The sequence below is a fragment of the Glycine max genome, chromosome 11 (assembly GCF_000004515.6).
Source record: "Glycine max cultivar Williams 82 chromosome 11, Glycine_max_v4.0, whole genome shotgun sequence".
NCBI lineage: Eukaryota > Viridiplantae > Streptophyta > Magnoliopsida > Fabales > Fabaceae > Glycine > Glycine max.
Window position 1 is genome coordinate 8,579,743 of NC_038247.2, and position 283,746 is coordinate 8,863,488.

Below are 283,746 nucleotides of genomic sequence, written 5' to 3' on the forward strand. Positions count from 1 at the left end.
GCTTCGGAGGACAAAGTTTGAAAATATATAAAAGACTAAAACAACTAAAGATTTGAGAGGGATAAAATGATTAATATTTGAGGAAAGAATAATCATAATGTAATATGTGACTATTCATTTTCCATCTCAAATCCTAATAGGAAAGAGAAAAAATTTATCTTATTAATTTTTAGTCAAAAAAATTTACTAATTAACTTACAGTAATTTAGAGAAAAAATGATTGATGCAAGAACTATAAAAAAATCTTATAAAAAGCCACAAGTTATTTTCTTAAAAAATATCTCATATATAAAGATGGAGTAGTAGTTGTGCGCTATGATTTATTCATTGACATTTATAACTATATTTAATTATTAATATTTTATTTATCTCATTTTTGTATAAAAATATTTTTTCTATTAAAAGTATGATATAATTTTTTCATTTTAATAATAACAAAGTTATGATAATTGATTTTATTATTATAAACTCTTATTCTATTTACTTCTAACAATTTTTCCCTTCAAATTTAAAATAAATTGTGAGTAAGATTTTTGTTCGACTTATATTAGAAAGTAAAAAATCATTAAACTATGTTGTTTACTTTATTTGGAGACTTTTAGATTCAGTTTATAAACTAACCTCATTTTCATGAGTTAAATGATCACTTGAATTATTTATTTTAAAATAGTCTTTTGTTTTTTTTAAAAACTACTTTTAATCCTTTATCTTATTTAAAAGTTTTAAATAATTCTTCATCTTTTAAAAAATTCATTTTGATATGTTATTTTATTTTAAAAAATTAAAATAATCCTTCAATTATTTAAATATATCCAATTTTATATTTTGAATAATACTTGAATAAAAAATCATTTTAAATATATTTAAATACTTTAAATAAAATGAGTTACCAATATGAATCTTTTAAAGATGAATAATTTTGAAACTTTCAAATAAAATAAGTAATTAAAATAAATTATTTAAAAGATAAATAGTCAAATTAAAAAAAATCAAAATTATCATTTATCCTTCTAATAAAAGGTTTGATCACCTCTAAAAATATATTCGCACATGAAATTTTAATTTTATAAAAATAAGACTTTGATTGCTTTTCCAAAAAGTTTGACCTAAGTTTATAAACTTGAATAGAAATATATAAGCAAACAAATTCTTCTTCATCTAATTAAAAGCAAATACTATTATTATTAATCTATGTATATTTTCTAAAATAATTTTAATAATTTTAGTTACAAATAATATTTTTTTAAGAATTTTTGTTTGAAATATTTTCATTAATCCTAATATTTTAGGAGACTTTATAATAATTTTAAAGAATAGGAAACTATTTTTTTTTAAATAAAAAATTATTTTAAAGGTTGGAAATTGAAAATAAGAAAGATAAAAAAATGAGAGGAGTAGACAGGGGAGGGGTGGTGTATTGGTTGGCCCGAGAAAAGGGAAAGAAAGATGAAAATCTGAGGGGTAATGATTACGTAAACATGCCAACATTTAATGCATGGATATGATTAGTCACTGTGTTCGCCGAATGTTTCCCTCTCTTTTGGAAGTGCCCGCTAATGCAATTATCTCCTTCTCCTTCAGTTCTTTGAGTTATTTAATTTATTAATTTATTTCATATTATTACTCTCTTCTTTTTATTTATCTTTTAAGATTATTACCCAGAAAAAAAATGATAAATTTTGTTTATTTTAATAAAATAATTGTAACTTTTTTTATTCTTACTCTTTTTTTCTTTTCATTTCACATTAATAAATTAATTAAAAATTATTAAATAAGTAAAAATATAATAAATAAAATAATAATTAATGTGATCACAGACTTTTAGAAGTGACAGATAAATAAAATAAAAACCTCTGAAAATCTCATAATTAAAAAGAAAAGGAGGTGGTAGTATTTAAAATTTGAAAAAAGTTTGGTTTCAAAATAGTTTGTAATTCACTGGTCAATATTTATTCCATATTCCTTACAAAATTACGTGGAAGATATAGTAATGCGTGTATATGTAACTTTTTTTTCTATAAAAAAATAAAATTATTTCCAATATTTATTATTTTATACTTTCTGCTTATCAAAAATATTTTTTTATACCTATTATTGAGAAGGAAGCAAGAGAGAAGAGTTAAATTTCAGGGGTGATGGTGTTCTCCAGAATGTAAATTAATTGCCTCCAGATAGAGTAAAGGAAATCTGAATATCTATTTTTAATTTTATTTATGGATCGTCAAGCTTATATGCGTCACAGTAAGTCCTGCTCTTATTATACTCACATGTTCTATCTTTTTAATCTACTTTTATAGTGTACAGTCTAAAAGTATGATTAATATTTTTATTTTTACTAAAAATGTTTTATTTTTAATATATATCTTTACTTATTAATTATCATTTCCCTTTTTTATTACTCTATTATTATGATTATATTAATATCCTATTTATTAGTCAATTCTCATATAACGTCAAGTTAATTAAAAACAAATAAAAACCAGTAATAGTAAGTGACGTTATATCAAATTTTTAAAGGGGTTGATCAAGGAAAGACTCAAATATTCAAAGGGGGTAAACGAATAGAGGTATAAAGAATAATAAAAGTAGAAAAATATTAACAGCACACAATCTAGTCTCTCATACGTTTTCTATTATTATCTGAAATTTATTACTACCTTCATTAAAAAACTCTGGGTGTTTTACTTTTTAATTTTTATTTTATAACTTTTGTTGGTTTAGAATTTCAATATGTAATTATGCAAAAAATTTCAATTATACCCTCGTATGTAGTTGAGTAATTAAAACTTTTTTAGTGTTGTATTGATAACTTTGAGTTTTACAAGGTACTTATAATAGAGTATTAATGTTAATGCAGTACAGAATATTTTTTCTTAGGAGAATAAATGGAATTGTTGAAAATATCATAGAAAATTGTAAGACAATAAATGAGAATAATTTAGTCTTTTTTTGGGAAAAGAATAATTTATCTTAATTATAAGAAAAAATGACATACTAAATAACAAAGAAAGTTAGTTAATCATGTTTAATTTTATTAATTTTAATTAAAAAATTGTTTTTTTTTAATTTATTTTTCATTAAAACTTAGTATTAAGAATAAGAAAAAGTCATTAAAACTAAAACCTCAATTAAATAAAAAATAATTTAGAGACAATAACTTTAAATAAGATAAAATTAGTGATTTTTTTTTTTTTGCATCTGATGTTTGGAAAGAGGGGAGTATTTGTCAATTTGTGTGTAAAAACTTTAAACATCCGAAGTTATTTTTTTGGATTGGAGGAACTGAAAATTAAAAAAATATTTTATTAGTCATCTTCATTGTTTTTTTTTTAAATATACATGAGAATCGTAGTATAAAAAAATTTATAACAATTTACGAATTTTTACTTAAGTATTTAAGCTAGAACTCCTTGAACACCTCAGGTTAGTTGTTTAATGAATTTCATTTACAAATTTTTAATATTTAATGAATGTAAAGGAAATTTTTTTTCAAGATAAAAAATTAAAATTGCCTTAACATCAAATAGAAGAGTTTTTGGAGCCATAGAAGGTTGCAGAGCGAAAATAAGGGGAGAACCCCGTGTTGGAAGGCAGCGAACATGTTTGAATGAGCGATTAATTCCATTTTTTTACAGTGAAAAATGAATGATGATGTTATTTGTTGTGCGGTGAATGGATCGATGATTCTCTGGACGGGGATAAAATTGTCTTTTAAATTTTGTTTTACGTCTTTAATTATATTATATAATTTTCATCTCAATCATCCAAATATTTCTGGTAGAATCTTAAATTATCTACAACTTGATAAAGAAAAGAAAAGAAAAAGATAAGAAATTAATTTAATTAATTATATAGTGTGATAAAAAGAGATAAACAAAGAAAAAAGTTTCTTTTTTGGCTTTTTACAAATATTCAAGAAAATTCTGACACTAAACTTGTATGATTAACTAAAGTAAATATAGAAACTTCTTAATAAATATTTATGTACAGTAATTAAAGATTGAATAAAAATATTTTTAAAATACAATAAATGTTAATAATATTGAATAATACATGTTTATATTAAACAAGTTGTTTAGTACAAGTATTCTTTTAAAAATTAAATAAAAAAAAGAAGCTTTTTTGAGGTAATAAATATGCCTATGGACATTTTAGTGTACGCAAAGGTAAATCTTGCTTCATTAATGAAGATGAAGATCTGGCGATAAATGATGTCGAACATGGATTAGAAAGGCGTCAAGAGTGATGGAGCCACATGATTTTATTGAGATTTGAGATTAAACAGTGAAGTTGTTTCGTTTCTACTTTCTACGCGACGCCCCTTTAGGATGCACGGTAGTTTGTCTTATTGGCACACATTACATAGTAACTCGCAGTACTCCACTTTCCATATCAAACGAAACACCACTGTCAGATAATTAACTACTACATGGTATTTTAAATATAAAAATATATTATCTGTATTGTTCACATAATGTATCTCTTTCATTTTTATAAGTTACCACACACTTAAATTAATTACTATTTATTTAAAAATGATTTGTTTTTGAACAAATTTTATCATTCTTTAAATAATTTTTTTTTTAAAATGTAAATTAAACATGCAACAAATCCAAAATATTACTCCTTTATTACTATGTTTGGTTATGAGAAGAGAATCAGAGTAATTTGAAAATAAAAAAAAAAGAAACAAGGGAAAAATAATGTTGAAAGTTGAATTATTTTGATAAATAGTAAGTAAGAAAAAAATCGATTAAATTATTTTTTTTCTTTAATTTATTCTTTAAATTCAATTTGGACATACTATTTAAATACGATAAATAATATTAAGAAATTCACACTTTATAACCGTTTAAACGGTTATAAATACTATCAATTTAATTTATATGAAAAAATCAAATTAAATTAATTTTAAAAATTAGAAGATTAAATTAAAAAAATAAAAAACCAAATCGAATTTAAATAATAAATTAAAGGAATAAAAAAGAATTTAACCCAAAAAAAATACTCTACCATTTTATTGTAAGTTCGACTTCTTTTAAAACATACCCAACAAGGTTATTTAGGTCCAACTACTTTTATGATATCATATAAGTTTGCTCAAACTAATCCAAAAAAGACTACGAAATAGCACCAAAAAATCAACTTAGTTATGAAATTACTACACATTTATCCCATTTTGGGGTGGATTGAAATGGAAGGAGAGAGATAGAGAAAAATAAAATAAAAAGAAAGGTTATAGATATAAATATATAATATATGATATGATAGGAAAGATAGAGAAACAAAGTGAATTATAAGAGTAAGATGTACAAATATTATTATTCTTTAAGACTGACTATTTCAAGCATTTCACGACGTTACCATATGCAGAAAGCCAAAAGGGTTTACTGTTGTGTGCAATCCGGTTAGACCTTGGCAAATGAAACGAAAAATAGTCAGGTATTCATGTTTATTTCGCTTTCCAAAACAGAACAACACTATGCCAACTAAAGGCATGATTGTATTGACCATGCACCTTTCAGGCTTCAACGCACAAATGACAAAAGGGATCTACATGGAAAATGGAAATGTACCTTGGAAGGAGTCTACTAAACACTAAACAGTAATAGATACATTACATGACATGTTCTCATGAATTAGAACAATGCAATCCAGAAAGTAACGCCATGTTGAAACATTCTTCGGTCCTCCTCCACGCTCCCAAGAAATTTCAATGTTTTTTTCTCTCATAACATTTCAAATGACGAATTACTCTTCAAACGCATCATGATCAAACAGGTGGTGTAATAATATTTTCACAAAATATTTTGTTGATCGCCCTTCATTGCCAATAATGCAGCTCCGTATGCAGCTTCTGTTTGATTTGCACGACTCACAGGCAAACCAATCACCCTCTCTCGTATCTTTATCCACTTCTCATTTTTAGCTCCTCCACCGGCTGTGAAAACTTCGTCTACCTGGGTTGCTCCTAGCTCCTTTAACAACCCATATGCCTTTGCCTAAATAACCATTAAAGGGAGATATAAGATTGGTCTAATGGTAAAAGGAGAAGGGAAGGGAGGAGAGGTCACGGGTTTTGAATCCCCCCGCTAACAAAAACTAACATTACTGATAACTAACATTTGCCGATAAAAAAAATAACATTGAAGAGTTTTTCGCATTAGGCTCTAGTGGATGCGTGAAGATCCACTTGTTTTTGCAAAACTATGGAACAAAGACAGTGTCTAAATTGAGTCAAGAAGATTTTTACCTCTATACGTGCAATGGATTCTAAAATTCCATGCAAGAACTCAACATCATTTTCTGGACGTGGAAGTAGCCTGCCCAAAATTTCAAACTCGGTTATGAAAATTTTGAAGTCTTGGTCAGTGGTGACATTGTGGTGGCACAACTAGCAAACCAAATTTGGCTTTGTCACAAAACACAAAAATTTGCTTTTGAATAACTTAATTGAACGAAATAGTTATTTTCCTTAGCAATTTTTTTTGTGTGGAAAAAAGATTATAAACAATCCAAAATTGAAATGGAAATTGAATTCCAAAAATGGAGTGTTCCAATGGAAAAGCAGATGGGATTTAGTACCTTGGAGCCAAATTTGGATCTGCTACTGGGAATCTTTCACCTGCTTTTGGTAGAGGATAGTAATCCAGAAGAGAGGGTTGTGAGGGATTGATCTGTTCACTCAATTTGTCTAATTGATCATCGGTGAAAAGCTGTCTAAGAATGGCTCCACCAGTGTTTGAAGCACCACCAACAAGCCATTTATCATCAAGGCGATGGCTGTACACCCCAAACCGAGAATCTTCAATTCTTGTGTTGCTGAGTAGTTTAATAGCTAGTGTTGAACCCAATGAAGTGACCTAATCAATCAAGGACGGTATGAGAAATACTCAAGTCATAGAAAAGCTAGAGTAACTTAATTGCATAGATAAGGAATATGATCTTAGAATGTTGAAAGAAATGGTTTAACATAAAGACTTCTGTGCAAATTCATAATAGAGTAAATATTGGCACAACTGATTTTACATTCTTGAAGCTAATAAGCTATACATTCTTTTTGGGTGCTAAACTGAATATAAAATCTGGAAAGATATGAAGCTTCCAATTTAGCAATCCATAAATTTAAGTCAGCATTTTATAAAACTGAAATTGTCTATCGTGAGATATGATAGATCATGAATGAATAAATAAATAAATAAAGATAAATTTAGTAAAACAAAATTACAGCTTTCCCGGGTTGTGTAGCACGAGCTGCAAGAAATGCAGCTATACTGTCAGTGGTTCCACTGCATACAACACAATCCTTTTGAAAACCTGAAAGGATATGCATGAAACATGATTTTCAACTTCATGGCAGTAAAGCTTACGCATGATGTTAAAGACACTCTGATGTCATTATATCACAAGTTCACAACAAATCAACAATAAATAAGACACACAAAAATAATGTGTTACTTGGGCATGAAATTTATTGGCAGACAAGTTGGAAAAGCATTTGTCTCAACTCTCAAGAAGGCACTAGTCTGAAGAGAAGAGAACATCCAGTTAAGGTTGTACATATCAATTTTGAAGGAGTAAAACCATATTAAGAGGCTCCTACTAACAAGTACTATCTTTAGTGCTTTAATTACTTAAAAAGGAAAGCATGATATGTTTCTGTATCAAATTGGAAGGAGTAAAACCATATTAACAGGGTCCTACTAACAAGTATCATAAGTGCACTGGTTAAGGTGTATTTAATACACTGTTAAATGCTCTAATTACTTAAAAAGGAAAGTGTGATTCTGTGTTTTCTGCATCATATGTGCTTTATTTTTCAATAAATACTTTCTATTCCCTCTCCCGTCCCCAAACACTGTCATAACTAAAGTTAGCATTTGCCATAACAATAAGCTTTGGCACTAAAAACTGAGGGCTAAAGCCTAGCCATCTAAGTCTAACTTGATTTTTTAGAAGGCTCTCTTAAAAATGTTACATATTGCTTTGCCACAGAAGGGTTTCTAGGTACAGATTCTCATTACAATTGCAAACAATGTATTAAGAAAGCAGAACATACCATATTTATTTCCAATTTCCTCCTTCAAACAAGCAATTGGAGTTCCAGGAGCAACAACTGAAGGTAAAAGATGATAATATGGTTGAGAGACTAGCCATGAAGGATATGAGTCCACCTCAGGATCATAGCCAACCTGCAACAAAACATAAAACAAAAGTAAAAATTGCAACACAGACACATAAACCTCCTAGCTGTGAAAAACACAATAGTGATATTGATAAAGCTTATTAAATGATGCCTTCAAAGCATTGTTATAATCTGTAACTCCAAGCTTTCCATGAAGAAGCCACAAAAGCCAATCCGCTTGGTGCAACAACAGAGCATGTTTTTGGTTTGAACCAACATGATTCCACCACGAGACGAGTTTACACAGAGTGGATGATCCGGTGCAAACCGTATGATTTGGAGGAGCAATAGATTTCACCGTTGCCAAAGCATCAGGGCAACTCTCATTGTAAAGTAAAGGTCTCCACAACGGTTCTCCCGAGTCACTGCAACACCAGATTCATATTCCTACTTCAGAATTCAAATACACGATAATCTTAATCTTTAATTAACAGAAAGATTAAAATTTAAAACAAAAAGTCGATCCACCTATCGACAATGATAGTAGTTGCAGAAGTCCCATCAACAGAAATGGAGACAACGTGTTTGCGAAGGTGAAGTGGGACATCATGAAGCAGAGAAAACAGTGTCTCCTTCCATGAGCGCACCCAATCATGTGACTCTCCACTCTTTCTAAGACAAGACAAACAGAAACCTCAGCCTACTAAACTAATAGCAGTAGTAGCATTAAATTACTAATTGCACACATCTTTTATTTCACTGACAATTCCATATAATTTGTAATTGAAAATTAAAAAAAGGAAAATAAAATGATACTACTTACCAAGTAGAGAGGGTACTCTCTCTTAGCCTCAGCTTGAATTATCCCATCTTTGTCAATGATGGCAAACCTGGCACCGGATGTGCCAAAGTCCAACCCAAGATAGAGTCTTTCACCTGCTCTCACACTCATTGATACTGCCCTTGGTTTTCTTACCTTATTAGTATTACATAATAACCCATTCCCTGATAATCATAATAGGTTTAAAGTATGATAAGACTCTTACGCTACGCAATAAGAATGGAAAGGTCATATTCATATACCGTGTTTTTGGATTGATGTCCAAGATACTAAAACGGTGCTTGCTGAGTAGTGAGTTATTGAAATAGCGCCTACCATTTCCCACTCTTAGTTCTTAGCTTTTCTTTTGCCCGTTCCCCGAGGATAAGGGACCTGAGGAGTGAGGAACAAACAATGGTATTGGTGGCAAAGCCACTCAACAGAAGGAATTTTATTTTTTTTTAATAAAAAAGAGAGAGTAAATTATGCAGGCTACTGGGTGCTTGTAAACCATTTACTTTCTATACTTCCCTTCCTGCTTCCTACACTTTCCAATTTTTTTAATATCCCTAAACTACCCTTTTCATATGATAACTTTCCTCTTCTCCGTGACTCTCCTAAAGGACCTCGCCTCACACCTCCTTTCCTACTCTCTACAACTTTCAACAACTAGCATCATTCCCTTCCTATCCTCTCCGCACGTTTGAAGTCCTTGAAGTAGAACTCATCTCCACAAACAAAGATGTTGAAGGTGTTTCGATTCACCTCTACAAATTCCGGAGAAGGTGGGTTGATGAAGACGCTGAAGAGAAAAAAAATCAAAACCACTGTCCTGGAATGAGTATTATAGAACACCTATTTGGGGGAAAAAAGTGTTGAGACTCGTTAAGGGTAATTTTGTCCACATAATTTCAGTGGAAAGTGCAGGAAGCAGGCAGGGCAGTGCAGAAAGTAAATGCTTTGTTAAAATATCTGCATACTTAAGGCCCATTTTCTCTAGGGGTCATGAAAGTGGCCGCATAGTTGAAGGGCCATCATGGGTTTTAAATGAATCCTATGTGCTCTTGGCCCATTAATAGCAAAAATGACTTTGTAAAAATAATATGACCAGAAATATTACTTTTAGAAAATATATAAAAATAGTTTATTAAACTGTAATATCTGAAATAAACACATTCTTTAATTCGCAATGGACTTTTCATGTGAAGTAGCACAGTGCACATTAAAAAAGGAATCAAGGAGCTTATATTTTAGACTCCCCATGGGCTTCGAATTGCACATGAAAGTTCTAGGGTAGGGTAGAGCCGTAGGGGATAACAAAAAGAAAGGAAAATGAGGGAATGTCCTTTGTTGTGTGTGATGAAACCAATATTGACACCAAACGTGAAAGAGGAAAACTAGAATTGGCGAAAAATAGGTACCCAAGCTCGTCAAGATGTCCCCACTTGCACGTGAGTAATCAGTAATTACTATGGTTTTTTAGCGAAGTTAGGTCATAGGTGTGACCTACAACTTCAATAACTTATAACTTGGCCAAATTGTTTGTCCAAAAATAGTTTCACAAACTTTGAATTTATGGTTCTCTTGTTTATATGGAGACTCCAGTGAGAATATTTGACTATTGTAAAAAGATAAAAACAATAAATCGAAATCATACCATTACATTTGCATGCTAAATATTATAAATTAGTTAGTAATTCACATGGCTACTTAAAATAGTTATATGTATTTTTTTTTTACTTGTAAAAAAATGTTTGTGTCTCTCTCTCTATATATAATGTGCTGATTTTCAGTTTAAATAGTCTACTTGTCTAAAAATAGATAATATTTTTAAATTCGGTTTATTTATTCATATATATATTACTTATTTTTAACCCATTAATGTTATAATTGTTTTCTGGTAACGTGAAGGTGACCTCTTAAAAAAAATCGTGAAGGTCACAGTCACAAGCACCCCCAAAAAGAGGACCACAAGAACTAAAAAGCTAACAACATCCACACTCAAGGTGGAGTGGAGTCTGCCAAAGTGAAAATCAATTTCTTCGCGTTGTACGCTTTGCCTGTACTCTTTCATAGGCAGAATATATACGAACGATGAAAAGGAAGTTAATATTTTTTTAATAATAACAATTATGGAAATATTGTTTTATAATTTATTACTTTACTTAAAATATTTACATAAAAATGCAATATTGCTTTTTACGTTTTTGTTTACCTTATCTGGGGGAACATTTTTGTTACCTATACATGCATGGTTGTTGGTTAGTTGAAACAAATCCAGCTTTTTACTTTTTCCTTTGAGATTTGCTCTTCTCGATTTTTTAGTTTACGAATCGCCGTCTGGATGATGATTGATGGTTATTTAAATTGGAAGCAAAAACAAATTGTAAGCAAAAATCAATTACTTTTTTCTAATGCTTAATCAACATCTCTTAGCATATATTTTTTAAAATAATTTTATAAACATCATTAAAATTGTTTTAGTACGAACCGTCTTTGTTGGTACTTGGTAATCAAAAATCAAAATTGCATGATGCCTCGCATCTAACGTTCCTCATAATAAGGTCTCAATTAAAAGTAAGGTATAGCCTCGGAGAATCAACACTTTTCCCCCGAGTAAATGCCCATATTAAATTACTAGTTCTCAAGAGATTCGAATTATACCTTATTATACTTCTTTATTTGTTATAATATCAAAATTAATCTTATTAATACTCCTTCCAATTCAGTATCTACTTACTCTTTTCAGTTTAAAATAAGTGAGAGTCAAGGTTTTTCTAATAATAAATAACTCTATGACTGGAATAATTTTACTATTTTGTTCTTATTGATTTATGAAAAGTCAATGCATGCAATATACTCAGAAACTACTAATATTATGTTAACTGCTTTTTGAGATAAATTTGAATAAAAAGATTTAATGTTACATTTAAAATCTCTAGTGTCACTTATTGTAAAATTATTTTTACGTGTTAAAAATCACTTATTTCGAAATGGACGAAGTATTAGTAAGTCACTTCCCATATGTAATTTAATATGCATTATCATTTGCTCTTTTAAACTTTCTCGTCGTTTTATTTAGTACTCCAATCCGAAGTCACTTCCAGAATAATTTAATGAACTACAGGTACATATGAACTCATAGTTTGGCTGTCCATAAACAAAAATAATAATAACTGCGAAGGCGGAGATCAAGGGGAGAGGTGAAGATATACACATTCCTACACTTGAGGTCAGTGGTGGACCTACAATCATTCGAGATATCTATTTGTACTTCCTTATTTTTTAAAATTTATTAAATTTATAAATAAAATTTTATATTTTTATATTTTATTTTATTTATATTTATATAATTAAATTCATTAATTTTATTTTTTATAATTTAAACCTATTAACTTGGGATTTTGAATGAAGTATCCAAATCCAGTGGTACCTCTTGGCTGTGAATGTACTTAAAGAAATTAAAGGTGAACCTCTGCAATGCAAATCACATGCATGGCCAAGTTTTAAATTCACGAGTGGGTTAGCTAAGGTAGTTGAATTTGATTTTACACATCCACATTAGTTTGTTCATCGGTATCTGAGATGCATGGCGCCAAATTAAAATTGTTCAACCACAAGCTATGCGCATTAACGCGTGCAACCTCGACCGCGAGCGAGAGTGGTGCCCTGAAACCAACATGAAAAAAAAAATAAAAAAATAAGAAGATCGATCCCCCTATTTTTTCAGGAAGTTTCCGTCTTGAAAATGTTAAATGAAGAGAACAAAAGAATAATACAATAAAAAATAAGAGAGATATAAAATTAAATGGTAAACAAAATAGAATTGCTTGAAAAATAAGGTATTACGTGGTGACATGGTTAGTTGGTCCCAAACCCAAACGTAAATTACTTTAAAAGACGAGTTTTAAGTTGATGAGTTGGACAAAAAAATTAAAAATAAGTTCTTATAATAATAAATAGCTTATTTAGTAAGAAGAAAAAAAAAAACTAAGTAGTTTAATAAAAGCTATCTTGAGTAGGGGATGTTTCATGGGAAAGGTTGGACTGGATTTCATCAAACCTGTTCTTTGATCCAATAAAATAATTTGGATTTTGTTGGATTGAATCTATATATATATATATAACTTAATTATTCATTTAGTCTTTATAATTTTTAAATTTATCATTTTTAGTCCTTATAGTTAATAAGTAGATTTTTTATTACTTAAGGTTTACATTTTAATTCTCAAATGGTCTTTATCGTTAAATTTTTTTAACTCTATTAGTTAAAGAAGTTTAATGATAAAGATCTTTTAAGAATTAAATTAAAAGGTAAATTTCAAGAACTAAAAAATTTACTTATTGACTATAAAGATTAAAAAATATGAGTTTGAAAACTATTGGAAAAAAATTAGTAATTAAACTTATATATTTTTATCAAATATGAATGGAATTAACCAAATCAACACTGAATTGGTTTGGGTTACATCAATGGATATAAAAAAATTAAAAACTATTTTAAAAAAAATCTTACCATTTTCAAATAACATTTATATAGTTTTCTAAATAGTTATATTGTATATTCAATCTATTTTTTAATTTAAAATTGTTGTGCTATAAACACAAAAAATACAAAGTCTTTTACCAAAGAGATATTAATTCCAACACCAAAACGATGTTAGCATGTGGCTAGCTTAAAACAATTGTCATTTTGTGTAATTATTGACTTGTGATGTATAATCCTTTGCGTAGTTATGTAATTGTGTTTAATGTGTATCTTTTATTTATCAGTTTTTTAAAAATAAAATATAATACACACAACAAATTAAGATTAAAAGTGCGTTACACTAATGGATCGGGTTAGATTGTATTCATGGGTTCAACTTTGAAACCCAAAACCCAATCCATCAAAAATGGATTTGATTATGTTAGATTCATGAGTACTTATGCTCATGAACATCCTCGATATTAAGGAGTTTTTTTAGTAACTTTTGCAATTTTTTTTTTTTTGCTAAGCCATTATTCGAATCATATTGATATACAATATTATTTATTTAAAATGAAAAAACATGTTGCTAGATGAAAAGTGTAGTTACCAAAGGTGATAACATGAACAAATTGGCTTCCTTAGATGTGTAATCACTATCCTAAAGAAATTATCTCACACAAAACTCTTATGATATAACAATAACTTTTCAATTTAATCAAAGCAACAAAACTAACAAATAACAATTGTAACCCAAACATATATATAAAACTCGAAGAAAGAGAGAGCTCTAGTGTGTAATGACGTGAAAGTCATGTCATATGATATGTAAATTATCACATCATCAATTAGTATGATATGATATTTACATGTATTTTTTATATTGCGTTTTTATTCTTTTATTTTTTCCCCATAAAATTCATCTTAATCTCTCAAAATTATTTTATCAGCCTTAGTCCATCGTTTTTTTAGGAAATTTTGTTTTTACTCTCTTGACAAATTTCCTTACTAGTTGATCTTTGAACTATAATCGTCATTATTTTCTTACTATTAAGCGATATTAAGCAATCACGTGGGCTATTATTTTGACTTAACAACATAGTTGACAAAATGAGTTGTATTTGTCAAGCTTGGCGTGGGTTAAGTTTGATTGAAAAAATGTTAGCCCAAATTAAATTAGATCTACCTAAATCCATTTGATGAGCCTATCTGGTGAGATTAAACTTAAGAAATATAGGTTGAAATTCAATCAAGCCTATTTTCACCATTTTTTTAATAGTTTATATTTTTCATTCTCCTATATTTGTATAAATTTAGAGTAAAAAAGCATTTCACAAAAAAAAGACTACAAAAATAAAATTGACCAATATAGGATGATCTAATTGGCCCTAAGCCTAGTAGTTGGACTTCAAATGAATATGGTCTCTATAAAATATGGATTGGTCCACCCCAATCCATTTTCACACTTGGCTCCATGGATCAAGCTAGGCCGAGTCGACTCACCCATTTTACCTGCTTTACTTAACATTCACACGATAAAATATAATTGTTTTATATTTTCTAGTAATTTTATGATGCTATAAATTTTTAGGAAAAAAAAAGTTTTTTAGAGTTTGAAGAATAAATGAGATATACTAAGCAAAATTAACAACTTATTTTTTGTTGTTTGTATTACATTTTAACATCTTCACAATTTTTTATTTATTTTAATACTTAAGAAAAATATTTTTTTCTTTTTTTATTATATTGATATTTAAATCTGACTGTTTCAAGTTTATTTGGATAAATCTATTTAAAAGAACAAACTTATCTTAGTCTCCCTCCTTATTTCTTTCGATGTACTAGTCTTTTTTTGTTTGTTTGAAACAATTCTTGTTTTAAAACTGTTGTTGTTTTCTCAAATATAACATTGCATTGTTTAGTACTCACTAGAAGTAGTGCAAACACAAAATCAATATATTAAATAAGGATGTCTTAGTCCAATATAACATAAAAAAAATCAAGATATTATATAAGGATGTTTTAGACAAGGACTAAAAATGTAATTATTTTAATATTTTTTATCGGTAAAAATATTATTTATAATAATTATACACTTGCTTAAATAATTGAGTTAAATTCTCTTAACATATTTTTGTTTAATTTAATATTTCTTAATCAATATGTAATAACCTCAAACATCAAAAGAATCAAAGAGATAGTATGAATTAATTTTATTCACAAGATTTAAACTTAAAAGAAATTGTATTCATTGTTACTCATAACAAGAGATAATATTTTTTTAATACTTAAACATACTGTTAAATTTGATTCATACATAGAGAGAATGAGACTCATAAATTTTACTTTATCAACTAGGCATTACCAATCTTTTCATTTTCCTCTCATTTGAACATGCTTTTCAGATACTATTTATGCAATTAGTCAATCATCTACCCCTCGAACATATAAAACTATCATTTTTTTTCTACATTTATCTATATACCTGGTCTCTTAATTCTTATATTATTTTTAATTTTAACGTATCTTCTTTTATTTATATTTCTAAGTTGAATTGTAATAATTTAAAAAGTATTAATTATTAAAAATAACACTATATTACAATTTAAACTATTTATTACAAATACAAAATATAAATTATACATTCAAAGATGTTTTTTATTATAAATTTTAATTATAATACGAGTTTAACAAATGCATTATCAATTTACTTTATCATTAAATAAGAAATTATTTTTCAAATTTAATTTGAAGATAATTACTAAAAAATAATTAATTTATTATATATAAAAATTTATAATTTGATGGCAATATACAAAACTTTAATATCTTTTATTAGCTTTTTACATCTATTATATATATATATATATATTTATCATTTTAATTATGCAAAAAAATAATCTAAAATACTACTAGTAATCAATTTGATGTCATTTATTCAAATTCTAAAATACTAAATACTAGTAGTAATAAACTATTAATCAATATGATGTCAAGGAATTTGGGCATTCCATGTGAGTCCACTACTTTGGTTCTTACTATTTCTCCGGTGCTCCCGCTCAATTTCAGGCTTATTTTAAAGCCATTCGTCGCTGATATTATTGCGCGGGCACTTCCACTGTTCCACCAGTTTAAAAACCCATCTCCACCTCCTCATCCGCCACGTCGGCACTTGGAAAAATCTAACCTAATCTAAGTCAATTTTTAAATTTCTCCCATAAAAAACTCAAAATTACAACGAAGAAAATAAAATTTAAACTCAGAAGACCATACCCTACATTCTCTCACCATCTTCACCATCTTCTTCACCCACTGCAACTTGTCTTAGAGAAGACGAAACACTCTCTCTCTGTGTGATAATAATCATATCTTAAAGCGTCAAACAAAAAAACAAAAAAAGAGAACCAAATGTTCTTCACTTTTTCGTTCTATCGCCATGTGAGTTCTGACACATTCTATTCTTCTTCTCGTGTTCCCTCTTTACTTCATACCTCGCTGGTTTCCCCTGACTCACCAACTCGGTGAGTCAACTCGATGGCCTCATCCTCACGTGCAAGGAGCAGCTCGCCATTCTCGCACCGCAAACCCTCCACTCCTCTCTCCTCAGCTTCCTCTTCCACTTCTTCCTTCACGAACGGACGCGTAATGCCTCGCTCCTGTTCCTCTTCCACGTCATCGTTTTACAACTCCGGTGGTGGTGGTCGATCCATGACTCCGAGTCGCGGTCACAGCGAGTCAGTCTGCTACGATTACGGTAATCCTTCGCCGGTGGAGTTCGGGATGGACGAGGAGGTGATCACGGAGCCTGTGGATTCGTCCCGAGCTCGGGATAGCATTTCTGTCACGATTCGGTTCAGACCGTTGAGGTAATGCCTAGATCTGTGGTTATGGAATCAGATCCATTAGCTGTGGATTTTAGAGCAACCGAATCGTTCGCTTTGTTTCTATTTTTATCGCGTTTAGTTACCTGAGATCAAATGAGTGGTTACGGTGTTGTTTGGTTGCAGTGAAAGAGAGTACCAGAGAGGAGACGAGATCGCGTGGTATGCGGACGGTGATAAGATTGTGAGGAATGAGTATAATCCAGCTACTGCTTATGCATTTGGTATTTTCATTTCGAACTTTGATTTCTTCACGTGATTTTTTTAGGGAACTAGTGGAGAGCAATTAGGTTTTTGCTTTTAGTGTATCGATTATTGGAAATGGATGTTAGAAATTTTGATTTGATTTGTGACAGATAGAGTGTTTGGACCGCATACGAATTCCGACGAGGTGTATGAAGTAGCTGCTAAACCTGTGGTGAAGGCTGCTATGGAAGGTGTAAATGGTATGAAATCTGGATTCAAGGCTTTATAGTTTATCACAACGGGAATGTGATGTTTTTAGCAGCGTCTGATTTAGTAGCAACTACGGAGTCATTCTATTTCTTTGATCTTAGAAACCTACATTCTAAGATTTGATGGAAGCTGCTTTAGTTTGAAGTTTAAACTGATGCATCTAGTTGAATAACTAGATTTCAATAGTTAATATGTAGTGGTTATTGGTTTAGTATTATAGTGGTTGGTGGAGTTAGCTGGGTTTGGAAGATAACTTATGATAAACATTGCAGGAACTGTGTTTGCATACGGTGTGACGAGTAGTGGTAAGACACATACTATGCACGTAAGTGTCACTTTTAAAATTAATGTTTTGATTTTAAGCTTTGTTATTTGGAGTTTATACGATGGAAGTCAAGCTGTGATGTTTTACCTTTTCATCATATTTCAACATAAACCTGCCATTTAAATTGGTAAAATATGCAGATTTTTATTACGGGATAGTCTTATTACTCCCTCCGTTTCAAAAGTATCTGGCCGTTTAGAAATTGTTTTGCTTCAATTTTTTCTTTAGTGTTAGGATGCTAATAAAATATTTAATGAGTTTATTTTATACACTATCAATACGAAAGTTATTACACAATTAGAAATAATGGGAGCTATGACTTTTAAATTAGTTAAGAATTAACCAAATTACCATACTTGTCAATTTGTGATTTGATGACATTGTAAAATCAAGTTATGTGTTTTCACCTTTATCCGTATCTCTTAATATCTTCAATAAGTGCATGTTGGTTCAGCCTATTTTGGGGAATGATAAAAAATATTAATGAAGTGACAATACTTTTGGTATTTTAATGAAGATAAGTTAGTCAAATGTGTATTGTTATTGATACCATTTTATAATTTTCTTGATCCTTATGAGTGAGTAACCTTGAACAGTGTATGTTTTGTATGAAAGAGAGTAGTTGTTATGTGTCATAGGCTATTTGTCAATTTTCAATTGTGAGTCTTTTTGGTAAGTTACTAATTTGTTCTGCTTTCAATTTTCTAATACAAATAAAACATATGCCACATAAGAGCAACTTTCTTGTGAGCATTTACTTTTGTATTATTCTGAAGATGAATGCATGTATTAGATTCTTTTCACCTATTGTTTGATGATTCTTTGGCTAAGGGTAAAGAAGTTTTGGGGGGGGGGGGGGTGGGACTCTTAACTCTATCAACTTACTTACGGTTGTGTGACAGTAGATAGTTAGTTTGCCAGTGTCATTCCTTACACGATTTGGTGAACCTGCCATTGAGCACTAATGCACTGTATTAGTTATTAGTTATCATTTTACAAATGCAAAAAAGTTCATAATCATTCTTATCAGAAGCTGAAAATTTGAATGGCTCTTGAGAGACAGAGGAAGTGGTGATTGAGTTAAAAGAAGTACAACTAAAATTAGTAGAAAAGTAACATTTTATTAGTATACAGGTACAATTATTAACATAAATAGTGTTTTTTAGTTTATTTAATATTTAATATAAAGGTACAATATGTTAGCTTTGGAAAAGGGTCTTGTACTTGGACAGTGGAACTGAATCATTTGATTTGAGAGTAGATCCTTAATTATCACATAAAACTAGCAGCCATTTTTAAGGTTGATTTGCTTGGTACATATTATATGGTTTCCAGTAGGTGCAATGTATTTACTTCGTTTGTTAAAAGGAAATGTAGTAGCATTTTGGGCTTCTAACATTTGGCTGACTTTGAAGTTTTTACAATTATTTACCATGCCGTATTTATTGTTTGCCTTTTCAATTCACTTTTTTCACTAGAAACTGTTTCATGGTATACTTTTACAATTGATGTGATCCCTTCAGTTTTGTTTCTGATTTGCTTTTCAATAATGATATTTGCAGGGAGACCAATATTCTCCTGGTATCATACCGCTGGCTATCAAAGATGTTTTCAGCATTATCCAAGATGTGAGCTTTCATGCAAACTTAACAAATGTTGTTGAAGTCTTTGTTATTTGTGGGGTATTTAGAAACACCTGTTTGGCACTGGCCATTGTTTTCCATTATAATACCATTCTTTGAACTATAAGCAGTGTCTTTGTATTTGTTATCAATATCACTACTCTCTAGTCTCTATTGCTTTGTGCTGTACTTGTGGCCAATTAGGCATCTACTTGCCTTGCACACCATTTATGCCCCCGGGATACATGAGCTGTATGCCTTGAATCTTGATTGATAAGAATTGTTAGTCAGTACTTATCTTTGATTTGTAATGACTAGTTTGGAATAACTATTTGCATTTACTGCAGACTCCAGGAAGAGAGTTCTTACTCCGTGTGTCATATCTAGAAATATACAATGAGGTAAATATGGAACAAATTGTGTTCACACTTCCCACCATCTGTGTTCTTAACATGGTTTAGAACATAGTTCATCATTAAATGCAACTCTTTATGCCTCACCTCAATTATATGTTTCCAGGATCTGCCATTTTGAGATACTGATTGTCCCAATGTTACATTTTCTGATTTTTTCTTTCTTTCTATTTTTTTAATAGATGCTTTCCCTGTTTCTGCTTGGATCAGGTGATAAATGACTTGCTTGACCCAACTGGCCAAAATTTACGTGTTAGAGAAGATGCACAGGTTTCTTACTTATGCTAATTGAAATTGAAATCTTATTTGCATTAATTTTTGTCCTCGTCTTTCTATGAACTCCTTTGTTACTCTGTTCTCAATTGTCTTTCAATACACGAGAACTGATATTTCTAGTTTCCTTTGGAATGTGACGTGACATGTATCTATGAACTTTGAATTAAAAGCTCGTTTTAGAGTACGAACATTAATGTTATAATTTCCATCAAGAAAATACAATGACAGCATCGGTTATTGGAAGAAAATTTAGACAATTCTTCTTTATTTTGAACTCTTCAAACAGTTTTCTTAAGACTAGTTCGAGAGATGACCAGTGATTTATATTTCAGGGAACTTATGTGGAGGGTATGAAGGAAGAAGTTGTTTTGTCTCCTGGACATGCCCTTTCCTTTATTGCTGCTGGAGAAGGTTAAAGCTGATACTTAAAGTTACATTTGCCCAAATTATTTTTAGTAATATAGTTCTCATGGTTAATTGTTGGTTACTTGGTTCAGAAGCTTTATTAATAAGGATGTTGTTTAATGGCAGAGCATCGTCATGTTGGATCAAACAATTTTAACCTCTTTAGCAGCAGAAGTCACACCATTTTTACACTTGTAAGCATTCTTAAAATGAGTTTTGAATTTCTTTATCGAAGCAACCTTTTGTACACCGGATCCAATTGTCAAAGGAAATTTATCTACATCACAGCCTGAGGCCTTAGGTTTTTGAATTGCTGAGTTGCATACGTACATTCTGCTTAGATGTTTAACTGTGTTTTCTGCATGCTGGTTAAAAGTTTAATGCTTGCTCAGCTCATGTATTTGGATTTTTATCCTGGACCTTGTTAAGCTATTTTTGTTTCACTTCTAACCTGTATTATTATTGCTATCCAATACATTTGCAGATGATTGAAAGCAGTGCCCATGGTGAAGATTATGATGGAGTCATCTTCTCTCAGCTTGTATGTGAACATTATTAAGAACTTTTCAGACAACACACACAAACACATTATTACTTGACTATTCTCAATTTTTTGCTTGCTTTCTTCGATTAGAACTTGATCGATCTTGCTGGATCTGAGAGCTCGAAAACTGAAACTACTGGATTAAGAAGAAAAGAAGGATCTTACATAAACAAAAGTCTTCTGACACTTGGAACAGTAGGTGTCTTGTATTTACTATATTTGTTGGCTATGAAGAAGTTTTGTTATGAGTTATGACATATTGTGGGAACCTGAGATCACCAGTTAGATAATTTACAATTTATATTTTTGTGAAAGATCACAAAACCTGCCTCCTGAAAGTCTTGATTTTATGGTTTCAATTTAAAGGTTATTGGAAAATTGAGTGAGGGGAAAGCATCTCATGTTCCATATCGTGACTCAAAGCTTACTCGCCTCCTGCAGTCTTCACTTAGTGGGCATGGCCACGTTTCAGTGAGTTTGGATTCTACTGCTCTTTGAATGATAAAATCTTTTACTGTATTTGGTGTCCCTTTTAATTTTGTACATTTGTTGAGTCATCTTTCTTGGTATATCATGTTAGTAGATAGGGGCATAAACTGAAAACATTATAGAGCTACAAAGATAGTTACTAAACGTTAGCACCACATAAAAATTTCCTCTTAGGGTAGTTGTTAATACGAATGGCAGAAACTCTGTTATAGCCATTTCTGTACTTTCAACGTACTGTATGGATAGAGAAATACATAGAGTATTCTACCCCAATAGGCCATACTTGTTAGAATCGTACAATTTGCAATTTATATCACATGATGCAGAGTGACGGATCCAAAAATCTTATAAAGGGGTTGAAGTTTTATTTTCTTCCTTTATAATTGTTTAAATGTCTAATTTTTAATAAATAATTTTTAAAAAAAATACTATTTTTACACAAAATTGAAACTAATATTTATATTAAATGATGATAACCTTAATTATTATTATAATAATAACAAACACACAATTAATTATATAATAGTTATCACTTTAATCATTGCAATGAAACAACAAACACAATTAATTTTACACAATCTTATATTAATTAACATTAACCATTATTATAATAACTATAAAAAATTAATTTTATATAATTTTATACTAATTAACTTAAAAAAATATATGTATATAGATGAAAAGTTTCAAGAGAGGGGGCTCAAGCCCTTGCTTGCCCCCTCGAGATTTGTCCCTGATGATGAATTGCAGCATTTTGAATCATGTGATACATGGATGGATTGGTCTAAATGTGTAATTCTGTATCATCAATGCGATTAACACAATTCAGCAACTTATTTTTACTTTTTCTCACCTTTCCTCATCAATGAAGTAGAGAAGTTAAATCCTAAATTGTTAAAAGGAACTGAATGTGCACTACTGAATGCACCCTGTTTGATCAGTTTGATGGTCTATTTTTATTCTTTTGTAATAGGTGTCACACCATTACTTACTCATTCTATACATTTAATTTGGCTGTTAAATTTCTGTTTTCAATCTTTTAAAATAAAGGCTTCACACAATTATGACATGATTTTGTTGTTTGAGACTTATGGTTTAGTAGTTTGGTCATTTTGTCATTTAAAAATTCTTTCCTTCCTCTTTATTCTCTGTAATGGATGTATGTGAACAAAGTATGTCAGAATGTTTGCATGAGCACCATATTAATGTTGACTTTGACATGGAAATTTCAGCTTATTTGCACTATAACTCCAGCATCCAGTAATATGGAAGAAACTCATAATACCTTGAAGTTTGCTAGCAGGGCCAAGCGAGTAGAAATATATGCCTCACGTAATAAGGTCCGCTTCAAATCTATTTATTAGCCACATAACTGCAAGACTATTATTCATAAAAATAAACTGCATGAATATTATCATGTCCATGAGATTTTTGATTGATTCTTGAATAATTTGTTAAAACAGATTATTGACGAAAAATCTCTAATTAAGAAATACCAAAGAGAAATTTCAGTCCTCAAACATGAACTTGATCAGCTTAAGAAGGGGATGCAACGTGGTGTCAACCATGAAGAGATTATGACCTTAAAGCAAAAGGTTTTTAGCTTCCCCTGAATTGTTTCATATTTTCATTTCTTAGTCAGGTTTTTGTGATTTTGTAACAAGATCTGATTCTCATTTTGTACTACCGACATATGAGTAGTTGGAAGAAGGTCAAGTGAAAATGCAGTCAAGATTGGAAGAAGAGGAAGAAGCGAAGGTTGCTCTTATGAGTCGGATCCAGAAGCTAACCAAGCTCATTCTGGTTTCATCAAAGAACGCAATTCCAGGATATCTAACTGATGCTTCCAGCCATCAGCAGAGTCCTTCTGTTGGTGAGGATGATGTGAGTTCTTCCTTCAATTGGTGTGAAGTGTGTTTTACCGTTCTTTTTAAATAATATTCGTTCTAGATGTGCAAGTACTTTGAACTCCTTATCATGATTAGCTGCAATATTATTTGTAAATTGATATTCTTTTCTTATTCTAGATCTCCGTACTGACAAATTTTATGCTGTTGATTACTTGGTAGTGAGTTTATTTCTTCTATCACTTAAGTTAGTACACAAATGATAAAGCTGTACTTTTCATAGTTTATGTTAGATATACAAATCATTCACGGCCTTCTCCGAGTCCCCCGAGTAGCTCATGATTTTTGGCTGAGTTGGTTCTTTGCATTTAGGGGTGGAAAAAAGTTGGGTTAGGTTAGGGTTTTCAAGGTTTTAGCGTGACTTAATTCTTAAATTTAAGACTCAAGCTGTTTAAACGGTCTTTTGAATTAAATAGGCTTTTAAGAAAAAAATTGAGCTTACCTATATAGTCAATAAATCTTACTTGACCTGAGCCTGCCTGGTATAGGCTAGGCCATTGGCCTCCAGAAGCAGTTTGGCCTATTTTCATTCCTACTCACAATATATCAAAGCCTTTTTGATGAAGTGGTGAAGTATTTGTCCTTGTTGCTTTATTCTTCATAATTAAATTAAATTTCAACACAAGGTAATTCATGCCTAAGCATTGTCCATATATTTCAAGCACAAATGGTTTTCTTGTGAGGGGGTATGTGATATAAACCATTGTCAAGCCTCTACCGCTTTCAGGTTGAGTTGGTTATTGACATCGTAATTATATCTAGTCAAATATTTTGTTATTTTTCAGAAAGATGTCTCAGTTCCAAATGAACCTTGCATTATGTGACTATCTTTTTATAGATGTTAAAGAGTAAGTAAAACCTAGCTTATTCCTTTTTCTTCCAGAAATATGATGCCCTACGTGATGGATCTCTTTTGGTTGAAAATGAGAGTCAAAAAGATGTTTCCACTGTGTCATCTGATCCGTCTCATGATGTTAGACATATAATATCGTCAAGTAGACGGAACGAAGAACTCTCCCCAACTAGCTGTATCATCACTGAATCAACACGGCTGCTACCAGCGGTAGATTCATGTTCCCATTCCCCCTCAATATCTGTTTGCTAATCTCATTCCATAATATGCATATTAGATGCCTCAGTTTTGGGAATGTGTCACAGTCCTGGCTAAATCAATGCATAGAAAAATTATTAGAAATTAGAAGGTCTAATTCAATTTCAAAAACTAGTTAAAGCCTCAAACTCAGTGGATGTGTGATCGTGGCCTCGTGGGGCTCCCTTGTGACTTCTGCACGATTTCTTTATTTTATATTTATATCTAATATGTAAATACTGATAGAATATCCCTTGCTGCGATGCTTTATAATTTTAAAAAAAGTATTGGTTTCTTGCTGACTATTGTATCTCATTGTATTTTCATACTTTAAAAGTGTTGGCCTGTTGGGTTTCTTTATATCTTATTAAATCTCCTTTTTGACTGCATATTAAATTGTAGGGAGGGGTGACAATGTCTGATGAGATGGATCTTCTTGTCGAGCAAGTCAAAATGCTTGCTGGGGATATTGCTTTCAGTACTAGCACTTTGAAACGCTTAATAGAGCAGTCTGTAAATGATCCTGAAAGCTCCAAAATACAGGTATTCTGCCTTGTTTTAAAACTGTGACGATTTCGAACCTATTGGTATCAATGGTATGGTAGATGCATTGCGGAGGACTAAAATTTTCCGTAAAAATTAGAAATGAAGAATGACGCGCATATGTGCTAAAATTAGCTTCGTACTCTATTGAAATCATGTGTTTACCTCGTACTCTACGTTTCTCATGTCAGCTTTTATGGGAAGGCCTTTTGACACTCCTACATGTTCAAATTCTTTTATTTTGAACTTTTTTTTAAAAAAAAAATATTACATTTTCAACATTTATTGTACTTTTTGAATTTATATTTATTTAGGTTTCCCAGCACACATTCATTTATTATATGTAATATTGAAAATTGTGATAAAATAAAAAAATACATTTTATTTTTGTTTACGCAATCAAAAAAAGTATTTATAATTGTGCCAACATAATTTGTTTGACAATTATTTGTACAACATATCCAATAAATATAGATATATCACATAAATTAAACCTCAAAATTACATTTCATTTATAAAAATATTATACTTATGCATTAAAAAAATATTGTACTTATGACTTATCTCACTATTAATTAATTATAATGATATTTTATTTCTTATGCATGCATAAACAAGTTATAATTGTATGCACAGAAAGATACCTTGTGTGTTCTTGGATAACAGTTACGTTGAACTAACTAGCTTTCATTCTAAAAACTAATAAGGGACTTCTACTTTCTTGTTTTGGAAAGTGGGAAAATCTCATTGATCGTGGTTTCAACGGGAACCAAACACACTAAATCTGATTGCACACGTTTCCACAAACAGATCTACGCACATTTTTTTACGTGGAATCGATGGTCCATGTTACAAAAAGCGCTGTATCCAACTCTAATTGATATGCCATGTATCGCAGATTTAAATTTTTGGTAGAAATTCTTTATATGGAGAATGTGCATTTCTTTATTACAGATTGAGAACTTGGAACAAGATATCCAAGAAAAAAAGAAGCAAATGATGGTTTTAGAACAAAGAATAAGTGAGAGTGGTGAATCATCCGTAGCTAACTCATCACTGGTTGAAATGCAGCAGGTGGCTATTTTGATATTCTAATATACTCGAAAGTTGTATTTATGTAAATGCTGCAATAAAGGTCATTTATAATTTTTATTTTCTTTGCGGGTATGTCATGACAGGCAATCGCAAGATTAGTGACTCAGTGTGATGAAAAGGCCTTTGAGCTGGAGGTATGTCTATTTTATCTATATATATATTATGGCGCTTATTCACCTTGAGCCTTCAATCTTCAATTTATTTCCAGTTCGAAGTGCCCACTGATTTTTTTCAACTAGTATTTTGTCATTGCATTTTACAATTTCTTTTTTAAAATGTAATTTGAATTTATGATTTACGCTAGTCACATTGATTATTCTCTTATAATAACTTCTAATTTTAAATATATATCTATAGATAAAATCTGCAGACAACCGTGTCCTTCAAGAACAGTTAGATAATAAGGTACGTGTTAATCTTTTTGGCTGTTTTCCTCGTCCTTAAAGTCGAAGATGCAGCAGAAACCGCTTACTATTAGGAAATTATTATGAAATTGTATGTCTATGTTGACACCCGTTTTTTGTAATTTTGTTGACAGTGTTCTGAAAACAGAGAATTGCAAGAAAAGGTGAAGCTGCTAGAGCAGCAACTGGCAACAATTACTGGTGGTACCTCGTTAATGTTTACTGATCAGTGTCCATCTGGTGAACACATTGATGAGTTGAAAAGGAAAATACAATCCCAGGTAACTATTAATGTGTTCTTTTGAAGTAGCAGCATGGTTAAGAGGATTATGTGCTTTCTGAATCCTCTTTCATTTGGTTTTACTTCGTTAATGCTTCCCTAATAGTCTGTATACTTCCTCTGCCTTCAGTCTGTTAGTTATTATTGATAAAATCAAGTAAGGATTACTACATAAAATCAATTTTAAGGATTCTGTGTGAACTATATATTTGCAGATGCCAGCGTCTGCAATAGTTATTTTCTTGTCCAAGTTACAGTTTTGATTCGATTGAATTGTCTGACATTTTTCTTCACTCTTCAGGAGATTGAAAATGAAAAAATGAAGCTAGAGCAAGTTCACTTGTCAGAAGAGAATAGTGGGTTGCATGTGCAGAATCAGAAACTCTCTGAAGAAGCTTCTTATGCCAAAGAACTGGCCTCTGCAGCTGCTGTGGAGTTGAAGAATTTGGCTGGGGAAGTGACCAAACTTTCATTGCAGAATGCAAAGTTGGAAAAGGAATTGGTGGCTGCTCGAGACCAGGCCAATGCTCGAAATGGTGTTGTACAAACAGTTAATGGTGTTAACCGCAAGTACAATGATGCAAGATCAGGGAGGAAGGGAAGAAATTCTAGCCGTGCTAATGAATGTCTGGGAGTTGGTATGGATGAGTTTGAGTCATGGAGTCTTGATGCTAATGATCTGAAGATGGAACTGCAGGCTAGGAGACAGCGAGAGGCAGCTCTTGAGGCTGCATTAGCTGAAAAGGAATTTCTAGAAGAGGAGTACAGGAAAAAGGTTGAAGAGGCCAAAAAAAGAGAAGCCTCGTTGGAGAATGATTTGGCAAATATGTGGGTTCTTGTGGCTAAGTTAAAGAAAGAAGGGGGTGCCGTCCCAGAATCAAACATTGATATAAAAAAAGTTGATGAGGAAGCACATACAAATGATCTGAAAACTAATGACTTTGAAAGTGGTATTATCCCCAAGGAGCAGATTTTAGATGTATCAATACCAGAAAATGAAATAACCAATGAAGACCCCTTGGTTGTTCGACTCAAGGTAACATCCATACACGTTTATTTGTGTGTTACTTTATTATGGAAAATTTTGAACTGATTATTATTCTATAGATACTGAGTATTAATTAGTCAGTTCTCAAATAGCCTTAAATTTCTCCTTGATAAACCCATTTGGAAGTCCAAATCTCCCTCCAGATGTTTTGTTTCATAAACCCAATTAGCACAAACAATGATGTACTTCAGACTGCTGTCTCTCAGTAGTTGTGTTATGTGTTGAACATTGAGTGATTTACTTTTGGATTTCAAGGCAGCTACTTTTTCTCTGGAACAATCTTTTTTTGAAATTCTCAAGGAGCTATGGGTCTATGGCTGTGTCCTGGTTTTTTACGGTTTTTTTTCTTACAAATGTTTTGGTACCAAGGAGGTCTAAATTCTATAGCAGTGTGCAATCTATGCAATTGTTTTTACATTGCTACTTTTACTTTGCATGATAATTATCCTGAACTTTTTGGGTTAAAAGATCTCAAAATGCATAGAATTACTTCAATTTTACTGTACAGTTTTTTTTTAATTAGTAATGAGACAAAAAAGCTACAGAGGTACACTTTTTGATCTGTAACTTACGATTTTAGGCACGCATGAAAGAGATGAGGGAAAAAGAATTCAAGCATCTTGGCAATGGAGATGCCAATTCCCATGTTTGTAAAGTATGTTTTCAATCTTCAACTGCAGCAATTCTTCTTCCATGCAGGCATTTTTGTTGTAAGTCTTCTCCTACATTGCCTGAGTATTTTCTTGCCTACATTTTTGGCAATTTCCTTTGGTTATGAATTTTTTCAGACTGAATTACAACCTCTTGTTTGCCTTTGCAGTGTGTAAATCTTGTTCACTTGCTTGTTCTGAATGTCCATTATGCCGCACCAATATTTCAGATAGACTTTTTGCTTTTACTTCTTGACTCTTCTAAAAAGGTCTTTTGCAATTTTTTACACATTCGAGCTTTATTCAAATTCTGTACAAGTACAAATATATAACATGTTTTCATTTTTTGGCTGTCGAAAATTTCCAGGTTTTTTTTATCTCATTGAACTAATATATCCGTGCGGCCACAGGTGCAATTCTTTCATTAGTATTTTTGTATGTAAAACTGTTTAAAAGTTATATCGATAATATCTTTCTTTTACTCTACCCTGGAAATTGTATAGGCCAAGGGGTGGGAAAAAGGAATGTAAAAAGGAAATGGAAAGGGTGTAAACAACACTGCTGAAGTACATGTGCACATAGTGTGTTTGTTTTAATGTAATACAGCAGATTTTTTGTTGAATATCCTGTGTCTTTTGCAGATTATAAGAACAAAGTTTCCTCCTTTCCCCTTCAGATGTTTTGGTGTTTTAACTTTTTAACAAAAAATCTTGTGATGCAGAGCTTTGACTCTTCTCTTAATAGGGGGCCTAGTTGGTATTGCAGTGCGTCAAGTGTTTTTTTTTTTTGGGGTGAAGCAGTGCGTTAAGTTTTGAAACCCATGTAGTAGAACATTATTAATTGAAACAAATCTAGTAATTGCTCGAAGCTTCTCTATAGTTTTTACAAACCCCAGTTGTTGTTTTTAGAGAAAAATAAAGTTTTTACTGATGCCAATTATATATTAGGAAGAACATAGTTAACAAGAATGTATCAAAATACAAATAAAGTTATCCAGGAGATTTATTTCAGTTGATTAAATAATGAATAAGAGTTATTCTAATTTTTTTAGTAATGTATGTGAATTGTTGTAAATTTTTTGGTATTTATTTTTTATTTTTACTGTTAAAAAAAATAATAAAGTTTGTATTGAAACTTATGAAAAATTATTTTAAATTTTGCTACTAAAGTCTTAATTAATCGTGTATATAAAAACTGGTTATGCAATAATTAGTTTGCGGTTTGTCTGGTTATTTATACAATTAATCTATTTCTGTTGAATATTACAAAAGACAATACTCCATTTTAGTGTTTACGTTATTTTACCTATTTTATCCTCTAATGACTAATCTATATATGTAACTGCATGTTACCTGATTTTGTCTTATTCCTAAACAAAATGTAGACAAATAGGCATGACAATGTCTGTCTTAAAAATGATATGCATAGAAACTAAAATAAGATGTTTTTAAATTAAAAGACTAAAAATATTTTTTTATACCTTTTGTTTTATAGATTTTTTTTGTTACTTATATGAACTAAATGAGTGATAAACCCTAAATAAACTAGGATTGTTAAATATATTTTTTTATATATAAAGGTAGAAAATTTAATTTTAATATCTTGTAAAAGAAAAACACTTATTTCTAAAAGGAAAATCATACATAAAAAAATACTAATTCATAGAAATTATATTATAGAACTTTTTTTTATCCAAATTTATCTTAAGAATCCGTTTTGGTTATTTTTTAAACAATTTTTAGCTAGATATTTAAAAAGTATATTTTAATACTTTTTTATATAAAAAAAAGCTTAAGAAAAATCCTTTAGAAATTATATCCTAAAATTGTTTTGTACAAATTAAGCAATGTTGTTTCTGTGGAAATAAGGGGGAAATGCTGATTCGTTTAAACCTTGCAGCAATTGATATGCTATTGAAGGAGTAAGGACGGAAAATGGTGTAAGTTTTACGATTTGATTTACCTTTGCCATTATGTTTTTGTAATTATAAAGTTTACCATTTGAGGACGGAACACGGTAGATTCAGATGATTCTGATATTCAAGAAATGCTAGATGATTTGAAGTGCTGTCGTGTACCTCACCAATTTGGGTCAAACTTTAACGTAGGGGCGGTGGAATATTATACAGATGAGTGAATTGGATCCATAGAAATTCGACATAAGTTCCATGGTGTGAAAAACATGAGGTTCAAGTTCAACATACTGTACAGATGAGTGGATTAGTGTATTTATTGATTTTTTCTTCTTTTAGTAAGTATCCATGAATATCTATATGTATATACATGTGAATATAGATATAATTTGTTTTCTCAGAGATTATGGATGTCTTTAATATATTGAATTAAAAATTAATTTTACTTTTGTAATACATGAGTATCGTTTGTACAAATTTTTTTGACATACAATAAAAATTAAACATAAATTTTTTTATTAAATAAATTATTACACATGAATACAACAAAATCTTACATCACCCCATCAACTTATTATATCCTATTTTCATTTCTATATCCATCTTTATTTGTATTAATCTACATTTGCTACACATCCAAAAGAATTTTTGTCTTTATACTTTTATATTAGAATATATATATTTGTTACCAAAAGTAAATTAATGGGGTAATTAATATTGTATATAAGGTGCTGTATAAAAAAATTGTACATAAGGATGGCCTTTAAAAGGTGTTAGCTGAACAGCATCTTAAGAAAGAAGAGAATTATATCTGATGGGGTAACTAATTCGTGCCAAAGAAATAAAAATGAAGAAGCCTCAGACGAGAAAAAAGAATTACGAAGAAATTAAGAGAACAAAAAAGAACTTCCAAATCTCGAAGAAAACAAAATAAGCTAATATTTTGCAACAAAATTCACATACAATTGATTAACGAGAGCGTTTACATTTTTTGATCAATGGAGGACAAATTGAAGGAACTTTGTAAGCTGAGTAGTCATAATTATATATGCAATTGGAGTATCCTTCACTAGCTTTGGCTTTAGGCATTTCCATTACTCCAACTAAAGAATTAATCTGGGGATGAAGATTCGAGGTAGTGCTAATTAGTTGAGGGGATCCAGCTTGAGATTGTGGTACCCAACTTTGCAGTGGAAACGAACACATGCTGACTTGAACATCTTGGTTCTGAAACGCTGATTGGTGCTCATAATCCTGAAACAACATAAACCATCAGTCTAACTTGTTAAATAAAAGTTGGCCCCTCTGTATCCAAGTTTCTTAATTGAAGTTATATATGCTATTTTGATAAACTTCTCATAAGAAAAAGAAATGAATTTAGTTTTTCTCGGAATCAAAATCAACTTATATACTCATTTGATTTTTCTATTTTTTATCCATAAGAATAGAAGACAAATACTCACGCACCTGATTAACCAATCGAACTAAATCTCCTTCGTCTTGATTGCTCTTTGAAAGTATAAGTTGATTTTAGCTTAATTTATTTTCAATTTCTATGTTATAATCCTATGAGTATCTATTAAAAAAAATTCAGGGAACTGAATACTACTATCATACCTTAGATAAACCATTAGATGCAAATGAAGCATCTAAAAGATCTTCCATGCAGTAACCGGGAATGGTCTGAATCAAGTACTCAGAAATGCTGCTAGTTGAAACCGAACCCGTGTCACAAGCCATGTTGTCTCCAACCGTGGGAGAAGAACTGATATTCTCATTTGACAAAGAACTTATTGGTCTGTTTATTTTAGAACTAGAGGTTGTTCTTTCTTCAATGGCAGTGTCATTTGAGGAAAGTGATGTTGGGTCTGAAGCATCAGCACCGATCTTTACGCCAGTGAGAAGAAACCTGTTGTGTTTCTTGGTATGTTCGTTGACCCCATGAATAGAAAGATCACATTCTCTACATAGTATTGCTCTGTCCTCTTTGCAAAAAAGATATGCACGCCTCTCCTGCAAAAGACCGTTTTGAGAAACGAATATATCACACATTAAGAGAGGGGGAGTGATTATAAACTACGGTTTTCTTGTATTCCTAAGAAATGTGGGAACTTTTTTTTATCAGTAGATAAGAGAAGAGAAAAGGAGTGAGTACATACATGACAGATATCACAAAGAGGGGAGTCTTTGGAAGTGGGGTGGTGAAGGGAGAAGCGTTTGTGTTTGTCTGCGAGCTTGTTGGCATGGTGGATGGTGCGATCACAAGCATGGCAGAGAGAGGCTTCATCAGAGGGGCAGAAAAAGGAAGCAACTTCATTGTGACACACATCACACTGGATCTTCATCTTTGGGTATAGTTAGCTGAATGCTGGATTTGATTGGAGATATTGGTTTTGAGGCCAAGAGAATAGGGGGGGGGGGGGGGGGGGGGGGAAATTATGGGCGTTTCAGCATCATGGTCCAGAGAGAACAGCTAGGCTCGATGAGGGGTATTAAGTGTGTTTTTTGATCAGCTGAAAGAAAAATCTAGAATAGATGAATGCCATAGCAGACAGACATAGCTATCTCTTTTCTCTCTCCATGTTATGTTTCACTTTCTTCGAGTAAACTACTGGGAGTGAGCAAGTTGGCTTAATTTATTTATTTTATAGCAAAAAAATTTACTCTCATTTTGAGTTCGCTGTTCTGGAGGCGGCATGACATGACTTCATCTGCCTCTTTTATTGATTCAAACGCTACTGTTTTAATTCAAGGCTTCAGTATAAATTGGTTAGGAGAGAAGCAACGGAAATTGAGTTCGGTAAAATGAATTAAGGTTTAAATTTTTATTAGAAGATATGTCCATATTTGAGACTCACAAATATACCCTTTAGCATATTGTATTAAACCCCTTTTCTTTATTGACATAAGTTTATTAAAAATTAAAATTTTTGATAATTTTATTATTCACTTAAATTTTAGCTGTTTATAATTTATAATGCGTATTAGATAGTGTGTGATCGAGAATATTTCAGTAGCACTCCTCATTAATTAATTTACCATCGTAAATGTTTATGCCCTTACTAAAGAAAGAGATGGGTGAGGATACTGAAGTCTGAAGCAATGTCAGCTTTTGGAAACCGAAGCTTCCTTATCATAGCCACTCTTTGCAGCGATAAATCATATTCAACACTATGAACACAATTTTTTTTTAAATAGTTTTCAATTCTTTATAATACCATGCTCAATCGTATAAAAAAAAGCCCATAGCAGAAATAATTGAATTAACCATGGTTTTCTTTTCATTTTATGAGTTTAAAATAAGGTCTATTAGTTTTCAATTTTAAGCATATATAATTTACTAAAATACTATAGAGAAGACAAATTGAGTCGAGAATAGGATGTATCGACCCAAACAATTCATAAATATGATCATAGATGGATTCTAAAATTTTAGGTATGAAAAAATTGAGATAATTTATTCTTGTTTAATAAATCAGTCTAAACCCACAGTATTATTTATTATTTTAATTTTATTTCCTTGTAAATTTTATAACAAAATAAAGAGGAATGGAGATAGTAAAAAAAAACTTGTTAAAAAATGTGTTCTCACTCATCTACACACACACACATATATATATATATATATATATATATATATATATATATATATGCTTCCTATTTTCTAGCATGGCATGTGGGAATGCAAACTAAGATACCATTTGGCGAAGCAGGCAGCCAGAGCCAGAGAAGCCTCAACAACAAGATGTCTTTCTAAAAGAAGTTCAGAATCTGAAGTTTAATTGTCTATTCTCAATCATAATGTCTGAAAAAACGTATTGAAAAATAATGATCTAACGTAAAACTCACGTTTTTCTTGCCCATATTGTGACATACTAAACCATCAATAATTGTGTGTACCATACCACAAAAAGGAACTTTGTCAATGTAAAAAAACTGCTTTTATCAGAATATCAGCCCCCACTTTCAAACTCAACATTTTTCGTTCAAAATGTTGATGTCATTCCCAACTAACATTACTTAAAATCAATATAAAATCAAGATAATCTAAAATAATATATAATTGATTTTAAAAAATTAATGACATTATTTATCTCTAGTCAATATGTGACTTGATTTTTTTTTTCTAATTCACCTTCTCACGTTCAGCATTCGGCTTGGTGTCTAATCCTTTTGAATGGATCTAAAATAAATTATAATATCAAGAAGAAATCTGAACCTAACTTAATTCTAAAAGTTAACTCATAAAGTGAGTTTAGAGAGTGAGGATTATCCTTACCTTATATACTCTATTTTGATATTATCTTTAGTCAATGTGACTTAGTTTTTTTTCTAATTCAAAACATATTAAGTGCGGTTGTTGCAGACTTTGTTCTTCTCTTTGATCATATAATAATTGACCAAATGAACGCATATGCAAAACTGGAAAGTGCAAGAACGAACGAAAGTGTGGAAGTAATTAAAAAGTCGGCCAAACTAAACGACAGAAAAGACTTTTTCCAATATTCAATGTGCATACGTATCATCTAGCTTGAGAATCTTTCAAACGTGATATTGTAAAAGATATGCTCGTTTAGGGGAAGAAAAAATGTTGGTAGAAGATAAGAAAGGGATATTTTTCTTTTAATAATGACGAATATAAATTTGATTCCTCCCTCACATGGATGAGATTTTCAATGACAGGTAGTTTTTGTGGAGCGTGATCAATATCTCAAAAATAATTTTACAAGCTTAATTCTTTTTGTTGGAACCAAAGTAAAAAAAAAACATAATTAATTTTGAAAGGATAAAAAACAATAAAATGAATTTGATCTCTTTTAATAATTTTTTATACACACAATCACAATCGGAGAATCGAAACTCTCTCAGTATGATATTTTACGAGCATAACTAATTATTATAATGATCAATAGGGCACAATTTTAACTTGGTGTAGTAGAATTAAAATGCAAAATTCGTATGTGCTGCTAGTAGATCCAAGAAATTTCACTGTGCTATTTGTCGGTAGGAAGAATTCTCAAGCACCGATAATAATGGGAACAATGTATGTTGACAAAGGGTGATAAATGAACGGTGGAAGAGACTAAAATTGAGTATTTTTCTTGGATTCAAAAAGTGAGGCAGAAGACCAAGACCAACCAATTGGGTTAGGTTTAATAGTAGTAAGCACAATTGGTAGGGGAAAGTACCAAGGGGAAGTCAACTCCTAAAAAGAAGAGTGCAAAAAGTTCATGAACTCTTTTTTTCTTTTTTATTTGTTTTTGGGAATTCATCAACCTAATTTCTTCGTTTCACGTGTACCCTAGCACTAAAGTGTACTTTTTTCCATCTACAAAAATGTGTCTATTTATGTAAAATAAATAAATTTTAGCTTTGGTCTTTATAATTCTTTTTTCATTCCTCTATAACAAAGAACCCTTCAATTTTTAATCAAGAACTATCATTAACTAACTTTATTCAACAAAGTGGATCCCTTGCTTTGCTCGACTTTCGACGAAATTCAACCAGTGTCATTAGATCTTACTCTATGTAGTAAATTTATAGTTTTAAGTTTCGTAAAGACAATGAGAGGCAAGACAATGATAATGATAATGTTTGCTAGACAATTTACTATCTCTGCGCATTTTTTGCTCAGCCACTCATTGTATTGTATCTAAAACTCATCGCTCATATTATATGGGAGAGGAGGCCATAGGGAAAAATATTGCTCAAGAACCATGTGTAGAATGTTTAGTTAAATCTGCATCTTATGAAGGTTTAAAACGTTTCCACTTTCCATATTGAGAAGCTTGGCCCTCCATTCAATTTGATGGGTAAACGATTTTAAGGAACCTTTTAATGTAATGTGGACCTGATTAGCTGGGTCTTATAAATGTCATGAACCCATCGCCATCAATGTTTGTGTACGTAGCTTAGGGCTCATTTACTATTTCCCCCCCCCCTCCCCATTTTCTGTTTTTATTTTTAATTTATCTCTTGTTTTCAAAGATTTCTACAGGAAATAGAGAAAACAAAAAAAAATTGTTTTCATTGTTTTCTATACAAATCCTTAAAAAAAAAAAGAATACAATTTTATAAATTAAAGGTAAATACAGGAAATAAAAACAAAAGTACACATGCCCTTAGTCTTGCCCGCTATGCTACTAAAGATTGTGTTTGGAAACGTGTTGAAACCACGTTTAATAAGAAAATTGTGTTCCAATACAAAATCGTCACACACTAAATGTGCGCTCATTTGTTCATGGCCAACTAGTCTCTCCCACCACTACTTGTAAAATACATATGTTCGGAAGAAAAGAAAAAAAACTGTGTGTCGTACTTCTAACTGCAGAATAATTCTTCTAAAAAAAAAGCTGCAGAATACATATAGCTTTGGAAAAAAACACTAATTAATTATTTTTTGTCTTTGATTTTGTATACTTTGAGTGTCCAACTGAGTACTATATAATAAGATTGATTACCAATGTGGGCTACAATTTCGTACAAAAATATATTCATGAAAATAACGGGCCAGAAGTGTATGAAATTGGGCTCCCCGAAGCCCTTACTTATCCGGGCCCATACTTCTCTGACCATCAAAGCTTTATGGGCCTACGAATAATTTTTGTTTGGACAATAACATATTAAATATTAAAAATTAAAAAGAAAATTTTGGACAGGTAATAAAGTATATGGTTGGTATTTGGATGCGTAAAACTTAAAGAGTCACTAGAGAGGTTCTCTCTCTCTATCTCTCTCCCGCCATTGAAGTAAAGTAACTATCTATCGTTCTGAGAATGAGAATCAACGCATTCTGTGTCTCCGCCTCTGCTTCTATATATTCTCCTTTTCCTAATCCACATGTACTTTTTCGGTTTTTCCATTCTTCTGTTATGTATTTACACTAATTACTTTTTAGTTTAACCACTGTGACTCTCACTGATTAATCGTGTTATCTCTAGGGTGCGCTACTGCAAGATTGGAAGCTTCGGAAGCATAGGTTTAGCTTGAAGCTCACGGCATTTCCTTTGAATTCGAGTTGCAGGAAGAGGAGGTAATTAGTGATTATTGTTCAATTAACTATTGTATCATGTGATATTGTGATGTGATGATGATTTATTTCCACTTCTAGTGTTGCATTCTAATGTTTGATTAAGCTATTAAAAGTCGGAATAGTGAAACGGCGTGTTTGGATCTAAAAAAACAGGACAACTTTCATATGTGCAGCCAATCAAGAAGCCGAGGAGGCTTTTAAGAAGACTGTTGAAATTGATAGGCTCATAGATATGCTCAGAGAAGCTAATCCTCGCGAAGTAAGACTCATCTTAAGTTTTTAACCTCGTTTTATAGCAGGTGTAGCTCGTATAAATGTGATATGTGATTCGAACTCGGGTTTTATGTATTGATTGATTGGTTTTGGATAACGTTTTTTAATGGCATCAATGTTGTTTTCCTTTTGTGAACAGCTTCAGAAACTTGTTGTTGAAAACATCCTTGCTTTCAATCCAAGCTTTTGGGTGCGACTTGCAGCGAGAACTGATACTTGCAAGTCTGACGATGATAAAGTACACTTCTAAATGTCTGTAAATATTTCTGTGTCAGTCTCTGTATAGTTCTTTCATTACACTATTTGTCTTTGTTTGTTGTTGATATGCAGAAAGATTATGAAGAATTGGCTACAACGGTCATGAATGTGGTGGATTGCGTGGTGCATAAGACTAAAGTACCCCTCTCTCTTCACTGAACATTGTTAAGAAGTTGTTAGGCTATCTTTGTAGCTTCTTTTGATAATAATTTTGTTATTATGTGCTTGCTTTGAAGGAAAAGATTGAGTCTTCCACAGATGTCCTGAAGGGAGTACTAAAACCTGTGATTGATGCTGAAGGAGAGATTCCATGGCCTCCCAGAGATCCTCAGGCACTAACATTGATGGAAAAGGTCAGTTCTGTTTCTCATGGATTGGACTATTTAATTGGAAGAAATTTTTCTTATAAATTTTATACTATGTTCCCCTTCACTTCCTTATATAGTAAAGTAGGCAACAACAAAACACTATTTGTGTCATGACTGTCTTCTGTTAACATTAAGCTTAATTTGCATACTATTTGTTTTTCAATCGTTGCAAGGATTTCTGATTGACTTACCTTCATGCTAAAACTCAACATTTGATATATGTAATGCATCTTGAGAGTCTTTCATTCACCATCAAGTTTTGTGAAAAATGAATTAGATTAGACTTGAGAGACCAAATGATTAATGATAACAATAAACAAGGTGACATGTAAATAATAGCTTATGTATTCTTCTACTCCTATGTAATGCCAGCTTGACTGAGATAAGCACCATATAATCATTTGTGAAGTCAAAAGCAAACAAGTGTCTGCAGAATCATGGATATTTGTTATTGTTTTAGTCTTTCTTTTCTTTTAAATGAAGAGCTTTCTTTTTGGTAAGCTATTTTATTGCTAGTGGATTGTTTTGGTTATTCATAAATATTTTTAGCTAGTCTGCCATCTATGTAAATTTTAACTCCCAATCATTAGGAAATAAGTCAAAGGGAGCAAGAAGGACAGCTGGATGAAGGGTTCCTTGCTGAAGTTAATGCACAGCTACGACAAGTAAGTTTGTTTTTCGCTTTTACTGTTTTTTATTTAACCTACAATAATTTTCCATTGTCAGTACTCAGTAGACACTTTAGTAACAGAAACGTTGCTCAATGCCCACTATCTATATCATCCTTAAACCTTGCCGAGTTGCCATAGTTATTTATATATATCAAAAACATATCAAATGACCCTCAAAAATAAAAAAATAAAAGATACTAGGTGTGCTAGGTATGAACAATTTGGATATTTTTTAAGGCTTACTAATTTTGGACATTGAACTACTTATTATATTTCACAACAATTTCTCTCTTGTATGTATTCACATTTAGGGTATAGCTCAGATTTCTAATTAGCTTGCTGTTCTAGTAGGGTATCTTTTGAGATATTTGCATAGAACTGCTAGTTTGATCAATGCGTATTTTATATATGACACTTTTCTTTTTCCTTTTTCGATTGCAATTATATTGCATATAACATTACTTGATTAAGAGTTAAGACTCAACAGTATCTTGCCCATAATGAGCAGGCAAAGGAAGATGGTGATAAACCGGGGCTTGAGGCTATGATGCAAAAGGTGTTGCAGCTTTATGCTTCCATAGTTCTGTCAAAACGTAGTTATGCCATGAAAGGTAAGCTGCTATTTGATACTCTGGAGTTGGAAAGTACGTTAACTACACTAACTGTCTCACCATCATGATTTTTTCATCAACAAATCAATGTTCTGTTATCAATGCTCTTAAAATAATAGCTCTGCATTTCAATTCAATCTAATTTTTAGTTTCAGAATATATTTTATATAAAATCACAACAGATAAAAAAATGGTCATGATTGATTATAAGTTGCTTATGTAAAATATCAATTTCCACTAGTGGCGTATAGAAAATAAAGTCATAGACATCTTTTCATCTTATCATTGTATTCTTGCCTTCTTGCTTGTCAACATATCCTTGTGGATTGGCACAAACATTGAACTTTTATGTTTAATTCGGAAGGTTGCTATGTTCTTGCAGGGAAGGAAGTTTTGAAGGATGAGCAATTCCTTGAAACCATAATCCAAGGTGTCTTAACTATCCTTATCTTTTATGTTGTAGGAAAACATTTAATTGTAAATTAATATCAGAATTATGTGTCTGGTTTTTGAGAAAGAACTGCTTCCTAATTTTCAAGTTTGGGTTTATCTTCTCTTGTTTTGTTTTCATCCTCTTTTTAATGTATTTTTGGTGCTTGTGGAGAGTGCACAGGCAAGATTTCATTTTTCTAGAAATATATTTTTTATGAATTGCTCATTTCACTTGGTTTGATAGTAAAACAAGATGAATCAGTGTGAAATAAAATGAAAAAGTTTTAAGTCATAGTTATATTAATTTCTGATTAGATGAACAATAATCTCATCTTAAAACCAATAGGACTTCTGAATCTGATCAGGAGTCATTGCAAAATAGTTTACATGAAAGGGATTTTGGCAAATCACATTGGTAAAACTTCAATTTACAATATTACAGCTAGGTGGTTTTTCTTTATTTCTGTTTATCTAATCTAGTCTAGATTAATAGTGTGCCAGCTTTTATCTCCAACTGTTGGTACATAGCTTGCTTCAATGATCAATCATTCTCTTATCCCTTGCAGCTCCCGAACAAGAATGGAACAATATTTTAATCAATGGATTGACAATTGGTGCTGGGGATGTTTCCGCAGAGGATCTCTTTGCTGTCTTAAAGAAACGAATTGAACGCGTTTTGATTAGAACTGTGAGACAGCCATGTTTTTATACGTGTAGTTATTATTCCTTCTTTGTCTTCTACTTAACAGATGTTGTTTCTTTGATTTGTCCATGCTCTTTCTCCTCTCTGCATGCTTCTGAAAAACAAAGGAGGGAGGTTCTTACCAACAGCGGATTCTGACAGAATACCTGAAAGGCATTGAAACTAGAGCAGAGGAGATTGTTCAAGTGCTCCAGGGGAGACCACAATAGCATTTTCTTCGAACTTGAAATTGGCTTGGCAATTGGATGTCATGAGCCAAAACATTGTTCTGCATGATGGTAGAAGTGGTTTATTATTTGAAGAACAGATCAAGCTAATACACTAAGGTGGAGAAATATAGATGATCATATCTTCAACAGGTAGCAATACTCACGCGGATCGGAAGATTGGCTTTCAGAATACTTCACGCAACAGATTAAGTAATATATCTCCTGAAGCAAAAACTTAAAACAAAATATGTATATTTATTGTAATATTCGAATCTAGCAAAATTATAAATCTATCTCACTGTGTGTCCTTCCTGGAGACACTAGTTAAAGAGTAATAATTAATACATTTTATTCAATATTTTAATTATTTTTTAAAAATAAAATTAATCATTTTGTGGTTTCAATTTTGTAAATGCTTTCTTTTTATTTTATTTTTTTGTTTCCTTAATTTTAGCCACTTGCATTCCTCTTTATATTTATTTATTAGCATATGGACATGCACTACTTACTACAATAATAATAAGTTAATGTTTTCGAGTGAATTGCAATTTCTTTGAATTGTGCAGCATGAAATTTGAAACATGAAAAATATAATAAAATATGAAAGATAAATAATCATTTTTGTTCTTGAATGTGTAATTTGTTGATAAATGTGTTCTTAAAAAATAAAAATACAAAATTTTGTTTACAACAGTGTAAAAAATGTAACAAATATATTTTAATAGTAGATTGTAACTACTTATTACAATTTGAAAAAAATTATAATCATTCTGACAAAGGGATCGAATTAGTAATTTAATGTTTTTTTAACTTAACTCATCTCAAATAACACACAAAAATCCTTGTATATTTAAAATTTTGATTTGGTTGTTAACTGAAATTCAAATCATAGAATTAAGGTTAAATAGGTGAAAGTAAAAAAAATTAAATAAGAAAAATATAATAATTGTTATTTTTGTATTTGCTTTATTAACTTTAAATTAATGATAAAAACTCGTAAATTAAATTGAGTCTAAAAGAAAAAAGAATACTCATTTTATAAACACCCGTAAATAATTTTTTTATACTTCCATACTTGATAAAAGGTTCAAGTAAAAAAAATACTTATTGTAAAGCATTATAGTTAAATTAGATTTATGAATAATTTTTAGGAAAACTTATAATTACAATGATACTTTTAATTTGTAAAAAACACTCACCTCCTTTTGAATGATTTTTTTAAGGTTAAAATTTTTTAAATGATCAGTAAATAAAAAATAATTGTATATGATTTTAAAAAAATAATTTAAAAATCAACAAACTTTTATTATAATTTATAATTTGATGTCATTACATATACTAATAAACATTCATATTTTATCATCAAAATTTATAGAAAAACAATTAAATAAATAGTATTTTATTAAATAAAACAATGATTTTTGTACCTGTAAAAGAAAAATAAATTCCTTTTTTTTGTGTTGATAGCTTAAATTTATATAATGGAAACAAACACTTACCCGTGTGATATAACTTTTCCTGTGTCGCAATCATTATAATTTTTTTAAAATTATAATAATTAGTCATAATCTATTATTAATATCCAGATATATTTATCATACTTTCTACATATTTAGAGATTAAAGTTTGTATTTTTATCTTTTAGGAACGCATTTGTTAGTGGAATGAGAAGACAACAAGTAAAAAAATATATTATAGGACAACTCTATGCTAACAATTAGAGATAATCACCTTGACAAATTTGTCTTTTTGGGTTACGTAATTTTTTATGGACGGAAGTTAACGGCTGAATACATTTGTTGCATTTTTTTTAGAGGACTAAATTTTGTATTTTTATTTTTTCAAAAATATACTCAGCCAATTAAATATTTAGTAACAAAAGTTGTTAGTTACCCAAATATTAATGAAAAGTAGATCCTGAGAATTTTCATCACGCTCAATTGTTTTTTTTTTTAAGAATTACAGAGGATTCAGATCGAATTCACGTGCATGATCCATCGGCAAAATGTTTGTAGGCTTGAGCTTATATATACCGCTTAAATGCTCTTAAATCTTTAGCACCGTTTAAAATGTTTTAATTTGTGTATAGCATCGTAGTTTTCTGAAAAAAAAAAGGAGTTTTCATTGAAATGGAGTGAATTACGAATTTAATCTCAGAAATTATAATACTTTTTGTCAAATTAGTTTTTGAAATTAATAAAATGGGAAAGTAATTTCTGAAGTTATAATTTATTAATCAGATTAGTTGTCGAATTGTAGAGATTGGTCTAATTTGCTTCTGTTTTTTTTTCTTTATAATATTTTTCTTTCTTTCTTAAAAAAAACAAAGATTTTGATTTTAAAAAGATGTTGTAGAAAATTATATATCGTTTACTTTACAAATAAAATTAGCTGTAGACATATGTCCCTTCACAACTAATAGATTCATTGTCTAAAGTTTTTGTTGCGGTACAATGTTCTATACATCATTTTATACGTCTTTTTTTGAAACTATTATACCTTTCTTATACATTTTTCCGGCACCTATTTCTTCTCGATTGCATATATGTTTTTTCTTTTGTACGATATCATTTCTAACTATTAAATATAAGTATAAGTACAATTTAATTAACTATTATAATTTAGACTTAACCGTATTTTTTACCCTAGAATGATGTGATTTTAGTTTTTAAGATTTAATTGGGTCCTTCAGGCATTATAAATATATAAGTTTAGTTCCAAATTTTCAATTGTGTTAATCAAGTTTTAGGTATTATAATTGTGTGATTTTTATCTCCTAACTTTTATAATTTTACAATTGAAACTAATTTTTGGATGATAAAAATTACAAAATTATGACATTTGCAGGATTAAAATTACAAAATTATGATTCCTATTTGTAAGTTTGTCACTTCATTTTTTTTCTTATGGCTATCGCATGGAAGTTAATTGAATATTGACAATGATCTCAAAAAAATAGACGACTGAAACTAAAAAATAATTTCTGATTTTAAGTTGTGGGTTTTGTTATAAAAGAAAAAAGAAGCGATAAAGATAAATGTAAAAATATAATGTTTGATTGATTGGATTGTTGTACTAATAATCTACCACCTTTTTTCAAACAGATAACTTCTTAAAACGTAGTTAACACCTATGTCAACTAGTTATACATTGATTCAACTAATAAGACAGTTACATTCAGCTAATTTTGGCTAAGTTGGCAATTACCTCAGCTAAATCCTATGAGGTTTAACGAATCCTCTAATAACTACTTGAATATTTGCTTCTTAAAATATAGCCATGATCTCCTAGTTATCCTTTTTATTTGAAAAAACAACAATTGCCTCATATTTTTAAGGTGGCACTATCTCTTGTCATTTTTAACTGCCATTCTCGTAAATGATCTTCTAAAACCATGATATTCAATTGATCTCCTGTTTTGCTAATGCCCCAAACAACTCATGCTCTTACTAGTGGATCGATGCCAAATTACCTGAAGTTGTAATAGTTGATATTCCAACCTCATACACTTCAATAGAAAATCTATGTGCTCCACCATCTAAAGCTTATTAGTTATCCCACGTTGACACTGCCCCCCCTTCGGTTATTTTTAATCAGCTAACCCTTCTACAGTTGAGGTTCTTATAGCCAATGCTTCAATAGTTCGCATTAACACTCCAGTGACTGATATTTCAATAGCTGACTCATCGACTATTTTCATTTGTTTAATTTAGATGATTTCTTGTTAGGTGATGATTTTTTCTGAGTGCCAACATGTATAAATGTCCATTATGAGGTAACAATTTGCAATACGTGTATGCTTGTTCTGTTATACTTTTTGATAACATAAATATGAATCGGTAAGTTATATATACATATATAAAAAAAGATATAAAAGGAAATTTAGGTCACTTGACCGATTGTGTTATAAAATCCGAGAGGAAGTTATGCATTGAATTTTTTTTTATTAATGAATTATGAACAATTATATAAATAAATCTATCAATTTTTCCTTATATATGATATTCAATCTTCTTATTCATAAATGATGTTAGATTTCACCTCACAATTATATTTTAATAAATTAAATAGAGTGTGTAAGTATTGTAACTTTCTTATATCTTATTCAATTTTTTTTATAATATATATATATATATATATATATATATATATATATAAAAAGATTAATTAGCAAAAGCTTATGTTTACTTGTTTAAGACGTATATAATGTCAATGTGAAAACCTTTTTACTGTTGAACAATTAGAAATTTATCTTAATGTATATTTATTATAAAATTCAATAAATTTATTATATTTGATAATTTGTATTCAAATCATTTAATAGTCTATTTTCTTTATTTTTACATATAAGTTTTACTAATTAAATATTAAAATATGGTGCATTGCATAAGAATTTTGCCGGTCTATTAAACACCCGTCTCCTTCTGGTTTTGTTTTTCGCGGCTGTTTGGTATGATTCCACGATATATATAAACACCCTTCTCATTTGTACCACCAGACTTGCTTCAAATTTAAGCTGAAAACTAACTACTTGTTGCTGCCCAGTCCCAATAAACCAAGAATTGAAAACTTTCAGTCTAAAATTAATTTAACATGTCATTAAAGCTGATAAATAAATTTCTATTTTAAGTGACTATTTAATTCAGCTATAAAATTTTACCTCTTGTAACATATTCATCTGAAAAGAGAATTATGTTTGTCTAAATCGATGACTATGCCTGTATTTGAATTAGTTTATTTTCATAATTATATTCTTACGTGAGAGAATTTTAAAAAAAATCTATTAATTTCCTAAAATTAATCGTTAATAAATATGTAATAAATGGTTAAGTGGGAGTCTAATGGCACCAATGCAAATATGCAATAACAATTAAGCATTTCAAACTTGTCATCACTGTACGCTACGCACTACTTATAGAATTTTCATTCCGATTTCTCTCTCTCGTTATTGTTTCTCTTAGTAAATTAACATACATACACCCATAACAACCATAGCCAGATCTCATCTGAAAAGAGAAGTGAATATTCTCGTTCTCTCTCTTCTTACCTACATACATGCTTATCGCCACACTTCTGTCGGTGAACTCGATTTCATTATTCTAATAATCAGATCTGAGGTAAATTCTCTCTACTTCTCAATTCCGCCTTGCATTCAAAATGATCCCCATACCATACAATGAGATGCGATTTCCTTTCCAATTGGTCAGAATCAGTGAAGAATTTGTGATGCAATGCAATGTTAATTTTTAATTCGTTCTTATACCGAAATTAGTCTCCGAGGTTCCATTGTGATGCAAGAGAAACGTTTGTTAGTTGAGGCACTGCAAATGTTAATGTTAATTGTTAATTGTTAATGATTGGATCGTGCAGAGAGACAGTGTTTGTGATTGAGGGAAGATGCTGACCAAGTTCGAGACCAAAAGTAATAGAGTGAAGGGACTGAGTTTCCACAGCAAGAGACCCTGGATCCTCGCGAGTCTTCACAGTGGCGTGATCCAACTATGGGATTACCGAATGGGTACTCTCATTGACAGATTCGATGAGCATGATGGTCCTGTCAGAGGTGTCCATTTCCATAATTCCCAGCCCCTGTTTGTCTCTGGAGGTACCTTATCTGCAACCCTCCTTATGTTTCTGTATCTGTAATTTCTGATCCGTTAGTTGTGTATCCTTTATTGTTTTTTGGTCTGCGTATATCTGAATGAGGGCACTTATTTACAACCATTCTCATGCTTCTGTATCTATAATTTACTATCTCGAATTCCCTATGCACTGCTTGTATTCTGATCTGTTAGTTGTGTATTCTTTATTGTTGTTGGTCTGCGTATATCTGAATGAGGGAACTTATTTATGTTCTAAATCTGCATTCGTGGCAAAATGTGAGTCACGTTGGACACATCTGAACTCCACTAGAATCCGGTTAAAGCTTTCCAGTTTATGTAGATTTGTGTTTGAAAGAAGTGATACTCTGTCTAGATCTGCCATGCTGAACGAATGAAAGTATGAAACTAGAATTATGTGTGTGATGCTTCATATTTGGGTGTCCTTTTGGAGAGTAATTTTATTTTTGGAAGGCCTTCTGGAGAGTAATTAGCTGCGGTAATATAAATATTTAATGCTTCTTTTGTATCTTCTGATTGTATTATCTCTTCACCTTTGTTCTTTGCTTGTCCCAGGTTGATGAAAGAAGATTATACCATGAGCAGTAAGAATGGGGGATTTGCATTTATGTTTTCAAGATTTATTTGTGCTGTATTTTTTATTTGAAAAGCCAAAAAGATTTGTTTGGTGTAGTTGAAATGCTCTGGATCTGGAAATTAGTAACTAATATGAATATGATTTTTTTAGACAAAGCAGTGCTGCATGGCATCTTGTTGTTCTAATGGTTGGGTTTCAATATGATTTTCCAAAAGTTTCATTTGTCACTTGGGGTGGAGAAGATTTTGATGTGTTATGTACATTGGTATAATAAGTTATTTATTGTCCATGTGGAAGGGGAGGGCTTTGCTTTATACAATTTACAGCTTATTGACTATATATTGTTTCTTGGGACAGGGGATGATTACAAGATTAAGGTTTGGAACTATAAGATGCATAGGTGCTTGTTCACTCTTCTAGGACACCTTGATTATATCCGTACCGTGCAATTTCATCATGAGGACCCTTGGATTGTGAGTGCCAGTGATGATCAGACCATTCGCATTTGGAACTGGCAGTCACGTACCTGTATATCTGTTTTAACTGGGCACAATCACTATGTTATGTGTGCTTCATTCCATCCAAAAGAGGATATTGTTGTGTCAGCCTCCCTGGATCAAACTGTTCGTGTTTGGGATATTGGTTCTCTCAAAAGGAAGGCCGGGCCTGCTGCAGATGACATCCTACGATTGAGTCAAATGAACACAGATCTTTTTGGAGGTGTTGATGCAGTTGTTAAGTATGTATTGGAAGGTCATGACCGGGGTGTCAACTGGGCTGCTTTTCATCCTACACTGCCTCTGATTGTCTCAGGAGCTGATGACCGACAAGTGAAACTTTGGAGGATGAATGGTAAATATGAAACCTGAATAATAACTACCTGGGAATATCCACAGCTTTCCAGTTCATTTTCTACAGCTAATCACCCTTTCATATTGATGCTATTCTTATTATTACAATTGCAAATATTAACAAAACAGTGTTTGGAGGAACTTACATGTATTGTTGGTGGCAAAACCTTTCATACAAGACACTGCTTGCATGCATTAACTTTTTAGTATTTAGTAAACCAAAAAATGTTTGGTTTTTTTATTGACCTTCTCAAAGTCCCTAATATTTTTTCCCCTGTTTTCAGACACCAAGGCATGGGAAGTGGATACTCTGAGAGGACACATGAATAATGTTTCATGTGTTATGTTCCATGCCAAACAGGACATCATTGTGTCAAATTCTGAGGATAAAAGTATTCGAGTATGGGATGCCACAAAGCGGACTGGAATTCAAACTTTCCGCAGAGAGCATGATCGGTTTTGGATTCTTGCTACACATCCTGAAATGAATTTGTTGGCAGCTGGTCATGACAGTGGCATGATAGTCTTTAAGCTGGAGAGAGAAAGACCCGCTTTTGCAGTTAGTGGTGATTCTTTATTCTACACAAAAGACCGATTCTTGCGTTTCTTCGAATTTTCAACTCAGAGAGAGACTCAAGTACTTACAATTCGACGACCTGGATCTTCAAGTCTGAATCAAAGTCCAAAGACTCTTTCCTACAGCCCTACTGAAAATGCAATTCTACTCTGTTCAGACGTGGATGGCGGATCTTATGAGTTGTATTGCATATCCAAAGATGGTACAAAGGACAGTTTTGGTAGGGGTGATACACAAGATCCAAAGAAAGGTCTTGGAGGATCTGCAGTCTTTGTGGCTCGGAATAGGTTTGCTGTGCTTGACAAAGGCAGCAACCAAGTCTGTGTAAAAAATCTGAAGAATGAGCTTGTCAAAAAGAGTGCCCTCCCTATTGCTGCAGATGCTATATTCTATGCTGGAACAGGCAACTTGCTATGTAGGTCAGAGGATAGGGTTTTTATATTTGATCTACAGCAGAGGATTGTTCTCGGTGATCTTCAGACCCCTTTTATAAAGTATGTAGTCTGGTCTAATGACATGGAAAGTGTTGCTCTTCTCAGTAAACATGCGATTGTCATTGCTAGCAAGAAGCTTGTGCACCAATGCACCCTCCACGAGACTATCCGAGTAAAAAGTGGAGCCTGGGATGACAATGGCATTTTTATTTACACAACATTAAATCATATAAAATACTGTCTCCCCAATGGAGATAGTGGGATAATTAAAACACTGGATGTCCCAATTTATATTACAAAGGTTGTTGGAAACACCATCTTCTGCCTGGGTCGGGATGGGAAAAACAAGGCTATAACTGTTGATGCAACAGAATATATCTTTAAGCTTTCCTTGTTGAAGAAAAAATATGACCATGTAATGAGCATGATAAGGAATTCACAGCTCTGTGGGCAGGCAATGATTGCTTATCTACAACAGAAAGGGTTTCCTGAAGTTGCCCTCCATTTTGTGAAAGATGAGAGAATCCGATTCAATTTGGCTTTGGAGAGTGGCAACATTCAAATTGCAGTTGCATCAGCAACAGCAATTGATGAAAAAGATCACTGGTATCGACTAGGGGTTGAAGCTCTCCGTCAAGGTAACTCTGGTATAGTAGAGTATGCATACCAAAGGACTAAAAATTTTGAGAGACTGTCATTCCTTTATCTCATTACTGGTAATGTGGAGAAACTTTCAAAAATGTTGAAAATTGCTGAAGTGAAGAATGATGTGATGGGCCAGTTTCACAATGCTCTATATATGGGTGACATCAGAGAGCGTGTTAAGATCTTGGAGAATGCAGGACATTTGCCTCTTGCTTACATCACTGCATCAGTCCATGGGCTACATGATGTTGCTGAAAGGCTTGCAGCTGAATTGGGGGATAATGCTCCATCTGTGCCTGAGGGAAAAGTACAATCTCTCTTGATGCCACCACTACCTGTATTGTGTGGTGGTGATTGGCCCCTTCTTAGGGTCATGCGAGGAATATTTGAAGGTGATTTTAACAATACAGATCGAGATGCTGATGATGAAGAGTATGAGGCTGCTGATGGTGATTGGGTCGAGGAGCTTGACATGGTTGATGTAGATGGGTTAGAAAATGGAGATGTTGCTGCAATTTTGGATGGTGTAGAAGTGGCAGAAGATGATGACGAAGAAGGTGGATGGGAGCTGGAAGATTTAGAGCTGCCCCCTGAAGCTGACACACCAAAAGTTTCTGTCAGTTCACGATCTTCAGTTTTTGTGGCCCCAACACCTGGGATGGCAGTTAGCCAGATATGGATTCAGAGATCATCTCTTGCAGCTGATCATGTAGCTGCTGGCAATTTTGATACTGCAATAAGATTACTGAACAGGCAACTCGGGATACGGAACTTTGCCCCCTTGAAATCCATGTTCCTAGATCTACATACTGGCAGTCATTCCTATCTGCGTGCCTTTTCATCCGCTCCAGTTGTATCAATTGCTGTTGAAAGAGGTTGGACTGAGTCATCTAGTCCAAATGTGAGAGGCCCACCAGCACTTCCTTTCAGATTGTCTCAATTAGATGAAAAACTCAAAGCTGGTTACAAGTCAACAACTGCTGGGAAATTTACTGATGCTCTTCGCACTTTTGTCAATATTCTTCATACCATTCCTTTGATTGTTGTTGAGTCAAGGAGGGAGGTCGATGAAGTGAAAGAATTGATTATCATAGTGAAAGAGTATGTCTTGGGTCTGCAGATGGAGCTCAAAAGAAGGGAAATTAAGGACAATCCAGCACGCCAGCAAGAGCTTGCAGCTTATTTCACCCACTGCAATCTTCAAACACCTCACTTGAGGCTAGCTTTGCTGAATGCCATGACTGTCTGCTACAAGGCAAAGAACCTTTCCACGGCTGCAAACTTTGCCAGGAGGCTACTTGAGACCAATCCTACTGTTGAAAACCAAGCTAAGACAGCAAGGCAAGTGCTTGCAGCTGCAGAAAAGAATATGACGGATGCCTTACAATTGAACTATGATTTCCGAAACCCATTTGTAATTTGTGGAGCAACCTATGTGCCCATTTATCGTGGACAGAAGGATGTCGCTTGCCCCTATTGTACTTCCCGTTTCGTGCCAAGCCAGGCGGGCCAGCTATGTGCTGTGTGTGAGCTTTCGGTGGTAGGGGCGGATGCTTCTGGGTTGCTCTGCTCTCCTTCCCAGATTCGTTGATTTCACTGGATCAGGAGCGGTTAATGAATTTTGTTTCAGGTCAGTTTTCAATTTTCAACAGCAGATAAGAGTCCTATTGATCAATTAATATATTTTCTTTGTGTAGAAGCTAGAAGTAGTCAAGAGTTACTGTTTCTGAGTGAATTTCTGTCTACTTTTTTTTTCATGGTTTCCCTTTATAATTCTTTTTCCCCCTATGCTAGGGGGAAAGGCTATTAATCTTTCGTGCATGTGAAGTTTTCTTGTATTATGTTGAATTAATTTTATTAGTTTGAGTTGGAAATCGTAACATTTTGAGGCTTTAATAATGTATTTATAGTTATTCATGATTACTTCCTTTTTTCAATAATGGCTGGCTATGCAGTATAAACCATGTTTCCATTTTTCAGCATTTTTTAACTCCCCAATTATATTGTACTACGACCAAATAAAAATGTTAATGCACGTCTGCGATATAAATTGATTGAGGCACTGCGAGAGCTGTCTTCAATTCTTAATTACAATTATAATATTTTCAAATAATTGTTTTATTACATTTGCTAATGTCTAGAGATTCGAAACGGAATTGCTTCCCATTGATGTTTAAATCGTAAGACATGACAGGCCGCCACTCAATATATACTTATTCTTCCTGTTTAGGTTGGTGCTTAGAGCAACAAAGAGAACCTGAATCGCATTACAAAATATAAAATATCCCATTCTATTACAACTGATTTCACTATTACAAGTTATCACCACAACATGCCCCTTGGCTCAACCACCATTTTTTTCAGAGAGATTTTTTTTTCCTTTTTCAATTTTTGTTCAGGTCAACTTTCTGCAGTAGAAACCAGCCGTCCAACCAAACCCTATTTTGCTCATTTAATTCACAAGAGATGGTTACTTGATCTTCAATTTTGTTTGCATATTCTCACATAAGAGTATCATCGCCATAATAGACGAAAGAAATAGTTGGCCATTAGGTTACACAAGTTATGTAAATTGCTTTTTAGAAGTATCTTTTCTGCATTTTGTTTATGTTTCTCTTATGTTTTCTGGTTTTATCGCAACTTCTGTTTTCTTTTTGTTTTTTGTTCTTTTTATTTTCATTTTTATGGTTTTGTTTTCTGTTTTCCATAGTTAAAGAAGTAAAAAGTAAGATTGATTAATCTAAAATTTTCTTTTTAGATATTTTAAACTTTTATTTCATCTCAAAATATTATTTTTAGAATAATGTCAAGGTAAGTACTTCACTTACAAGTCTCATATTTTCACTCTAGTTTGGATTTAAGCTTTTATATATCCTAACATCTTTATTTTATCAACTTTGCATAAAGCCTGATGAAAGTGGTCTAAAGATTTAGCATATAACGCGCACACTGCAGGGCTGCCCCCAAGCGTGAGTGTATTATAGGATAATGTAATTTTTAGTATCTATATTAGTCAAAATTTAAATTTTATGAGGTTTTAACATTTTTATGACTCTTTTATTTGTTTTTATACTGTTAAGAACATTTAATAATGCACAACTAATTGATTTTATAGTGGACAAAAAATAGATATAATTTCATAGATATTTTGTGTTATTCTCTAGTGTAATGGACAAAACTTATATGTAATTTCATAAATCTTTTATACTTCTATGTCATAAACTCATCCTTGCCAAATTTTGTGTTATTGATAATTTTCTGAGAAACTTCTTCGCTAAGTTTATTTTCATTTTTCTTCTTTCCTTTTTAATTTTTTTCCCTTTTGTCTCATTGTTATATTAACAAAAAAGGATACTTTTAGATTTGGTGTTGTGCATTTTCCTTTTAAATTTTCCTTCTACATTAAGAAATGAGAAAAATAGAAAAAGAAGAATTAAGCATAAATATAACCACGATGTAATTATAAGAAAAGAAAAAGAAGTAAAAAAAGAAAACTAGACAAGTAAATCATTACATGTAATAACATTTTTTACTTTTATAATTATTATTTTGAATATTATATCTAAGATCATTTATAATTATTTACAGAATAAAAATTAACAAAATACATGATAATACGAAACATGACTAATTTTATCATATATCACATGTTTTAACTTATCATTCCATACTTACCATAAAAGCTAATAGGATAATGGAATAGGTGGATATAACATCACTCATTTTTTGTTATGTATATATCAATTATTTAAATTAAGCATACATTTACTTTTTAAAAAATAATAATACATTTTAATTATTTTAATTTGTTTTTTAGAATCTAATCCCTCTAATATATTCTATTCCACGCCAAATTTTGGTTGACAATAAGACGCACTGGTCCAATGTTTCCAGTGCCCGTCCGCACAACACAACTCCATTTTTGCACCACTCAACAACCACCATTTTTAAAATAAAACACACCTTTTCTGTCCATCCTTCAAGTCTCACTCTCAAACAACCTAACTCAACCACTTCATCCCATAGGGATATCCCCACCTCTCTAAAAAAAAACATAAAAAACAAGGACCTTTACTTGCAAAAAAAAAAAAAAGCATCATAGCAATTTAGCCACCATAAGAGTTACTTTTGATCCTCTATGAGTGTAACACATTTTTAACCACACGAGTTACTCACCAAAGTCGAACTCTCTCATCATGAATTGAAGTGTATGAATCAACTAAGGTGAAATTTTTTCCAACTTAATTAGTAGTAATATTAAGTTTTTTTTGAAAGTCAGTTGTAATGTTAAATAAAAATGATACGTATACAACTACATGAAAATTTCAGAGAAAAAAATTTACTAAACAAAATAATCTTATTCAACTCAAATATGATTAATTCCTCTAAAAAATACATGTTTATTTTTCCTACATTAAAAAATAAAGTACAGCTCCTCCAGGCACCAAATCACAACCATCCTTGAAAGTTGAATCACCGACAAAGCTCCCTCACTGCGAACCTTTCCAACGTGAGACTCTCTGTGGGTGTGGGCACGTTTTTTATCTATATCTTAATTAAAGATTAAAATGTATAAAAAATAAATAAAACATAATACGATAATAGAAATGCAAATTCAACTTAAAAGAACATAAATGTACCGAACTTACATTTTAAATTAGAGTATTTGCGAAAAATTTGTGGAAACTTATTTTAATTTTCTAAAATTAAATAGTTTATTAAAATAGTCTCTTTTTTAAAAAAAAAAACTCGTCTAATAAAAAATACAAATGAGGTATTAATGAGACTGTACATCCAAATCCAATAATACCTCCTTAAAGTATTTACCACAAATTATTGTTCACACTTATATTATAATTTATAACCGTATTTACCACAAATTATTATTATTTATTTATTCCAAAAAAGAAGTGGGGTAAGAAGCAGTAAGCAAGAAGCACCCACACGTACGGAGTTACACGTGTTCGTCGCGTATTGGGCTAAGCACGTAACCAAAGCCTGTTGTGACCTTGTCCCTTAACGACACGTATCCGTGCATCGCAAGCAACGGACTTTATAATTGACACGATAAAATTCATATTTACTCACACCACACACCAACGCAACTAAGAAAGAAACCAAAAGAAAAACAAGAACAAGTCAATTTTTCAATTTTCAATGGAAAACCAAACCTCATCGATGCAGTTTCTCATCCTCGAACAAGTTCAGTTCTTGAAGGTGAACGACGATTCCCTCTTGCAGTGGGAACTCGTCGACGTTGTTGACGCCGAAGAGGAGATCGATGGGTTCGGTTCTTCATCGGATTCTTCTTCCGTTTCTTGGTTCGAATCCGATTCTTCTCCCATCGATGCCTCAATTGAAGAAATTCGCCAACTTCTTCTTCATCCCGATGTGGGTTTACAAGATCCTCGTGAATCGGAACAAGAATCGGGTTTAGAAAATCACCACTACCGTTATCATCAACATCACTATCACCATGATGATGTTGATGATGATGATGTGGGTGGTGATAATGATGATGGTGAGGATGATGATGGGTATGGCTTGGATGATGAGCTTGTTCCATGGAACGTGAGCAACAAGTTTGAGAGGCAGAGGATGAGGAAATTAGGGAAAAGGGCATTTTCGAAAATGCACAATTCGAAGAAATCACCTTATCTGTTTGTGAGGCCTGGGTGTGTCCGTGGCAAGCACGGTTTGGGCCTTAAGCACATTACTGACTCCTAATTAGGGTTATAAATTATTGATTTGGGGGCTCTTCTAGAGAGAAAAGGGTCTTCAAGAATTGTGTTAGGTTGTTTAACTTTTAGAATCCTGATTAAGATTTGTATTTGAATATCAGGTAGCAAGATCTTTAGGGCATGTAATAATTTATGTCTCTCTCTTTTATGTGCATATCATGTACTGATTCTGAATGTATTTCTTGATGGAAAAATGAAAAAAAAAAATGGATCTGCTTTTGTATATCTTGTGCTGGTTTTTTATGTTTTTTGGTGGATAGAAAATTAGAAATTACTTTGGTTCTGATGAGAGCAAATGGTTCGGGTTTGATTGTGGTGACACAGATCATTCGGATGCATCAAAGATTATGGAAGTTAATTTGAATTCCGTATCTTTAGGGAAAGAGCACCTTGATTCATTACGTGTGACTATGTTTGTTTGTGATATTAATTAAGGATAAGATTGTTTTGACAGTGAAAATGGAGCAGAAGTGTTGCTGTGGTTTTCATTCGTTGTTGGTGAAAATTCGCTTTTAAAATGCTATTTCTTCATCCAAAACTTATTTTAGTTGTAGCGTGCAAGTTTGAAATGCTTTTAATTGCAAAATTGTCACATCTTCATGTTCTTTTATTTTTTTTTTCTGACAACCATGCTCAAAGTCGAAATTGAGATCGGTGTTCATGGAACGAAGAATTTCTTTGGTAGAAATGGGAAGAAGGTTTAATAATAATGGAATAACGGATATGCTTCTCTTATTATATTACACTTCCCCTTACACTTAAACCAACTAAAGGAATCATGAAATTACGCCAGTGCACTGGAGAAGTACATCATGTAATGTAATGGTTAGAGGTATCTTTTTTTGTTTTGTAGTTTGTAATATATGGGTTAGATTTGACCCGCCAGGTGATCAAGATGACGAATAATATTTTTGTTCGTTTAAAAAAAAAAAGAAGCTATTTCTATGCTAATTGGGTTTCAAATACAACTTATTGGAATTCACATGAGTCACGGGACCATTTAGGATTTTTGTAATTTGTGCAGTTTTTTGATTTATTTTATGTATTAATATATTCTAAAAAAAATTATTCTGCGCGCACACACATATATATATATATATATATATATATATATATATATATATATATATATATATATATATATATATATATAAAATCAAATGCATAATATTATATTTCAATTATTAAATTATATATGAGAATTTTATTTATTATTGTATTATATCTTGATCCTGAAGTACATAATATGATTTATTCTTGTATGATTAGGATTTATGTTTAAGTGATTTTTATAACTTTGATTAATTATGGATTAGCCACAACATCTATAATTTGATTAAAATTATATATTAAGTTCTTTAAAGATTATATAAGAAATTAAACATAATATTGTAATTAATTGTACTTTATATAATGAATTTTACCCCATGTGAATTTTTATTAATTTGTATAATTAATTAGGATAAAATGTCATATTATTTTTTTAGGGTTTACCCACAATATTTGTCAATTTTATCATAACTAAATATTCAGATAAAAAATTAAATTATTTTCATGTTATACCCGTAAAACATGAATTTGAGTATGTAATTTGATTATTCTATCATAAAGTTTAATTGTATCTTATGGAATTAAAAATTTAGCTCACAAACAATTTTTATGTCACAAGATTCAATTTCCTAGTATGTTTACATGGGTAAAATATACAATTAAGATTAATATGCATCAAATTTTGACGTAAGCCTTTGGGTTTTTTCAGCTTCTCTATTAGTTTTTCTTAATGTGATGTTGCCGAACTCAAAGGAGATAACTATAAGATATGGAAGGAGATAATTCTTCTACAATTGGGGTGGATGAACATAGACTATGCTATAAGGAAAGATGAATCACCTGTAATAACTGATGAAAGTAGCCCAGCTGCTGTTACGCTATGTGAGTGTTGGGAGTAATCCAACCGGCTCAGATGTTTATTAAGACCAAAATCTCGATTGGGATACATGATTATATCGACTAGCATGAAAAGGCCCGATACTTCCTTAAGACTATTGATGATCAGTTCATCGCTTCAGATAAAGCTTTAGTAAGCACCCTGATCATGAAGTTCTCCCCTCTCCAGTTCACCAGTGTGAAAAGTGTGTGTGAGTACATAATGCAAATGCGATATATTCCAACTTAACTTAAGATACATAATGCAAATGCAAGGACAAATGGTCTATCAATAAATTAATGACCATGTGTGTTTAGGAAGAAGAAAAGCTTGCAATGGAGAGGGGTGAGAGTGCATTGCTAACAACTGCTTGTGGAAAAAACAAAGCAATTAAGTCTCAAGCTAATGAGAAGGGAAATGGTAAAATACCACCTCAAGCTAATATTAAGAAGGTGACAAAGTATTTCTTTTTTAAGAAGAAGGGACACATGAAGAAGAATTTTCCCAGATTCCAAATATGGTATGAGAAGAAAGGTAAATCAATCTCATTAATATGCTCAAGTATGCACAAGACCTAACATTGCTTTTGCAGTTGGAATGTTAGAAAGATATCACAGTAATTCAGGTATTGACCACTAGAGAGATGCAAAGAAAGTGATGAGGTATCTTCAAGGAACCAAAGATTACATGCTTATGTATAGACAGACAGACAATCTAGATGTGATTAGTTAGTTAGTCAAACTCAGACTTTGCTAACATTGTTAATTCTCGCAAATCAACATTAGGATACATTTTCATGATGACTGGTGGAGCTATTTCGTGAAAGAGTGTTAAGCAGACTTTGACTATTACTTCTACCATGAAAGCTGAGTTTGTCTCTTGCTTTGAGGCGACATCACGTGGTGTATGACTTAAGAGTTTCATTTCTAGGCTAAAGATAATTAATATTATTTCAAGGCCTTTGAGAATTTTTTGCGATAACTCATTTATTGTCTTTATGGCTAAGAATAATAAAAGTAAAAGTTAAAGTAAGCATATCGACATTACCTACTTAGCCATTAGAGAAATAGTAAAAGATAAAAAAGTGGTCATTGGACATATAAGCACCGAGTTAATGATCACTAATCCTTTGACTAAGGGCATGTCATTGTTTAGATTTAAGGATCATGTAGAGAGAATGAGACTTGGTTCCACTTTATGATTGTATACATATAGGTTGGAGTTGAAACTTATACTACTTGAGAAATTAAGCATGTTGTAATACATGGATGATATTGCTCGTTATAAGAGAAACTATCGTTGTGATTCGTATGTTCATTTCTTAAGAAGATTGAACATTAACTTATGTTAATCAATGAGTCAAAATATTTGGACCAAGTGAGAGAATGTAATAATTTTGGTTAAAATTAGTCTATACGATTTGGAAGGTCAAGTACTCCATCAGTTTTGGAGTTGAAAAACCGAATATTGAATGTCCACTAATGGGTGGTAATGACTACTAATGAGTGGTAATGACAACTAAATGCATGTTTTATAATAGAATATTTATATATAACACATGTGTTTGGTTCCTGAGTTGACATATTTTATTTTTGTTTGATACACCATCTAAAGAGAGAGATTGAAATAACCAAAACAAAACAGTTCTTTCATGACAATGACTGTAGGTATATTTTGATTTTGTTTTTCGCATTTGTTAATAACCTTGACCTGTGTTTCGTTTTATAGTTTGTAAAATCACATGTTTGATATTTTAGTCTTACATGTATATCATCATCATTATTTGTTTGGTTTAAAATTTTAGAAGAAAAAAGATGAAAATAAGTCGTTTCTTACTTTGTTTCTTTTACTATTTATGTATTACTTGAGAAGATAAACCACATAAAAAATGTGCACTTTTGTTTCAATTAAAGTTATGTTTTATATATTCACCAAAATAAAGTCATTTTTAACATTCTAAAATGCAAATGTTATTATTTATCGTTTATGATAAGTATATAAAGTAGTTAATAATTAGGTAAAAATAAGGATATAATTATATTGAAAACAAGGCAAATAATATTAACTTGAATTAAATTTCATCTTAAATCAATTGATACTACCTCTAATCCTTCTTATAAAAAAATGTCTATTAAAAATACTATTATTTGTTTCTTATAAAAAAAACACAAGAAGAAGCATTGAATAAGCTATCAGTTATAATATTATCTTATATTTGTATTAAAATCAAATGATAAGAAGGGAAAATACTTATTTGATATTTAAACCATACCTCAATTGTTAAGATGGATTGTGCGATATTTTTTTTAGTATCTTGAAAATTTAAATAGAAAGTCAAAATAAAGAGGTCAAAATCAAGTATTTTTTAACTTTGGTAAAAACATGGGTTAGGTTTCCATAAGTGTATAGTATTGTCAAATTGTCCTGAAAAGTAAGGAAATAAAAAAAATATCTTGAAAGTATAATTCATTTAACACTTTAATCCAAAATTCAAAAAGACATATGATTTAAGCAATAAACTTAACACGTGTTTAACATTCTAGGAACTTATTTTGAATTTTTAGTTTTTGGGACTAATATGACAATTTTTTACTCTTTCAAGAATCAAAATGATATTTCACTTTTTTAATTTTAATCTGTTATCTAATATTTGGAAAAAAAATGCATTTTCTCTCTTTCTATTATTCCTTCACCCTTCATCAACATCTCTTGACTTTTAAACTAAACAAAAACAACTCATTAATTGGGAAGGAGTATATTAATAACTAGTCATAAAACATTAATTAAAAATATAAAAAAAATGTGTCAAGTTAGCTTTGGTATGCTTGAGTTGTCTTCTATTGGTCCTATAATTGCTGAGATTTATTTCCTTGTGTCAATCTCAGGTTCAAGCGAGGTTGGAGTACTTGTACAAGGGACTTTAATGCTTAAGTCAGTAAGAATCTTAGGTGTTTGTGTATAATGAAATTTGATTACTTACCTTGAATGAGAACTTCTATCCTCCTATTAATGAGCATTAGATTAAGACATATTGTTCAACGAAACATTGTCAATGCACACATGACTTTAAAGGTCATGTTCATGTCTTTTCACATGAATAATAAACTCCTAACAATGATATTACATGTAAAAATCCTTAAATACATATGACACTTTGGTTTTCACACTTTCATTTCATGATGAGGGATTTGTGACTTTCAAAAGTCTTCTTATGTATCACAAAAATAAATAATGAAGAAATCTAAGTCAGTTAATTGAGTAGTGTGTGTAAATGTTATAAATTCTCTAATACTTTCTTCAACCCAAACTCATTTTCAAAATATAAGATCAAATTTCTAAAAGTCAAAATCTATCAAAAACCAATATTGACCGGGTTAAATTTGTGGGACGTGAAAAATCGCGCATACCTCTCGTTAACACATCAGAAAATCAATATAAGTGAAAACATGGTGGAGGAGAGGGCTGAAAGTTCAGGGTCAAAGCGTTGAAATTTGGCCTATTATATAACTGAAATTGCCGAACTTTAATTAATTTATTCGACTAGCTAACTAACTATCTCCTGAAAATGGGCAAGCTATGAGTGTGGAGATTTTTCATGTTCTGAAAATAATGAGTTAGAACGTTCAGCATGCATATTTAATGCTATATTAAACTGAGACCATATATTAAATTAGGGGAATGATAGATGTTACGAAAAAAAAATCGTGAAAAGAGGCGAATGTTGATTTGTAAGAAATCCCAACCGTTTACTTTATCAACCTTTATTAACTAAATTCTATTTAAAAATATCTCAGCCTTAGATATTACATTTTGTGTAATTCGTATACCAAATAGCATCTCTCAATAAATTAATGATTTATTTATTCAAAATCATCCAAAACTCTTCCGTAATTATTATTATTACTATTAATAGTATTTAAATTGGTTTATACAATTATACCTAGCTATATTTTGTTGTAAATTAATATATGTCTGCATCTAAATGTTAAAATATGTTTTAAGTACCGATAAAGATGGGTGTTTATTTGTTTTAGGTGTTTAATAAAAAAAAACACATTAAATTTCTAACCTATCAAAACTTTTGTTTTGAATTAGAGTTAAAAGTTTAAATGATAACATGACACCCTATGAATACATATTTTTAATTTAATAAATAATTTTAATAGTTTTATGTTATTATTTAATTGATGACAAAGATTATATATATATATATATCAAAGATCTAATTGAAAAAAATTATTAAGAATCTACAATAAAATCAATTATTTACCATAAATCTAAAACATATTTAAGTCTTATTTAAATTATTTTTCTTTCTTATTATATTACTTTTTTCATTTTTATTTATAAAATTCAATTTTTTAAATTTGTTTATGAAACTTAATTCATCTTATGAATTAATATTTTTAGACTAAAATACTCCTAATTAAATAAAAAAAGATATATTAGTATTTTATTAAAAAATATTAATAATAATGATATTTTAAAAAATATATATAAATTTAAGATAATTTATTATTATAAAATAAATTAACTATTTAATTAGGGGTAATACGTTTTTGTTTCTTGTAAAATTTTGCTTTTGGTTCATACATTGTGGGTTTCACTCCAATCCAGAATTTATTCCGTGCAATTATGGCAGCTTTGCCATGGTGTAAATTCATTCATTTTTGAACTCATGTGAAGTGCTTTTATATATCGAGAGAGAGAGAGAGATTTATCGCTTTATTCTATACCCATCATCACTGAGAGCTAGAGTACTGCTCTTGCAGCAGATCACAGAGAAGGTCATCGTAAAGAGCGATCTTTCTTCAGTGGAAAAGTGTCCGGCCACGATGGAAGCCCAAGTAGTAAAGGGATCAAAGTGTGAAGACTGTGGGAACCAAGCGAAGAAGGATTGTGAATACTCAAGGTGCAGAACTTGCTGCAAGAACAAAGCCTTTAAGTGCCAAACCCATATCCGAAGCACTTGGATTCCTGTAGATAGAAGGCGCCACCAGAAACTGGAGCACCAACCTCTCACTACTAATCTTAAGGCAGATACTATTCCTAAAAGGCACAAGCACAACCCATATTCAAGTACTGTACATTTCTCCACTTTAAACTCTATAACCCAAATTATGTTTCATAGATACATTTTTTTTATTAATAAATGTTAATGATTAGATTGTTAGTTTTTATTAGTAAGAAAAACAAAACTCATGATCTTTTTGATTGTCTATTATTTTTTAAGCATCCAACAAATCTTATATCTCTGATTAAGATCCATACATAAATATAATACAGCCCTAACACCTTTTTCCTTAATTCTGCTGTTATTATTCCATGTCTCTAAAACATCATCATACTCATAAAATTAAGCAGCAGATATTATTCACCAATTAGCTATTTTCATCTTTTAGCTGAAACTTCAATCTGACATCAAAATCACTACTCTTTTTTTTTTTACTGCAATCACTACTCCTTTTATATATATATATATATATATATATATCATTGATTATTTGCCTAATTTAGGTTTAGAGGAGTTCAAATTTCCAGCTGTTATGAGTTCCATGGCGTTATTCAGCTGCGTTCAGGTGCGTTCCATGGATGACACGGTTAATGAAATTGCGTATCAAACATCTGTGAACATTGGAGGACATGTATTTAGTGGTCTTCTTTATGATCAAGGTCCTCAACAACAAAGCTTCAATGTTTCTAAGGGTGACAATAATAGCTCCATAGACCCTTTTGTTCAACAACACAGTCTCAATCTTAGGAGTAGTGCTTCAATTCACACTCGTAATGGTGCAAGTGCAAATATGCCTCCACTATCAGCCACTGCATCAGCTCAGGAACCATTTTTTCCTCCGCCACATCCATTTCCCTTAGCTTCCTTCAGACCTGATATGAGATACTTGTCACACCCTAAACCTTAATTAATTTCTTTCTGGATACTGGAGAAAAAAACGAGAGGGTATACTTAGATGCGGGAAAAGAATAGAATGAAATACAAAATACTTACTATTTAGAGTGCTTTGGATATGCGTTGGAATCATATTGAATGGAAAAATCACACTTTTCAAAGCAAATACCACATTAAATGCAACTTTTTCTAAAACACACACTTACCAATAGCGCCTTCTTGGAGGACTTTATTGTTCAAGAATATATGTAGAAAACTCTAGATGAGCAACATATGGGGGACAAATTCATTATTCAAGTAGATTGAGGGAGCTTCTTGTTGTTTTGGTTGAAATACCAATGACTCAATTATATTATATATATTATACATTTGTTAGCTGTTACTAATTAGAGTTTGGAATTTAATTTAATTAGCATGAAGCACATGCCCCTACTTATAGGTTTGGCAGTTTTGTCTTCTTGTTTAATTTGATGTGATTCACTTTTTTTACATCTTTGTTAATCATAATGTTCCTTCTTCAAGTCCCTTTTGTCGCCATTATACTGTAAGCAAAGTTGGGACAAATTGCCAGTTTTCATTATCATCAATATTTTATTCTACATAAATACAATTTGTTTAGTGTCATGTCTATAATCTGCATCAAACCCAATGTTTCTAGATAGGAACAAGCAACATGATATCATAACTAATGAAGATCGATATTAATCTCCGGTTTGGCAAGCCAAGGATTTTTCAAAGAGGTAGGCGCTTTTGCTTGTTTCGATGGCATGACGACGTTGAACACAAATCCAAAAGGTTGTTGTTTTTCTTTTGCCTCCCCAAAACGAGAATGCGCAGTTTACCTAATTATGGGCAATGCCTTAGATTTCCACACTTCAAAAACCATTCTCAAAGCAAAAGACAATCATTTTTTTGCAATACACAACACTTTTTAAGCGTAATAATAGATAAAAAATGTTGTAGCTGTAAGTTGCAATATGAATCTGCATTTAATTTAATGTGCTTTCTTTTGTCATTTTCTTGCTTGAAATGCGGGTTCAATTCGAGATAAACGATTTATATATGTGATTTTTTTTTCTTTCTAATGGTATATATATACATGTGAAACCTAGCTTTAATATTTTTGTATAAGTGTACATACATGCACCGCATAAACACACATGTACAAGGGAAGCTTAAGAACAAAGGAGGAATCATCCATAACCCTAAATAATTTAAAACAATATGCAATTTTTTGGTGCTGTACAAAAGAGGTTATGAAAGGCCAAGCATCTTGTGAAACTTAGTTTCAATAGTTAGCTTTTGCAGTAAAGTACTAGATAAACCGAGTGCGCTCAAACTTTTTATAGAAAAGAGGCCGTCACTAGCTATAAGGAATACTCGTACACAACCTGAGGAATATATCCTTTATATATATATATGCTTGAAATATAAATATAGAGGCACGTACCAAACTAAACATGTCTAATATGCACTAAGAATTTTCCAGACTGCATGCGGGTTCTCGATCTCCCACAAATGGGTTATATATATGTGTAGTGATGACTTGCTAATTCTGGCTCTTCATGATATTAAAATTCTAATTTTTTTTATGATGGATAAACAAATTAAGTTCAGAAGAGGACGTTGCTAATATTTAATTAATACTGGAAAGAAATTAAATAGGATGAGAAAATCAACTTTCTTAAAGTTGGTAGCAATGAAATCGCAAATGTCTTTCGGCAGAGCTTTTAATTAATTAAGAATGCATATATGATTAAGTAAAGCACTTCAAACACCCCCCTCTGATCTTTTGTACCAAAAAAAACATCCCCTCTCTTTTATATATGTTCGCTGTAGCGTTAGAGATTTATATATTAAGCTGAAGATATTCTCCTCATCAGCTGCCACTCAAGCTATGGAATTCTACACTTATTAGGTTGGCTTGATCAGTGAAACTGACTTACATAATGTTTTATAATAAGTAAAATATTAAGCTTAGGTCTTTAATGGAAAAAAACGTGCTTAAAAAAATAAGTTAAAATTTCATTAAAGAAGTTATTATCTAATAAAAATTAGTTATTAATTAAACTATTAGATATTTCACGTACCTAATACGTTAACAAAATAATTATGAAATTTGGACTTGCTAACTAGATTGATCAAATATAATAAATATTTATTTAGATAACAAATTTCATAATCACTTTCATAAATAAAAATTAAGTTGAGCAAAGTAATTTATAAAAAACTTCTCAAATTAACTTTTGTAAAAACTAATGTTTAACATAAGCATAAGTTAATTTTAGCTTATAAAATTATTTTTATTTTTCTTTCATATTTTCTTTTGTACTTATAGATAAGTTTATTAAAATCAATATTTGGAAAAGAACAGAAAAATAATCAGTACTCCATATCGTGTACTTATATGGCATGTATTTCCCTTTTCTCTCCTCCCTCACTAACAAATATGAATAGGTCTCGTGGCTATTTTGTTACCCAGCTTTTTGCTGTTCTTGCATTGACATGCGAAATCACTTCTTTCGCTATTATTTAGATGTCAATTCCCAACTTCCAAACATGATAATACTTAAGTTTATTTATCTGTAATTCGTCCATCGCTGGATGCCATATATGTGAGAATGCATGTACACACATCAACATATTGCTCATTTGATTCTTGTCTATAATATATATTATGTGAAAAGTAGCATAGCAAGTATGTTTTGATGCTTTACTTAATCTAAATTAACCAGAGACATTAGATGCTGATCTAATCACCTCAAATATTATATTGTGTAAAATGTCATTATCATCGAAAAGAAGCTCAAACCCTTTAAAACCAAAGTGTTTTAAAATTGATGACAATTATTGTATAGTTCTATGAGCTTTATTTTATAGTTGTTAAAGGAATGATGGATTTTTTAAAAGATTTGGTGAAAATGTACTGCAATTATATCGACCTCTTGTTAAACTGTTAAGACGCACCGTTGGATTTGAGTAGATATTTTGTTTTTTCAATAAATGTAAGAGAGGAGATCGAGTTATCCTTAAGATATCTTTTAAGGTAAAGTTATTCTCTTCTATAATTTTATATGCAATTAATTTTTTTAATCTAAAACATTAAATTAAAAGTTTCTAGCTAGTGAATAGTCTAACTGATCTAACTTATAATAGTAATACTTATAAAATAATACTAATAAAATATTGCATTTTCCTTTTTTGAAATATCATCATCATCATCATAGTATTTTTGTTTTTAAAAAGAAAGTGTCATATTTATCTTTGGACACAAAATCACTACGTTCTTGTGATATATTAAAACAAAATATTACAAACCCTCAAAACTAATGAATTCAAATGAGAAAAAATAATATTAAACGTGAATAATAAGTGTCTAAATAAATTATCAGTTTTTATTATAACAGGACAATGTTGTAAGCAAAAAGGCAATTGAAAAGTAAGAATAATATTAAAAACAATGTTAATAATATATTAAAATTAAAATATATATATAAAAGAAAATGATATGTAACTACTTTATTTATTTATTTATAAAACATAATAAATACATCACTTTATCAAATTACTCACCTAAAGATAATTTAATCATCTTAAAATATTATTCATTATTTTAATTATCTTGGTTAATATTCTTTATTTTATTAGTCATGTTAGTACTAAATTAACTGGACTTAATCGTAAGAACTAAAGAAAAAAAAATATTAAAAGAATGTCACGAATCTAAATGTAACAAATATTTTTGCAAAAATGCAACGGAAATATTCTATTGTACACTGTGCAATAGAGTCTTGATTCCATTCCACAACATTTAAGCATTTTTTAGTGCAATAAAAGTGTGTTTCTCGTATACACTACGGGGAAAAGTATTTTTGAAAATTTTGAATGGTGGGAGGGGCGAATAGCAAATGTATTGTTGCCAATAACAACCTCCTAAGAACAAAAACCAGGGGAGTTTTAACTATTCAGGGTATTTTTTTTTTCATGTGGGTGGCTTTCAAATTATTTCTAAAAATGGGATAAATCTTAATAGGTATTATGATTTCTGAATTATAAGTCGTAACATCTCTTATCACTTATTATTTATTTATTTATTTTAAATAAAATCATAAAATTATTTATGACTCTAATGTAATTTTTTATTTACGATTTCAAAATTGTTAGATTTTTTTATTTTACAACTTCAAAGTCATAAATTTTTTTATTTATATTTTAGGACATTCAAGTTGTAATATTTTTTTTGTTTTTTTATATTATATAAATAATTTTATTTATTTAATTATTAAATAATTGTCTTTAATTTTAATTGTTATTATTTTTATTTAATATATTGTATATTTTTTATGGTTTATTTAATATGTTATATATTTTTTTAATATTTTTTATTAAAAATATTTTATATATTTTTTATTAAAAATATTTTATATATTTTTTAATATTGTTTTATTTAATATATTTTGTATATTTAAAATTTAGAAAATCTTTTAATAAAAAGAGATACTAGAATTGAAAGAAGATATTAAAATTTTAAAACACTTTAATTTAAAAATTCAAGACATTTAAGTAAAATTTACATGTTTTTTAACAAAAAAATTAATAATAATGAAATGATGTTTCACAATAAGATAATCAACCTAAGTGCAACAAGATGAGAAACCTTGACACATGTCTAGAAAAACTTATTGTGAGACATCATATCATTATTAATATTTTTGTTAAAAAAATATGTAATTTCTATATTAAATGTCTTGAATTTTTAAACTAAAGTATTTTAAAATTTTAGTATCTCTTTTTTTTATTTTAGTATCTATTTTTATTAAAAGATTATCTAAATTTTAAATATACAAAATATTAAAAAAATATATAAAATATACAAGATATTAAATAAAACTAATAACAAATAAAATTAAAAAAACTTATTTCAAAATTAAATAAATAAAACAATTAACCATTTTTAAAAACTTGAAAAAAAAAATAAAATACAAGTAAAATATATAAAAAATATAAAACACATAAAATATAAATAAAATAAAAAAATACAACTTTGAAGTCATAAAATCCAAAAAAAATTAATGACTTTAAAGTCATAAATATAAAAATTAGATTGAAATCATAAATAATTTTATGACTTTAGTTAAAAATAAATAAATAATAATTGATAACAAGTGTTATAACTTATAATTCAGAATTCAAAACACCTATTACAATTTATCTCATTTTTTAAAATAATTTGAAAACGACCCATATAAAAAATGAAAAAGAAAACATAACACTCCCCCAAAAACAGCTTTCTTATATTTTAAGTGGGGTTTTTCTCTATGCATCCAACACAATTTCTGGTACATCCATCATAATAGTGCGATTTTAATTTTGTCCTTCTATAAAATTGATACAGATTGTCAATTACGGAAGGACAAAATCAGAATGGCGCATGTTGGTTGGGTGTATCAACAATTTGCTGGATGCGCAAAGTAATGTCCCTGAAGCAGCAACATAAAGGCCCAGATCCAAGCCCACAGGTTTTGGCGGGAATCCAGAACTCTTTCCCCGCCATACCTTGCAGCTATTCATCCCTACTCTCTAGTCACTACTCGCATTCGCGCGCGCCCAAACACACTCTTTCTTCTCTTTCAGATTTTGATTTTCTGTTGGCACACCAAAGCCATGGCTTCCGACTCTTCTCCCCCGAATTTCAACAACGGTTCGTGTCCCTCATCTCTCTCACTCTCCGTTTTTCATTATGAATTTTGTTGAAACCTTTTTTTTTTTTTCAGGACCTTCATCCCCCGATGACTCCCTTTCCAGCCCCATCGGCAATACCTTCTCGTCACCGGCCAGTAGACGCCGCCGCCGCTCCTCCACCCCCTCCGCATTCGCCACTCCGTCGGAGCGCCGCTCCCGATTCGCCTCCTCCGATGCCACCCCTACCGCGCCGCGCTCCCGCCAGAGAAGCGGCGGCGGGCGCGTTCCCGCCACTTCCACCTCCACCACCGACGACGTTCCGGCCTCTTCAGACGGCGGAGACGGCTTCGACATGGACGATGCCAGGCCCACCTTCGTGTGGGGCACCAACATAAGCGTGGAAGACGTGAACGACGCCATCAAAAGGTTTCTGAGGAACTTCAGAGACGCGTCTTCGTCGCAGGGTGGTGACAACGATGACGGGTTGCACTTGCACACAGAAGGGAAGTATGAGAAACTGATCAGACAGGTTATTGAAGTTGAAGGAGATTCTCTTGATGTTGATGCGCGTGACGTGTTTGATCATGACCCTGATTTGTACACTAAGATGGTTAGGTACCCTCTCGAGGTGCTTGCGATCTTTGACTTGGTTTTGATGAACATGGTTGGCGAATTGAAGCCTATGTTCGAGAAGCACATTCAGACCCGTATTTTCAATCTCAGAAACTCAACCTCTATGAGAAATTTGAACCCTTCTGGTGAGTTTTAAGTACCATTATTCAGAATTATGTGTCTTACTGTAGACAATTGGGCTCATATAATAACTTGATGGCATTTTTTTGATAGATATTGAGAGAATGGTATCACTGAAGGGAATGGTTATAAGAAGCAGCTCAATCATTCCAGAGATCAGGGAAGCTATATTTAGGTGTCTTGTGTGTGGATTCTGCTCTGAGCCAGTTCCTGTGGAGAGAGGTAATTTCATGTACTCACTTGTCATTTTAGTGTATCTTAAGATATGTAATGTTTTGCCAACTACTGTTATTTTTAGGGCGAATAACCGAACCCACTATATGTTTGAAGGAAGAGTGCCAATCCAGAAACTCCATGACACTTGTTCACAACCGATGCAGGTATGCACACCTCCTCTTTATCTGTATAATAATAAAAAAAAGCTTGTAAATTAACAATTTGGAATGGGAACACTTGATTTTGTCTGTCCGATAACGTGGTATAATATTGGATGAGCCAGATTCTGGTGAGTCTCCTTTGATTTCTCACTCTTTCATTGATTCAGTTCCTTTAGATTTTTGCTTTTGAGCAATCTGTGGCTGACCCAAGATTTTCTGGCAAAGTAAAACATAGGGGAATAACTTAGGCTTCTGAATCAGTTGTCATTCTCCACTAAATTCACCTTTTATTACCTGTAAATACCTTGTGAAACTAAATAACTAGAATCCCTATAGACTTTAGTGACTTGGGAACTATTATTGTTGCAAAGAGTACTGAACTCTTTCTATGTTAGTAAATAAAATCAGCATGTTGTCAATTTAGATTGAACTTAACCTTTGGTTGAGTCCGGTGTGTAGCTCAATCAAATCTCAACCTAAAATCAGGTAAGTTGTGACAAAGGTTAAGAACCATTCTTCCTTTGTCATGAGGTTCAGATATGTACAGTGCTTTAAAAATTAATATAATTGAAGCATACTGGGTAGACTTTAGTGACACATAAAAAATGGGATGATGACAATGGCTATTTGACCCTATTTAAAATATTTTTTTTATTATTTGTAGTTATTTTGCTTAGAATTATGAGCTTAGATTTCAGTTCTGGTAACCATAACTTAACAAATATATTTTCTTCTATAACCAGGTTTGCTGATAAGCAAATTGTGAGGGTCCAGGAGACACCTGATGAGATTCCGGAAGGAGGAACACCTCACACAGTTAGCTTGCTGATGCATGACAAGTTGGTGGATACTGCAAAGCCAGGTGACAGAGTTGAGGTGAGACTGTAGACAGACTTTGTGATAAATAGATAAGTGTCCATAAGCTAGTTTAATCATCACATAACATGTTTTATTTTCATCAGGTGACTGGTATTTATAGGGCTATGAGTGTCAGGATTGGACCAACACAGAGAACTGTTAAGTCATTGTTCAAGGTATGTGTTATATGTTCTTAACTCTTTACATTTATTATGTTGTCTAATTGATGTTTTAATTTTGTCCTCTTGTTGCAGACATATATTGATTGTCTTCACATAAAGAAGACCGATAAGTCCAGGATGTTGGTAGAGGATGCTATGGATGTTGATGGCCAAGACAAAAATGCAGAAGTTCTCTTTGATGAAGAAAAGGTGCAGTTTGTTTCTATTTTCTATGAAATCCACTGCTTGCTTTATGCACTTGCTAATTGCATTCTTATCTGAGTTGCAGGTGGCTCAACTGAAGGAGCTCTCAAAACGGCCAGATATATATGAAATACTGACAAAGTCAATGGCCCCAAACATCTGGGAGCTAGATGATGTGAAAAAAGGTCTTCTTTGTCAGGTTAGGCATCTTTCTAGTTGTGCATTCATTGATTGCTTGTCCAATTTTCTAAGGATGCTAATTTATAATTGGTTGCAGCTTTTTGGTGGCAATGCTTTGAAGTTAGCTTCTGGTGCTAACTTTCGTGGCGATATAAATATTCTTCTCGTTGGCGATCCTGGGACAAGCAAGTCCCAGCTACTTCAATACATACACAAACTATCTCCACGTGGCATTTACACCAGTGGAAGGGGAAGTTCAGCTGTTGGATTGACTGCTTACGTAACCAAGGACCCCGAAACAGGAGAAACAGTATGGACCATGAATACATAATTTTTTACTACCTTCTACACAATGAAACCTAATTATAATTATTTTTGCTCATGTTTCAGGTTTTAGAGAGTGGTGCCCTTGTTTTGAGTGACCGAGGTATATGTTGTATTGACGAATTTGACAAAATGTCTGACAATGCAAGGAGCATGTTACATGAGGTTGGTCATATTCTTTGTGTGTACATATTTGCCAATGAAGTATTTTTTTAGTCATCTGTTCTTTTCTCAAAATTCTTCAAAATTTTAGCATGCACCTTTCTCTGTTTATTCCAGGTGATGGAACAACAAACCGTTTCAATAGCAAAGGCAGGTATTATTGCTTCCCTCAATGCTAGGACTTCAGTGTTGGCTTGTGCAAATCCAAGTGGGTCAAGATATAATCCTCGCTTGTCTGTCATTGACAACATACACCTTCCTCCCACTCTTTTGTCCAGGTTAGATATTGCACATAAGCACTAGATTATGGGTCTGGCAGCACATTTTTGCAATTTCCTACCAGCCATCTTAAATCTATTAGCTATGTTTTATGTTGGTCTCACCTCTGATATTTTTTATTCATTGCTAAGCAAGGCGAATATTAAACATAGTATTGAATCAGTTAATTCTCTTTATCAAACCATAGTGTGAGAAGTAGGCTATAAATTAAAGCTTGTTACTGAATTATCTTGCAGATTTGATTTAATCTACTTGATGCTTGACAAGGCTGATGAACAGACTGACAGGCGCCTTGCTAAACATATTGTGTCCCTACACTTTGAGAATCCCGAGGTTTAGAAAACTTGTGATCATCTCATTCAATGTCAAGATCCAAACTTCAGTGCTTTTACTTACATCTTTGTATCTGTAATTATAGAACGTGGAACAGGACGTGTTGGACATTTCTACATTAACCGATTATGTTAGCTATGCCCGAAAGCACATACACCCACAGCTTTCTGATGAAGCCGCTGAAGAATTGACTAGAGGTTACGTAGAAATAAGAAAAAGAGGAAATTTTCCTGGGAGTAGCAAAAAGGTAATATCTTTTACTTCAAAATGATTCCATTCTTTGTAATGTTTAACTAAAATGTTTTTTTCTTAAAATATTGCTTACCAATCAGTTTAGATAACAAGTTCACCATGACAAGTAGAATAATTTCTCACAATTAAGAATGTGTGATAGGTCACCGTTATCATGTATAATTAGTATTCATGTCTGTGATATGAATGAATTAATCCATGATGTTGGAATTGTGCTGATTTTCAATTTTTCGTACGTGTTTCCCTGCTGTGTTTGCTCACCTTCCCAATCAATTAAACAGGTGATAACAGCAACACCAAGGCAGATTGAGAGTCTGATACGCCTAAGTGAAGCATTGGCTCGGATGCGCTTCTCAGAATGGGTTAGTTAGACTAAATTTCTTCATGAAGTGCAGATATGAAATTGCATGGATAATTATTTAATAACCTGAAGCAAACAGGTTGAAAAGCATGATGTAATGGAGGCATTTCGGCTTTTGGAAGTTGCAATGCAGCAGTCTGCAACGGATCATTCTACTGGTAGTTTTCCAATCAAATCTGATTCTTATATTTCATCTAGACAAAGATAAAAACGTGTTTAATGTCCTTTTTCTTATTTTCAAAGGAACTATTGACATGGATCTTATTACTACTGGAGTTTCGGCAAGTGAAAGAATGAGGCGAGAAAGTCTGCAACAAGCAACTCGTAACATAATCATGGAGAAAATGCAGATTGGGGGACCATCTATGCGCTTATTGGAGGTATGGTAGTTCATTCTGTATGAAAGTAAACACTAGATTATACAAGTTTGCTCTGACTTTTTAATATAATTAAAATGATCTTGTAGTTATTGGAAGAATTGAAGAAACAGGATACTGGTAGCGAAGTTCATCTTAATGATGTAAGGGTGTCCTTCTCTTTTATGAAATGATTTTTTTTAACCTGTGTTTATGCATTCTCTATCTCTAAGGATAAATTAACTAATGGGCTAATTCTTGTTAATGCAGCTAAGGAATGCAATTGCTACTCTGGCTACAGAAGGATTTGTTACCATGCACGGTGACATTGTAAAAAGATCTTGATGGCACGAGACAGTAGTGACATCAGGGGACTGTCTTATAGTTATTAATTATAGTGGGTTACTGTTTTTATTCTTTAACCTTCTTACCCAATCATATGCATCCGGAGTTCAATGTTACGTACATATTTTTATATACGGTGTCTTGTGAATGCATCTATTGGTAGTTATTTGGTTTTATCTTTTTCCTTATCCGAACATCTTTACTGTTAGGTGTTTCATTTTATAATTAAACATGTATTACCTTTCTTGACGAAATCGATCTGCTAACTTTCAATTTTCCCTCCATTTCAAGACAGTTTTTTTCTACTTTTTTTCCTTTCAAATCTTTAGTTTTAGAATTTTAATATGTATTTTTGCAATTTTTTTCTAATTATACCCGTATATATAGTTGAATAATTAAGACTAGTTTTGGTAAAATATTAAAAAGTAATTATAGTCTAAGTATTGATAGAAGTCAGTATGAAAAATAAAAGCAAGACTGCAAACGATTAAAGAGAGTGCCTCGTTCTTCTGCAACATGAGCAGGAACTAAGGCCTCTGGACAAGAAAAAATAGCAAGGGCCGTTGGGAAGAAGACCCTTTCTTTGCTAGGAAATTGGCAAAAGCATTTCCTTCTCGTAACGTATGTTGAAAATGTAACTGCATGAATTAATGCACTAGGTGGTTTTTTAGGGGTGATTTTGATGTTGTTCCAGATTGTATTTTCAACTTTTTAATGCTTGTATTAGCGTTTTGAAGAGATTTTTAGTCTTTTATAATTATACCGTCCATTCCTGCATCCGAAACAAATTAGTATATACAATCATCCGATGTCCAATGATAGCAAACGGACACTCTATCATAATGTCGCACCACGAATGCCGGATGTAGGCAGTTTCTTTGTCCGTGATAGCCACGGAGAAATCTTGTCATGTGGTCTGAAAGAGTTAATTTACTATTGACATTGTAGTGGCTTTTTGTGCTAACCAAAAATGAAAATTTATTAAGAAAATAGAAAGCTCGTTGCATTTACCTTTAAGTGTGATATAAGATTTTTTTTTACTAAGTTACGGTAGATATTTTTCAAGTTTAAAGTAAAATATCCCCTCAAAAAAAGCTTTCAGTAAAATATAATATAAGTTATTAGAGTTGACTTAACGGTGAAGTTTTTCTTTGGCCTAGAAATGAATTTTACTTCTTATAAAAAATAAAATTCTCATTTTGATATGCCTATAAATGAAAATAATAATATCAAATTCAATATAAACAAAAGCTATTGTTAATAAAAAAAATCTTTATGTTGTGTAGAGGAAACCTGAACAAAAAGAAGAATGCATAACTGCCTTTTTGTCATTGGTTATAAATATAGCCTCTTAGAATGTTTTGATTAATAAATATTGTAATTTTTTGAGCCACCGATAAATTCAATAGCACATAACATATTTCCTAGGAGTAACTCAAATTTATCGACTAAACTAATCCACACACAATGCATTGAGTTTTGTCAAATTATTTAAAAGAAAAACAATAACAGCTAGTACACTGACAGAAAATAAATTTAGTTTAAGGAATACCTTCTCAATTGTGAAGCTAATTTCAAATTTATTTTGGGTTGGTTGCTTGAAGCTTGAAAGTTTTCAAAGATGAATAATTTTAATTTGCAATTTTCAGATCTTATGATAATTTCGAACATAGGATCAATATTGTATGGTTTGAATTCATTGTTTTAATTAGTTAAAATACTTTAAATTTTAAAGAGAAAGTATGATATTTTTCTTTGGTGATATATTAAGAATAAATTATAAACGTAGAATGTTGTATTTATTTAAAATTATAAATATAATTATAATTATAAATATACAGATTAAATTGTAATTAACTAACATGTCATTAAGCTAAGTAAAATTAATTTTAGATTTATTAAGTAAGTTCTTGAGTTCAAATTTTATTAATGAAAAAAAATGAAATTACAAGAAAAAATCCAAGGTGAGTATGCCTAGTTCCGCATAAACCGCCATAAAAATTAAAGTAGCGTTTGAGTCAATTTTTTTTTTTGGCTTTTCTTCTCCTTAAAAGGAGAAACTAGACCAAATAAGTTTTTATAAAGCTCTTAAAAAAATAATTTATTTATTTTGCTAAAAGCAAAGTATTTCATAGAGCTTTTATAAAAACTTCTGAAGTGTAAAAATCATCCGAATGAGTTTTGTATCTTTCAATAAAATTTATTCTACACGCACTATCAACAAATTTATCTTAACCAGTGAAAAATGAAAAAAGGAGCTTAAAAATCCTCCCTCCATCAACTTATGTAAAGCTTTCCGTAGCTTCTTCTTCGAATCCCAAGTTTTTTTTTTTCTTGTCGTTTGATCCCACGTTATCCTGCATAGCTATCGTTTGGAATTTGTCACTTGCATGGCCATTGCTTTTTTATCTGAAAAGGAGAAATGATTTATTGATTTATATGTGCGTGATATTTTCAATAATTGAATTAAATAATTTCTTATAAATAAAGGTGGGGCCTAAGAAAATTAAGTGTCAGACAAATAACATAACATAATAAATCACACAAAATTGACTTTTCTACTATCCCTTTAAAACGATATCGTTTTAAAAGTTGTGAACACAACTCTCAAAACAACATCTGTTTTAAGGGGGTAGCACTATGATAACTTGAAAAGGAATAATAAAGAAGAGATAAAAGAAAAATCACACATTAAATGAGGGAGAAAATATTTATCCAAGAGGTGTTTGATAGAGTTATGAAAATTTTTCATAATTGAGAATATGAATTCCTTAAAAATTATGATATCGAATAAAATAAATATTTATATTTTATGTTTGATTTGAAAAACACTAAAGAATAATACAAATCAAGCTAAAGAGAATAAGATAAAATTTATAAGTTTAGTTATTCATAAAATTATAGAATAACTTTTATGAATCTAATAGACTTTGAGAGTGATGTTATCTGTTAATGAAAAAAATTTATTTAGTTGACAATTATAAATATATAATTTTTTTAAGAATCAATGACTTATATGATATTTTAATAGTTACCTTAATTTAATAAGATCAACATAATATTTTTTTAAATTTACTGAATGAGAAATTAATTTGGAAAAGTAAGATTTTCACTTTTTTTCATGGGAAAAAATTTGTGAAAAAATAGTTAAAAAACATCTTTGGAAAAATCCTTTCTCAAGAATGTTTTTTTTTTTTAAAAAAAATAGATATTAAACATAAAAATTAGGATTTATAACCTAAGAATCCCATAAAACTAAAAGTTTCTCCCTTACTAAACAATCATAAAATGAAAGATTTAGTATAAAGTAATAAATTATTTTTGCCTTTAACTTTAATTTGAAATGAGATATTTTTATAAATACATTCATTTAAGAAAAAAAATGATTATACACTCATAAAATAAAAAGTTATATATTATCATCCAACTACAATCTATCATGTAAGACGGTTGATTTTTATAATAATTATTTTGAAAGTCATATTATAATAATTTGTAATTGAATTAGAGTATAAAACTTTTTTTTCATCTCATCATTTAAATCATCAATGAATAAAACTATCTTACACTTTTATTGCATGCATCACCATTTGGCTCATCATTTAAACCATTAATTTTTTTTATCCAATCTAAATCATTAGTGATCAAACTTACCTTTCTATTTTCATTTTACAATTCTATAAATCTATAGCATTAATAAACGGAATATTCATTTTTGATGTCCACAAATTTTGGACAATTTTACGCTTTATCACTTTTTAAACTTCAACTATTGTTCTCTCCTAGTAGCTACCCACTACTATTATGATGTTATTTACTTTTTTTTAACTTCTAAATCTTTTTTTATCTTTGGATTTTTTTTTTTACTTTTATTTAAATATATTGGAATGACAATAGATAGAGTCTTATAATACTCGTAATTATAAAAACATTACCTTTTTTTTAATATCCAATCATTTATTAAAAAAAATGACGAAAACGATTCATTCCCTGGCTTGGATAATTTGATATAATTGATTATTTCTTTTGACGCTTCTCATTTATTCTTTTAGAAAAATATTTTTTAAAATTTAAGATAATAATAAATGTTTTTTTAATCTTAAATATGCTTTTATTTTTATGTATTCTTAATTATTACATTCAAAAAATATATGAACAAAATGTTAGCATATATAAACAAATGAAAAACCAAGAAACAAAAGAGATAGCAGAAAAAAAAGGATAATATAAAATTAAAAGTAAATATAAATGAACATATTATTAACATAATTTCTAATAGCATTTATTTTAACATAATTAGACTTAGATATATATTAGTCTATGACAAAGTGTGCTGGAAAAAAATAATATTTATTTTAAAATAATAATAAGATTTAAATATATTTTTTATTCTAGTAATTTAGTAGTTTTTATTTTTTTTTCTTGTACAAAAATTGTTTTATTCATGGTTAAATATATTTGTTTTATTTTTTTTGTCTTTAAAAGACTTTAAATAATATTTTTTTTGTTCAAAGTTTTTTTTATTATTTAAAATACTATGTAAAATGCTTTAAGAACAAAAAATATATTTAAGTTTAATTATTATTATTATTATTAATTGAAAAAGAGACACTTTGAGCCTCTATGTTTATTTAAAAGAAAAAATATATTTCAACATTATTTAGAAATAAGAAATATGTATATTAACAATTAGTTACCTTTATTAATATATATATATATATATATATATATATATATATTATTAAAAATATAATTATCAATAATTATTAATAATAACAATTATTTCATTTAATATACACATTTTATTGAATAATTTTATTTTTAAATTCCTTCTTAAATTTTAAAATTTTATTTTTACTTATATTAACTTCTCACTATTTTTATATTATTTTTTTATTCTGGCTTTTTTTATTAACTGTATTTAATTTATTTATTTTTATTATTTAAAAAATTTAGAGAGACAGCGTCTCTTCTCCTAGTAGATTATTATTAAAAACACGAGGGATGTTATTAATTGTTAAATTTAGTTCCAAGAAAAAATAGCTGGAAAAAAATGAAAAATTAAACTAGGAAGGAACGTGAATACGTGAAAGAATTGGAAGCTAGTGATTGATTCGAGAAGGAGATTATTATTGAGAGAGAGAGAGAGATAAAGCGGGGGTGTGAAAGAGACGGAGAAGGTCTCTCTGAAGCCGTAGTTGAGAGTTGAGACTGAGATCGATCATCTGTCTTACTTAGATTTCGCAGCAGAGAGAGAGAATGGGAGAAGTAGCGCGTGGTGGTTGTTGCCCTCCGATGGATCTGTTCCGTTCGGAGCCGATGCAACTGGTTCAGCTCATCATCCCCATTGAATCCGCTCACCGCACTGTCTCCTACCTCGGCGACCTTGGCCTCCTTCAGTTCAAAGATGTCAGTACTCTTCTCTTCAATTTTCCGCTCCGATAAACACTTACTCACGTCTCTGATCTCTCCTCTTTCGAATTTTTTCCTTTCTACTTCGTAATTAGGTTTTTGCCTTCTCTTTATTGATCGCTCTCTCTCTTCGCACAATTTTTCTGAAAAGTGATTGCGATTTGTTTTTTTGCTCAGGAGGAGTGGAAGTGAACTGTCGTACTTAGTTTACCTATTTTCGACTAGATGATTAAACTGATTTTGATCGTTTTCACGATAATTGATTAGTTAATTGAGCTTTTATCGCAGTGCTAATTAAATCGCTGTTCAATGAACGGTGAAAGTAGTGTTTGATAACAGAATTTTGACATTAGAATGCTAAGCAGCGGGGACTATGTTATTGATCATAAGTTTGGTTTGTATCAGTATTTAATCAAGTTAAAAAGGACTATGTGGAACAGATTGGGGGATAATGATAGGATTAACAATGAATTAAGCAAGCATGTTGCCTAGTTTTTAGAAATTGAACCATGATGATGTGCTGCTTTGAGAGGTCTTTCTAATCACAATGTTTATGTTGTTTCCAGCTCAATGCAGATAAGAGTCCTTTTCAGCGGACCTATGCAGCTCAGGTGATATTGTTTTCTGCTATGATATGTCATTTCTTTGTTTCGGGAACCTGGACAGGCTCTTAATTGTTTCGAATGATGGTTATTGCTGGTCTTGTTTATATTGCATGCAATTTAGCTGTTGCACAAAACCTTTTGGAAGTGAATTAGTAATCAGCTAACGGACCCAAGCCAACCATTTATGCGAAATGTTGACTTTCTCTTTGTGTGCTGTTGTTTTTGGGCATAATTTTGTTATTTGAAATGACATTCATTATGTCTTTACATTACACACCTTGTATCATATATCATTTTAATTACAGTGTCAAAAATTCTCCATAGGATCAATAGCCAAGTTAGCAGAGAAGGATGGGTGGGTGGGTGGGGGGAGTGGAGAGTTCTTGCATAGTGGGTCATTTTTAGAGTTCTCCTTTGGAGTTGTTATTTCTTGCACATTACTTATCTTTGGAATTTAGCTTTTGGTACATACATTGATAGTATGTTTGGAGTATAAGCACGTGGGTCTTTTTAAGGAGGTTTCCCCCACAGATTTATTGATGGATTGGACAGCTCTTCTCCATTGATGTTTTCTTTTTCTCTCTCTGTTTTAGCGATTTTGCTCTTACATCAAGGGGGATTTGTTGTCCTCCAAACTCATTGTATTTTCTTCTTTGTTTCAATATATATATATATATTTTTTTTATCATAAACAAAAGTATTGATATTATGTTTTTAAATTTGTTTGGGGATTTATATTGGTCCTTGTGAAGATTAGAAGATCTGGAGAGATGGCTCGTAGATTGCGTTTTTTCAAGGAGCAAATGTTGAAAGCTGGTGTTTCACCAAAATATTCCACAACACCAGTTGATGTGAACATTGATGACCTTGAGGTATGTGAGCATGCTTGTGGACAAAGTTGGTATCCACTTTCTATTTTATTTTATAAGTTGACATCTGGTATGTCTTGTAATAGGTTAAACTTACCGAAATTGAGTCAGAGTTAACTGAGATGAATGCAAATGGTGAAAAGTTGCAACGGTCATACAACGAGCTTGTGGAGTATAAGCTTGTTCTGCAGAAGGTACAGTGCCTATAAGGATTACTATGCCCTTTCATGATGTATAATTATGAAAATAACTAGAAAAGGGTAAATTAATGACTTTTCCTTAATTGTATTGGAAAAATGAAAAGAGAAAATATTTATGTGTTAAGATGTCCCACATTGGCTAGGAATATGGCCAAAATACTCTTATAAAAATTGTGCAATCCTCCCCCCTTGAGCTAGCTTTTGGGGTTGACTTTGGCTCAGTCCATTTCTTGTATAGTATTAGAGCCTATCCAGTCTTAATGTTGGGCCACCTGCAGACTTTCAGCCATACTAACTTATTCTTCATATGTCCAGTTTTGGGTGTGAGGGGTGTGTGTTAAGAATAAGATATCCCAAATTGGTTAGGAATATGGTTAAAATACTCCTTACAAGACTTAGGTATAAGCTGTTTTTGTGGAACTTAATTAAAATCAAATATGTGCAATCCTAAGTCAAACTCAATTTATTTTCATATGCTTGCGTTGGGGGCTTTTTGACTTATATTATTCCACTCCCCTGTTCAATGGATGCATTAAGGATAAATTTAGCATAAGTAATTGTTGCATGGTTTTTAAGGAAAGAAAAATGAGGAAATGATAGAATTAACAGTTTTATTGAACAACTGAGAATATGAGAAAGAATTTTCCTCCATGGGCCCCCCTTTCACAAAGGGTGCCCTTTTTCGCACACATTATTTCTCCTAATGGATCCCTTCATCCTTATTTCTCCCTACCAATCTAATTGATATCCTCTCTAACAGCCTAACTACCATTCCCTATCCTCCTATCCTAACATGTGGTGGTCTGAAAATAGGCTGTGCTTGATATAACACAAAAATGTGCCAAGACATGAATTTCTACAAGTTAAAGAGAGATACAGACTAAGATTTGTAAAATGCTTATAGTATAATGCAATTTAGCTAAATCAGTAAATGAGAGGTATATCAGTTTTTATCTATGCTGTATTCTTGTTATTTTGTAGGATTGAAATTTTAGATGTATAAATCTAAAGATGTTACTGCTCAATGACTAAATAGTTATTGTCGTTTTTCAGGCTGGTGAGTTTTTCCACTCAGCTCAAAGCCGAGCCTTAGAGCAGCAGAGAGAACAGGAATCATGCCATCTGAGTGGTGAATCTATAGAAACACCTTTATTACAGGACCAAGTAAACTTCTTACCTGCTCATAGCTAATATTCTTTTATATTGTTGACAATAACCTTTTAATGAATTGGTCCCTGCTGTTTGTTTTGTTGTGAAGGAATTGTCTGTTGATTCATCAAAGCAAGTTAAGTTGGGCTTTTTAGCAGGTCTTGTTCCCAGGGAAAAGTCCATGGTATTTGAGAGAATTTTGTTTCGTGCTACTAGAGGAAATGTATTTTTGAGGCAGGCTACTGTTGAGGATCCCGTCACAGACCCTGTGTCTGGAGAAAAGGTGAATGCCCCCTCCCCCAATCTACAGAGAATGTATGAAATAAAATAATGATTTATACTGTTGCAGGCAGCGGGTGATTGTTAATGTTCTTATATTGTTGCTTTCATTATAGCTGATAGTCTTGGGCTGATGCATGTTAGTCTGGATGCATTCATTTTGTCTTTTTAGTGTTTGTACGCGTAATGGGTGCTATTGTGCATCATTACATAAACCCTATTAGATAAAAGGGAGTTTGTTGGTCTAACTACTTAGGTTTGTTGGCTATTGATTCTTGTCAATGTTATATTATTGTCCACCCACATATCACAGCTTGCCATGCCAACCAAAAAAGATGTATTGACAGATTTGTCTCATTAATAGTGATTTTTCATTTGAAACGTGAATAAGAGATCAAGCTCTTTAATTGTATTGTATCTTGGGTTTTCTAACTTTATTTGACTGTTATGGTAATACTTAATATTGTACCTGTGTGTTGGCCTTGGTGGGATTAGCAAATTAAAAAAATGGAGGTGATTATTGAGTGATAAGCTCTGTAGTCTTCTATTTTTATAACAAGACTGGTTTACCTGCTTTGTATTATGCTTCTAATATTGGTCTCTGCTGTACATATAAATCCATGGTTGCTAGTGAACATATAATAAATGAGATTCTTCATTTTTGGTTGAAATAAATTTCTGCTTGTTGACATATATTTTTCGGTTTTATATTCTATCCTATGATGATTTATGGATGTTCACCTGCAGACTGAGAAAAATGTTTTTGTGGTCTTCTATGCTGGTGAAAAAGCAAAAGCCAAGATTCTGAAAATATGTGAAGCCTTTGGTGCTAATCGTTACCCTTTTGCTGAGGAACTTGGAAAGCAAGCTCAAATGATTACAGAGGTTTGTGTATTTGTTCTTAATTTTCCCAAGGAAAATCTTCTGTTCTTTTTCCCACACACCCCAAGTTTTTTGCTGCCATACTGCTTTAATGCAATACATGTGAATTGATTGCCAGAAACAATTGGATAGTAAATTCCTAGGTGAAGTATGGACAAGCCTGTCTTTACATTTTAATTGCAGGTGTGGGAGATATGGTGTAGTAGTACCAGTATTGACCTTGAGATAAGAGTTAGGCGGTCTTCCCTTGCTCAAATTACTTGAAAATGAAGTGTACCACCCTCAATAAAAATGTACCCTTGTAGCAGTGAACACTAACCTTTATTGTGGCCATAGAGTGGACAGGAGAGGATTGGCTCAATTTCTAAGTTTTTCTTAGATGTCTCCTGTAACCATAAGACATTGAGTGAGTGCATGCACAATAGCCAAAAGGTAATTAAGAAATATTTCCTCAAATATGTCTTCCTTAACCATACTCGCTTACTGTGAGTACTAAGTACGTGCTATTTGAAAGCACAGATTAGTCAGTGCTGTTTATGATTGATTGATGGTGTAACTTAGATATTCTTCCTTTGTAGTTGGATCACTCTTTGTGCTCTTAAATGATTTTCTTAATGGTGAAACATATTATTGAATAATAAAATTAATCGTTATAGTTGCTAGTGGATAGCATAATCTTTCCTTTTCATGTGAAACAACAGCATTTATCTAGCTAAGTTATTTTTTATGTATGTTTTATTTAGAAGAACCTTCATCTTTATATGTTTGTGTGAAGTTACAATTTTTTGGATTTATCTCTGATTCTCTAAACAGTTTTAAAAAAATCATCCACAGGTTTCTGGAAGACTTTTAGAATTGAAGACCACTTTAGATGCTGGACTACTGCATCGGAATAACTTGCTAAATACTATTGGGGCTCAATTTGAGCAATGGGATGTTTTGGTATGTCAAAAACAAAAACTAACAATGTTCTGTATTATGCATGTGATGAACATGAATTTATATGCCTGATTGCCTAATTTATCATGCTTTTGATTTGATTAATTATAAATTTCCATTCTCAAGTATACAATTTACTTGTAGATTGATATATTTTTCTATTGGTCTTAATGTTTAATTTTTCTTGACAATATTCTTTAAATTCATGAAGGTGAGGAAGGAGAAATCTATTCATCATACCCTGAACATGCTGAGCCTTGATGTGACAAAAAAATGTCTTGTGGCTGAGGGGTGGAGTCCTGTTTTTGCAACTAAGCAGGTATTTATTGTTATTCTGATCCTTTATTTTATAATGAGTTTTCATTTTGCCTAACCAGAGTTAATACCTTGGGAGGGTTTTGTAAAATTGATTTAATGGAACGTGTTACCTCGAATTTTCAGATCCAGGAAGCATTACAGCGGGCAGCATTGGACTCTAATTCTCAAGTCAATGCCATTTTCCAAGTTTTGCAAACTAGGGAGTTGCCACCTACCTATTTCCGCACAAACAAATTTACTTCTTCTTTTCAAGGAATTATTGACTCATATGGGTGAGCATCATACTGTTTTCCTTTTCCTCATTTTATTCCTTTATTTGTAGTTGTGTGTGTGGAAAGATGAGGTTTAGTTATTGATATTATGTGCAGAATAAGTGCAACATTCATCTTGTTTGCATGATCATGTGTTTGCAATAAGTTTGCACTGTAAGTTTAATGTGCAATATACCATTAGAATTCGGATGTACCAAAATAATGTTGTTTATGTCATATAACTAGATCAATCATTTGTTGTTCTCCCTACAAGAAGTGGAACCTTACACTAGCTCTACCAATGTTGGCTCACTTCAAGTTATTTTTTGTTTTGCCGATATATATTAGTATACCGTCTCCAATTTGTGGTTCATGAGACTTGGTTTATAGTCCTCAGAAAAATTTACCTTATAAAGGAACTTGTTTAAATTGAAATATTGATGGATATTTCATGTCTTGAATATAACTATCAATTTTACATTACATTTAGACAGCGTTGAAGGTGTATTTTGGCTCCACTTGGTATTTGTCCAGCTTTATATAGCAATAAATTACTCGGTTGAGTTGAATGTTTCAGAGGCAAACTGAAATAATTAGATTAGCAGCCACAAGGTAAAACTTCAAATAGGGAGATCACATGGACAAGATTTGAAACCTGAATGGAAAAATGTATTGATTTATTATTAAGAAATGTGAATTCTAAAGTCCATATCATCTAAACAATTCAAATATAAAGGTTAAAATTCAATGATTTCTAACACATTGCAAGGTAAAACATCAAATAGAGACATCACATGGATAAGATTTGAAACCTGCATGGAAATTCATTGATTTATTATTTAGAAATGTGAATTCTAAAGTATCATCTAAACAATTCAATTATAAAGGTTAAAATTCAATGATTTCTAAACCATTAAGTGCCTTAGTATCTGAACATATTGATCAAAACTTATATTGGAATGTGAAAGAGAGAATGCTGCAGTTATATTCTTAATGCCTAACAATTTAAGAACTTGTTTCATTATTTGTTTTTTACTTTTATTTTTTATTTGAAATATATCAATCTTATACTTCAACTTTTATACTAACATTTCAGGGTTGCTAAGTATCAGGAGGCAAATCCTACTGTGTATACTGTAGTTACCTTTCCATTTCTTTTTGCTGTAATGTTTGGTGATTGGGGGCATGGAATATGTTTACTACTGGCGGCTCTATATTTCATAATCAGGGAGAAGAAACTTTCTAGTCAGGTAACCTTTTAGTTTGCCTTGAAAAAATCATCCTTTAAGAGTATGAAAGGGAGATATTAAGTAGATTTTCTTCACCTTAGTAGAAAGTGATTGTGTTTAACCAAGTGATTGGACACAAGTGGTTAATGTGCTGATTTTTTTCTTTTGCACTGCAAAAAGGATTTGTATTATTATGACATGTTTTTGCCACAAGGAGTGTCAAATCCAGTCTTTGTCAAACATCAATACATATAATACAAACCAAGCCCCTTAATTGTATCCAATTCCATAATGTAATTGCTACCCTGCATACTTGATACTGGACACATTAAACCTTTTATGTGTTACAGCCTATGCTAGTCATCAAGACACTTGAATGCACCTTACTCCCCTATAATTACGTAATAAGCTTAAGACAACTGGCCAAGTCAATACTACCTGAGATTAATGTGCTGAAGTTAAGGTTGAATCGTTTGGGTACTACCCAAGTGCAATCCTTGGCAGAAACAATTCTTGCTCAGGCTTTACTTACCTCTCGGCTAAATTTTGGATTAGTTAGGGTCTCTTTCCCCTGATGAACCAGAGAGTTAAAGACAAAAAAAAGTGTATGTTTTTTACTAGTCTTCTAACATGAAATCTGTGTGAAAAACAGAAGCTTGATGACATCACGGAGATGACTTTTGGAGGTCGTTATGTTATTTTGTTGATGGCAATATTCTCAATCTACACTGGCTTTATCTATAATGAGTTCTTTTCTGTCCCATTCGCAATCTTTGCTCCCTCTGCGTATGATTGTCGTGACCTTTCTTGCAGGTAAATTAAACCCCTTGATTGGTAACATTTATTATCGTGCTTTATGCTTTTAAAAATTTAGTCACCATCTTTTCTGTTTTTTTTTTGTATACTTTCTTTTCATGCAGGGATGCTACAACAGTGGGCCTGATAAAAGTGCGTGACACTTATCCTTTCGGAGTGGATCCTGTATGGCATGGCACACGAAGTGAACTACCATTCCTAAACTCATTGAAAATGAAAATGTCAATTCTTCTTGGAGTTGCTCAAATGAACCTTGGAATTGTGATGAGCTATTTCAATGCCATATTCTTTAGAAACAGCGTAAATGTGTGGTAAGTTAATCGGTAATATTTATGGTAAAATCTTACTCTCGAGGATAGAAAATAGAAATAGATGGGGGGGGGGGGGGTAGTTTTGTGCAGTTATTTGCATCTGCAATCAACAATCAAATCACTGATTCTTTCTATCAGAATAAACTTACATACTAATTCAACATTAATGTACTTTTTTATTCAATGTTTCCCTCTCAGGTTCCAGTTCATTCCCCAGATGATATTTCTTAACAGTCTATTTGGCTATCTATCCCTTCTTATTATTGTCAAGTGGGCCACTGGTTCTCAAGCTGATTTGTACCATATTTTGATCTACATGTTCCTGAGCCCAACAGATGATTTGGGTGAGAACCAACTCTTTGCTGGTCAGAAAAATCTGCAGGTTGGTTAACTTCCAACACTCCCTTGGCATCTTTTTAAATTTTAATTATGTATTTCTATATGAATAATACTTATGTGCTCTGTTCTGTTTTTAACCAGCTTGTGCTTTTGCTTCTGGCTGTTATCTCTGTGCCCTGGATGCTATTGCCAAAACCTTTTATTTTGAAGAAGCAACATGAAGCTGTATGCTTACTTTTGTACTTTTTATGTTTTCTCTTTGTTTACATGGGACTTTTATCTCTGTTCTAGTTCTAATATTTATGCCAATTCAGAGGCACGGGGTTGAATCCTATGCACCACTTCAAAGTACAGATGAGAGCTTGCAAGTGGAGTCAAACCATGATTCACATGGTCATGAGGAATTTGAGTTCAGCGAAGTCTTTGTACATCAACTCATACATACCATAGAATTTGTACTTGGAGCAGTCTCTAATACAGCTTCTTACCTCCGTCTATGGGCCCTTAGGTATGTCTATAAGTCCCAAACGTTCTATTCTAATAGTAATGCTTGAGTCCCACTAGAAACAAGGTTGGAACCTCACATCATGCAGTTTATTACTTTTGTATATCTATTCGTCTATAGATATGTTTGATGCATGTATTGAATTGCTTTGCACATTTACTGATGTTTTCCTTTTCTGTACCCAGTCTTGCTCATTCAGAGTTATCAAGTGTATTCTATGAGAAGGTTCTGATGATGGCATGGGGGTATGTTAAATTTATAAATTTATGTTACATTTTCTTACTTGTGACTCGTGATGTTGATTGTGGAATGTAAGAGTGGCGAGCATTCGCACATTATAAACCAATGGAAATTATTCAGCATGACTGGGCTATTGCACATTATAAACCAATGGAAATTATTCAGCATGACTGGGCTACACAAGTGCAAACTTAGTAACTTACCGTCAAAATGCAGTTATTTGATTATGGAATTTTATGTTTTTAAAAGTGAAGGATTTGTGAAAATGGTATTCACTTGGCTTACTGAATCCTCTCTCTCATGAGCCTGTTTCTTGTTGCTCATTGTTCATTTTCTAGAATTCATGAGTTCTCCCCTCTTAAATTCAACAATAGTTTGTCTGGATAGTTGACATAGAGAATGACTGGTAATTGCCCTGCTTGATGTTACAGGTACAATAATGTTATTATCCTGATAGTGGGTCTCATTGTCTTCATTTTTGCTACCGTCGGAGTGTTACTTGTCATGGAAACTCTCAGTGCCTTTTTGCATGCGTTACGTCTTCACTGGGTGGAGTTTCAAAACAAGTTTTATGAGGGCGATGGGTACAAGTTCCACCCTTTCTCGTTCTCGTGGCTGGATGATGAGGAATGATATGCTCTAAAATCACATTAATAAGAACGAGGAGTTATATAGCTTTGGACCTGTATTGATTCTTTCATTTGATGTAACTAGTCAGTGATCGGTATATGTGGGCATTGTATGTGGTGGAATCCTGGGAGCTTTTTCATCAAACGTGGTGCCGTTTTGTTTATTTATCCATTGAGGAAATAAATATTCTCAATTAGGGGAGTAACTTTGTATGAGCTAGGCAACCGTGTCTGCGTGTAATAATTATAACTTCCAAGATAAACTTAATATTCATATCTTTATTTGTTTTAGTTTTAAAAAAAAAAATCCTTATTCTCCCACTTGGCATCATGAAGTATGTCAACAAAGTTTAGTTTTTGTTTTTTTCTTTTTTAAGGAAAAGGCTCATTATAAGGACCTGAATTTGAATTTTGTTATTAATGTGAGGATAATATTGGGAAGTAATTTGTAACTATTTTCATAAGTTTTCTTCTAATCCTGATACTTGATATGTCCTGCTGAGTTTTGGGACTTAACTAATCTAAACTGAAGTCACTTATTTGTTGACAAAAAAAATCACTTTCACGTTCGCATTAAGGATGCACAGGGTTTGGGGAGATTTTGAGTCTAAATTAATAAAAAATGGTTAGCTTGGGTCAGCATTTTTAATATTAGAACCCAACTTGACAATAATTAGGTTATCTTTCGGATTTGCTAAAGTACACTTTTTGATCCTATGTTTTAAAAGATTTAAATAGTTTTTTCTTCTATGTTTTATTTAGGTTTAATTTGATTTTATAATTTTTTGAGTTTAATTTAATTCTCTGATTTTTTTAAATTGATTCAATTTGATCCTTTTGTTTGAATTAAATTAGGAAATATATGTTTTGTGATGATTTAAAATTATTTAGAGACAGCTTTAAATAATCATAAATTATGATTTTTTAATACTATAACCTAATTTTGACGGTAAGATAAAATTGAATTTTAATTGAAAATTGAAGGATCAAATTTCCAAAAAAAATTATAAAATCAAATTAAATCTAAAAAATAAATTAAAGCACTAAAAATTAATTTAATCAAAATTTAATTTTGAAAGATATCTAAGATAGTCCAATAGGATAAGTGGATCATGATGGTCAAAACAACAAGTATGATTAGATTTATTATTAAATTATCAAATGGTTGAGATGAGTTACTGGTAATCTGCCCTACCAGTTATTTTTAATTGAATTTATTTTTAGAGCAAAAATTTAATTTATATGTTTATCCCTTTAAGGTCTTTGTTGTGTGTGGTGGTCCCCAAGCAGGCCGTCGGCATATGTGGTGGAGATGGAAGGAGGCTACGGAGGCAATTGGAGGTTGAAGAAATCACTGACACCCACATAGTTTGCCACTATCGAGGATGACCATTGTTGACTTCCTTGTTAATCGCTACGAAACAAAGGGCTGCATGGCGGTGTGAGGGGTCTCGACGTCGGATCCGTGGCGGCGCTACTGGCTAGTGTGCTGGTCTGGTTTTTCTTCGGTTGACTCCTCATGGATTCATCGGTTGATTTCCTTTCCTCTTCGATTCCACCGCACAACAGCTTCACAAGATTCGTGGCCTTTCGCTTGCATATCATTGTTGGGATAAGTGGAAACTATTATCATGTACGGAATGCTCTATAAAGATGGTTTGGAATTGTTATTTTTGCTTTGGTGAGAGGTAGAATCGGTGCAAGTGACAGGGTAGAAGGCCCAAACACTGTTAATCTTCTCAATAGAGACAATTAGACAAATCATGCGCCTTTCCGGTTGGAGACGAAAACTACATCGGCGTAGTCCATTTTAGGCTTCACGGCTACGAGCAATTAATTTACGGGTCACTTTAAGGGTGCAACAGTCAAAACACACTTAGTTTCAGCAAGGTTATAACTGACAATATCTAGTTTTTAAAAAATAAAAGTGACTGGTAAAAAATAAAAACATTAAAAAAATAATAACCCTGCATGTCAAATAACACTTAATTTTTTTACTAGTTTTTAGAGTGAATCAAAATTATCTTTTAAAAATAATGATTTTATTTTTTTATTTTGGAGCATGATTTTAAACCTATTATCATTATTCAAGACATAAAATTTATTTAATTAGATTTGACTATATAAAAATTATGTAATCCAATTGATATTTGAATCAAGAACGTAAAATTATGTAATCTAATTGATATTTGAATCCAAGATCGTAATAAACACAGTGAAAATTACATAAAAAGTTAATTAATAAGTAATCGAAATTAAAAATATAACTAAATTTTTTTATTACTTTTTAAACTTATTTTTCACACAATTTTTATTTATTCAAACATCAGTTACCTTTCATAATTTTTACATCTTGAATAATCAAAAGTAAATTCAAAATTTCTCTAGAATAAAAAATATCATTATTTTAAAATAATTATAATCACTCACTTTAAAAACATAAAAAATTTAAATTGAGTTTTCTAAAACATAAAAGAAACAAATTGAATATAATCTATCTATTAGTATAGATTCATAACAAAATATGGTAAACTTGATTACTTGATCTATCTAGCATGGAAATAAACAATATTAGTGATACAATCCATTTACTATTTATAATACAAATATATGCATTACCCAACCATTATTCTCACTTTAATTTCTCCACCCATCAACCAATAAATATTTTTAATAAAATAAATATGTTGGGGTTGAATCAGTTCTTGAAAACTCAAAATCCAATTTGAACACTTTTGTTTCTTAAAAATTTAATTTAATTAAACTCGTGAATCCAATTCAATTTAATTTTTTTGTGTTTGATTCAGGTGTTGAATTATTTGAGTTCACTCAACCCATGATCACTCCTATCCAAAATAAAGCACTTCCACATATATTTGGGTCTTATTATCTGTTCAAAAGTGAATGAAAATAACTCGTGTTGCACATTGCATATAACTTTTATGAATACAAATGATATATAAAAATATAAATTTAAAATATTTTAAAAGATTGTTTTTAATAAAGATAGTTAATATAAAAATTGAAAAACATGATATATATATATATATATATATATATATATATATATATATATATATATATAGTTTTTGAAAATTTTAAAAGTAAATTAAATTGATAGACGGTAAATACGAAGCAAAAAGAAGAGAAAAAAAATATAAACGTTAAATGATAATTTATTATTATTTTATATTTATATTGAATTTGATTTTTTTTACAGAATTGATTTTAAAATTTTAAGAAATAAATATTAATTTTTTTAATATAAAAGTTTATATTTGTCACAAAATTAAGAATATATTATTATGTGCGTATAAGTTATCATATTTTTAAGACTTGAATTTATTACATAGAAATGGATGTTCCTTACTTTGATCGGGGATTTGGCACTGTACGTCAAAGGTTAACCTCCCACTCATCGTACAACGAGTTGTGATATTTTGTTAATTGAGCAATTCCTCGTTCATAACATAAAGAGGGTCTAGAACTGTTTAACGTTGCATAGGTTAATTGTTTTGGCACCGCTTTTAAAAAAGAGCACCCATTAATGTTTTACAGTAAAAAAGAAAAACAGATAGCAAACACTAAGTTTATGTCAACTATTTAACATCCTACTGAGTAGTTGTATGAACAGCAGCCACAGTTGAAACCATGGAGTCCACCCCACAGATATTTCGTCCCCGGCAAATCTTGTAGTATCCATTTTCTCCCCAGTTCTCTCCCCAGGAATTTTTAATGATCCAAAATGGCTTCTCCTTCATCCGAATGGGTGCATAGGCACCAGAACCATATCCCACCAATAACACCCCATGATCAAGCCTTCTTGAACATATGTATGGGCATGACACTCCACCGATATATGTCTGCATATATGCTGCATTGATGGCCACTGTGTTTGTGCCAATTGAAAGTTACAAGATAATGAAGATATTAGACATATGATACTAATAATTGCTTCAAACAGAGTAAATAGTTCAGAGTAGTTGTAGTAGTACACTACTACACTCACCTGCAAGAGGGCCATTTTTCACCAGATTGGCAGCAATCTGGTCTTCATCTAGTGAGATGACACTGAAGTTTGCCACTGATGCTGCAATCTTTGCTTTGTCGAATTTGCAGTTCCCGCGATCAGTACCAGAATAAGGATAGTCTTCCTCGCGCATGACCCCACCAGATTTAAGGATGTACTCAAAAGCACTGTTCATCAATCCACCATTGCACCCGGAGTCGCAAGAACCTGCTTCTTCTGGATCACACTGCACATAGGAAAGGGTCCAACTTAGACAGGATAAGTATATAGGAAACATGCTAATTAATAGTTTCTCCCTTCCCGTGTTGGAATCAAAAAAGAATTCATTCCACTTGTATCAAATGGAACATTTTTATAATGATTTATTTAAGAATTCTGTTCATTTAGAAATTATTTTGTGTGAAATAGCCAATGATTCACAAATTTATCATTTGTAAAAGAATCTGTAAAAACTGTTTGATTTCAAATACACTTTGTCGTTCCAAACATAGGGTAAGGAAACTAAAAGTAGTCATTATTCATTACTAAATTCCACTTCTCAATCTCAGCACAATATAGTGAAATACCGTTGATCAATACCCCAAAGGAACTAAGACTAACTATTGCAAACAACAATCTAAACACAAGCTTACAGTAGGAACCTGTATGCTTCATCTTCATGTGCCAAACGTTATCTAATTTTACAGAGGACATGAAGTCTCATAAACCCAGACAACAATTACATTTAAACCATGATAAGCAATGATGCCATATAAAAAAAAAAGTTGCATAAACAAGGGTTTAAAAGCTGTTGTTAGCAAGAGAAAGGACCAAAAAAAGAAAGAAAGGAAACAAACCTCGTGATCACAATCAACAAGCTGCTGCTCGCTAAGACTGACGAGTTCCCCTGTGGACAGAAAGTGAGCACCTTCAAGAGCCCCCGTGGTGCTGAAGCTCCAACACGAACCGCACGAACCCTAATTAATTCCCCAACCAAATCAATTCAAAACAAACATTTTATTCTAAACACAGACAAATATTATTATTATTATTATTATAATTAGTACCTGATTCTTGACAGGGGTAACTGCTCCGTGATCTCTCCAATCAAAATCACTGGGAAGATTATCGGTGGGGAGAATTGGAGCCTTGTTTGCGTTGGAAGGCAACCTCACACCTCTCAGACCCAAAACCTTATTCCGGAACTCCGACGCCGTGAGATCAGAGAACCGCGTAACGCCGTGTGCCGCCGAAGGGTCCAGGCTCTGATGGCGGCGAGCGCGGCGCATGTTAGCCTTGAACACCTCGAACCTGTAATTGTGCTCCTCCTGGGAAGCGTACGCCTTCCCGAACCTGCGCTTGAAGTCCAAAAAGTGGTGCTCTGCTCCCAACCGGACGCCGCTGCCCTCCACCACCTGCATGATCAGCGGCTCATCGTCGCCGCCGTCCGCCGACGCCGCGAAGAAGACGGAGAAAATAACAAGGAAGAAGATTATAAGAGTTGGATTGTTCATGTTGATGTCGAAAAATTGAGTGTGGAAAGTGTGGAGTTGGGTTGGTTTTTTTATAACCTAACGGTCAGGCTAAGAATAAGAATAACAGAACGCGCGATTGCTTAGGAGACAGGTAATGTCTAACACCCAATTGCTACGCGACAACTGCATTTCGCTGTTGCTAATCCGAAAGCCCAATGATCATAAATGGGTCGAACCAGTCCAAACTAATTGGGCCTTTATTGGACTGGACCCTATAGGAGGGAGTTGTTAAATATGCCCCTTTCCCCATTAGTTTTTACCTTTTCCTAGAGGGTTATTCTTCCTACACCTAACAAATTTCTTTTACACTCAACATATTTAAAAAAATATAACTTTACCCTTTTTTACTTCTTCTTCGTTCCTTCCTTTTCTCTTTTCTTCGTATAGCCTATAGATTAACAATCTGTAAGGCACTGTTCATTTGAAATTTTTGGCGCATCCATTAGTATATTTCTTCTCCTTCGCAAAGCTGGTGCTGATATTGTTCGTGGTGTATGTTTTTTGTTCGTGACTCCTTCCTAGTTTCTCCTCCGGTAGTTCCTTGTTGTCATCCGCAAGTTTCCTTTTCTCTGCTGTCGTGAGTAGCGTTGCGTCGTCATTGGTAATTTTTTTTGCCTTCATTTTTTCCATATAGATTGTCAATCCGTATGGTTTATACAAATTATTATTTTGTATGTTCATAAGGATTCCCTCATGTATCATACGGATTGTCAATCCGCATGGTTTAACACAATAAAAAACAAAGATGTATGGAAGGAAGGAGAAGGAGGCGTTAATGGTGTCTGGTGTTGCGGCCAGCAAGGGGGGAAAGGAGGCATCAATGGCGTGGGGAGGGGTGGTGTATTTGATTTTTAATTGAAGGATATTTTAATCTTTTTACTACACTTATTGGGTGAGTGCAGAAGAAGCTATGATGGGTGCAGGAAGAAATTTCCTTTCCTAAACCAATTTACCCCCTTCCTAGTTCCTCTTTACCGGCAGCGTGTGAAAAACTCGTGGCCTTTTCCCCTGTCATCACCATTCGTTCCACTTTTCTTTCTTCCTATTCCATTTTTTTTCCACCAAGTTTGAAGCTTTCCAGTTTTTCAACCACACCGATCTTCTTCTTGTCACTAATTTAGAGTACAAATCGAAACCGTAGCCATAAGCAAAACACAAGACAATACAGATCGAAATTTTCAGACTCCACACTCCCTTTATTCTTCACCTCCAAGGTTCCGGAAAGGAATTGAAATTGGGAACGAAATTCTGAGGATGCTTTGGGGAAAATAGTGAAAAAAAAGGGGGGAAAGGAGGTATATTTATTAATTTAGTTGGGTATATTTAACAATTGCCTTGACCTAATCCAAAAAAAAAAAACCCTCTCTGAAATTCAGCTTTCCTATTCGAATTCGATAACCGAACACCGACGGGTAAAACCTCATCAATCGTTCTTCTTCGACTTTGTTACGTATCTTCTTCCTCTGATCCCTTACCCCTTTATATCATTTCAGGGTAATTGTGATTCATATGATTGTTATTGTTATTTTCTGTTTAATTTTTCTCTCTGTTATAAATACTACTACTACTACTACTATCTCTCTTAACAGTTTGTGTGCGTTGCAGATGGAAGGTAGGCTTGCTGAAGAACTTTATGCTGAAAGTTTGCAACTGTCAAAATTAGAACTGACATCCACCAGTGCTGATGATCAAGAAAACAAGGCGAACGGTAAGATGTAGTGAGTGAATTGATATGGAGACACTTTTACTAAATGCCAGAAATGATTTACTTTAAAAATTACTCTATACTATAATACAGAGGCTGCATTGATGATTTAATGATATTGCCGGTTAGTCAAATAATCAGTAATGTATGCGGATAACTCGCTTTTTTTTTATGAAAGGGGCATACACTAACACTAGACGATTCAGTTATTAATATCTGTGTTATTGTTTTTCAGTCTCTTGCTTTAAGGTATCTAATTTTGTGTTATGGTTTTAGATTGTGATGATGATGATTTGAGTTTGTGGGATGATTCTGATGACAAGTTGGAGAGCTTGTCGGATTTGGACAGGGAGTGGCAGAGGAGGCATGACCAATTTCATACGGTATGTTGACATTCTAGAATTAATTTTCCTCATTTTAGTTTCTAATTTGTTTACCTCTATAATGTGACTACCTATTCATTTTTTTTCTCCATTTTAGATCGGGTATCGAGATGGTCTTATAGCGGCGAAGGAGGCTTCTGCACAGGAAGGGTTCAATATCGGTTTTAAACAATCGGTCCTTGATGGTTACAGTTGGGGTGTTGTAAGAGGTGTTACCAGGTATTGTGAGTGGGAAGATATGCAGTTTGTTTGAATTTTAATACTGTTAGTGTTACTGGTTTGCTAATGATTTTTTTAAAATTTTCTTTTTGGCCATTTGCTTGCTGTGAAGTGCTTTTTCTCATCTTCCACGTCAATTAAAAGCAAGGTTGATTGAAACACAAGAAAAAAGGAATGAATTCCAAGGCCTGTATGAATCCGTGCATTCTTTGTCAACAACAGATGCCCTCAGATTGTTTAGTAAAGAAATCAAAGCACAAGAAGCTTTGGAACAGAGTGAACACTCAGAAGTTAGCCATCACACAGCTGGTTTACAAGAGCAGCCTTCCCATGGCTCTCAATTGAGAAGTTATCGTGGACAACTTGAATCTCTGCTTTGTGATTTTCCTGCCATTGATATTCATTTACCTGAACCAAAATAAATGGTGATCTATAATTGTCAAGTATATTTGGCTTGAGTTACATACGACACTGTTTGTGTTGTTTACTTCACATCAGAACGTCTTGCTTTTTATCTTGAATTAACACAGAAGAAAAAAAAAACATTTGATCACTACAAATGAGTTTACTGCAGTTTATAGTTTTGAGGTGCACATATATGGATAAACTATCAACCACAATCTGAATTACAAAACCTCTGCAAGTTAGTATTATTATAGCATTAACCTCAAAACACTTAATTGGAATTATTCATTGAACCCAATATTTCACTCGCCATAATCTACAAATTAGTTTACTGCAGTTTATAGTTTTGAGGTGCACATATGTATAAACTATCAACCACAATCTGAATTACCAAAACTCAACAAGTTAGCATTATTATAGCATTAACCTCAAAACAGTTCATTGGAATTATTCATTGAACTCAATCTAATTCCTGATCGTGAAATATAGAGGAAAATAATAACAAAGTTATATAAAGCACATTTCGTTATATACAAATCTGGAGCATCATTGCTATTAATTATTAACATAAGATGCATCAAAAACAAATTAAAGAAAGTAAATGCCAAATTGCACTGAACAAGTTTGAGAAGCAACTCCACATCCTATTCTTGTGTTTCAGTTTCCATGTAAAAGCCACACGACCCTGCAAGTTCAATTTTCTCCAAGCTTCAAAAAGGAAATGCATAGCAAGTTACTTGTTGCAATAGGTGCTTGCAGATTACTCTTGGTCATGGAGATTGACCTTTTCTTGGTGTCTTACTCCTTTGATTCCCGTGCAAGATAGCACTTGCTAGAAGGAATCAGAGAAGACCTCTCTATGTTTCTACCTTGGTTGCATGCATACATCATCTACACGCTTGAATAGGCCTTGCATGAGCAAAGGGTGAATCATTTATTATACAGGCTTCACATTTGGGCATTGACATTACTGTTTCAAAAGCTTCAACCAGCAATGACACCTTCCTTTTCCCTGCTGGAGCAAGTTTTGTGACAGCCTGTCTGAGTGCAAAATCAAGCATCCATTCCTCTGCATCTTTTCTTTCATCTATCATTTGGTGCTTCAGCTCAACTTTCTCAGGTTCTGGCTCAGCAACCAAGGGCAGGAAATTTGGATTTTGTGGGCTGATCTTTCTCATTTCCTCATCCTCTTCCACAGTTCTCTTCCGCTTAGTTCCCCATTGCCAATTCTTGCTTGTGTGCTGCTCTTCACCACCATCTGTACTCAGGAACTTACTACCCTTAACTTGATTTTCCTCCAATAATTTCTGCTCCTGAACAATAATGGTGTTTTCCTCAGGCACTTCAGATGAGTGAATTTGGTTCTCTTGGCTAATTCCATCGTCGTCATCATTCTCTAGCCTTGCATTTCTGTCTTCACAGCTCTCATCAATCTTGCAACTTTCACTAGTCTTGTGGCCTTCACTATTCTCAACTGTCTCTTCATCAAGTACCATTGAGACACAACATGCCTCATAATCCACATGTTTTTCATTTTCTCTGCTGTTATGTTCTGCATTTGCCAAATATTGAAATACTTCCTCTGTCAAAGTAGATTGTTCATACTCGAAACTTGTACCATTGGACAAATAATCTGTTTCTTGAGTCACAAACTTGATGCTTTCACTTGTGTCTTCCAGGACAGAATTAGTGCAACAAGGTTGTGCATCAAAACTGGTCCTTTTCTCTTCTTTGGCTTCTTGGAGTGCTTTAACCAGAATGTCTGCATATTGGCTGCTAAAACTGGTCATTTTCTCTTCTTCAGCTTCTTGGAGTGCTTCTTCAACCAGAATGTATGCATATTGACTGCTAAAAATGTTGTGTAACCGCATTTCAGATATATCATGTGAACTCTCTAATAAGGACTCAAGTTTTGAGTTAGTCTCCTCCATTGAGTAGATGGAAGAATCAGTATCGTCCTCATGGTTGAATTCACAGAAGTGTTCCTCCTCCTCCCAGTCCATATCACTATATTGGGAATTGGACTCGTCCAATTCACTATTATCCATGTGTTCCCCGTCATAGCTAGCCTCATTGCAGTAGCTTCCTGTACAGGTTTCTTCATGAAACCAGTTAGGTGGGTGGTTTTCATCCCCATCTTCAGCATTTTGTCCTAGATAAAAGCTCCCCTTGATATCTGCTTCAATTGCAGCAGCATCAGCAAAGTAGTTTTTGAAATCCTCCTCGAAATTGATCTGAGACTTCGACAGATCATGAGTCACACCTGGAGTAACTTGCTTGACTCCATCGTCTTCTGTTGCAAAGCCATTCTCCTCATTTGTAAACTTGATATCTTCTTGTTTCTCAAGGTCTTTGAAAGAGTTGAATTTTCCCATTTCGTCAGCTCCTTCCCTTTCCTTAGCATAGATTTCAAAAAAGAAATCCATAGCAATTTCTTGTGCCAAGGGAGTGATTGTTGGATTACCTGTATCAGCTTCATCACATGCAGGTTTTCCATGAAAGACCATTTGCTCACTATAAGAGTCTTTTTTTGTGTCACAGGGGGGCACCTTCCATCTTTGAGGGCTTGCAGCTTCCGGCTTGATTTTCTTCTGAGTCTCCAAAAGATGCTTCCTTGCTGACATGAAGCTCTTCAATGGAGGCAAAGGAGCATGACCATGACCATGGCCATGGCCATTAAGAGAACAATATGTATATGGGCAAACCTTCATGAGTGAAACTCCCTTAGACTCAGTTCCCCCAGGGTGAAGCATGAGGTACTCGGGGAATTTACAGTCTTTCAAAGTTGAAGAGCAGGTAGCTCTCTCGGGTGCATTCACATCTTCAAACAGAACTGCTGATGTGAATTCTCTTGAACAAGCTTTACAAGGCTTAAAACTAGGAGTCTTCGTTAATGTTCTCATTGAATTCAAACTAGATGATCTTGACAATGTTTTTGCTGGTTCTTTGCAAGAAACAAAGCTAGCTTTTGAATTTCTCATGCATTTTTGTGGTAAACTCTTGCCATCTGAACTAGATTGGGTATTCCGATGACTAACCGGCAAAAGCTCCTTTTTTGCATATGAACTGCTGGTAGGCTTCATGTAATTGGGTGACCTTCTGACCAAAGCCTTCTGCTGTTGTGGGGATGCCTCAGCAGTTGGAACATGAAGAGGTGATAGCTTTCTTGGTTGGGATAAGCTCCTAACTGAAGGCAGTGATTGAGGAGGCTCGAAATCCGAAAGCTGAAATGACCTTGACTTCATCATTTTCTTCACCTTATCAGTTCCTTTGGTTTTGCCATCTTGATACTGAGAAGAATATGGCTTCAGGTTTGCTAAGCACTTGTCAGATTTGGCATGATCAGCATGGATACCAAGCTTGCTTAGAACCATTCTTTGAACCATATTCAAAAGAAAACAAAATACATAATAAGAGGGAATTTGGAATCAAAACTAGTCTTCCTTTCAGTGGTGGAGTTCAAGCACAAGAAGAAAATAAATCCTCTTGTGCTTTTGTTTTCCACAAAAGGAAACTCACATTGCAAGGAAAAAGGAGGGACTGCATCCCAGACAACCAGAAAAGGTCTCCCCTCTTGGTTTAATTTGCTTTGTTTGCAGAATGTTTCTTTCTTGCTTTTTCTCAGTTGCTGTTGGGCAGGTAATGGAATTTGAACAAGGATGATACAAGTGTTTCATGCTGATGCGTACTAACACAGGGTTAAGGGACCCTTTGTGCTTGAGCATTATAAGTACTTGTAACACCAGAACTCCCCATTTGCTAGTGACTTGTATCTTATATTTAAAGCATAAAATCGTTGTTGATTTGATTCCTCAGCTTATCCCCCCTTCAAATGACTAAATTACCCTCTCTTTGATTCAGATAAGGAAAACCTTGTGGCATTTTCTAGGTGACAGATGAAGACATCAAATATTTTTTTCTACTTTGTCATACTTTTGTTCAATGGCAATTAAGTTTTATTAAGGCAGCCTTTTGGTTCACGAAATCACCTCAACTGTTTTTTGCTTTCAATCAATTGCTTGTTAATGGTGCTGCATAAATAGATTTATAAGTATTGTGTCATTAAAATGGTAGGTATTTTATCGAATGGAATGGATGGATTTTGAATAGCTTTTTCAATTTTTTTATGCATAGTAGTCTTCAGTTCGTACAGTGTTGTTGGGTTAGTATTTTATTGAGGAGAATAGCAGTTGAAAGTTAAAAGTAGCGAAATTTGCTCAATAAAAATAACAATGAATGGAAAGACTTTTTTTGGTCTACATGAGCGGAAAGACAAATATGTTCATAAATTGTAGAAGTTATGGAGGACGCGTGCATCTCCTTGTATATTTTTCCTCATCAATTTTGCCACAATTCACATACATAAAAAGAATGCATGCTATGAGATCCTTGTTAATAATATAACAAAATGTATGCACAACAAATTAGTAATATAACTTATATTAACCAATCACTTGTGCTACTCTTATTAATTTGATAACTCAGCTAACTAGCCAAAGTAGGGTAATAGGATGGGATGGAAGAATGAGGGAAAATATAATACAATTAGGTGCTATCTTTGAAAGAAGAAAAAAAAATGTTTTTTGCAACGAAAATATGCCATGTAACAAATTGTATAGATAAATTTAGTCTCTTAAGATCTTGTCTGAGTTATATTCTACCACCCGTTTTCTTCAACTTTAGTATACCCACTTCCTTCTCGCATTAGGTTTAGAACCTTCCTTGTGTTTAAATAAATGTGCAACTCACATCACATGCAATGTCAGTAGTTGATAATGAATGAATAGAACATTTTTCTATAATTCAACGATTAATTAATAAATTTTAGATTCATGATAATTAATAACAATGGTTTCGAAGTTTATAAGTGGCTATAGTTGTTTTTATTAAACGAATACAAGTAATCGTGTACTTTAATACTGAGAAATTTGCAATAATTTAAATTAGGTGTAATGCAAGTTTGTCCGTTTAAGAAACATAGTTGATAATTGGAAGCATAAGCAATGATCAGGAAGCATGGTGCATGGAAGGGAGGTATGAATTTTTGCCTTTATGAAGTCAGGAAAACAAGTCTGTAGTCGGCGAAATGGGCTGTCTGTGGGCCCTAAATGGGTCATGGGCCCATCTCAAACTAATCTCTCCGCTCCCTCCAAGATTCAAAGAATGATAAAATAGTAATTATGGTATGGACTATGGACCCCAATAAGAAAAAGGTTGAGACTTAAAATCAAATGGTAAGTTATCACCCTAAACAAAAAGGGTAATGCCATCATTAGGATATGGTCATTTTATCTTTTATGATCAATCTGATGTAACGAAACGCCACCGACCAGTGTTTGCTCTTAGGTAATTGATAATGATCTTAAAATAAAAAGTAGCTATCAGAAATAAGGTCAATGAAGATGTTTTTGTGTAGTATTCGAAAATCGTTTAAATCAGTTTGTGGAGAGCATGATCAAAGGTCCTACATGATGTAGTTGGGAAGGGAAATAAAAGAAAGAAGCACAACTCATGTTTTTTTTATTCGTGGAAAGTATAAAAAGTATAATAATTTACACATATTTATTCAACCAATTCAACTACACTAATCTTAACAAGTACCACTATATTCTTGGTGCAGTACTTAACAACTGTTCTATATTATTTACCCATTTGTGTCCTTTTATTTGTAACTCCACGTATATATGCTAGGAATATTTTTTGATATATATAATTGCTATTTGTGAAAAAGGTTACTGTTAGAATTGATTTGATATCTTGGCATGAAAAGGTTGCTGAAGACTTCTCCCGTTAATTATTAAAATAACAATTTTTTAAGGCCGTAAACAAACTGAGATGGCAGTTAAGGAATAGATATTAAACTTCTAGAAAAAATACAGAAGTCTTGATTAATGATTATTGTATAACCGAAATGTTATCTGTTCAAGAAAAAATATTTTGGGTCATTACCTTTTGGTCTTCCCTGTTCCTTTTAGATGTCTAAATTTAATAAATTCTACGTATTTATCCTTTTTTCTAATATTTTTGAATAATTAAAATGCTATAGTAACTAGTAATAAATTATTAGTAAAAAAATAATATAAACAATTTCATCGACAATCATTCTCTTTATCACAATAATTAGTTTTTTTAACTGATTATAATTAGTTTGTTATATTTTCTGTTTTAAACATTTAAAAGTAAACAAACTGAAAGCACCTTGAAGTCATAGTTTCTTCAAAAAAATAATTTTCCTATTAACTATCCCCATCTTCAATGGCCATATACCGCGTAAAATAATCATTAATGTTGATTTAAATATTTTTTGTCATAAAGTCTAAAAATAAAAATACATGGACCCATTCTTCTACAGTATATAATTTTAATTTGAATTTGAAAGATGGAGGATTTTTTTTAGATCAAAGATGGAGAAGGTTAATTGAATATCTAAAGTTTATATTTAATTATCATTATAACAATAAGCTCCTTACAATCTCAGCCTATAAAATGATTTCAAAGTTATGAGTCAATTGTGACAGGGAAAGACAATCCTTCCTTCATTCCAGAAACAGTTTCAATCTTTCTTTTGTTTGATTAAAAACTCAATCAATGGACAATCAGTTCAAGTGATAAAAAAAAATCAGTTTTTTTGGATTAAAAAAATCAGTTTTGATTTCAAGTTAATATTTACATTACTTTTCTATATTTGATTTAAATGAAACATATTGATAAGTGTTATAATTTTTTATAATTAAAAATTTAAACTAATATTTAATAATAATTTTATAGATAGATATCAGTGGGGAGAATTACTTTTATGATATAATACACATCCATAGATATCAAAAATTATTTTTATATAACAAAATTGTGTGTTTACTTTTTATAGTGAAATAACCTCTTTGGTACTTTCTTATTTCTTATTTAATCACTTGTGTTTCTATTTCTCTTTATATGTACCTTTTAAACTTGAGCATCAGAACAAATTAGTTTTTTCCTTAATTAAAAAAAATTATTTAACTTATTTTTGTTAATTAATATTGAAACTCCTTCAATCTACTTAAATATCACATTTTTAATATAAAAATTATTTAATTCTTTAATCATTTCCTTAAAGTATTTTTTTAATAGACTACAAATATATTATGCAAAATGTCACCTTGATTCAATTTGGATGACAAAATTCTTCTTTTAATCATTTAAATACTATTATATATTAAGACTTGAACTCGAGTCGAGATCAATTAAGTTGATACTACTCATGTTACTTAATTCACATGTATGTGATTCCTTAAACCAATTATTAACAAAAACATAAATACTTCTTTTCCAATTCTCTCTTTCCAAAGTAGTAGATATTTCGTTCAATACATTTTTTAAAAAACAGTAACATATTTTTTTGTGTTACTTCTCATTTTTTTTGTTATATGTTTACAAATTAAGCACAGAAAAAAGTGTTCACAATTTTATTATCTGTATAAAATTATTAAATATTAACGATCGTGGTTCTAGAAAACAGTGATTGTACACCAAAATAGAACATTTCCTTTATAATAATAGTACTTGCACAATTCTTACATTTACAATCCTATCCTATATATATACATACAATCGTAGAGGTTAGTTTTTGTAATCAAACTCGAATGAAGTTGTCCAAAGTCCAAACTGGAAGAATTATCTCCTGCTTAGAGATTGACATTTGACAATATGAAATAAAACAAACGGAATTTGTATACAAAAGAAAGAGATTTATATTCCTTTCCGAACAGCAATAAGTAGTACGACAAAAATAGGAGAAACAAGAAAAAGAATATACGGCAAAACCTGATTCATTGCACTTTCTTGAACCGGGCCATCTCCTCCGGGATAGTTAGATTTATTTTCAACAAATGCATCAAAATAATTCTGGTAGTCTGAGTTCTTTAAATAAAATTGAGATCCTGTTGTCATCTTCATCATTTCCATAGCCTGCCAAGAGTTTGTAATTAGCCATGAATGCAAATAAAAAATAAAAAGAAATATATGCCTTCTTTTCCATGACCAGCTGGGGCAGACAAGTAATGTGGGGGCATAAACTAAATTTACGAATGATTGCTAAGTGCTAAGAATCCTACATGTGTCATTCGTGGGAAACATCATAGAGTAGAGTGCTTTAAACACTAGACAAAGTACAGTTCTTTTAAATTCAGCTTGCAGTGTTATTTAGCAAATCATTTTGCAGAAAGACCTAAAAAACATTGCCCACCAGAAATTACCTGAAAGCTGTACATGAACTGTCTTGCTTTCTTGCTTACTTTAGGATTTGGATGAGATTTAAGCTTCTCATACATACCTCGAGCCTCATTGGACCTGTCAATCATCACAATATGTTTTTGATATCTTGAAAAAAGAAAAACAGGCCAATTCATAATAAGCACCAGCACTTTCCAGTCTCATGCTGTAGTTGTTTAGAAGACAAAGTCCCAGTAACAAATGTAGAATCTAAATGTTTGCCAAGACTGCAGGGCTCGGCAATAAAAACATACAACCTATTTTCAACAGAAAACAAGGTCTCATCATCAAAACTAGCTGAGTTTCAGCATACTGCGGCGACAAGTATTTCATTGCCATAATTTGCCCACGGGTTTCAACTTCATCACTTTTGAACGGTTAAATTAGTTAAAGGCCGTCTAAAAAATTAGACTGAAACTTCACTATTAGCTAGTTATGTCTTGTCCTTTGCATCAAGCAAAAAAAATGACAATAAAATGCTGATGGTGACTGTGACTTAAATTTGACCTCTTCAATGGCAAAGATACCCAACTCCAGAATGAGCTTCAACAAAGCCTGAGCCATCTTAGTGAGGGGAAATCAATGCTTTAATTAGAGTTGAATTCTGGAGTCAGATCCTGTATTCCCAACATAATCTATTTTGGGGTGGGGGAGGTGAGAAGTCCATTGTCATCATTTTGAATCAAAAGCCTCAACTATAGAATATGATTGGGTGATGACATCATCGAGAAATGAAGATAAATTTCTGTCAAGGGCCCAAATTTCTGAATTGGCCGTGATAAGGATAACAATATTAGAGACAGCTAGGCAATACAAGATAAACCAATTTGAATCTAACACCACACCATAATATGATTTGTTTTCTAAACTACTTAGTTGTTTATCCTTTTAAGTTAAACTAACAGCATTATACAAAACACATAATTTTGAATCAAAAACAGTTATCAACATGATCACAACACAGCTGAATGAACAACCAAGCATATGCATATTTAATATTAGGATGTGTCATCAATTCTATGTAGAACACAATCTGGTAGTTTCCTTGAGAAGTTCAGATATGTCATGAAGTTTCTGAACATACCTACTGAGGGAGTCTTGACAAATCGACCACTGCAAAGCAGCTAATCCATGAAGCTCACTCTGCACAGACATGATTAATCTCATGCATATATTCCTCCAAATATATATTTTTTCTCTAGTTTCCCTGCTAGAGTATATGTCATTACATTTAAAAGTTCAAAAATTAGATACAATGCTAAGCTCAATTAAAGTAGAAAAAAGGGGCATCTTCCGCTGGTCCTTGTATTCACCTTCAATTCATTAAGCAAGACTTTAGTTCGCTTTCAGAGACATGATATTAGCTTTTTTATGGAAAAGATAGATATTTTTTTTTTCAAGTCTGGTAAGTATTTTTATTTAAAACATTTACCTGGAAGGTTAATTTATCCATAACCTTCTCATAGTAGGGCAATGCTTCCTTCAGCTTTCCCACATTCATTAATAAGTCACCATCCTTCAATGCCTATAAATATCATATGCAATTTAGAGATTATATTGTGCTTGGATTTTTAAGCAACAAACAAACAACTAAAGAAGAGACAAATAACTAATTAAATTTTAAAAAAAAAAAACCATCTGAATTCTGAAGTAAAAGCATTTGGAAGTTAGATGTCCTAGCTAATTTTCATAAATTTCATGTTTGTCTCATATTTCCACCCACCCTCCTGCTCCAAATTGTCAATTGCAGCTCTGAACTGGCGGCTTTATTGCTATAACCAATGAAGATTGAATTTATTAAGTAGGAGGAAAGTTGCAGTTCTATTACAAATCTAAGAGACTATTATTGTGTCCATCAAATTAAGGTTAAATCAATTCAATTTCAAATTGGCATTTAGATGTTGCTTGATTAATTGATTTGATATGGACAAGCAAAAAGGACTAAAAAAGTTTGTTTACTTAAAAGCATCAGCTTTGAAATTATAGTTTTCTTGTGAATACAATTGCTTGAGATGAAAACCATTAAAAGGCTCTAGGCTCCAAATTTAGTTTATGACCACTTCTTGTATCTTGAACATTTCAGGAAGAACAGATAAGTTGAATGTCAATCTATCATATTCTATCAAACCAAGTCATTTCCTTCATTTGAGTAAACCAAGAAAGCAGAGCAGCTTGAGCCATCATTTTTTTTTCTATTGGTCATAACCATGAAAGTTAATGAATACAACAACCAATAACTACGATAGAAAAAACGCCCAACAATGTGCATTAAAAGGAAAGAATGCCAGTAATATTTGGATATCACTAAATATGCTTACCTCCTCGCACTCAGATTTCAGCTTTGGATCAACATTCAATCCAGTTTTCTTCTTGTAGGCAGCAAGTAGCTGCTTTGTGCGTGCTTCTTTAACAGCTTTTTCTTCTTTGGTCTCTAGAACCTCTCCTGGACGTATAACTCTTCCACCACCAAACTGAAAAGGCCCCAAAGGAAAATGTAAAGAGTGGACTACTAAGTTGTTTTCATTCGGCAGGACAATTTGACAAACACTAAATGCCATACTGTTTTTGAAATATTGCCAGGTCTAGGAAAGACACCCCAGGTAGAAACTTTTGGCTTGTAAAGTTCAGCCTCGTCTTCCTTATTAGTTTGTTCAGGTTCTGGAGTCGTTGCATCATCAAACTTGCTTGTATCTCCAATAATAAGCTCCACCTCAGGCAAGTCACCATCAAAGTAAGGTTCTGAAATAGGAACCAATCCAGGTGGCAATCCCCTAGTCATCTTCTTATCTGCAAAGTCAAGCCCTGCAAAATCCATCCTTGAAACTGAAAGTTCTCCCTTCTTACCAACCTTATTTTTTCCTGAACTCCTCTCACTCACTCCCAGGGATCCTAGAAATGAATTCAGACATCCATTTTAGAACAAAATGCATATTGAAGGACACACACATACCTTCTCCTTATGCATATTAAAGAAACATCGATGTAAGTCCAAGTGAGATGAAAGATTTCAACAAATTTGAAGTGTATAAGTTGATTTTCACTTCGGGGGAAAACTCAGTTCGTTATACCTTCTCGTTATGCATATTGAAGTTTATGGGTTATTTGTTTAAACTTATAATAAGTAATTTTACTAGGTTAATTAAGTTTTTATTCTCTCAACTTTTTTATATTCCAATTTTTAAAGTTGTTTTTACAAGTTTAGTCATCCATTCATTTTTTCATCAGCATTTTTGCATCAACATTTTTAGTTCCTCAAATATTTTTTTGTTTACTTTTAGTCTCTCATTTATTTTTATTGCCTAACTTTATTTCTTATTTTGTTCATTTTTAGTCCCTTATTTTTATATATTATGAACTAATTGTGAGAAATAAAAAAATAAACAACTAAAAATAGACAAAAAAATTAAAGGAATGAAAGTACTGAAAGAAAATTAATAAAAAAAACTAAAAGTTGTTAAATAAATAAAGCGAGTAAAAATTAGAATATGAAAAGGTTGAAATACTAAAAACTTAATTAAGCCTAAGTTAACCAATTTTTTAAAACAAGTGTTTTTTAAAATAACAAATAGGAATTTGTTTCTCAACATACAAAAAAAAACTGTTTTTTTAGCATAACAGTTTAGACAAATAGACCAAAAAAAATATTTATTTTATCAAAATAAATCTTTTTTGATAAATAAACTGATCATATATTCCGGACTGTTTGGGTAAATTTATTTAAAATTATTTATAAGAAAAAAGAATGAGATGAATTTCTCTGTGAGATCGATCAACTCATGATTACCTAATTCGTAATGTGTCTCATAACTTCTATAAAAGAGGAGAGAAGATCTTTATTCTATTACATGAATAAAGCCCACGAATGAATTTACTCGCAACAACAACAATTATTATTACCTTGAGTTGTTTCAGTAACAGCTGCAACGGCTTTATTCTGCTTGTACTTTTTGGCCTTCTCGATTGCAATCTTCACAGAATCTGGCAAATCCTTTGGGGTCTCATCACCAACGTTTCTCTCTTCAGCCGAATTTTCATCATTATTATAATCAGCTTTATACGCGTTGGCCTTGCTAAACGCCAACTCCACGGGATCAACGGGTGCGGCGGGCTCTGGAGCGTCGGGGGAGGCGGGCTCAGAAGATTCAGCATTGTCTGGGCCCACGGCCCAAAAGAGCAGCTTGGCGGGCTTGTACGTTGTTGAAGGCGGCGGGCCTGCTGCGAGTTTTGCCGGGGACACGACGCGCAATGAAGAGAACCATGGAGGCTGTAAACAAGCCATGTGTGAGCGAGAGAAAGAGAGAACAATCAGCAGCGAGTATGTGTCGCAGTGTTTGCAACGTAGAGTAATCCAGACATTCAGTTTCTTCTGGTTCTTATCCTGTTCTTACTTGTTAGTTAGATAAGGCAAAGCAAACCAACAATTTTTCTAAAATTTTTATTCAGCTTAACTACATTATTTTTTAATTTCAATTTAGTGTTTTTAATTTTTATTTTTGTAAAAAAAATATTTTAGTCTTTATAAAAAATATTTTTATTTTATTTTTCATCTTGAAATATTTTAAATAATATTTAATTAATAAAAAAATATATAAATTAAAATAAAAAAAATGTTAAATTCGAAGAACGAAAAAATATTTTATTTTTTTATTTTTTATTTTATCAAGTTTATTAATTCCTCATTTTAATTTTTTTCACAATTTTAAAATACATATTGTTTAATACTAGTAGTGTTTTTATCTATAATTACAATAATAATAAACCATAGTTTTTTATTTGTCGATAATGTAAAAACTTCAATATATGAATTTAACTCTCTTTTTTATTCATATTTCACATAAATCTTAATTAAGCTATAATTATATAGGTAATGTTTGATGCACAATTATATTAACATATATCTATTAACGAAACTAGTTTAGTAGTTGTAAGAAAGTAAAATTACTTACAATTCAAATTAATGATTATTTAAGTGGACTTTCTTTATAGTCTCACAATATGTCATTGACATCCGGTTGATATTGGGGTAGTTTTTCCGTTCTACCGCTTTTATTCAATAAAAATATAAATAACTTTTTAAATATGTGTATGTTATTTTTTTTAGTTTTTTTATACAAAAATGATTTTAAGTATTAAAGAATTTATATTAATTTATAATTATATCTAAATGGATAAGGGTGGTGGAAGAGGTAGTGGGATTTCTCCCTATAACAAAAATTAGCAATTAATATTGATCAATTAGACAAAAAAGATATTTGATTTATTTTATAGTTAAAATAGAAATAAATACAAATATAAATAAAGTGTGAAACTCATGTATAATTTCACATGTCATGATACATCATTTATTATATAACAAAAAATATTATATTTAAGATTATCCTAATTAAGACATGTATGATTATTATAAGTGGTAAAACTTCTCCTTTTTAAGTATTTGATATATTTACATGTTAAATACTCAAATTCAATATTATTGATTAAGTCTACAACAATTTCATATCAATTGAACTTTTTACTTAAATAAGCATTTTGAAAAGGTTAAGTTTGAAACCTTTTTCATAAGTGAATTAAGTGAGGTGAAGTCTTACTTATACTATGATATAGGCCCTTGATTGGTCTTTAAAAAGTTATATTTTTAAACGTGTCATGTGATTGTTGTCATATTTTCAATGTATTTTTTTTACATATCATGGTGCTAATAAAAAAATTATACTTATATTTTAAACATGTTACAGTGTAATATGCAGTATTAACTTATTTATATATTTGTTTTATAATATATATAACTAAAAGTTATTGACACAACTAATTTAACATTTAAGATTTTTAACAAAAATTCAAATACGATTATTAGCTTGGACATGAAATATTATCTACACAAAAAATATTAATGAGATGTACACAAATAATTATCTATTTTTTATTTCTTCATAAACATTTTAATTTTTATGTTATTTCTTCATAAACTTAAAAATGTATATTTTATATTATATTTCTATTGTTTTCTTAAGGCATTATGTATGTTCTTGAAGACATTCTAAAATTAATTTTTTTTATTGATTAAGTTCATTATTTTTTTCATATTTTTTCAATATATTGATATTAACCTACATTCTTCTTCAAATATGTTTTCTATTTTTAATTTTTATTGTATTTTTATTTATATCTATATTTATAAATTTAATTTAATCAACTATTATAGTATTTTACAGGCTCCTATTTGGAAATGGGCTTTTATTATTGGATCTGAACACTGACTCGGGCCAACCCAACAACAAAGGGTTTTTTATTATAAAAATGAAAAATAAAAAGGTTAGGGTTTTTGCAGGCTCGTTTATATAAAAGGGAGTCCTTATCTTCTCGCATTGTTTTAGGTTTTCTTAGATAGAGTTGTTACCATTTGCTCCCAGTACAGAGCTTAACCGAGCTTCACAAAGGTACCATCTTTATTGCTCTGCTATTCAATCACCAAATTTCATATCCCTTTCGTTGCACCTTGTTTGGGTTATGTTAATTATTGGTTACATCGGTTTCTCAACCATTTGGTTTTGACTTTCTTGTAATGTTTTGGTGATATGATGATTTCGAGTTCTATTTGATTATTTGTTTTCTGAATTTGGGTCCTTTCATTGGGATAAATATACTGTTTCTCTCTTTCTTTATAGATGGGATTTTGGAAACGATTTTAGTTGCAATTGTTTTTTGGTTCATCAATTGGTTTTAGGGCTTCTATTTTGTCGAATCATATATATTTTTTTCCCATTGCAAATTTCAGCTTGGTGGGAAGTGTTGGAGATAAAAGTATGATGGCTGCTTTTAATTATTTTCTCATGTAAAAGACTGAAAGTTGTTGGATATTATATAAAATTATGATATGGAGTTAGAGTTGCCAATTCAATATAGTATTGTCTGTATGATGTAAGACGTTGTAGTTATCTTTTCTAGAATATGGATTTAGTGCAACACACGTGTGGGCCTTAGTTAACTCAGTGTTGTCACCCTGTTAACTTTTCACATTGCCTCCAAGGATGAACAAAAATAAAACTTTCGTTCTTCTGAGCTGTTTCCATGCGGAAAAATATTGGAGACCTGAACTGAGGAGGCCTTGTATAAGATCCTTCTGTATTATATATGCTACTTTGTTGATTTTTCTTCAGATTGATTGTTGCAATTTTATTTTATTAATGCATTTTCGTTTGATGTAAGATGTAGTACTTATCCTTTCTAAAATAGGGATTTAGTGCAACACACATGGGCTTTATTTAACTCAGGGTTGTCACCTTGATATTGATATGATCTAGTGTAAAATTGTAGTTAAATTCACAGTGTCCAAGCCTAAGAGTTGAGTCCTGTTTTGATGGGTAGCACGGCATCTTTTCAAATCTAATTGTTTGGCTTCAATATGGAACAAGCAACATATAACTTCTCTGTTATGAATTTGCATGTGCATTTAAGTTTTGGTAGCCGACACTAAGAAAAGTCCATGTAAAATGACTTCTGCTGTTCAAGTAGCATGTATGTTATGTATCCTTCAATTATACAATGTAGACTGATGGATTATTGGTCTTTTGTCATATATTTCCTCTCTAGTTTTATTACCATTAATTTTTGGATCTTTGGATGGTCCTAGTTGCTTATGGTGAAATTTATGTTTTTCTTCTTTGCCTTTACCCAGATGAATCGGGAAAAGTTGATGAAGATGGCCGGTTCGGTTAGAACTGGGGGAAAGGGTACCATGAGAAGGTATATCTATACATTTAACCTGGGCTTTCAATGAAAAGTCAGTATTGCCAATATTAGATTTTAACTTGCTATGTTCTTCAAGATGCTTTGGTAAATCTTGTTTCATTGGATGTATCATCCTTAGTCTCATATGGATATATGATTTAGTTTAACTTTTCTCCCTCTCCTCCCTGGCTCCCCGCTTTTACACTCTGCACTTATTTGAGGGTTTGCAGTCAATTCGTTGGCTTTATTTTTTGTAATTAAACACAAAATGAATCTGTTGTGTTGAAAGTTCTCTTAATGTTTTGTCTTATGTTCGGTCTAGAAAGAAGAAGGCTGTCCACAAGACAACAACCACAGATGACAAAAGGCTTCAGAGCACCCTGAAGAGAATAGGGGTGAATGCCATCCCGGCTATTGAGGAGGTCAATATCTTTAAGGATGACGTAGTTATCCAGTTTCTAAATCCCAAAGGTAATATCAGTCCACAATATTTAGAACATATATATTTATATTTTTTAATATAATAGACTATATATTTCTTCAATTATATTAAGTTGGAAAATTTTGTTTCCAGTTCAAGCATCCATTGCTGCTAATACTTGGGTTGTCAGTGGTTCTCCACAAACAAAGAGTAAGCATCTATAACTTTCGTCTTCATTGTCATATGCCTTGCTCTAATTTTCTCTCTCGTAGCATTTCCAATTTTTTTTTACATGTTAATCTTCAGGTTTTACTAAATTAGCAATTGACATAATTTTTTTTCGTTTTACAGAGTTGCAAGATATACTCCCTAGCATTATCCACCAATTAGGTATATATTTTGAATTTTATCGAAGTCATCTTTGGTGTTTCTCATGCCTCAGTTTAACATTTTTTATTATCAAAATACAGGACCAGATAACTTAGAAAACCTGAAGAAGCTAGCCGAGCAATTCCAGAAGCAGGCTCCTGAAGGAGCCGCCGGTTCAACCACAGCTCAAGAGGAGAATGATGATGACGATGTCCCGGAGCTTGTTCCAGGCCAGGATTTTGAGACAGCTGCTGAGGAGACCAAGGCTGCTTCTTAAGTGTTATTGTTACTGTGCCATCGCCATATATCTCCTGTGTTTTTATTTTTTTTCCCTTGATTTTCCTTTTTTTTAAAAGTATTTCAGGTGTTCGGTTCTCCCCTCATATACTCTAAACAGTTCAAATACTCTATTAAATATGCTTTCTTTCATCTAACTAGGTATTCAGTTTTTGACCGCATCTGTCATCCACAACACCGTTTATTGGCATTATTTGCGGTTCGGTAGTTAATCTAAGGGGTAATCAATTCGAGACCTCTCACTAATTTGGCTTAGTTTGAAGTTAGTTTTGATGGATTTGAGTTCTAAACGAACGTGTTTTTAGTATGAGTTGGTGTTGTGATTTTGACCATCATAACCTATTTTGAAGTTGTAATTTAGTCCCTGAAATGTACACGGTTTCAAGTTTGTTTCTGAATTCAAATAAATTAAAAAAGTTCTCCCTTATTTTTTCCTGAACTCCTCTCACTCACTCCCAGGGATCCTAGAAATGAATTCAGACATCCATTTTAGCACAAAATGTATATTGAAGGGGACAAGCACATACCTTCTCGTTATGCATATTAAAGAAACATCAATGTAAGTCCAAGTGAGATGAAAGATTTCAACAAATTTAATAAAGTGTATAAGTTGATTTTTTAACTTCCTGGGGAAATTGGGTTCATTTTACCTTTTTAATTTATCCTTCAATTATTAGTGCTTATGAAGAAGATTATGTGGGCGGGGTCAGGTATCTTTTTCAAATGTGGGTATCCGGATGGATATTATAGTATCCTATTCAGATTTTATCCTCTCATCCCTAGTTGACTGCATATATAGTTTTTGTTTTTAACATAATGATTTGTTTTTAAAAGAACGTTAATTGATACACAGTGGTTTTAATACTTGGGGATAAAAATGTCTTAAAAAATTTGGACATTAAATGGAATTATTTTTTATAATAATAATATAAATACTTTTTTCTTAAATATTAAAAGTTATACAAACCACAATTTTTTATCTTTTGTTAGTTTTAAAAACTTTTTTATAGACTAGTATTTATTAAATTCTTATTTATTTATATTTCTCATAAATCTTAACTAAGATAAAATTATATAAACAAAGCTTGGTGGACAATTCTTCTTATGGAGATCTACTACAATATAGCCTGGTTGAGTAGTTGTAATGGGGTGAAATTGATTGCAATTTGAACTAATAATTCTTTAAGTGAACCTTTGTCTCTTTGTTCTATCACTTTTACTCAACAAAAAAGTATAATTAATTTTCAAATGTGTATTTTATCTTTTTTTTTTTTAGTTTTTCTATTCATATAAATTGATCTCAAGTATTAAAGAGTTTGGCTTTGTAGTTGAATGAAAAAGGTGGAGGAAGGGGTTGAGTTCAAATTCCTGCCAGTAATAAAAACTATAAAATTAAACTGAACTAGACTCTTGATTTATTTTATAGTTTAAAATAGAAAGAAATGCAATTACAAATAATGTGTGGAGTTTGTGTATAACTTCAAACGTCATAATACATCTTTATATATTAAAAAAAAAGTAACATTCACTTGAGACAATTGTAATTAAACCTAATAAGACTATTATAAATGATAAAATTCTTCCTTTTAAATATTTAATACCTTTACATATTAAAATTTAAAACTCAAAATCATTGGTTAAGTGGAAACAATCCTATCACAATTGAACTTTTTACTTAAACAAACATTTTTTTCTTACATAAGTAAACTAAGTCAAATCAAGCCTTATGTAAACTATGATATAGATCTTATAAGTCTTTACAAAGTTGTATTTTTAAATGCGTCATGTGATTATTGTAACATTTTTAATGTATAATTTTTTAAATATCACCAAGCTAATAAAAAAATTATACTTATATTTTAAACATGTTCTAATGTCATATGTCTTAACTTATTTATATTTCATTTTTATTTTATAATGTGTATAATAAAAAATTATTGGTACAAGTAATTTAACATTTAGGATCCTTAACTAAGATTCCGGTACGATCTGTGGCTTGGACAAGGAGTCCTGATCACAAAAAAATACTAACGTGTTTTACATGAATCTTATACTGATTATCTATTTTTTCTTTCTCCATAACCTTAAAAATGTATATTTTCTATCTTTTTTCTATTGTTTTCTTAGGGCATTATATATGTTATTGAAAATTTAAATTATTTTTTATTGATTAAGTTCATTAAATTTTACATATTTTTTTCAATATACTCTTTAAAAATGTTTTACATCTTTTCATTTTTTTTGTATTTATGTCTATTAGTTATAAATTTTAATTTAATCAACTATTAAGGGCTTGCCACAGGCTCCTATTTGAAAATGGGCTTTTAATATTGGGTCAGAACTGTTTCAGGCCAACCCAACAAGTTAGGATTTTATTGGTAAAATGGAGGGGATTACTTCATGCACCACTTTTATTGCTTCCTGCACCTCCCAAAGATTCAGACAGACCAAAATACATTTACCTCTGTTACTCGTGACGCACTCCACTCACCATAGCGCAACTCCCTCTCTCCATCCGTCTTGCTAACCACAGTCCAGAGTCGCCGACGGATCCTAAGCACACGTCGCCACCGATAGATCCTTGGCGGCTAGGCCCGCATCGCCGTTGCCACCATAACGTCTTGCTCATCACATTCATCGACAATTTATCACCGACGGCGTCTCGCTGAGAAAAATCTGCTGGCGGCAAAATTGGGGTTGGGGATAAGCCACACGGCGACGTCAACTTTTTCGGGGACGAAGGATTTGAAGGCGGCGGCATCGTCGATGGGGACATTGTATGGCGGCGTTCTTGGGTGTTGTACTTCAAGCAGTTGTTGTTGTTGGGTAATTCGATTATGTTGTTTTGGATTTTATGTTGAAGCCCTTCCTTCACCTCTAACCCCTTATTCGTTCATCTTTGCCACTCAACATTTTCCCCCTATTCTGAAATATGATTTTAATATTTTAGAATAGGTATTTAAGATTACTTAATCATGTTCTAGGTTTTCGGATTACTCATCCCGTTCCAGAATACCTATTTCAAAATAGGAATGAAAAACAAATCCGTACCGTGGGTTCTGCCTCGCCCTTACCCCTATCCTAAGTTTGACGAGGAATCCTCCGAATGGATATAATACACGATTTTTAAAACTGTAGGATATATTAGTTAATTGAAATTTTGTTATTGTTTTATATCAAATATCCACCCGCTACAACAAAGAAAAATAAAAAATCATACTAATGGAGATGGAGATGAGAAATCAAATGCTTGGTCCCGCCCCTCCCCTCTCTCTCTTGTCATGTCTAATTTGTTATAAAGTTAAAATAAAATAAATAAAAAGAAAAGGTAAAATCTTAAACTAAATAACAAAATAATAATAATAAAATAACTTGATAGAACATTAATTAGTAATTTAATATATGGTACAATAAACACAAAAAAAAATAATTTAAGAGAGAAATTTTTAATTAGTACGAATTGAAACGCTCAAGCGTTATTTCTAGATAGAAACGTTAAGAAATAATTTTTTTATAAAAAAGGAAAAAATAAAATTTAAAGAAAAAGAAAACAAATTATTTACTCTGTTTGTGTCCCCCTTCTACAACAACAAAAGAGATTTCAAAGAAAAATTAAGTAAAAGATTTTAAAACAAATAATTTATTTTATAGAAATAAAATTAATATGAGTAATATATTTTTATAAATTTTAAATTATAAAACAAATATTTACTAACTTGATTTTGCACCTCTCTCATTAACATTGACTTCTTCCCCGCACAAGTCAACAATGGCGGTGTTTGTGTGTAGTGGCGATGTTGTGTGGTTGGGTGGAGGAGGGGCACAATTGTGTTGGTGGTTGGGTAGTTTTGTCTGTTTAAGTCTTTTAGGAGGTGCAGGGAGAAAAAAGGGAATGCAGGAAGTAATTACCTAAAATGAAAAATAAGAAGGTTAGGGTTTTTTTAGGCTCGTCGATATAAAAGGGAGTCCTTATCTTCTCGTATTTTTAGGTTTTCTTAGTTATTGTTACCATTTGCTCCCAGCACTGAGCTTAACCGAGCTTCACAAAGGTACCGTCTTTATTGCTCCACTATTCAATCACCAAATTTCATATCCCTTTCGTTGCACCTTGTTTGGGTTATGTTAATTACTGGTTACATCGGTTTCTCAACCATTTGATTTTGACATTCTTGTAATGTTTTGGTGATGTGATGATTTCGAGTTCTATTTGATTATTTGTTTTCTGAATTTGGGTCCTTTCATTGGGATTATTATACTGTTTCTCTCTTTCTTTATAGATGGGATTTTGGAAACGATCGATTTTTAGTTGCAATTGTTTTTGGGTTCATCAATTGGTTTTAGGGCTTCTATTTTCTCGAATCGCAGATTTTTTTTTTCCATTGCAAATTGCAGCTTGGTAGAAAGTGTTGGAGATAAATTTATGATGGTTGCTTTTGATTATTTTCTCATGTGAAAGACTGAAAGTTGTTACTTGTTAGATATTATTTAAAATTATGATATGGAGTTAGACTTACCAATTCAATCTGGTATTGTTTGTATGATGTAAGATGTTGTATTTATCTTTTCTAGAATATGGATTTAGTGCGACACTCATGTGGGCTTTATTTATCTCATGGTTGTCACCTTGATATTGATATGATCTAGTATAGTATTGTAGTTGAATTCAGTGTCCAAGCCTAAGAGTTGAGTCCTGTTTTGATGGGTAGCACGACATCTTTTAAAATCTAATTGTTTGGCTTCAATATGGAATAAGCAACATATAACTTCTCTGTTATAAATTAGTATGTGCATTTAAGTTTTTGTGGGTGCCACTATGAAAAGTCCATATAAAATTACTTATGCTGTTCCAGTAGAATGTGTTATGTATGCTTCAATTATACAATGTAGACTGTTTGATTATGTCTTTTGTCATCTTTTTTTGTCGTATATTTCCTCTCTGGTTTTATTACCATTAATTTTTGGATCTTTGTATGGTCCTGTTGCTTAGGGTGAAATTTATGTTTTTCTTCTTTGCCTTTACCCAGATGAATCGGGAAAAATTGATGAAGATGGCCGGTTCGGTTAGAACTGGGGGAAAGGGCACCGTGAGAAGGTATATCTATACACTTAACCTGGGCTTTCAATGAAAAGTCAGTATTGCCAATATTAGATTTAACTTAAGATGCTTTGGTAAATCTTGTTTCATTGGATGTATCATCCTTAGTCTCATATGGATGTATGACTTACTTTAACTTTTCTCCCTCTCCTCCCTGGCTCCCCGCTCTTCCACTCTGCACTTATTTGAGGGTTTGCAGTCAATTCGTTGGCTTTAGTTTTTTATAATTAAACACAAAATGTATTTGTTGTGTTGAAAGTTCTCTTAATGTTTTGTCTTATGCTCGGTCTAGAAAGAAGAAGGCTGTCCACAAGACAACAACCACAGATGACAAAAGGCTTCAGAGCACCCTGAAGAGAATAGGGGTGAATGCCATCCCGGCTATTGAGGAGGTCAATATCTTTAAGGATGACGTAGTTATCCAGTTTCTAAATCCCAAAGGTAATATCAGTCCACAATATTTAGAACATATATATTTATATTTTTTTAATATAATAGGCTATATATATTTCTTTAATTATATTAAGTTGGAAAATTTTGTTTCCAGTTCAAGCATCCATTGCTGCTAATACTTGGGTTGTCAGTGGTTCTCCACAAACAAAGAGTAAGCAACTATATCTTTCTTCTTCGTTGTCATATGCTTTGCTCTAGTTTTTATTTTCTCTCTCAGAGCATTGTCAATTTGTTAGTACATGTTGCAAAAGAATATATGTAAATAATAACTTTTGCTGTGTCAATCTTTTGTTTTTACTAGTTAGGCTTTAATTCAATAAGGACATGTTGAATTGATAACCTTTGCTTGTCATGTTGCAATATCTGGAGTTTTTTCATATTTGGGAGTAACCAAGGCATTGCTTCCCACAATTTCTAGAATTTATTTTAGAGAAACAATTGCTCATTTTTGTCAACATTCTCCGTGTTTTTGGAAAATACTTAATTACTTCGTTAACTGATTTATGACTATATTAGCATTGACAATTGACTTAAGTTTTTCCGTTTTACAGAGTTGCAGGATATACTCCCTAGCATTATCCACCAATTAGGTACGCAGTTTGAATTTGATCAAAGTCATGTTTTGTGTTTTACTTGTGCCTCTCAGTTTAACATTTTTTATTATTAAAATACAGGACCAGATAACTTGGAAAACCTGAAGAAGCTGGCCGAGCAATTCCAGAAGCAGGCTCCTGAAGGAGCCACTGGTTCAACCACCGCCCAAGAGGAGAATGATGATGACGATGTCCCAGAGCTTGTTCCAGGCCAGGATTTTGAGACAGCTGCTGAGGAGACCAAGGCTGCTTCCTAGAGTGTTTTGTTATTGTGCCATTGCCATATATATCCCGTGTTTTTAAATTTTTTTCTTCTTGATTTTCCATTTTAAGTATTTAAGGTGTTCAGTTCTCCTGTCATACTTTAAACAGTTCAAATACTTTATTAAATATGCTTTCCTTCATCTAATTAGGTATTCAGTTTTTGACCGCATCTGTCATCTACAACACCGTTTATTGGCATTGTTCCTGTTCGGTAGTTAGTTTGGATGGATTTGAGTTCTAAAAGAACGTGTTTAGTACGAGTTGGTTATGATTTGGATCGTCATAACCTAGTTTGAAGTTGCAATTTAGTCCCTCTGATGGTAGAATGTATATGTTTTCGAGTTAGTTTCTGAATTTAAATAAATCAAAAAAAGTTCTTGTTTGTTAGTATTAAAATGCAGAGATGTGAAAGAGGGAAGTTACTATCAAGGATTTATTTTAGTGTGAGTGTGTGATCGTTAGGTGTGTGTAGATCGTCTGCATGGATATATGGAGAGAATGATAAAGAACTATATGCATGTTCATCAGAAGAAATAGGAGACATTGAATAATATCATATCTAACGGTTAGAGACTTCTGAGTTATACGGTCTATGTGGATCAATATTTACGGAGTCTATGCTAAGTAAATTCACCTTATATTACTTGGACAATATGAGGAGTCCAGCACCTTACATATTGTTGCCCATATAAAGGCAAAGCAGCTATTCTCTGAGTAATTCTCTAATAGTGATTTTGATCACTGAATTTGTCAGTCACGGTTGATTTAGTTTCCAAAATTAATAAAATATAAATAATCCCCAAAATTATAGTATAATACTCATTTTGGTCTTTCATGTAGACACTTTTGTTAAAGTTGACTTCATAGATTGACTAAAATGAATGTAATATTATAATTTTAGAGATTTTTTTACATCAATTTCGAGAACTAAATTGATAGTGAATAATAAATTCAGGGATCAAATTAACAACATTTACTTCTCTTTTGTAAGTTTTTCTCGACGATGAACTTCCACTAAAAATTGTCGAACATATTCGTATTCTGCATGTAATTAAAGATTATTTTGCATCGAGAAAATCTTAAAGTAAAATTTAGAGTAAACACTCAACATTGTTTTCTAATGTGTACTTCAAAAAAATGATTAATTGAAATGGAGGGAGAAGCAAAATGTCTCGCATTTGTAATCTTGAAATTTTTTGTTTAATAATTGTTTCGTTTAAACTGAGATTTTCGTTAAAAACTAAGATATAATGATTTTTTAAAAAAATAAATATTTACTCTAAATTTTGTTTAATGTAATTACAAGTGATTCGGATTTGGACACCAAACATTTAAAATCATAACTGGTTTTTAGATATCAAAACTACTTTTACAGATAATAATTTCCATCTCCAAATGAGGAAAACTAATTATTTAATATAACTAACTTTGCATCTCCTTTTTCTTAAAAGTTAAGGCGCCGAATAATATGGAAATATCAACCATGACCAAATATTGTCACACAAGGTTTGTAGTACTGTACGCTTCATACATATTCGAATTTAGTCTCTTTTATGTCTTTAAGACATGGTAGATTTAGATTCATACTGATGCTAAAACCGTATAGTTATATACTAGATATTTAATACACAACTTTACACACACGCAGTGATAAATTATGTACCCTGGGATAGAAGAAACAGTACCAGTCACAAATATTTTATAAACAATAGTTCTTTTCTACAAAAATTCTTGAGCATACACACAATCGGGAAAATCCTTCCAATTACTTGACAGTTGACACCAACGCAAAATGAATTCAAACCTATTTTACATTTGATTCTGTACTTCACATTTGATTTTGTTGCTTCACTTCTGACAAACAACAGATGAGCAAATAGCTTAGAGCTTAACTATCTAGAGATTAATTAGGTTGTGAGTGTGAGTGGTAGAGTGAGGAGGATTTGAGAGCATATGAACTACTTCCCTCATGGTAGGCCTAGTGGGCCCCACTTCTTTAACACACATCATAGCTATGTTGAACATGTAAATGACACTTATCAATGGATACCCACTAAGCCTTGGGTCCACCACTGCCAACACTACTGCTGCATCCGACGGCTGAGAGAGCTCCAATCTCGTTTTGTTGACCCATCCAACGATGTCCACCCCGTCTCCAAACTCACCAACTGGCTTCCTCCCTATTATCAGTTCCAACAGCACCACGCCAAAGCTGTACACATCACTTTTCTCGTCCACTTTCAAAGTGTAAGCATACTCTGCCCAAACAAATCACTAAACTTGTCAATTGGATGATGATGATGGATAAGAGGAAAAAAGAAATGAATGGAACCTGGAGCAATGTAGCCGTAGGAGCCAGCAATGGAGGACATGGACTGAGAGGAGCCAAGGTCGTACAAGAACTTGGCAAGGCCAAAATCAGCAACATGAGCCTCAAAGTGAGCATCGAGCAATATATTATTAGACTTGACATCCCTGTGAATGATAAGAGGGGAACAATCATGGTGCAAATAGCATAGTCCCTTTGCAGCTTCCACCGCAATCTTGTACCTCATTTCCCACTTTAAATGACCTCCCTTGGCACCATGCAGCCACTCCCCTAAGCTCCCATTCGGCATGTACTCATACAGAAGCAAGTTCGTCTCCTTGTTCGACACGTAACCCAAAAGCCTCATTATGTTCCTGTGCCTTATCTTCCCCACCGTCTCTATCTCCGCTTTGAACCCGTAATCGTTCCTTCCACTCCCCGCTCCAACCAACCGCTTTATTGCCACGTCGCTTCCGTTTCTCATGGACCCGCGGTACACGATCCCTGCTCCTCCTTTTCCTATTATGTTCTCTTCTTTTAGACACTCCACCACCTCCTCGGCTTTCAAGTTCAGCCGCTGGAACCCCGTCAGCTTCCACGTCATCGCAAGCTTCAGCTTCCTCCTCCTCCTCATGTACTCCGTCCCCGCCACGAGAATCGCCGCAGTGGCCAGTGCAATCACCATGACGATCACCCTCGTCGATTTCAAACTCCAAGGGCCGCGTCTCTTCTTCAACGAGGAATTAGGGCAAGAGTGGGAACTACAGAGATTCGGGTTCCCTGCAAAGGATTTGTCGCTGAAGACCAAAAACTGACCACCGGTAGGGACCTTGCCGATGAAATTGTTGTAGGAGAGATCCAGCGTGGTGAGACTCAACATGAAGCGAATCTCGTCTGGGACTGACCCTGAGATTTGGTTTATCGACACATTGAAAATGCTTAAATCCGTTAGGTTTTTCATCCCCTTGGGAATCTCCCCGTCAAGCATGTTCCGGCTAAGATCAACGGCGGCGAGTGAAACGCAGCGAGTAAACGTCGTTGGGATTGGTCCGGTGAGATTGTTGCCGCTTATGTTGACCACAGTCAGCATTGGTAGGTCAAAAACCTCCCCCGGGATTTCTCCAAGGAATTCGTTCGTGTCAAGTGACAGAGTCTGCAGTGCCCTTAAGTTCTTCAACGCTGGGGGAATTTTCCCAGTGAATAAGTTGTTGGAAAGAGTGAGAATCCCGAGTGAATCGCCGGAAATTTCGGGAGGCAGTTCTCCGTTAAAACGGTTATTGGCCAACTCGATTATCGTGACGGAAGGTAGCTTGAAAATCCCTGACGGAACTGCGCCGTTAAGGTAGTTATTGGAGGCTCGGATCTTGGTTAGAGACTTGCAGTTAGCAATCTCGTTAGGGATTGGACCATGGAAGAAGTTATCTGTGATCAAGAACGTTTGTAACCTCCCACTCTTGCACAAATCCCGAGGGATCAACCCGCTGAAGTGATTCTTCGTGACGTCGAAGAACTTGAACTTCCCGTTTTGCCCCAGGTTCTGCGGGAGCTCAGAGGAGAAATTGTTCTCCCAGAGCTGCAGCGTTTCCAGATTAGGAAGCTCGCCGACGAAGGAGGGAACTGAGCCTCGGAGATTGTTGTGGAAGAAGTTCATCAGAGTGAGGTTTTTCAGCTGAGAGAAGCGCGTCGGTATCTCCCCGGTGAGGCCGTTGAAGGAGAGATCCAGTGACATGAGGCTCACCATGTCGGAGAGCTCAGACGGAATGGTTCCGGTGAGGTTATTCATTTGCAAGAACAACGTGTCGAGGTTTCTCATATTTGCTAGACTCGGTGGAATCTCGCCGCTGAGGTTGCAGCTTGAGAGGTCAAGGTATTTCAGAGATTCCATGGTGCCGAACTCCGGTGGAATTCCGCCTTCGTAAGCGTTGTTGTATCCGAGCTTGAGAATCCTCAGCGTCTTCAACTTAGACAAACTCTTCGGAATATTCCCCGATAAGCTATTGGTGCTTAAGCTTAAAAACTCCAAGCTCTTAAACTCCGAGTAACTCTCCGGTATGCTTCCGGAGAAATAGTTTCCGTCGAGCTTCAGGTATTTCAATTTCTCCAGTTTCACGAACTCTTCCGGAAGCGATCCGGTGAAGTTGTTGTCGTAGACGTCGAGGACCTCGAGTTCGGTCATCGGAAGAATTATTTTGCCGGGAAAATAGCCGGAGAAGACGTTGTGAGAGATGTTGAGGTGCTTGAGGGAAGTGAGGGCGGCGAGCTCCTTGGGAAGTTCGCCGGTGAGGTTGTTCTGCGAGATGGTGAGGTTTTCAAGTTTGTCCAATTCTCCGATCTCCGGCGGAACGTGGCCGAAGAGAGGAACAAAGGAGACGTTGATAGCAACAACTCGAAGTTCTTGGTCGCAAGATACACCTGAAAAGAAACAGTGTGCAGAAAGCGACGTGGAAAACTTCCAGTCATGGAGCGCGTCGTCTTTGGCTCTGTCTCCCTTCATGGACTCCTTCAGCTTCAGCAGCGCATCCATGTCACTGAACGAAGAACACGTTGCCACGTGTAGCCATATGAAGAAAACAAACAATAAAAGCGTGTAACACACACAGCTTCTCATGTCTCTCTGGTTTTGCTTCGCAGTAGTAGTACTCACTCTCTCATATACTTACGCCAAATGCATACATAATGTACAACACCACACACCACATGCTGCCTCTATTTATATACACCGTTACGTATTCAATAGCATATGTGTATGTACAACACTGTATCATATGGTTGCATGCAATACTAATTCTGTTTGTATGAAATGGGAAAAGTTGTTCAAAGTGGAAAAAAAAAGAACAATGTTCATCAGTAGCTAGCCACACGAGATCCACTATCAGTTTGTGACACACGAAGTGTAATTATGTTTCTAGAAAATTATATGCCAGTATAAATTTCTAATACGGATTAGTTATATTGATTCTAGTGGGGGAAGAGGTCCTACAAGCAATTAGTTTAGAGGAGAAATTTTTATGCAAGCGTTGTCTATCACAAATCTTTTATTCAGTAACTAGTGTGTGTGTATAAAGCTAATTATTCTTGGTATATATATTTTTAAATATGACTGAAATATTCTTAAATTTTTATTAATAAAGTATGTATTGTAGAAATTTGGATCATGCACTTTACTAAATTGTTTGATGACGATGGAACTTATTATACGATTGGATAACATTTGGTGGCTGTTAAGTCTACTCGAACGTGGAGTTAGCTTTTGTGAAGAGAAAGATGCAATCGATCCCTGTGACCATTCTATATGGAGGTTTAAACTTTCCATGAGCCAGACTTTGTACTGAAACAAAAGTGGTTTTTCGTGATTCACCAAATTAAAAAAAGGAATAAACTAAAGAAACTTTCTTTACGTGGAAGGAAGTCTTCTTAGCTACTGTGCTTTGTGCTTGGGTACATCACTGGGATAATTATTGCCCATGTAAAAGCAAAAGCATCAATTCTCCGTTTTAAGTTGTTCTGTCAACGATCAAGCTCTAGATATTGCAGAATCGTATTCTATGAGTGACAATTAAAGGGTATTATGCATAAATAAAATTTTAAAGCAAATTATTCATCGCAAGTGGTTCTGTTCCAAACATTTCCAAGTTAAATTGTAAATTACTACCATTTTGGTATTTTGAAAGGAGAATGAAGAAAAACGAGACGATATATATGGGACAGAAGTTATCAGGTGGGTTCATGTAACTTATTCTCCTTTTAATTTGCATATAAAAACTATATATATTTTGATAGATTAAGACAAATGAGTTATCTAAATTATCTTTATTTTTAGTTTTAACTATAAAGTTAATGTTCTTAATTTTTTTAATTAAAATATATTTCCTTTTATCTTAAGTACATAATTTTTTTTTATCTTACATATAAACAAATTTTAATAAATTTTATGTTAATATCTCTAAAATATTCTTTATTTAATAAAAACTTTAGTTTTAATGACTTTTTATTATTATCAAGTTTCAATGAAAAATAAGTTAAAAAAATAATTTTTAATTAAAATTAATAGAATTAAATATAATTAAATAAATTTTTTAATTATTTTTTTTATATTTGAGATCGGATGGAGCAGTGATTTGTGCCACTGGAAGGAGAATGTATTTAAGAGTTTCTCTACACTTAGGAATATTGGGAAGAAATTTCTTTTCTTTTTTCCTTTTTTTTATTTAAGGCCTAAAAAAGTGTTGCAAGGTCAATATATTCTCACACAAATACACAATGATGCTTCAAGAATGGATTCATGCCCGTGCGTTCAACAATTCTTTCATAGTTTTGGGAATAGGGAGCCACTGATATATGGATGAGTGGTACATGCTTCTCAAAAAGTGTTCTATATTGTCGTTTGTCAACTCCAGTGATGATAGCGACTGCAAATTAGTGTCCGTGAAGTGCCCGTCTTTTACACGGCAGACAGTTTTTATTCTCTAAAGCCTAATCAAATTCTATGTTTCATTTTTTACTCATAATATGAAGTTTTTATTTTAGTCTTGTTTTGAAAAAAATATTTTAGTCTTTTAAAGTTTTTTCTTTAATTATTATTGTCAAATAATAGCGTGTGATTATGTAATAATGATGTTGACAATATATTAATTCGTCACATTATTAAAAAAAATTGATGCAACAATCATATGTAAAACTTTTTAGTTGATGAGAGATTTAATATTTTTGATAAATTGTGTTTTTAGTTGTATAGGTTGACATGGTGGAAACACATCTGAATTGTGGATCATGTTTTATCCCTTGCATATCCTGAACACTGTGATTAGACTAATTAACATGCATGATTCATATTGTTAAAATTTGAAATCATGTATGTCGGAGCAGATTGTAGACTGCTGTGCATGAACGTCCAGGAAGGTGAGGCTTGGGGTCTAAAAGCGATTAATTTTTCTGCTGAAATGGGATTGCAGAATATAATATATCTTTGAAGTTGACAACAAAGGAGTGGTAGACAAACGAAAGAAGACAGTAGTAGATCATTCTGAATTGGGATCTATCATCGATGATTGAAGGAGTTTGTTAGTACATAATCCTACTTTTTGTATTAGCGTTGTAGAGAAGTCAATGGTATTGACGTATTGTCTTGAGTTACTAATTAAGGGTCACTTCATGTTATATTAATCTTTATATTAAATTATAAACTATGTTAATTCCAAAACAAAAAAATAAGTTTTTTCTTCTAAATTATCTTTCATTTGAAACTTGATAGAAAGTCTTTGGTCATATTAAATGAAAAACAATTTTAGGATAATCTCATTAAAAATTAAGGATAAATCCAATCAATTTTTGCTTATGTAGGAGACTAAAAATTATGATTTTTGTTTGCTTATAAAAGATATCAGAGATAATATATGCTTTATTTTATTTTATAAATAAATAAATTGGGGAGATGGTTTTTTGGGCTTTGAAAATAAAAGGGATTTTATAATTAAAGTGTTTAATTATTAAAACTTTTAAGAATGTGTAGACCCTTGTGTTGAACTTTTGTCCTTGTAAACTCAACTTATCCTAATGGTTGCTCTAAGTATCCCAACCTGACTCTTTTCCTTTTTGTCATCCTTGCTCATTTGGAGAATGAGTTGTGAGACTTGATTTAACTAAGTGTGTGTGTGATAACTCATCACATCCAACTTGATCCACGTCTGAGAGAAGCTATCATTTGTTGCTTTGGCGTATTTTCATTCTTTTTATGTGACTTTTAATGTTAACGCGTGTATAAGGCGTGAAAACAAACACCATCTAAGGAGTTAGGGATTGTAGGAATCACATTGCGTTGTCTATATTCCCGTGTCGTGGAAATTTTATTTCAAGGTAAGAATGAGTAAGACTATTTGGCTCGTGGATGTGGCTTTGGTGGTTGTTAGTGGGTTGACATGTTGCATTTTATTCCACATTTTGTATATTTGTTTATGTAAGTTTTGATTCATTTTGTGTTAATTAGGATTAGTTGCATGTTTATTTTGTTTAATTGTCTAATATGATCCTCAATAGGGTCATAATGTTTTTATGAATTGTTTTTGAGGGATCCAACATTAAAATTAGGTTTAGCCATTAATTTTATTTGAAGGGATGCACTAGTTGTTTCTTATAAATAACCTTATACTCTCTTGCTTTTGGGATATCATTCAATAAGATTAGAATTTCACTTGTTTTGTGAGTTTAAGAGTTGTGTCTCTTGTGAGTTCTTAGATTGAACATTTCTTGATTCTTATCAAAGATTTTCATATCTTTGTGGTGAATCGTTACTGAACTTATCACTCTCTATAGAATATGACATCTTTCCCTACTCTTTTCCATCGTTTTATTTTTATTTTTAAATACTTATTCTTAATTCCTCATGCTTAATATTTTACAGTTTTTGTTCTTGCACAACTTTCCTCTATTCCTTTGTTTATGTGTGTCATTCCCATAAAGCTTCAAGCTTTCTTTGATTGAATGTGCCATTGTTACAAAAATTAAGGAAATTGTTTTAAAAATTCTTATTTTTCATTCCTCTTTAATTCAATCTATTAAATACAAATCCACTCAAGAACGATCTATGGAAACAATATATCATATAATTTTCATAACCTAGAAATTTTTGAGGTTTGTCTTTTTTTTTTGTCCTTAGAAAGGTGGATTAGTTAAGGAGATTGCAATGGATACTTGAGGTGAGGTTCAATACTTAGAGTGATTTTGATCTAGAGTACATGATGTATGTGTAGACATCGAAACGACATGACATTGGTGCCTAAATTATAAGGTCAAAATTATCTATAACTTTTGTGAAGATACCAAGTCGAGAATTTTGCATCCTAAATGTGATTTTGGCTATGCAAGCGACACACTTTGTTTCCTATTTGTTTACTTTGTGCTTTAATTGTAATGGCCTTGTCCCTTTTAGGTTTATAGATTTAAATAGATCTTTTAGAATTTGTTTTGACAAGTTCCCTAGTGGGGAAAACCTTGGAGATCAAGGAGTGTTGGCACAAGGATTGGAATGAAAGATGATTCATCTTTTCTCTACTTTCTTGATTTGGATTTTCTTATCTTATATCTTGATTTTGTTCTTTATATTTAAGTGTTTTCTAAATTTTTCTTAGGAGCATAGCCATTGACTATTATTTATAATAATCTAGTTATTTTGAGGTTCTCTTAAAAGGTGAGGGGAGAAGAAATAACTAAATTTGTAATTAGCTAGGTTTGACCCCAAATGAAAATGAGATTAATTAACCCATGTTCAATTACCAATAGAAATCATATACTTGTCCTATTGTAAAATAAGATAAATGCCTGATTTTTATTCGTCATTTTAATCCCATTTTCAGCTAGACAAACTCATATTCATATTATAAAATATTTTTCATTACATTGCTAATTATACAAGCAATTTATAAATTACTATAATTGTACATACTATATTTACAAATGTTAAAATGTTGATAGGGGCAGCTGCCCCCACAATGCTTAAAGTGCATCCGTGAATGGAACAGAGGTTAGGGTTCCCTGCAAACGAGTTGTCGTTGAAGACCAAAAACTGACCCTCGTTGGGGACCTTGCCTGTGAAATTGTTGTAGGAGAGATCCAGCGTGGTGAGGCTCGTCATGAATTTTATCTCGTCAGGGACTGGCCCTGTTAAATGGTTTCTCGAGACATTGAAAAAGCTCAAGACCGTGAGGTTCTTAATCCCCTTAGGAATATCCTCAACTAGCATGTTCCGGCTGAGATCAACGGCGGCGAGTGAAACGCAGCGAGTAAACGTCGTTGGGATTGGTCCGGTGAGATTGTTGCCGCTTATGTTGACCACAGTCAGCATTGGTAGGTCAAAAACCTCCCCCGGGATTTCTCCAAGGAACTCGTTCGTGTCAAGTGACAGAGTCTGCAGTGCCCTTAAGTTCTTCAACGCTGGGGGAATTTTCCCAGTGAATAAGTTGTTGGAAAGAGTGAGAATCCCGAGTGAATCGCCGGAAATTTCGGGAGGCAGTTCTCCGTTAAAACGGTTATTGGCCAACTCGATTATCGTGACGGAAGGTAGCTTGAAAATCCCCGACGGAACTGCGCCGTTAAGGTAGTTATTGGAGGCTCGGATCTTGGTTAGAGACTTGCAGTTAGCAATCTCGTTAGGGATTGGGCCATGAAAGAAGTTATCTGTGATAATGAAGATTTGTAACCTCCCACTCTTGCACAAATCCCGAGGGATCAACCCGCTGAAGTGATTCTTCGTGACGTCGAAGAACTTCAGCCTCCCGTTTTGCCCCAGGTTCTGCGGGAGCTCAGAGGAGAAGTTATTCTCCCAGAGCTGCAGCGTATTCAGATTGGGAAGCTCGCTCAGCAAGGACGGAATAGGGCCGTGAAGATTGTTGCGGAACAAGTTCATGAGAGTGAGGTTTCTCAGCTGAGAAAAGCTCTCTGGAATCTCCCCGGTGAGGCTGTTGCAGGAGAGATCCAGTGCCATGAGCCTCACCAAAGAAGAGAGTTCAGACGGAATGCTTCCGGTGAGGAAGTTCATTTGCAAGAACAACGTGTCTAGGTTTGTCAGATTTGCAAGACTCGGTGGAATCTCGCCGCTGAGGTTGCAGCTTGAGAGGTCGAGGAATCTCAGAGATTCCATGGTGCCGAACTCCGGAGGAATTCCACCTTCGTAAGCGTTGCTGTATCCGAGTTTGAGAATCCTCAGAGTCTTCAACTTGGACAAACTCTTCGGAATCCTCCCCGATAAGCTGTTGGTGTTTAAGCTCAAAAACTCCAAGCTCTTAAACTCCGAGTAACTCTCCGGTATGCTGCCGGTAAAATAGTTTCCGTCGAGTTTCAGGTATTTTAGTTTCTCCAGTTTCACGAATTCTTCCGGAAGCGGTCCGGTGAAGTTGTTGTCGTAGACGTCGAGGACTTGAAGTTCCGTCATCGGAAGAGTGGCTTGGCCGGGGAAATCGCCGGTGAAGAGGTTGTGAGATATGTTGAGGTGCTTGAGGGAAGTGAGGGCGGCAAGCTCCATGGGGAGTACACCGGTTAGATTGTTGTTCACGATTGTGAGATTTTCCAGCTTGTCCAAGTTTCCGATCTCCGGCGGAATGTGACCGAAGAGAGGAACAAAGGAGACGTTGATAGCAACGACTCGAAGGTCTTGGTCACATGTTACGCCTGAAAAGAAACAGTGTGCAGAATGCGATGTGGAAAACTTCCAGTCATGGAGTGCGTCGTCTTTGGCTTCGTCTCCTTTCATGGACTCCTTCAGCTTTAGTAACGCATCCATGTCACTGAACGAAGAGCACGTTGCCATGGGAACCCATATGCAGAAAACAAACAATAATAGCGTGTAAAGCACACAGCTTCTCATGGCTCTGGCTCTTATCTTTCTTCGCGGTACTCACTATTATACCTACGCTGCGTCCTTATTATATGTTGACACCACACACCTCATGCAGTCTCTATTTATATATACACCGTTATATTATACATTATATTGAATAGCATGCATTTATTCATGTACATCACTGTACTGTTCATGGTGGCATGTTATACTACTTCAATTCTGTTTCTATGAAAATGAAAAAAAAAGTAGTTCTCAAAGTGGATGCCGAGAAAAAAATATATATATACTATGCATCACTAGCTTCACAAACGCGCAGTTAGCTTTTGTGAAAACAAAGATGCAATCTCTTTCGTGGCTATTTAACTAGGTTTAAGCTTTCCATGAGCCTAACTTTGGAATGAAACAAAAGTTGTTTTAAGTGATTCACCAAATTTAAAATTAAAGGAGAATAAAAGAAAGTTTCTTTAGGTGGAGGTCTTCCTACCTAGTTACTGTGCTTTAGTACATCAATGGGATAATTATTGTCCATGGAAAAGCCAATGCATCAATTCTCTGTTTTAATTTGTTCTGTCAAGGATCAAGCACTAGTTATTGCAGAATCGTATTCTATGAGTGACAAGTAGAGGGTATTATGCATCAATAAGAATTTAAAACAAATTATTCATCTGCAAGCTAGTGATTCTGTCCCAAACATTTCTAAGTTAAATGTAAATTACCATTTTGTTCTTTTGAGAAGAGAATGAAACAGACAATATCCAGACGATATATAGATACATAATAGTTATCAACTTACCCAGTGGGTGCATGTAACAGATTCTTCATTTTGCATTTTAAAAAGGTAACATACTAACATGATCTTCTATATATAATTAGATTAAGTCACGAGTTATGTGAATTATCAATATTTAACTAAATTTTAAGAATAAAATTAATGTTCATAATTTTATTACTAATATACTGTGATTAATTTGGACAACTGATACAATGCAACATTATACAATACAAAGGAGAGTGTATTTAACAGTTTCTCTACACGTAGGAATAATTGCTAAAAGAAAGTAAAGATAATATTTTTTTATTTTTTATTTAAAGCTTAAAAAAGTGTTATTCTAACGCCACTATTAAGATAGAAAAGATCATAAAATGGTCCCCTCTTAAATATTGCTCCAAGACTATTTTAGTAAAAAGGATTTATCTACATCATTTGCTCCTGGGTGACTGCCAGGATACTACTACGTAAGGAAAAAAAAAAAATACATGATCTTATTCAACATTGTTTAAAGAAGTTTGAAATAATTTTTAAGATTATATAAAATAATAAAAATAATTAAAGATGTTATAATTTTTTAACTTCTAATATTATGATCACTTAAATTATTAATCAGAGCTGCCATGACCAGAGAAGTAGATGTCATGATGACAAGTTAGCATGTTTGGACAAAAGCTATTTTGTTCCCCTCAAGTCACTTTCGGGCTTGTCACACCAAACATGGCCTCGCAAGATACTACACAACATTCACTACTGCACATAACCAACCATAGAAAAAGGCGACTAGCTCGACTTAACTAAACTCACGTTACTTATGCGAAGCTGAATCAGAAAAGACGCATAAAATAGCATTACAAAAAAGGTAGCGCACCACCATCTTCCATTCATAAACATGATTGCATCAAATTATCCACTCAAGTCCCGAAAGATGGAACGAATCCCATTAAATAATAATAAAGGATGTATAAAGCTACAAAATGCATAAAAATGAAAACAAAAATTATACCAAACAAACTACTGAGCTGCCAGGAGTATACAAAAATGGTTGTCATTCACCACAGGATTGATTAGTAGATGACTTCACTTTAGTCCTCACTTTTCTTTTTTTTGCCTTTCTTCTTGCTTGGCATTTCAGGAGATTCTTCCTGCTCTCCCTGCTTCTTTCTCTTTTTCTTCTTCTCTCCTGCATTATCGTCATTCCCATTCTGCAACTCAGCACTCTCAGTTTCCTTCCTTTTCTTCTTCTTATCTTTTTTCACTACTACAGGTTCTGGTTCCTCACCATCAGCTTGCACAGTTGCATCCTCTTCCTTTTTGTCCTTCTTTTTCTTCTTGTCCTTCTTTTCTTTCTTTTTATCAGCAACAGAAGGCTCTTGTGCATCTTCATCAATAGCAGAATCAACCATTTGCCCGATAACTGAATCGGCTGAAGGATTATATGTCTACAAGAAAAATACCAATCAGAACAGACAGAAGGTAAAATCAAATTATTTAACAGTACCAAAAGGAGCAAGAAACAAACCTTGGCTGGGGTTATCAGTCCTCCAGCTCCTTTCTTTCGGTCCTTGTCATATGCTTCTATCTTGGGCTTTCCCTTGGCAGAACCAGCAAAACGACCCAACTCTTTGCCTTCAAGGTTCCTCAATCGTGCTTCAAGCTGCACTAAAACTGGTTAAAAGTCTGAAAGAAAAAAGCAAGAAGCCAAGATTATAACTATACAAAATATAACAAGTACCTTAGCTCTGTTCTCCAATCCCATGGTGTTATCTTGGCCATCTCCAAGAGCATCACACCTAATAGCTAATGCCGTCTTTGCAGCAAGTGACCGAGAAATTTTCCCCTTGAACTTTGGAGCTGCCTGACCAATCAAGGAAGCATGGTATATAAGACCATACTTGGGAGTAGCATGCTTAGTCTTCAGTGCCCTAAAGAGAGCCTTCTCAGCACCAAGAATTTGCACAGTACTACCAGGCTGCTTTGCAAGATTTAATAAGCTACCACCATGGGCAATGAGGCGAGCACCAACAAGCTCCCCAACCATTGCAGTCAAATTGGGTGCAATGGTGTTCATTCTACTCTTCAGATAATCATAGAGTTGCGCCCTGTATTCCGAGAGAGACAAAACCTGGTCACAGAGTTCTCGAATATTTGCCAAATCAAGCTCACCAATTTCAGTTCCCATAGATATCACAGATGCCTCCTTCAGCTCTGCCTCAACTTCCTCTGGCAAAATCTGTGATGATTTAAGATTAAAGAAAAATATTATAAAAAAAACTAGGTAAAAGCATATTTAAACATAAAAATATCAATTGTCTCGATAAGCATTATAGATTTGCTATTAGTAAAAAAACATAAAGGTTGTCTATTGTCCAGAAAGAGAGTAAAAAATCAACATTATATCTGACTGTGAACCACATGTCAGCTAAAGTGCAAAAACCATTAGCAGCATGTCACTGACAAATAATAATTCTACCTCAGAGAAATCCAGGCTAGCTGCATTAACACGATCACCCATCAACTTGACTGCCCTGGCATATAGGATGTTATCCTGTATTATTTTAGTAAGCTCAGGAAAATGCCAACCATACCATTCTCGAACCCTCATGGCATAGGTATTCAACTCTTTATCAAGATCATCTAGTAAACCAATGGCCTGGACAATCATGGTATCCACCTAAAAAAACATCTTGAAGTCAGGAAATAGTTATTAAAAAATATCAGACAAAAACTGGGAGAGAAAAAACAATGAACAATCATTTCATTGGTCAAAATTTCCATTACAGAACTAAATTATATCAAATTCAGTAATTTATAAATATGAATAATATATACAATCTTGCTTGTAAGATCCACCTATGAATGTTCAAAGATTCATCCTATTCCCACTCTAAACAACTGTGTACAGTTAAATGCTTAAACTGCTACTTTGGTATCAGTTAATCAGACATACAACAAAAAGTAGCCAGATAAACCTCCTAAGATATGAACACAAAAAATACTGGTCTTCAATGGGAAACAACACAGGTATGAGGCAAACTATGAAATCTAGATAACTGATCTGGCAATATAATTATTGTAGCAATGATAAAAGTCCCATATGGAACATATTTTCCTCATAAAAAGCATGATCTAAAATAGTTTAAATTGAAATAGAAGGCCAAATAATTGGAAATCGCATACAAGATAAAAAATGACAACTACTAAGAAGTTAAAACAAACAAATACTCTTACTCTTAAGTATGCTACTTTCCTCACGTGATGTGATTTACAAAAATCAAATTCATTACACCACCTTTGGAATAATACCCTGATATCTTTATTCATATCAATCAATAACCAAATTTTGGGAGTATTTCTTTGGTGAATAGCAGAGTAGGATATAGACCTCAACATAATAAAAATCTACAGTGTGGTCAATATACTTAGAATAAGAGTACAATGATAACATCAATTCCTTATAACCATAAAGTCAACGGAAAATACACCTTCTCTGCACTAAACTTCAATTTGTATCTGGATAAGCTGTGAGATAAACCCAAACTCATTGGGGCCATGTCTTGAACAGCTAGACCAGATATGAGTTCAGTTAACTGATTTCTAACACCTCTCATCAACTCCATAACTGCATTGTTGTGAATACAGTCGATTTTCTGAAAGGATCAACAAAATAAATAATCAAGTTAGCTATTAGATAAGTGAAATGTAAACTTTCATATCATAGGTTTATAAGGGAAACTTAGGTGACCCACCAATTTCTCCTTGATCACATTCCCAAGCTTTGAATCTGCCACACCTAGTGTTTCATTTTCACAATGAACACGCAGGAACTTGCGGAGACCCTTGCTAGCTTTTCCATCAATAAGTAAAGTAGCTGCCTCTAGAGCTTCTGAAGTGTTCTCAAATTTAGAAAATGCTTTCAACTTGACCACCTATTTTGCAAAAATCAGGGTTAGCTTCACTAGAAATTAGAAAATTTTACTAAGTACTAGAAAATGGATGAATAAAAATAGATTGACTTAAAATTCCCCAGTATCATATTGCTGATATCAGCAAACCTACAATAAACAAGGAAGAAGGGGTGGGAAGTAGGGCAAAAAAGAGAACCTGTCTAGCAGTATCTGCACTGGAAAAGTTCTTCCACAAGTCCTGTGTAAAGAAGCACATATAAATTAAACTAAGCTTTAGGAAGTGGGAAGGAAACACAGGACATAATTAGCATGTTTCTTGTGAAAGAATCGCATAAATATATAAAACAGCAGCGTTGTGGGAGAATTACGCAAGAGCAACTACTGCATGCTTCAAGAGGACACACATTGTCCGGTCTAGGACACATAACCATGCACACTTTGTTATAATACAAACTCATTTAATTCTAAAATTCAAATACTGAGATATAAGACCCCAGAAATAATTAAAATAAATTGTGGATCATAGCAAATAATTTCAAGCAGTACATTTTTTTAAAAGTGATAGTGCAATGCAACAAGTCATGCTAAGATCCAGGAAATAATCAGAAAATTTCTGAAGGTGCAAACGTTTCAACAATTACAAATTAAGAAAAATCCACTCCTCCATCAGAAACTGAAATGCGACCCAAGTAAAAGAAAGACTAACTGAAAACACTCGACAAGAAAAAACCAACCATGCTAGTTCTATTTTCATAACAAAACGAAGAAAAACAAGAGAAGAGTATTACCTCAACTTTAGAAAGCTTGCCTTCATCCAGCACTTTAAACAGGGCAAAACCCGCGGGTGTTTCAAACAATACGAGCATTTTTCTCTCCCAATAAACCTGAAGAAAAAGCACCAAAACTTCCCATTAATGAAGTCACAAACACCAAAGAAGAAGCACAGAAAGCGTGTAAACGTTAACCCCAACAAAGCAAACACTCATTTTCTAAAAGAGCAAATACACTATCGCATTGATCATCACAACAAGTTAACAGCTATCTAAAAATCCAGAAGCGTAAAATGATGAAACTAGTGCTATGGCTAAGCATGAAAAGAGAGGCGACATATAAAAAGAGAAAAAACCTGAAAAGGGAGGGTTTTAGAGCATAAACCCTAAGCTAGGGTTGAAGAGAGAAGTTACAACACGAAGAAGAGGCGGCAGCGAAACTATTTTGTTTGAGGCAAGAACGATATATAATGGGAGGAGAATGCTATTATTAATGGGCCACGATCATTGTCATAAAGCCCAAGTTTTACTTCACGAATCAATCGGGCCAGACCCAATGACGTCCTCCTCGTTCAAAAAAATAAATATAAAACACAACAAAAATTTATACAGATAAATGAGATTAGGTTTCTTCTTTAATATTTTTTTATGACTGAAGGTTTTGTCTTCTAATGTTTGGAGTTTATTTAAAATCACGTTTCATCGCATAAGATGTATGCCAAATAAGATTTTATTTATTTATTTAGTGAGTGTACTAAATTAAGATTTAAAAATATTTTAAAAAAAAAATCATGTAGTAGTATCTAATTAAGACTTTTAAAAAATATAAATAAGTTTTATCATATTTAATTAGATTTATTTGAATTCTTTTAGGAGGGCAACAATAATGATAATCAATCATGTTTTTTACAACTTTTTAAAAAAATTGGTATAAAAAACATATAAATTTATGATCGATTATTTTTATATTGATAGATTCAAACTCTATTTTACATTGGAAGTCAGATTTTCTTTCTCCCATTTTTTTTTTCATGATTCCATCACATAATTTATTCTCTCGTCGTTTAAGGTCATGCAAACGTTGGTACAATACTTGACCATCTCTTACTTCCAATTTAGCAAACTTTTTCTACAATTAGATAAAAGCTCCTTTTTTTTTTCATTTATCATTTTATTTGGATGACAAATCTTTATCTTCAATATCAGTAGTTAACGAAGACTATAATTTTGAGATTGAAATCACCTATCCCATAATCCTTGTCTCACTTTCTGTTCCATGAATCAGATTTTGCCACGTCACTTTTGCATTCTTATCAAATATTCTAACATTAAAGATTAGATTTTACATTGTTTTTCTGTTCGGCGTCAATTGCCACTGTCTCAAAGCTTTCGGGATGTGTGAACGGTGCCGATTATCACCGCGAGATCTCGTCGACATTGGATATCGCATGGAATTCGATGATCTTTTCGCACATTGTTCAATCTTATTGATGTCAGAAAAAATGTACTATAAGTACTAGAGGAAGACTTTGCCCTTGTCTTTCTTCTTGATTCAGAGGACGAGAGCATTGCGTTGGTGTCTTTGGTCCAATAGAGTTTAGCGCCAAGAAAGGTTTCCTGCAAGGTGGAGGAAAATGTCATGCGGATTGGGGTTGGAGAAGAGATAGTGTGGCTTTTGCGGTAGAGTTTATTTTCTTGGGAATGGGATTTTGAAGGATGGGTGAAGGTGGAGGCATTTTTGAAGCAGAAACAAAAAAACAAAGGAGAAAGATTGGGCGTAAAAGGAAGAGAACACAATAACTTTACGACGTTAAAATATTAAATAGGAATGAAAATCTGACATGGTTTTTTAAGTAATTAATGTTGCGAAATATGATTCGTGGGAACAGGAAGGGAGACTGAGACTAGAAGACATGAGATTTCAATCCATAATTTTGAGTCTATTATTGGACTAATATGTCTTTAAGTATGTGGAGAAATACCACTTAAGATTTATTTTTTTAGGGAAAAATGCTAGTTAAGATAAAAAAATATGTTAAAATCAATTAGTTATCTAAAATTAGAAAAATTGTATTATTTTTTTTATCAAAACCTTATTATTTCTTTCTTATCTTTGTTGTAAATCTTGTTTTCTAAAAATTCATGAAAAATACTTATTATAAAATTTTTTCTAAAAAATATTGTAAGTCATTATATTCTTACTTATTCTTTTAAAATTCTTACTCCATACTTTTTCTTATGTAGAAATAGTCTTTCAAACATTCCAATCCAATGCACTCCCTCGGAGAAGAATCTTACAGTCCATGAACCTGTTTATCTTTTGTTCATATGCAAGACAAGAACTAAAAGAAGCATGATTCATACATGCTATCCTAAAATTCCAGCCTTCCCCCAGCCGAGAACCCCCACTCTTGTGACAATTTTTGTTTAAAATTTGTGCCAAATTTTAAATTGTCTATTTTATGGTGACTTGTAGGATGAATTATCTTGTGGGTGGTTTCATTGATAACCACCTAAAACCTAAAATGACCTGTAATAGTAGATCATTTTGGCTTGTTAGTAATAATTTCAAATTTATTTTTTAGTTCCTGTAACTTTCGATTTTTTCATTATTCCTCTTCGTCAAATCTGAGTTTGTTTTCCTTCTCACCGTATCACTTTTCAAGAAAACGTTAAAACGGGTCATTATTCCTCTATTTTATTACTCTTCTTAAATAAAATGTACCGGAAGCATTAGTGAAATATTCTTCCTCTAGTCTAGCTTATTAAAATTAAAGATTACAAAAAGAAAGAGACTTAAACATTTAAAACTTTGGTCTTAGCGAAAAATCAGATAAAAGCAAAAGGGGGGTGGTCATTTGCTTTGATCAGTTTCTGCAGAGAGGAAGTGGCAACATCCTTGCTCTTCCATTTGCTGACATAGAGCAAGGATTCAAATTGCAGTAATGTTGTTCAACCTAACAGGCGCTTCCTTACCTGCAAGGACACCAATAACTACATATAAGTCTTGATAGTATAACCTTTTATTTTATGTAAAAGTTAAAATTCTAATTGAAATGAATGGAAGAACTAAGGACTGTAACGCAATAAACATGCATGCCTCAGGCAGTTTCTGCCGGAAAATGACATCAAGCCGTGCATCAAGGGTGTTTTCCAACACAATCTTCCCATCCTCCGAGGCCAATACTACTCCTCCAGAGCTTTATTGAAACAAGTTACACAAAAAACCAAGTCATTTAAGTTGAGTTAGGTGTTAGTATAATAATATTGTTAGTAATAACAACCTAAATTCTAAAGAGAATAACACCCACAAACATCGGTTTTGTTGCGCTCCATTCTACTACTCTCAAACATCTCTTCGTTCATAACATGAGTCATGCACAACAACTATTATCTTATTTTTATCAAAAAATAAGTTGATATGCAAATTGGTTTTAAAACATGACCTCGATAAGCATATAGTGATTAGAATAAATCTTTGCTTAAAATATGACAATGTTAATTAAGTCATGAGATAAAATGACATTATGAGTATGAAAATATGAGGCAAATTTCTCAAAAGAGGTTTGTTTTACAAACTAGTTTTGCAAATGGGACTTTTTTCAAACTATTTTCTGCATGGTGTCATTTTTTACGTAAAAGCTATGCAAATCGCAAAAGGCATTAACAAGTTCGAACTGAGAGTGACACATGCACTGGTCTCGCCAATTTGAGTTGAGTTACAGTTCCATGGGATTGCAGTGCTCTCTACACAAGCATGTCACGTGATCACCGCCTCTAATTGCCATGCCGGCACTTGTGCACCTGCATGCATGTGAAACACTAAAAAAACTTTGCATCTAGAGATTCGGGTAGCAGAAAAGCAATCATGAAACTAGTATGCTTAATTATATTATACACATGCAACTTACTTTATCAAAAGATTAATAAAATATATTTTTAATTCCTATAATGTCAATAAAATTTATTAGTATCATTCCTCGTGTTTTGGATTTGATTAATTTACTCTCTAAATTTTGGAAAAATAATAATTTATGTGTTCTTTAATTATCCCAAACAATTTTTATCGTGAGGAAAAATGAAAACTACTCTATTTTATAAACTTCTAATACTTAAATTGATTAAAATTAAAGTTTGGAGACTAAAACTAAATTTTAACGAAAGTTCCAAAATTGGAAACATACTTTATCCTTATTAAAATTATGAACTTAATAAAGAGACATGCAAGTGGAACCAGCAGTGCATGGAACTGTGCAACCACAACTCACCAGTTGCATGGAACTTAATAAAGAGACTAAGCTCAACTCGCCAGTCAAACTGGCGAGTCCCATGGAGCTCAGATCGCCTGTTACACTAACGAGACCAGTGCCACGTGTCACCCCAGCCTGAACTCGCCAATGTCTTTTACGATTTGCATGACTTTTACGTAAAAAATGACACCATACAGAAAATAGTTTAAAAAGAGCCTCATTTATAGAAATAGTTTGTAAAACAAACCCCTTTTGAGAAATTTGTCCAAATATGACATTGTCATGAAATTGATGGTATATCCAAAGGTAGCACACATAACTCAACTGCTAGTTTAAAGGTGAAATTAACCAAAGGAGTTACCAATAAGGTTCATGGGAATCAACGGCGCCGTTCTTAGGCGGTGGTGGGAGGTAAACACGATCATCAAGGGAAATCTTAGGGGATTGCATACTGGCTTTCTCTGAGTATTCTTTTTTGGCTTCCTCTATCAATGACTCAACTAGCTTACGGTCACTCTCTCTGCATCTTAATAACACTGATGGTTCCCTCAAGCGTAGTAAACCCTACAACATGCGCAAGAAAATCAAGTGTTTGTTTTTTAAATAAATAAATATTGCATGTCAATCATCATTCATCAGCTCATTAATCTCAATCGCAGGCTTTAGTTCCCGTGTGCTTCAAGACTGAAACTGAAATTTAGATTAGGACATAATAACAACAACATAATGTTATGTTACCTCACTAGGTGAGGTCGCTATATGAATCACGCCACATCATCTGGTTCGGTAATAGACCAAATCTCCATCGATATTATTTAACATAGAATCTCTCAATATCTTTCTTCAAATTGTGTTGTGCAAAAAATAATTTTGCATGCACACAAATGATAGCATCATCGTTATGCATCAAATACCTGAACAATCATGTCTTTGAGGAGTTTCTTGTATACTTTCTTGTCATTTGAGACACGTAAAAGCCCCTTTTTAGCAGCGTCCTTCATAGAACCCATCGCGTCATCTTGTGCTTGAAGCACTTTTATTCGGGCTGCATTCAGCTGTGTTGAGTATTCACTGCTCACAAATAAACGAGTTTCGTAAAACATTTCTAAATTATTTTTAGTATGAAAACGAAACACAAACTTACATCTTTCTTCTAACGTCAATTTGTTTGGCTTTTCGTTCGTATTCTTGCCTGATCTTTCTTTTTTCAGCTTCTAGCAATTGCAGTTTCTCAATATTGAATTCCTATAATGAATCAGAGTAATAAAAGAAATCAAATTTCCTAAGGATAAATAAATCATCATCTCACTGTTGATATTATTGAAGGTAGAAAATGTTCAAAATTATAAAATAAATATTCATATATGCCTCTTCAGCAGCAACAGATATTTCATTAGCTTTCTCTTCAGCCTCTTGACGGATGAACCTGATCATCTGCTGGATCTGCCTTGACACATCTGCGTCCTTCATATTTCCTTTTTCTTTTGTTTACTGACACAACTTACAAAGATACGTAAATACAATCTCTGTTTTATTTTATTGATAATTTCTCAGACAATGATAACAAAAACGAGATAGAAAAGAAAATGTGGCATTTTTGTCACCTATATAATCAATTGTCTTCTCCAAACTCAGCTGCTGGAAGGGGAAATGGAAGTGTAACCAATCTGTTTCCTTATAAAACAATTGCAAGTTTTTTTTTGTGTAACTACGTTTTAGTTTAATGTGTGCTATAATAAATAACAAGTGGAAATTTTCAAATGAGAGAAAAAAAAAAAACACCTACAAAGCTAATAATTAGCCTTCATCCGCTGATTTAGTCAGTTGAGATAAATATCATCAAAGCATTGATTTCGGTCTGTTAAGGGATTGGATCTTGAACTAACACATCCTATTTTTGGAAATTTGAACTAGCAAAATAAGGACAAAAGAAATTGAAGACGAAAGTAATTAACTCAAGACAAGATCCACCTATCAGATAATTATCCTGATATATTTTTTTTTCTCCACAAAAAAAGCAGTAAATTGCAGGGCTACATGAGTTGCCACATCAATTTTACTAGGAATTTTTTGTAATTTTACCTTAATTTGATTATGCTTTACATTACCTCCTTCTTAGTCCTTACTTTCCTAAATGGGATGAGCTTACCAATTTTATTAATGATGGCGTAATTTATTCAACTCTAATGACTTTTGTAAAATGCTACTAGAAAGCTCGCATGGTTTTGAATGAGAAACGTACTCATGATAAGAGTATTTATTATCTTCATCACGGAATATAAAGCCCAGTAAAAAAAAAAGGTGATGGATCAACCTTGATAATATACATCGGATAAATACATATACCATTATGGCACTGTGTGGTTCAAATAAAATAAGATTAAATACACACATGTACACCAAAAAATATAAATGAATGGAACCCAAAATAAATTCACTGCCATAACATGAATCATAGTGATACACTTTGTATCAGAAATAACTTGATTGAACTAGTAGCAGCTCCAGCACTGCCAAAACTTTTGCAACTGTTGACTTCAATGTAGAATCACTCCTCTGTGCCATTTCAATAAGAACCACCTGTGCCAATTCTCCATATTTCATTCTGTGTTCTTCAACCCTGAATATTCTCTCCAACATCCAAAGCGCTTTTTCTTGAACCTTCACATCACCTGCTTCTAATACATTTACAATAGCTTGTACACCTGACAATTTGGCTATGCAATTGGCACCACCTTCCCAGATTTCATCTTGCAATAGAGTTGAAAGGGCATTCAAAGCGGCTTCCACTGCTTCCCAATCCTTATCTTCCAATATTTGGATAAGGGGAGAAACAGCACCTGCCTTGATCAGACAAAACGTGCTGCTAACAAAGCAATAACCATCATGAACTTCACAATATGCATCCACTGAGGGAGCAACACACAACCACCTCGACTTCCTAGACCGCCTAAGAGATGGAGAATTCTGCGATAGTTGACCGAGAGCGGTTGCAGCTTTGAGTTTTGTGATTGCTGAACCACTTGAGAGCAGTTTTACAAGCAAAGCAATCACCCCATGTTTTGCTGAAAGAAGTTGCAGTTTCTTGTCAGAGGAGCTTGTGAACCGGATTGCAATGCCTGCAATACTCTCCATTAAGATACTTTTTGCAGGTGAGTTACTTCCTGTGCCTAAATCCATAATGGATACCAAAATCGGCAACAAATTCGCTCTCTTCAGTGCATCTGTCACTTTTTTATCACTAACAGGAAGGTTACTCAGTATGCCAACAGCAGCAGCCTTTTCACTATCTGATGTTGATGATAAGACAATGTTAACAATATAAAAAAGATGAGTTTCATCAAAATGTGCAGTCGACTCATCTGTTAGATCTTCCGAGAGAGTATACAGCAAATTCAATGCCTTGCTCCTTATTTTCATTTTTGTTTCCTTCAAAAGGGGTAAAATTAGTTGAAGTGCACCTTTTTCCTTCATTTTTCTTCTCTCTTTGGAAGCACAAGGAAGGGAAGCAATGCTATTTAGAGCTTCTAATAGATGACCTTGAATCACAGGGCTGGAAAGATTCAAAAGTGAGAGAATCTGCTGAGCCACACCTAGATTGACAAGAACAGTTTCTGACTCTGCAATTCTTGCAAGAATAGCTGATGCAGGCTCCCGTAGAGTCATGAGCACAGATGTTACAGAGAAAAGAAGTTGCAGCAGAGATCCTACAATTCCAGTTCCAATCAAACGCCGCACATTTTCTGTCAAGCTGGAAAGATTTTGCAGTGCATTTAGAGCTGATAACTTGGACTCAAGTTTCCCAGAATTGAACATTCTCACAAGGGGCTCAATTGCCCCATCTTGTCCAAGGGTAAGTTTGCTATGATCAGTGAGCACCAGCCTGGAAAGTGTTGTTGCCATGAGAATCTTGGTCATGTCACAACCTGCTTTAACACGGGTTGAAATTTTCAAGTTAAGGGAATGCAGAGAAATTTACTTAAGTTCTGGTTATTGTCTCATCTATAAACTACATACTTAACAAACTAAAGATGAAAGCAATTGGTCCATTAGGATGCCACACTCGTTGATTAATGTAATATTGATTAACTAGTTTATTTAAATTACAGTCAATGCTGCTTTTAAATTCAAATAGGTTACACAACTTAAATATTTCATTGATGCCATTTCTTAGGAGTTATGTCAGGTTTTTTTACTTCCTGCCAATTGAATTATAAGGTAAGCTGTAGCAACAATTTTGCAGTTTTAATATTAGATTTAGAATTCAGATGGTCAACTATCCTTATTTTTATGTTGGATCAATTTTGATTTCTCATTGCAACATTTGAAGAGACTTGAAATTAGTCAACACATTCACAGTATTGAACCAATTAGCTGCAATCCATTTTATTCATTTCAACAAAATTCGTTCCCACGATGTATTGCACAGATCTAAACACTGGTTATCATACAAAATAAATTTGTGAGAACTCCATGTGTGTAGCATTTAGATGGAAGAAAACACCTACTTTTGCTAGATGGCTGAATGCAAAGAAATAGAAAGCCAAGAGTAAGAAAATAAGGCTAAATTAAAACTAACTGTAAATTATATTATCCTAAATAAACCCTCTGCATATTATGATGTTCATTTATCAGTCATACCTCCCTGTATTGGTACATGCACTCAATATATTTACAAGCGGCCATTAATGCCATAGAACTTTTAGTGGGCTGCTTTGGTAAAACAGGTGCTAAATTTCTAATTTCTACAAAATCTACCAACTATACTACTCAAATCACTTGTATTAACATTATCAATGGATGCTTCATATCATAAGAGCAAAGTGTTGAAAAATGATGCATCACCTTTATTCAAATACTGCACTAGCGGCCCAAAGTAACCAGCCTCGGCCATAAGAAGTGCATTTTGAGTATTATTTGATAGTATATCCAACAACTTTGCTGCATCACGTGAAGAAACAGGGTCAACTCCATTAAGGATAGAAACTAACATAACAATACACCCCTGAATTCTCCCAATCTTCCGTCTAACTGCAGGAAGGGCAGAGAGTTCTAGCAACAGACCCACTGCTTCCCTCCTCTCTTCAGTGTCTCTTGTAAGAGATTTCACCACTGCTGATAATAACTCAATATTTGTCATCTTCTCCTGCATAGTACTATTTCATATTGTAAGATAAGTAACAACTAGAAGTGCTGTGGCTTTAGACCAACAAGTATAAGAAACACTACCTTACTTGCAGGACTTTACCTTCATCTCATCATTTCGCATAGCAATACTTCTTAGCAATTGAATGATTGTCAACCTATTGCCTGCCTTAGACGAAAATGGACGGTTAAAAAGAATGGAAACAGCAGCTTCCACATTAATTAAACCGCTATCCAGTTTTCCACCCCTGATGAACTTTTTTAGCCTTAAGAGTGCAACTGCAAATTCCTCGGCATCACCATTCTTAAGCTGTAGTAAAACATCATCACTAGTAACATCAATTATCTCCTCTTCTATTTCCCCTCCCTCCTTCGCTTCATTGACAAATCTTGATATCGAACTTGAAGTTGGACTCATATTCCCACCAAATCTCGCATTCATCAGCTGTTTTTGCAATGTGCCAATCTTTTCTCTAAAATCTATGGACACTTCAAGGCTGGCCACAAGCAGCATGCCTAATGATCGACCGAGATCATGCGCTATGTCCTCAATTCGCTTGTTGCGCTCTTTCAAAGAGGAGCTTCTGATCAAAGCTTTAGCTCGGGTAAGCTCATTCATAAGAGATTCCAAGGACTTTCTGATAGCTGGCTTGTCTATGATTGTGCATTTGTCTCTCAGATCATTGAAGATTGGAGCAAATTTCTCAACCAACATAGCAAACTCAGTAAAAGCATCCTCTATATCAATTTCAGGATTCTTAGAAAACAAAGCAACCTCATCAGCCAGGACTATTAACTCTGACAGAAACTCAGAAAAGTCTCTCTTTTCCTTCATATTTATCTATGAGACCTGTAACTTTGGGAGAAAAAAAAAACTATTTAGTTACAAAAGAAAACAAAACTAAACTACAATTGACAGATAAATAACAGATGATAAGAAGTGATTGTTGATTAGAAACAAAAAGAAAAACATAGTAGAAGCAGTACAAGAAAGAAAGTGAATAGAACCTGCCGAGCAAACGCAAGGATGGCTAAGAAAAATGATTGTCTAAACCCCACATGTCTGAAGATAAGAAGTTTCAGAAATCCAAAGCAACAAGTTAAGAGTAAGACCAGCCCACTTCTTTTTTTTTTTTCCAACGGTAGGTCTGGAAAGGTAAGAGTTTGGAAATTGAGGTTTGGAATATAGTAAGGAGGAGTCATTCTCAGATGGGGATGACCCATTAAAATAAAAATAATCATATGGTTATCAATTATCAATCATGCTTTGCTCTTCTCTTCCCACTGATGAAAAGAAAGACCAAGTCAAAAATTCAAAATCAATTAACTTTTTCTTTCCAAGGATTGCATTGTACATTTATACAGTGATTGTCTCTCTCTACACTGTATTAGTCTCCGTCTTTGTTCATTTCTTGAGCTTCGTCCATTTGCTTGGACGTCCTTATCCTTGATTTCAGTTCCATTTGCAACCATTTTTTTTTCCTTCGGCTTTGAACGAGGAAACATGTGTCCTTCCTCAGCCACGTATTTGATTCAGAAAGTGTTATTTTTTTGTACAACTTGTCGCCCAAGTGCCAAAAAGCGGCTCCACATCTATCTAGTATCTACTTGCCAATTCACTTCAGAAGCCTCGAAAGTCTAAAGGAAAAGGAGGTACTCGTGGATAAATTTTTCCGTAAATATTTAATATAAAAAAATCGACAAATATTTTATAAAAGTTAAATTTATTTATGCATAAATTAAAAATATTTTTTTTGAAAAAACTAATATGATTTTTTTATAAATCAATTTATAAATAAATATATGTATGTTTTTTTGTTCTCACACATTCAAGTGATATATATGTGTATTTTTTTCTCACACATTCTAGTGATATATAATATATATTCATAACAATTATTACTAACCAAATGACCTTAATTACTTAAGAAAGGGGTTATTGAGTTATTATGAAAACTTTTTTGTATATCGACTTTTTATTTTAAATATCCAATTTCGATAAAAAAAGATGAGTAGCATAAACCCAAACCTTAACCTCAATCAACAAATTAAAGCATGGATGTAAACCTATAAAGTGTTTTTTTTTTAGGTTGCAAATAGTTGGTGGTAAAATGAAGTTTCCTAAACTATATTCACTCTGATAGAGATAATAAAATACATTTAAGCTTTAGATGTGGAAGATCCTTATTGATGAATATTGAAATTCAAGGACCGACACAAGAATTAGAAACGCTTATGACCAAAGTCAGAAAGATAAAGGAGACCTTATAATAAATAGTAGCGACAAAATTCTTGAAGTTGCACCTGTGGTTCAGGACCAAAATTATTTCATGGTTATTATTGAAGACCCATGAGATGAGATGGAGTGTGTTGTTATTGACTTTCTTTTTTTTTTTTTTAGAATGAAAGATAGTTGTATTTCTTTTATTTTATTTTCGTTTTTATTTATTTATTTCAGTGCCCCACAACCTTGGTGTCTTTTCATTTGTACCACTATGAATTAAAGTGCATTTAGAATAACTAAAGGTTGGTTGCCTTCATAATTGTAATTAATGGTGCATTTAGAATTATTAAAGATCAACAGCTTATATATACACACATGAACATTACACTGGAAAGGAGACTTATTTTAAAAAATTGTGAGTTTATTCTCTAGGTAGTATTGGTGGCAGTGATAGTTACGATCATGATGATTATGATGGTAAAAATGGTGAATGTGATATTAGTAGTAGGGATGATGATAATAATGATAACAGTAGTGACAATAAATATTGTCTCATTGTCAAATGTGAAAGATGTATATTTGTTTTAAATTAAAGACCAAATTTACAAAATTATTTTTCTTGGTTTTAAGGATCAGGGTAAAAATATTTTTAAAATAATTTAAAATTTAAGCTCCATTATTATCAAACAAATTTTGTTTAAAAAATTGCATTTAAAATCCAAAAACAAAAACTCATAATCACCCCAAATGAGCCTAAAATTTTTCATTTTCAAGTTTTATTTTCTCATAATTAATTTTCAAAATGGGTAAATCAGAAAAGGAATTAATTATAAACAAAATATCATAATATATTTGTTGATTATATAAAATGGAAAATAAAACATGCATGATAAAAATATCATTGTTAATTATCTTTCTCTAAACTTGTAAAAACAACAGCAATGTCTATTGATTCTTATCAAATCAAAATACGTTGTTAAAAACGAATCATTAAAATATATGTATATTACATGGAAAAAAAATATAGACTTCATTACATGAAAAATTTGTAGAAAACATTATTTTGTTGATAATTTTTTATAAATAGTTAAATCAAATATTTTTTATAAATAATTAATTAATTGGTACTCATAAAATATGTCAAAATTATCATATTATTAAAATATTATAAATCACAAGATTAACTTAAATTAAAGACGTTGATTTGGTGTAAATCTAAAAACTTATACTTGTGTCAACGGATCTATCCCGTATATAAACATTAACTGACGGAAATCATCCTTTTAGTTATAGTTTTATAATCACAGAGAAGAGAGCGAAAGACGAAATTTACGATAGCTTTTGAAGGTACCAGTTTTTGTCATCACTCTCTCAGCTGATCGGTGCTTATAGATCCAGCGTCAGCAGGTTAGATTGTTCTTATTTCATGCAATTTTCGTTCGTTCCATATGATTATCTCTCTCTTTAGTTTTCGTGAGTGTGCTCTTTTATTTTCCTTTGATTGATCTGCATTATTCTGGTGTTATATGATTTTGATTCTACTAATGTGTGCTTAAGAATGGAGCTAACTCAATTGGATCATGACGCCTTTATCGCAAATTTTAGGATTACATGAAATCTGAGTCGTAGTTGATTAGAATCATCACGTGCTTGCTTGTTCTGATTTAAGTTCTTTGTTTATTAGATCTGACCGAGTTAATTTTAAATGCCATGAGATAGTATAGACAGGGTGAGTTCCTTTATATGTGGTTGTGTTGTTTGCTACTTTTGTTGGCTTGGGGGTGATAAACAATGAATTCTCAAGGTGCTTTGCCAAAGGTGTTCTTGCTGTGAATTATGTGATTCTATTTCGTGTCTTTTGTGACGAAAAGCCTTTCAAGGTAATGCATATGAACTTCTCATTTCAAATTAATCCAAACTAGTTAGTCTCATTTGGTGTTACCAGGTTCTTGCTTTTCATGTATTCTAGGTTTTTTATTTTTGTAGTTATTAAAACCTTTTAAATGTAAAGAGCTTCAAAGTCTCTCCCAAATTGATTTTGAGTGATTGAAACAGATGAGTAGCGCAAGTTTGATGGTAAAAAGGGAGGACAGATATTGCCATGTGATATTTGTTAAGAGCACAGGAAGAATCTTCAAATATTTGTTATTGTTACCATGATGCATCACCAATTCAGCCTTTCTTTATCATATATTTTTTCTAAATCTGATAGTTATAGTGTTTTTTTAATTTTAATTCATATAGTTGTGAAACTATGTGTTAGTTAGATCTAGGTGATCTTTTAAACTATGAAAAAAAGAGCTAACAACTGCTAATCCTAATTTCATTTTTTTAAGAGTTTAATTTAAAGAAAAAGTTAAATTAATTATTACATGCTGTTAATGCATGCAAAGACCCAGACAACCCACAGATGAGACAAAAGGAGTTTAGGTGTAATCAACATTATATGAGGTTCTAGTTCTGCTTGGTCTTCAGGCTATATGCTTTTAATTTTTGGTCAAAAACTTAATGTATCTGATTTCAAAAGCCCAAAGACATACAGGGGTTGATTCTACTCCTGTTGGCTTTTTGGACCCATCATCCAACTTTATTTTATTTTTTAATTTATGACTTGGCCAATAGGTTGGCCCTAGCACTTTGGCCCTACAGGATTTTTGGCCATGACCGGTATAAGCTAGGGTGGCTCACATTGACTTGATATTGGGATCTGTGGCTCCTAACAACTTTATGGACTTTGTTTTTTTGGCAGATTCAATTTGACACTGGAAGCAATTTCTCATTTCAAAGATTAAGTGAAAACATGGTAGCACTTCTTGTCTCCTTACAGTCCCCTAGTTACATATTTAAGGAATTGTTTGATTTGCTTGACTATTTAATATTAATTATTTGATTTTCCTTTAACTAATTTATTTTACTTATCACTTTTTTACTTCTTAGTTCTTAAACTAAATTCATGTTGTAGCTACTCCAATTTTGTTATACATATGTACTTTTAAAACATGATCTAGAATTGCAGCCTGAAGGAACCTCCTAATATATTTTGATCTGCTTTAAAATTGCTATCTTGTATACATATTTTCCCTCCTTCTTTTGGTAAAATTCTAGCTTGAATTTGCTTCAAGATTACTGGTAATTTTGGATCTTCTATGTGTGTTTTTTTTCTTTTGTTTACCTAAATTTTAGCTACATAACTTTGAATTATTAATGTAATCCTAAATTAGTGGTGGCCTTGATTGTCTGAGCGATTTGCTCACCAAATGCTAGTTGGGTGTTGCTCAGATGGTGGGGGTGGGATTAGGTTTAGACAGAGGTCACAGGCTCAGTCCCTTTTGTAAACTGACAAAAATATAGCCTTTTTGACTATGAAGAAAAAGAATTCACTTGGGAGTGAGAATGTTATGCTCTCTTTCTACCTGTTCTTGACTTCCTCTATGTTTTTTTGTTTTACTTGTTGAACAGGTTGTCCTTGCTGCATCCATTGTGAGCAAATCTGGCAAAGGTGAGTTCTGTCCCTGACCTTTTTATTTGAAAGAACAGTCGTTATCTTCATTTTCTGTAATATGAACCTGAAACACAGGCTATATGGTTTTAGGAAATATGATATAAATTCAAAGAGGGGTAGCTGCTTTCCAGCAGCATATACATTAGTTTGACATGTGGGGAATCTACTGTCAAAGTTATATCTTTTGATTTGTTTGTGGCTCCTGATGTTGAGATTACCAAGTAACCAAATATGTTGTATACTACTACTAGCATGGCTAAAATTTGGATTCATGATGTGTATCTTTTTCTCTATGTTTTCTTTATCTGTATCCCATCACTCTCTGCCAGAAATATAGATTATAGGTTTATGAAATCCTTTTCGTACTTCAATAACTCAATCTGTTAGTTCTGCATGATTCTTAATATTATATCTTATTAATTGCCATTACTTAATTTTGTTAAATTTAAAATTAATTTATAGTTTGTACAGCAAAGCTTAATCTTTAATCATTTAATGTTGAATTTGGTGGTACCTAAGCCAAATGGATTCAACACCTATGCCCTTATACCAACAAACCTTTTGTGTTGTTTGCAGTTCTAGTTTCTAGACAGTTTGTGGACATGTCTCGTATCAGAATTGAGGGTCTTCTAGCAGCATTTCCCAAGTTAATAGGCACTGGAAAGCAACACACATATGTTGAGACGGAGAATGTGCGCTATGTTTACCAGCCAATGGAAGCACTATACCTGCTTCTTGTAACAAACAAACATAGCAACATACTGGAAGATTTGACAACTCTGAGACTTCTCTCCAAACTTGTATCCTGTTTTTATGCTTTATGTTTAATGTATTATGTTATTAACTCAATTTCTTTTCAATTGCTTGGTTTTGTCTTTAACTCAGTGAGACTTGCTGGCCTGAATCTAGATTTTGTTCTATGCCTTGTCTACTCACTATGCTATCATTTTGGTTTTTTCTTAGAGTTTTAACGATACAATCATTCAATTTAGGTTTCTCTTAAACATGGCATTTAGTATATTGATTTTTATTGGAAGGTTCAGGATGATTTAGGATTGATCAATTGGTTTGTACTGGGAAGTTATTTTAGCTTTATTGGTCAGTTTTAGAGCCATTTATTTATTTTTTTTGCTAAAATATCGTGCTTATATTTATAATTAGTTCACTCCTTAATACATTTAGGTTCCTGAATATTCTTACTCCCTTGATGAAGAGGATATTTGCCAAAATGCATTTGAGTTGATTTTTGCATTTGATGAAGTCATCTCTCTTGGGCATGCGGAAAATGTGTCTGTTGCACAAGTTAAGCAATACTGTGAAATGGAGAGTCATGAAGAGAAACTGCACAAGCTGGTTATGCAGAGCAAAATCAATGATACTAAGGATGTTATGAAGCGGAAAGCTAATGAGATTGATAAAAGCAAGGTATGAATGGAGGGACTTTGTGTTACGTTGTTTTATATTCAAAATTCTTGGAGTGCCCATTATTTATTCTAATTAATGCATGTGCTCTACAGATTGAAAAGAACAGAGGTGATAAAGGGGGATTTGGTCCTTTACAGTCACTAGGCTCTGGAAAAATTGAAAATAGCTTTAGTGATTTGAGCATAACTAGCAGCGGACCTGGTTTTGGAAGTGGCTCTGGTTTTGGATTGAGTTCTGATGTTGGTTCCTTTTCTACCAAGTCTAAAGGTTGGCTTTCATGGATTTTCATGAATTCTTCTAGAATGCTTGTAAATGTAATGATTTAAAAGGGCATCAAAACATGCTGTATCCTGGCTGTGGTTTATTCTATGTCAAAATTAACATTGCTAAATGAAGTGCCTTTTCATTTATGTACTCCTGTATTCTCTTCCTTAGGTGGTCCAACTTCATCTGCCACTGCTCCACCAAAAGGTCTTGGAATGAAGCTTGGTAAATCTCAAAGGACAAATCAGTTTTTGGAATCATTGAAAGCAGAAGGTGAGGTCATTCTTGAACATGTTCAACCAAAACTTGCTCAGGCAGCTGCCCCACCATCTACAGATCCCATTTCTTTAGCTGTTGAAGAGAAACTAAATGTGACACTAAAACGAGATGGTGGAGTCAGTAATTTTGATGTTCAAGGCACATTGTCTCTCCAAATTCTTGACAAAGAGGATGGACATATTCAAGTTCAGGTATCACATTATCGCTATCTCTCTCTACCTTGATGTGTGTGTGTCCACTGAACTTCTGGTTTGCACAACTTGAGTAGTTTTTTGAATAATTGGTTTTTCTTTTTTTAAAACAAACAATGATACTTGTTCCATTAAATCTCAGCAGCATTAGGTGAAAGAAGTTTGTATGACACTTTTTTTTCCTACAAGAACGATGACCTAAGCCTTTCCCACTAGGCATTATCAGTAGCATAGATTAAATGACATCATTGTGTTGTCAAAAATAATTCCTTAGAGGGGCCATTTAGATCTATAAAACAATTTTTTTTCTCTACTTAATTTTTTTTCCTAATGTTTTCTTTATTTTCTCCTCTCACTTTCTCACAGTTTGCATCCTCGTTAGTAATATTGTGGACTAACTTTCAAATTCATAATGTTTAAAAAGCAGCTTGTGTTAAAGATTCAAGGCTCAAATAAGTCAATTATATGTTTTAGCCAGACATTTTATTTGAGGGCTGTGGCATAGATGTTAGAACTTAGCAGCTTTTGGTGTGCCTTAGTCACTCAAGATCTTTTCATGAACAACCATCAACTAATACAGTTGTGTTTATATATGTATATCAGTTTTAGTCTTCTTGTGTTGCATAATAAAGCTGAGAGTTCTAAATGAAGCATGATGACATCATGACAACATGAATGAAAAGTCGAAAATAAAGGGGAGGAAGAAAAAAGGAAGGGATCATATACAATTCAGTTTGACAGAAAGGATGGAATGAAGAAGATAACGGTGGTTAAAATTCCTGTAGAGTGATAATAGTGCTGGTTTTAGTTTGATTGACCACGAAGTATTCTGGTGCTGTTGATATGTTGTGGCTTTACTGAAATAATCATTTTGGTTTGCCTGAATAATTATTTTCTTTTATCAAAAAAGAGTTATTTTTATATTTGACTCTCAACTTTCAATATTCAATTGATTTATTTTCTGATTGCTTAGTTTTATTTGTTTTGTTTCTTCCTGTAGTTTTTCAAATGTTTTGTATAGTAAATAACATTGCTTCAATATGTGTCTACTCCTACCATTCATCATTCTTTAGTGCTCTTAGGTTTTGTTTCTTACTCCTACCATCCATCATTCTCAATTGCTCTTAGGTTTTGTTTCTTGCTTAAGACTGGTTTTGAATTCTAATATCAATTCAGGAGGACAATTAAAAATATTGGCACTTGCACATTGTGCCTTGTTTTTTCAGGTCCAAACTGGGGAGAATCAAGCCATCATTTTCAAGACACACCCTAACATGAATAAAGAATTATTTGCCAATGAAAATGTACTAGGTCTAAAGGATCCCAATAGGCCTTTCCCCACGGGTCAAGCTGGTGGTTCTGAAGGTGTTGGTCTTTTAAAGTGGCGAATGCAAAGCACTGATGAGTCAATGGTGCCTCTGACAAGTGGGTTTATGAGTATAATTGATATGGCCTGCTAACTTTGCATTTGTATTCATGCATTAATAACTTAAAACACCTATTGCAGTCAACTGCTGGCCCTCTTCTTCTGGAAATGAAACTTATGTCAGCATTGAGTATGAGGCTTCATCATTGTTTGATTTGCGGAATGTTGTGATCTCAGTACCTCTTCCAGCTCTTCGAGATGCACCATCTGTTAGACAGATTGATGGGGAATGGAGGTGTGATATTTTCTCCTTTTTTTTTCTCTGAATAAATGTTAGTGGCAGCCATGATTGTTTCGGGTTAGAATTTGCTGTACATGATCTGGTTTGTCTTAAAATTGATCTTTGTTACTCATGTTAATGGTTAACAATCTTTGAAATACTGATTGGATTTGGATGGAACTAGAAAGCTCTACAAAACTAATGCTGCTCCCCTCCCCCCAATCCTTCCTCTCCTCCACTCCCAAGATCATCAGTTGATGAATTTTATCATATATATTTTGAAATCATTTTATTTCACATTTCTTTCTTTCTCTCTTTATAATTCCCTATAATTTGGCTTTGCAGGTATGACTCAAGGAATTCCTTTTTGGAGTGGTCTGTCCTTCTGATTGATAATTCAAACCGCAGGTATGCTAAATTTGGGGTGATAGTGTGATGCTTTTAAGAACTAACATATGCAGTGTTATTGTCATGGTATTGTTGAACTTGTTTTGTCTGACTAAATATGGTTGTTGCCAGTGGGTCAATGGAATTTGTTGTTCCACAAGCCGAATCATCAGCATTCTTCCCCATTTCAGTTCGTTTTATAGCAACTGAAACATTTAGTGACCTGAAGGTATGTTTGGATTTTCTTTCTCTGCATTCGACTTAAAGTTATGGTAAAAAATGATCTACTTAAAACTGACACATTTATTTAAATGAAGCTTTTATGGCTGGGAAATCTTATATCTAAATAGAGTATCCGTTCATTCAATTCGTTTACTATCATCTTTAATAATAGATTATAATTGACATATCTGAATATTGATTTAATGGGAGCCTAAACTTATACTATCACTTCTCTTTGCAGGTCACCAGCATCATACCGCTAAATGGGGGTAATCCTCCTAAGTATTCTCAGAGAACACAGTTGATCACAGAAAACTACCAAATTGTGTGATCGTTTTTCCTCTCGACACTGAGCTTTTATGACAGTTTTGCTTTTACATTCGTGATTCTTTTATCAAAGGGCTTTTCTTTGCCATGTTGCATCATTTTATTAAATTCGTAAATTCATAATTTGGTTTTACTTTTTGCAAGCATGGTGCAAAGTATGATTTTCATAATACGAAACTTAAGAGTGTCTTTTTACTCCAGAGCATGTATTATTTTATGTGGATGATGCCTTTCCCCTATCCCCATTCTCTGAATTGGAGATTGGAATGTATTAGATGCTGTTATTTGGAAGGGAATTTGGATTTAATGATGCCCAATACTGCAGAGGAAATTAAGTGAAGTACTCCAGACACAAAGTATGGAAAGGTGTCTATAACTTCCCCCCCAGGACCTACCCCCCAACCTAGAGTAGCTAGATGGGGAAGTAAAATTAAACCTTGTTCATACATGGGCTTCTCGGGTACGAAATGAGCCATTTCAAAAAGGTTCATTGCTCCGGCCCAGAATACTATTAATCCAGCATGGGCTACATGGGCTCCTAGTAGTTTGCCGGATAAATTGATAAGTCGGGCATTCCCGGCCCACCAAGCGAAACCGGTAGTTTCCTGGTCACGACCAGTTAAAGCTAAAGTTCCATTAAAGAGCGTTTTCACGTGGTAGAACCTCCTCAGGGAATATAAGGTTGGTTAAACGACACCGTAAATAAGATTGTTGCACCACCGACTATGGGAGTTAGATGCACTTGATGCGAAGAGTGAGTGAAATAGAAGCGAACCGTGCGTGGGTTTGGTGGCTTGGAGTTGGAGGTAACGAGCCATGAAAGGATATTATTGTGATGTTTGATGAGGGTCTGGAAGATGAAGACAATTTTTCTTTCCTGCATCACCGAGTCAAATCTAATGTCTACCTCCAAAAGAAATCACGTACAAAAAACACAAGTGACGGTGCAATTAATATATTGGCTCAATTGAGTTTAATTTTGATACAGTAAATGTGTTTTTGTCCTAAAATATTTTACAAAAGTCACTTTTAGTCTCTAAATAAAATTTTTAACGTTTTTTATCCTTATTTTTTTTCTTATGCTAACATTTTTAATTCTTGTCCTCAAGTATGACCATTAAAAGTAATAACGTGGTAGCTACATTGGCACTGGCATTTATTTTGACAATTTTATTCAAGTATCGTAATCTTACATTAGAACAACCATCTAAAACTAGAAAACCACGTTTGTTCTAGCGTAATACTTTAACGCGATTTCTAATAAAGATATTTATTAATTTATTAACCAATAATGTTAAGACACTTTTTGATTAGAACTTTATAAATAATCTTCTCTGTTAATGGCACAAGGCCTCTAAGTGGAACAAAGTAGATTGTTGAGAGATCAAAATCAAACACCCTATTTTGGACACTACAACTTGCTAGTAACTTGAAGAGACGCTACTAGACTACAAGGTTATAGCCTTTTCTTTTCTAATTTAACCACGAACAAACTTGGACAACCTCATTTCACACTCAATCAATTCGCAATAATAGAGACCCTTTTTTTCTCCTTAGGATTTTTCCTTTTTTTTCTTTTGAATTACCCTGCTTAGGAACTGAAACCATTTTTGGGTTTCCATTCTTCAATTTAGTTCGTGATACAGGCATATTTCCATATTTGTATCCCCGTTTTATTGTGCGCGCTATGTGCACCCACTCCAAAAGTTAAACTTTATTGGCAACTAATGACATCAAAATGCTTTTAATTCTGCCCTCTTTCGTGAGTAAGAAAAGTGAAACATTATAATCTCTAATAGCTTTAATGCAATCCAGCATGTTAACTAAGAGAAGATGAGAGAGAACAATTGGTGAGACTGCCATAATGATATAACTAAGGATAAAACCCCTATAAAATAAGGGTGTTTAAAGTGAACTATAAAGACTTACAAAAAAAAAAAGTGAACTATAAAGGCTATATTTGTTCTTAATTTAGTTTGAAGTATATCATGATTTTATTTCACTGAAAATTAGGAGTAAATATTGTTACATAAAAAATAAAACTCACTTAAAAAAGTTTTTTCTCCTTATTAAAATTTGTCCAATGATTTTATTTTCGTAGTGCATGTTTGGAATGGCATCACGCAACCATGTTTAACATAATAACCACGTCAAATCCATTAAAACAACACAAAAACAAAAATAATTTGTGTTTAAAGGACGCATATCATCCTAACGCAACACCAAAGCAAACATACCATTAAATGTTACTTTTTAGTTTTTATATTTTAATGTCATGGTGTAGGATGGGATGGTGACAAAATAATTTACTCTTTTGATTTGATCAATGTTAAATATTTTTACATTCTTATTTAATTATAAATAGATGTGCATGATAAATTGAAAATATAATTTATTTACATTAAGAGTATAAAAAATAAAATTTCATAAATAACAAAAGTTTCTTTACTTTATTTTCTGTTTTAAAAATATTTATAGATAGAATGTAAAAATAGTTTTTTTTTAGTTTCACAAATGACATCTGAAATACCTTGCTATAAACACAGGTGTATGTATTTTTTAAAATATTAGTTTTTTATTTTTTATATTTTATTTTCCTGACACATTTAATGTGATCTTTCTTTCTAATTATTTTTTTTATTTACAAAGTTTAAATTTAAGATCTTATTTAAATAGATCGAATTTAGTTTCACTCAACCCAATAATTATTTCCACATTATGCTTTAAGATATTGATATTGATCAATGATAAGTTTATTTTATTTTTTATTTTTATTTTTTAATATTAATTATTTATTTGAAACATTACTCTAAAATATTATTTTTAATATTATACTTTAAGATATTTTTTAACCATTATACTAACAGACTTAATGAATGTGTGGTGTCTACTTAAAAGCATTTTTTTTACTTTATTTTATATTTGATTGAAAATATTTTAGGATATAGGATAAGAGTAATAGTAAAAAATATAATATGTTTAACAAATTATTTAAATATTTAAAATTAATAGTAAGAAATATCAATCTATTTAATTAAATTATACTTTCTTTAGAAAAAGGAAAATTTTGATTTTAAAAATATCAGTTTATTAAAAATTGATTTCGAAAAACATGTTATGTATCACTATATTTTTTTTATTATAAAGTAGTTCCCGAAAATTGAAACTAATCTACCCACGAACAGAGGTTACAACTTAGAAGTGTAGGTAGAACTTAGAAATAGTAAACTAGGCTCACGTGACCTTTTATTAATTTTTTTATAATAAAAAATCAAGGTTAGTATTCAGTAGAATTGCATCCAAATTATTTATTGAAATCATAGCCACACACTTTTCACAAAGAACATCTGACGGTTTACATTAGCTTAGGCATGATGCAAGACTCTGTCTATAAAGTTAATTGAATGAGTTCTTGCTAACTATAATTCTTCAATAAAATACCATCAGGATTCAGGCAAAACTAATCTTTCCCGGGCAGGAAATTTGGCTCATTATTTTGAGTAGAATGTGCTTTCTTAACTATTTGTTTGTTTGTTTTTATTATTTAAAAGAGGTAAATTCAATATCTTATTTAAGGATTAAAGTTGAATTCTATTTGGACTAACATAATATTTGTATAGAATTTAATAAATTTCTCATTAGAAAAAGATAGTTGCTATAAAGCCCGAACCACTTGGGCCAAACTTGGTCGCAAAGTCACCCTTCTCTTTAGTAATTTTTAAATTAGAGAACTTGCCATCCATTTATCAACTCCAAATGTCTCCTCTCCCACTTCTAGCAAAGTTGAGTGTTAATTTGATTACATATAACTTATAAGAGACAACATTTCCATTTAGCCTATATATATACCATACATTTTTTATAATAACTTTTGTATCCTCTTATTTTTCATTTTTTATTAGGGGAATAGTGCATCTCATGCATCTTTAAGAAATTAACTATTCTAGATCACTCTCTGGCTAATGCCACCAGTATAACATATACTTCGATTTGTTCCCAACAAAAAACGAATCTCCCACAAAATAAACTCTGTCATGGCTGGCCATCACATGCTGGCTGGCCACATGATCTCCCTCTTTGACATAAATAAGTGTACTAAATTAACTTTCCTAACATGCAATGAAAAAACCAAAAAGAAGGCATCGTGGGAGATTTCCTCATCCTTGTCCCCTCTTTTCACATGTTGGACCTATATACATAAATATAATAATGTAAGTTCCATACTTACTTTTTCTTCCAGACTTGGGAAAAATATAAATCAACTTTCAACCTTATTATTTTTAAGAGTTCAATTTTAAACACTATTAATATTTTTTTATATATATTATTAAGCAAAAAAATATTATGATAATATGATTTTCAAGATATTTTTTATAAAATTTAATAAACTTATCATAAATAATAACTTATGATTAAATAGTAATGTAAAGATTTTGTACACTCTTAACACATAAGCTATTCTAGACTTTCTCTTTTTTAATGTTATTTCCTGTGTTCTTTTGTACTTGTTAAGCAAGAGAAAAATTTGAAATATAAACATGGGGTCTCAGTCTCACGTCTTCTTTTTATATATTGCTTACAGTCGAGCAAATTATGAAAATCGGCTAGACCCATGATACTTTTGTGCTAGCCCAAATATATTGCATGTGTGGGTGGAATTCTTATTGGTTACGTTTTTTACTCAAAAACAAAGAAGCAGCTGTGCCAATCATTTTTCTCCAGATTTGCAACTTAAAGTCTACGCTTCTAGAAAGGAATAATAACTAGAAAAAAAAAAAACAAGTGACCAAATAACATAGCTTATCTTGTATTTTTCACCATAGTGCTTTCAATTTTATTTTATTTTTCATACATATGAACGGTCCCAAATGCTGGATAGTTGAGAACAAGAGAAGCTTTATAAATCTATTGAGGTATCATTTTGTAAGCACTTTCATGTACGTAGCTTTCATTTTGTTCCTTACAGAGCAATCTAGCTTGCATCTCCCCCACATAATAATATAGTGCCATTGAGCATCGCAAAAAGAAATTGATGCCCACCATTCTTTTCATTTTCCTTTTGTATTTTGGGAATTATTCTTTTTGAATGCATGCAGTTAAGAGGAGGAGTACGAGTTCTTAATCGATCAAAGAAAGAAAAAGATATACGGATCCTCACTTATAAATTAAAGATATATGGATAAGAGATTTTATTCTTTATTACAAATTCATGAAGTTTCAGATAATTCCAAGCAACAGATTAATTATAATTCCATGTTTCTTTTGAAAGTTTCGAATTATTCTCCCAAATCTGTTGTCAGCCCTCCATTGGAGATCTTGTTTTATTGAAAGAAATATATGCCTATATAATATAGACACTATGGGTCCCTTCTAAAAACCTTAACCTTCTAGCCCGACAACTTTATGGATCATTGGAACGAAAAAAAGCAACTGATGAGAGATATGAGCTTCCTCTAACCACAATAGAAAAATATCCCTACCTTTTCTTTATATATATATATATATATATATATATATATATATATATATATATATATATATATATATATATAAGTTTTTGCCGTGATATACATACTGTGTGGAATAGTGTCTCCTTTAAAACTATTGTGGATGAATTAAATTGACTAATTCTGCTTTTCTTTCTTCAGTGGTGACTACTGCTATTCTTTGGCCGCCACTCAGCCATGATAGTCAATCTAAGGCTACCATTCTTCATAGCATAAAAAAATGAAAAAGAAAAACAGTTAATAGTATCATTTTGTCAGACATTTTTTTAGATTCTACCACTTTTAACCGACCTTTATTAGCAAAATGTGACTTCTTGGCTAGCTCCTTTGCAATTTGCATGCCTTTTCACTCCAACTAACACCAATTCCATTGTTCACAATTTTTTTTATTACGAGTTAGAGAAATTCTTCCCATCTCACCTTCTTATTTTTTAAGGTTATGTATAGATTATGCCTAATGCCCAACTCGAATTTAAGGTCTGCTTCTTTGAAGTGTTGACATCCTGCAACGAGTCACCTTAAATTACTTCGAAAACAACATATAACTTTTCTCTCTTGATCACGGGCCTCAAATAGAAAAATATAACCCATTTTATAAATATTTTTTTCAGCATCTTATAAATATTATTAAGTGTTACACTTACACATACACGCATTTATTATTATTAGTTTTTGTATGGATTTTTTTTTCTTACTTGATCATTGAAATACCTTTATAATTAATTCCATTATCACTTATGATCCGACCTCAAGTATGCTATATCTTAATATCACTACTTTGGTATGGTTGTGAGTCTCACAGTCAAAGAAGAAAAATATTTAAAAACTATTATTGGTTTCTACTGTTAAGCAATACGAGATTTTGGGCACACCATTACAGTTTTGGGACCAGACAAAAATCCGGACCACCAACTTCTATACTTCGACAGAACAAAATGAAAGTAGAGTTAGAAGTGTGAACTTAAGCATGCTAGGAACAACTTAATTGTTTGTGTCTTGGTTCGCATGTGTAATTATTTTTGTTTTATTTGGGCATTCAAAGTCCTGATCCAATGGCCAATTTGTCATTTCAATTTTCAAAAGACATGCTTAATTGGGATTTGGGGGTGGTGCTCTTGTCTGTTTCGAAGTCGTAAGGGTTGACAACAATGAAAAATCTTTAATGGTTACTCTCTAAAAGAAGATTACATAAATAAGGTAAGTTGCGTAGGTGGCCACGAGACCATAGTTTTTAATCATCTATGATTGGTGACTAAAACATTGACAACTCTCTAGTCGACCCCTTACAATGTTTTTGTTTTTTTTGGAAGAAAAATGTGGGCATTCAAAACAAAGATAGTGATTGAATTTTTTTTTTAAAAAAAATCTCTTAATTATTGTGTTTTTTTGTTCCATTATTTAAAGACGGAGAAGTGCACAGATGTTGGAATCTTATGGAAACTAGAGCCTCGATTTTTTAAGTACTCCATTAAAAATCAAATTGGAGTCATTTTGCCATGTTACTTACCCGGCCCGCTTCTTCTGTTCTAAGCGCAACAAAATAGAATTAATAATTTTTAATGTGTTGTAAACTAAACTACTATTTGAATCAAACACATATATAATTAATAAGGTATAACTGCAACTTTTTTTGTATTTACGGCGATTAAATTGTAATTATGATTATTTAATAATTATTTTTACTAAATTTAATCTCAATTATTTTTTTAAAGAAAAATCTCGGTTATTTTTAATACAATCAACATTGAAAAAAAACTAAATTAATGATAAAGTATTTTATATATTAATATTTTAAAAAAATCATCACTAAATTTTTTCACTCCATAATTAATAGGAAAAAGTAATTATTGTAATTAAATGTTTTCATTAATCCATTTAGTTTTTATAGTTTTTAGTTGGTTTCTCTATTTCTAAAATATCTCATGAATTATCTTAAAAAACAAATATCACAAGAATGAAAGTTGAATTTAAAAAGCTTTTTAAAGCAAAAAAAATTATCATTTGAAAGAAAACATTGTAAAACAAATAAATTTTTTTCAGGAAACACATTCATACAGTGAAAGAAAACTTTGTAAAAAAAGAAATCTTTAATTCCAAAATCAAATTCAAACTCTTGGTCAATTAAAACGATAAAGAGATAAGCAATGATCACACACATAAACTTATATTAGTTTATCTCTATTACTAAGACTATGTTATTCTTGATACAAAACAAAGTTTCATTAATTTTCAAAGTTACAAGTATTTTGTCATAGTCAATTTTAACTTTTACAAATCAAGTTCTACCCAAGCTTGAATCAATCCCATATTGTTTGTTCTACTAAATTATTGATGGTCCTATACAAACTAGAAAGATTTGTTGTTTGTATTTGCACAATGATCAATTCTTTAAATGTCCTATAGACGGATATGTAATCTCAACACTTAGTTTATTCTCTCAAGATAATCAAAGTGTTTTTAGAGCTTTTCTAAACTTTACAAAAATTTACATATTCTTCTTATAGAAAGAATTTGAATGAATGCACATAAGGTTCGTGTCTCATTTTTTCAAAGTTTCTGATATTTATAAGTCTTCATCTTAAAGTGTTTGTTGTCTCACAACGGATGAATTTCTTTAGTTAAGCTTCTTCTGATACTTATGGTTATTGAAGCATTTAATGCATGTCTTTTCTCAATTAATGAAGCCACTCTAATTCCCTTTGGTTAGAGCAAGTCTACACATCAGAGTGCTTCTTTTAATGAAATTTGACAACTTTCAAATCTTGAGTTTCACGTATCCTTCATGGAATTCCTAGATCCTAGAAGAATGTTTATACAAACTGAATCTCAAATATAGAATATTAAATAGAATCTTAAACATCAACTATTAAATGTTGTATCAGATTATGATTTTAGTTCGCTATCATATGATATCACATAAAATATAATCTTTAATATTTGTATTTATTTGCACCTAATAAAAATAATCAGGAGTTCTAATTCGTCTTAAGACATAAATATATTTTGACTTGAGGTTGTTATTTTTCAAAAATTAAATTATTAAATTATTTAAAATTCTACTTCACTAATAATTTACTAATTAAAATAAAAAAAATCCAAATATTCTCTCTCCAAACATCAATTTCACGTCCAACAAAAATAAGAATATACATCAACTACTACTATATCATTTAATAATTTATTTTTATTAATTTTATTTCAAAATCTTTTATGTTATTGAGAGTTTTATAAAATAGATTATATCTTCAAATTTTTGTATTGATTTTAAAACTATTTAATACTCAATAAATATATATATATATATATATATATATATGACATAATATATATTTAAAAAATATTTAAAATAAAAACTCTTTAATTAATATATACTGATAAAATTTAATACAAACAATTTTTCTCTCTTTAAATCCATATATATGCGTATAAAATGGAAAAGGTTTGGAACCTTGACCATGTAGTCTTAAGTTCAATCGTGAGATTTTATATGTATGAAAGAAAAAAAATTATAAAAGAGTTCTATTTTAATTGTAACCAAAAAATATCTAAACTAACCTCGGATAGGAGATCCTATAAGAAACAAATACATATGTTAAAGTTTAATTGCTTCCTCTTGCCCCCCTTTACTACGAGAAATCATATGGTAGTCCGGGAATGCTTATAAAATTCTTCAAAATTTATTAAATTTTATTTTTAAATCATTCAAAACATTTTCTATTTTAAATATTTATTAAACTCAAATATTTAAAAAGAAAACTAAGATTCAAAAGTTTTATGCAGAAAAAAATGATAGAATTTATTGTAATGACTGAAAAAAAAATGAAGAAGCTAAATTGAAGTAAAAAAAAAATGAAAGAATCACGTATTGATCATCATAGAAGTATAAAAAAAATAGAATTCAAACTTTAAGAAGTAAATGGAATACGTCTTAAGAATTTTTGTTTTAACTGATGTTTGCGTTGTTTTTAAATGAATTTCATACCATTTTTAGTTTCATACGGAAGTTAATTCGATCTTTACACGAGACTCAACATGTACATGAAATACATGAAAACAAATCACTCATGCCTAGTGTGTTTTTTGTGTGTGTAAGCATTTTTTTCTTCTCATTTCGCACTCTTTTTTCCTTTGCGTATTAGAGCGTCTTACGGCTACCTTTCACTAATATCATAAAAACCCTGATAAAAACAAAGGTGTTGCCTGGTTTAATTAACGAAGCTTTCTAATTTCTAATGATTTCTATGTTCTTAGAAGAAGAAGAAAATGGATAAATATCCCATCTTTGTCAGAAATTCAACAAAAATTATAAAATTGTTACAACCTTTTTCTTACAAAAAGGTGGTTTTCTATGAGCCCATATGAAAATAAGAACGATCAGTTTGTGTACGTAAAGGCAAGTTTAAGTATATAAAAAACTTCAATCTGTATCCCAAAAAATTAAAAAAGAACAACAGCAAGAAGAACTATTATATTGATATCTAGGTGTGATAAACATTTCTCGTCTGCTTTGAACAAAAACGACGTCATAACTAGAAGATGGCGTGCTAGCTTTTTCTTTCTTAGGACTCCATTCTCCAGGACTAAGCAGCCTTTGCTATATATTGCATGAAGCTCTCTCTCTCTCTCTCTCTCTTTTTAAAAAGACAGACTCATAATATACTATATACTATGCTATACAAAATTACAAAGAGGAGAGAGAATGAGAAAATGAAAAATGGGTAAATTAAAATAGATTGTGGAAAGTTGAAATTGTCTACTTACAACTTATATCTTGCAATTTAATGGTAATGATCCAATGAATATATAATAATTCAATTAATATTGAAAAAAATTAAAATGTTGCTGCTATTTATTTTAAATTTATATATGCAACATATGTCAATCTCACCATGACCTACAAAATTATTTATACATGACCTACATTATTAGTTTAAAACAAATTTAACTTAATTAAGGGAATTTGAATCGTTCTAGTTGTTTGATCCAAAGCCAGCCTTCACTGACCTTTTTGTGCAATACAAGATGTTATATCAATTAACCTACCATAATATTCTAGTAAGAAAATGGACTTTCGATTCTCTCTCTCCCTCGATCTCTATAATTAGACTAGAAAATTACAAGTCTTTTTTATAATATAATAATGATAATGTCGAGCTAGACCTTTTATATTGAACTTTTATGACTTTGTAATGTAAAAAGTTTTGTATCTATATCTCTTCACAGGTATTAATTAATATCTAGGTGTGTGTGTGTGTTTTTATCAAAATTTATAAGTAATTTTAAAGGCGATAAATATTCAAAATACTTTTTCAAATGATATTATATTAAGAGAGTGTAGCTTAGTTAGTTATTAGGATATATGTGTTGTAAATTCTTTCGTATTATATTTAATTTTTTAAATAAAAAATGATATTATTATGTAAAAAATTAATCCGAGAGGATTTATTTCTGCAAGATAATTAATTAGTCTCTCAAAGCTAAGGTTTTTTTTAAAGGTCTCAAAGCTAAGGTTGTTTGTTTTCATAATTAAAGATCATCATTTTCTTATGATTTTTTCCCTTTAAAAAAATCATAAAAAAATATCAGTACAAAATTATAAATACTTTGGTTGGTTGCTAGACTACTTGAGCTGTTGAAGACTTGGAAAAAGAAAAGTCATCTAATTTATAACAAAGAAAGAAAATTAATGTCGAAAAATACTTTTAGTAGCTAGAATTTCCCCCCGTTTAAGATAAAGAAATTACAAAACTAATTAAGATTATGGTTGGGTAATTGTTTAGCCTTCTCCAACATACTTTTACTTTATTAAACTCAGATTATTAATAAGTTTGGTTGTCTCTTAAATAATTTCTTCACCTGTGTTGGATATTAAATTGACTTTCAGTTCAAAGCAAACATATAGGTTGCTTTTAAAAGTACAGTTTTAAGTTAGGAGAATTTAATGAAAAAATATTAAACGTCAACAATCAATACTTCCTTTTTTTACTCAACACTGTGTTTTATCTTACCCACCAACATTTTAAGCGGAGTACTTTAATAATTATGTACTGTCATTCTAAATTAAGTTACTACTAATATGGTTTTTAAAATAATTATAATAAAAATTAATAAATTTATTATATTCTTTAAAAAATAATTGTAATAAAATATATTAATAAATTTATCACACATATTAAATTAAATTATAATTGAATGACAATATAAAAGTGTATAACATATTTTATTTTCTAATATCATGTAAAAAATTTATATATTATTATTTAATCATAAATGATTATATATGATTTTTTTATAATAATTATTTTAAAAATTATATAATAATAATTTTTTATTAAATAATAATACAAAATTACTCTTTATCATTAGTATATGATTATTAAATTCTTGAATGATGCATTTAAAAATACTTTTGATAAATAATATAAACAAAATTGTAGTAAAAAAAATCTTAATATTATGATGTGATCTCGTAAAAAGTATATATGAACTGAATTTTGGCAGTCACATGCTTGAGGTAACTTGCTATTAACTTAATAAGATTCAGGTAAGTGTCACATATGCAACCATGTCTTCAGTTCTGACTTCTGAGCCATATTTTTGGGAGGATCAAAATTTTGAGGTTCCAATTAACTTCATGTCCTTAGATTCTTCCTCGGTTTCTCTGAAAACTTAGTTCCTAGCTTGCATGTGGATCTTGTACCCTCACAACATGGGCGCACCCATCTTGCTCTCTCCTCAAAACATGCGTCTTTATAACTTTCCAATAACTTGACCAAGCAACTTTTAAACCAAAGTTTCAGCTTTTAATTACTTTCATTTTTTTTGTTGTCGATCACTTTTTTAGGTTGGTGATCATTTTTTGTTGTCACTTTACTTCTTTAATATTATTAAACTGATATGTGTGTTTCTTTCATTAGACAAACCGAAAGGAAAATATTGAGAAAATGGTAGAGCTGAAATGTCTTAAATGCATGTGTATGAAACTTAACCTAAGAGAGTGGCTAGGACAATAATAATGGCTCTCAGTTGAAGCCAGACATAGAGCAGACACACACTACCCATACCCGAACATGCTCTGTGCACATTTTTGTTTAAAAGGAATTCCTTCCAAACTGCAACCACTATTACAAGGAGAAAAGTGACCAAGGGGCACTTCGCCCTACTCTTTAATATGCTCTTCATGTCCTTTTCTTTTGCTGGAAATTTTTGGACTTTTTCTTCAATTAAGATACGTATTTCCGGAGATTACATGAGGCCTCTAGAAAATGCCAACACAATTCTAGTAATCTCTTTTTGAAATTAATCTTTAAATATGTTACTTAGTATTGACGGCTTTTATTTTTTATTTTCTTGTGTTGTACAAGTATTATGATGACACCTAAACTCTTACATCCTTCACACTAGCTGGATCTTTATGAGTTTATATTGACGGCTTTTATTACTATCTTAAATTCGTTAATTAGAAAAACAACTTAATTATAAATAAAAAAAAGTTATTATTAACTTGCAATTGACTTGGATACGTATAGACTAATTTAATAGTTCGACCATTTTAAATAAAATTTTAGGTTCGAGTTTTATAAATAAAGAAAAAATGTATTTAAAAAAATATCATAAAATATGTATATTTAATTATTCATTAATCATATCAATTATTTTATTGTCTTTCTTAGGTTATTCAAGAGTTATGAATCATTTTTTTTTCTGAGAAATGTCTCTTTTTTCTGTAAACATGTTATGAATATAAATATTTATTGATTATATTGATGGTCACTAATGTTTACTTTAAAAACTTAAACTTAGTGAACACTTTTAATTGAGTCTAGCTTCTCTTTCTTTCTACTATTTATTTATGCACAAGATTTAAATATAAGTTAAGATATTAAAATTCAGTTCCAATGATTTAATGATAAAAAAATGTCTTCTTTATATTCACAAGAATTATTTCTTTTAATAAATTAAAAGGTTCTCACAATGAAATTATAAACCACTTCTATAAATTAATTTATGCAAGGAATCCTAATCACTCCCAACATCAAGAGAATCAAAATCCAAGGATGAATTGTTTGAATAAATAATATAACAAAATGTGTGAACTGTGTGAACCCTACTAGCTAGCTAGCACTTTTTTTCTTAATATAAAAGTTTACCGAGTAAAATATGTGAGGGTACGTAACAAGAGTAAAGTTGGCTTAATGCTAATACCAATATTTCACATAACAATCAACTTCATCGATCGAGACAAGTGGAAAGTTGCGTTTCAACTTGCTCTGCGTTCAAGAACGGGTTTAGTTTTGCACCTTATAGTGGGACGAAAGAGCAAACATCATCGGAAATACCACAATACGAAGAGAGGAGACAGACATAAACCGTGATTAGACGATTTCACCAATCATCAATGTCCAGGTTCAATGGGGAAAAAATTACTATTGGCAATGAATTCAACTTTGTCCACTTCCACAACCATTCAACACCAACTTGCAAAATTGTCTACCATCTCAAAAGTTCAGTCAAACAACACACCCATTTCAACATACTAATTACATCAGATTAAAAACCAATAATCTTATATTCAACCTTAAATAAATAGTTAAGTTAAATATTAGACTAAAAAAATTTATTGTCCAGAATAATCTTAATTAAAGTAAATAAGATTGTCTAACACACAGAATGTAAGGAATCTTACGAAAATGAAATTAAAACAAATCATTCGATTAAAAATAACAAAAGATTGGGAGAATAATAACATAGAGAGGTCAGTATTATTATTATTATTATTATTATTATATAGGAAAGGAGGGTGACAAATTACAGTAATGGCCCATGCCCCATGCCCCATTTACGGAACCAGCACCTAACATTAACAATCCCACCCGTTTTTATGATACACATTCATTATTAATATTATTCCTTATCACCATCATATGGTAGTGATTACAATTTCTCGACAGACTCAAACCCAGAAGAAGAAGAAGAAGAAATCCTCATCAAATCTCAGAGATGAAGCATCTCAATCAATACTGCAATATGTCTGCAGAAGCCATAATAGGCTGGTTCAGATACCCCATATTCAACGGGTTGAAGTTGAAGAAGCTATTATTATTATTATTCATTGGCTCAACGAAGGTGCTCGATGCTGCTGCTCCAAAACCCGCCACAGTGGTGGTGGCATTCAACACGTCAACGATCTCGTTCAGAGACTCCAACCTGTGACTCAACTCACCCACCTGAGCCCTAAGCACCGAGTTCTCAGCCTCAACGCTTAAGTACTGTTGCGTGGTGATGTTGACGCTTGTGAGTATTTGTTGGTTCTCTTTTCTGAGCTGAGCCACTTGGGAAACAAGATCGTCCAAGTGCTTCTGCTTCCTCATGCGAGATCGGCGTGCAGATTCGCGGTTTGATATCATTCTCTTCCTCTTTCTCTGATCTTCCATCATCGCCTGCAAATCTTCCTCAGAACCAGAGTTCTGAAGCAGAGATAATGACCCTGAAGATGTTCCACTTGAACAAGCCATGTTTATATGATACGATATATGATTCAATACAATACAACCCTTCTCAATTTAATTGACACAATAGGCAGGACCAGGACCCAGACACTTATAACTAGACACAAATTTCTCAGAAAATAAAAATAACAATATATTGCAGATAGATTTTATTGTGATAATAAAAATAAAACTAGCTAGTAGAAGATATTATGATATTTTAGATAGATGATTATTAAGCTAAGGAAGGGTTAGAAATCATGAAACGTAGTACAACCAATAGAGGAAGGCAACTGAGAAGGATTGAACTAAATGGGTCCTGCGCCTAACAGTGGAATTGATCATACACCCGGAAAAGAAGATTTCACTGAGAATCGGATACATGAATCTCAAACATCAACAACAAGAAGATGTTGGACATTTAATTATTGCACTTCTACTTGGTTAGAGAAAATAAAAATAAAAAAATAAAAATTGATGAGTCAAACTCTCTACAACCCAATTGAGAAAAGTTTCAAACTTTGGTGCTGAAAAATGGGATGGGAGGAGATTTGTTATGTGGGGGTTGAATTTGGTGGAGGTTGAAGAAGAAGGGTATTTGATGATAAGGGGACTCAAGAGAGGAAGAGGTTGAAACGCAAGATGTGGAAGAAAGGGTTGGCGCAGAACAAGGGCACTCTCGGACCATAGGATATATAAGAAATATCTTTAGATCTTACTCTGGTTGGCTAGCTATCTAGAAAGTGTGATAGGAAAGAGGGAGAGAGTGGAAGAGAGGATTCTATGCAATTCAAGCGGGGAATTTATAGATCTAAAAAAGCCAACAAGTTGGTGAAATTAATTAATTAATTATCAATTATGAAATCCGGGACAAGAAACAAAGCAGTAGGCTCTAATTTACTCTGGGATCACTTCATGGGAAAAATATATAAGTTGAAAAACCTTTATTATAAAAAGTGTATGAGAGAGAGAGAGAGACAGAAGGGTGATTATTATTCGTGGAAGGTGAGAAGTAAAATTATGGGAGGGGAGGAGAAGAGAAGAGACTACGTGAGAAGACACCACAAGTGTCCAGAGATACAGCTGGGAAGCAACAATCACAGAAAAATGCATCATCATAGTTCAAGATACATCCAAAAGTAGCATCGCACTCTCACTCTCACACAACAGATCTGTTTTGGTAACTAGTATGTGGATCCACTAACACCACCAGAGAGCCCAGAGGTGTATTTTAGTTTTCAAACATACAAATATAGAATTATAAATTAACAGCAGTTCCATGTTTATCCACGGCTATTATATATAATTTTTTTTCACTAAATCAACTGGAAATTATATTAGTTACAGTTTTTAAAATAATTTTTATAATTTTTTTACAGTATCAATTAATGAGAAATTAATGTTGGTGTGACTTGTATTCTTTTATAATTTCATAATTTATTGTATATTTATACTTTTCATTTATGAGTATTTTTGTTGTTGTGTAAATCATCATAAAGAAATATCTTGATCGGTTATCAAAATTTTTAAATTCCTCCCAAAAATCTGTTGCCACTTACATGTGAGTGTCTCCTCCAAAACTATAATTTCTCCATATACATTGGTCAAAATTTGAATATCTGACTACATACTTAAGGAGTTAAAATCTCAATCACCTCAACTGATTATTTTTTATATTTTATGAGTAACTTATTTCATAAAAAAAGGTGTCAGAATAAAAAATACTTATTTTAATTTAACTATATTTAATTTCTAATCGGATAAAATTGTTAAGCAAGAAAGTTTCCTATACTTTGTACGTGTTTTATAATTTAGGTGAAATTAAAAAGACTTAAAATTATATCATAATTATATATTTAAATGAATGAATATAAATGATTAAGATTCAAAGGAAAATAATTAACATAAAGTTAAAATAAACTAATTAAATCAATAATTTAGTAGTTGAATTAGATTGAAAATAAAATTTAATATAAAACATTAAATATTATTTTAAAAAGTTGGAATTCAAAGAAAACTAAGTTTTATTACTATTTTTTAAATCAATAATTTAGTATTTTATAAAAATACAAAAAAATACTAAACAATAATAATAAAATAAGGTATTTTGAGAAAGAATGATGACAAACGAATTTATTCTTAAGAACAAATGTTCTATTTTATTATAGAAAAAATAAAGTATCTTATATTTATAAAGTGTATTATTTTATTTTATATTTTTTACATTAACTTACTTAAATTTAACTATATAATATTTATGTAAGAAAATATGAGGGTACATATACTGCAACAGAAATTATTCTAGCAGGTGGGTTGGGCTAAGTAACGTGTTCCATCTTTTTCACTTGTCATCCCCCACAGCGTGAAAGGGCTCTCTGGTAAGACAATGAACTGTCGGAACAATTAAATGATTCCGTGAGAAATTATTAAATACTTCCTCCAATTTTAAATATAAAAAATGCTTAAATTTAAAATTTTTAATTAATAATATATATTTTTATATTTACATCAATTTTAATTAAAAAAATATTTTTTAAAATTACCTTTCATTATGTTAGTATCAAGAATACAAAAATTATTAAATATAAATTCTAATTAAATTAAAGTTATTTTAAAATAATAACATTAAATCATGTAAAATTAGTTCAAAATTATTTACATTTGAGAGGAACATTATATTCGAGATTAGGATTGAAATGATAAAAAATTCATGAGTTTAAATTTTTTAATCGTTTGTTGATAAAAAAATTCAAGACTAACAAACATTACATTTCTTTTATTTATATTTAAAGTTGAATGGAGAAGTCTTTTTACTACCATGTATTTATAGCTCTGGACCTACGGTTACTTTTTATGTGAAATATATTTATTTTTTAAAATTTATATAAAAAAGTTAATGATACTATAATTATATATTACATAAAAATTAATTGAGACATAATAATTTATCCTCCCTCTCCTCTTCGCACAAGTTATTTCGTGTAGGTAAGAAGTATCTCATGTGTATAACTTCAAAATCACACACACAAAAAAATGAAAGATTTATGGTACTCTTGCGTCTTACTAACAATGTGTTTGATAACTTAATAGGTGTGTTGACTTTAGGAGATGAAAAAAAAAAACCTAATAGGTGTAGTTTAATTAGTTACATACGTTAATTGTGGAAGAAAATAATCTTAATTTGATTTTCATATAATATATCTTTGAGATAGATAATGAATTACAAATATGACTAAATTTTGAATAAAAATTAATTTTATAAATAAAATATCAAAGTTTATAAAATACCTTGAGATTCAATCAAGGAATCAAATGCCCTAATCAAAATTGTTATAAAATTAGTGTATTTGATAGAAGAAAAATAAAAGATGAAAAAAAAAATACAAGACCTACTAATTATTTTAACTCTATTCCTCAAGTATTTTTATTTTATTCATCTATCTCTCTCCTATTTCTTCTTTATTTATCTTAAACCAAACAATTTTTATTCTTATTTGTTTTCATCCTCTTTTCCTATTTTTATTCATCTTATTTCTCACGTATTTTTTCCTTTCTACAAAGAACCATAAAATGTTATGTTCAAATTTTCAAAAAGAAAATTAGTAGGAATCATTCGTTTATTCATTCTCAAACATGTATAATCCTTTATGGGGCTACACCCTTAACCAAAAAGAATAAATTGATAATGGTAAACATACACAAATGGGGCTACCCATAAAGTGGAAAAGTATATCTTGCTTTATTTTGTCAATTAATACTTCATTTTTTTTTTTGTGAATAATTAACACTACGTGTTAAAGACACTGGTGAGCAAATTCTTTTTAATGGATATCTGAAGGCTAAAGTCAATATTAAAAGAAAGTAACTGCTGGTGATTGAGTTTTTTAATTGCACATTTTCCTTGTGGCTAGATTCATTGAACTAACAATTTTTCGTCATTCGGATAAAATTATCTTACAATTCTTTTATCGTGCAGTGTATCCCATTGCGCCGTTCGCGTTTTTATTTTTTTATTTTTGCACTGCTAACTATTTTTAAATAATTAAATGTATAAAGAAATATTATAAATATAATACTCATTTTGTCTTATCTTGTGTTATATTCCTCTATCTCACTTTTATTTCATAGAGATATTATTGGTATGATTTAATATTTTACAGTAAAATAATCTCTTCAGTTGTTACTAAAAAAGTAAATGAGTTAAGCTAACGAGCATAAAAAGTTTAAATTTGATTTGTGAAAAAAATAGGTAACTTAAATTTGATTCATTTAATTAAACAAGTACAATCAAAAGCTTGAGTTTCACTTATTTAAAAAAAATTAAAGTTTGAGTTTAATTTGTTTAGCTTAATTACATAATTTTCGTATATAACATAATTACCTTAAAATCGTTTATTCATTTTAGTATAAAGGACTATTATTTTAGCATAAACTTTGATTTTTATATAATTGATAAAATGATCGTTCGAAAGAATTGGAAAACATGTTGAGTGCAACCAACTATAAATGATTGGTTTTTTAAAAATAGAATTGAAATCATCATATAACTTTTAAGAATTATTTAAATAAATTACTTCTAAAAATTTAAATATAATTATTTTGTAATTAAATAAATGCACAAATTTTATAATTTTTAAACATGTGTTTTAATCAATGCTTTTTCTTATAAAAACAACACACAAAAAAAGGTCTTCAATTAATATATAAATGGCACTGGAAAGTGACTAAACTTAGAAAATTAAAAATATCATATGTGTTTCTATTTATCTATTTATTTATATATTTCTCTATATACTATAAGAATACTTAATTAGCAAAATCCGCCTTCGACTTTGAGAAATATCAAGGTATGTTTGGATTAAAGTTTAATTATAAGGTATTTTCACAAATAAAGTTTAATTAGCAAAATCAGCCTTCGACTTCGACTATGAATTTCAATACACCAAATAAAGAAAGAAAAAATATTGCTTTTGAATAAAAGTATTTTTGAACTATACCAACATTTAATCCAAACGTACTCAAAGTTTGAAATAATTTATCCACATCCAATTACCATTACCGTTTGTTTTGACGAGATGGACAAAAACATCAATTTTACATTGTACAACTATATAATAGTACCTCTAAAAAAACAAAAACAAAACTATACAATAGTACGAAAAATTGTTATATTAGCTACGAGGAATTTGAGCAAATATTTCTATGAATGATACAACTGTAAAACAAATCAACATCGCATTACAAAATATCAGCATGTACTCATGCATCAACTTCAAATCGGGCATTTTTGCAGTCTAATTCCTATGCTAGATCCACCTTTGCTATCATGATTCATGAGTTTTAAACGATGGACATCACACATCTTTCAAGGGAGTTGCTTTCTCATTGATAAAATGTCCTTTTATGTTATGATGTATCCCTACATGAATGGTTTTTTGCTCATACAACATCTTCATAATCTTTAATTCTTCACCACATTTTGATTCGTTTTTTGTCACTTTGATGACACTGCAAGCGTACAAGGAGGCTTTGCAGGTTAACATCCATAAAAAGAAAAAAAAAATGTTAGAGAAAATGTTTTTATTTTTATAAATAAATAACAAAATGTTTTTACTTTATTTCATTGTTTAAACTATTTAAAACTGTAATAATAATAATAATAATAATAATGACATTTTCTTTCTAAATTTAAAATAAAATAAAAATAACATTTTTATAACTAGTTATAAAATTAAAGAAAAAACGGAATTTTTTTCTTAAGCTAAACTAATCATGCCCAAAGTCTTGTGCGGCCTGCCAAAAACATGTCCTTATGTCATGGCTATCATGACATGCTGATCAATATTCAATTAATATCATGCAGTTTGCATTGTTTATTATCCATAAGTGGTTCTTAATAGACAATATTTAATCGACTAAACGTTTAATCTAATCTCTGAAATTGTATTTCACTATCAATTTAGTCCTGGAATTAAGAAAAACTCAAATAAATTTCTGAAAATATATAGGATTTCATTTAAGTCCTAAGTATATTTCTTTTTTCAATTTGATGCCTAGTTTAAAAACTTTAAATGATAATAATAACATAAATTTAATAACTAAAATGAGAAAATTGATTAATTTTAGGAATATATTTGAGTTTTCCATAATTTTAAAGTCTAAAATGAAAATAAAATATAAATTTAAGGAATCAATTAATTATTTACTTTAATTAATATTATTATCACACAATCATGGTCTCATGAAAGATATATTTATCTCATTAAACATATAACATATAGAGTTAATGTGAGAAACTAATGTTGATATATGTTATTGATGTAAAAAGAATTATATTAACAATTAGGTAAAAGTAACTTTAAATGTAATTTTGTTATTAATAAAAAAAATGTGGATGACATAATTTTATATATTCTAATAAAAAATTAATTTTTTAATTTTTTTTTTTAGGATATTAGTTGACATTTTTAAAACAATAATAATTGTTATTATTATTATTATAAAAATTAATTAAATTACATAGTGTCATTTCATAATTTTAACAAAAAGTATAACATCCTTATTGGATTTTTTTAACTATCATAATTAAGGTTTTTTTTGGAATTTCGAGATATTTATAAGCTTTGACCCTTTGTCCTTGAATCCAATAATAATTTAAATTTTTATTCGAAACTTAGCCATATTAATTATGACATATATTATTAAATCACTATAAAAATAGAGTAATCGTTAATGTTTTTTAAAAGAAAATAAAGGGTGCAGTTTGTAGTGCCGCACCGCACGATCTCACGCGCTATCCTGCATGCAAAATCAGGGATCTGTGTGGTGCGCGTGACAGTTCCGGCACTGGTGGCGAGGAAATGTCCTTATCATCCACACGCAAGAGGGAGCGCTTATAAAACACAGACGGTCTAAGTGGCGCGTGTTAGGAACGCGCACGTAGTAATTTACACGAGACACTTTTTGAAGTTGAGAAATTATTAATGTAATAAAATATAGGTACGGATGGGATCTAGCCTCGATTCGTGTGGCCTACCAATTAAATATCGCTTTTCAGATTTGGGCCCCGCAATCATCCAAACCCTGCATTTCCAATACTAACCTTCTTTACTCCACAACGCACACTAACTTTTTTTTCTTTCGGATTAAACCTATTTCTAATATCTGTAAATAATTCGTTTTTAGTTTTTTTTAAAATAATTATTTTTTAGTTTCTCATTTTATTAAATGTATCATGGTTGAATCCATTTACTAACTCCGTCAACCAGACTCAACCGTGATTTAATTTTTAACGATAAAAAACTACAACAAAATATAAATTGCAAATTACAAAAAGTAAATTACAAAATAAGATTTTTCAATCATTACAACAACAAAAAAAAAATCGCACCGCCGCATACTTTAACACTCTCACTGCCGGTCAACCAAAGTAATTTGTGGCTTGTCATTTCTGTGGTGATTAAAAAATGATCACATTAATTTATAATTCACATTTTTGTCCTCTTAAAAAATTCACATATTTGTATTAAATTTTAACAGCTAAAAATTAGCTCACCGTTAACATTAATTAATGAAATTAATAAATGGTTCAATGGTAACGCATCTTATAAAATAAGGCACTAAAGTTCCATGATTAAAAATAAAATTATTAAAAATGATCTTTTTAATATTTATAAAAATGAACAAAAAATATTACTAAATCTTAAAAAAATTTCTATTACCTAAATTAAATCATATGTTGATCATAATTATTTTAATTAATTCATATTACAACATATATCAATCATAATTAATTAATTACTATAATTAATAAAAGGTTTAATCTATGTATTGACGATAATAATTAATGTCATCCAATCACATTTTTTTTGAATTAGATTAAAAGTTAATAAATTTATCATATATAATAAATTATAATTAAATAATTATATAAAAAATTTTACATTCATTTTCTCATATAAAAATGATATATGATTTAACAATATTCAATGATATTTATACCCTATTCGTGCATTATTTTTTAGAAATGCTAGAAAATAATGTTAGAATTAAAATCTCATCCAAATTAATTCAAAGTTTGAATCACTAAGTAGGACTTGAATCTTTGAGGCTTGTCAATGACTTTGATGGAGATTAGTGACTTTGAGGCACACTTTTTTATCACTTAAGTAACATTTATTTAATATTTGATCTCACCGATCAATTAAAAATAATGGAAAAAATTGAGAAAGGGACTAACATTATCATATTCAACCTTTCAACGTCTTTTCTTATTAATGTTGATTCAATATAATACGTGAGTATTATAAAATCTTTTACACTTGTTTTCGATTTTATGAATAATTTTTTTTTATTGAACCTCTAAAAAAATATTCAAAATCAGTTTGAAAACTGGCCTGCACAAGGTTTTGTTTAAATTGAAAGACCGATGCAACATTAACACAGCATTATTATAGGGAGTGACCATAAACATCATTGTCGACAACATAGAATTGTCATTTTCTTGACAAATTGTCCCGGAGATGCTATTTTCGGTTTGGTACATTGTATGATAAGAAAAGCGAGCATAAATATAATACATTGGTAGTTGCAGTAGATGAGAAAGTGAGAGCCAAAATTGCCCCTTTCTTTCTTCTGTCTCTCCTTTTTCTCTTGACTAGCAATAGATCTCTCTACCTTGGTCCACTTTCTCCATTCCACGTTTTTAATTACCAAACCCATGGTCCTTAACATTCGTATGGGGTCTGGGTAGAGTAAAATCTATCACACTGGTGTATTTGACCCTTAATCATAATTGAAAAAGGTAAATTGTCGAGATGCATGACACATGGAGGTGAAACAAAAGAACATAGGATGTTAGTTGTATAGTCACCATAGAAAAATCATTGTAACAATTGTAAGCGACCCAAGATTTTAGTGGAAAGAAAAAGAAAAAGAGAAACAGGAACAAGCAATGGAAGAAAATTGGGACACAACAGGAACAAGCAATTGAAGAATGTTGTTATTGTAACATCTGGTGTCCCGACATACATATTCTTAAAAATATATATATAAAAATTCATAATTTAATTAAATTAATTTTGTTTAAATCACTTAAACAAATTTACGTGAATAAAAGAGTCACATTCATTTTACTATTATTAAATAAAATTTATTAAAAACATCTCCGACTCAAAATAATACCATTCAAAATTCTAAAAAATGAACTAAAGACTCATAATGCGAAAAAATGATAAAAATTACATGTTTAGAACTTCATGCAATTAATATAGAACCTCATCTCCCAATGTCACATCCTATCAGAGCATTAAGTTTCAACATCTTTTAGCATAAGGTTCTTCATAACCATTCACCTAATCATCTGCTCCCACGAACACAAAGTTCGAGATCATCGCAAGATCCAAATACGAACAACACACAAGGAGTGAGTTATCATATTCCTAACTAATAGAAAGAAACAAGACAACATAGATATACGTATCATATAAATAAAATACAACTTACTTTAACACAGTTCATGTCATTCCACCACTTATCGTGTAACATCACATCTCAACACTATACGTCTCACACATTTTCACATCATTCATGCACTCAAGAATCAAAACACAATATCACTCAAAACACAAGTGTTATGCAACAAATATATTAAGACTCGATCCTATATGCAATGTAGTATCATGTCAGTGAAAAATCTCATCAAGCGCCCAAAAGTACATAACAAGACAAACCACACACTAGTAAGTCAAGTCACTCTTACTAGGTAAAATCATAGGGAGATCAATCGGGGTCACTCTGTTTTGCAAGAATACTCCAACTATGTGGGATCAACATAGGCTTCAAGGAACATTCAAACCAAGTGTATTTACCCCCAAGACATGCATTCCGAAGAGTCCATCAGGGCCTCTCCCTCCCGATTCAGATCCAACCTAGAAAATATTTTAACACGTAGACTCTATATACGAACTATACAAAATACACGATTTCTCAATTGTTCTCAAAATAATTTGAACTCGTCGTGTCTCAAAGTAATTATACTCGTTGGGTTCTCACAGTGGATTCCATTACAATAATCGTCGCACATTAACTCGTTACCCTTAAAAAGTCTTACAGTCGTGTGATTGTACGATTCATAGCTCACAACTCAATGCACTTAACATGTGTGATCTCACAATTTAACACATACTCAATTTGTCACTTACACGTAGTTCATCATACTTCCATAATTCCAAGACGACACGTTATCACACCTCATGTATTATATACATGTCACACAATAATAATATTAATATGTTATTTTCATATAATTAAACCTCTCAAACAATTTCACATAATCATATCAAAATCAAATGAATCAAAATCATAGGTCAAAAACATGAAAACACCAAGTGTATTCAATTTTACCAATCAATTCGCATTAGGACATCAATTAGTTTGTCAAACACAAAATTTTTGTAATTATAATTATAAAAGAAAAATCGCAATACAATAAACATCTCAAAATATATCCCAATTTGATCCTCTAAGGATTCCTATACACGTTCATTCTAACTCCAATTGCGATAAACTCTTTCCTTACCTCTAAGCGGGCACACATGTATAGTTTGGTAGTGATAGCGATGTCTCTAGCGGTTCCCTAAGATTCCTCAAGTTTTTCCTCTGATTGCCCTGCTAGGATTTCCAAGAGTTAGAGAGAAGGAGAAGAGATTGGAATCTCCATTTCAATGTCTTTTGCGAGGGACATTTCTCTCGTCAAAAACATTATTTCAAAAATCCTAATGGTAGGGATGTAAGAAAATGAACTCCAAACATGGTGTTCAAATTTCACAACGATCCAACGGTTAACAAGTCAAATATCATAGTTTTATTGAGACATGTTTGGATATATGTGAGAAAATGATAGTTATGTGTGAGGGATATTTTTCTCACCATAAACATTATTCAGAAAATCCCAACAATAGGAATGTGCAAAAATGAGTTTGGAATCCGGTGTTCAAATTTCACGATGATCTAATGGTTAACGAGTTCGGGATCGTAATTTTACTGTAATAGGTTTAAGTGTATGCAGGAAAAAGAGACAATTTTGAGAGAGGAAAAAAGAAAAAGAATTTGAGAGAAGAGAGAGCGTAGAGACACATCGTAAATGTAAAAAATTACATAATATGTTTCTATTTATAGTTAGAGTACTCTCAATCTATTATTTACTCTATTTTTTTATTTTATAAAAAAATTATATTTTACTATTAAATGAATAAATAAAATATTCATTGAAGTAGATTGAGCCAATACAACATAACAATCATTGCATGTAAGGTTTGTGAGGATTAGTTGATTATTTAAGTAATTTAAGTCAAATGTTTGCTTTTCGAGCTAGAAGTTTGAGAATATTATAGAACCACATTCAGTAAAATTGAAACATAAAATTTTAATTCAAACAAACAACTAGTGGAGGGTAAAAAGTGAAGGGAGAGAAATAGATTCAATTGTCATTTCTCTCGCTTGGTTATGAGTTATGATCCTGAGTTGAAAGGACAAAAATGGTTCAAGATTCATTATTGATACTTGAGCTGTCTATACTCTATACAGGATACTGAAGATAGTGCTAAGTTCCAATTTGGAATCTAGTGGAAGGAATTGGTCACGTGGAAATTTAGTGATCTTTGCCAAGGTAGTATGATTGTTATAAGAGAAATATTTAAAATGGAAATTGAAAAGAAGGAAAATTACAATTCTGCAAGGTGAGTGAATATACTAGTATTTGCTAAAATTTACAGAGTAAATGACTACAAGCAAATTCATTCATTCTTACCAATTAAGTTTTACTGTTTTCTATCTTAAAATGTGTCTTCACATCTCCCCCTCCGACTTCCATTATAAAGATGAATGAAGGTTATACAGAAAAAAAGATTATCACCCCGGTTAACATGCCTGTTGGTTCATATTAATCGAATTATTCGCTACCCTTTTATAAATGCATTGAAACTTTGTCAAAAACACAAAACGCAGGATCCAAAATAACACATTTCTTTTTGGTCCTAGACATTCCGTAAGTAGAAAAAAGTATATGTCATAAGTTTTTTTTCCTGCTTGCAAGATGTAGAAAAAAGAAGCTCCAAACTATTGAATCATGAATTTGAAAGAGGGAGACGGCAGCAAAGCAAATTGGAAGAAAGCAAGACAATGTTTTATTATATTAATTTTTTCAAAGTTAAATATTTATATATTTTACATTTTAATTTATATTTTATTAAATTGACATTTTCTTAAATAGTTTCTAAATTTATGTTCTGTAAACTTTATATATACATTTTAAAATATCTGTAAAAATGACAAAATACTTGTTACGTGTATATAAAAACGAAACGTGCGCAAATCACATGGCAGTGGATACAACTTTGCATTGTGTCGTTAGCTTGCCCACAAAAAGCCTTGTTTGTTTGTTTTAATGTTTCAATTCAGGCCCCAGTTCGTCAACAATGTCTTGGCCTATGTCGTTAGAGCATCACAATCTCAAAATTGATCATATTCTTCACCATGAAGTTCCTATTATTATTATTATTATTATTATTATTATAAAATACGTGACATGGTAGAGAAGCAAAATTCTAATAGATAAAGGATTTATCAATTATATTTAAGTAGTACTGAGTGTATGGAAATTGAAAATTATTATTTATAAAATTTTAAATTATATAGCAGTATTAATATTAATTTATTAAATTTAAAAATTAATGGAACTAGATAAAAAAAAAGTATTATAGTTTTGGGGGGTGAATCATCTATCCAACATTACAACTTTTTATTTTTTGGTGGTTAACTTTCTTGATACTGTAGGGGGCAAGTTGCACAAGCCGATAGAAACAGAACTTTTGTATCTAAGGAAGCCCAATCCTGCTTTTCGTGTTGGCCTTTTATTCCTGCACCAGTGGATTTCTTCTACACCTATTATTAATATTTTTTTAATAAATTAAATTATAGTTTTTTATAATTATTACATTAAGTAGATTTCTGTTTTTAGTCTTATTATAATTAATTTTGTTCTAATAATGTATTTTTTTACATATATAAATTTTAAATAAAAATCATAGGTTTAATAAAATTTATATATGTAAAAATATTAATTATTAGATCAAAACCAATTTTCATAAAATTTATTATGTAAACTTAATTGGCCCACTAGCTCAGTTGATGAGAACATCATGCTGATAATGCGAAAGTCACAAATTTAAAAAAATCTATAACCTATATGTTTATTAGCAAGGATAATTTTGGAAAATAAAAAAAAGTGTTGGGTGTAGAGAAAGAAAAGGCCTTTTGTGTTTCATATTTCAGCCCAAGATGAAGACAGAACAAAGCCTAATTACATGTTGGTTGTTGCTTTGGGCACCTAGCAATTTTACTGGGACACCCAACAACGTGGGTAAAATGGCAAAAATGCCCTTCACCCTTTCTTATAAAAGCCTAAAGTGACTCGTCTGTACGAGTCACTATTCATTCTCCTGTGTCGCTTTCTTCTTCTTATTTGCTTGTTCTTTTTCCTCTTTTCTTTGTGGGTGCTTGGCTTGGTTCGTGGTCCTTCGTTGTTGCCACTGTATTGCTACTCGTGGTCCTTTCATCTTCTTGGTGGCTCGTGGTCCGTTGTTGGTGGTTGTTCTTCCTACAAAACAAATTAAATATATAATTACACTACAAAGCAAATTAAATATATAATTAAAAAATAATAATTTACAATTAAAAAAAAAAAAAACCATACGGATTGGCAATCCGTAATCCGTATGGTTCATACAGGTTGTTGATCCGTATGAATCATACGGATTGCCAATCTATGTGTTTTTTAAAAAAATTTGCGTACCTTCTTCTTCGGCGACGAATAACGACCCAACTTCATTGTATACTCTTGAATAACGCACGTACATCACTGGAGACCAAAAACGCTTAGAAAACGAACCTAAGAGAAGCTAACGGAAGCAACTTACAATAACGGAGTGAGATTTTTCAGAAAAAAAAAGGTGCTGCAGAAATGAAAAATGGATGCTGCTATTTATAACCTCATGGGTATTTTTAGCATTTTCGAAAATTGCTGGGTGTCTCTGCAAAAATGCTAAGTGTGCCAAGCAATTGCCTTATGTTAGTCGTTATTTACGACTAACTTTTGTATTGAATAGTTTCATGAAATTAACATATTTCCTTTAATTTATGGTTCTTTTGTAGGAATTGTACATATTTCATGTTTAGTTTGATTTTACTCAACAGATACTCTCATTTTGTAAATTAATGTTAAAACTACTTCAGTTTCAGGCTAAAAGAAGAGAAGGTCAAGTAGCTGATGTCTCGCTAAGTGAGACATATGTGCTTAGCGACTGACATCCGCTAAGCGAGGCACATAACTTGCTTAGCGTGATGGAAAACCCTAGAAAAGGATCAGTCAGAGATGTGTTCGAACAACGTGCCGCAAAGCTCGCTCAGCGAGTCGTTTGTCTCTTCTCGCGCTCAACATGCCCAGCTCGCTAAGCCAAATTTCACTAACTCACGCTTAGCGAGCCAATCTCGCTAAGCGAGCCTTCAGAATCTGAAACGTTAAGGAGACTTTAAAACACTGAAGTTGGCGTAAATCAAGAGAGGAGTCGAAAAACAAAGTCAAGGGAGAAGCTAGAGCAACAGAAACAAGCCTCCAAGAGAGTTTAGGTTAGAGGAATGAGATTAGGGTTCTAGAGGTTGAAAGAGACATCCTCAACCATTCTTAGTCATTTTCTTTTCTCAAAATCTATCCTTTGTGCTAAAAGTTCATTACTTGTAATGAAAGGTTAAACCTCTTGTTGGGGAGTTCTGCTAAACCTTTGATGTAAAACTCTCTTACTATTTATTTCATGTTGTTTCTATTTGTTCGTTGCTTCTATCTATACTTATTTCTGCATGCTTGTGGCTTGATCACCCATTTGTATGTATAGTTAGGATTTTTAGTACTGGGAAGTGCTTTAAAACCTTAGAACTTGATAGAGCAAGCTAGAAAACTGTATGTCTAGGAATGGAGTGCAACGATCTAGTCCTTATTATGTTGTAATCATAATGCAACTCTTTTAGATTAAGTTTGCTAAGGGATCAAGGACGAGGTTTGAATAGAGTTAGGCCCATTCACTCGAGGGATCTTGGTTTGGGTGATTTCTCAACATAAGAACACTAGGATAACGTTAAATAGAGAAAAATATTTAACAACATCAAAGGGAATTTAGTAGGATGACCCAACGTGCTTTTTACTTGACTGTTTTTACTTCTCAACCTCTAGATATTTTGGTTTATGTTTACCTAGATTTTTATACATCAATCCAACTCAACATTTACTTGCTTTACACAAGTGTTTGCTCATTGAATATATATTTTTTTGAGTGAAACAAGTTCCCTATGGATACGATACTCGGTTCTTATCATTTTATATTATTTGTGTGACTCAGTACCCTTGCTGATTAACATCGCAGAATATTAGTGAAGAAGTTATTTTTGCTGCGAACGTAACACCTTACTTGTCGGGCTTGAAATATGTTAGATTCTTTAAGACCAATATTGGATGATCCAAAGCCCCCTTTGCCAAAACATACAAGAAAACGTTTAAAAGGAGTAGGGTTTCATCTCACAAACAATTATTAGTGATTGCTATGATGTATCTTACTTGGAGAGGATTTTGATATCTTTTATTTTTTACATAGTCAATAAAATTATGATTTGTGTCTTTGTTATTCAAAGTTTGCAACATAACAATGATATATATATTTTTATTTCAAATACTTTTAAGAGCGTCACAACACAAACTCTATATTTAGTAGAACACATAGATAAATCCAAACGCTTTTCTTTTTCTATTTTTCTATTTCGAATTCGAATCATTTTGCTGTAAATGAAAGAGACAGATTTTTGTATATATTGATTGATATCTATATCAATATGCACTTTTGCGAGATTGACACAGAATACGAGCAATCTTTTTGTTATTGACAAATCAATTGAAAATGGAATCAATGAAAAAAAAACACCTCACAAAATATATCATTTTATTATGTGTTTATAAAAAATTCTAAAAATATTGTAACTTGTAGCTTCGTTTTAATTTATCTTCATTATTAAATGCTATGTTCAAATCATCATTCTTTATTTATTAGTTTAGATAATAAAAACTTATGGTATTTGCTAAGTATTGTACAAATGCTTGTGGGAATTGTATATCAAATATTACTTGATGACTTGATATGTTTGCCAAAGAGTTAGCACTCATAATATGTTGTCTCATTTTTTTTAAAAAAAAATCTAAAAACAAAGAATCAAATCATGATTCAAAGTAACCTAAATTTTTTAAAACAAAATAATGAATATAATAACATTATTTATATACAAAAAATATTAATAATAAAAATCACTAGTCACCATTTATTTACTTTTAATTAAGTATAATATATATATTTTAAAATATGTGTGACAGAAAAAAACAATTTTCACTAAATTTTATACTTTTTTTATATCCCTAAATTTGATATTTTTAAACTTTTAATTTTACTTAATATCCCAATTCCTCCATAAACTTCCAATTACATATTTAGGTAAAGAGTAATAATTTGAGGATTTTAAGAAGACAAAATTGACAGAGGAACCTTTTTTTTAATTTTAAAGTGAAGAAAATTAATTAACTCAAAATAAAAAATTGAGGAACCAAAATCGTTCAGGTCAAAGTAGAGAAACTAAAAATATGATTAAGTTTAAAATTTATATATTATTATTATGTCAAAAAATTGAATTAACCTATTCCATTTTGAAAATTGATTATGTCAACAAAAAAAAAAAGTTGAGTTTGATACAAAACAGGTCATCTTATAATAAAAAATTCTTCCCGATGCCAAAAAGAAAAATCTTGTCAAAATTTAAAATTAGGTGAAGATCAATCTAAATCTAATCTATTTACATTTGCCTTAAAAAAATCTAATCTATATACACCACTAATCGTTGAACTGTTCTTCAATCAAAGTCGACGTTTCATCGTAATTTTAGTTGCCAAAAATAAAAGTAGCGGTTATGTTAATTTTAACTATAGTACTTCCATCACTGTAAAAAAAATAAAAATATATAGTCCTTCCATAATTTATTTGCGTCATAATAATGTTGATTAACTCATGGTTAAATATTATATATGAGTTTAACTGTAAGACAGTTATAGATGATATCTAAGTAAGTTCTACAGGAATTACTTACTTCAATGTTCTTTTATCTAAATGTATAACTATATTTCAAACTCATTGTTGAATTTTATTAGGAGAAAACGAATGTTGTTGCTCGTTCATTAGTTAGAGAATCAATTTCTTAGTATTGTTTCCAAGTCTTTGATCAAGATTTCCAGTTGCATCTTTTATCATATTATTAATGAAATGAGTTAATCCTCATCCTTAAAAAAAAATCATGGTTAAACATTTCCATATGGATATTTATCATCCATGATGGTGTGGAGCTAGTAGGTTTTTGGGGTGCCCTGCAAAATTGAACGGTGGAATTGATGGTGACAAAACATATAGTACGTATATGTTGGAATGTAGCATATTGGCACAAATCAGTTGATATGAACTTATCATGGATGGAGAATTAATGGAGATCTTCATGAAACCATAACCCCAGGTTCGTTGCCCAAAGACAATGCCATGTTGCTTTCTGCCATTTCTCTTTGCTTTTTCAGGTAGTGACATTGTTTGACCTCTGACCATTATTTCGTTTTATATTTACTGTCTTCAAAACAAGTTTTTTTGCATACTTTTATCACGGGTCCTTTTTTTTTCGATACTAAGGATTTTTATCACGGGTCTTGTCTTCACAGTTGGTGGACAATAATCCACATATTAGCCAGAGTTATATACTACCTTGAGATTATCATAAATAAGTAACGTTCCATCAGAAAAGGTAACGTGGTTACTTGTTTTATACAAATCAGATGGGACAATGTCATTATTTCCCATAAATAAATAAATAAAGATAGGACAATATATGTCAAATTGTCAAATTAGGGAGGGTGGACCCGCATACATAGCATGCTAAATTTCTAATTATGTTATGAGCAAAATAATTATAATTGAAATTTTCTCTGAGAGTAAAAATATATGGAACATTTTATTTCAGAAATATACGACTATATTTAATTAAAAGCTTAAATTTGTTTATAATCTTTATAAATATGTCTCCTTTTTTTTATCCTCGGCTTGTATTTTTTTAATTTCTATAATATTCAAATGTTTCATTTTTATCTTTCCGTTACAAAAATCACTTACATGGATTAATCAGGCGTTGCAACATGTTACAAAAATGGCTTACGTGACAACACCAAATGAAGCCACATCCCACATAAAGCATTTTTTTTTTATAACAAACAGATTAAGTAAAATAAAAATGCTTATCTGACAACACCAAATGAAGCCACAACAGCATTTTTATAGCAAGGTAGTATAGTGTTATTTTTTTAAGCAAGGTAGTATAAAATTTAAACACAATGTTACTAAAAAGTTATTTGTTCACCTCACACGAATTATGTGAGATGAGATAAACACATTTGTGGAATACAACCCACTTTACTGATAAAAATAAAATGCAACCCAGTTTGCCAAAATTATATGATCAAAATCAATGAGTTGGACCCGCTTTATCATCTTTATTTTTAATTTAAGTAAGGAAAATAAAATAATAGGAGAGATTTTGGGGGCATAGAAATCAATCCACCGTCCTTTAAAAAAAAGAAAAGAAAGTAATCAACCCACCAAACACGCTTTACAAATTAGAGTAAATTACAATAAACACATATAGTTTGCTTTTATTATATTATTATATTAGACATTTTTGTTCTTTTGACTCTGTGAAAAAATATTTAAATTATTGGTTTTTTAATGATTATTTTTTGATGATTTTTTAGTTAATTACAACAATTATTCTTGTGATTTATTTTTATTATACTTATCATTCTTTTATTTTTCGACATTACTTTTAAAGTAAATTATAATAATCACTCTTATAATTTGCTTTTATTACATTGAGAAGTCCTGTTTTTTTTTTATCCTATCAAAACATTCTAATAGTTGATTTTTCATTTGACTAACCATCGTTAATTTGATTTTTTTAAAGTCACCCTTTAATGTTTTAGAGGTGAAAAATATTAGTTTGAGACTATCAAATAAGGAATAGATGGTTTTTAATGATTTTTTTTTGCCTAAAATATTTTTATTCGTTTATTTTAACTTCGTAATTTCTCCACATTAAAATGATTGTGAAAAAATACATGTGCTTAAAATGATTTAGTTAAATTTCAATAAATTAAATCAAGATTTAAAGTTTAATTAAGTAAATAAAAAATATATATAATTGAATATTAAAATAACTATTGAAAAAATTCTTCATCTCATTATTTAAACATCATTTTTTTAGTTTTATTTTTTCTTTCATAAATAAATGTTTTTTTAGGATTAAAAACTAACAATTAACATATTTTTTTAGGATTAAAAAATATGAATGACCAGAATAATAATAAAAAATCACGGGTGGTCATTCTAATTTACTCTACAAATTATGGGTCGTTTTACTCGAAAGTCGAAACACATTTTCTTGCACCATTTAATTGTAGCATTAACACGAGGAATTATAATAAAGACATCATCAAAAAACTGCACTTAGGACTGTATAACATTACAATAATAATTCTGTCTATTATATCATATGTGTTTACGGGTGCATAATAAAAAATTAAGAGTATTTTTAATATAAATAAATTATAAAAATCATTTACTTTTTTACTTTTAAAATCCATTATATAGCCTTAAACAATGGTAAACCCACTAATAATTACCAATGATACAATAACTCGATGATTTAGGGCATTGACCGGGCAGCACCTCCATCTCTTTTGAGGCAGTTGAGACATATGCATGCATGATCTCTCACGCGGGAATACCATTGAATCATTGATTGCTCCTCTCTCAAGCATTTAACATAAGAAAAGACGTAACATAATCAAAAGAACGAATAAAAAAAGTAAAGCAAAAGTATTAATTTGTCACGAGGAAGATATGTGATGTAGTTATAGTGTGCCAATTTTCTTGCAGTGTAGTAAAATAAAAGGATGCAACTAATGATATTGTTCCAAGATGCAAAAGGAATCTATATTGCTTATAAGAATTATAAAAAAAATCGAGGGTCTAAATATAAAGATAAAAAAATCATGCTTTCAATAAATTATATATTAAATTTTACTTCTAATTAAAAGATACGTAATGATTAATAGGAATATTTATAAACTAATTTAATATAATGAAAACCACAAAATTTAAATTAAAAATAAACAAACTGAAGAACGCAAAAAATTTAAATCTTTGTTATTGAATTGAATTATATTTCAGATCCAATTTAAAAACCATTTTAATCCAATCCAAGTTAAATTTATGTATGTGTATATATGATTTTTTTTCATGGAATTAACTTCTTACTCATATTTATATAAATAGAAATCATTTTGTGATTTTATTGTCAAAATTGTCATCTTTATGAAGAAAAATATCGAACCACTTAGTATCCAAATTGCTCTTAATGGAATCAAATTGAAGGACAAGTCATATATGTCTTAGATCCCCGGTCATAAACCAAATTATCGCCATTATTATGCCCATTTTTCTAATATCTCTTGTGACTTTAGCCCATGAGAGGGTAGTGCAGTTATCTAAATATTTGACTATCTTCTTATTTGAACAATTGTCAACTATCTCGAGTTTAAATTCCCATTAGATTTTGTTGTAAAAAGAAAATCCCCTTAGATATATAAAACACTGGAGTACACTTTTAATGCTCTGGCAGACAATCCTCAGCCTATCTTGGGAGAGTAATTCTTGTGATTGAAACAGATTCAAAAACTCAACTACAGTATATTTTTTTACCAAATCCAATATTCTTTTTGACTAGAAGCCATTCAAACCAAACTAGGAAATCTCCAAAAGCCAAAATTGATTGATACTTATATAAACTACAAATAAATAATAAAAAAAGTATTTCATTGGAGTGCAATGACATAATAAAATAACATGCTAATGTCTCTTTGGGACTAATCTATTTAACATCCCTTTAAATCAAACAACTATTTTTCTTGAATAATGAGGAGACCGTCAAATGAAACATATGTATATACTTAAACTTATTTTCTCTTTGAGGTAGCAAGGCTATTCTATCGTTATACTAATGTATTAGGCTGTATCCCTTATGGCATCAATTATTTTTTTAACAATGTACTTATTTATTAGTATTTTATTTAAATATTTAATTAATTTATTATACTCCAACTCTTTCAATAAAAAAATGTAATTGGAAAATAGTCAAAATAGACAGCGTTATTAGCAAATTTCTTAAGATATCTGCATTATTTTAAACATCGAATAATGTAAAATATAAAAAATTAACATTGATATTTCTTTTTCATCAGTCAACTATTGAGTGAAAAAACCACTTCTATTTATATGTACAACTGGGTGTTTTAGATAATAATTAGGTTTAATTACAGTTTTTATAATTTCATATGATTCATACTTTTTGGTCCATAAAATTTGAAAGTTATTTTTTTAGTCAATATAATTTACATTTTAATTCTTTTTTAATTTCTATGGTTTAAATGTGTTATTTTTAGTTCTTATAATTTATATTTTAATTTTATAGTTTGAAAGTGATTTTCTTATATTTTAATTATTTTTTAGTTCTTGTTAAAAAAATATATAAAAATAATTAACTACAAATTAGTTATAAATTATTAATTATTTTTATTATAAATTATCTTATAATAAATTAGTTATGAATTATTTACTATTATTTTTATAGTTAATTGTAATTAATAATATTATTTATATTTTGATGATAATGACTAAAAAGAAATTAAAATATAAAATATAGAAACTAAAAAAATTACTTTAAAATTATAGGGATTAAAAAAGAATTAAAATATAAATTATAAAGACTAAAATAATTACTTTTAAATTATATGTATTAAAAGAGAATCAAAATATAAATGATAAAAACTAAAAAAATATATATATAAATTACAAAATTATATTAAACCTAATAATTATTAGATTTTTAGCTATACTCTTATCTCCATGTATTTTTTAAATGTTTCTTACACTTATTATAAATGAAACAAATATGAGAATCATATTAAAAGTTAATGTAAACAAGTATTAATTATATTTTAATATATGCTTTTATCTTTAAAATGGGCAAATAAAAAAAAAACAAACAGAGTAAAGAATAAAGAGGTCTAATTGTCCCGCTCCCCCAAAAAGAGGGTCAACATCAGACTACAATTGTAATGCAACAAGACAAAAATAAATTCGTGGCGGGTCCCGTTACGGAAGTTTCATACGGACTTTGCCCTACCACCCTTCTTTTCGGCGATAATTCAGCATCTATTTTTATTTAATAAGGACATGATCCAGGGTTTTAGCCTCATTCTTAATTATTTATCATGATCCCGATAATAGAATTTTAAAACACCTAACAAAACACTAATACTACTATTAAGTAATAACAAACAACATCCAACATAATTAATGAATAACATAGTTCCTTAACTATATTAATAGGATTTTGATTTTCTGATTTTACATTTAAAAAATACTTTATTAACAGAAATAAAATTAATTTTGATGATATCTACATATATGAGAGTTAGTCTCATTATTTCTAACTATAAAAATACTTTTCTTCTAGAAAAAGAAAGTATTACTACTAATAGTGTAGTTTCCATTTTGTAATACTTATAGTAAGATATTTTAATGGTACTGCGACTATTTTGCTATTTTTTTTAACATGGGAATCAAATAATTGAGTGAAGAGAAAGGCTAATTAATAAATTAGAAAATGATTGGTAATAAATAATGATTCGGACAAATGGAGAACAAACCAACCAACTCCCTAATTAACGAAGACAAGAATTTTCTTAATTTTCTGGTCAGTGGTCAAGAAGAATAGGGTAGGCCGTAGTAAGCAGCGATTAGGCCTGCTATCTGACCAAATCATTGGGCCGTTCCCAATTAATTGCCTTTCCACCGCCACGTGTCAGCTGTCCCTGACTTTCACCGGCTATTCCCGTCACCGTACCTAAAAAAACAAAATACTGTAGTAACAGTACTGCTCCCTACATTCCATTGAATTAATAGTAGGGTGAGTTCCGCGGTTGAAACCGGAAAAGTAATACTCCTAACAGTAATAGCAGAGAGAGAGAGAGAGAGGCTTAAGACAGAGCACTGTCTGAGTGAAACATCCATTCTCTTCCTCCTCCTCGTGATTCCCGAACATTCTCTTCTTATTCCCAGCTCCACGCGCGCGACTCCATATTCTCACCACTCGCGCCATTCTTCTTCTTCCTCCATTAGGGTTTTCTCACATTGCTGAATGTAGCTTCGCTCTCACATTGACCCTTGAAACCACAATGTCCGGCCCGCTCGACCGCTTCGCTAGACCCTGTAACTTCCTCTTCTCTCTCACACACTCTCTCTTTCATAGGGTTTCAGTTTTTTTTTTCTCTTCGCTTATGCGTCTCGTTTTGGTTATTGTGGCAGGTTTCGAAGGATTCTCCGGGAGTGATGAGAAGAAGGAAAGGAGATCTGATTTTGAGAACTCCGAAGATGAAAGAAGAACGAGAATTGGATCTCTGAAGAAGAAAGCGCTCAACGCGTCCTCCAAGTTCAAGCATTCGCTGAAGAAAAAGAGCAGCAGAAGGAAAAGCGATGGCCGTGTTAGCTCTGTTTCGATCGAAGATGTTCGGAATTTCGAGGAGCAGCAGGCCGTTGATGCATTTCGCCAAGCCTTGATCATGGAAGAATTGCTTCCTGAGAAACACGATGATTACCACGTCATGTTAAGGTGTGCCTTGCCTTTGATAATTTTCTTTATTTCCTGAAATGGAATTTTTGCTTCTCTTTTTTATTTTTTATTTTTACATTTTATAGGTTCCTGAAAGCGAGGAAGTTTGATATTGAAAGAGCAAAGCATATGTGGGCTGATATGCTACAATGGAGGAAGGAGTTTGGTACTGACACTATTATGGAGGTAAATGCAGATAGAATTTGGATAATATTTACAAGATTAGCCTCTGCGGTGGTTGGATTTGTTTGTTGTTGCATCCTCTGTGCTTAATGTTTTGTGTTTGCGTTAGGATTTTGAGTTCAAAGAAATAGATGAAGTGGTGAATTATTATCCACATGGCCATCACGGTGTTGATAAGGAGGGAAGGCCTGTTTACATCGAGAGACTCGGGAAAGTGGATCCGAACAAACTTATGCAGGTTACGACCATGGATAGATATGTAAAATACCATGTACAGGAGTTTGAGAAAGCTTTTAAGATAAAGTTTCCTGCTTGCACGATTGCCGCCAAAAGGCACATTGATTCAAGCACCACGATACTAGATGTTCAAGGCGTGGTATGTTGCCGTTAATTGTTCCTCATTGTACGTGCCTGTGGATTCCTGTGACATGGAAAATTTATGTTGTAGTTTCAACTTTTAGGGCCTTAAGAACTTTACAAAGTCTGCCCGGGACCTCATTATGCGGTTACAAAAGATTGATGGTGATAATTACCCTGAGGTGAGTAACACTGCCGGTTTCTGTGTATTATGGCCCTTATTTTGATTTCATCCGATATAGGAAATTAAAATTGTAAAGAAGAACATGTACTAAGGTCTCAACTTTTTCTGATTATTGATTTGTTATTTCTCTTCTTAATGATACAGACTCTCTGCCAAATGTTTATCATAAATGCTGGACCGGGATTTAGGTTGCTATGGAACACTGTCAAGTCTTTCCTTGATCCCAAAACAACTTCAAAGATTCATGTATGTAAAAATGCTATATTGTAGCTGCGTTAGGCTCTTTTCATGATGGTTTATGGCTGCTGACAATGCTTGGTGCCTCTTTGGAAATATTGCTTAGGTTCTCGGAAACAAGTACCAAAGCAAATTGCTTGAAATAATTGATGCCAGGTACATTTGGGATCAATTTCTCTGTACCTGTGTTAGAAATTTTGTAATTTATTTTCCTATCGATCAATGTATTTTACTTTTCAAGCATCACTGCCAATTTGCACCATCCTTTAAAATGCCTAATATTTTTGTGCACTTAATGAAGTGAGTTGCCAGAATTTCTGGGAGGTACCTGTACCTGTGCAGATCAGGGTGGTTGCCTCAGATCTGATAAAGGACCCTGGAAAAACCCTGAAATATTGAAGGTTATACACTGACCTTTCTGCATAATAGGTTCAACACATGTTCTACTATATCAATCTTACTACATGCTAACTGTTAATTACATGTGGACATTTTGCAGATGATTCTCAGTGGTGAAGCACGGCGAGCAAGGCCAGTAGTAAAAGTTCTAAATAGTGAAGGAAAGGTTATTGCCTATGCCAGACCACAATATCCAATGGTAAGATGTTGTATGGCTTGTTATCGCTTGAACTGGGTGGAGGGCTGATTTGATTCCTTTGTACCTCTTCAATGTCCTTTTTTCATTGTGTGATTTAATTGACTGTGCCACTTCTTTCTTGCAGGTAAAAGGCAGTGACACATCCACAGCTGAATCAGGGTCGGAAGCTGAAGATATAGCTTCTCCAAAAGCGATGAAGAGCTACTCACACCTGAGGTTGACACCTGTTCGGGAGGAAGTGAGTGTTGATCTTGTGATCTATTAACTCTCATGGTTTTAATTAAAAAGGCAGAAGTTTCAATTAGTGGATGGGCAGTGCACAGAAAAACTATAGTCAATCTAATAATTTTACTGGCTGCAAAATTTTCTTTGATAATTCTTACACCGATTGTTCTGTGTGTTCAATGTGTATTTGATTAAATGCACTTATCTAGAGAAGCTATTCAACATATTTAAAGATATCATCATGACTATGAGGATGATCAAAATTGAATGCTTCTCAATGAAGTTGTTCTTAGGATTTGCCTTCTCCATTCCTAACACAGAAGTTTTTGTGTTCTTTGCAGGCTAAGGTAGTTGGAAAGTCGAGCTATGCTGGTGGTGGTAACTTAGCTGGGTATGATGAATATGTACCAATGGTGGACAAAGCTGTTGATGCTGCCTGGAAGAACCAAACATCACTCCAGAGGTCTCAAACTTCAAAAGGTTAACAACTTTAGCTTATTATTATTATTATTATTATTATCATGTTACTACTTACCCTTTGTATGAATCTTCTCGTGGTGCTTATTCACCAAAAAATCAACATAGATGCTTCTAAAAATAATCCTGTTGATTAAAATTTTGTAGCTGCTTTCTGTTCTAAATCTCAATAGAAACTTATTTCATTTTCACCATAGTTACAATAATTGTGCTTTAACCGTTGCAAGACATTCAATGGCTGTAAATGTATTAATGTCATGAGCTTTGGTCTATAATGTTTTGTCATAATATAAAAGATTATGCTAAATTAAATAATGAATTCTGACTAATCAATGTTTGATTGCAACTAACTGATATTTTGATAGGCTATTGAAGACATGAACTTGATTTTCTTTTTAACACCTATGCTCTGGTTGTCAGTAAGTTGTGCACTGATCGCTTGTTGCCTTAAATAACAATCCACCTCCTTTTAAAATCTAATGATTTCAGCTTTTGAAATTTGAATTTTTTTCACCAACTTAAAAAACATGATAGTGAACTTCAATTTATGAAAATGGTGTATTATATCTGGTGCGTTGTATAATTTCTAGTCAGTTAGAGACAAACCATTTCAGGATCCTCACTTAAGAGTTTAAGATCTTGGAACAGTTGATCCCTGACGTGGTATTTGTGTTCTGTCAATGCTTTAAAGCTCAAAAGACTTTCTGTTTGAGGGAGTTTATTTTGGAATTGGGATATAAACACTTCCAGAAGTCCTGGTTTTAAGCTTTTTGAAGAGCTTCTTTGCTTGGTTTCTTGATTTGAATTATTTGATTTAATTTTCTCCAGGATTGTTAAGTTGAAATTTTCATTACAGGAACACCTCCCCTCCCTGACACTACAAACACCCCTGAAGGGATTCAAGCTCGGATTGTGGTAGCTCTAACTGTCTTCTTTATGACGCTGTTTACTCTCTTCCGTTCAGTCGCATGCCATGTGACCAAGAAACTTCCTGCCGTATCATCTAATGATGATCAGGGCACTTCAGAGCCAACTCTTGATGCAACAAAAACAAACTATGAAGACTATCGTCCTCCTTCACCAACTCCAGCATATGTAGAGGCAAATCTCCTTTCCTCAATGATGAAAAGGTTAGGTGAGCTTGAAGTGAAGGTTGACACACTCCAATCTAAGCCATCGGAGATGCCTTATGAGAAAGAGGAATTGCTAAATGCTGCTGTATGTCGGGTGGATGCTTTGGAAGCAGAGCTAATTGCAACTAAAAAGGTAGGATGCTATAACTTTTTTTTTCCAATTTTTATTTTTTTGAAAAACTGCAGTCATGATCACATGTGCATATCTATTACATCGAGGTATTTCCATGGCTTATTCTTTCGTATTTTTGTTTGTTATCGTTAAATTCAAACCTAAAATCCTACCTTGCTCGCTCCTGTTAGCTGGCTGCACTGTGAAATTGTGAATATATCGACGAGCACATTCTTAATGAACCAATGCTATATTTTCCATGTCTGGTTTTTATGTTAAAATTTAGTAATAATTGTTAGAAGTTAAAGGATTAAACCAAAGAAAGAGAAAAATCAATGTTTTTCTTGCCTATTACCTCCTCTCAGCCAACTAAAGCTATATATATGTTTTGTCTGTTGGTTTAAACAAGTGTATTTATGTTCTCATGCTGATATGCTAATTATGCTAGGGAAGTTTCATTATTTTAGATTTTAATTTCTTTACAGTTTCATTTCATGGTGAATTATATAAATTTCTTATTGCAGTTGTGCTTTTGTTCTCTTTATGCATGTATCTATTTTCCCCCTATATATGTTTGGGTTTATTCCCTAAATGTCATATCCTGGTCGTGGAGATGTGATGAATACATAGTTTCTTATTGTTTCCTTACCTGAAGAATACTGTTACATTTGCACTTTCTGGATTGTTCAATAGGCTCTTTATGAAGCACTAATGAGGCAAGAAGAGCTGCTTGCTTACATTGATAGTCAAGAAAAAGCTAGGTTACGGGTAAGTTTGTCTATTGTATCTTTTGAACACCGGTTACAAACTTGGGGATGTTATTCAAATTTCTGATATTTATGTTTTGCTGCTTATCAGAAGAAGTTTTGCTGGTGAGTTTTGGTTGCTGATAGAAAGGGACTCTGGGAGAGGGTGTTTTCGAATCATGGTGTTTCTAGTGCTGACCTTGCACATGATGTTAAACTCTGAATACTGATTCAGTTTAATGAGTAAACTTGAGAATTGTTTCAAACTTGTGTATAGCTAATGGTGGCTTCTTTGCCGGATTAAACACAAGCCTTGTTTTTGCTAACCTTTGTTGTTGTATTTGGTGTGGTTGTCTTTGTTGGTTGGAAAAGCGGTTGTTCTTCTGATCTCATATCTTGCATTGGATATTAATCTATTTTGGGGGATAGCGAGGGGGAACAAAGGTAAAAAATTAATCCCCAACTATAATTTTTCTTGCAAAGGTGTTTGGGAAATGGGCATATTTCGTGCTAAATCCTTATAAATTTCGAAAGCACAACGCGAGCAATTCTATTAATTTTATTTCTGAAATTAAAAGGTAATGATGGAAAGGGGCTTGTGCATACATGGGTACAATATACTGAATATGTGGATTCGATTGGCGTAACCTTTTGGTAGTCGTAGATGGTTGAAGTGAAGATCCGTTTGTCAAATAGGTAGTTTGTGGAGATTTACGAAAATTGATAGCGTTTGTCGTAGACGAATTTAGGATTACGCTGACGCCACGGAAAAGTCTCATTTGGTTATAGATTAGCTAGGTAAAAACTAATGTTAATCGACTTTTTCCTGACTGCTTCAAGACAGAATTGTAAAGCAACTTAATATGATTTTTGTTGAACGATGCCACACATAATTTTATTTACTTATATATACACAATTTTATTTACATATTGTCAATGGGATGGCATGGCACACTGTATTTATACATATATACACACAAATTGAAAAGGAATGACTTCAGTCGAATAGAGGAGAAATTATACAGAGGTGAATGCAATAGCATCCGGTGGGGCTGATGATAATAGAGAAACGCCACCAACAATTTACAACGTTTGCTAATGTCAAGTATTTGAGGTCACACGGCAATAGCAATAGATACCTATGGCTATCACCTTACCAGCGGAACTGCAATCACAAACAAAAAAATCTCGTGTAAACCAAAACACTACGTACAAGTATTAAATAAGTGTCAAAGTTCAGACGACCTACGAATTTCTTCTTCTTTTTCTTTTTGTCAAGGTGAGCTTGAAGCTCCACTTGTCGAGCAAGGGCATCATCAAGTGACTAAAGGAAACAAAATTTACAAATATGTGAGATGCTTTTTATCATATAGTATTCTCAAATGATGATGACATTCAAGTATCAAGGAAAACCAATAATAATACCTTTTTGGTACTATCCAACTCTTGTTCCAGGGTGTTGACTCTGTTAAGAGCATTATTCAGCAATTCTTCCATTTCAGGTGGCATGGTAGGTTTCATAGAGAGGACATTCACCTTCTCTTCGAGTTCAGCCATGCGCTTCATCAGGGCCATTTGATCATTCATGGAAATGGCAGGTGCTTTCATCATGTTGCCATCACAATATAGAGGGTTAGCATACAAGGCGGTGGCTTCAGTGACTTTCCTTGGCATATTCCGTGTCATGCGGAGCATGGTTATCACTCCCATAAGAATGGTAATGATTCCACCAGTAAATGGAATCCTAAAACCGTTAAAAGTGTTGGAAGCATCGCTAGGGAAACAATCTGCAGCTTAAGCATAATTTATTTAATTCTGTAATAAGTCTAACAAAGTCAAAGAAAGGTCCATCATGTACATGATTATAGAATTGGTTGTTAATGTGCAAATGATGCTGATTAAATGGCTGTGTTGGTCATTAAAAAACAACACAAATTTGGCATAGTGCAAGGAAAATCCATTAGCAGAGATGCAAGTATAGTATTAACCAGTAAGAAAAATCACACAACTATACCAAAATACCTTTAGAAGCTGCAAGTTGATTATTTTGTACCGCTTTTTCCCAAGATGCATTAACTTGCTTGTCAATCACTGGGACAAAGGCGACCTGCCAATTATGCAGTAATGTTTTCATCAATCATTTGTTTTATATTTCATACAAAAGGAAGGTGCTTGTTCCCCGCCATATAAAATTATTAAATGTGTTCAGCTACATAGCTGAGTTTGTAAACACAGTCAATTACTTACCATGATTAGATGAAATATCTGCATCATGCTAATATGTGCAGTTTCCTTAACTGCTTGGTTCAATTTGAAATATGTAGAATGGAAGTAACAACTAATCGAAACCTAAGAAACTTACTTCTGGAACAGCGCCGAGTTGCACAGATTCTTTGTTGAAAGGATCGTGTTCCTTAATATTATAGGAAAAAAGAAAGGCAATCAAGTCATCGGAATATGGGAAGAAAGTTTCAGAACAAGACTGAACTTGAAACTGTAAGGTAGATAACTAACTACCTTTTGGCATGCTATTTCATCTTGAATGATTGTTTTCTCTTCAATCCCAGATAAGGTTTTCCTCTTGCATTTTCCTTCGCCATTTTGAACCATCTAATGCATCCAAAGAAAACAATTCATTATTTTCTTTTCTAATTAAATAATTATAAAGAATTTGATCTTACTACCTTCAAGATTTCAATGTCATTCCATGGTCCCTTGTCTGAAAGCATACAGCCACCTTTGTCTGCACAGGTACAAGTACCACCCAAGAACTCTGGAAGTTCACTGGTAAATAATAAATATGAACAAGTCGTTAAGTATAGTCCTAAGTAGTAATGTTATTCACTTATTCAGTCACATATATAGCAACATATTCAAAGAACATCCTCATTAATCAATTTGATCAGAGATAGTTATTACTCAATCTAGACTATGTATCAGTACGTCCTTGATGTCATAAATTTCAACTGAGATGAGAATGAGATAAAATACTTAAATGAGAATGGAGAAAAACATTAACCTGGCATCAATGATTTCAAGCAACTTGCTCTGGTATTTGTTACCTAGGACCTGGTCAATAAAGCAGTAATCTATTAAGTGCTCCTACTTAACTGAAACGTACATTGCTTCATGGTGAAAAGTATATAAAAAATGCTTACATGGATTTTGGAGGTGGTCTTAGGATCAAGGAACGACTTAATACTGTTCCACAACATTCTAAATCCAGAACCAGCATTGATGATGAACATACTGTTCAAGGACTGCAAAAAGAAAAGTTCAATCAGGCTAATGTGAGCTAGGGAGATGGCCAATGTGAATGAGTAGTAAGTACCTCAGGATAGTTGTCACCATCAATCTTCTGAAGACGCTGGATGAGATCCCTTGCAGCTTTGTTCAAACTTTTGAGACCCTAAACAACCATGCTAGTCATCAGTGCGAAACTTCTTTTACATATGTAATAGGTGATAATATAATATTAATATGATATCTACAATTATAATAGGAAATGGAGAGCACCTTCTTAAATGTAAGGTGACTACATTTAATTAAGGTCTTATAATAGTACTTTTACTCTTGCTGGTTTGATTTGGGAAGAAGAGGGGTTAGAAAAGTAAAAACTATTTAGTAGTACTGTTGCATAATTTCATACATACCACTCCTTGCACATCCAAGATAGTTGTGCTTTGGTCAATGTGCTTCTTTGCTGAGATTGAACAGGCAGGGAACTTAACAACGAATGTCTTCTCAAACTCTCTAACATGGTACTTAAGATAGCGATCCATAGTTGTTACTTGCATCAGCTTGTTAGAGTCCACCTGACCCAACTTTTCTATGTAAACAGGTCGCCCTTCCTTATCAACTCCGTGATGCCCTTGCGGGTAGTATTTTTGAACTTCATCTCTCTCCTTGAATTCAAAATCCTTAACAAAAAACAAAAGAAATTTTGGTTAGCCTACCACATAAATAAAAATGTTACATAGAAAAGTATAATTGTGAACATTGTTTTTTTCTTTTTCCACAGGAAAATACCTCCATGATGGTGTCAGCACCAAACTCCCTCCTCCACTGAAGCATATCTGCCCACATTTGTTTTGTTTTTTCAATGTCAAATTTCCTTGCTCTCAAGAATCTGGATCATCACGCGGTAAGGCATTAAATGATACCACTCATGCGACAGCTATTAGTAATTAATAAATGAATGGACAAGAAATTTTGTCCTAGGGCTACCTTAACATCGTATGGTGATCATCATATTTTGCAGGTAATAGCTCTTCCAAGATAAGTGCTTGGCGAAAAGCATCAACTACTTGCAACTCTTGGGCATCAACGTTATCCTCAATAGCAACAGACACAACCCTGCTATGCCTTCTCCCCTTCATTTGCAAGGAATGCCTGAACTTTGAAGATGCACTGATTGCTACCTTCTTTAAAGAGCCAAGCTTTTTTTTCTTATCATCCTCTACATATTCCATCTCAAGACCTGTTTTTGCATAATATAAAATTACCCACAAAAGTTTGAACAAGAAGACAAGATAGAAAAAAAAGAAATTAACAAAATAGACATCTTCATCCTGTTGTTTTTTGTTTCTGTTATTAACAAGTATAAATAAAGTACATGTTTGTTCAACATTAATAGTACAGCATTAATTTGAATTTGTAACTGCCTCTTTTTGTTATCAACCTCACATCACAATCACCCTAATGAATGACAGTAGAGTGCAACACACCGATAGAACTCTATCTGCTGCAGAAATTTTATCTCTCATATTTGTACATATATCCACAATGCATACCACAACTAATTATGCATTGATCATATTATAAAGGAAACCACAGAGAAATAAATCATCATGATTTCTCTACTAGGTGAATAACCTTTAATAAGATAAGAGCATTCTAAGTAGTAAATGCTTATCTGTTACATAATTATCAGATTTCAGCTTACTTTAATTTTCATTTTTCTCATCGTCATACATTAAACAGCATGCAAAACTGTTAAATGTAAACATGACATGAAGAACATATATATAAAGATTTCTTCCGTAGCACACGCATAAAACATAAATAAACGACCAAGAAATGCAAAGGGAATGAAATTGAAAAGCATATATTTACCACCTTTAACAGGTCGATGATCTGTAATAGGTGCGGACGACATAGACATAGTGTCACACATGATTAATTATCGAACCTCGCTCGTAGGCTTCCTCAAATGAGCACAGACAGCCGTAAGTAAGGCAGAAGAGAATCAACGAATTTCACATACATATATGCGCCTACACCTTAACTTTAGCCATGAAACAACAATCATGTAAGCTGAGAAACAAAATTCTTATATATAGCAATTAAACAAATATATCAACCTTCTTCATATTCAGCATGCATGGAAAAAGAAAAGCCAAAAAAACAAATATATATATACATTTGTCACAATGATAAAGTGCAAGAAATTAACTAAATGGAATTTATGGAGGCTCAGAAAGTTGATGAATCAACATAATAGAAGGAGAAAGAATGGTATAGAGAAGAAGATACCTTTTAATTGCGACAGGATTAATGTAGGCGTTGCAAAAGCAAATTAAAGAAAATGAAAATTCATGATCCGAATATATATATCTCTGATGATATGTTGAAGGTAGGGCCAAAATGGGAAGCCAGGTTGGTACAACTCATTTTTAGAGTTTGCCGTTTTTTGTTTGTTTACTTATATTAACAGGGTCTTCATGACGTGATTCCTTTTCAGCTTTCTGTTGCTACTAGATGGAAATACAGATGGAGATGGTGTTGGCGAAATGCATGCCACTCCGTTCTTTCATGTTTACTTATCTTTAGTTTCTTTCTTCTTTACTGTTATGCTATTTTTGAACTTCGGTTATCTTTCACATATGCTTTTTTTTATTTTATTTATAGCAGCTAATATTTTAACTAATTTTTTGCATTAGTACTTATTCTAGTTATGTTTAGTTTAACATGTCACTTTAATGCATGTCTAGTTAAACACAACTATTTTATTTTCTCATACATGAGTCTACCCTTGAACTTATATGATATTGAATAGGGGAAGAGAGGCAGCAAACCTCAAGATATTATTACAGTGCGTGCCTCTCTAAATTTTTTAAATAATAAAAAAATACAGATAATAATAAAAAAATTAATAATATAAAAATAGTGGGAAGTTAATGTAAGTTAAAAGAAAATTTTAAAATTTAAGAAATAATTTAAAGGTAAAATTATCCAATGAAAGTGAAGAGTGGTTAGTGGATGATTACCTAACTTTGGTTAGTAGATCAGTTTTAACATGTATAATTAAAGATGATTAATTATTATTACTACCTTAATATTATTAAGAATAAGGATAAAATGGTCTAAAAATGTGAAGATGAAAACTAGTTGCACAACATTATATCCCTTTATATATTGGTATAGATAATAATTTACTTTTAATATGGGCACACTTTCATGCTTTCACATGCATGCGGACTTGTTCAATAATCTCTCCTATAAGTATAATTTAATTGATAACACATGTTGAGTTTGTGAGAGAGAATCTGAATTAAATTTCTGCAAAATATATTCTTAAGAAAGAATAAAAAACTTTAAGTATAACTAAATCTCAGATTGAGAATTAATCTCATAGTTATTTCAAAGAATTAAAGCTTGTGAGAATACTGAGTTCCAAAAGGATCTCTCATGTGACCTGTGAGGAAGATGACCTTAATTTAGTCAAACAGATATTTTAAGAAGATAAAAGAAAAGGAGTAAAAATAGGGAGGTTTTGTTAGGGTCCAAATATTTGCTCTTCAATATACTTTGAATTTTTGGATACCCTACCTAAATTTATTCAATAACTCATAAGGAATTGTTGCCCGAAAACTATTTGAAATCAGATCAAACGTCCAAGAATTTTATTTCATTAGTTGAATTCAATTAGGAGATTGAGCATGGGAGTTATGATCGACTATCCATTATATTGGGCTTATAATTTAATTATATAGCGATTAAAATTATTGACATTTGAGTTGGCCGGTTGAAAGGATGACTTACCAATTATAATATATGGTACTGCACTAAGTTCAGATTAATGCTTCCTGCCACCATTCACTTGAAAACTTAAAAATATACGGAAATTGGATTATGCACCTGCGCTTGTAATTGGTCACTGAATTGATCGTGTCTGATTTTTCTCCCATCTGCATTAAATTAATGATTACTTAATTTGCTGTCACTTCAGGTTGATTTCAATTGGTGTTACAAGTACTCTTGCTATTTTGTTCTGATTCATATTCATATTCATACGAGGATATCTGAGTATTTATTCCTAGTTCCTCAGCAAGATGTATTTGTCAATCTCGATGGTAAATTTTATATTGGAAATCATATGATAGCCCCTGCAAGCATTGCTTGGAAGATGAATAATGCTCTATGAATAAGGATTGTTCCCTAGACAGAAGCCTAAGTGTCCTATGAGTTGTGAATTGTTCTTATAATTATATACATTATTCCAGATAGTAGTAATTCATTATACCAACAACTAATTTTATTTTCAATGTTATCATCTGTTGCGAGGGAATTGCGAGGATCGTGTAACTAAATTATTGTTCATGTTTGAGAGGGAATAGCGAGGAAATAAATCCCTCGCTAAAAGATAATCAATATTTGCGAGGGAAATGTAAGTGATTTGCGACGGAATAATTTCTTTACTTCTTCACGCCACTGATCTCTCACTAATTCCCTCGCTAAATTCCCTGCTAATCCGCACATTTATTGTAGTGTGTAAGAGAAAAAATCAAAATACAAAATCAACTGTTTGCTATCCATTTCTGGCTTCCTGAATAAGTTGAAGTTCTTAGACAGAGTAATAGAAAATGATAGCATGTATATCGTTTGGAGTTCTTATTATGCAATAAGCAGGATATTGAATTGCTCTTTGCTACATTTGGTTCATGTCTACTGAATATGCTATTCTAACTAGGCTGAAGATTGCCCGTTTTTACACTTCATCTTTTAACATCTACCACCATTACTTTCTTATTTCATCAGATGATCAATCCTTTTCCCGATTATTGAGACATCCATTCTTTTTGCCTCTTCTATCACCCCTCTTATTAGATGTAACCATGATTGGGAACAACTTGCAATGGGAAGTAATAAAGATTATTTAAATGAAGCTTCTTATCTAGAATAAAAAATAAAGGTGTGAAGCTAGAAATAATAGATTATTCAGCACTTAATGAAAGCAAGATTTGGCTGTAGATCTAGCATATCTATGACTAGTCTTGCAGTTGGTTGACTTTGGAGTTCATTATAGTTGACACGTTTATTCAACAATCCCTATTGAGGTCGATCTATAATAGCATACATAGAACTTGATAGTTTTGGTTATTTGTTCCAGATAAATATAAAATGCTATGAATAAGCTAAGATATTAGCACATTGTCTAATACATCATTTTTTACACACTCTATTAATACTATTATTAGGCAGAATTAACGTGAGACATATTAAATAGTTATAGAGAAAGAGACATTATGAGTCTTGCATAATTCAATAATAATAATTAATGGTATATTGCTAGTATTTTTCTTGTATAGTATCATATGTACATCATACAGGTCTGAGAAGGCTAGTGCGTGTTTTTCCCCCCAACTAATTAAGGCTTGCTGGCCCCGAAAGAAAAAGAGTAAAAAAGACAAATTGGGAAGGTTAGGGTCCATTTTTTCAACTGTACTCATTCATCTACCAACAGAGAATACCAATAGGCAAGTTAATAAGTAGGAAATGGTTACTTTCTGGATGTCTATTTTGTGGAAATCCTCTTTCCCACGTTTATTCTTTCAGTTCAAATTTAAGATTTAACTTTACTTTTTTTCCCTGCTACGATAAACCATGAAACTTGTATTGTACACATAATAGTCTACTAGTCTATTACTGATAGGGATAAATAAATAAATAAATGGATACTAATAGAGTAGAACAAAAATCCCAGAAAAGCTTTTTTGTTTCTTGTGAGTATTATTGAAAATCTACAACTAAATCATTGATACTTTAACTGCTTTTGACTCTGGATGGGTTAACACTTTTCCGCCTAAAGATAAAGAGACTTTGACAAAGAGAAGGGTTGCTGTGATTCTAAGCATTAAGGCATGGGAAGCCATTTGCACAAATGATGTCAATCTTGATACACAACACCATTGGCCAACAAGGACGGATAATTCGAACACTAATGCTACCCAATTATTCCTTTATTTCCAAATCTAAAAATCAGTTTGTCTACTCTTCGTTTTTTTTTCCTTTTACTTTTTACCCTTTGGGTTTTCTTACGAATGAAGACATTCATAATGTTAACTATGATAAGGAGACCCTTTTATGTTTATTACACTTGGGTGAAGCTTTCCATCATCAGACAATTTTGAAGTGTACCAAAAATAATGAGGTGCACTTGGGCTCTTGAGTGCCCATACTTCTTGTTTCAAGGGTTCAAAATAATGTATTGAGATTCTCATATATAAATTATTTTATTACTACATGTTTAAAAAGTCTTCTATTAATATTTAAATATGGTGATTACACAATATATTTTATAAACATTTTTATTGAATTGAGATTAAATCTCAATCAAAAGAAAGAAATTGTTATTGTGAAAAAATTTAGATACAATTCAGATGTTGTCTATCAATCAAAATAATTAGAATTTCATTTCAGTGATCTACATAATAAAAATTTACATTAAATGTTAATATAAATTATTGATATGAATCACCTATTGTGATCGAAGAACAACGTTAAAAATACTTAAGAAATTATATATATAGTTTTATTATTTTAATATTGAATGTAAATCTGATTGTTATTGTTATAGTTAAATAATATTTTTTTTCTTTAAAATACCACAGTTTTTTTTTGTAGTTTTCGTACAGTCTTATGCTCAATTAATCGGTGGAATTAAATAAAACTATTATATAATAAAATAGAGGGGGAAAAGTATCTATTTTATTATTTGAAGATTGAACAAAATGGTAATTGATGAGATTAACAAAATAATAAATTGATTTTACAATAACCACTATAAGAAAATCTATTGTTCGTGTCAGCTAAAAGCTGAGACTAACTAATGAAAATTGATGCAAAATACAACTTTAGTATATGCTTTATGTTGACATTGTGGTTGATGCTAATCGTTGTCATAGGATTTGGTCAACGCTATATTGGAAGCTATGATAAATTAAAAGATTGACACTAATGTTAGCTTTTGCTTGACCAATAAGAGATGACCAAAAAAATAATAATGTAGTCACCAATAGTTTGGCTGCTTTGTTGTTTCTCTTACTCTTGTTCTCTTTTATTTTTACTTTTTTTTTTTTATCTCTTCCATTGCATTTTGTTGTCTTCACCATACTCTTTTAACAAGTTAGACGATTTCAACTCTTACCTTGATATTTGGCAACACCCACAAACTTATAAATAATGTCAGTTCTATGTTGACATCTACCTCTTATTGTATCAATACCCGAGACTCGAGGATGACCAAGAATAAGAATGTTGACATCATGTTTTCAATTACCATTGTCTTTATAATTATCCTTACCCAACATCAATGAAATTGACTTTTCTGATATTCTTTTTCAAGTTGTCTCCGTGTTGCCTCTTCGAAACGATACCGTTTTCATGTATTACTTTTTATTTTGTTTTAAAATTAACCTTTGTATTAATTTGAATATTATTGTATTTTTTATTTAAATTTATTTGGGTTCTTTATTTGTTAGTAACGATTTTCATTTCATTTATATTATATATAATAAGTGTTATCTCGAGTGAAAACATATAAGGTTTATCTAATGGATTCTTTCATATTTAAGATATATATATACATTTTATTGATTAAGAAAAAAGACTTATAATTCCACTTTAGTTCTATCTAGTTTAATTTATGTGAAACTTTTTTTTAAAAAAATAGTTGATTAAATTATTTTTTAAAATAAATAAATAAATAAATTTGGTCACGCGACCAGTTGTATTTTTTCTACTCAAAACACTCTGACATATTATTTTCAATCTAAATATAAGGGTATTTAAGTTGAAATTGAGATATGAAATAATTTTAAAGATTAAAAGTGAGAAATTTAGTATAAATTTGATAAAATTATAAGATATAAGATAAAACTTTTTTTAACAACAAATGTTACAATTTGACAAGGAAATCAAAATAATAAAAATATATATATTATAAAAGGAAAATTAAAAAATATATTCCATAAATACTAAACGAATAAGAACATTAGATTACAAACACATAATAATAATAATTAGTTATAATCTATTATTAATGTTCACATATATTTGTCTCACTTTTTATACTTTGAGGTACTAATTTTTATATTTTCATTTTTTAGGGACGCATTTGTCAGTGAATTACATATCGAGAAACAAAAGTGACTATTTATCCAAATAGTTAAGGGAATGAGATATTGGAAGAAATAGAACGGAAGGTTTGGAATTAAAAAAAAAAAGAAGTTGGAGAGGTTGACACTATGTATTTAAATATTCAAAAATTAAAAATACAGGGAATTCAAAAGGTTGCATCCAAGTAGCGTTATTTGATGCTAAACTTATAATTCTAAACAACCTTTTTTCTTGTAGTGATCACTCTAATTAAGAAAATAAAAATATATTTTAAATTGGATGCGATAAAGAAAATTAACATCATTCCATTATATTTTATTTAAAAAATCTAAACAATGAGAATCAATTTTATTGTATTTTATTTATTATTTATTCTGATCCATTTTCATCAATGTAGTGATAATTTAGTTTTGTTTGAAAATCACATCAGTGATTTGATAGTTAGCAGTATAAGTGTTAATCTAGGACATATTTATTAGCTTATTATGGGTGTAGCTTGCTAATGGACCAAATCTGAGGCAACTCTAACAAAAGTAAAAGTTGAATTAGCAAGTCAACGACTTAGTTCAACCCTATATAAGTTGTGGGCTATTGAAGCTAATTCATTATTCTGTACTTCTTTTACTTAATTATGTAATCAGAGTTTAAAGAATTTGATTTTAATATTCATTCAATTAATTTATATTAAAAGTCAAACTAATTTACATTAAAATTTTAAAATTAGTTATCATTTAAAATAAATAAATGTTTTATTTTGAAATTATATAATTTAATTTTAAAAGGGAAATTGAATAACCAATAATTTGACTTTTTTTATTTTTACTTATAAACTGTCCTAATCCATTAAAAGCAAGTTTGAAATAGACTGGATTAAATATTTCCTTAGTTTAATTTTATTATTTTAACTTAGATAGCTTATCGTGTTATTTAGGCCAACAACAGACTTGGCTAATTACTATAACTGTACCAAAATTGACACATCTATAGCTATTCCAAAATAGCATAGGAAAGTTTCAAATGAAACAGAAATAAACTGAAAATTACAGTAGTGTTGTAGATGAAGAGACATGGACGGCCAAGATTACATCACGCACTGATTATCTGAAATGAAAATGAAATGTAATCTACTAATTAAGACGTCCACGCATTAAGTTAATACCTGCATTATATATTGTCAATTAATTAACTACCAAAAGCCAATGATGTTACATGTGATTGTGAAGCACAATGGGGCCCGCATGTGTTTTTTGCTTGTTGTATTAATTAATGGATTAAACGACTCTTTAGGTCTTTTAAATTATTTTTAATATTTAATTAGACCATTTAAGTATTAAGTAGCTGAATGGAATCCTCTAATTATTTAAATTGTTTCAATTGAATCTTTTTCTCAATTAAGTACAAATATTGTTAAGATCATTTATTAAAAAATGACACATTATTTATTATGTCAAATCATACTATTAAATTTAATATTTAATTGATAGAAAAAATTTAATTAAATCATTTAATAATTAAAGGATTTAATTGATTATTAAAAACAAATTAGAAGATCTAAATAATAATTTAACCTAATTAATGTCACATACCTACAATTTTTAATTATCCACTCAACACTATAATTCAAAAAATGCCCTTAGAATCTCCCCTATTATAACGAAACTACACGTTCATTGTACTATATAATTAATTAATTAACTCCTCAGCTAATTAATATATTACCTTCTTCATTCAACATATTAAAATATCAATAATAGTTTTGTACGATAAAAGTTAGAGAAATCATTTAATAAATAATTATAATTTATTCCTTTAAAAATAATAATTATAATTTATACACAATATATTAAATAGTCATAAATAGTTTAATATATTATTTAAAATTTATATAATGCATTAATTAATATATTAAATTACTTTAGACTTTTTAATATATTATATATAAAATTTAATTATTTATTAAATGATTTTTCTAACTTTTATTATACAAAACTATTATTAATATTTTAATATGTTTAAAGCAAAAGATAAATGTTAGAAAAAATAATGTGTTTATTTTATAATTTCTATACTTTCAGCCGTGATTAAGGTTCTTATATTTTTATATTCATGACAACGAATTAATTTTTTTTAAAAACATGTGAATTTAATCACTTTTTTCCAGCAATTCATTATGTTTTTCAAATTTTACGGGAAATGTATTTAAACATTTTTTAAAAAGTTTGAAGACTAAACTCCTCAGTATGAAAATACATAGATTATGCTAGACTCAAAATATATAAACATTTTATTTTATATAACTAAAATTTATAATAAATAAATACTTTCGAATGTATAAATTATATTACAATTAAAATTTATAGTTGCTAATTTTTTAACATGTAAGTTATATTTTAGATTACAAATAAATAATTTCTATTATGAAGTAGAATTATTTTTAATTATTGATAATTTATTTTAAGAAAATATTAAAATTCAGTTTAAAAATAAAGATGAAAAAAATAGATTGAATGAGATAAGATCAAGAAAAATCTTTAATGTGAGTGGTTTGGTGAATAAAAATTCTGAAAAAGTATTCTCATTAAAGATAAAGATGAATTTTATAATTAATTTTGTATAACTATTTATTTAATGTGAGTGGTTTGGTGAAAGGGTATTTGTGGAAAAAGCTAAGAAATTGGTATAGACTACACTATACGGTAATGTACACTGGGGAACAATCCACGCATACGCTCCTTGGCGGCATTTCGCGTCAACTGTGGTTTTGGATTTTCTTCTCTCTCTTTTCTTTCTCTTTCTTTGTTTCCGTTGTTTTTTCTACCAACAAAAGGATCGAAAGCTCTGCATTCGGGACCGTTTTCTCGTTCACTTTCAGTTTCTGCTACTTCTTTTTCTTTCACCATTTTTTTTCTGCTTGCTTCATTGTTCAATAGCAGAAAAGAAAATAGTTCCCGCAAGATTTTTAGGTCTGTGCGTTTCCGAAATTCCGCGTTTCGTTTCTAGATAGATCCGCTAGCTCCTTTCTTCACATTTCTAGTCCTGCATTTATCGGAATTCGTTTTCGTTGGCGAATCTGTTGCATCTGTTGCATTTGTTGTTTATGGAGTTTTAGATGATTGACGCTCATTCATATTATATTAGATTGCGTATGAGTTTGGTGGTATTCGGATAATTTTTTTTTCTTTCCTTTTGACAAACAAAATGTTTTGCTTCTTAATTTATTCGTTTTCTTTTTTATCGTTAGTTTGGATAGTTTCATTCGTGTGTTTCTGTTTCTGTTACTGTGCTATTGCGATGCAATGAGGAAGACGATTGTGGTGCATTATGTTTATGATTGGATTTTGGAAAAGTTTCGTTATACTAGTTTGGATTTTACAGTCTTTGAATTAGTGCATAGAATTTTATTTAATTGTATATTGCATCTGTTTCATCTCATAGTGTTTGGATTTATTACTTTGTTGGGTTTAGATTCCACTTAATTTCTGAAGGAATTCGCTGTGCAGGCTTTTGAGTCCTATTATGGCAAGTGATTCTCTTGTGATTTCCAATGGCAATGGCAATTCCAAGTCAGAGCCGCATCCGCAGAGGACTTACCAAGCAGTAGTGGTTGCAACCAGAGATATGGGCATTTCTAAGGATGAAAAACTGCCCTGGACATTACCCACTGATCTCAATTTTTTTGAGGAGATCACTACAACAACATCTGATCCGGGGAAGAAGAATGCCGTTGTGATGGGTAGGAAAACATGGGAGAGCATCCCTCCTGAGAATAGGCCGCTTCCTGGCCGCCTTAATGTTGTTCTGACTCGCTCGGGTAGCTTTGATATTGCAACAGCTGAGAACGTTCTTATATGTGGAAGTGTGTCTTCTGCTATGGAGCTGTTGGCTTCTTCTCCTTACTGCTTATCAATTGAGAAAGTATTTCTCACAGGAGGTGGAGAGATATTTAGGTATATTTATATTTTTTGTAACCTTCCTGCTTTTTCTCTCTGCTTCTCTCCTTTTGTAATCCTGTTAAGCTCTTTCTCTGTTGTAGCTGATGATAATTTTCATGTACAGAGAGGCTCTTAATGCACCTGGATGTGAAGCTGCCCATATTACAGAAATTGAAGCAAGCATTGAGTGTGACACTTTTATGCCTCGAGTTAATACCTCTGTATTTCAGACATGGTATTCATCATTCCCTTTGGTGGAAGACAACCTCCGCTATTCTTTCACCACTTATGTGCGTGTAAGGAGTTTTCCACCAGAGTCCCCGGATCAGAATGCTGATCCATTTTTTGATAATAATTCAGACGCTTTGAAATTTGAGGTCAAGAAATTTTCTTTTCTTCCGAAAATGGTTTATGAGAGACATGAGGAGTTTAAGTATCTTAGGTTGGTTCAAGAAATCATTTCTGAAGGTACAACTAAGGATGATAGGACAGGGACCGGTACCTTGTCGAAATTTGGCTGCCAGGTAACATTTTGATTAGTCTGTTGAGGAGTTGCTATGATTTATATGCTTACTTTGTCTTCTATAATTCCACAGATGAGGTTTAATCTGCGCAGAAACTTTCCTCTTCTAACAACAAAGGTATGTATGAATTTCGGTTTTGGATTCGTATATACTACTGCATAGTAATTTCTTATTTGTGTGCTACTTATCTGATGTAATTGTTGTTTGTGTTTGTTACTTTGAATGTTTATTGGAGAAGACTGAAGAATATCTTTTGTACATCTTGATATAAAAGTTGACATGATTTACTCATTTGGTTTCTAGAAAGTATTTTGGCGGGGGGTTATTGAAGAGCTTCTTTGGTTTATCAGTGGCTCAACAAGTGCCAAGGTAATGATATCTGTAATCAATCTTTTCCACACACAGACATGCGCACATGACCTTTTCTAGTTAGGTTACAATTCACAAACTAGCTAGCATGAGCTAAATATTGGGGAACTTTAGGTTGGTGTACTTGATATTTTTCTAGTTTGGGGTAGAATATGGGTAGAAGCTTTGGAGTCTCCAACCAAACTCACTATTCCCAATATTATTTTGTTTTCAAATTTTTAATCAACTTATAAATTGTTGTTGATCAAAACTATATAATATGATTGGATTGTTATTAATCTATGCACAAGTGAATAAAATATTAATACCTTCTATGCTCGATGTTTTATTGGTTAAGAACGTAAAGATACAAAAGAAACAATATATGTGTCATCTGCTTCACAAGATCAAGAAGAGTTTTTTGAAGTTCTTCTGAGTTCTTTAGTGAAATAGTAAAAAGCCAGGCTTAAGAAGCTCTGAACTCATATCTGTTACTGGATTCAAGAATTTATAGGCTGGGCTGATTACATAAGTTGACTCTAATTTTGATATTAGATCCTGATGATCCTTATGGAGATGTTCATGTAATTGACTTTATTGTATATACTGATTTTTTTTAGTTTATTTGCAATTGGTATAAAACGGTTTCATGATGGCATTGGTTAGCGCATGTTGCATTATTTATACTCTAAAAAGTGCCTCTGGACCGAAATTCAATTACTGCATTACATGTAGTTTTTGTTGTTGATTCACAAGAATGTCTTACTGGTTCATTAGATATTACTATAATGAATTTTATTCTGGAAACATGTTATATTGACAGGTGCTGCAGGAAAAAGGCATTCATATATGGGATGGCAATGCATCCAGAGAGTACCTTGATAGGCAAGCATGACCATCTACTAATTTGTATTAATTGCAAATTTTTTCTTTTCTATGCAGTTATTAACTGGATTTAGTATTTATATACAGCATTGGTTTGACAGACAGGGAGGAGGGTGACTTAGGACCTGTTTATGGGTTTCAGTGGAGGCACTTTGGAGCCAAGTAAGTGGATGTGCCTTTATCTTTGTAAGTCATTAGGCTGCATTTTGTAGGATTGCTTAGTTCTGTATTTCTCATCTACATTTTACAGGTATACTGACATGCATGCTGACTACTCCGGCCAAGGATTTGATCAGCTTTTAGATGTTATTAACAAGATAAAGCACAATCCTGATGATCGAAGGATCATTCTCTCTGCTTGGAATCCATCTGATCTTAAGTTGATGGCACTTCCACCCTGCCACATGTTTGCACAAGTCCGCAGCTATATTTGGGTTTCTCTTTGGAAGAACTCTCTTTTTCTCTCATGAAATTTTGTTGACTTCCTTTTATTGTTTTTTTTTTCCTGCAGTTCTATGTAGCAAATGGGGAGCTATCATGTCAAATGTATCAGCGATCTGCCGACATGGGCCTGGGTGTCCCATTTAATATTGCATCTTATGCGCTCCTGACATGCATGATTGCTCATGTTTGTGGTATGCAAATTATGCCAGCTTTCGCTAGACTTAAATTTGTATTGAGACGCACATGCCATCTTAAATCCTACTTTCATGGGTTCGATAGAGTTTTCTCATTGTTTGATTGTAGATGGATCTAAGCTAATTAATAGGCCGTGATTCACAAAGATTTTATATTATGATTCGCATATTTTTTGTGCGGAAGGACAAAATGGTCCTTTTAGATGCCAATTATCAGACTTGCTCAGAAATTAGAATTCACTATGTAAAAAAATAAAATAAAATTATAGTTTGGAAAATTTATCGGAATGTTTTTGTTTCGCTATTGAAGTTTGGATTTGGGCGGGTTCAGAAGTTTATAGGTTGATAGTCTTACCGTAGAGAAATACAGCTTTTATATAAAAGGAAAATTGACATTAGATATCGGACTGATCCATCCATCTGCCATATCCTGTTCTTGTCAGACCTTGTTCCGGGTGATTTTATCCATGTTATCGGGGATGCACATGTTTACCGCAATCATGTGAGACCCTTGCAGGAACAGCTCCAGAACCAACCAAAACCTTTTCCGGTATGTGTAAATGTTTTAAGGATTTTATTTGCTTTAACGTAGATGCCCACAGATATATACCATTATGCGTTCGTATAAATTGCCTAAATTTCTATTTAGATTTTGAAGATAAACCCAAAGAAGAAAGATATAGATTCTTTTGTGGCTTCTGATTTCAAGCTCATAGGATATGTTCCTCACCAGAAGATAGAAATGAAGATGGCTGTTTAGGAATCTTCCGAGATTCTCAGTTCCTTCAGACTGATATGCTTTCTGAAATGAGGCAAGTAAAATATATTTATTTTTTATTTTTCCATGATTTTATTTATGTAATGGAGATTTGTTTTATCTTGTTGAGACTTGTCACCTGGCCAGTATGGCAAACCGAAAAATAGGTGTTTAGGATTCATTTTGATCTAGTTTTGACTAGCTCAATTTTCTGAATTTTAAGGCACACACTTAAAATACGTTATTAATGTCTCAGTTTTTTAGCAAATTTTATATTGAGAATGCAAAGGCAGTACACTGTACATTTTTTTTAAGGTCTAGGCACTTGTTTGTGTTTCGATATTTTGCTCATCATACTGAAACATGGTATTGTCGTTTTTTCAGGCCTAAATCACAGGACATATACGATAAATTTATGGACAAATAAAATAATACTTGCTGGACATACTTCAAGCTTTGCATATGTTACTATAATATTGGGAATCCTTTGGGTCCACATCACATGTATCGTGGCTCTAAAGTGATTTAGGTTATTTTCATTTCTTTTCCATGTAGACGTTCTGGTATACTTTTGAGGGATCAGCGACTTACGTTTTAAGATTAAAGATGTCTTGTCTTGTGTTGGCAATTTTATTGAGAGAAAGGAGGGAAAATGCTAATTCACTATTCGGATGTTGCATTGCTATATCTTTTTTCTGGCTATGTTTCATCGTTTTATAACTGTTCGTTGCTTCTGTATATGTTGTCCTTGCCAATTTTCGGTTCTGATTTGGAGAGATCAGCGCGGAAACAAGGGATGAATGGATTAAAAAATAGTTATAATTAAAATATGTAATAAATAATTATTTTTAATAAAGAAATTATATTTTAGATTTACAATGAATAATTTATAATGTATTACAAAAACATATATTTAATTATTGATCTTTTTAAAAAATAAAATTTAATTTAGAAATAAAGATGAAAAATACATTAAAAAAAATAAGAGATTAAAAAAAATGTCCAGCGGAAAATAAAAGAAGAGTGGTTTGAAATAATCCAAAAATATTTTTTTCAACTAATACTAAATTAAAATTGAGAATGATAGAATTGGTTTAAAAACTTAATAACATTGATTGCTTTTATTAATTTAAATTCTCCTGGGAAGTTGTTTTCGTTGTTGAACCAACCTCTTTATTTTTAATTTAAAATTACCTTTTTTTGTTTTTGAATTTTGGCTTTTTTAGTATTTGACAACTAACACTTTATAATAGTTTTCAGTTGTCATAAACTAAGTTTTATTTTTTAGTTGCTTGAATTTGTTTTTTAAAATTATTATAAAGTGTTAAAAAATGTCATGAAATGCTAAAAGTTATCATAAAATGTTAATTTATTATATTAGGAATTAAAAAAATAATTTATTAAAATTTATGGACTAAAAAAATGTTTTTAAATTCAAAAACTAAAAAGAAACACATCTTCCAAATTCAGACCGAAACATTCCTCCTTTTTAGTTATATTTTCTAATCGTTTTCGATATTTCTTCACCTTAAAAAATAATCACCACCTATTGATTCCAGTCTAGGATACCCTTGATATGTTTACTGAGATTAGTAATGAAAAGCACATTTCTTGTCATCTTTATGTTTTCTTTTCTTTTTTTTTTTCCTTTTATTTAAAGTGTAACATCATAAAATATTAACATTAACAATTACTTCCATTTATTCATATCTATTATTTTGAAAGTTTTTTTTTTTTGTTTTAAAAGTCTTAGATAACAAATTTATATTTTCCAAATTAGGCATTTATCTTCTTTTCACTTATGAAAGAGAAATAATAACGTAAAAAAATGTTAAGAGTGATAAATAACACAGATTGAAGATATATTAAGAAAAAACAGCAAAAAATTTAGTAGAAAGAATATTAATTACATTTCTTAATTCATGTATTATAATCTTAGATTAAACAAATGAAAAGGAAGAGAGAGAATATTTTTGAAGAGAATTTTTTTTGTCAGTAAAGTTTCTTTTTATTTCATAGATATGAGCACGGATCAAAATTTATCTCTCGACTGTGTCAAACTTAAAAGAATTTTTTTTAATTAACTAGAGAGCAAAATATGGGACAGAAGAGTTCAATCCTTAGAATACCGTGTTTATGGTGACACTAACCCTTCTTCATTTTCAAAACTCTCTGTGGACTCAAAACATTATTCAATGGAGAGAGCTGCTTTGTTCTTTTCATGATTTGGTCTCTTATCCACAAGGAGCTCCATGAGGCTTTCCAGTGCATTCTTCAAAAACTGCTCCCCCACCTCCGCAGGAGTCACAATGGTCGTCTTTAGTAATGTCTCAACTTCAACAAAAAGAGGGTGCTCTCTTCTGTGATCCCAAGGTAATTAGAACCCACATGCGATGCAGTAAGTCATGTCGCGCAACAGAGCAGGGTCCAATTTGTTCTTGTGATTGGTCCTGAACACTATGATCCTCTCATTCCCACAACTAGACCACACAACCCATCAATGAAATTCAGGAACCCCGATAACGTCACCGGCAAGAAACACAAACAACGGTGGTTTCTTCGTTGCGCTCCACGAGGAGGGAGGGACGCGTGGCGCGGAAGCGTTTTGTGTCCGGGGAGGCGTGGGGTTTGAGGTAGAGCTGCGCGGCGGTGAAGAGGGGATTTGGCGTGAGCTCGTGGAACTCCTCGATGACGAGGGTTCGGAGGAGAATGAGGAGAAAAGTTTCGAGAGTTTGCAGCGGAGGTAGTGGTGGAGCTCCGGCGAGACGTAGTCGCGGAAGAGGGAACGGAGGAGCATCACGGTGGCTGCCGTGGAGACGACGGTTTGGAGTTTGGGAGTCATCATTGGACCGGGCCGGGCTGCTTGCAACGGACAGGAAAAAAGAGTGATCAATTCATGTAATTTTGAAAGTTGATTTGATGGCAGGGTTTAGAGTTTACTGCAAATTTAAGTGAATGGGTTAGTTTTAAAAAATAAAAATAGGTAAGTTTTGAAAATATTATTGCCTATAGACAAACAACACTTCATATAAAAAAGTCATGTTCTAAAATATGACTTTAGAATGTTGAATTTTTTAAAAATCATAAAAAATAAAATTATATTTTAAATCATAATTTCAAGTATTTTTTATATTTTTTAATAAACTTATAGAAGTTGTTTTAGTAGAAATGACTTTAGTATTTAAAAATAATAATAATAAGGTTTTGTTTGTTCTGGATCACGATTTCAAGAGTTTAATATTTTTTAATAAGACTATAGAAACGACTTTATTGTTTTTTTTATTTGAAATATGAAAGTGATGTTTATTATTTATATAATAGGTATTGGTGTTGTGTAAAATAGTGTGTAATATTTTATTTTTTCCATACTTAATTAGTTAATTTTTAAATTAAAGATCTTCACTTTCCCACAGTCGTAGCCGCAGCCCGTTCCTATTCTGCAGCTCTTCTTTTCTTCTCCAACTTTTTTTCTCCGCAGCCATTGAAGGTACAAAGCAAGTCTAACTCGACGTCACATTAGTCTCTCTCCTTCTCCAACTCTCTACTCCTCAAGTACATTTTAGAGCATTGACATTCATGTTGTAGACCTGTTTTTGGAACATGCTTTCTGTAAGGGAATAAATTTGCTTACAAAATGACAATTTCAAAAGGAAAAGTCTAATGAAACACCTTTTCAATAGGCAAAATTAGTGTTATCCAGAGCGACCATTCTGGAAGATACAAAATGTATTTTTGGATTGTATTTTTTGCTTCAGGAATGGTCCTTCTGGAATGGACCTTCCATAAGCCAAAAATGTACTTTCTGGAGATCAGAGTTATTGCTTCCAGAATGGATTTTTTGTAAGCCCAATACTAATTTCTAGAACCCCTTTCTGAAATATATAAAACACACTTTTGGAAAAGGATGTTTTGGATTTACAAATTTGCTTTCGGAATAATCGTTCCTTAGGCTGAAGTACTTTTGGAACAACCATTCTGAAAGTTTTTTGGGCTTACGGAAAGGCCATTTCAAAAGCTTTTTTTGCTTATCGAAAACTCATTCTAAAAGGTTTCTTTGCTTATGGAAAGACTATTTCAGAAAATATTTTTTGGTTACAAAAGCATTTTGGAATGTGACCCCATCCACATCGAAAACTTCCGCCACTAGAACCCATCCCCATCCCCACCATACCCCAGCCCCAACCCCACTAAAAACCAACCAAACCCCACCAAAACCTAAAACCCTCACCAGAAAAGAAGAAGCTTACCTTCGATGACCAAAAAGGAAGGAACAAGGATCTATGGCTTCGAGACAAAGTGTGACCCCATCCACATCGAGGGTGAATTGGGGAAGGTGGTGCTAATTCATTAAGGAAAATAATATAATTTCAAACTAAATAGGGGGAACAAGATACATTCGTAGGAGTAAAGGATTCTATTCCCAACCAAGTGTTAGTGTTGGGCTGTCTTTCGTACCCTTGGGCCTTCGGCTTTTATGCTGTTTTATTCGATTATTACCTTTAGGCCTTTTTTTGGGGGGGTTAGATACTAGATTTAGGGACTGCACGCTGCTTGGGTCCACTTTTGGAATTTTTTGTCAAAATAAATCAAGCTTAATTGAGATTAGTTTCTATATTAACTCATTTGATTTTTATTATAAATGTAACTTCTGTTCTAATTCAATTTCAATGGGAAAAAACAATTTATATCATATTTAATTCAACTACTATTAAAAAAGATAAATTGTATTGTGGTTGATTTAATTTAGTTTTTTTCCACTAAATTTAATTTCAATTAATTAATAATAATTTATAAGCTAACTTTGAAAAGATAGATACATAAATAAGAATGAGTGATAAATATAATAAAAATAATTAGTAGACCTCATAACTTTAAATTTCTCTGCTCTCTGATTTTTTCCTTAATCAAACACACCAACCATGACTTCGTCCCTATTTAAAACACGTGATAATTTTTATCTTGCATTATATTGTCTTGTTAGTTGGGGTCACACTAGTGAGAAAAAATGATTAAGTAACCAACAAATATCTCACTTGAGTCTGTGTACTTAGGAATTCAGCACGACTTAGTCAAGGTCACGAAATGAATATTTTATTCACAGAACATGAAAGTAAAGCATCAAGAGATATCACGTTGGTAGATATAAATCATATAATAAAATTACACAACAATTTATGTAATATTATTTTTTCTATTTATTTCTATTGCACTACTTCACATTTTTTACCCCTTATTTTTATAATATATTATATATATTTCATGTTTTCTTTCTTTCTTTCTTTTATAATGTCAAAACACTCAATAAAATAATAAATATTTAACTGGAGATATATATAATATATATTCACTCATTTTTTCACAAATTTTCCAATCAAGTCGAAAAAAATATAAAAAGAAAAAACAAGCAAGAGGGAGAAACAACGGAGAACTTGTAAAAGTGCTTGCAAATAGGAAATAGCAAGATTCGAACTCAGATGTTTGGTAAAAAGTTCCGCTTAAGCTCCTAGAGATAGCTTCTTCTTCTGCTTCTTCTTTTCTTCTAAAAGCTCCTTTTCTAATTATTTCTTAAAAAAAACTTAAAATACTCATTTGTTCCTATAGTTTTATTATTCTTACTTTTTTAATCCATATAATTTGATTTGGTCCTATAGTTTTATTATTTTTACTTTTTTAATCCATATAATTTGAAAGTGATCTTTTTATTCCTTATAGTTTATATTTTAATTCTCTTTTAATTTCCTGTAATTTTAAAAATGGTCTTTTTAATTCCTATAATTTCATTGCTTCTTGTTTTTTTAGTCCTCAAATTATAGGAATTAAAATAGCAAGAATTAAAAAGAACAATTTTAAACTACAGAAATTAAAAGAGAATTAAAATATAAATTATATGAATTAAAAAATCACTTTCAAACTATAAAAACTAAAAAGATAAGAATCATGAAACTATAAGAATAAATGAGTAATTTAACTTAAAAATATTTATATAAAAAAGTGTTTGACCCAACTTATCCTTAGAGAAAAAACTCAATAAAAGCTGGCCAAACACACCTTTATTATATGAATGCAAATTCCCAAGCCCGAATGCTAAGGGGGCTAATAAGTACTGTTTTTTCATTTATTTATTTGTAGAATTAAAAAGGGGCTAATAAGTACTGTTTTTTCATTTATTTATTTGTAGAATTAAAAAGAGCGGCACATAATGCAAAAGCAGAGTATGCATTGCTAGTCACAGTGCCACATGATAGAGATTGGCATATTGAGCTTCTGCAAAAAAATCCATCTCCCAATAGGCAATTATATTCGATATTCAAATTCTTTATCCTTTTATTTTTTCTATCCTTGAAACTTATTTGCTCAATAGACTTTTAGAAAAATATAATTTTATCTGACAACAAATTATTTTTTAATCACTATTTTTTTGTTCAATAGTTATTTTTACCAAAACAAAAAATTGTGGAAATAAAACTTATGCTTCAAGGCAAATAGCCAAATAGGGACAAGCTCGTCCAGTTTCCCGGACGAGACAGTAAATTATAGTGAAAATGCTTTCTGTGCTTATTTTTATTTTATTGTCTATGATTTTGAAATTGAAAGTGTATTTGGTAAGAAGTTTTAGGGTATGTTTGAGTATCTGGTGGTAACTCCAAATGACGTTTCGTGAATGGATCAAAGGGGTATTTTTTGCATTCGTTCGTTAGATACATTTCAGAAAACGTATCCTTACAAATTAAACAAAATCCAAACATACACCTAGTAGTGTATTAATTAATTATTGTATAACTTATTAGAGCATTTCCCATAGGTGAAATTTAAACAATTTAAAGTTATTTATCTTATGTTAATTGATTCTTTTAATGTTACATAGTTAAATAACTCATATGTTGTTTTAATAATATAATTTTAAATAATTATTAAATTATTCTCTTAAATGATCTTTGGGAAAAAATATTATTTTTTTACTCACAAATACAAACCATCATTAATTATGTAACAAACTGAAACTTAATCTTAAAGAATTTAACATAACACATAAATCATCTCCAATAATAAAAAATTAAGCAATAATATTTAAAAATAAATAACTCATCAAACAACCCAAATACATTACAAATACTCTTAACCAATTTCATTGGTTTTTTTATCATACTCTAAATTACGCGTAACCACTTATTAACATTAACGACACTGTTATTATCATCATATATCATTTTTTATCTCTCTTTTCATTTTTCATCACATAATTTGACACATTTATTACTTTCTCTTGTCTCTTCTCAGTTGATTTCTTGCATCTCGAAAATGAAGTGTATGTTTCATTTTCTCTCTCTAAATAAACCACATCCACATGGCAACTTTGGCATCAAATATTTTCCTTAAAAAAATACACAAATATATTCTTAAAAATTTAAATGCATATTATTAATCTAAACCAGAGAATAGCATCTGTTATGTCTTGTGTCTCCGGGAAGTCCCCTCAGCTGCATGCTATTCTAACATGTAAAGAATCAGAATACCTCGACGATGACATAACATAGATTAGACAATACTCAAATTGCACCCTTGTTCACACTACAATTCAGAAACCCATTGATAGATTTTTTATTTTACTTTTTTAAATACTTTATTTACACGCTTTTTATACAAAAGATATATTTTTTCACATTAAATAATAATCTTCCTCTTCTTCTCTTCGCATCCTCTGTTGCCTAGCAATGAAAGCCTCCACAGTTTGACGAAACTCTTCGTTACTCATCCCATCTTCAGGGCACGAAATTTGCGCCACTTCTTGAATAGTAGCAGGTTCGATGCTCTTCCTTCCATTCTCAGTCTCACACCTGCGTAACACACGATGTGGTTTTTCGCTTAAAATCTCTGTTTCACATCTTCTATAATCCTTCTTCAGACCAATATTCACTTCCCCTGTTTTCATCCTCTGTTTCTTTTTGCTATATTCTGCCACAACTGTTTCTGTGTGTCTGTGATTTTTTGTGGTGTTTTGAACGAACTCTTGGTAAAGATCAGGCTCTGGAGCGTTATTACCCTGAGTGGAGAACTGAGCGAAGAGTGCGATGATTATGACGTTTCCAACGAGGAAAACAAAACGAGGGCTGTTCATGAAGAGTGACAAGTCCCTTAAGTACACGCTGGAGTTTTTTACTGCTACTGGTAGCTGCATGGAGAATCTTGAAATCAAGACCAAAATGATACACACTTCAATGATTCTAAACAAGCTTGCGACCCTTTGAAGCTTGCGATGCTTTAGGATCACGTTGGCTTTCTCTGCTTGTAGGTTGTTGAAACTGAACGAGTCCATTTGTGAAAGGGTCGATGGAGAAACAAATAACGTGTTTTGTTTTGTGTGACTCACTCGAAGGAGAAAATAAACTTGTCAATAGCGACAGAACGTGTTGGTATAGCAAATAATAGTGCAGAGGTTTCTATACTTGGAAGCATGGAAACAGAGTAAGAGTTTTGTAATGAAGTTGAAGAAAGGAAGGAAAGTGATGTAAGTGAGTATTATGCAAACTCTGTTTGAACAGAGAGAACAGAGTGACTCTGTTTTTGCTAGGTAGATGTGTTATTCCTCTTGCTTTGGCCCCGCCCTTCTTTTATAGACCCGAATCCAACCTATATTTTTTTTTTTTATAAAAAATACTAAAATAAAAATCTCTCATATCTCAATATTCCATGACCTACTTTTCTTTATCCTTGCCCTGTATATGTATCAAATTATCTCTACTTTTTCTGCTACGTCATTCAGCGAAGTAGTTGCTAATGCAATGTATTTATGATTTTACTAATGAATTGAGGGGGGCATCATGTTGTATAGTTTATTATATATTAAAGTTATGAACAATTTAAGCAACTGCTGCGAACAGAATTAAACTCCGTTAAGTTTTAAAATACAACTTTATAGAAATTGTTCTCAGGTCGTGATATATTAGTATGTATTGGTTGGCAGTGGAAGGAACTCAATCAAATATTTAAGAATGTAATTTTTGATTTGTTTTTAAGAATTTTAAAAAAAGAGGTCCTTATTATGAAAAATTAGTATGTCACCTATTGAGTGAAAAATACTTTTAAGAAAAACAATCATCGATTCTCTTTGTATGCATTTTACTTTGAATTATGTGTCGAACTCGAACCTCGAATGTGCTGTTCTGAAGTATTTATTCTGAGTATTGTCCAATCCAGTACAAAATGAGAACATAGAGGTAACCAAAAAAATAAAATTGAGAACATAGAAGATGAGAAACACTGTTCATACACGCCTTACCCCCTTTAACACTCGTTATGAAAATGACAAGCACTCTTTCTTCTATCTGCATTTCTTTTTATATTAAATTCCCTCAACTCAAGGCTCAAAAAAAGGCCTTTGATTTAACTTTGAAACGGTTCCCAGTCCCCCTTCAGCCCTCAATAATAGACCACCGATAATGTAAATGGATGCAACTAATTATGCCTCCGGATGGAACATTGCATGCAAGAAAAAGAAATTGTTTGTTCAAATAAAATAAAAATACTTCATTATATTTATGAATGACATCTATAGTATACGATATTTTTTTTACATTAATTAGTCCTATGTGAGTAAGTAGACATGTACAATTATCAATGCCTTAAAATTTCGAATAAGAACTGACGTGACATTAATGTTTCAAATTCAATCAATCATTCTCAGCTTCTTATGATATTTTTGAGTTATCTTCTGGATATGGTTCCGGATTCTGCATTATTGAAATCAGGTCCTTCCCATAGAATCACTAAATCGATGGGAAGCATTACTTGTTGTATCACTTGTATGCATCTCTTGCTTCCAGTAGCCTACCAAAGGGATTCTCCATGCACGTTGGTGGAACGTAACTGGTCATGGGATCTGGAATAGAATGCATGATAATACCTCTTATATATATCTAAAAATTTATGAGTCAAATTTTGAATACATTAGTAGACCGCATAAAGAATTATTTGATTAACTTCTATTTAAAGTCTGGAAAAGGTTTTAGAAGACTGAAAAAGGTTTGTTGCTTTCTGCTAAATACGTAATAACTAAAAAGTATAATAAATTAAAGAAAATATAGAATATTTTTGGTGTTGAGAAAATATAGAATAGATATATCATATATAGTTATATAGATGGGAGATAGAAGAAAAAGAGATTCAATATATACATCTTTCGCAAGTTCGCACTGAATTTGCTTCATCATGTTGACGGGTCTTTTTGCATATGTTATCTGATTCAAATATTATTTGTTGAGTGGAATTATGGTAGTCAGGAGTTTCATAAAACTTCTTTTGAAGAGTCTTTTATTATATTAAAAAATTTAAAATGGTTAAATTTTTTCAATGAAATATACAATATACTCTTATTTAGATGCCTTCACTTGAGATAACTTGAGTACAGTGCTTTGTTTGTACTTCTAGTACCATTTTAATCTGACAAAAGAAGAAGAAAATGAATTATTTTTTTGAGTAAATTGTAATTTTGATCCTAATAATTTATCAAATCCATGATTTTGTTCCTTAAAATTTTAATTGTAGAAATAAAAAAAATAAAAAAATCCCTAAAAGAAAAATAAAGAAATACATCCCATTGAAAATTTTATTTTATTTTCTCTACTCAACGACATAGATTAAGGGGCATGAGATATATTTTAATTATATAAAAATAAAAGATCAGTAAAAAAAATTAAACGATTAAATTATTTTTATATTTTTAATACAATAATTTATTCATTTAACCAATATATCTAGTATGCAGTATAGAAGTATCGAGACCAGCCTTCATTTATAAAAATAAAATAAAATCGAGACCAGCCTTCAAGTTATTGGGCTTTAAGATGGGCCTGTCTGACTAGGACCGGCCCAAATGACGTACCTTAAGATGGATTTTATACATGTGAATATGCCTCTTATAAAGAACCCTAGCTAGGGTTTCTGAGTTTATGTGGTTGCGCCTCTGCCTGTAAGAGTGAAAAAACCTTCTCTTTTCCTTCTCTCAAGTCTCAAGAGATTTCATCATGGTGCGTTTCTTTGCTCTCTTCGCTCCCTATGATACTCATCGCTTCTCTGTATTTGACATGGTGGGTTTAATTGCTTGCAGGCTCCAAAGAAGGACAAGGCTCCACCACCTTCCTCCAAGCCCGCCAAATCTGGCGGTGGCAAGCAGAAGAAGAAGGTTCGTTTCTCGTCAAATTTTCATTCTTTCTTAATCTAATTGCTGTTTGGTCAATTGGGTCATCCTGGGTCGGTGACTTTAACTTTGTGCGTGATTAATGCAATAATAAGAGATATGTGATGTGGTGAAATTTGTGTTTAACAGAAGTGGAGCAAGGGAAAGCAAAAGGAGAAGGTGAATAACATGGTGCTGTTTGATCAGGGCACCTATGATAAGCTCCTTTCTGAAGCTCCCAAATTCAAGCTCATCACTCCTTCCATTCTTTCTGATCGTTTGAGGGTATTCTTTTTTTCTTCATGCACTTTCGTTAGCTGTTTTGTAGATTTGTTCTTATTGATGAGATATTGTATGTGTTGGCGTTGCTATGATGAGTGTTTTGTCTTGTGAGACAATACAGGCTTACTGCATTATTTGATCTGTAATTGGTTTTGTGTGTTATTTGTTTCACATTCTAAGATTTAAGCCTAGGATTAGTCTAACTGCATTTTCTCTTTCTGTCTGTGGCTTCATTCTATGCTGCTTCATTACCCAAGACTAAATGCGTTTTTGGTTCTGCTTGTTTTTTAAGAAATAGTTGTTATTTTCTGTCAGCTTCATGAGAGAACTTTTTAAGAATGAGCCATTTGTTTTCCTAAACTTAACCTTGACTTGAGCCAAAAACATGTACTAATCCCGGAAATTTTGTATGTAAACTTTGAGAGTCTTTTTTCTATGAGTTTGAACACGAGTTTCTGTTGTTTTGTTGGCTAGTGTGTTGGATAGTTTGGTTGGATTTGTGATTGTGTTTCCAGGTATTTGGATTTTTTTAAATGCAAGTGGTGACTATCTCGTATGAAAACGGGGCAATATTGCCTCACATCCTTGTTGTGTTATTTAGTTGCTTGCATGTTATTAAAATCTAAACTGTTGATTTTTCCATCAATGATTGTCAACTTCATATTTCACTATCAAATTGCATCCTTCATGTTAGAGGATCTAGTTTTGAAACAGAATTTGCAAGTATTTTTCCCTGTTAAATGCCCTTTCACGTTTGTTAATTTAGGAGGATAGGATTCATCTGGCATTATAAATAAACCTAGTGTTGGGAAGTTTTAGGCCAACAAGTGCCTTATTTTCAATTTGCTTTGTGGCAATGCCCTTGCACACAGGTGTCTACACTCTACACTACTACATATGTTTTTGTTATGCAATTTTAGTATCTTAATGGTTTTTTACCCATTTTGCAATTGGTGTATTCATGTTTGAATTTTGATGGTTTTATTGTGAAGTTTAGCATTTGTACCGGTGCATAAGTCTGAAAGTCTCTGTCAGTCTAACAATTTAAGTTTGACAATGTTATTGTTATGCACTCTTTTCGTCTTCAATTGGAGCCTCCCTTTTTGGTGATGCACACTCATACTTGCACTTGCATGCACCCAAGAAAATTATATTGTCAATGCCTAAGCACTATATATGTAATGTTCTATTGCAAAAAGTAAATTAATAAATAAGTGATATATAAAATTATAAATAATATAACATCATTTTTCATCCTCTTGGCAGATTAATGGATCACTTGCAAGGAAGGCTATAAGAGAATTGATGGCTAGGGGTTCAATCAGGATGGTGTCTGCCCATGCAAGCCAGCAAATTTACACCAGGGCAACAAACACCTAGGTGTGGAACTGATCTTAGCTTACGGAGTATTGGTAGGAATAGTAATGAAGTATTGTTCTTTTGCACTTTGGGAAGCATCTCATATGGTTCTATCAGTTCTAGATTGTCGCTGAATCCGATGCTCAGATTGTATTTTTGGTTTCCTTCAATGTTTTATCTTCTTCAATATTCTGGCAGTTGTCTTATACTTGTTTTGTTTACTTGAATTGTTAATGTGGCAGAGATTCTTTTTGGAAGATGTTTGTGCGTGGTGTTTTGTTATTTATAATTTGGCCGGGTGGGTATAATAGTAGTTACTACACTTATTCAGCTAATATTGTTTAAATAATTTCTTTATCCGAACGGGGGTAAAAACAATTGAGAAATTGTTCAACCTTTTCCCAATATGAACTTTTAAGCTACACGAGTTCAGATAATTTTATTTAAGATCAAATTATTTATCTGAACAGGGGTAAAACCAATTTCGAGAACTTGTTCAACTTTTTTCCAATCTGAACTTAAGGACTTTACTATCAGCTCTTGATAGTTAATTAATGTACTTACACGACTGAACTACGATGGTTTTCTTGGAAACAATTCACAGTATGACAATATATATCATAGCCGATGTACCACTCCTTGACTGCAGTCGATTGTCTCTGAGATTATTCTTAGGTAAAGTGTCTCAAGATGTAAAAGCACACATTAGCTGCCACTTAAACCTAAAAAAAAAACGATGGCAAATGAAAATAGGAAAGCTAACTGTACATTAACAAGTGAAGAAAGCAATGAGTTAACATAAATTATAACTTGCTTAATTGATAGAAGACCTAGTCAAATTAGTCATGCGCGAAGTTGGTCTGCCTTGTTTGGATGCAGTCTGCCATTGACTAGAGTGAATGATGCATCTCATACGCAGTCGTCATTGCTGGTCATTTTCTTCTTGTTTCCTTTGGATATCACTAATTTGAAAAAACGAAAAGGTTATTATGTTTGGATTTTCCAGTTTTATTAGTAAAAAAAATGGTGTATGAATGTTCTCAAAATGTGTGCAAAATGTTATTTTCTTTACAAAACCCCCCATAACCACATCAAAATATCGCGCGTCCATTTTTCCTTTGCTTTTTCCCCTTCTCTATCAATGTTTGTCCTAAGAAGTTAGTTAAGTGAATTTGGAAAATTATTGGCCAAGTAATATGTGCCAGTTTTTTCTTGCATGAGCATATGTATATGCATGCTGACGCTGTGCCACTGAATTCGACACCTTGTGACGATTATGTAGGTAATGCGCCGGTGCGGGCGGGCAAAGGAGGGAAATGATGATAATTTCTTAAACAAAAGAAGAGGGGTTGAATATGTAGAAAAACTATTCAAGAATTTTCAACCTTTTATAGTATATTGGATTAGCAGTCACCATGTCCAGATCCATCAAATGAATCTGACATCTAGGTAGAGTGCACAACCAACCAGAGAAGAAAAGTAGTTGTAAACAATCTTGCATAGTAATAGCTTTCTGCCATTTATCTAAAAACAAAAACAAAAATATTCGTTTCATACAATAATAATTGTCAGTGGTCTGGGGTTTGGGGAACAAGCATCAAGCATCACCTGATAAAGTACAGTTTAAGTGTATCACTCACACGCACCCTTTGATTTTTAAATGTTTAAGTTAGGAATGCACACTCATATAGCCCCTTGTATGGCAGATTCCTGAGTTTAAATTTTGCAATGAGCTGGGAAACATGGTGCGAGGGAAGAAGCAGTTTACAGACAGCACCAAGGTGTCCTAGACAACCATATCATGATGATTATATTCTATGCCAACTTTGTGACACTTTATTCCTCTTGTCTCTCTCAACAACTTGGCTATATATATATGGAGCATATGGTAGCACCAAGTACATCATTGTAGCCTCACTTGTCTAAGAAAGGAATTTGACTGCAATGGCTACAAACATGAAAACTTCATTGCATAATCGCTCCAATAGTGTGCCCTCTGCACCTCACCATTTCATTTCACAATACGATGAGCACTTGCTCAGATTGAAGGCTTCTGAAGCCACCTCATCATCATCATCATCGATAAGCAGTAAACTTGATGGTTTGCATGCTTTGTATGAATGCACAGATAAGATTCTTCAATTGTCAACCATACAACAAGCATTGGCACAAGAATCCTGCAAAACACGGGTCGATGAGTTACTAGAAGGGTCTTTGAGGCTCCTTGATATATGTAGTGCTACCAAGGATGTCCTGCTACAATCAACAGAAAGCATAAATGGACTTCAATTAAGTGTTCGCAGGAAAGGTGGTGAAGCGGCATTCAAAGTTGAGGGGGCCAAATACTTGTCATCAAGGAAGAAGGCAAAGAAGACTATTCAGAACGCCTTGGAAAAATTCAAGGGGCTTAAGAATGGTCTTATTTTAACTTCCTCAAACACAGACAATGAGACACTTTCAATGATCAGCAACTTCAAAGAAGCCGAAGCTGTCACTCTGGTTCAACTTGAGTCTTTGTTATCTTTTATCTCTGGCTCAAGAGGAAAACCAAAAGAGAGAAGGTGGTTAATTGTCTCCAAGTTGATGCAGCCTAATAGAGTATACTGTGATTCTGATCAATCAAACACAAATGAATTTGAGGAGTTGGATAATGTATTGCAGTCTCTCTTTCACAAGCCTTGCAGTAATATGTCTGTTGAGACTTTCCGAAACCATATGGAAAATTTGGAGTTGCGCATTCAGGATCTAGAGGGAGGAATTGAACGCCTTGAAAGGCAACTAATTAGGACACGAGTTTCTCTTCTCAACATCTACAATCACTGAATTCATTTTGACCTCATTGAGCATTGACTAAGATATCAGTATCACATGTACATCAGTGTAACTAAGATTTTACTGATGATTATATATTATCCAACACTCATATTCTTGCTGTTATATTTATCCTTCTTTTCCCCACTTTCCCTCCTTTCCTCTAATAGATTATATATCATTTTTCTTTGCGGATAACTCTGCTCTTGTTTGGAAACAAGTACAACAAAAGAGTTAAAGGTGTTAAGGAGTTTAAAGCATTAATGCCTAAATAATTTGACTAATCAATCATTGAAGTTACAAAAAAACGTGTTTAATATGGTTAACAAGCAGTTTTTTCTTTTATCTAAAGAAATGTTATGGTCTAATTCAATCTTGACGTTTCTATGCATATTATCTTCAACCACGTTATAGATTTAGTTCAAGTATTGAGCCCACATGGTGTTTTGGATCAATATTGAAGCTGATTGAGTTGGTTGTTGAACAAGAATCAAAATGTATTATTGCCTCAATTATAAGTCATGGACTCAAATTTCATTTGGTGAATGCAATGAACCATTTGATGCATGTCTTCTTGTTATGAGGACAAATAAATTAATAAGCACTTTCTTTATGCTATCTTTCTACATAATAGAAAGACAGCACAGCAAAATTCATAATACATTATCACCGCCAGAACTCAAATTGTGTTACAAAAAAAATTATTTGGCAATAATATTTCAGGAACTTCCACATAATTGATGATTCTATACAATCAGGGGAATAAATCCATCACTTTCGTTGTGCATGATCCCTAGTATATGTTGGAGGATTTAAATTAAGGACTTGCAAAATAAGTTGGTAAGACAAGGGATTGAAAACTCAAATATGGTATGACAAGGGATCCCTAGTAATCAATTATGTGACAAAAAGAATCAAAGTGACTTAGACAAATCTTTTTTGTCGATAATTTCAGACCAATCAATCGAATATTGATTAATATGGAATTGATCGAACACTACTTGAAAACGACTATTCTACTCAGAAATGAAATAGTCTAAATGTTCCTGGAAATTCTTGCTCCCATTGGATCATCTGTATCTATATGCATTAGGATCCCAATTCATGGATCTCTCCGTTCAAGAAATAAAAATAAGAGGATCAAACCATTTTTTCTGACTCTTTTTCAAATTGGATAAATGTTGGTTGATCGTGTATTTCATTATAGTTCGATGATTCAGAGTATCATTTCCTATTTTCTAGGTATGGTAATTCATACCCATAAAATAAGAGACTTCTTTGGTAAATTCTATTGATTCCACGTTTATACGCGTCAAACTACCATGCATAGGATAAGGAATTATAAAATATATACAAGGTGGTTACTATTGCATTGTAGCTGGGCAGGGTATCATAAGCTACATTCATGCATATACTTAAATATCAACAAATTAATTATGACTTGGGCACAATGCATCAACATTATAATCCAGATATGACCAACCATAGATTTCTGAAGATTAAGAGATACCCCCAAACAATTTTATTCATGTCTTAAACCAAATTGTTATTTATAAATAGAACTGCTTCTCCTCCTGCAGACAAAAATCCTGATTATAATGTTTGATGCAGTGTTCCCAAATTGTTACAGCTTGAGTTTTTATATCTTGGACCTATAATGATGGTGGAGATATGACAATGGTATCACATCTGCAGCAGAAACAATATTCATGTGATTCCCAAAATTAAAAATTGCGGGATGAGTTGTGAAGCTTGGTTCATGGGAAGCATTGTACAAACAATGCTGTGGTAGCATTAAAAGGATAAGATCCAAATTAAGAATAATTGAGTTGCATACCCACTTTGTGACATTTGAAAATAAAAATATTGTTCATGTCTATTCAATTATTTTGCTATATATAATACATAAGCACATACCAGATACTGGAGTACTAACCATAAGTTTAGAACAACTTGTATTCTTTATCACCGAGCCACCTCTTTTCTCTCAGAAGAAAAAATGGCAGCCATTGAAACAAACACAAAGAGCTCCTTGCATATTCGCAGCAACAGCTTGCCCTCTGCACCTCACCCCTTTACATCACAATTTGAAGAGCATTTGCACAGACTAAAGGATTCTGAAGCCGCCTTGTCTTCAACATCACCTTCGATAAACTACAAACTCAATGCCTTGCAGGATTTGCATGTGTGCTGATAGGCTTCTCCAATTGCCAATCACCGAGCAAGCCTTGGCATGAGAATGTAGCAATGAATGTGTTGATGAACTACTAGATGGATCTTTGAGGATCTTGGATATTTGTTGTACAATTCAAGATTGCCTACTGCAACAAAAGGAAAGCATGCATGAACTTGAGTCAGCTATTCGCAGGAGAAGAGATGATACCGAGGCCGGACTCACAATTGCAAGTGGAAAATACTTGGCATCTAGGAAGCAGGTGAAAAAAGCAATTCGGAAGGCCTTAGGAAATTTGAAAGGATTCAAGATAGTTGGTTCTTCAAACAAAGAACATGACTCATGTGATAAACTCATCCCTTATCTCTAACCTCCGACACCTCAAGTTTTTTCACTGGTTGTTATGTTAGGATTTCTAAGTGTTATAAGGAAAAGAGATTGAAACCTCTATTTCACTGTCTCTCTGTGATGAACATCTCTCTCTACAAATATTATTTTGTAAATTCCAACGGTGGGCGAGAATGGGTTCGGAAGGTGGTGATTAAATTTATCCAATAGTTAAGGAGTCCCAGATGATAGTTTTGATGGAACTATTTAAGTGTATACATGAAAACAAGTTCGGGAGAAGAACACGAATTTGGGGAGGGAGTAAGGGTAACATATTGTAAATACAAAAAACTGAGATCAAATATATCTATTTATAATCAGATTGACTCTATTATTTATTTTATTTTTATTTTATTTTATTATTTTATAAAAATGAATTCTATTTTATTATTTATAAATAAATAAATAAAATATTTTTTTATATTCTAAAAATACATATTTATTTATTTATCTTAAAATAATTATTTTAATTAATAAAATTATTTTTTATTTATTTAATTACAAAAATTCTATTATTTTTTAAAATTCTATTTATTTTTAAATAAAATATTTTTTTAAATTTATTTTATGAAAAAAGGGGATGTTAGAAGGTGGATGCTGCTTTGATGTCTTTCATCGATCACAAGTCTTCATCCATTGATACTCTTCAAAGCCATATGGAAAATTTGGGATGCGCATTCAGAATCTAGAAGTAGGAGTTGAATGCCTCTCAAGGCAACCTAATTAGAAGCAGAGTTTCCCTTCTCAACATCTTCAACCACTAGTCAAAGAAAAAAAAGTTTTCCTCCATGATAAAGTCATGCTTGTAGATATATGTATAAAAGAAAAAAAAAAGGTTAACGTATTGAGATATTTGATCATAAGTCAATCTTTCTCTAACCCTCCCTATATCACTTCTCCATTTTTACTCTTTGCTAGAGAACCAGATTTTTTATTTATTTTCCTCCCTGATTATTAGGTTTAGAATAATACCTGCAAGAGTTAAATAAGAGAAAAAGTAAAAAATAAAAAATAAAAATAGCTGGTCTCTCAAGACGAAATGAATGGTTATCACAGGATGTGCAGATTTCTTCTAAGAAATAATCATTCACGTTGTTGCTAATTTAGAAATTTTACTCCCAGTTTGATATGTATTTTTTTCTTCTTAATTTACTTGTAAATACCACACGTTTCATTTAAAGTTTTCAGTATTAAACTAATCTGTGACAACAATGGAGAAAACTATTGCAATGTGGGAGTGGCCGAGAAAAATTGTTGACAATTTTTTTTACAACTTCAGCTATTCACACGGTTGCCTTTGATTAAAAAATGCAGTCTGTGGGTGAGAATACAAAAGAATCACGTGTGCATGAATCACTGACTAATCAAAGACGTTGCTATGATAACATATGTTATCATTTTATGAACAGTAAATCACACTGCAAATCAGGAGTTACTAACTTTTTTTTTTTGACAGTAGTTACTAACTTTTTACTTGTTAATTTAATATTCTTAATCTAATGACTGAGACTGAACTGTGATTTAGTATTAGTAAGAGATTTTTGGTCGTCTTATCGTTTTCCCTAGTCCAAGTGTACAATACTAAGAAATATAACATTGATTATTAGGACTTTGTAACACTGGTAGAATATAATCAAAGTGCGCAATTTGTCCATTTCCCTAGTTGACATTGACAGGCTGTAGCATTCCTTGTATTTGAACACTCAATCGTTGGATCAACTTTTCCTTCTCAAAATTCTTGATTCACAACGTTTTTTTTTTGGCATATGTGCGAGTACTTAAAGATTCAGTAGTTACTACTTGATATAGAAAATTGAAAACAATGCATGAACATGCCCATCCAGGTATGGCCAGCCACTGAAATCAGAAGATTGAATATGGAAAAAGATTCCTTTTATCCTTGACTCATTTTTGTTGGCAGGCAAGTTGAGAATAGTTGGTATTACAAATAGAAACAGCTCCTCCTCCTACAGATAGAAGACTCAATTATGATGCTAAGTCCACAATGGCTCGTCTTCATATCCCATCCCATCTATGCAAGATGCATTCATGTGATTCTCAAGTCAAATTTTGAAGGATGAGTTGGGAAGTTTGGTGTTTGGGAAACATGGACTAAACAATGTTGTGTGGCAGCTCTATAAATGAAATCACAATAGAGTTAGCATACCAACCTGGTGACATTTCCAAAGAAAAATATTCTTCTTGTCTCCTTTGATTCATTTAATATATAATGGAGCAGAGACATGTCAAATTTTCATATTCTATAATCTACATCTCCAAAGTTCAGAACTTGTAAATATCATTTCCTAGAATTCTTTTTGCGAAGTAGAGAAGGTGGCAACCTAGGAAACAAATACAAAGAGTTCTCTGCATCTTCGCAGCAGCAGCCTGCCTATTGCACCTCACCCCCTTGTGCTACAATTTGAGGATCATTTGAATAGATTGAAGGATTCTCAATCCTCCTCTTCTTTGTCATCGTCTTCAATAAGCCAAATACTCATTGTATTGCAGGATGTGCATGACTGCACTCAAATGGATTGATGAACTACTAGAAGGGTCTCTGAAGCTCTTGGATTTCTACAGTATAGCTATTTATTCACAGGAGAGGTGCTGAAACTGGCTTCACAATTGAAGGTGGAAAATACTTGGCATCTAGAAAGAATATGAAGAAGGAAATTCGAAAAGCCTTAGTAATTTTGAAAGGAATCAAGGATGAGCAAATTGTTACCTCCTTAAACAAAGACAATGAGACTTTGATCATGCTTAGCATCTTAAAAGAATCAAAAGTAGTCATTGTGAGCACATTAGAATTTTTGTTGCTGTTTGTCACTGGCTCAAAGGGACAACCAAAGCAGAGTAAGTGGTCAGTAATATCCAAGTTGGTGCAGCCTAATAGAGTGGGATGTGATTCTCAAGAGTCAGACACAAATGAATTTGTAAAGGTGGATGCAGCTTTGCAGCCTCTCTCATCAATCACAAGCTTTGTGACGGAAGTTAATTTTCTAAACCATGTAAAAAATTTGGATATGTGCATTCAGAATATAGAAGTAGGAGTTGAACGCTTCTTAAGGCAACTAATTAGAATCATAGTTTCCCTTCTCAATATCTTCAACCACTAGTCTGAGAAAAACCATATATGATTACTGTGAACACCCAAATCCAATTTTCCCCAGTGTCTAATGGTTGTAAAAATGTATCGTAATTAGATCAATTGTTGTGTTACTAAATATATATTATCTGTTCAAATTAATTATAGTCATTTTTATTCTCCCTTTTCTTCCTTTAATATGCTCTCACTAACATCTCATCTTTCAATTTTCCATTTTTTTCACTCCCCAACTTCAAGTGAAAGAGGGTAAAATAAAGACTAGACTAAATATAAATACTCAAATTGATCTTCCAAATATATAAGGGATATCAGGGTAGTCCTGAATTTTTTGTCAAATTTAATTTGAACTTGTAATGTTTAAAATGAATATCAATTTCTCCACATAATGTATATTTTGACATCAATTTAATCCCTAATTATGCTTGTTTCATTTTACACAACAAAGAACCTAATGGATGTCCAAAATCTATGGAAGACCAACTTGATGATATCCCTGGTATCTTTGGAGGAACAATTTGAGTATTTAATTTGAATACTATTTGTATTTGAACAAGACACAACTCCATTAGTTGATGATGATCCTTCAACAAAACTACACTTTCTCTTCAGAACATGTAAACCTGTGAAACTGTGAACATCCTTTTCCTCTTCAGTTAATGCTGATATGAGGAGTGTTTTGGTTGATTGGTTGGTGGATATTGTAGAGGATTACAGTTTGTTTCTGTTGCTCTTTATTTTTCTGTATCTTAAATTGATTGGCTTTTACTTTTTATGCTTGGATGCTCTATGTAGACAAGCTCCAAGCCAACAACTACTGGACGTTTCATGAGTTCACCAATGTCTTCAAACTCCAACCATGTAATTGCAAAGGCAAGTCAACAACTGATCCATATATAAGCAACTTAACAAAATATATGCTACATGTTTTCTGATCTGCAACAGTGCATGTGACTAGACCAAAACAGAAAAACCCTATTGAATAATTTATCTCCTTCATTTAGGAAACAAAATAAAGTGTAATGTCTATGTTGCATACTTACCTGCATTGCATACTTCCCTTCCAAGCAAGCTCCTTTTCATCAAATATTGTTTGGTGCCTGCACCTTCTTTGTGGTACGTGTGGCTTGCATCTTTTAAGTCCATGTTTCATATCTGAAGTTGAAAATTCGTGTTGTCTCTAATTGAGCAGACACGTTTGTAGACTCAATGCTGTTTAAGAATAAAAGCAGTTTCTCCACCTCCAGACAAAAGCTTCCATCACAATGCATGCTCCACGAAGTTACAATTTTTTTATCAGCAACCTGCAAAAGATACCATTTTCAAACAACCATGTGATGCTCAAGTAAAAATATTTAGACGTGAGTTGGGAAGCCTGGTGAGTAGGAAGCATGGAGTAAACAATACCATCATAGATCTGAGATTCAAATCAATATGCTATAATTGCTAGCCCATTTTGTGACATCTAGGAACAGAAATATTCTATTTGTCTCCCTCAATTCATTTGCTATATATGGAGCAGATGCCAAACACTAAAACTCAGACTTCGGATCAAATTGTGCATATCATCTCCTCTTCCTATATCCCTCTATTTTCTTCTCCAACGAGATTAAATGGAAACAAGCTCAAAGAACTCTCTGCACATTAGGTGCAACAGTTTACCCTCTGCACCTCACCCACTTGTATCACAATTCGAGGAGAACTTGCGGAGATTGAAGGACTCTGAAGCCACCAGCACTTCTTTGTCATCATCTTTGATAAGCCAAAAACTAATTGGCTTGCAGGATTTGCATGACTATGCTGATAAGTTGCTTCAGTTGCCCACTACCCAACAAGCCTTTGCACACAAATGCAGTGACAAGTGGGTTGATGTCCTATTAGAAGGGTCTCTGGGGCTTCTTGATATCAGTAGTACAGTCCAAGATTGCCTCTTGCAATCAAAGGAAAGCATTCACATGGTTCAGTCAGTTATTGAAGGAAGGGTGCTGACACTGAATTTGCAGTTGAGGGTGGAAAATACTTGGCATTTAGGAAAAAGATGAAGAAGGCAATTCAAAAGGCCTTAGGCAATTTGAAAGGAATGAAAAATGAGTTAATGGTTTCTTCCTCGAGCAATAATACTGAGTCTTTGTTTATCCTTGGCATCTTAAAAGAAGTAGAAGCAGCCACTGTGAGGTTGCTAGAATCTTTGTTGGTGTTTGTCTCTGACACCAAGGGGCAATCAAAGCAGAGAAGATGGTCAATAATCTCTAAGCTGATGCAGTCTGATAGAATGAATTGCGACCCTCAAGAATCAGACACAAATGAATTTGTAAAGGTGGACACAGCTTTGCAATCTCTCATCAGTCACAAGACCTTATCTGTGGAGAATTTTCACAGCCATATGGAAAATTTGGAGACATGGATTGAAGATCTAGAAGTAGGTGTTGAACACCTTTCAAGGCAACTCATTAGAACAAGAGTTTCCCTTCTTAACATTTTCAGCCACTAGTTAGAGAAAAAATCTAAATGTTGAACAGAAGTTCACTTTTTGTCCCTCAGTTATACATAGATGTGATTAAAACTTGATACTGAATACAATATTATCAAAGGATCAAATTATAGCCCATCTCTCTCTCTCTCTCTCTCTCTCTCTCTTTCTTTCTTTCTCGCTCTCTTTCTTTCTTGCTTGCCTTCTTTCTTTCTTTCTTTATTGCTTACTTGCTTTCTTTCTTGCTTTCATTCTTTATCTGTTGAGAATTTTCTTTCATTCTTTCTTATTTGCTTTGTCCTCTTTCTCTTTCTTCTTTCCTTTTCTTTTTTGTTTACCTTTTCGCTTTCTTTCTTTGCCAATTCTTGCCTATGTCTAACTCGTGTTTGCTTGATTGAATGGATAAAAGAAAGTGAGTCCACAGTTGTATATAGATTTGAATTTATCATTCTTTTCCCGATTACTAAGTTTCTTGCTTGCTTTTTTTTTTTTGCTCTCATTCTTGCAATCATGCTTTCTTTCTTGCTTGCTTGGTTTCTTGATTTCTTTCTTTGTCTCTTGTTTTCTTTTCAAATTCTTACTTATGTCTGAATTGTGTTTGCTTGATTAACGAATGGACAGAAGAAAGTGAGTACCAAAGTTTTATATAGATGTGAATTTTTCTGATTTTTTCTCCCCTACTAAGTTTCTTTCTTTCTTTAGAAATTCTTTCCTAGGTCTAAATTGTGTTTGCTTGATTTAATGGATAGAAGAAAGTGAAAATGTGAAATTTAAAGCAAGCTTCAAAGTGAAATTGTATTTTTTTTCTTAATTTAGTTGTAACACGTTACACCACGATTTTGAATCAGAAGAGATATTTCAAGAAATGACAGATCTATTCACTCTATCAATAATCAAACCGGATCTGGTGTATAATAAGGGATTTGCTTTTTCTATTGATTCCTTCGGATTGGATCAAAAACATTTCTTGAATGAGTTATTTAACTCCACGGATGAATCGAAAAATCACTCTTTATTGGTTCTACCTCCTTTTTATGAATCTTTTTATCGAAGGATCATAAAAAAATGGGTCCAGACCTCTTGCGGGAATAGTTTAAAAGATCCAAAACCTAAAATAGTTGTATTTACTAGCAACAACATAATGGAGGCGGTCTAAGTATGAAGTTATATTGATTCGAAAATAAACCTTTTTTTCTACTGTAATGCATAAACAACCCAATGGCCGATGCCTGATATGCCAAGTTGCCGACTAAAGTTGAATGGAGAGGAGTCCTATTGAATACTATATATATATATATATATATATATATATATATATATATATATATATATATATATATATATATATATATATAATGCCTCTATATATAAACTGTATAACCCATTTCAAATCCAGTATTTCTGGATATTCGATCACGTTGTTTCCATTCCTATCTCTAAATGAACATTTATTTCTCATTTCAGCAATAAAAAAGTATATAAAACGAAGGATTACTTAATTAGCAACCCCTCATATCAATTATAATTCCCACATGGGATTCAAAGTCAGTTAGAAATTGAATCCATACATAGTCCGCTGTCAAGATAACAAGTGCAATTAGGTTGATGATTAAACAATTGTCAAAACAAAGTGTCTGCACATGTTCTTTTATTTCATGTGTTGAAATTCAATGAACAACGTGATTTTTGTCTTCCTGTAACGAGGGAACGAAAAGCCAATTAGTTGTCACTTGTCAGTACCTTATATGATTCATTAATTATTAGTTTCCTGTGTTCCGAGCAGTTGCTAATCTGTACTACAATATTAGTTCTTTTATAATCCGCAAGCGATTCATATGAAACTGATGATTTGCATTTAAGGTTATCTATTTGCAAAAGACAATTTTATATCTGCATTTATTGCAATGAAGAAAGACCTATATATCAATCAGGCAAATGCCACTCGTGAGTATAATGCTTGATAACACCAATACGGATGACTGCAAAAAAAAAAAAAAAGTCCTGAGTTGTAGTGTTCCTATGCAAAGAGACATTGCATTAACATTACTGAGATTTTCGATAAATCTGAATCTGAATCAGTTAGCCCTTTTGGATTTTTGTTAATATTTGATTCCTTCTGTCTCCCGAACTCCCCAATATATATTGAACCAATCTCAGTGGAAGGAAGGTATATCCAAAGACTCGATTGTAAAGAGTCAACCTCAAACAAAGCCTTATAGCCTTTCTCTTCTATGAGAAAATGACATTCACTCCCTTTAGCCCAAAATCTCATCACCAATCTCGCTCAAAGAGCCTTCCCTGCAGACAACACCCTCTTATTCTACAATGCAATCAACACTTGGGAAGTTTAGAGGCTTCGCCTTCTGATAATTCAACTTCCTCTTCGTCGTCATTGTTCAGGCACAAACTAACTGGCTTGCAGACTTTGCATGATTGCATCGAAAAGCTGGTTCGACTGCCTCTTACTCAAGAGGTACTAGTCCAAGAGCGTCAAGAGAAGTGGGTAGATGAGCTTTTGGACGGATCGTTAAGGCTCCTAGATGTATGTACTGTAGCAAAGGATTCTCTACTTCACATGAAGGAATGCGCACGTGAACTTCAATCAATTATGAGAAGAAAGAGGGGAGGGGAAATGGAGGTGGCAGCTGAGGTCAGAAAATTTTTGGCCTCTAGGAAAGTAATAAAGAAGGCAATCCTAAAAGCATTGGAGAATTTGCAGGCAACTGTGAAGAAAGCAAAATTCCCTCCAAGCAACAAGGACAACCCGACCGTGACCTTGGCTAGCTTGTTCAAAGATGTGCAAGTGATCACTCTTTCCATATTGGAGTCACTGCTGAACTTCATCTCTGGACCAGCACAATCCAAACCTAGCAAATGGTCTTTGGTTTCCAAACTAATGCATAACAAAAAGGTTACTACTACCACACAAGAATCAGATCCGAATGAGTTTTCCAATGTAGATGCTGCATTGCAATCGTTTGTGTTTCACATGACAAGAAAGGCAGACAGTATCAGTCATTTGCAGAACCAACTGGAAGATCTAGAGTCAGTCATTCAGGGCTTTGTGGAAGGACTTGAAACTCTTTTTAAACGTTTTATCAAAATTAGAGTTTCCCTTCTTAACATCCTCAATCACTAATTGTACATTGGTGGGAATGTTTTTGTAATTATGTCAATGAAATTGGCTTCTAATATTCAGTTTTAGATGAACTTCTTTCTCTACTCTTTTTTTTCCGTATGTTGTTTATTTCCTCAGTAACTCTTTCTTTGTGAATATGACTTGGCATAGTTTTTGCATTTTAATGCATTTTCCATATCAAATTGAAAAGCATTTTCTATATCATATCTAATATGGTTATCAGAAAACAGTGGTGTTTTTAATTTTTTCTATATCCTTTTGTACTGTTAGTCCCATGGTTAAATGACCTTGTAATTGTATCGTTGATTTTGATAATTACAAACCCTTAAATAAAGTGCTTATAGCCTTTTGTGCATCAAGTATCTTTCAAATTTCTCACAGAACTATTGTGATATCAAGCTCTCTTATTTGATCAGAGTGCCTGAAGAAGTCATTATTATCTCCTTTGCCCATACAAAATCATTACCCTACAACCAAAACTCCATGTTGTTACATCAAACATAACTTAAGAGATCTCCATGCTTATGGAGGAAGGTGTTTCAAATAGTCCACTCTCTTCATATCTAGAATTTTAGATTGAAAAAGAAAATTCTTTAGTACTTAGAGTGAGAGTATTTTTAACCATATATTTCGGAGGTTGAACAACAAGCTCTGTTAAGCTAATAGTCTGAATTGTTGCTTCCACTTATATTTCACAATTAGAATAAGGATAAAATGATATTGAAGACATAACCTATAACATTGAGATATTAATGGTTGATACTGATAATTGTTTGATAGGTGAGATGCCAAAGAAACTTCACATCCCTAAAGTTTCTGGTCTTGTCCAACTCCAAATATGCATTCAAAAACTCCTTTTCAATCAAAGACTCAAGAAAAGAAGTCTTCAGCTGCATACACCTGTAGGTAAATATAATGTTGACTCTCAATTTTAATGTATACTGTGAGTGGCAAAAGGCAGATGAAACTTAAAACCCGGGCCACAAGTCTCCTCCAACGTATACCAATCTACAATAATCTGAGTTGCACAGACCTTGTCCTAAGCTACCAATTAGTCCTGTGGAGAGAATGGCACAAACCTATGGAAGAAGGCATGAGCTTTCCAATTACAAACAAAAAGATAAAAATGGTAAGAAAGCAGCGAGTACATGATTTCTGAGCTGTCATTGTTAATTTTCAAATCACAGGATCAAAAGAAAAGGCAACAATAAATTACTAGTTACCTCCACTTGTGAAAAAAGAATATTCTGAAAAAAAATTAATGTGAAATTCAGAAAACCAATTTGAATTCACCAAAAAAAAAAAAGCAAAACAATTTGCATTAATTAGTTATTCACGTGTTAATGAGACAGGTAAGTTACAACCTACAAAATGGTAGCAGAAGAGGATTAATTAATATGTATTGAGCTGGGGACACTACATAAACATTGGCACCAACAAGTGCCCAATAAGTCTCTGAAGATGAAGAGTCCTCTTGTCGTAAATCTGTCCTGTTGTAGGTAGACAATTTCATAGACTGAAAGACAATTATGATAGACAAAAGCTCCCATTACAATGCATGCATCACACAGCATGAACTATTATATTGTCAAGATATGCCACTTTGCAAGAATCCATGTGATTCCCAACTCACAAGTAAAAAAATCAGGGATGACTTGGATGCATTGTGCATAATAGGGAGGATGCTGATATCCAAATCAAGATAATATAATTGCATACTCATTAGGTGACATTTGAGGGGAAAAAAGTTCCTCTTGTCTCCCATAATCTGTTTCTTCATTTGCTATATATAATGCAAAAGCCAACCACAGGTCAGGCATTGAAACACTCTACGCATTACCTTCTACCCATCTGTTTCCTAAGAAGAAAAAATGGCAGCCATTGAAAAGAAAACACAAAGCTCTCTACATCTTCGCAGCAACAGCTTGCCCTCTTGTATCACAACTTGAGGAGCAATTGCAAAGATTGAGGTGTTCTGAAGCCACTTCTTCATTGTCATCATCTTCAGTGTGCCACAAACTTAATGACACGTTGGATTTGCATGACTACACCGATAAGTTGCTTCAATTGCCAATCGAACAACAAGTCTTGGCACAAGAGTGCAATGACAAATGTGTTGATGACCTACTAGAAGGGTCTCTTAGGCTCTTGGATATCTGTTAGTGCTTCTGCAATCAAAGGAGAGCATGTGCGACTTAATGTTGGTCATCCTCAAACATCCCATTTTTTATAAAATAAATTAAAAATTTTATTTAAAATAAATAAAATTTTAAAAAAATAATAAATTTTTTATAATTAAATAAATAAGAAAAATAATTTTGTTAATTAAAATAATAATTTTAAAGTAAATAAAATAAATATATATTTTTATAAAAAAGTTATTTATTTATTTAAGAGGGAGTAAAATAAATTTTCTTTATATAAAATGATAAAATAAAAAAAATAGAGTAAATAATAGGTTTAAAGTATCTTAGTCGTAATAGGTCACTTTTTACCTTTAATACACGTCTCTAGACTCCTCTGAACTCCATTTTTCTTTTATCATCTTCCAAAACTCTCTCTTTTTTCCGCATACATCCAAATCTATCTCAGTAAAACAATAATTTTGGACTCGTTAACCGTTGGATCGTTGTAAAATTTGAACACAAGATTTAGAACTTATTTTCACACACATCCACCGTTGGTATTTTTGAGATAATGTTTGTGAAATTTGGACACTACCTTTGGAACACATTTTCAACGTTGGAATTTGCGAAATAATATTTTTGCAGAGAAAAATTAGTGTTGCCCTTTGATAGTGAAATGAAGGCTACAATTTCTTCTTCTTCTCTGTAACACTTGAAAATCCTAACAGAACAATCAGAGGAAAAACTTGAAGAGTCTCACAGAATCGCTAGAAATGTCGCTATCACTATTAGACTACACCCGTGAGCCCGTTTAGAGGTAAGAGATGAGTTTATCGCAATTGGGATTAAAATAAACATGTGTAGGATCTTTAGAGGATCAAATTGAGGTTTGTTTTTGGATGTTTATTGTATTGTAATTCTTCCTATATGATTATGTGAAATTGTTTGAGGGATTTTATTTTCGTATATTGGGATCATGAAATTTTAATTGAAATTGTGTGTAATGAATAAATTGAATATGTATTAATTTGTGAGATACACCTAAACATGTGATGGTGGATTGTGACATTGTGATATGTTAAAATTGTGAACATGAAATTTGGTTGTGAATAAGTGTGTGGTTAACACTTGATGTGACAATACTTGTGTTGTGAGCTGTGAATTATACAATAAGCTGACTAGTGTTTACCTTGAGAAAAATGTTTATGCACAGTGTTAAAGAAAAAATGTAGGATTCCTAGTAAGGGACCTAAAGTATTAAATTGTAACGCAATGTGTTAAACGTGTTTGAAACAGAGTGTGAGGTCGTGGGTATTGTATAATTCGTGAGCAGTGTCTGCGTGCAAAAATTGTTTTAGGGGTTAGACCTGAATCAGGAAGGTGAGACCCTAACAAATTCTTCGGAGTCTAGGCCTTGAGGGTAAAGATACTCGGTTTAAGTGCTCTTTTAAGCCTATGTTGATCCCATATGGTTGGAATATTCTCGCAAAATAGAGTAACTTTGACTGGTCACCTTATGATTTTACTTAGTGAGAGTGATTTGACATACCCATTGTGTGGTGTGTCTTGTTGTGTACTTTTAAGCACTCCAGTGTAGTTTTTCAGTGACATGATACCACATTGCATATATAGGCTTGAGTCTTAGTATAATTATTGCATAACGTCTGCTAATTGTTTATTATAAAATTGATGGGTGTTATTACATCTTGACCTGAGTGTATGATTCATGTGTAATGCGATTGGTGATTGAAAAATGAATTTTAAATGATAAAGTGATGAAGTGACGTGGACTGTATTAAGTTGAACTATGTTATAAATATTTTTATAATTTATTTTGAGCATGTCTTTGTTTATTTTTTTTTTAGAAATGTGATAACTCACTCCCTATGTGTTATTTGTGTTTGGATCTTATGATGATCTCGAACCTTGTGTTCGTGGGAGTAGATGACTAAGTGGATGACTTTAAAGAACCTGTGCTAAAGGATGTTGTGATACAATGCTCTAATAGGATGCGACATTGGGGATGAGTTTTTATTTTAATTGCATGATAGTTATTTTACTTTACGATTTAACAAAACTTCATTTGTAAACTTTGACAGTCTTGTTTTGAGCCAGATATGTTTTTGATAAGTTTTATTTGGTAATAATAAAGTGAATGTGAACTTTTTATCCACGTGAATTTGTTTATCTGTATTTTTATATGTTTTATTTATTTATATGTATGTCGGGGTAGAAACTGTCACACCTCCGAAGAAAGAAAAGCAATGAAATTGGAATTCGCGGTTGAAGGTGCAAAATACTTGGTTGTGAGAAAGAAGATGAAGAAGCAAATTCGAAAGGTCCTGGAAAATTTGAAGCAAAAGGACAAAAACACTTCACCAATGCTCAGCTTCTTGAACGAAGCAGAAGCAATCACCCTGAGCAATCACCCTGAGCTCATTAGAACAAATGCTACTGTTCATCTCTGATCCAAAAGGACACTCAAAGCACAGCAGATGGTCAGCAATATCCAAGTTGATGCAGCCAAAAAGAGTAATGTGTGACTCTCAAGAATCAAACACAAATGAATTTGAAAAGGTGGATGCAGCTTTGCAGTCTCTCATCAGTCTCAAGCCTTCATCTATTGAGAATTTTGAAAGTCATATGGAAAATTTGGAGCTTTGCATTCAAGATCTAGAGATAGGAGTTGATCAGCTCTCAAGAAAATTAATTAGAAATAGGGTTTCCCTTCTTAACATCTTCAACTTCTAATCATAGTATCGATATGATTTTTGTGCACTCAATTTTCCCCCATGAGTGTCACACAATCATAACTGTACATGAATGTGATTAAATCTGTTTATATTTTACTGAATACATGTTATTTAAGGATCAAACTATTGTTACTTCAGCTTCAACCTATTTTGTCCGGTTCCCTCAGCATCTCATCTTTCAAGTTCCCTTTTTATTCCAAATGGTCACCATTAAATGAAGTGAAAGGAAAGAGAAGATAAAACATTAAACAAACATTTTCACTTCTACAGTCACAAAAGAAGAAAAGCAACTGCTTAGTAACGTTTTCTGTTTATTTAGTCCACCTATAGATAGTATAGTCTATTATTTATTTTTCATCATGTTACATGTACAGATGCCATGTTGCTAATTACATTTTTTAATCAAGTTTTATTTCTTCTCTCTGGGATAAACAGAATTAAAGGATGAAAGAGAAGTAGGAGGAGTAAAATATATAATTTAAAACTTCTGCAAATCAAATGCTGAAGAACCCACACGATACTCAAGGTCAATGTGAACGCATATCCTATCTGTTAATCATAAAACTGCGATTAGGTTGATGATTAAATCAAAACCTAATGCCTGCACATGTTCTCAAGTTTTATATTCTAAGGATAATGAAAAATAAGCTAGTTGTGTTCATGCAAAGAGGACAATTGAATTAGCATATTATCATTAAATATAACGTGCATGTATAATAATATTTATTAATTAGTAGATATGGAATTGGGGACAGCAAAACATAACCATTATTTTGAGATTGACAGCTAGGAAGTGTATTTTAAATTATTAGATATGTATGCTTTGCGGTGTCCCCAATATTCCTAATTCAGTTCATATATCATCATTATTCATTAGCAACCTGCAAAGATGCTATAATTTTCAATAAATTGTCCGTGTGATTAGTAGGTTATAAAATTGAAGGATGAGTTGGAAGATTAATGCACGAGAAGCATCGCCAGGAAGCTGACATATATAATTGCACTCTCATTAGGTGACATTTGAGTGAAAGCACTCCCAGTGGGTCCTGTTGCAAATTATTGGGCTAACCTCTCAGCCCAAAAGAAAGCATAGCCGCCAACTTGGGGCCTCTTCTTCCCACACTTTCTAAATCTCACCTTACACCCCCCTTTAACTTTAAAATAAACCTAAACACCAAAAATACCCCTCACATGTCAGTCTAACCCTCCCTCCCTTCCATGTATTCTAGAAAGAAGGTTTTACATTCTAGAATTCCCTCCCTTCCATAATTTATTCACTAAATGTGTCATGGATTGGGAAACTGTAAGGCTTGCAATTTTGTGAGGTTCTAGATCACATGACTCGTCATATTATTGTATCTCTTTTCAGAATAGGTGTTATGAACTGTCACAATTAATCTGAATCCAAAATTTATCACAACGCATGTATTTCAGAACAAAAAGTCTAGAGTATGGATTGGGAAATCCATAAGGTTTGCATTTCTTAGGAGGTTCTGAATCACACAATATGTAATATTGTTGTATCTCTTTCAAAATAAGTTTTCTGGAATGCCACAACTAATCCATAAGGTGTTCCAAACACAATAATATCACAAATCATGTAATCTAGAACCTCCACATAAATGCAAACTTTATGGATTTCTCATTCTATAACACAACAATCTTTCTGGAATGGGTATTCAAGAAAGAATACATCACCAAAATAAATATAAAAAATCATACCTATTCAAAAACTTCGGAAAGATGTTGTGCTCAGAGGTTGTAGTGGTCGGGGAAGAGGTTAGAGTGATAAGGATATTTTGGAGATTTAAGTTTATTTTAAACTTAAAAGGGGGTGTAAGTTGAGATATATGGAGCAGGAAGATAGGGCTCTAACCTAGCCCATGCCTACTTACATATGCCGGTCAGCCCAGATCCTGAATCAAACTAGATTTTATTGCCTTATTTTTTGGCGGGATGGATCTGAACATGAGATCCAAAAAGAATTAAATAAAAAATATATCAAAATTGAAATTTTTTGGTGATGGTATTAAATATTAATTAAAAAAATACCATACATCAATTTTAATTTAATTTTAAATATGAAAACTAACAAAGCTAACAAAATTAACAATTAACCGATAAAAAATAGATATTGAAAATGAGTTTCTGAATGTATGGATCATAGGTAGAAAGTGATTCTTCAAATGGAATATCTTTAAAAAAAAATTCTTAGAGTGTGTTTGGATGAGTGAAGAAATTTTAAATACTTCAATTCTTTTATTTTTAAAATTTTGATATACCACTTGTTGAGAATACTTCTGAGCTATCTGACTATTTGCATAATTGCATCAATTAGTTTTTCACATGTTAATGAGACAGGCAACTTACAACTTAGAAAATGGTGGCAAGAGAGGATTAATTAATAGGTAATGATATGGGGACACTGCATAAACATCGCCACCAGAAAGTGACCAATATATTAGTATCTAAAGATGAAGAGCCCTCTTGTCATTAATCTGTCCTGTTGCAGGTAGACAATTCAATATTTTATAGACTGAAATTCAGTTATGTTAGGAAACAGCTCCGCTCATCCTCCAGACAGAAGCTCCCATTACAATGCATGCATCAAACAGCGTAACTATTATATTGTCAAGATATGCCACTTTGCAAGAATCCATGTGATTCCCAATTCACAAGTAAAAAAATCAGGGATGACTTGGATGCATTGTGCATAATGGGGGAGGATGCTGAGATCCAAATCAAGATGATATAATTGCATACTCATTAGGTGACATTTGAGGAAAAAAAAGTTCCTCTTGTCTCCCATAATCTGTTTCTTCATTTGCTATATATAATGCAAAAGCCAACCACAGGCCAGGCATTGAAACACTCTACGCATTACCTTCTACCCATCTGTTTCCTAAGAAGAAAAAATGGTAGCCATTGAAAAGAAAACCCAAAGCTCACTACATCTTCGCAGAAACAGCTTTCCCGCCGCAGCTCACCCTCTTGTATCACAATTTGAGGAGCAATTGCAAAGATTGAGGGGTTCTGAAGCCACTTCTTCATTGTCATCATCTTCAGTGTGCCACAAACTTAATGACATGCTGGATTTGCATGACTACACTGATAAGTTGCTTCAATTGCCAATCGAACAACAAGTCTTAGCACGAGAGTGCAACGATAAATGTGTTGATGACCTACTAGAACAGTCTCTTAGGCTCTTAGATATCTGTAATACAGCCAAAGAGTGCCTTCTGCAATCAAAGGAGAGCATGTGCGACTTAGTTTCAGTTATCCGAAGAAAGAAAAACAATGAAATTGGATTCACGATTGAAGGTGCAAAATACTTGGTTGTGAGAAAGAAGATGAAGAAGCAAATTCGAAAGGCCCTGGAAAATTTGAAGCAAAAGGACAAAAACACTTCACCAATGCTCAGCTTCTTGAATGAAGCAGAAGCAATCACCCTGAGCTCATTAGAACAAATGCTACTGTTCATCTCTGGCCCAAAAGGACACTCAAAGCACAGCAGATGGTCAGCAATATCCAAGTTGATGCAGCCAAAAAGAGTAATGTGTGACTCTCAAGAATCAAACACAAATGAATTTGAAAAGGTGGATGCAGCTTTGCAGTCTCTCATCAGTCTCAAGCCTTCATCTATTGAGAATTTTGAAAGTCATATGGAAAATTTGGAGCTGTGCATTCAAGATCTAGAGATAGGAGTTGATCAGCTCTCAAGAAAATTAATTAGAAACAGGGTTTCCCTTCTTAACATCTTCAACCACTAATCATAGTATCTATATGATTTTTGTGCACTCAATTTTCCCCCATGAGTGTCACACAATCATAACTGTACATGAATGTGATTAAATCTGTTTATATTTTACTGAATACATACTATTATTTAAGGATCAAACTATTGTTACTTTTCTTTTGTTTACCCTCAACAGCACATACTTTTTTCACTTCCATAGTCACAAAAAGATAATCCATTGCTCAGTAACATTTTCGTTTCATTTAATCCACCTATAGATGTTATAGTCTATTGTTTATTTTTCATTTGTAGACTTGTTACAGGTACCGATGCCATGTTGCTAATCATATCTTTTAATCAAGTGCTATTTCTTCTTTATGGGAAAAATAAAATGAAATGAAGGCATATCCTAGCTGTTAATCTTACAACTGCCATTAGGTTGATGGTCAAATCAAAGCCTAATCCCTCCACATGTTCTCAAGTTTTATATGCTAAAATAACGAAAAATAAGCTGGTTGTGTTCATATAACGCGGACAAGTGAATTAGCATATTATCATGAAATATATCCCATGCTATTACAAATGTGGAGCTAATATGTATGGATATTACTAATATTGATTGATTAATACTGAATAGATATTGAATTGGGTCACCACAAAACATAGCCATCGATTTGAGATTGACAGCTAGGATATGCTTATTAAATTAATAGATATGTATGCTTTGCAGTGTTACCAATACCCCTAATTCAGTTTTTATATCAGCAACCTGCAGATATGCTATTTTTCAATAATCTGTCCGTGTGATTCGTAAGTGTGATCATTATGCAAGTGGGGGAGAAAACAAAAAGTATTGAATGGGAGTGCATCCCTTATGGGAGACATTGGGCTATCATTTCTTTGATATGTATAAAACTTCGTACCCCATTGCCCAGAGGCTCTTCGCTATGCGAAGGTATGGGGGAGGGATGTTGTACGCAGCCTTACCCTTGCATATGCAAAGAAGCTGTTTCCGGATTCGAACCCATGACCAACAAGTCACCAAGGCACAACTTTACCGCTGCACCAAGGCTCGCCCTCATTTCTTTGATATGTATATAGATTTAAAATTAAATTAATTAAAACTCACTCAGATTTGTTTAACATAAGATTTATTGTGTCCCCTGTATCCATATTATATCTTGAGCCAAGGCCTATTCACGCGTCCAATTCCATAGATCCAACACTTGTGCTACTAAAAAGTTAAGTTTATTTTTTGCAATTGATATTATTATATTGCAGCACCTAACATTGAGTTTGATGATGCCATGAACAGTGGACACACAAGAGATGCAGTATTTGTTCCCCCTCCTCAGCGAGACCCAAGCCTATGTTTTAGCCATCTAACTAGTCTACACATGCACACGAGGGGTGACACAAATGAAATAAATTATGTTTTTTGAAATTAATTGGCAAAGTAGTTGTTGCCAATCGTGTGTTGCATTATTGCATATTAATTGAGACAAACGATGTGCCAGGAGATTCCTTGTGGGAGACATTGCACTAACTTCAATTAGCTAATGTTTAGATTCAAAATCTTGATTAGTTAGCACTCGTTGATTTTTGTTTAAGATGAGTCTCCTTGCATCTTCAGTTAATGCCCATTATATATGTTCACCTGGCAATGGAAGGAAGTTAGATCGACATACTCAATTCTTACATTCATCTCAAGTGTTCTCTTCTTTTGAGGAAAAATGCCAACCTCTTCTTTGAACCCAAAAGCCCATTTCCATGCTCGCTCAAGTAGCTTGCCCTCTTGATTATACCCTCTCATTGGACAACTGGACAAGTTAAGAGGTTCCCACGAAACATCTTCAACTTCATTGCTAAACCATAGATTAGAAGGCTAGCAGGATCTGCATGAATGTGTTGAAAATATCGTCCATCTTTTCCTAGTCCAAGATGCCCTTCTCCATGTGCGAGTTTTGATGATAACTAATCATTGTCGGAAAATCTAATTGACCACCATTAATGAGATCTCTCTTTTCCATTATGTTTTTTTTTCATCCATAAGATTCCAAATCCATGACTTTACTTAAGGAAATTGAATCCAACACCGCTTGAACTGACTTGTGGTAGATGTTCAAATTATTTATTTATGAATTAACATTAAATTAATTATTTGAAATAATCTCTTAGAATTATTAAATATATTAATTAGAGAGATTGTTAATTTAAGGGTCAAATATATTTTAATTCCTATAAATATAAAATGTTAAATTTTAGTCTTTCAAAAATAAATTGTCTCATTTTAGTTTCTCATTTTTTTTTAAATATATCATTTGTAGTCTATGCCCTTCACAGAAAATAGAAATATTCATTTTCAGTCCATAACTGGTCTATTGGTTCCTCATTTTTTAAAACGTATTAGCTGTAGTTTTTGGCTTTCACAAAAAATTGTCACAAGTTCCTCATTTTTAAAATGTATCATGAAAGGTAAGTATCAATCGAGTTTCTATATTTTGATCTTAGTTATGATGTTTAAAATTGTCCTACTCCATCTATTTTTCTGATTCAAATATTTAATTTAGATGGTCGGCTCGAAGCTTCATGCCGCACGTTCCTAACCATTAGACAGTTTAATATTAACTGATATGCAACAGAGACACAGGCTCAGGCTCAGGCTCCACTTCACCTCCCTTCTTTTCTCTCGCACGTCTTTAGCTTTTATTTTAATGCACGAAACAACAAGTAATGAGATTCTTGTTTCTGCTAGAGAGATATGCTCGGCAGAACTTGAGCCATTGTTTTAGCCATCAGAGCAGTCCATACGTGTAAATGAATTATATTATGGGATGCAAGTTTTTTATAGTAAATGATGTGCATTGAAAACATCAATCGTGGAAGTGAGATAGAAAAATGGAATAGTGTAATAGCTGGAGAGTTTTCATGTGGGAGACACTTCCCTAACATTTATGTGAGAATGTTTAGATCCAAATCTTGATTAGTTAGCACTCATTGATATTAGTTTAAGCTGAGATTCCTTGTGTCTCCAACACCCTAATATATATTGAGCAGATAGCATAGGCAAGAAGGTAGATCCAAAAACTGAATTTTATACTCAACATCTAGGCTTCTCTTTTCCTAAGGAAAAATGGCAGCCTCTCATTTGAACACAATCCCATTTCCATGTTCGTTCAAACAGCTTGCCCTCTAGACCACACCCTCTCATCCTACAATGCGATGAGCACCTGGAAAGGTTAATAATGTCTTCCCATGAAACCTCCTCTTCCTCTTCATTCCTTAGCCATAAGCTAGGAAGATTGCAAGATTTGCATGAATGTGTTGAAAAATTGTTTCAGCTTCCACTCATCCAAGAAGCACTTCACCATGAGCGTCAAGAGAAGTGGGTAGATGAGCTTCTGAATGGATCCTTAAGGCTCTTAGATGGGTGCACAAACGCCAAAGACTCTCTACTGCATACAAAAGAGTGCATGCGGGAACTTCAATCAGTTATGAGAAGGAGAAACAGAACAGAGTTAAAAACCTACCTCGCGCGGGAACAAGAAAGAGCAAAGGGCACGGAACGCGAACAAGGGACCCAAAACGACAGCGACAGGCAAAGCGATGGCGGGAGGATGTAGTGAAAAACAAACAAAAAAAAAATTAATCAAAAAGGACTTTATATAACAAAATCCAAAAATAAATTAAAAACATATTTCAATTTTAGGGACTCATAGTATAATTATATAATTATTTTAAAAGTTAAGTTGTGATTCATAATCCTTTTTCTCATTAAAAAACATAGTTAATATTTTTATTTATATTAAAATTATTTTTTTATATTTCTGATATGATATTTGTTATTATTTCTCTTTCATTTATAATATGTGTTAAAATAATTGATATTTCGGTAGAATATTTAAAAAAGATAGTAAAATCATAAATTTTAAATAGACAGGTAAATAAAGGTAAACTTCTCTTTTAAAAATGGAAGATGAAAAAAAAAGTAACAAAGAAAATAAGGGAAACATAACTAGGAAGTTAAATATTAAATGCACAGTCTTCAGTGCTACAAATTCTACAAAATAATGGTTTGCTTACTTTTCACACATAATTAACTATAACATGTATTGTTTCATAAATAAATAAATAAACTATAACATGTATTAGTTCCACTTCTACCTGTTTAATTTTGGCTTTGTGTGTGTTTGGGTAGAAAGTTGCAAATGTACAAACACCGCTGTCCTTGCTTTTATTTTCAACTCATTTTTATCCGTTGAAATTATATTAAATCGCTCGCATTGCATTTTCAACTTAAATCCAAACACACACTTTGTAACTTCAATAGCCTGTGGTAGCAATTTTCCAACTTGGCCACTTGCCATGAGTGACCGTGAAATTGTGTAGAAAATAGTTATTGCATTTTTTTAACACTTTCAATGATTCATACCCTGTTAGACTGTTATATTCTAAATTCTCCAAATTTGGACCATGTATCAAGTCATCTGTATATATATTTGTAATTTGACATTCTAAATTCTTCACACTTTTTTTTTCGGTGAATTTCTATATTCTCCACACTTGATACTTTATGTCACTCGCAACATATTTTTTCTAGTAAAATGATAATGCACCTCTAAACGCTTGGTTCTGGCATAAAATACAAAACAGATTGTTGGCGGGTTCACCTACACTCCTATTTTATGTTGCCATAGCTGATAGCTGTTGTCCCTTACTTGATATCTCTTGATACGGAAAAAGTTATATGTCTGTATGTTTCAAGCAATAAAGAAAAACCATGTAAGTGTGGTTTAATATCATTTAAGTATAAGTGCATGTAAGCATCGATCCTATATTTTGATCTTAGTAATATATAAGTTAAAAATTATCCAATGTCTTCTTTGTTTCTAAGTCAATATTTAATTTTGATTGTAGGCTCGAAGTTCAGACCTTATGTTCATTAACCATTAGAAAGTTCTATATTATATGAGACGCAACAAAGACACCACCTTACCTCTCTGCTTCTTTTCACTAACAAGTCGGTAGCTTTATTTTTCATGTGCACGAGAACAAGTAATGCGCGATTCTTGTTTCAGCAAAGAGAGACATGTCCAACACTACTGCAGCCATTGTTTCAGCCATCAGAGCAAGTCTACGCGTGCAGATGAATTACATTATTGAACACGAGTTTTTTTTTATAGTAAATGATTTACAATCAAAACATGATAATCATGGAAGTGGGAGAGGAAAATATAGCAAAGTATTAGTTGGAGAGTTTCCATGTGGGAGACACTTATCTTACAATTGTGTGATAATGTTTAGATCCAAATCTTGATTAGTTAGCACTCGATGATATTAGTTTAAGATGAGATTCCTTTTGTCTCCAACACCCTAATATATATTGAGCAGATGGCATTGACAAGAAGGTAGATCCAAAAACTGAATTCTATTCTCAACATCAAGGCTTCTCTTCATCTAAGATAAAAAATGGAAGCCTCTCAATCTCATTTCCATGTTCGTTCAAACAGCTTGCCCTCTAGACCACACCCTCTCATCCTACAATGCAACGAGCACTTGGACAGGTTAAGGTCTTCCAATGAAACCTCCTCTTCCTCTTCATCCCTTAGCCATAAGCTAGGAGGGTTGCAAGATCTGCATGAATGTGTCGAAAAATTGTTCCATCTTTCCCTCTCCCAAGAAGCACTTCACCATGAGTGTCAAGAAAACCGGGTAGATGAGCTTCTGAATGGATCCTTAAGGCTCTTGGATGTGTGCACAGCCGCTAAAGACTCTCTATTGCACACAAAAGAGTGCATGCGAGAACTTCAATCAGTTATGAGAAGGAGAAAGGGAGGTGAAGTGGAGCTCAAGGCAGAGGTTAAGAAGTTCTTGATTTCAAGGAAGGTGGTGAAAAAGGCCATCTCAAAAGCCTTGGCAAATTTGAAGGGTACTAGAAAAAATTGCAACATCTCATCTGCAAACAAAGACAATCAATTGGTTAGCTTATTAGAGAGCGTGGAAGTGATCACTCTATCAACATTTCAGTCACTACTTCAATTGATCTCAGGGACTACACAATCAAAGTCAAACAGCTGGAGTTTGGTTTCCAAGCTAATGCAGACCAAGAAAGTAGGTTGCTCACAATTGGCAGATGAAAGTGAATTTGCCCAACTTGATGAAGAATTGCAATCATGCATGTTTGCCCAGACAAGCAAATTTGAAAACACGAATAATCTGCAAACCCAATTGGAGAAAGTGGAGTCTCTTTCTCAAGATCTTGAAGAAGGGCTTGAATTTCTCTTTAGGCGTTTGATCAAGACTAGAGTTGCCCTTCTTAACATTCTCAATCACTAGTTAAGATTAACTGAGTCATCCAAATTTTGTAATGGCATAGATATAACTTTACATGTAGATTGCAAATGTAAATATCTAGTTATATAATATATTGAAACTTTTAAAGTTTTGGTTGCAGTATCATCCTTGTGCATTCATCCTATCCTCCCGACTTTTTTGTTTATTTTTTTTTATTATCATATTAGTGGTATAAAATATTAATCGATTTTAGCTGATTTTTTTTTCTCTTAATTACTTTTTTTTTATCTATAAGTAATTTGAGATCTTGTATGTAAAAGTAACTTATTTTAAATCATTAATATGAATAATGTTAATTTATTACTTTACACATTTTCTTAATTATGAGAAGTAAAATCCTTTAAGCTCAGCCAAATATCTATTAATACATTGAAACTGTTAACTCAAATTTTAGTTGTAGTATCATCATTGAGCACGGATCATTTTGTGACTTGAGTTATTTCATGGCAATACTTTGAGCATTAACCTAACTTATAATTTTCTATGGCCATACAGTACCACTTTGAGACCAGCTTCACAGTTGCACAACAAAGTAATAAAAAATGTTTGGCTTTAAAAAAAAAACAAAGTAATAAAAAAAGTGAGGTTCTGCCCAAAAATGCTCTACACAAGTTCTCCAAAATTCATCTAATTTACTTTTTTTAAAAGTTATTTACTGTCATGATTTCTTCTAAGAAATAAGCTACTTAAATTCTTAGAGGATTTTTTATATAAAAGCAGGTTAAAATATCATTTTGTTCCATTATGTTTTTACACTTTTTTAATTTGGTCCTTTATGTTTTAAATTTTTTTGAAAGTTATAAAGTTAGCTTAATGATTGAAAAGATAGATTAAGAAAGAGGTTGTGGGTTTAAATCCCTACAAATATTCTAATAAAAACTATCGTCAATAAAAAAATGTTTTAAAACTCTCAATTTCGTCATTTATGTTTACTAGTGGACTTATTTTGGTCCTTTTAAATTTTAAAAATAAACCAGATTCATCCTATGATTAGTTTCACGTTAGCACCGTTAACTTTTATACAGTGTTTAAATTAATTATATTATCATAAAGTTAACGTGAAAACTTAATGGACCAAATCACCAAAATGATATTTTAGCCTAAAAAGTATTTATTGTTGAGTTTAATTGTTATACATTTTCTGAGTAAATTATGTTGTCAATCAATTATAATCCATGATATGTGACTTTTAGTGTAATTAGAACAAGAAATTAACCCTTCAAAAAACAAAAACAAGAAAGAGCTAGACTAACGATATAAAGATCTTCTGATTGCCGGTGTATACCAATTAAATCCTTTACTATTTAGCACAATTTCTCAAGAGAAGAAAATTTAAAAATAAGCTACATTTTCCAAGTCTATTTTCATACCCAAGTCTATTTTGCTTGATTTGATCAATTAATTCTCATAATTCATTAGTTTGTATATCGAGTCAAGTGCTTGTTTTTTTATTTGTAAAAATATCTAGAAGATTAAATAAATCGGGATAATAAGATCTGTGCACTCGTGTTTACTATTATTTCTTTTAAAAAAATTATTGTTCGTATTAGAATCAATTGAGTTGTACCAGAGGAAACAACAGATCCCTTTCATCGCTAAAACATGTGATGTACTCTGTCTTTGATCGTGAAAATATATTTTTGTAATGAATGAAATATTTGGCAGAGCTTAAAGGATTTTACTTCTCATAATGACGAAAACGTGTAAAGTAATAAATTAACATTATTCATATTAATGATTTAAAATAACTTGCTTATACAGAAAAGATCTCGAATTCGAGCCTTACAGATAAAAAAAAGTAATTAAGAGAAAAAAAATCAACTAAAATCGATTAATATTTTATACCACTAATATGATAATAAAAAAAAATAAACAAAAAAGTCGGGAGGATAGGATGAATGCACAAGGATGATACTGCAACCAAAACTTTAAAAGTTTCAATATATTATATAACTAGATATTTACATTTGCAATCTACATGTAAAGTTATATCTATGCCATTACAAAATTTGGATGACTCAGTTAATCTTAACTAGTGATTGAGAATGTTAAGAAGGGCAACTCTAGTCTTGATCAAACGCCTAAAGAGAAATTCAAGCCCTTCTTCAAGATCTTGAGAAAGAGACTCCACTTTCTCCAATTGGGTTTGCAGATTATTCGTGTTTTCAAATTTGCTTGTCTGGGCAAACATGCATGATTGCAATTCTTCATCAAGTTGGGCAAATTCACTTTCATCTGCCAATTGTGAGCAACCTACTTTCTTGGTCTGCATTAGCTTGGAAACCAAACTCCAGCTGTTTGACTTTGATTGTGTAGTCCCTGAGATCAATTGAAGTAGTGACTGAAATGTTGATAGAGTGATCACTTCCACGCTCTCTAATAAGCTAACCAATTGATTGTCTTTGTTTGCAGATGAGATGTTGCAATTTTTTCTAGTACCCTTCAAATTTGCCAAGGCTTTTGAGATGGCCTTTTTCACCACCTTCCTTGAAATCAAGAACTTCTTAACCTCTGCCTTGAGCTCCACTTCACCTCCCTTTCTCCTTCTCATAACTGATTGAAGTTCTCGCATGCACTCTTTTGTGTGCAATAGAGAGTCTTTAGCGGCTGTGCACACATCCAAGAGCCTTAAGGATCCATTCAGAAGCTCATCTACCCGGTTTTCTTGACACTCATGGTGAAGTGCTTCTTGGGAGAGGGAAAGATGGAACAATTTTTCGACACATTCATGCAGATCTTGCAACCCTCCTAGCTTATGGCTAAGGGATGAAGAGGAAGAGGAGGTTTCATTGGAAGACCTTAACCTGTCCAAGTGCTCGTTGCATTGTAGGATGAGAGGGTGTGGTCTAGAGGGCAAGCTGTTTGAACGAACATGGAAATGAGATTGAGAGGCTTCCATTTTTTATCTTAGATGAAGAGAAGCCTTGATGTTGAGAATAGAATTCAGTTTTTGGATCTACCTTCTTGTCAATGCCATCTGCTCAATATATATTAGGGTGTTGGAGACAAAAGGAATCTCATCTTAAACTAATATCATCGAGTGCTAACTAATCAAGATTTGGATCTAAACATTATCACACAATTGTAAGATAAGTGTCTCCCACATGGAAACTCTCCAACTAATACTTTGCTATATTTTCCTCTCCCACTTCCATGATTATGACATTTTCAATGCAGAATCATTTAAGATCAAAAACTTGCATTGAATAACTTAATCATGTGCACGTATGGGACAAATTCTGATGGCTAAGACAATGAGTGCAGTTCTGTTGGGCATGTCTCTCTTGTAGAAACAAGAATCGCGTAACTTGTCCCATGCATTAAAATAAAAGCTAACTACGTGTGAGAGAAAAGGGGATCGAGGTGAGGTGGAGCATGAGCTTTTGTGACATTATTGCCTCTCGTTTAATACAGTATTTCTAATGGATGTTTTAATAAACGTGAGGCATGAGCTCTGCTCCTATCATCTAAATTAAATATTTGAACCAGAAAAATAGAAAGTGTAGAATAATTTTAAACATTATAACTAAGATCAAAATGTAAGAACTGGATCATACTTCACTGATAGTCAAATGATTAATTTCACACTCACATGGTACGGATAATCTGTCAGAAATTACTGACAGATAATAAAATTACCGATGAATTTTTTTTAACGACCAAATTACCGACGGAATTTTGGATGTTGGAAATATAAATATATACCGACAGATTTTGGCCATGGGTGATTTACGTTTTTCTTGTAGTATAACATATAGACATATAATCTTTCCGCCTCACATCAACATAACTGGGAAAGGAAATCAGAGTAGTTAGGCAAGTAGTTTTTACCTTGTTTCTTCTACGCTTGTAATGAAAAAAATAAGTGATCGGTATATCGCATAGGCTCTTGTCAGAAAAGATTTGAAGATCAATTGCTATAATAGGGAATGATGCTAAGTGGCTGTATCGGTAGTAACTTTAAATCTGGAATGCTGGCTTTATGGTCAAATGTTGGATAGCTCAGATTGGTCATTTGTTAGCATGACTGGTTCTGTATGTGGTTTGGTATCAGCACCTAGTTCTATTTGGCCTACGGATAGTGCAGCATATAATAAATTTGGTTAGCTTATAAAAATCAAAAGCAATGTCATTGATCAACAATGGGAGACGTGATGAGGGGCAAATTTTGCAACAGTGTCATATAGTCTATGCCTTGGCTCAGCTTCTATTGCAAAATGCAAGTACAGCTTCTGGTTCTTGTTAGCGTACACTATATATATACGTTTTAATAAATTGTATCAGCCATATACGTTTTAATGCAAAGACGAAATTAAACAGGTGAAACTAATGTTATAGTTAAAAATGTGTGTGAGAATAAAGATAAATACCATACGTACTGGCAACACACTCTCTTCTACAAAATCATCAAATTTTATAGGTTTTATATTCTATTTAATAACTCGTTCTCTTGTTTTAATGTATAGATGAAATTGAACAGGTGAAACTAATACATGTTATAGTTAAAAATGTGTGAGAATAAAAATAAATACCATACATACCAGCAACACACTCTTATATAAAATCATAAAATTTTATAGGTCTCATATTCTATTTAATGACTCATTCTCTTATTCGTAGTTTTTAATGAATTTTAATTAATAAATGATCGTGCATTTAAAAGTATCCTAAAGATTCCGTTCCTAACATTTCTCTCACGTATCAAATGATTAAGTGAAATTGTAAAAACACCCTCGTAACATAGGGAAAAGCGTGTGTGCTTCATTTTTGTTTTCTTGTTTTAATCTATCTTAGAATATTATCGACGTAAAAATGATTTGAAGTTCAAGAAACTTCATTTACAGAACTCCGAAAACAAAAATACTAAAATATAAGAAAAATACGTTAAAAATTGTATGTTATCAATATCAAGGTACTGTGTTTATATTGCGTGAATAAAAAAAATTATTCTTCTGCAATTTATCGAAGAAATAAAGAATTCATTAAGAAAACAGCAGCATCCAATAGTTAATTAATATTTATATATTTATGTTTATGATCTTTTTTAGTTATATAATTTTTGTGGTCGATAATCGATATCCTTCACAGCTAAAATAACTGTTGATCATGATCCACTGATTACCATTTAACAGCATAGCACTAGCATGCCTCGTGAATTTTGTCACTTTGTATGTTGTTCTTTTCTTTGTTGCACACCCACTCTAATGGCTTTTGGCAAATGTTTTTATTTTTAACCATTTGGCAAATTTTTTTTTTACTGATTCATTTGGCAAATTTTAACAAGTATGTTAATGATATTAGTTTTTATTTGGTAGAACTTTAAATATATTAGTTAACGTAATAAAAGTAAAAAAAATTATAAATTGAACTTTATAAATTATTTTTTATAAACTATTAATGTAAAAAAAATTACATTATTAACCAATTAAAGTAATTATTATAAAATCAACAAATTTACTAAACTTGTTAATTTATATTAGATAACAATATAAAAAAATATTGTTAGTATGTTGTAATTAAATTCTATTCAATTTATCATATTAAAATACAAGAAATAATATTTTTCAAAAAATCTCAAAATATTTGGCAAATAATTTAAATTGGTCATGATTATTCAAATGAAATAACGATCTTGATTAAAAAAATAGCATCAATAATGATTCGTTCTATTTTGAACAATTTTTAATAGCTTTTTTTTTCCTTTATTGAAAATCAAGTATTTTGAAATAATTCTAAAAAAATTGATTTTTATGAGTCATTTTATTATTTAGTGTACTTTTATCACAATACTTTTTTATAATCTGATTTAGTGAATCTTAATATTATCATAAATGTGCTATTAATTTTATTTTGCATTTTTTTATCTTATGAAGAGTTTTTTTAATTTTAATTTTGATTTTTTTTTTTAAAAATCATTATATATGATATGAATAACTTGATAACAGATGAATATAAAAACGCTGGAGGTAGTGTTTTAAGAAATATTACTTCAAATGAAATTTTAAAAAACGTTAGAAATTATTAAAAATTTGTTTACCAAACCATTAAACAAGTTTTTAACTAATAAAAAAAAGTTAAATTTTTTATTTGGTCCTTATAGTTTTATAATTCTTACATTTTTAGTCCATGTAGTTTAAAAGTATTTTTTTTAGTCTTTATAGTTTGAAAGTGATATTTTTAGTCCCTATAATTTGTATTTTAATTATCTTTTAGTCTTTACTATAAAATAATATATAAAAATAATTAGCTATAAATTAGTTATAAATTATCAATTATTTTTTATTACAAATTATCTTATGATAAATTAGTTATGAATTACTTGTTAATATTTTTGTAATTAATTATAATTGATAATATTACTCATATTTTGATGGTAAAGATTAAAATGGAATTAAAATATAAAGTATAAGAACTAAAAAAACCACTTTCAAAACTATAGGGATTAAAAGAGAATTAAAATGTAAACTATAACAACTAAAAAAATTATTTTCAAACTACAGGCACAAAAAATATAAGAATCGTGATACTATAGGGACCAAATGAATAATTTAAACTTAAACAAATTAAAAGTTAATTAAAATATCTTGTCGAACATAGACTATAAGACCACTAAAAAAGTTAGTTGGGAACTAATAACCAGAAAGATAGAAAACTAACTTAGATGTTTGATAAAACTAATTATTAAAATAGTTAAAGAATTTTAACCGGTAAGCTAGAAAACAAACTCACTAAATTATAAGTGATTGATAAAACTAATTATTAAAGTGGCTAAATTATAAGACAGAAAAGTAATTAAATCATGATTTATTTTAAAACAAAATAATCAAAAAATTTGATAAATATATTAAAGATAAAAGATATAAAGTATAACAAACTAGAAGCTAGTGTTTAAAAAAATGTTAAATATCATTTTAAAAATTATTAAAAAATATATATATCAACCAATCAAACAAATTTTTCAACTAATAAAAAAATTAAAAATTAACTAAAATATATTACCAAACATAACTATAATCTTAACCTAAATTGTAATTGAAAATGTTCACATTTAACATCTAATAACAATAATTATTATATTACATATCATTATCACCTTTCACGATTTTTTTTTTACTCGAGAAAGAAGTCAGATAAGATTTAATGATTTTTCTAATACTTAAGGTAAGTATATTCAATGATTTAAATTTGAGACAATTAATTTAAGTTAAAATAATTATATTAGTTGAGACTAGATAATTTTATTATTTTTTTGGCACCCAAAAGTTTAGATAAATTAGATTCTAAAAGATTTATCCGAATTAAAATATGTTTCAAAATTCACGGCATAATTATATATCAATTTACTAACAAAATTGATGTGGAGATTCAAATTTACGTTGTTATGAAATAGAAGTATAATTTTAACCAATTAAATAATTTTGATTGATAAATAATATTATGATTTCATATCATATCAATTCAATCCTTTTTTCTTATATTTTTTTTGTGAGTGTCAATACTAAAGCTCCAAAATAAGATTGTGGAGGCTCCCACCTCTGGTCATTTTCCCAGCTGACTGAGCTGAGGAGGACAAAGCTTATGGCCCGATATTTTAGGGCACTTGGTGGACAAAACACCCTGGATAACTATTGCTGGACACGTGTACGGTTGAGGTAAAGAGCCAAATAAAACTTGGCAATGGGAGGGAACCTAACCTATGATTACTATCATGCACACTATGAATCAATAAGAAAACAACCAGCATTAGTTGGATCTAAGGGCAGAAATCAGTCTTTTATAATGTAATCTCTGTTAAAAAAATGTATATTAATGTCCAACCTCGAATTAAGATTTGTTTGTTAAGGAAGATACCTTTAACATGTGCTTGTTTCTTTCTTGCAAAATGTTATTGCCCTCTCTCATCACTGATTTCTTATTGGCCCAAATGCACAAACACAAGTTGTAGTGCTCCATCAATCTCTCTCAATACTCCTGTAATCCTTATCTGCTAAGTATGATGTACCCTTCAAGGCTTCAAGTTGATCCCTATATTGTATTGTACTAATCTGTTCATTTATTTTTTTCCGACCCCCACAACAAAACTCTTTGTTTTTAGAATAAATATCAAATTGTTTTGTACCCTAATTTTTTGTCAATATTAAGTTACTTGAGAGGTACACGAGTTGGATTGTGATTTTTATTTTATTTTTTGGTAATGGATTCTGAAATTCAATGTCATTTACTTTCAAAAAGGAACTGGATCATTTTAAACCGCTAAATCGATTAAAAATAAAAATGGATTGAAATTATAATTACAAAAGCATATTTTTTTATGTCTGGTTTATGTTAATTTTTTATTTATATTGTTAAAATTGAACTAAAGTAACTGAATTTTATTTTTAATATATTTGTATTTTTTCCTATTATATTATAATTATATTCCATATAAAATGCATTTTTTTCTCTAGATGGATAGTTTTAGCTATGTACGTAAATTAAGGTCTCCATTATAGATAGTTTCAATGATATATATATATATATATATATATATATATATATATATATATATATATATATATATATATATATATATATATATATATATATATCATTATAATCACATGTGATCTTTTGTTGTTCTATTTATTATTTCAAGTGATTGTTAAATTATGTATTGTATCAGTTTATTTTGGTTCAGATTTGATATTGTATTCAAGTCTGAATAACTTATTGATTCAACTAAAACAATAGAGAATTAGTTTAACTTGGTTCGGAATTGATATTTTATTCAAACCAAACAAGACAAATCATATTATTTTTATATTTGATTGAAATGAGATTTTTATTTAAAAACTACAATACATCTCGTGCAAAATCAAGTAGTCTATCAAATTTGATAGCAACCTGAAAATTCAGAGACAATGGCCCGCAAAAAACACAGGACAAAAAAAATTATATCCTATTTGTTCATCATAAGACATTTATAATATCCATTAAAAAAACAAAATTTTAAGCCAACAACTTATTTTTTTTATACTTTATGCATTTTTTGTGGTTCTCCTTCTCCTATGAACCGTATTAAGGTAGACAATCTTTTTACGAAAATGTAAATTACAGTTTAATACACCAAACAGTATAGATGATATTTTGAATTATACGTACGTTTTAAAGTATTTGCAATAATTAATATCACATTAAAAAACAGTTTTGGCAAATGAAGAACACAAAAGCATAGTTAGAATAAAAGGAAAAGGAAAAACATAAAATTATCATAAATAAGTGAAGATCAGATAAACACCAAGCAAGAGTTAGGTACTTTGGGAATAGTTTATCCTCATTTGTCAATTATGTTTGGTCGTAGCTAAAATGTTGTACTCTTATGGTTTAGCTATATTTGCTTAATTAAGCGCGATTGCTTGCCAGATGATCCACAACTACATACACAGAATTTGATGGTGGGCCAAATGGGCCCACATATGAGAAATCGAGAACCGTGAATGCTGCTGGCTGGGCTCTATGTCCAAAATCTGGAGGAGAGCTCTGTGGCCCACCATTTAACAATCCACTTGTAACTTGTACCTTCATGGGTCCCACTAAATCCACCAAGCAACACATTTTTTTGGATTGAAAAAGAAGAAACTTACTTATATCAAGTCACAACTCACAATCAAAGAAAAAACTTGGTTTGTATAAAAAAAAAACTGTGTAAGAAAATTACATTATCAATTAATAAAAATGCATTATAGATGTTACTTATAAGATAACAATAGTTAAAGTTAATAAATTTAGTTTATATATATATATATGATTGTGATTGAATAATATTATAATTTGGATTAATATTTTATTTCATATGTGATATTTAATATATTCATCGGAAAAAAAATATTTATGTGTATATTTTAGTAAAATAAATAAATTTAAGTTTCCTTAAAAAATGTGTTAGTATAAAATATTATTACACTGAAATCTAATTATAAATTTATATGTATAATAAATTTGTTAATTTTTATTATAATGATATTACAATTCATATTTTTTTATAATTTTTAATAGATTAATAAAGTATCACATCATTAATTAAACATCATTAATTAAATAATGAAGTGACATACTAATAAAGTATCATATTATCATTTAACGGATAATAATAAATACTAAATTAAAAAAAAAGATCAGGTAGTAAAATAATATTTTACTTAATAAAACATATTTAAGTATTTTTTTTTTGTTTTTTCTATGGACATTTTAATTGAGTTGGAATATTTGAATGGGAAAAAATCTCTCTTTTAATAATTTGCTTTATATGCCCATCATGATTTGTTTACTAGTTTTACCTCGATTTCATCGACATGATACTCATTTTGTTGTGTTGCGTTATTCGTAATAATTTTGAGGGGGGAGGGGGGGATTGTTAAGAAAATTCATTTTGATTATGAAAATGAATATACTGGACAAATACATAGCTGCAATTATGGAATCAAATCACTTCAATTAAAAAGTAGCATGTGAAAATAGAAATAAATGGCAATTATGAAAAAGGAAAAGATTATTTTTTTAACCATGTCTTACTTTCTAATTAAAAAAGACGAGATAGAGGGCCTAAAATAGGAACAAGTGATTTCAATAAACTCGCATATTCACTTCCATTTACTCATTGTGTCCGTCATAATTTGTTTACTAGTTTTACTAAGGTTTCATCATCGAGATACTGATTTTTTATGTTGTCATTGAAAAGAAAGGTGAAAGAAAATAAAATAAAATTGAGGTTGGAATTGAAATAATTGAGATTGAAATGGTTAGAAATAAAGTGATTGGGAACTTGATTGAGACTCATTTAATCTTTTGATGAGCAGTAGATGTATAAGGTAGATTTGCAAGGTTTTATACAAGTTTCAGTTATAGAGATTCAACTCTTGTTACATTGTACAAATGAGTATATATAGACAAATAATAATATTAGTAACTTCTAATAATTTTTAACAATCATCATTGTTACTTTTTTTTAAAATAAAAACAATCATCCTTGTTAATATATATATTTTTTTTCATTCTTCAGTGTAAATGACTTGTGATCTTAATTCCTTAAATCTGTATTTTGACCATAGACTGTCAAAGTGAAATCTATTTTGATCATTCGTTGAAATAATTTTGATATCTAGTGGAACAAAATCACTTTAATTTTCTTCAAAAAAAGAAATCACTTAAATTAAGAATTAGCACGTTTACAGAAAAAAAATACAACTAAATTTTTTTATTTGTTGACCAACTATTACTTTTAACTAAAATAAATTTTACACACTAAAAATGTAAAGATTTTTTATATTATTATTTAATAATAAATCAACATACATGATAAATTTATTACCTTTATAATAATTATTTTAATAAAATCTTACGTAGTTATCATCTAACACTACGTGTGAGTTTGCTAAAATTTTAAAAAATAATTTTAAAATAAGTATTTGTTAAAAATATATAAGATTTACTTCTTAAACAAATAAAAATATATTTATTTTATTAAAATAAACATTTTTTTAACAAATAAATTCAAACAAACCAATCCTACATCTATAAAAATGGAACAAGTAGATTTAATCATTCACTTGGTCCATTTTGGTTGATTTAGCCTTTGCTATATAATTGGATGGGGAAATGCCAGTTGGCAATGGCGAGCACGAAAACAATCCTATATCAAACTCAATCAAGTTGAACAATAATCATGTCTACGCAGATTAGCCAATAAGCCATGCTCATAATAAACCAAACACATCTTGCAAAATGTCAAGTAGTGTCTTGCACAATGAAATTAAAGCCCCATTATCAAATGACAGTCGTAGAAATTCACATTAATTTGTTGATTAATTTTTATATACTCATTCATTTTTAAAAAAATTATCAAAACTTTTTCTTTGATTTCATTTCACGTACGGCTAGTGCCTCAAATTGACAGTTATTTGTTTCCTAATGACTTTTCCTTCTATAAGAGGAGCCTATAAAACTTGGACTACGGGAAACGAGAGACATGATCATAGAAAGCAAAAAAACCAACATTACTAGTATTTAATTATACTTCGCATGCTCCCCTTATAGTTTTTGGAAATTGATATATACCAAAGCCCTGAGATTTTTCCCATCTTTCTCGTGATAGTTCTTCTGGCTCACAAGCCAATAAAGGCATCCACAACCTTCAACTTCAACACCACTTGAACAAATTCACTGTCTAGCGAATAGTGATCCACCTTCATTTCCCGTTTCCAATAATCTAAACCTCACTCTAATCAGTTCTCAGGATTCCCATTTGCATCACACTCACAAGTTAGTTTAATTCTGGTATTCTTCATAGTTCATACTTCATACTCTAACTGTTCACCTTAAAATTCCTGTCCATGTAACTTGGGTGGTATTGGTGTAGAGTTTTTTATTTCTTCACCTTCCTTGGTTTTACTTTTCATATTCCTACTTCATTTGGGGTAGTTTAAAGTAAGTTTTTTTCTTTCGGTTCATTGCTATTATTTTAGTGGCCACTTTAAGTTTCTGAAACAATTAACTGTGTGTCTCTGTCTCCTGCTTTGTGTTGTACTATTTTAAAGTAATGTATACTTCATTTGGTTTGCTTACAGTTTGGAACTTCGAAGTACAAGCTTTTGAGACCAACACAATGGTGTCTGCCTGTGTGACCTTGAAAGCCAATACCCATTTAGTAAAATCGAGAAAAGACAATACTTTTCGTCAAGATGGTGGTTTTTTGGGTGAGAGAATCAAAGGGGGTCTGAATTACAGTCCCTGGATCATTAACCAATTGGCCTCAACTTCAAGTTTGAGAACCCAGGAGAAGGTGAATAAGGCCAAACCTGGTGTTGTTTCTGCTGTTCTTACATCAAGTAACATCAAAGAATCAGTGGTAGGTTCAATTCTGTTGTTGGATCCATTTTCTACTTCCTAACCTTAAACTTTTTTTATGGTTGTTGTAAGACTAGGTCCTTTGTTTCTGTGGCTAACATTTTATGTCATTATTTGATAAATGGTCGTATTTTCGTTTTCAGGCCTTTCAAATGCCATCGTTTCTCAGAAGAAAGGCTGATCCAAAAAATGTTGTTTCCGTCATATTGGGAGGGGGCCCTGGAATTCAACTCTTTCCTCTTACCAAACGAGCTGCCACACCTGCTGTGAGTAAATCATTGTCTTTTTGGAGAATAGAAAGATGAACAAAACACATTTTTAAGGTGCTTTTGATGTCGTTCTCCTACCAAAATTAAAGTTTTAACTTGGTAATCTATATTGACCTTTAAAGCAAATTACTGAGGTGAAACTCTACTTTTGATTGTAAGCAACACTAAAAGCACCTAAGGACCTGTATCTAAGTTTTGTCACGAAAAGAAAGACTTGAAGTTTTTTGGAGTTCCATGTTAAGAAGGTACTGTATTCGTTTGCAGGTTCCTGTTGGTGGATGCTACAGGCTTATAGACATCCCAATGAGCAACTGCATCAACAGTGGCCTTAACAAAATATTTGTACTGACACAATTCAACTCTGCATCCCTCAACCGTCACATCTCCCGCACCTATTTTGGAAACGGAATCAACTTTGGGGATGGATGTGTGGAGGTATGGTATCACAGAATGTGATCGATGGTGATTGTTAGAGGTCTTAAATAACTCATACATCATTCTCTGGTTGTTATTTTGTGTTAAGATAAGATATATTTGTGGAACTTATAAAATGATAAAATATTCAAAAAAAAATTGTATTATATTACTACTAGAGATACAGTTATGGCTGTGATTGGTAGAGAAGTATAAGCCACATGAATGATTTTACTATATTTTGGGAAGAGGGGGCTCCAGGGCAAGGATTGTTGAGCAATTACTGTTTTCGTTTATTATAATTTAATATGATAAAAACAAGTCAAACACTGAACAGGTTCTGGCGGCTACTCAAACACAAGGAGAAGCTGGAAACAACTGGTTCCAAGGAACAGCAGATGCTGTGAGGCAATTTACATGGGTATTTGAGGTGGGAACATTATCTTTAGTACATACCAGATTTCTGTGTATACATTACTACATGTTCCTCCTCTTTTTTTTTCTTTTCTCAAGTTGAATTGGACAGTAATAGATTGAATGTTGTAGGATGCCAAGCACGCAAACATTGAGAATGTATTGATCTTGGCCGGAGATCATCTATACCGAATGAATTACATGGACCTTGTGCAGGTAAAGATGTTAATTGTTTTGTATCAGAGGTGTGTAATTATCAAGACAACTAAGGCAATTATATTAGGCTTTAAGTTCTTCTGACTAGTTGTTATTGAAATTTATTACTAATTGTATTCTGTGAATATTTTGTATCATTCACAGAATCAAGGCAATTAATTCACAAAAAAAAAAAAAAAAACTAGTTCTGTGTTTCTTATCTCTTACCATTCTTATGTTCATACACTAAGTCTTTTGAATAATTTTGCCAAAGGTTCCAAAGTTTTTAGACACACCAAGTTCATAAATGGAGTGCTTCTTAATTTTATTTTCACAATTTTTTCTGATTATCTATCTTTTATAATAAATATGCAGAGTCACGTTGACAGAAATGCAGATATTACAGTATCATGTGCTGCTGTAGGTGAAAGGTGTGCTCGGTCTTCTTTTTACATGTGTTTCTTTTTATTGTGCTTTTGTTTGTTTGGTATCACTGTGCTGCTTGGAGAATATATTCTCTTTCATTGAGAAGAAAAGAGTCATTATAGAAAAAGAGTAAAGACACACTAACCTCCTCAACACAAAACATTTTAAGTTTAGTCTTTCCGAGTATGGAGGTTTGCCGAGACTGAGTACAGTCTTATTTAAGTTTCATTTCCAATTGCCTGTTTTTCAGCCGTGCATCAGATTATGGATTGGTCAAGGCAGATGCCAGAGGTCGCATCATCCAATTTTCAGAAAAACCCAACGGAGCTGATCTGAAAGCAATGGTAAGTCCAAAGACCAGTCAATGTTCAACAACTAAAATTGGTTATTGGTCAATATCAGAAAGAAAGAAACAAAAAAAAAATTACTCAATTTCAACAGTCTTCCCTCATTTTTCTCAGTGAGCAACCGAGCATCCTAGCACTACAGAAATCCCTGTGAAATTCATATATTTATCCAGAATGACTTATCAAGTTATAATACATCATAGGATAACATCACAAATTGATGTGCTAAACATATGAAGAATGTGCAGATATATATATATATATATATATATATATATTTAAAACATACATCTTATATAGGCTCAATTTGCAAACTTCTACATTTGAATCCTAAAGTTGCCTCTTAGGCTCTTATTCTACATTTCTACCTTTCTACGAATATGAAATAGTCCTGCAAACTTGCAGGTCCAAATATTTGAAATTGTATGCTGTATTGTGGCATAATAATGTGATCATCACATATTTATCTCTACTCTCAGTCTAATCATGTTTTCCTGTTGCTTCTCTGCAGCAAGTAGATACCTCTGTGCTCGGGTTGCCACTCCATGAAGCAAAAAGGTCACCATATATTGCATCTATGGGGGTTTATGTATTCAAGACAGATGTTTTACTCAGGCTTCTGAAATGGAGATATCCTACATCCAATGACTTTGGATCTGAAATCATTCCTGCAGCTGTGAGGGAAAACAATGTCCAAGTAAGAGAAATAACACTAAACATATCTCCTTTCAAATGTGTTGATCTATTCTAGAAGTAGTCTTATCTTGCATTTACAAGGAACTAATCACTCCTTTAATGAGGTAACAATACAAGTTGAATGTCTATTGCCCTCTTTCAGGCGTATTTTTTCATTGACTATTGGGAAGACATTGGAACAATAAAATCATTTTACGATGCTAACTTGGCTCTTACTGAAGAGGTGGGTTCAAGATATTCACTATTCCCAAATTTCTTGTTTAATGGTCTTTGTATTTTGTAGGTATAGGCACTATAGAACCGTGCTCTAGTTACAAGCCACAATATCAAAGATGCATAGTTATTTAGTTTCCCTTTTTTTTTCCTTCAGTGTAATATAGACCGGTGGTCATTTAGCATTAGGAAACCATGAATAAATCAAAACATAGTATGTTGCAATTTGTGGCATACTAAATCGGAGGAGAATGAATCAACATAGAGCAAGTGTATAACCAGTAATGGTTCCTTATATATGGAAGCTTGGATTATGAGGAAAGGCATGCACTTTGCAACATGTTCGAGATCCATATGCCTAATTACAATTAAACTCACAGCTCAAATAGCTGCTAGAAAGTAGCACATTGTCATTGACCTGAAACTAACATCTATTTTATGCTATGCTACTCTCTTGCAGAATCCAATGTTCAAATTTTATGACCCCAAGACACCCATTTACACATCTCCAAGATTCCTACCACCAACAAAGATTGACAAATGCCGGGTATGACCGTGACCATCTATCTTAAAAGTTTGCTCTTAGTTTCATGAGATGTTTCACTTATCATGTTTGCGTTGATCCATAGATTGTGGATGCAATAATCTCCCATGGATGTTTCCTGAGAGAATGCACTGTCCAACATTCCATTGTGGGCGAACGTTCACGTTTGGATTATGGTGTTGAACTCCAGGTAAACTACCATAATTTCTAGACAAAGGATGCTAGACCATTCTGTTTAAGGTTCCTACTTCCTACCATCTAAAATTCTAAAATCATCTTTTACAGGACACTGTAATGATGGGAGCTGACTATTACCAAACTGAATCCGAAATTGCTTCTCTGCTGGCAGAGGGGAAGGTTCCCATTGGGATTGGAAGGAACACAAAAATTAGGTAATCTCACCCTAAGATTTCAATATGTTGGTTTTAAAAGTTAACACTAACTACAAATGTGTCTTTATCATGATAGAGAATTAGCTTAACATGTACCTAAAATATTCATCTGATCTTTGTTATTTGTTGTCCTTGTTGAAGGAACTGCATAATTGACAAGAATGCAAAGATCGGGAAAGATGTCATCATCATGAACAAAGATGTGAGCATGATTGCCTTATCTTGTTTTTACATTTGAGCCAATTTTGTTAGTTAATAGTTTTATAGTCTTAGATAATTGTGTAGCACAAGTCATTAGTATCATGTTGTTATCTATAAGACTATTAACAGGCAAATTATTTATCTGTAGGGCGTTCAAGAAGCAGATAGACCAGAAGATGGATTTTACATTCGATCAGGAATCACAGTCATATTAGAGAAGGCAACAATAGAAGATGGCACTGTCATATAAATAAATGGGTGGAAGTACTTATTTCATGGACTGGTGTAGTGGCTAGCAGTACTAGCTCGAAGAAGCATTCCAAGGAACTTTGGGGACAGAAGGATCCAATTGAAAAATCAGCACTCCCCTTTTGCTATATATGCAACACATAAGGCTCTCCCACTGCATGTAAAAATAAAATGAATAAACAGTGTATGAAATCAAGATGCATAAACGTAAATAAAATGAAAATGTGAATGTGATTGTGAACTGCCAACTATTTTGTCCTTTAGTATCACTGAAGTATTATTATTAAGGGCACTAAAGTATAGCTCGTAATTAATTAATCTAAATTTAAAAGAGTACTTGTGAAAATAGAACTGTTAGCAATGTGCAATAACAAGAAACTAGCACAAGCATTGAAGCACATGTTTAAGTCTGGAAGATTGCATACTTGGAATCCTTTGGAAAATGCAACGTATTAAGAACAGGGTAATTGACTACCTAATTGACCCGTAGAACTTTGGTTTTGTGAAATTGAAGAGGTGCAAAACAGTAACAGAATAGGCTCAATGTGGAAGTTGAGTAAATTGGTGTCTAGGAAAATGAGTTGTCACTTGTCAGAAAAACACCTTCACTTCAACTCTTCAAGCCTCAATGGCAATTATCAGAAGTGTGTAGATTGATTCTGACGATGTCTTTCAACAAATTATTGATCACACACACATTAATTAAATTTAATTCAATGTCAGCATAAAAAATTCACGTGGCATGTTCATAATTCTTAGCAATTTTTGTTGTTTAAAAAAAATGGATACTCGCATGAATACGCTTATGATTCTTCTATCTTAGGTTATATTGTGGGGACACTCTAGGGATGAAATTCGTATATTGTACGAAAAAGACGGATGCAAATGCCAATTATTTTCAATTGGCGTGTGAATGGCTTTTTATATCCTGGACCAAATTCCTCAGATTCGACAAACAAATGTTCCCCTCTTTTCCTTCCGTTGCCTTTATGTCTTCTATTTATTTCATAGTTATCTCCTTTGGGATTAGGGATACTTTGTGCTTGTCACTTTTGCTTGGTCCTCCCTAGACAATAGTAAATTAAATCATGTCAAAAACCACTCTGATCGAAACAACTTGTCCACACTATGCAAATAAACTTTCTGCAAAGTGCAAACCCTGCTCTTTTCCCCAGCAGATAATCCAGTTAAAAAGCACATAGTAAAACTTTTTATATTATAAAAAAAACCTTTATACGTACATTATAACTAAATTCTTTAAAAAATTAAAACCTTTAATTATGTGTAATATTTTCTGGAGAACTTATTTGTTTCACTTGTTTTAATTCTTCGAAAATATTATGTGTAATATTATGTGGAGAACTTATTTGTTTCACTTGTTTTAATTCTTCGAAAGTTTACTTGTGAGGTTGTTAGCCGTTTCATAAACAACAATTACAAACCCGAGAACAAGGTATTAAACAAGTAGACAAAGTTTTGCTATTTATAGTCTTAAATAACTTTCAGCTCAAAAAAGTAGCAGAAGTAATCACAATGAGGAAGCTATTTTTCACGAATGAAAAATTCAACCAAAAGGTGCACAATCGTATATGAAACTCATTCAACATGATATTCCATCAAACCTGTACTATCAACGCTGTTAATATATGCTAAACTTGGCAATATGACTTGGGTGGTAAGACAGGATTCAACCCGTCTTGAGACATTTCCCACTTCCTGAGTTATTGCATGAGTATATTCAGTACATTGCATACAAAAAATGCAAGCTCCGATACATAACTTCTTCAGATGCATGCACCGCTTTGTTTCAATTAAGCCAAATCTGAGGAGAACAAGGAATTAGGATAAGCAGCTATTCAACATGATTGTGACATACACATGACCTAAGCATATCTCACTTCTCCGCATGACTGAGTACAGAAGTAAGCAGCCATAATAATGCCATAACATGTATTCCTAATTCCTCTAAAACTAATCCTGAGAATCTCCCACCATAAACTTCATGAGAAATTGATATCACCAATGGCCAACAATATCAAAATCCCTTCATATTCCAAACTATCACAGGTCCCTTTTTTATCAGCTCAGAGGGATTCAAATTGTTCATTGCTTTTCCCATCAGGGCCATGGCAGCAATGCTCGGAAACTGTTTTTTTTTTAACTCTTTTAGCACAGCAGTTGAAGACTTTGGTTCATGAAGCTCCCCTATTTCATGCCTCTTTTGGGAAGATGCAGAACGATCATGACTCCATCTCTGAATCCAGGGATGTGAAAGGGTAATTTCTACAGTTTTCTTCGCTGCAGTCAAAGAGGACTTGCCATTTGTTGATACTGTTGTAGATAGATCCGGTACCATCTGTCCTTCAGCATGATGTACCATTTTGGGTTCCAAACTAGTTTTGCTATCTTTCAGAATTTTGCCAAGTATATTGTTAACTTTTTCATGTGAAGACGTTTCTCCAATTTTTGTACTCTCAGTACCATTAGCAGAGCCCAATGTGCACAACTTGAGTCTTTTGACCCATCTGCTGCTTGGGTCTGTTCTTAAAGAACTATTGCCAGAACTTGACCTAGCATGCTCATCTGCATGAGAAAGAAAGTGATCCAAATCAAGGCTGTGGGTTCTTGATGTGCTAGTCTCCCTGTCAACCACAGGACTTTCCTCAGTAAGAAGCTCCTGAGGCTCTTGGTTTATATCTGGTATTGTTGTATTCACTGATTTTGCTATGGTTTTCTCTCTAGCAGAAATTGTTGCACCTTGAGACGTAAGCGAGTTTTGACTATCCTTGGAGCACTACAAAATTCAAAATTTGACAACTCTTACGTAATTAGCCTCTCAAAGTTTAATATAGTAACAGATTTTACAAGGCACATGGTTGTTAAATTTAAAAACCAATTACAAATGCGAAGACATATGAATATGTGTTGGTACATGTGAGCACATGTGCTTATTCAAAATCTAAGTGTGAAGAAACAGTGCCACTCAAATTAGCTGCTTCTCTGCATGACGCCATTCAGCATTCATCATAATCAATGTGAATGTATAAATTAATGATCCAAAAGCCAGACTATGTCACAATTAAAATTATCTAAATGCTTGAGAAAGAAGGTGGTGATTGAAAATTAAATGCCATGGTATCAAGAAGATCAAGCAATAGTATTTAGAAACATTACCTTATTTGTTTGAAATGGAACATCACCTGCAACAGACAACAGAAAGAAGCATCAGCAGTTTGGCCAGAAAACAACATTAAAGCCACCAAATTGCAGACACAACATCATCCTCCAAAAACTAAAACTAGGACTTAAGTTAACTCAAAATATTGAAAATTGAACATTTTGTAAGTAATTAATCAAACTAAGAATATCAGGAAAAAAATAAATAAATGAAGCCTTAATTATAGCATGATAGGTATATCCTTCAAGAGTGTGCATACATACCGGGAGGATTATTCTTATGTAAAGCATCCATGTCCATAGTATCTGTTTCAGCAGATGACTCATTCTTCAGGCATGTTGGATATTTGAAATCTTGGACATTTTCCTTTCCTTCACTCTTTATGGGGCTCCCTAGATCTTCCAGCTTCAGACCTTTCAGAGCATGGCCACTCGTGGGTGGAGAGAAATCAAGGATCTCATTGAAAGCACTTCCCTTGGATTTGATAGGTGCTATTGGCTCTCTAAAGAACTGACCTCTGTCAGAGAAGTTAACATCAGTTTTTTTCGACATTAGAAAATGGTGAGTTGTCTGGGAAATTTTGGGATGACCTCTTGACGATTCTTCAACCGAATCTATACTGGTGTATATCTTCATAGACCCCACATCACGAATAGAACAAGGCACTTGTGCAACCAAAGAGCTTAGTCCATAAAGGTTTTGTGGTTTAGCTGACTTTGAGGATTCAGTCTGGCATGTAATATTTGGATTAGCAACATATTTTTCAATCTCATGGTGCTGACCACGAATAAAGTATAATCTATCATCACTACCAGCCATGGAATCATGCGGTAAATGAGCAATACCACCTTGCATCCATCTTGAAAAAGAAGATTTTTGAGGATCTAAGAGGCTACTCATTTTCTTCTCGCTGATTAAAAGAGATGAAAAGGTATGATATTTGGTACTTGTGAACTGCCCTCTGGATGCTAAATGGTAGCTTGATTGACAAATTTCAAAAGGTTCATGGGTGAACTGGGGCATCACAGTTTTCCCTTTGTCACGTCCATTTGGCACTATGTCAGAAGCTGATTTTGCAAAGTCATTCCATGGTGATGTTGAAACAGCTAGGTTCTTCTGTTCAACATCCCAAGGAGATTTCATCACCAGAGCTGTCGGTAAAACTTCTTGAGACAATACTTGGCACTCTTTTGCTAGTGCTTCTATTTTAGGAGGAGCATGTGCAGATGCTAATGATAAGCCTACTCCAGAAGTCCCAGCTCTGTTGAGAGAAACATTGCCATCTCCAGAGCAGGGTTCGGTTTCAGATTTTCCACCTTCCCCGTCGTGCTGTTCCCTCTGCAGAGACAATCTTCCATCTAACTTTCGAGAAAATTTGAATGTAGGAAATGGTTTGGGATCACAGCCTGCTTTCTTAGATTTTTCATCGTCTGCCTCGTTGCTGAAGGTAACACTTGTGGCCCTAGCTGCTTCTCCAACTGCTCCAGCACGCATGGAACTATCTAACCCACCAAGTAAATCATGCTGCTCAGCACCGCTGTCTTCTTTCTCTTTTCTCACCTCAGAATCAACCCCTAAATTCTTGCAAGCAGGGGTTGCTGATTTATAACTTGTTTGCTTCCAATGAGCCATCCACGCCGATTGATTCCTATGCATTGCCTGAGCTTCAACCCTATCACCATCATGAAATGCTTGTGCAGCAACATCATCAGGCATCATGATTGATAGACTGATTGACTTTCTCCGGGAACTCACACGTTCAGCTTTCATTGACTGATTCTCGGTAATTTAACAGCTAACTGTAAGTTAATAACTAACTAACTGTGAAAAATAATTAAAAATCCATCGCATGCAGATACAGAAAAATGAACAAAACTAGATCATATGATTTGAAGATTCGGAACTCAACATCATCACACGAAGAAAGCAGAATCCAATTTTCGCCAACTTGAT

At 32.1% G+C, this 283,746-nt stretch overlaps 35 protein-coding genes and 1 non-coding gene across 46 annotated transcripts in view; 21 read left to right on the top strand and 15 right to left on the bottom strand.

Moving 5' to 3' along the window:
- Positions 1–5,423: 5,423 nt before the first annotated feature.
- On the bottom strand, positions 5,424–9,388 carry LOC100779892 (D-ribulose kinase). Of its 2 annotated transcripts, XM_003537802.5 has the most exons (9): positions 9,209–9,385; positions 8,949–9,130; positions 8,654–8,793; positions 8,298–8,550; positions 8,060–8,192; positions 7,229–7,317; positions 6,586–6,863; positions 6,254–6,323; positions 5,424–6,002 (listed from the first exon to the last, which is right to left on the bottom strand). In XM_003537802.5, exons 1-9 carry the CDS (start codon positions 9,282–9,284, stop codon positions 5,799–5,801), a joined length of 1,425 nt encoding a protein of 474 aa, XP_003537850.1. In that variant the 5' UTR covers positions 9,285–9,385; the 3' UTR covers positions 5,424–5,798. The 2 variants fall into 2 exon arrangements, with proteins under 2 accessions (XP_003537850.1, XP_014619474.1); XM_014763988.3 differs by lacking the exon at positions 5,424–6,002 and having other exon boundaries at positions 6,259–6,394; positions 9,209–9,388.
- Positions 9,389–16,657: 7,269 nt separating this feature from the next.
- LOC100780424 (kinesin-like protein KIN-7D, mitochondrial) lies at positions 16,658–29,516 on the top strand. 2 transcript variants are annotated; one of them, XM_041006699.1, is made up of 24 exons: positions 16,658–17,279; positions 17,421–17,518; positions 17,651–17,740; positions 18,023–18,075; positions 19,638–19,703; positions 20,045–20,098; positions 20,321–20,380; positions 20,719–20,797; positions 20,918–20,985; positions 21,276–21,332; positions 21,426–21,530; positions 21,702–21,806; positions 23,057–23,164; positions 23,288–23,419; positions 23,526–23,708; positions 24,615–24,794; positions 25,224–25,364; positions 26,319–26,438; positions 26,543–26,593; positions 26,817–26,864; positions 26,998–27,144; positions 27,445–28,179; positions 28,772–28,901; positions 29,012–29,516. In XM_041006699.1, the coding sequence occupies exons 1-24, from the start codon at positions 16,948–16,950 to the stop codon at positions 29,095–29,097; spliced, it is 3,228 nt and encodes a 1,075-aa protein (XP_040862633.1). In that variant the 5' UTR covers positions 16,658–16,947; the 3' UTR covers positions 29,098–29,516. The 2 variants fall into 2 exon arrangements, with proteins under 2 accessions (XP_040862633.1, XP_006590875.1); XM_006590812.4 differs by lacking the exon at positions 24,615–24,794 and having other exon boundaries at positions 16,660–17,279; positions 29,012–29,110; positions 29,209–29,516.
- A 2,153-nt stretch (positions 29,517–31,669) lies between these two features.
- Positions 31,670–33,485, bottom strand: LOC100790232 (B-box zinc finger protein 20). Its single transcript, XM_003538958.4, has 3 exons — positions 32,913–33,485; positions 32,371–32,766; positions 31,670–32,007 (listed from the first exon to the last, which is right to left on the bottom strand). Exons 1-3 carry the CDS (start codon positions 33,096–33,098, stop codon positions 31,723–31,725), a joined length of 867 nt encoding a protein of 288 aa, XP_003539006.1. The 5' UTR covers positions 33,099–33,485; the 3' UTR covers positions 31,670–31,722.
- Positions 33,486–37,406: 3,921 nt separating this feature from the next.
- LOC100780966 (uncharacterized) lies at positions 37,407–41,653 on the top strand. Its single transcript, XM_041006700.1, has 11 exons — positions 37,407–37,595; positions 37,695–37,786; positions 37,940–38,045; positions 38,199–38,297; positions 38,390–38,455; positions 38,554–38,670; positions 39,276–39,350; positions 39,865–39,967; positions 40,350–40,397; positions 40,966–41,087; positions 41,210–41,653. Exons 1-11 carry the CDS (start codon positions 37,530–37,532, stop codon positions 41,309–41,311), a joined length of 996 nt encoding a protein of 331 aa, XP_040862634.1. The 5' UTR covers positions 37,407–37,529; the 3' UTR covers positions 41,312–41,653.
- A 4,554-nt stretch (positions 41,654–46,207) lies between these two features.
- LOC100781504 (coatomer subunit alpha-2) lies at positions 46,208–51,939 on the top strand. The gene is made up of 4 exons (XM_003537804.5): positions 46,208–46,428; positions 46,682–46,916; positions 47,867–48,361; positions 48,645–51,939. The coding sequence occupies exons 2-4, from the start codon at positions 46,709–46,711 to the stop codon at positions 51,605–51,607; spliced, it is 3,666 nt and encodes a 1,221-aa protein (XP_003537852.1). The 5' UTR covers positions 46,208–46,428; positions 46,682–46,708; the 3' UTR covers positions 51,608–51,939.
- A 3,159-nt stretch (positions 51,940–55,098) lies between these two features.
- LOC100306041 (uncharacterized) lies at positions 55,099–55,979 on the top strand. The gene has a single exon (NM_001249709.3). The coding sequence runs from the start codon at positions 55,174–55,176 to the stop codon at positions 55,741–55,743; it is 570 nt and encodes a 189-aa protein (NP_001236638.2). The 5' UTR covers positions 55,099–55,173; the 3' UTR covers positions 55,744–55,979.
- A 6,267-nt stretch (positions 55,980–62,246) lies between these two features.
- On the top strand, positions 62,247–63,972 carry LOC100790751 (protein SHI RELATED SEQUENCE 3). Its single transcript, XM_006590814.4, has 2 exons — positions 62,247–62,763; positions 63,202–63,972. The coding sequence occupies exons 1-2, from the start codon at positions 62,520–62,522 to the stop codon at positions 63,603–63,605; spliced, it is 648 nt and encodes a 215-aa protein (XP_006590877.3). The 5' UTR covers positions 62,247–62,519; the 3' UTR covers positions 63,606–63,972.
- Positions 63,973–69,133: 5,161 nt separating this feature from the next.
- On the top strand, positions 69,134–74,473 carry LOC100782586 (DNA replication licensing factor MCM4). The gene is made up of 18 exons (XM_003537806.5): positions 69,134–69,293; positions 69,367–70,032; positions 70,121–70,249; positions 70,326–70,407; positions 71,148–71,280; positions 71,367–71,438; positions 71,517–71,633; positions 71,713–71,826; positions 71,905–72,117; positions 72,198–72,296; positions 72,411–72,571; positions 72,809–72,905; positions 72,991–73,152; positions 73,439–73,519; positions 73,598–73,676; positions 73,762–73,898; positions 73,985–74,038; positions 74,145–74,473. The coding sequence occupies exons 1-18, from the start codon at positions 69,257–69,259 to the stop codon at positions 74,217–74,219; spliced, it is 2,508 nt and encodes an 835-aa protein (XP_003537854.1). The 5' UTR covers positions 69,134–69,256; the 3' UTR covers positions 74,220–74,473.
- Positions 74,474–79,265: 4,792 nt separating this feature from the next.
- Positions 79,266–89,398, top strand: LOC100783125 (V-type proton ATPase subunit a3). Its single transcript, XM_003537807.5, has 18 exons — positions 79,266–79,628; positions 80,198–80,242; positions 80,989–81,108; positions 81,192–81,299; positions 82,359–82,469; positions 82,564–82,737; positions 83,481–83,618; positions 84,450–84,557; positions 84,766–84,873; positions 84,996–85,144; positions 86,220–86,373; positions 87,005–87,165; positions 87,273–87,479; positions 87,678–87,861; positions 87,960–88,043; positions 88,133–88,326; positions 88,509–88,568; positions 88,995–89,398. The coding sequence occupies exons 1-18, from the start codon at positions 79,479–79,481 to the stop codon at positions 89,194–89,196; spliced, it is 2,457 nt and encodes an 818-aa protein (XP_003537855.1). The 5' UTR covers positions 79,266–79,478; the 3' UTR covers positions 89,197–89,398.
- Positions 89,399–92,680: 3,282 nt separating this feature from the next.
- Positions 92,681–94,806, bottom strand: LOC100791283 (cysteine protease RD19A). The gene is made up of 4 exons (XM_003538960.5): positions 94,269–94,806; positions 94,059–94,178; positions 93,202–93,448; positions 92,681–93,081 (listed from the first exon to the last, which is right to left on the bottom strand). The coding sequence occupies exons 1-4, from the start codon at positions 94,713–94,715 to the stop codon at positions 92,804–92,806; spliced, it is 1,092 nt and encodes a 363-aa protein (XP_003539008.1). The 5' UTR covers positions 94,716–94,806; the 3' UTR covers positions 92,681–92,803.
- Positions 94,807–95,717: 911 nt separating this feature from the next.
- LOC100783658 (uncharacterized) lies at positions 95,718–97,535 on the top strand. 2 transcript variants are annotated; one of them, XM_006590815.4, is made up of 5 exons: positions 95,718–96,230; positions 96,342–96,444; positions 96,718–96,824; positions 96,922–97,043; positions 97,156–97,535. In XM_006590815.4, the coding sequence occupies exons 2-5, from the start codon at positions 96,342–96,344 to the stop codon at positions 97,463–97,465; spliced, it is 642 nt and encodes a 213-aa protein (XP_006590878.1). In that variant the 5' UTR covers positions 95,718–96,230; the 3' UTR covers positions 97,466–97,535. The 2 variants fall into 2 exon arrangements, with proteins under 2 accessions (XP_006590878.1, XP_006590879.1); XM_006590816.4 differs by having other exon boundaries at positions 95,718–96,031.
- Positions 97,536–97,866: 331 nt separating this feature from the next.
- Positions 97,867–101,183, bottom strand: LOC102663818 (uncharacterized). Its single transcript, XM_006590817.4, has one exon. It carries the CDS (start codon positions 100,832–100,834, stop codon positions 98,336–98,338), a length of 2,499 nt encoding a protein of 832 aa, XP_006590880.1. The 5' UTR covers positions 100,835–101,183; the 3' UTR covers positions 97,867–98,335.
- Positions 101,184–104,952: 3,769 nt separating this feature from the next.
- LOC100784194 (uncharacterized) lies at positions 104,953–110,107 on the bottom strand. The gene is made up of 7 exons (XM_003537809.5): positions 109,596–110,107; positions 108,259–108,587; positions 108,017–108,169; positions 107,131–107,223; positions 106,783–106,841; positions 105,683–105,776; positions 104,953–105,395 (listed from the first exon to the last, which is right to left on the bottom strand). The coding sequence occupies exons 1-7, from the start codon at positions 109,975–109,977 to the stop codon at positions 105,177–105,179; spliced, it is 1,329 nt and encodes a 442-aa protein (XP_003537857.1). The 5' UTR covers positions 109,978–110,107; the 3' UTR covers positions 104,953–105,176.
- A 1,955-nt stretch (positions 110,108–112,062) lies between these two features.
- On the top strand, positions 112,063–114,650 carry LOC100499834 (uncharacterized). Its single transcript, NM_001249717.2, has 6 exons — positions 112,063–112,135; positions 113,374–113,441; positions 113,749–113,897; positions 114,001–114,057; positions 114,199–114,237; positions 114,318–114,650. Exons 2-6 carry the CDS (start codon positions 113,374–113,376, stop codon positions 114,491–114,493), a joined length of 489 nt encoding a protein of 162 aa, NP_001236646.1. The 5' UTR covers positions 112,063–112,135; the 3' UTR covers positions 114,494–114,650.
- On the top strand, positions 112,717–112,802 carry LOC112998415 (small nucleolar RNA Z159/U59). The gene has a single exon (XR_003263516.1). It is a non-coding gene; the product is annotated as a small nucleolar RNA Z159/U59 (small nucleolar RNA).
- A 2,356-nt stretch (positions 114,651–117,006) lies between the features above and the next one.
- On the top strand, positions 117,007–121,063 carry LOC100306292 (uncharacterized). Of its 2 annotated transcripts, none has more exons than XM_014763473.2 (6): positions 117,007–117,339; positions 119,538–119,605; positions 119,901–120,049; positions 120,156–120,212; positions 120,613–120,651; positions 120,736–121,063. In XM_014763473.2, exons 1-6 carry the CDS (start codon positions 117,280–117,282, stop codon positions 120,909–120,911), a joined length of 549 nt encoding a protein of 182 aa, XP_014618959.1. In that variant the 5' UTR covers positions 117,007–117,279; the 3' UTR covers positions 120,912–121,063.
- A 1,526-nt stretch (positions 121,064–122,589) lies between these two features.
- On the bottom strand, positions 122,590–125,907 carry CLV1A (receptor protein kinase-like protein). The gene is given in 2 exon segments (NM_001251647.1): positions 122,590–123,176; positions 123,251–125,907. Coding segments are annotated over 2 exon segments (2,946 nt in total). The 5' UTR covers positions 125,835–125,907; the 3' UTR covers positions 122,590–122,814.
- A 4,699-nt stretch (positions 125,908–130,606) lies between these two features.
- LOC102664073 (leucine-rich repeat receptor-like kinase protein CLV1a) lies at positions 130,607–133,137 on the bottom strand. The gene has a single exon (XM_041006701.1). It carries the CDS (start codon positions 132,579–132,581, stop codon positions 130,626–130,628), a length of 1,956 nt encoding a protein of 651 aa, XP_040862635.1. The 5' UTR covers positions 132,582–133,137; the 3' UTR covers positions 130,607–130,625.
- A 1,040-nt stretch (positions 133,138–134,177) lies between these two features.
- LOC100784721 (probable nucleolar protein 5-2) lies at positions 134,178–138,469 on the bottom strand. The gene is made up of 9 exons (XM_003537810.5): positions 138,361–138,469; positions 138,023–138,118; positions 137,431–137,472; positions 137,076–137,255; positions 136,812–136,976; positions 135,800–136,000; positions 135,062–135,559; positions 134,849–134,983; positions 134,178–134,768 (listed from the first exon to the last, which is right to left on the bottom strand). Exons 2-9 carry the CDS (start codon positions 138,098–138,100, stop codon positions 134,412–134,414), a joined length of 1,656 nt encoding a protein of 551 aa, XP_003537858.1. The 5' UTR covers positions 138,101–138,118; positions 138,361–138,469; the 3' UTR covers positions 134,178–134,411.
- A 2,487-nt stretch (positions 138,470–140,956) lies between these two features.
- On the bottom strand, positions 140,957–143,883 carry LOC100791813 (V-type proton ATPase subunit E2). The gene is made up of 6 exons (XM_041006789.1): positions 143,623–143,883; positions 143,399–143,499; positions 143,169–143,325; positions 142,616–142,818; positions 141,105–141,204; positions 140,957–140,980 (listed from the first exon to the last, which is right to left on the bottom strand). The coding sequence occupies exons 1-6, from the start codon at positions 143,722–143,724 to the stop codon at positions 140,957–140,959; spliced, it is 687 nt and encodes a 228-aa protein (XP_040862723.1). The 5' UTR covers positions 143,725–143,883.
- Positions 143,884–144,559: 676 nt separating this feature from the next.
- Positions 144,560–148,815, bottom strand: LOC102664566 (U-box domain-containing protein 44). Of its 4 annotated transcripts, none has more exons than XM_006590821.4 (4): positions 148,408–148,815; positions 147,489–148,249; positions 147,100–147,410; positions 144,560–146,180 (listed from the first exon to the last, which is right to left on the bottom strand). In XM_006590821.4, the coding sequence occupies exons 2-4, from the start codon at positions 148,232–148,234 to the stop codon at positions 144,727–144,729; spliced, it is 2,511 nt and encodes an 836-aa protein (XP_006590884.1). In that variant the 5' UTR covers positions 148,235–148,249; positions 148,408–148,815; the 3' UTR covers positions 144,560–144,726. The 4 variants fall into 4 exon arrangements, with proteins under 4 accessions (XP_006590884.1, XP_006590883.1, XP_006590885.1 ...); XM_006590820.4 differs by having other exon boundaries at positions 147,489–148,255; XM_006590822.4 differs by having other exon boundaries at positions 147,489–148,255; positions 148,387–148,815.
- A 2,060-nt stretch (positions 148,816–150,875) lies between these two features.
- On the top strand, positions 150,876–158,183 carry LOC100785260 (coatomer subunit delta). The gene is made up of 12 exons (XM_003537811.5): positions 150,876–151,030; positions 152,373–152,426; positions 153,083–153,122; positions 153,702–153,925; positions 154,308–154,550; positions 154,643–154,817; positions 154,986–155,284; positions 156,511–156,709; positions 156,792–156,945; positions 157,276–157,338; positions 157,450–157,546; positions 157,781–158,183. The coding sequence occupies exons 2-12, from the start codon at positions 152,424–152,426 to the stop codon at positions 157,868–157,870; spliced, it is 1,587 nt and encodes a 528-aa protein (XP_003537859.1). The 5' UTR covers positions 150,876–151,030; positions 152,373–152,423; the 3' UTR covers positions 157,871–158,183.
- A 13,924-nt stretch (positions 158,184–172,107) lies between these two features.
- On the bottom strand, positions 172,108–173,972 carry BZIP126 (bZIP transcription factor ATB2). Its single transcript, NM_001249636.2, has one exon. The coding sequence runs from the start codon at positions 172,886–172,888 to the stop codon at positions 172,388–172,390; it is 501 nt and encodes a 166-aa protein (NP_001236565.1). The 5' UTR covers positions 172,889–173,972; the 3' UTR covers positions 172,108–172,387.
- A 21,835-nt stretch (positions 173,973–195,807) lies between these two features.
- On the top strand, positions 195,808–201,391 carry LOC100785793 (phosphatidylinositol/phosphatidylcholine transfer protein SFH8). The gene is made up of 14 exons (XM_003537812.5): positions 195,808–196,368; positions 196,465–196,768; positions 196,855–196,954; positions 197,061–197,327; positions 197,413–197,490; positions 197,637–197,738; positions 197,836–197,885; positions 198,031–198,130; positions 198,229–198,327; positions 198,452–198,565; positions 198,894–199,032; positions 199,886–200,295; positions 200,968–201,042; positions 201,133–201,391. The coding sequence occupies exons 1-14, from the start codon at positions 196,335–196,337 to the stop codon at positions 201,148–201,150; spliced, it is 1,890 nt and encodes a 629-aa protein (XP_003537860.1). The 5' UTR covers positions 195,808–196,334; the 3' UTR covers positions 201,151–201,391.
- Positions 201,392–201,884: 493 nt separating this feature from the next.
- LOC100792335 (phosphatidylinositol/phosphatidylcholine transfer protein SFH3) lies at positions 201,885–206,684 on the bottom strand. Of its 2 annotated transcripts, none has more exons than XM_006590824.4 (15): positions 206,556–206,684; positions 206,139–206,307; positions 205,248–205,500; positions 205,050–205,149; positions 204,674–204,940; positions 204,352–204,429; positions 204,179–204,280; positions 204,040–204,089; positions 203,705–203,804; positions 203,538–203,630; positions 203,383–203,433; positions 203,043–203,127; positions 202,446–202,807; positions 202,270–202,344; positions 201,885–202,185 (listed from the first exon to the last, which is right to left on the bottom strand). In XM_006590824.4, exons 2-15 carry the CDS (start codon positions 206,194–206,196, stop codon positions 202,174–202,176), a joined length of 1,686 nt encoding a protein of 561 aa, XP_006590887.1. In that variant the 5' UTR covers positions 206,197–206,307; positions 206,556–206,684; the 3' UTR covers positions 201,885–202,173. The 2 variants fall into 2 exon arrangements, with proteins under 2 accessions (XP_006590887.1, XP_014619478.1); XM_014763992.3 differs by having other exon boundaries at positions 202,446–202,813.
- Positions 206,685–215,145: 8,461 nt separating this feature from the next.
- LOC100786311 (bifunctional dihydrofolate reductase-thymidylate synthase) lies at positions 215,146–220,221 on the top strand. Its single transcript, XM_003537813.5, has 12 exons — positions 215,146–215,383; positions 215,921–216,367; positions 216,477–216,876; positions 216,949–216,993; positions 217,180–217,245; positions 218,048–218,109; positions 218,197–218,271; positions 218,360–218,525; positions 218,621–218,744; positions 219,191–219,297; positions 219,397–219,559; positions 219,889–220,221. Exons 2-11 carry the CDS (start codon positions 215,937–215,939, stop codon positions 219,505–219,507), a joined length of 1,587 nt encoding a protein of 528 aa, XP_003537861.1. The 5' UTR covers positions 215,146–215,383; positions 215,921–215,936; the 3' UTR covers positions 219,508–219,559; positions 219,889–220,221.
- A 6,427-nt stretch (positions 220,222–226,648) lies between these two features.
- On the bottom strand, positions 226,649–228,360 carry LOC102665576 (uncharacterized). Its single transcript, XM_006590826.4, has one exon. It carries the CDS (start codon positions 227,816–227,818, stop codon positions 227,162–227,164), a length of 657 nt encoding a protein of 218 aa, XP_006590889.1. The 5' UTR covers positions 227,819–228,360; the 3' UTR covers positions 226,649–227,161.
- Positions 228,361–230,406: 2,046 nt separating this feature from the next.
- Positions 230,407–232,575, top strand: LOC100786842 (40S ribosomal protein S25-2). Its single transcript, XM_003537814.5, has 4 exons — positions 230,407–230,528; positions 230,609–230,683; positions 230,828–230,962; positions 232,226–232,575. Exons 1-4 carry the CDS (start codon positions 230,526–230,528, stop codon positions 232,337–232,339), a joined length of 327 nt encoding a protein of 108 aa, XP_003537862.1. The 5' UTR covers positions 230,407–230,525; the 3' UTR covers positions 232,340–232,575.
- Positions 232,576–232,714: 139 nt separating this feature from the next.
- On the top strand, positions 232,715–235,255 carry LOC100787385 (uncharacterized). Its single transcript, XM_014763994.2, has one exon. It carries the CDS (start codon positions 234,263–234,265, stop codon positions 235,139–235,141), a length of 879 nt encoding a protein of 292 aa, XP_014619480.1. The 5' UTR covers positions 232,715–234,262; the 3' UTR covers positions 235,142–235,255.
- Positions 235,256–242,336: 7,081 nt separating this feature from the next.
- LOC100793386 (uncharacterized) lies at positions 242,337–243,398 on the top strand. The gene is given in 1 exon segment (NM_001289224.1): positions 242,337–243,398. A coding segment is annotated over 1 exon segment (453 nt). The 5' UTR covers positions 242,337–242,833; the 3' UTR covers positions 243,287–243,398.
- A 1,722-nt stretch (positions 243,399–245,120) lies between these two features.
- LOC100793915 (uncharacterized) lies at positions 245,121–246,471 on the top strand. Its single transcript, XM_003538963.5, has one exon. The coding sequence runs from the start codon at positions 245,505–245,507 to the stop codon at positions 246,402–246,404; it is 900 nt and encodes a 299-aa protein (XP_003539011.1). The 5' UTR covers positions 245,121–245,504; the 3' UTR covers positions 246,405–246,471.
- Positions 246,472–254,127: 7,656 nt separating this feature from the next.
- LOC100794959 (uncharacterized) lies at positions 254,128–255,195 on the top strand. The gene has a single exon (XM_003538965.3). The coding sequence runs from the start codon at positions 254,199–254,201 to the stop codon at positions 255,051–255,053; it is 855 nt and encodes a 284-aa protein (XP_003539013.1). The 5' UTR covers positions 254,128–254,198; the 3' UTR covers positions 255,054–255,195.
- Positions 255,196–260,244: 5,049 nt separating this feature from the next.
- On the top strand, positions 260,245–261,509 carry LOC100789159 (uncharacterized). The gene has a single exon (XM_003537819.5). The coding sequence runs from the start codon at positions 260,489–260,491 to the stop codon at positions 261,353–261,355; it is 867 nt and encodes a 288-aa protein (XP_003537867.1). The 5' UTR covers positions 260,245–260,488; the 3' UTR covers positions 261,356–261,509.
- A 1,651-nt stretch (positions 261,510–263,160) lies between these two features.
- LOC100789679 (uncharacterized) lies at positions 263,161–264,569 on the bottom strand. Its single transcript, XM_003537820.5, has one exon. The coding sequence runs from the start codon at positions 264,270–264,272 to the stop codon at positions 263,406–263,408; it is 867 nt and encodes a 288-aa protein (XP_003537868.1). The 5' UTR covers positions 264,273–264,569; the 3' UTR covers positions 263,161–263,405.
- Positions 264,570–273,353: 8,784 nt separating this feature from the next.
- LOC100790220 (glucose-1-phosphate adenylyltransferase large subunit 1) lies at positions 273,354–278,863 on the top strand. Of its 2 annotated transcripts, none has more exons than XM_003537821.4 (15): positions 273,354–273,685; positions 273,976–274,256; positions 274,399–274,521; positions 274,789–274,959; positions 275,276–275,368; positions 275,485–275,568; positions 275,923–275,978; positions 276,224–276,317; positions 276,832–277,017; positions 277,159–277,239; positions 277,690–277,776; positions 277,859–277,963; positions 278,059–278,165; positions 278,307–278,367; positions 278,515–278,863. In XM_003537821.4, the coding sequence occupies exons 2-15, from the start codon at positions 274,014–274,016 to the stop codon at positions 278,614–278,616; spliced, it is 1,593 nt and encodes a 530-aa protein (XP_003537869.1). In that variant the 5' UTR covers positions 273,354–273,685; positions 273,976–274,013; the 3' UTR covers positions 278,617–278,863. The 2 variants fall into 2 exon arrangements, with proteins under 2 accessions (XP_003537869.1, XP_006590891.1); XM_006590828.4 differs by having other exon boundaries at positions 273,354–273,670.
- Positions 278,864–280,089: 1,226 nt separating this feature from the next.
- LOC100795495 (F-box protein At2g16365) overlaps positions 280,090–283,746 on the bottom strand; it is a 3,983-nt gene continuing 326 nt past the window's right edge. The window contains exons 2-4 of one of the 2 annotated variants that reach the window (XM_006590830.4): positions 282,057–283,566; positions 281,790–281,815; positions 280,090–281,409 (exon numbers count right to left, since the gene is read on the bottom strand). In XM_006590830.4, the coding sequence (XP_006590893.1) occupies positions 280,651–281,409; positions 281,790–281,815; positions 282,057–283,563 (2,292 nt within the window). In that variant the 5' untranslated portion in view covers positions 283,564–283,566 and the 3' untranslated portion in view covers positions 280,090–280,650. Of the gene's footprint in view, positions 281,410–281,789; positions 281,816–282,056; positions 283,593–283,746 lie in introns of both variants that reach the window. The other variant, XM_003538966.5, reaches the window with a different exon arrangement.

Excerpts from the sequence above, each read along its gene's own strand:
- LOC100779892 (XM_003537802.5), bottom strand. The coding sequence starts at position 9,284 with ATGGTAGGCGCTATTTCAATAACTCACTACTCAGCAAGCACCGTTTTA. Across the intron at positions 7,318-8,059 it reads GGAAATTGGAAATAAATATG|GTTTTCAAAAGGATTGTGTT; the intron begins GTATGTTCTGCT and ends ATATCCTTTCAG. Across the intron at positions 6,003-6,253 it reads AATCCATTGCACGTATAGAG|GCAAAGGCATATGGGTTGTT; the intron begins GTAAAAATCTTC and ends ATGGTTATTTAG.
- LOC100780424 (XM_041006699.1), top strand. The coding sequence starts at position 16,948 with ATGGCCTCATCCTCACGTGCAAGGAGCAGCTCGCCATTCTCGCACCGC. Across the intron at positions 25,365-26,318 it reads CTGAAAGCTCCAAAATACAG|ATTGAGAACTTGGAACAAGA; the intron begins GTATTCTGCCTT and ends TCTTTATTACAG. Across the intron at positions 26,439-26,542 it reads CACTGGTTGAAATGCAGCAG|GCAATCGCAAGATTAGTGAC; the intron begins GTGGCTATTTTG and ends ATGTCATGACAG.
- LOC100790232 (XM_003538958.4), bottom strand. The coding sequence starts at position 33,098 with ATGAAGATCCAGTGTGATGTGTGTCACAATGAAGTTGCTTCCTTTTTC. Across the intron at positions 32,767-32,912 it reads CTCTTTGTGATATCTGTCAT|GAGAGGCGTGCATATCTTTT; the intron begins GTATGTACTCAC and ends GGTCTTTTGCAG. Across the intron at positions 32,008-32,370 it reads CATCTAATGGTTTATCTAAG|GATTATGAGCACCAATCAGC; the intron begins GTATGATAGTAG and ends ATGTTGTTTCAG.
- LOC100780966 (XM_041006700.1), top strand. The coding sequence starts at position 37,530 with ATGAGAATCAACGCATTCTGTGTCTCCGCCTCTGCTTCTATATATTCT. Across the intron at positions 37,596-37,694 it reads CTCCTTTTCCTAATCCACAT|GGTGCGCTACTGCAAGATTG; the intron begins GTACTTTTTCGG and ends TGTTATCTCTAG. Across the intron at positions 41,088-41,209 it reads AACGCGTTTTGATTAGAACT|GAGGGAGGTTCTTACCAACA; the intron begins GTGAGACAGCCA and ends TGAAAAACAAAG.
- LOC100781504 (XM_003537804.5), top strand. The coding sequence starts at position 46,709 with ATGCTGACCAAGTTCGAGACCAAAAGTAATAGAGTGAAGGGACTGAGT. Across the intron at positions 46,917-47,866 it reads GCCCCTGTTTGTCTCTGGAG|GGGATGATTACAAGATTAAG; the intron begins GTACCTTATCTG and ends TTCTTGGGACAG. Across the intron at positions 48,362-48,644 it reads GAAACTTTGGAGGATGAATG|ACACCAAGGCATGGGAAGTG; the intron begins GTAAATATGAAA and ends CCCTGTTTTCAG.
- LOC100306041 (NM_001249709.3), top strand. The coding sequence starts at position 55,174 with ATGGAAAACCAAACCTCATCGATGCAGTTTCTCATCCTCGAACAAGTT.
- LOC100790751 (XM_006590814.4), top strand. The coding sequence starts at position 62,520 with ATGGAAGCCCAAGTAGTAAAGGGATCAAAGTGTGAAGACTGTGGGAAC. Across the intron at positions 62,764-63,201 it reads CAAGCACAACCCATATTCAA|GTTTAGAGGAGTTCAAATTT; the intron begins GTACTGTACATT and ends TGCCTAATTTAG.
- LOC100782586 (XM_003537806.5), top strand. The coding sequence starts at position 69,257 with ATGGCTTCCGACTCTTCTCCCCCGAATTTCAACAACG. Across the intron at positions 72,118-72,197 it reads ACCCCGAAACAGGAGAAACA|GTTTTAGAGAGTGGTGCCCT; the intron begins GTATGGACCATG and ends CTCATGTTTCAG. Across the intron at positions 72,906-72,990 it reads TACACTTTGAGAATCCCGAG|AACGTGGAACAGGACGTGTT; the intron begins GTTTAGAAAACT and ends CTGTAATTATAG.
- LOC100783125 (XM_003537807.5), top strand. The coding sequence starts at position 79,479 with ATGGGAGAAGTAGCGCGTGGTGGTTGTTGCCCTCCGATGGATCTGTTC. Across the intron at positions 80,243-80,988 it reads AGCGGACCTATGCAGCTCAG|ATTAGAAGATCTGGAGAGAT; the intron begins GTGATATTGTTT and ends GTCCTTGTGAAG. Across the intron at positions 88,569-88,994 it reads GTTCTGATGATGGCATGGGG|GTACAATAATGTTATTATCC; the intron begins GTATGTTAAATT and ends TTGATGTTACAG.
- LOC100791283 (XM_003538960.5), bottom strand. The coding sequence starts at position 94,715 with ATGAACAATCCAACTCTTATAATCTTCTTCCTTGTTATTTTCTCCGTC. Across the intron at positions 94,179-94,268 it reads TTACCCCTGTCAAGAATCAG|GGTTCGTGCGGTTCGTGTTG; the intron begins GTACTAATTATA and ends GGAATTAATTAG. Across the intron at positions 93,082-93,201 it reads GAAAAATGGCCCTCTTGCAG|TGGCCATCAATGCAGCATAT; the intron begins GTGAGTGTAGTA and ends GCACAAACACAG.
- LOC100783658 (XM_006590815.4), top strand. The coding sequence starts at position 96,342 with ATGGAAGGTAGGCTTGCTGAAGAACTTTATGCTGAAAGTTTGCAACTG. Across the intron at positions 96,445-96,717 it reads TCAAGAAAACAAGGCGAACG|ATTGTGATGATGATGATTTG; the intron begins GTAAGATGTAGT and ends TTATGGTTTTAG. Across the intron at positions 96,825-96,921 it reads GGCATGACCAATTTCATACG|ATCGGGTATCGAGATGGTCT; the intron begins GTATGTTGACAT and ends TCTCCATTTTAG.
- LOC102663818 (XM_006590817.4), bottom strand. The coding sequence starts at position 100,834 with ATGGTTCAAAGAATGGTTCTAAGCAAGCTTGGTATCCATGCTGATCAT.
- LOC100784194 (XM_003537809.5), bottom strand. The coding sequence starts at position 109,977 with ATGGCTTGTTTACAGCCTCCATGGTTCTCTTCATTGCGCGTCGTGTCC. Across the intron at positions 108,170-108,258 it reads CTGGCAATATTTCAAAAACA|TTTGGTGGTGGAAGAGTTAT; the intron begins GTATGGCATTTA and ends GGGCCTTTTCAG. Across the intron at positions 105,396-105,682 it reads AGTTCATGTACAGCTTTCAG|GCTATGGAAATGATGAAGAT; the intron begins GTAATTTCTGGT and ends AACTCTTGGCAG.
- LOC100499834 (NM_001249717.2), top strand. The coding sequence starts at position 113,374 with ATGAATCGGGAAAAGTTGATGAAGATGGCCGGTTCGGTTAGAACTGGG. Across the intron at positions 113,442-113,748 it reads GGAAAGGGTACCATGAGAAG|AAAGAAGAAGGCTGTCCACA; the intron begins GTATATCTATAC and ends TGTTCGGTCTAG. Across the intron at positions 113,898-114,000 it reads CCAGTTTCTAAATCCCAAAG|TTCAAGCATCCATTGCTGCT; the intron begins GTAATATCAGTC and ends TTTTGTTTCCAG.
- LOC100306292 (XM_014763473.2), top strand. The coding sequence starts at position 117,280 with ATGGGGACATTGTATGGCGGCGTTCTTGGGTGTTGTACTTCAAGCAGT. Across the intron at positions 119,606-119,900 it reads GGAAAGGGCACCGTGAGAAG|AAAGAAGAAGGCTGTCCACA; the intron begins GTATATCTATAC and ends TGCTCGGTCTAG. Across the intron at positions 120,652-120,735 it reads TAGCATTATCCACCAATTAG|GACCAGATAACTTGGAAAAC; the intron begins GTACGCAGTTTG and ends ATTAAAATACAG.
- LOC102664073 (XM_041006701.1), bottom strand. The coding sequence starts at position 132,581 with ATGAGAAGCTGTGTGCTTTACACGCTATTATTGTTTGTTTTCTGCATA.
- LOC100784721 (XM_003537810.5), bottom strand. The coding sequence starts at position 138,100 with ATGCTCGTATTGTTTGAAACACCCGCGGGTTTTGCCCTGTTTAAAGTG. Across the intron at positions 136,977-137,075 it reads ATGTGATCAAGGAGAAATTG|AAAATCGACTGTATTCACAA; the intron begins GTGGGTCACCTA and ends TGATCCTTTCAG. Across the intron at positions 134,984-135,061 it reads GATTGGAGAACAGAGCTAAG|CTTGAAGCACGATTGAGGAA; the intron begins GTACTTGTTATA and ends GTTTTAGTGCAG.
- LOC100791813 (XM_041006789.1), bottom strand. The coding sequence starts at position 143,724 with ATGAAGGACGCAGATGTGTCAAGGCAGATCCAGCAGATGATCAGGTTC. Across the intron at positions 143,500-143,622 it reads TATCTGTTGCTGCTGAAGAG|GAATTCAATATTGAGAAACT; the intron begins GCATATATGAAT and ends GATTCATTATAG. Across the intron at positions 143,326-143,398 it reads ATTGACGTTAGAAGAAAGAT|TGAATACTCAACACAGCTGA; the intron begins GTAAGTTTGTGT and ends ATTTGTGAGCAG.
- LOC102664566 (XM_006590821.4), bottom strand. The coding sequence starts at position 148,234 with ATGAAGGAAAAGAGAGACTTTTCTGAGTTTCTGTCAGAGTTAATAGTC. Across the intron at positions 147,411-147,488 it reads ATGAAGGTAAAGTCCTGCAA|TACTATGCAGGAGAAGATGA; the intron begins GTAAGGTAGTGT and ends AATATGAAATAG. Across the intron at positions 146,181-147,099 it reads AGTGCAGTATTTGAATAAAG|GTTGTGACATGACCAAGATT; the intron begins GTGATGCATCAT and ends GTGTTAAAGCAG.
- LOC100785260 (XM_003537811.5), top strand. Across the intron at positions 154,818-154,985 it reads CTTTTCTACCAAGTCTAAAG|GTGGTCCAACTTCATCTGCC; the intron begins GTTGGCTTTCAT and ends TCTCTTCCTTAG. Across the intron at positions 157,547-157,780 it reads AAACATTTAGTGACCTGAAG|GTCACCAGCATCATACCGCT; the intron begins GTATGTTTGGAT and ends TTCTCTTTGCAG.
- BZIP126 (NM_001249636.2), bottom strand. The coding sequence starts at position 172,888 with ATGGCTTGTTCAAGTGGAACATCTTCAGGGTCATTATCTCTGCTTCAG.
- LOC100785793 (XM_003537812.5), top strand. The coding sequence starts at position 196,335 with ATGTCCGGCCCGCTCGACCGCTTCGCTAGACCCT. Across the intron at positions 198,131-198,228 it reads AAAACCCTGAAATATTGAAG|ATGATTCTCAGTGGTGAAGC; the intron begins GTTATACACTGA and ends GACATTTTGCAG. Across the intron at positions 198,328-198,451 it reads CCAGACCACAATATCCAATG|GTAAAAGGCAGTGACACATC; the intron begins GTAAGATGTTGT and ends TCTTTCTTGCAG.
- LOC100792335 (XM_014763992.3), bottom strand. The coding sequence starts at position 206,196 with ATGTGTGACACTATGTCTATGTCGTCCGCACCTATTACAGATCATCGA. Across the intron at positions 203,128-203,382 it reads AACTCGGCGCTGTTCCAGAA|GTCGCCTTTGTCCCAGTGAT; the intron begins GTAAGTTTCTTA and ends CATAATTGGCAG. Across the intron at positions 202,814-203,042 it reads TCAACTTGCAGCTTCTAAAG|CTGCAGATTGTTTCCCTAGC; the intron begins GTATTTTGGTAT and ends ATTATGCTTAAG.
- LOC100786311 (XM_003537813.5), top strand. The coding sequence starts at position 215,937 with ATGGCAAGTGATTCTCTTGTGATTTCCAATGGCAATGGCAATTCCAAG. Across the intron at positions 216,994-217,179 it reads TTCCTCTTCTAACAACAAAG|AAAGTATTTTGGCGGGGGGT; the intron begins GTATGTATGAAT and ends TTTGGTTTCTAG. Across the intron at positions 218,272-218,359 it reads TGGAGGCACTTTGGAGCCAA|GTATACTGACATGCATGCTG; the intron begins GTAAGTGGATGT and ends TACATTTTACAG.
- LOC102665576 (XM_006590826.4), bottom strand. The coding sequence starts at position 227,818 with ATGGACTCGTTCAGTTTCAACAACCTACAAGCAGAGAAAGCCAACGTG.
- LOC100786842 (XM_003537814.5), top strand. Across the intron at positions 230,684-230,827 it reads GTGGCAAGCAGAAGAAGAAG|AAGTGGAGCAAGGGAAAGCA; the intron begins GTTCGTTTCTCG and ends TGTGTTTAACAG. Across the intron at positions 230,963-232,225 it reads TTCTTTCTGATCGTTTGAGG|ATTAATGGATCACTTGCAAG; the intron begins GTATTCTTTTTT and ends TCCTCTTGGCAG.
- LOC100787385 (XM_014763994.2), top strand. The coding sequence starts at position 234,263 with ATGGCTACAAACATGAAAACTTCATTGCATAATCGCTCCAATAGTGTG.
- LOC100793915 (XM_003538963.5), top strand. The coding sequence starts at position 245,505 with ATGACATTCACTCCCTTTAGCCCAAAATCTCATCACCAATCTCGCTCA.
- LOC100794959 (XM_003538965.3), top strand. The coding sequence starts at position 254,199 with ATGGTAGCCATTGAAAAGAAAACCCAAAGCTCACTACATCTTCGCAGA.
- LOC100789159 (XM_003537819.5), top strand. The coding sequence starts at position 260,489 with ATGGAAGCCTCTCAATCTCATTTCCATGTTCGTTCAAACAGCTTGCCC.
- LOC100789679 (XM_003537820.5), bottom strand. The coding sequence starts at position 264,272 with ATGGAAGCCTCTCAATCTCATTTCCATGTTCGTTCAAACAGCTTGCCC.
- LOC100790220 (XM_003537821.4), top strand. The coding sequence starts at position 274,014 with ATGGTGTCTGCCTGTGTGACCTTGAAAGCCAATACCCATTTAGTAAAA. Across the intron at positions 275,979-276,223 it reads TGTGCTGCTGTAGGTGAAAG|CCGTGCATCAGATTATGGAT; the intron begins GTGTGCTCGGTC and ends CCTGTTTTTCAG. Across the intron at positions 277,240-277,689 it reads ACTTGGCTCTTACTGAAGAG|AATCCAATGTTCAAATTTTA; the intron begins GTGGGTTCAAGA and ends ACTCTCTTGCAG.